The following is a 287,046-nucleotide window of genomic DNA, read 5'->3' on the forward strand; positions in this document are numbered from 1 at the left end:
ACTCTGTGTTTACACGCTGATGGATCCAAAACAACGGCATGCTGGTACTCATCGTTTTGTTCTTCCAAGTTGGCAGGCAGCTTTTCATGTGATGAGTCCTTAATGAGTTTGATTCCCACAATGACCCGAGCCGATGTACCGGGGGGTCGGGTTCAGGGTCAGACACTTTGAATGTTGCACGGGTTGAACTGATATTTAAACCAGACTGAAGTTATTGGATCTTTATTAGAGGTGTTCTTTGGCGGACGTCTCTGCATTCCTCGGAAGCAGACGGCAACTCTACCTGGATACAGTAAAGGTGCAAAGCTGCAGACGCCCCCTGAGGCCGACGACACATCCTGCTATCTCTACTTGCTCCTCCTCGCCGCCTCCCTCTTTGTGCTGCTCTGTCAAACTCAACTAATCAGGAGAAGCTTTTTCAAAATGTAACATGTTTGATGTACATTTGACGATTTGACCCCCCCCCCCCCCCCCCACGTCTGCTTGGATTGTTAATGTGTATGAATTTATCTCCTCCCACACCATATTGGCAGGTGTGTCTCATCTGTATGTAAGCCACATTTAGCCGAGCGTGTTATTAGTGCAGACATTTAAAAAAAAAAAAAAAATGGTTGTGTGTTTGTGACTGTTTGCTGAGCTCTGGTGTCTGATACTTTTTCTCACATCTGTGATGTCCTGCAGGCTATCCAGGCGGGTATCCTGCCACGGCTCCCACCTATACACCCAACCTCTATCAAACAGGCAGTCCTGGGTATCCACCAGGTAAGGCCAGCCACTGTAGTCACATGGTGACAGTAAACGTGCAGGCAGAACCAACGTTGTTGTTGTTTGGATCCCATTGAGATGAAACCAATAATTCAGAGAGCATGGAATTGCTGTCTGTTCCTGGTTCGTTTGCTCCACCAGAACAATATTCAAAAAATATCTTGCTTAGGCGTAATCATTGTCGCCACTCCCTTCACACTTTGAGGAACGTCTCTGTGGGAAATGAAAATCAGCGCGTCTGTTAAGACTGAGATGACACTTAATGTGCTGAATTAATTCCGCACAAGTCAGACGAGCTATTTGCTGCTGCACTGAATCTGCCTTTGCTTATGTAACATATTCTTAATTAAAGGCCAAGTTGCTTCTGTTTTGTTGGGATTCTAAGTTGATTTGAAAATGCAGTCCAGATGTAATCCAACATGTGGCTCACTCCAGTCTATTTTCAGCAATAAGACTGTTGTTGCAGCTCCAGAGAGGCTGTGATGACGTGAAGGCAGTAAAGTGATGATCCCCCTCTGAAGGGCATCGGTGATGAAAGGGATAGGAAGCCGGCCATTAACGGCCCCACAGCAGCAGATAGGTGCTCTGCTGGGGCTCAGTGGCTGCCCCATGTGACCGATGGGAATAACGGTTGTCTCAATGCTTTCACGATGCATGTCTGGATGGATGTAGTTCAGTCTGATGTTGAGCTTTTCACTCCAGAAGCCCAGATAATCTATAAAGATCTCAATTAGGATTATTGTCTTTCCATGTGAATGCTGTTTATTTTTAGATCTTCTACAAGCTTTGTATTTATCACTCAACTAATTGGTACAAACATCATGTAGAGATAGATAATCCAAGATCAGACTCGGATGCATGAGACACAAAACAAAGAAAAGGGAACAGAAGAAAACATTCAGTCAATCTGAGCAAAGGGTTGACAAAAAAAGGGAAATAAAGTAGTTAAAACAAATTAGTGCTCTATAATTTAATCTTAAAAACCAAGAAGTATGCAGATGGATTAGGTGCTAAACTGGTTAAAAAAGACCTTTTGTGTGTTTTGTGGGAATATCTCAAAATGAATAAAAGTGTTCGTTTCAGAATACTTGATGTTGATTGTTGACCGAATAAAAATGTATTGAAAAGTTTTACTGCAATTATTAAAGCAAGCACCGGATTCTTTAAAGCAGGTGGACACAGATGGCTACTTTAATGGTCCCCTTGTTCTGAATTAGATGCATCTTGGTGTGGCAGAATTCTAGAATTCATTTGTGCTGCTTTTGAAGCTTATCCCCTCCCCCAGTTTGCTTTTTATCTTTTTGAAGTCTAGGAAAATATTAGGTTTGCTTTGGTGCAGCTTCATCCTGCTTTATTCCGGCAGGAGACTTGAACGTAATTATTGAGACTGTTGTTTAAATATTTCCTTTTTTTTAAAAAAATGTAACTCTCGATATCTTAGTCTCCGTCCTGCCACGCCGCGTGGTGAAAGTAGATTTGCTTCCTAGACGAAAGCTCCTCCAGAAGAGCCAGCTGCGATGTGTTGATTAGAAACACATCTTGGTCAACGGCATGAATTGCTCCAAACCATTCGAATAGACAAACTGTTTGCTATCAGCAGGGTTTGTGGGTAATTGTCACGCGCCATTGTCCTCCAACGCGAGGGCAAAGAGTGTGTGCGACAGTATGCAGACAGACACGTGCAGGTTTAGACACACAGAAGCTCCAGCATCTCTTTGTTCCCTTGTCCTTGTGCAAGAGGAACGCTTTCATAAGCCTCCACAACAGCACCTAGCTAGTAGCATGTTTGACCTTCAGGCTCCTCCTCGTGGCCGGTCGGGTGTACTGCACCGCACAGAGGAGCCACTGAACAGCAGACATGAATAAGAGGCCTTCACTGTTCTGCGATTGATCTTGTGCTTTTCGGATTTTTAGTAAATATAGTGCCAGGAAAAAAGAGGTGTCTGTGCTTAAATCAGAGTGGCGTGTTTCTTTGCAGTTGAGTTTTTGTTGTTGTTGCTGTAAAAACAGAAATATGTTATAGAAACTACACAGCTGCTTCCCAGTTTAAAAAATATATATATACGGTAGTATCCATGGTGAGACTCGCGTTTTAAGGCACCAACATTTGACTACTGTTTTAAGATGGCATCACTTCTCCATCTGGTGGAATGTTTAGGAAATGTAAAAACAAAAAAAAGGTGAAGTGGCATCTAACCTTCGGTACCTTCATGTCTGAGTAGAATGATTCTTAAAACATGCAGCAAGCATATCAAGATGATTATTTTCCTGTATTGAGGCACTGAATCAGAAAACCTTCGTTCTTTTTTTAACAACAATGCATCACGTGTCTTCGTGCTTGCGAGAGGGGGTGTTGTGACTCAGAATAACAACTTCCCTCTGCAGAGCTCTCCAGAGCATTGCAGCCTCTGTATGCTCACGGTGGCGTCTAAGCATTCAGCAGCTGACGATAAAATCTCCCTCAGTCCGAGTTATTCTAACAGTGGTGCGTAGAACAGGGGCTAGAAGGGCAAACATGCTAATTTAGCAGTTTCTGCATGTTTACGAAAGGAAAGTCTTGACAGTGAATGAAGTGGATTGCTCAACAGTATTTTAAATCTTCCTTCCATTTTTGTATTTTTCCATTTCATTTTTAGGATATACTTCAGCGGGCACCCCATACAAAGTGTCCCCCACTCAGTCAAATGGAGCGCCCCCTCCCTACACCCCGACCCCCACCCCCTACCCAACAGCAATGTACCCCATCCGCAGTGCCTACCCTCAGCAGAACTTATACGCACAGGTAAGGTCTTCCTTCTATTTATTGATATTATTAAATGGCAATAAATGTGCAGTGTGTGTGATGTAATCAGCCTTTTTTCTTTTCTTACGCAGCATCAAAATGTGTTTAATGCAAATTTATCTAATCTAATGCCTACCGGTAATAATATCAGGATCAGAAATCCGTTGTAAAAGGGTCCTTTCATATCCTTGGAAAACCCCTGCCGGTTTTGGAAATTGATTTAAAAAGCAGTGTCTTAGTCTGAGATTCAGTTATAAAGCGTCAGAAGAGCCGGCGTGTCCCTGGTACCTTTTTTTTTTTTATCTTAAGGGCAAAATTGTGAGAAGGAAAAAATGAAATGAAAGTCGCGTCGGTCTGAGTGTTTTCTGTCTAATTCTCTTAAACTCTTGAAAGAATTCTTGATATATAAACTCCATTTAATAACCTTAACCCCCCCCCCCCCCCCAATCCCCTGTGTCTGTCCCTGCAGGGAGCCTACTATACCCAGCCGGTGTATGCGGCTCAGCCACATGTCATCCATCACACCACCGTGGTGCAGCCAAACAGCATCCCCTCCACAGCCCTCTACCCCGCCCCCGTCCCCGTGACCGCACCCCGCAACAACGGCATGGCTGCCATGGGGATGGTAGCTGGGACAACCATGGCCATGAGCGCAGGTAGGTCCAGAAGCGCTGTCGATACGGCGAGGAGTCTCAGACAGACTTGTGCAGACTCGTTTTTTTTTTTTAGCTCTCGCTCACTGAATGTGTGTGATCGAGTTATGTTGATGCTTTCTGTCGTGTTTAGAACTAGAGTAAATTCTGTGTAAAGTAAATGTGTACCGGCACTTAATGGCGGGACGCGGGACCAGCAAGCCTTCCTTGGTCAGTGTGTTAACGCCGCTATCCTGCAGGCACCCTGCTGACAACGCCCCAGCACGCCCAGATTGGAGGACACCCAGTAACCGTGCCAACCTACAGGCCCCAAGGGACACCTGGGTACAGCTACGTACCGCCTCACTGGTAGAGCCCGCCTGTCGCGTGAGTGATTCCGTCCTCCGTCTGCTTCCCACAGCCCCATCTTCTCCTCCTCTTCGCTCTCGGACAAACTGTCGTCGTCTGACCTTTCCATCCACCGGTCTTCTTCGCAGACGCCGATCCCTGGCGGCCTTTTGAATCCGTCACCAATGTGAGCCTCTGCTCTTCTTCCCCAACAGATCTGGAGTCCATCATCGTATGCAACTTCTCAATCTCACACGGGCTCCCACCGGTAACCACAGGAACTCGGCACCTGTCTGCAAGAACAAAAACAACAACTAAAGTGCAACAGCCACTTTACTATTATTATTGTTCAAAATTCTCTAACATTTTTCCAAAAGCTGCTTTTTGTTTTTCACACCGTTCATTTGCCAACCAGTCATTACCTTATTTTTTTATTTTCTTTCCTTTTTTTTTAATCGCTTTCTTTTGCTGCGTCCATTTGGAACTCCAGAAGGACTCTCGGCCAATCACAGGTGTCATCTGTTCCCGTTTCCGTGTCGTGCTGGTGTGCGTCTGGTCCTTCCTACCGCTGCTCGGTTAGCTGGAAAGTTATTAGGCACTTATCCCTCATCGTCTTCATCCGTCACATCAAAGACTTATTGACTTATGCTGCCAAATTTTCTAATGACAAACTATCAGCACAGGGTTTTAACACGAGCAGGACTTTCCTTTCGTCAGGTTATTAGATTCATTTTATATCGCTCCTTCGTTTTTTTTATTGGCGGGTTTTCTTTTCCTGCCTTCGTTCTTCCTCTGTTTCATCCACTTTATTTTAATCTCAGTTGTCTTCCAGCACGTCGCGGTCTGTCCGGCAGTCGTCAGGCCATCATATGTCCCGTTCCATGTTCTCGCGCGTGTGATGTCGTCATGAGCAGCGAGCTTACTGGTCATTCCCCTTCCTGTTGTGTTCCCGTTGGCATTTAGTAACCAGGTCAGAGTTGGAAGACGAGACCCTCTGAATGCTACATGCTATGCAGACTGGTATTTTGTGGCACTCAAAATCTTAACCTTAATGTAGGTTGGTCCATTTAGAAAGTGTACAGATATTTATAATTAACATATACAATAATTGCCACACACACACACACACACACACACGCACGCGGGGGCTCCTGTGGTGTATCGCGGAACATATGCTGACTTAGTGGCACCGGCCGTACAATAACGTGTGCGTGGCAGAGGAGGAGTTTAAGGGATTCAGAAAGAGGAGAGCAGGACGAGACGGTGAAGCGTAGAAGCGTTCGGTCGCTGCATTTGAATGCACAAACACAAAACACGTCTGACTTGGTGGTTCCAACACGTGACGCTGCCATCTCTTCCTCCTCCCGTCTTCCAGATGGAAACGTCAAACGCTCCATAGATCGAATCCCAAACTCTTTACATGTAGTCCAGTCCGATGCATGTGCTGATTGACTGATGGGATTCAGTCCACGGGTCCATTCCACTGTGCCGTTAGTGCTGAAGTGACCAAACCAACGACATGCGTGGTGGTTGCACCACTTGAGGAAGAGATTGAGTCCAGTCAGAAGGCTGTAACGAGCCCACACACCTGGTCCATGTCTTGGAGATTATTTTATTCTCAGAATTTGGTCCACTTTTTATGTGTTTTCTCTTTCGAATTGGAATTGTTCAGATTTTATGGCCAGAAAGAATATTAAGAAATAAAACCGAGAGTTTGGATCTGTGCTGCAGTACCACCGGTTAAACCGGTTCTGTCAAGTGGGGTGGGGGGGGGGGTCAGCTCACACAATTAATCCTGTGTGACCTTTCCTAGCTTCTCGGAGACTTTTTAGATTTTCAGTAATTTCTATGGAAGATTTGCTCCCCCCCCAGAGATACTGAAATCTACATTAAAGTATATTCTCCATTTTATATAAAGTCCAGCATGGAGCCTCATTTTATGATTATTTTTGATTGCTGAGGATAATAATTGAGCCGAAGAGACATGGACCACGCACAGCCATTTTGTGTCACCTTTATGCTTCGCATGGCATAAACTGTACGTACACGGAAAGGCATTGATGATGCATCGTAAACAAACACTACAAACACACTGTGTGGTGGGGTTTGATATTTAACCTGAGGCCTGTGGTATTTTTCAGGATTCAAAATAAAAAGGAGATTGAAATCACAACTTTGTAATTTGTAGAATACAGATTGGTGTAACAAAAAGCATTTAATGTGCAGGTATGTTGATGGAAGTGGTTTTATAATGCAATAAAATAAGAGGGAATGCCTCCAACTATTAACGTACAGTAACTATTTTGAATTGATTCTTTATTATTTTTTCTTGTCGTAATCCCTGAAATGTGGATTACAGGCTCCGTATGCGGCGACCATGAAATAATAAATACAGTTACTGCTAAGAAGTGTCGAGCATGTCAAAAATTTGGGTTTTGAATGAGTTTGTGAGGAAAACAATTGCACAGTACAAGACAAAAACAAACAAACTTGATGGCTGTAATTTAATGCCAAGTAGCAGGTACCTAGGATTTGTAGTGCAGGAGGGAGGATAAAGCAATTTATATTGTAATTAAGAATAAAACGATAAGGTCGATGTTTATACGCTAATAGGCTAATTCTCAAGACAATATTACATCGCGCTGCTGCTGTCGGACGAAAACTCCAACACTTGTATTTCTGGAAATATCAAGCAGATGTTTTCAACACGAGGATTATACAATGTTCTCGTACATTTAAATTCAAGCCGATAAAACTGAAACGAGCGACTGGATTTTCTTGCGACAGCAGTAATGTAACTTGTTTTATTAATTAGTAATGTAACTTGGATTTATTTAAACAACCACTACTCCGTCGGTATTCCTCAGTTAAATCTTGAGTTGTTTTTTTGTTTTTTTTCCCCTTAGGTCAAGTAAACATTATGGGTATGCATATTATTCAGGCGTATTTCACTATAGCATTGGAGCTGTTTAAAAAATAAAATGCAGTATATTTATACAGCAAGTGGTACAGTAATGTATTTCTAGCTAAGCATGGTTGCATCAGTGTGGCAGCTACTGTTTGTTTTAAGAAGTTTTTTTATTTTCTTTTTTCGTGCTCATTTCTGTCCACATATCAGTCGCTGAGGAGAGAAGTTAAGACCAAGGTCTAGTGGAAATTGTCGAGGCCAATTCCTCACTTTGTGTAATTATCTCCTGGTTTGACAGATCTTGAGGAAGAATTCGCAGCAGATCTGAAATGACGAGCATTTTTATTGGTCGACTGAAATAGGGGTTACCAGGATGCTTTTGGAAGACGTCTTTGCTGTCCATTTCAGTTCTGCGAGTGGACAGATGAACTGAGTGACATCTTAGAAACCCTCAGCCGCCACGCCTTCGTTCTGTGCCATATTTCTCCCAACCGTTTGTCAGTGTGTTCCTTTTTTTCCGGCGTATTCTGAGTTTGTTACGTGCTGCTTCCTGTAGATGTATTTTCCTAATGCTATTCTGTGTGTTGCGTTGTTATTAATGCATATCGCCTGATTCTCCTTTATCTTTAGTGCCGTATGTTCTGCGTTGTCCCTCTCATTCTCTGCCACGTCTCCCCTCAGAAGCCATTTTGCATCCCTGCAACCATTCAAGCATTTAGGTTTATCCCAAAGATGCACAATTGTTTTGTTGTTTTTGCTCTTTTAACCCTCTTTCTGGCCTTTTATTTGCTTTCAGTCTAACTTGTCGCATTGAACTGTAGAGCATCTTGCATTGTATTTTTGTTATTCCTTAAAACGGCCACTAGATGTCTCCACTGACGCCGTGGAAGTTATTTGAGGGTTGTCCTCCAAGGTTTCTTTTTCTTTACACATTTCAAAAATCCTAATTTTGGACTACATCCAAAAACCTGATGACAGATTCATATTTGGTTTTATCTCATAAGTAAGAATGCGTTTCTTTTTGGGCTGTGGTCCATTGCTATTCAACTTTTGGAACTCTTTTTTTTTTTCAAGGTGGAGACTGATGGATCATTTGGGAAATCTTTAGTGGGTTTCTTCAAACAAGATGGTGAAACTGCTTCTTCATTCCCCTCCATTCCTCCCCCTTTCATTTATTTCAATTTGCACTTCAGTGGAAATGGACAGTTTAACACTTGTGTTTATGTGGGGAAATGCAAAGTTGTCTTCAGTTTTACCAGATTTTTGTTGTCCATCCTTCAGTTCTTGGTGACATTTCTAAATGGTAACTTAAATAATTACTCTCCTGTTATTTCTGCAGAACCATTCATTACGCCTCCTCTTCTTGCATCGTCTTTTTTTGTTTTTTTTTGCCTTGTTAAGTCTTAGTTCTCATGAGTATATACTAAAACACTACTATCACACTGAATGGTAGGTTCTTAAATGTCTTTGATGTTCCGCTGCAGCTTTTTAATTTCAATTTGTCAGAGGTATCTCTAAGTTTAATTTGACACTAAATGTGATGCAAAAAGTGGAAATTCCTTGTCTTCCAAAAAAAAACAAGTAAAGAGGATATTTGTATCCACCGCCCCCCCACCCCACCGGATCGGGTATTAGGAACAACCCCATCTTTGGAAATTTTATTTTGGTACCCAGTTTGCACATGCTATGGTATATCTGTTACCGTAAGGTTGTGTTCGAAACAGAAGCCCAACGTCTGTTCAGCGTTGAGAGAAGTGAATTGTATGTTAGATATATGGTCCAGAGTGACCAGCGTCAGGCTTGTGATATGAAGTGTAAATCTGTTTGAATTCTGTTTTCTTACCTTTTTTTTTCTTTATTTTTTTTGTCGTTGAGGGTTTTTTTTCCTTAAAGATCAGTTAGTGATCTTAGTACTATAACTAAGCCAAGTTTGTAATTGTATATTTACTGTAAAATGTAGAACATTGAATAACTATTAAAATTTTCCTATAAAAGGAAGCTTGTCTTGTGAGATCTTTCTTTAAGCCATTATTTTATTCGTGATAATGTGTCAGATCAACGGACAACATCCTCGATTTGTGGACCAACGGCTGCTTTATGGGCCAGGAATGAACTTTAAGGGACAAGGCAGCGTGAAAGATTACTTTGAACAAGTCAAACTTCTCTGTGGTTTTGTAAATGTTACAGGAAGGACTTGCTGCACTGACGGGAGAGGATGTTAGTTGCCAGTAACACTATATATATATATATATATATATATATATATCCCTCCTGCAAGTTTCTAAACAACCAAAACACAAGGAAAAATATCACGTGATTAATTCTTAATTAGATGCTTAAATAGAAACTCCCTTTCATTATTTACAGGCGTAAATGTTAACAGTTCAGGCAAGATGAAATGTAACGGCGCCCCCTGCAGCCCCAGCTATCAACTGTTGTAATTTAGATTATTTTAAAAATAAACACGTCTTAAATTAATGTTCGTCAGATAAAACACCATTAAATGATTATTCTGAGTAAATCATTGAGTGACAATGCCAATTTAAAGTCCTAATGAGGCCCTTAGACTATATTTCAAGGATGGTTTTTATTACATTAAAAGGTTGAGTGGATGCGAGAAGAGATTAAAAAGTTATCTTATGTTGAACTATTGCACAAGCATTGCACAACTATTGTGAAGGGTGTGTGTCTGTCTGCACATGTTGTGCTACCAGTGATCACGCAGTCTTCAGGCCAAACAACGTCTCCATCGGGACGCTCTCTTTGGCGATGTGGGAACTCCAGGTCGATGGTGAAAGTCACTTTGGCTAAACTTTAGATCGATTAGTCCATTAACAAATGAACACATGTTCATTTGGTTTGATGTGTTTTATTTGGAACTTCAGGAACGTTTATCATTTATTCAAACGAGGCATTTCAAAACAGGAATTTTCTTTGTAATGCTTGAACAAAAATGAACACTCAATTGAAATCCATTAACAGGAAAATGTTAATAATTAACAAGACAACAAAATCTGCACGTCACAGATTATTTGGAACGGCTTCTGTTTCTCTAACGCCTTCGTGTTAAACTTAATACTCCTCTCCTTCCTCATCTCCCTCACCCTCGATGCTATCGACTCCAACCTCCTCATAATCCTTCTCCAGAGCCGCCATATCCTCCCTGGCCTCCGAGAACTCCCCCTCCTCCATCCCCTCGCCCACATACCAGTGGACGAAGGCACGCTTGGCGTACATCAGGTCGAACTTGTGGTCGAGGCGAGCCCAGGCCTCTGCGATGGCGGTGGTGTTGCTGAGCATGCACACGGCCCTCTGGACCTTGGCCAGGTCTCCGCCGGGGACCACCGTGGGCGGCTGGTAGTTGATCCCCACCTTAAAGCCAGTGGGGCACCAGTCCACAAACTGGATGGTGCGCTTGGTCTTGATGGTTGCAATGGCAGCGTTGACATCTTTGGGCACCACGTCGCCGCGATACAGCAGGCAGCAGGCCATGTATTTGCCGTGGCGAGGGTCACACTTCACCATCTGATTGGCCGGCTCGAAGCAGGCATTGGTGATCTCTGCCACTGACAGCTGCTCATGGTAGGCCTTCTCGGCAGAGATGACGGGGGCGTAGGTGGCCAGAGGGAAGTGGATGCGAGGATACGGCACCAGGTTGGTCTGGAACTCCGTCAGATCAACGTTGAGGGCGCCGTCGAAACGAAGGGAGGCGGTGATGGAGGACACGATCTGACCGATCAGCCTGTTCAGGTTGGTGTAGCTGGGGCGGTCGATGTCGAGGTTCCTGCGGCAGATGTCGTAGATGGCCTCGTTATCCACCATGAAGGCGCAGTCGGAGTGCTCCAGGGTGGTGTGGGTGGTCAGGATGGCGTTGTAGGGCTCCACCACGGCGGTGGACACCTGGGGGGCCGGGTAGATGGAGAACTCCAGCTTGGACTTCTTGCCGTAGTCCACGGAGAGACGCTCCATCAGCAGGGAGGTGAAACCGGAGCCGGTGCCGCCTCCGAAGCTGTGGAACACCAGGAAGCCCTGAAGGCCCGTGCACTGGTCAGCCTGAGGACGGAGGGGGGGGGCAAAGATCACGCATGAGATATGGTCACTGCATTTGTTTCTGCTGACCAAACGCCCACCAGTTTACGGATCCTGTCCAAGACGATGTCGATGATCTCCTTGCCGATGGTGTAGTGTCCGCGGGCGTAGTTGTTGGCGGCGTCCTCCTTGCCTGTAATCAACTGTTCTGGGTGGAAAAGCTGGCGGTAGGTCCCAGTGCGCACCTCGTCTAAGAGGAGGGGAGCACACACTGCAACAACTGCAGTTCACAACAATCAATGGCTGATGGAAAGAACATTTACCGATGACGGTGGGCTCCAGGTCCACAAAAACCGCCCGAGGGACGTGCTTCCCAGCCCCGGTCTCACTGAAGAAGGTGTTGAACGAATCGTCTCCTCCTCCAATGGTCTTATCGCTGGGCATCTGTCCGTTCGGCTGGATCCCGTGCTCCAGACAGTACAGCTCCCAGCAGGCGTTTCCGATCTGGACGCCAGCCTGACCAACGTGGATGGAGATGCACTCACGCTGTGGCAGGAGAAAACAAAACGTTACGGCTTCATTTAGCTGGAGACAATCAGTGCAATACAGTAAAAATGCATCCTGAAAAGGGGCAACACTCGGATCCGCCCCCTATCGGAGATGAGGAGTCGGTGCAGGAGGAGAGGCACCTCCCTGCTCCAGCGCGCCCCCCCCCCCCTTCCTCTTTTCATCCCTCACTCTCCCCATTTTGCAAAACGAGCACAAATACAAATCCTGTGTGGAATATCCCACCGGCTGTGGATCCAAAATCATATCGGATGTGGCAGCAAGTAAAGAAAAGATCACTCAAATCACAGCTGTGTGATTATTCATTATGAATAACAGAATAATAATAATCACGTCCAAAGGGGTCGAATGGTTGTTCATGTAGAGAACGTTTTCACTTGCCATGTAAAGAGCGGGATTATTTTACCATATTATTTAAGGCATTGTTTGCTGCTGCATCCAATAAATTGATAATGATCTCCATCCCCACCCAGTCTGCCCCCCCTCCCCGCCATGAAACAGGTTCCATCTCTACCATCCCTCCTCCTGTCAATCATGAGCAGCCCGTTTGTAGCCTCTAAAAGCCCATGTGCGCGTCTATGGGGCTTAATCTGGGGACAGAAACCCTCCGCGCCGCCGCGCACCGACTGGAGACACCGGCTGCTCCGCGTTCATTTCTACCGCTCAGAATGACCAGAGATCAAAAACAACTTACCATGGCTTCCTTTAAAGGTTAATGATCAAGTGGAAAACTAGAAGATTGGAAGAAAATGGCCGTGAAAGCCGGTGTGTCCGTGCGTCGCGTGGCGTGCCCAACGGGGACGATGCAACTACTGCTGAACGGGAAGGCGGCGGCGCCCGCGTTTTATAGGCGGGGGGGGGCGCCCGGTGCGGCGGCGGGATGAACCGTTCATTCTCGTTATCCCGGATCTTTGGAGGAGAATAAAGCTTTAGTGTGGCGGTGAATCTGGGCCTTGAGGATGCGCAAAGTTGTCTACAAATATGAAATAAATCATTTAACGACAAAATAAATAACTGGATCTCATGTATTATGCATCTGCATGCATCCATTGTTCCTCTGCAGTGATGTCATTCTGTGTGGGTTGATCACGTGACTTCTGTCCTGCCTGTCTCTGCTGTTCAAGATGGACTCTGCTTCTGGCCAGTTTGAGGAATGGAAATTGCCTCAATTGCATTTCATATGACAAAATGTTTGGAAATGAAGGATTTGAAAATCACACTCTGGCTTCAGCATTCAAACGAACTGCTCCTCCTCCTCCTCCTCCTCCTCTTCCGCCTCTCGTTGCAGCAGCTGCCAGACAGGGAGTGTCTGAGCAGCTGAGAAGGAGAATGGGAATGCTAGAGAGATGGGAGCGGTCCATCATGGCTCGAAAGCGACCGCACTGCCTCCTGCAAACAGGGAACATGACAACATGAGCAAAAGCTCGATAACATCCAGATTCAAGCAGAGAGAAAAGGCAAGACGGGAAATAAAGGGAGACATTAACATAAAAAAACCCAATGTTTTCAAGCTAAGAACCGCTTTCACGGATTCAGAAGCTGCTCCGTGGAACTCATCTTAATCTGGGTTATTCCCAGCTGCTCCACATTCACCGAGGTAAATATTCCTTCCACTGGGACCAAGTGCTGTCATGGCGTCCCCTCTGTTGTTAGCAACCGGGTTGCTTTGCGGCCTGTGGGTTTGCCGGGCTCCTCTCTGGGACCACTAAAGCACAATTTATGGTCTTTCTTATTGAACTTTTAAGACAGACACCGAAATCACATCCAGCAACGTAACCGCCTCGCGTTTCTGTGGCACAATGGATGAGCTGCCATGTGAACAACTGCTGAGGTGTATTGTGTTGCCATGGAGCCCTCTGGGGCCCCAGAGTCCCCGGCCCGTCACCCCGACATGTTTTTTTTTTTTTTTTTAACATTGGTGTCGTAAGAGGGCAGACTGGACGTCGAGGTGGAAGATCTGGGAAAAGAAACGGCAGAAGCTCAGCACACGGGAGGCTACTCCGACCCTGTAAAATGGGTCATGTGACTTGGAGATAAAGCAGGTCTGTGAGGATTCTAGGCTGTATCCAGGCAACCGTTAAATCCTTGGAGGATGGAGGGGGGGGGGGGGGGGGGGGCGTCTGTCCCTCAGCCTGTCCCTCTTCTGCGAGGGTGAAGTTTGACCTCTTTTATCTCGCTCAGACTGAAACGGTGATGAGAAAACTTGAAATAAAATCACATGTGAACAAAATGAAATGGAAAATGTTTGACAAATTACATGAAGGAGCAAAAATTATGAAGCATCAAAAACAGAACGAATCAAACAGAAATGAGATCTCAAGCTACTCCTGACGTTTTGTATGAACTGGAGACACATTTTATTGATGCTGCGTCGTGGCAGGATGTCAGATGAAGGCAGCATCAGTACCGGATCGTGGTGCGATTTGTCTCAAGGAGCTTTAAAATCGATCACAATGAGTTGACTCTTTTCAGACATGAGTCCACTATGAGGCCTGCTGGCATTTAAAAATAGCCAACACTTATGACAAGCGGTCTTATTGTAACATTTTGTCTCTCGACAAAGGGCAAACCCCTGTTTAAAACTGATTTATACTTTAATCAGCTCACGCTATCTATTTTCAAAATGGCGGACCAGGCCTGTCTGAAACCGCCATTACGCAGCATTTTCTTTACAATGAGTAGCACCAAGCTATAGCAGAGTAATGGTCACGGAAGGATGGAAGGATGCGGGTGGGGCTCGAGAGCAACGTTCCCTCTAATTATTCACGTGTCTGAGCAAACACACGAACTCTCTGAGCAGACCCTTGGACAAATGTGAGCAGCATCGTAACAATACATTTTATGTTGAACGCAAACCTCAAAGTGCACAAGAGTATAAACAACATTAAAAGGAGATAGAATCAACAAATAAATCAGATAAAGTTAACAAGCAAAGGAGGTACGAATGTGTTTTTCTAAACAAGTATACAGAAGAGGAAGGGTGTTAACTGTGGATGAGGAGTATATATATTTATTTATTATTATATATTTTATGGTTTATTAATTCAAGTATTTATGTTGAATATGTTTCTATAAACTGAATAATAATTAGAAAGAACCTTCCTCGGATCTAAGGCAAACACACACACAAAAAAAAGAGTCCTGTTTTCACAACAACGTGAGCGTTCTTCGGCACCAAGCAGATTCACACATCCACATACATAATATTTTTGTTCTGCTTGAGTTCCGGTTCCGGGTCGCTTTTATTGACAAAGGTCGAGGGGTGGGGCTTAGCTGGTTGCATACATTTTCTCTGCCCACCCGATGGGGCTGTTGCTCTCAATAACAGTTTAGAGGAAATGGAAATATTCTTAAATTATTCTAACAGAATCTTTTTAAAATAAGTATTCCACTTATTCCTACTCCTTTTTCGAACTATGTGCTGCATTTTGTTATGTCTTTTTTTAATCTGTATTTCTTTCTTTTGTATGTACAAATACTTACATATTTTTCTACATGTTCGAAAATAAAATTAATTGATTCATTCATTCATTCATTCATGTGTGCACTGTGGTCAGGAGAGAGTCCTGGAACTACTTGTCTGCAAAATACAGTATATAACCAACTTTGTCCTGTGTCCTTCTCACGTCTCCAACGGTTGGACACGTTATCCAGGTTGATGTCCTCGCCTGCCTGCAGCTTTGACTTTATACGCATCGGCTGGTCCAAACACTCAAACCAACCAAATTTGGATGTAGAAGCCTTTCACAGTAAAAATAAATAAATACGCAGCTCCAGAAGGAATCGGGTCTAATTATATGTGTTTGCAAATAACTCTTTAACATGCATTAATGGACAGACATGCTGCGAATGGACACATGATCCGCTGCTCCAAGTGAAATGACAGCAGCAGACACAGAGATAACTTAAAAACACGACTGAAAGAGCAGATTTAAAGATAAGAACATTCTAATCTAGACAGACCTTACGAAATCTGCAGATTAGCCTTGTTGAACTTCACTTCCTCGTCTGCACACGTCCCAGTTTCAACATGACAGAGGAGGTTTGTCCGGAAGGAGACGTCTGCTCCTGTGCTGTTAATCATTTCAGTCACTTGACCTTCGGTTTGTAGATCATTTTCCTTCTCAAGCAGAAGTATTTATTCCCATGGCTGTATTGTGATCTGTCTGTATGCTGCACTTGGTCTGTATGCTCTCTTATCAGTTCATTTTATATTTATCATCCAGAAAGACACATTTTCCATGAATGACAAAGACTAAATAGACTTTAGTTTGAAAACACGACTATTACTTCTGTTGACAGCATATTTCATGTAATTTTGAATTCTGAAAATTTTCTGCAGCTGCATTTGATCAGATATATTCTGAGCAGGAAGTAACAAGAGTTACAAAATCTAATGAGACACAAGACAACCGGTTCATATGCGCTGATGTGAATGAGGAAATAACAACCTGATTTATTCTGTTCCTCATTATATTTTAATCATTATCAAAATTTAAACAGACTCAGAAAAATGAGCAGCTTGTTTTCTTTTTTCTTTTTCCCTTTGAGCAGCGCGTTAACAGTGTAGGCCCGGGCGGAGTTTAGTTCCACATAAAACAGCTCCGAGCGTGTTCCTCCTTCACACTTAACGGTCCTCCTCCTCCTCCTCCTTGGACTGGCCTGAGAAGGAGCCTGACTTCAACCATGGCTGCTGGGCCCCCCTCGTGTTGACGCTACCTCATAAATATTGTTGTCATTAAGGTAAGTCCTTGCTTTTGGATCTGGACTGTTTATTTGCGCTCATTACCTGTGGATCAATCCTGCTCATTTGTCTTTTATGAACTCTGTTTCTCTCTCTCTCTCCACCTGCCAGATTTGTTTTCCCTTAATTAGATTATTTCCTATTAAAGACTGGAATCTTGACCCAGTGGCTTCTTTGCAGGCTCGTAAATCTTTATAGTGTCGGTCTGTGGTTCCCCAACATTTTCACATCAAAGAACCCCAAAGCCTATTTGTCTTCCTCTTCATCTGCTTACCTGGGTCCGTGTCATAGGGGGGGGGGGGGCTCTTTTGGGAGGATACCGAGGCGTTCTCCTGCAAGATGAGACACATGGTCTCCATCTTGTCCTGGGTCTTCCCCGATTGGTTCTAGTTTTAACATCCTGGCCGTAACATCAGGAATATTTTGCGTGGGCATGTGTGAAGAACTGGGACACTTGCCACTTGCTGTGTTTTTATTGAAAATTCCGGTCAGTCCGGCCTCTGTGGTGTTTTTGTCTCTCTGACTGGGAATAGATTAATGTAGCACCAGAGTGGAGACGCTCAAGGACGGAGAGGTGATCGAGAGCGAAACCCAACAGGCTGTTACCGGGACAAAGTTAAACGAACGTTCATTATCTGAGTGAGTAAATAATCCACAGGCCACAAACACGCCAGACGAGAAGCGCTATTAAATGGATAGTTTAAATCTTAATTCTCTGATCCGGGTGGGATTAGAGGAAACACTCCTACGTCCCATCTCAAATTGGAACCGTAATAACCAAAGCTAACGGCAAAAAAAAGACCACATGACTATCCAGGAATGTCAAATGCACTCTGGAATAACTCTGACAATCTTCATTTCTTTTTGTCTAATATTTTACTTCACCTCCTCCTGCTTTTACCAAAAGGTGCATTCACTTCCCCTCAGCGCTGCAACGCCCACGGCAACAGCCGCCGCAGGGTCCGGCTAACTGCTACTTACTGCTCTGTTAAGCATTTGATTACTGTACCTCAGCAGAGGTTAACAATCAAGCCGTTATAGAAACTTACCGCGGCTATTTCTCCAGCAACTTTAGTATAAATAGAATCATTAACAGTTGCCAGTCAGGAGTTTAAGTGAGGTTTCAGTGAGGATTGTTTTTTTGGCCTTACTCAGATGTAAAGGAGGATACAGTAGATTCCACGACAGTGGCGCAGGAAGTCAGCTGCTCCTCGCAGCTTAAGACCTCCGCAGCGTTGGTACAGAATGGCCTATTTGATGTCAAGGTTAAATTGCACACGCTCCTGATCACACGCCAGACAAGAGTTCAGCATCTGCTTTCTGAAGGAAGTGGAATAAGGAAATGTAGCCTTATGATCATTCTGGACAGAACGACACGCAGGAATCAGTGCCTCCGTTTCCCTTAATGTGGCGACCATTATTCTGATTTCAGTATTACTTTCTGCAACATGCACTTTCTTCATTCCTTCTCCTCTCCTGAGTTTAGTATCGAGACCGAAATATTGAATCCACAATAATAAGACATCTGTTTGCCAGAAACACCTTAAAAGGTGTAAATGTAGCTTCCTGGAGTTAATTTAATTTGAAGGCATGATCTCTGTTAACACTGTTAAATAAACGAGTGTTTTATTACGAGTAGCGCAACGTCAGGATGATAGGGAAAGTGGAATTTAGCAGCTTTCAGTTTTTGGCGCGGACTCCGCTGTTTTCCTCCAGAAAGTCTTTGATCAGAAGGTTTAACGTGTTTCACGCAAAGCTGCCAAAAGTACCAGTTTGTGGGCAGAAGGAGTTGCACCGAGTCATTGGGAACAAGCAGATGATTCTTTCAGGACTGCAGTGACACAGACTGTTAAATGTCTGCAGATGCCAATGAGCAATGCTTTAATTGTTGTTTGCTGTTGGTGTCTGGCTGGAGCAAACAAGTGGCTTGTTGTGGACTTCATTCCACACGCAGCTCTCGTTTTTAATGCCATGAGAATCTCAACTAAAAATAGTGAAGACGCAATGATTTCTTTCCGTTATTGTTTCAGAAACCCAATATTTTTCATGCATTGGCTTGTGTTATGAATACCAACGAGCACAAAAGTCGTGCGACTTCACCTCGGAATGGACTGATGGGAAGTTACCCCAATGGATAGCAGCCATGACGGACATGACGAACCCCGACTAGTTAATCCCTGTCTGAAACTTAGTGACTCCTACTTCCGCGAAGCGCACATACATGAGGAGAAACTCTAAAACACAAAACATGTTCCTAAAAAGGCCCATAAAGGCAATAATTAAGGCAGTAACGAGATGCGGATCAAACACGCTCTCTGCTCTGACACACACTTTTCAGATGGAGGGGGCTGGTTGTGAAACGCCATGAGTCACTGTCTACCCCCCCCCCCCCCCCTACTGCCCTCATTCTGGGGGCAGTAATTAAGGTTGTTGGTTGGTCTCAGCCAGCAGGCAGTGAAGAAAAGTCTTCATTTCCAAATGTACAGATCTGTTTTTGTTGTAACCTGATGGGATTCACACTGCCGCTGTTTGCTCCCCTTTAAACTGACCAGAGTTCCTTTCCTCGGATAATCCGCTCCGTTTGGGCTGGTGTGAAAGCACATCCGGATTTATTACACAAAGAGAACTTTAATCAGCGTCGCTAGGCCTTTGATTTATCCTCGGTACTTTCATTTCAGTCTTGTGATGAAGTATTCTTCTCTAGTGGTATTACAACTTTTACTTCTGATACTTCAATAGAAGTAATCGATTAACATCAACTAGCGTTGACCTTCTCCCAGATACCAAACTGAGAAATTCCGTCCTAATCTGTAGCATTCAAAATGTAATCAGACACAGAGCCTTCCTGTGACGCTGATGTTGATGGCATAGATCTCTTGCGCCCTCTAGTGGAGAGGCTTATTAGCACTGGAATCATTCACAATCATGGCACAAGCCACGAAGGGATCAAAAAGCATTATTTGTTAGCTGATATTGGAAAATGTCCTGTTAACTTCACAATAAGGGAAATCTCATTTATATCCACGTAAAAAGAAAAGTTATCAAAATAACAATATCACGTTCACCTGTGTTTCTCTTCCAGAATGTGAAGATGCTGCATCCTGTTGACCTCTTCACCGGCAACTTCACGGGCAACTTCACGGGCAACTTCATGGGCAACATCGCCACCGCCGGCGCGTCAGGCGGCCCCCGCTGCACCTACAAGGAAGACTTTAAACGCGTCTTACTCCCAGCTGTTTACAGCTTCGTCTTTCTGCTCGGCCTTCCCCTCAACGCCGCCGTCATACTGAAGATCTGGAGAACTCGGCCCAATCTGTCCAAAAACAACATCTACATGCTGAACTTGGCCATAGCCGACTTTCTCTACGTGATGTCGCTTCCCTTGCTCATCTACAACTACGGCAGTCGTGACTACTGGCCCTTTGGGGAGCTCGCCTGTAAACTGGTCAGGTTTCAGTTCTACAGGTGAGAAGTTTACCTGATCCAGGTCCAGCCTTTCTGAGCCTGTTTGGTCTTTGATAGAAGCCAGGAAGGCACGGTTAAGTTTCATCCGGCATTGGGAAGGGAGAGATACGATACCCCCCCCCCCCCAAAAATAAATACAAATGTTTGGACTGAATTCATGATGTTTCAGAAAGTTTCAGAAGTGAAACAGCATTAATAGATGTGGGAAGCCTGCCGCTGCAAACAGCTGGCAGGCTTCTCCTTTTTGAGAGTGACACTAGTCCGAGATGAACGTTCCTTCATCTGTTTGATCTGACAGCCTCTTTTCCTTTCTTCTTAGTAATCTGCACGGCAGCATTTTCTTCCTCACCTGCATCAGTGGGCTGCGCTACATGGGCATTTGCCACCCTCTTGCGATCTGGCACAAGCAAGCCGGTCGCAGGACGGCGTGGTGCATCTGTGGAGGCGTGTGGCTGGTCGTCGTCGTCCTGTGCGCGCCGACGTTTCTCTTCGCCGCGACGGGAATTCAGCGGAACCGCACGGTGTGTTACGATTTGAGCACGCCGAGGCGTTCGGTGGACTACTATCCTTACGGCATGGCCCTGACCTGCCTCGGATTCTTATTGCCTTTTATCGGCGTGATGGTGTGCTACTGTCGGATGGCCCAGATCCTCTGCCGCCCGGTGTCCTACCGGGGCGTCTCCATGGCAACCGGGGAGAAACGGGACAAGGCGGTGCGGATGATCATTGTGGTTGTGGTGGTGTTCTGCGTAAGCTTCCTGCCGTTTCACCTCACTAAGACCGTGTACCTGGTGGTGCGTGCGCTGCCCGCTGCGCCCTGTGAGACGAGGAACCTGTTCTCAATCATCTATAAGAGCACCAGGCCGTTCGCCAGCATGAACAGCATTCTGGACCCGATTTTGTTCTACTTCACCCAGCCGCGCTACCGCCACAACACCAAAAGGTTTCTGCTCAAGGTCACCACCCTCAAAGACAAGGGCAGCGGTGGACCCTAAAGCTGAAGAGTGTTCTTTGACCTGTGTCGATCCTAGGAGGCTCCAAAGTCATAAAGTCATTGATCTAACGCGCACGTCCTCTGTGCTTGAACCTACCACTCAGTAATGAGCGTCTAAAACAGATGACTCAACAAGAAGCCTCTAAAATGTGGCGTGAAATGATTCATCTCATGATATGAAAAGTAAATATAGACTGAAGACAAACTCGGAGGACGATTTCAGAGACTTGGAATCAAAGTAGTATTCTACCTGCACTGTGCATAACACATGAAGTTTATTGTCCTGAAACCACTGTAACAGATTAACTTTACTGGAATGATTTGATCTGAACATGTATTAATTAAATGTACCGGTAACGTACATTTGGAGAAAAATACATTTTCACATTTTAAGACTTTCTTGATGTATTTGTGTCTGTAAAGCATTGTCATTCAGCAATGAATGGAGAGACTGCGTGTTGATTTTGAACAAATGAGTGGCCAAATAATTATGTCTGGTTCATTTTTATTTTCCCCAATTGCAAAATCTGGTGTTTGGAGACGTCTTTATGCACTGTGCCAACAAGTTTGTGCCACTCAGTATTATTATTTTTTTAATGTTTTTTTTTTATTCTTTATAAATTACTGTAACGCAGTATTGTATTGGAAATAAAAGACTATATTTTATCACATTTATATTAATTACCAAAAACTACGTTTGTATCATTTAGCCTTTCCTTGAGATAAAACAATAAAAATAAGTTGATGAATGTGTCGTTGGAATCGGTTTGACGTCGATAAATGTGGTTGTAAACGTACAAATCAAACCCTAAAAAAAAAAAAACAGAATCCTTGGATCACAGATGAGTCCATGTGATCTACCGTCGATGAGCTGAAGGGGGCGCTGCAGTCCTCCTTTAGGGAATACAAGTCCTGCCTTGGAACAAAAGGACCGGTAAGCAGCAGACGTCCATGGGAAGCGTCACAGAGGGGTTATTGTGCACGAGTGAAACCCTGTGGAGTCTCTACTTCAGCCCGAGCTGCTAAAAGGGATCCGGATCTCTGGCCTCCGAGCCTTTAACAGAAAAACTATCAATGGATACAGAATCCAGAAACGTAATTGTGTGTTTGCAGATATTCCTTTATAATGACTTCCAGACATTAATAAAGGAATGTTCTCCTCTAAAATGTGTGATTGTTCCTTCATTCCTTCTGTGCCACTGTTCTTTATCGCAATGGAAGGGGCTGTGATTCCGAGTATCTGTTCCTGCTATCAAAAAAAAAAGAGCCTTTCCTCTCAGTCCCCGAGGGGGGCTATGACAGTCCCGCCCATCCCCTCTGCCCTATCTCAGGCATTAACATGCAAAAAAAACAAATCATGCCAAAATAAGGGATCAACCGTTTGGGAATGTTCAGTGAGTGATGCGTCGGGCCCGTCCGGGCTGCGCCAACCCGGTAGGAGGTGGAGGTTTACGAGCAGTGGGGGGGGGGGGGGGGGGGGGCAACAATGGAAAAGTTTGTTTTGTGAACAGGTCAGGAAAGTTTGCTTGCAGAAATTTGTTGCGCTTTTTCTTTCTGGCACGGATGTAAATTAGGACCGAAAAGTCGCCTTTTTACGCAGCGGATTTTTTCTATTAAATTTTTTTTTTCAGTGCAAGATTGAAGCGATTTAAAGAGGATGGAAATGGACCACAGCGTTTTGGATATTCGTGGAGTCATTATGTCTGTGTGTGAAGTCTGAGGCGGGGGGGGGGGGGAGACGCGAACAATGGCAGAAGGAGAGCGGAAGAATGCGGCTGTGTACCGCAGCGTCTCTTTCAAAAAGTTACAGTCCTGGGGCGCCAAGAGGAGAGAAGACCCGCAACACAAAGCGGGGGATTTAAAGGCGACCGGCGTCGCCCCCCTCCCGGAGCCCAGCAAGGCGGAACAATCCTCGGCGGCGCGTAATGTCAGCGTGTCGAGAAAAGTTTCCAAACTCTCTGCCGCCGCCACCGCCGGCCTCCTAACCGCAGACTCAAGGAGAGGCTCCTCTGCGCCTCTCGCCATTTCTCCATCCATCCGCCAGCTCACAGAGAAATTCAGCAGCTGCAGCTCCGCCGGGACGCGCACAGCCGCACCGGGAGATCCGGCAGCAGTGACGCGGGGGGACGGCGCTCTTCCGCGGGCGAAGTGCGCCAGGAGAGACCGGTCTCTGTCTCGTAAATCTTTACACAAGGATAGCGGTGCTGGACATTTACAGGATACTACTACTACGACTACTAGTACTACTACTACTACTACTACTACAGAGCCTCTCACAAAAAACAAACTGCAAAAGTGTCACTCTGGGGGCTCGGATTCGGAGAGGCGGATTTTTACCTCATCAGCCGACCACTCTGGTAAGAGAGATGTTTCACAGATCAATAATGCATGCCCTCCTCCCGATCCCAGAAAGGCTTATTTGACCCCAGACGAGGAAGAGGACGCTCTCAGTAGAAGAGGGGCTTCTCCCCCCTGCACAGCTCACAGAAGTTATTTCACCACACACCAGGGCGACTTTATTCCCTCGCACTCAGACAAGTGGCCCAGTGTGACTAAGATCAGAGAGATTTTTGGTGAAAAACAAAGTCAAGCGGCGGCGCAGCTGCACAAGACTGACAGAGGCCGCCTGCTAGAGCTCTGTCCCGGCGACAGCGCTCCTATCTCAGATAGACAAAGTGACAAACTCCTGTCTGCCGCCGATTCCAGGAGCCCGTCTCTGGAAGCGCAAAGCCAAGGAAGCGGTGCAGCTAAGGAGAAGTGTTGCTATGATCTGGACTTTGATCCCGAAGCTCACCACCGGCTGCACTCGAACGATGAGGCGGGTGTAGATGCACGAAGTCCCGCCAGCAAAGTTTGTGATGCGAATACTTTAGAAGGCGGCGGCAGCATCAGTCGCGCTTGCAGTGGGGGGGGTCACGAGCGTAGGATTAACCCATCTCCATGCAGATCTCATTGTTCCAGCTCTGAGGTAGGGGCGACCCATAAGACCCCCATTGTGACGAGCTTGACATGTGACCTCGCCTCTGACCTTCAACCTCCTTCTACTTTGTCTTGGAATCGATCGGAGCGCTTGGACACCTCCTCCTGCTCCTCCTATCTTCAGCAGCCGACAGTGAGGGAGAAAAGGGATAGACAGGGGGTCGGGCTGCCCAGGGATAGTTTACATTCCTCGCATAGCTCTAGAGCTGCAGCCCCTACCTCCTCCTCCTCCCCCCCCTCCACCGCCGCAGCTCCAGATAAAGCCATTGCCTCCTCCTCCTCCTCCTCTACCATAGCTCCCTCCAATGAACTAAGTGCCCCGGCAAGAGTTGCCTCTCCCCTTAGCTCCTGCTGGATGTTTAGCTCTGGAGACGAAGAGGAGGAGCACACCAGGACAAGAAAAGGGTTTGGAGGAGGCAGTTGCAGTGTTCCTGCCAGCCAAGCTCCCTCCATCTCCTGCAGAGCAGGAGAAAGAGGCACCACAGAGCGAGGCGGCAGCTATTTATCCCGCAGTAAAAATGGCTGGTTGGGCACGAAGGGAATTGGCAGGTATTCGGGCAGTGAGGAGGACAGCCCGGGCGCTCTAGGCTCCCACGGTCGAGAGGCAGTCCGCCGCCGCTCAGTGAGGAAGAAGAAGAAATCCAGTGGAGCCGCTCTAGCAACAGGCCGTGCTGACTATGTTGGTCATGACAGCGAATCAGAAGACAGTGACACCAACAGGCCCTTGACAATGGAGCACTTAGATCGGCACCACCAGCAAAGCAGAGGAAAACCTGTGGGGGCAGCATCGCGGAGCCACTCGGCAAGAGAGCACAGCAGTCACAGTAACCGGGCCAGGGTCCAGCAATGGGAGCGCATCGCCTCGCCGGCGCTCTCCGCGACACTTCCTGGTGTGTCGCGAGTGTCGAAGGTCAACATCCCTCCATTTGCTTCCAGTCCTAGTGGCTCACGCTGCAGCAGTCGATACTCCAGCACTGAGACGCTGAAGGAGAAGGAGGAGGACCAGTCCGGTGCCGGCCGTGATGCAAGTAGCAGAAGTGCATCGTTATCTATGCTGAGTAAAACTTACCATGGGAATTTCACCATGTATCGCTCCCCAAGCTTCGGCCATGGGGATAACTTCTCCCGTACTCATTTGCGGGTGTGTCCAAAGGCCATTCCTGTGGTTGCCCCCTCACCGGCTGTGTTGTCCAGAGAAGGTGGGGTATGTGCAAGGGTTAGAAGTAGTGAGGCCGAGGCAAGGAGGGCAACAGGTGTGGGTAGGGTAGCCGTTAATGATGAAAACCGAATATCCACGTCCAACCCTGATATCACTTCAGAAACACTGACGCTCTTAAACTTTCTGAAATCTGACCTGTCGGAGCTCAAGGCTCGAAAAATAATCGGAGACAAATCAGCGGCCACAGAAGGGTCATCGGTGTACAGGATGGGCTCACGGATTTCTGGTGGCACCCCTCTACCGCCCGGTTTTCGCCCGTCCCTGAAAGACCTGACTGCCACCCTACGGCGTACGAAGTCCTTCACTTATTCAGACAAGCCAGCTGCCGGCAGGTCTCACTTGAGATGTGACAACGCCAAAAGGAGCTCATCTGAGCAGCAGCTTGACTTGGATGGAGAGATTGATGGAGGGAGGGTGTCGGTGTCCGATAGGGAAGTAGAAAGCGACGGGGGCGATTCTATGCTTGGGAGAAGACAGAGAATGCTGAATTATGGGTTTGATGATAATGACGAAGTGACTGCTCCAATGCATGAGAGGTACGTACAGGAAGCCAGGCAGGTCATTCGAGATATCTGCCAGATGAGTACGAGGCAAGATGATGATGATGATGAAAGGAGAGCCGATGCTGATTTGGAGAATGAATGTTTCCAGGTCAAGGACGCAATTGAGGAGAAGGAGAATGCCCCGTTGAGCGTAACGGATGAGACGAAGAAATATCAAGAGGGTGAGTTTAAAAATACAAAAGACTGGGGTAAACACGAGAGGGAGAGCGAGAACGGGGAGAGGGAGAGGAGCGAGAGGGATGGACAAAGTGCAATGTTGGGGAAGCTAAACAGCAGGGGAGCAGAGTACAGAGAGAAGGCAAATAGACAGAGCAGCGAGACGGAGGGAGGCGAACCGAGGGGTGATTTGGGGGAAAGCATGTTCTACGACCAGTCTGGAGATGAACTTTCAGGCCACGAGTCCAGCCTAACGGATGAAGGGATTGTCACAGAGCCAGAGATGGGCCCAACTGAACCCCCCAAGAGGCCGTTTCTGGGACCGGCGGGGGTTCATTTAGGATCACAAATTGCCAGAGATGTTTTAGGGCAGCCTGTCACCGTGTGGAAACAGTCAGCTCTGCATGAGGTGGAAGGCTTTGAGCAGGAGAGAGAAGTGATTACGGAGAACAGTGTGAATTGTGCAAACCGCCTGAATGAAGTCGGCGGGCCTCCCTCCTTGCTTCTTCCTGCTCGGCTGGCTGAGAGGGACGGCCTCATCGTGGAGCTGAGCAGCACCCCTGGCATCAGCAATGTCAACACCGCCAGCGAGCAGATAAAAACCAACAGCGTTGTGTCACAAAGGTCAGCAGGAGGAGGAGGCGGCGGTGGATTGGAAGCCCCTGGAACCCCAAGTGCTGCCCGACGGAGGCGTAAGTTCTCCCCTCACAGCAACGGCAACGCAGGCTCTGATTCCTGTCAGGGCAGTAATGTAGAGTCAGCAGTAGCAGCTGGTGGGAATGGGGAGTCCACAGTTTACCGCTCTCTAAGCGATCCCATGCCCCAGCGGCGCTGTTCCGCGGCGGAGGAAGGTAAAAGCAGTTTTTTCTCTGTAGACAGCAACCTATTAGGATCTCTGTCCGTCAAAGGAGGAGGGAGAGACTCGCCAGAGGCCTCGGCCGGGGCCACTTTGTCAGAAGACAAGGGCAGTGTGGCGAGTGACCTGTCAATGTGCAGCGATGGCGGGCTCCGTGATGACGGCGTTCACGACTACAGCGGGGTGATCCGGAGCATCGTAGCAGAGCCAGGCGTAACGGACAGGCTGATGACAGACGACCAACGCAATGGCAAAGCGCCCAAGAAGAAGTCGTTCAGCGACCCCAGTCGCCGGGGCGATGCCCCGTTATTCTCTCAGAATTACCCACTGATCAAAGGTCAGACAAGAAGCACCCAGCCAATCAATGAACTGGATCAGCCTGCCCAGATCCCGCCTTCCAGCAGCGAGCCAATTCTGAGTGAGCAGGTAGTGGAACTGTGGGAGCCAGAAGTGAGGCCTAAGCAGGCTTCGCCGACACGATTGCATCGTCCAAAAAGCAGTAATAAAATCAAGAAGGTTCGATCTCAGTCAGAAAGCACCATCCACTCTGGAAACCACGACGACGACGACGTATCGGATCAAGACGACCAAGAGAAGGAGCTGCAGAAGTTCAACTTTGATCTTAAGTTAGCCGGCAGTCTGTCGCCTAGGATGGTCCGTCGGCCCTGTAGAAAACGCCCCAACAGGCTTGCTCACTTCTTTCCTCACGAGGACCCGTTCGAGACCCCGGAACTTGGTTCAGAGGTGCAGGAGGATCACAGAGATCAAAGCCATCTCACCTCTTCTCTTCCTCTTCCACAACTGCCATCCAAAACCAAGAGCAAACAGAAACACGTACGCCATACCAGCGAGCCGACGACTTTTATCCCCATCTCGCCTCCCGCACGCCTCCGTCCACCTGAAGAACTAGACCCCCTCGCTGTCCGCGCCTCAGGAAGGTCTACATCCTTAGGCGGGGCTGCCGGGGATGAAGCCCCATGTCTGGAGGATGCGACCCAGAGTTACGCTCTGGAGCTAACCGCCGCTGAGAGGAATACTGATGGCCCCGGGCCCCCTGTAGCCCCCAGAGATGGGACTTCAGTGTCTGCTTCAGAGGGGCCTAGTGGGATTACAGAAGCCGGACCACTGAAGAAGAACACGGAAGGCGCAGCATCCACCGCCGCACCACAAAGGACCAAGCCCAGAGTGGTGAGTCGCACTGTTCACTTCCAGCGCCATGTTTGAGTGTGTGCAAATCTGCTGTGCCAAGTCCTGTCTTCATGCAGTTTGGGTTTACGCCATGTTGAATTTGCTTTGTCTTTTAGTGAGTCAGAGACTCTTAACTGATTTACATTTTCCAGATGTCTCAGTGATGATTTAAATTACATTTTGGTGCAGTAATGGAAAATAAATTGGTTTTGTTTTCGGCCGGATGAAACGACCCACAGCATCGTTTGATGCGGCCTGATGGCTTGTTCTTCTGTTTCACGGCGTAACTAAAGACGCATGGCGTTTTGCGCCTCGTTTTTGGAATCAGGACTCGTCCGGTTCCTTTCGGAGCGCATGTTGGGAGCGGTGCTGCGATCCGGGGAGCCATTAAAGGCTGAGCGGTGTTAAACAAACATCAGAGGATGTTGTTAGTTCGACTAAACAAATCTCAGACAAAGGGTACGAAACAGCAGATGGAGGGATGTTTTCATCCAATATCGATTGTGTTTGTGCCACAAGTGAGAGAGTCAGAGAGAGGAGCTCTAATTAACAGCGCGCCCAAACACAGATTTGGGTGTGTTCGTGTCTGATGCTGCATTTACTCGCCGGTTTCTCAACAGTTGGAGCCTTCTGGCTTGTTGTAGCCTAGCAACACAAAAGGCTGATTGATCACCGCTTTGTAGAACAAGCATCGAATGTTATGTATATCAAAGCGTGTAGGAGCCCACGTACACACACACACACACACACAGACGCACGCCTGGAGGCCTTTACCTGCACTCGGTGTTATTATGCAGTCACGGTTGTGACTCTGAACGGGTGTGGAGAAAGTAAAATCAACACGAGGATTACCATCTGTCTGCGTTCAGGGCAGACGGTTGCCGATCCATCATCTGGCGCTTTGTTTTCGTGACATCATGACAGACTTGCTCTTTTTTAGTCTGGCGACTATTTCGCCGGCCCGGCTTCCCTTCTGCTCCGCTCTAAACGCTGCCTGATCTGTCGCTGACGGTTTTATTTCCTTGGCCCATTGTCCTCACTTGTTGCCGTAGCGACGATAGAAGTAGTTGGCGAGTGACCTGGCAGGGGGCAGGAAATCACTTAAGGGCAATAGGAAGTTGTTGTGGTCGCTGAAGTTTTTGATGATGTCCAGCATGTGTGTACGGCTAGAGAGGACAAAAGCAAGGGGACAGAACCGAGCCCACTGTCTGGCTCTCTTGGTTCTCTTCCTGTGCCTTTTAACCATTTTCTCTTCTTCCTCTTCTCTTTCATTACTCATACAGATGCTGGATCAAAGTCCTTTTCAGTTTTTCGTCCTGGTGATTTCTTGTTCTTCACTTTGCTGTCTCTGTGTTTCTCAGGAACATTTCAGCGCAGTGAGGTCATAACATTTTGTCTTGGTGTGAGGCAGGGTTTTGAGCCAAATGTCAATTTAGGGAAAAGAAGGAAAGGGAAAGAAAAACGGGGACAAAAAAAAAAAGACAGGAGTTGGAAGAAAACGTTCGCTGGTTTAAAAAAAAAAAGAAGCCGCTTCAAAAATAGAACTGAGGTCAAGCTGAAGAATGAAACGGTGATGGGGTGAGGTAGAGCGAGGGAATGGGAGGTAATGGATGAAGAGTCAACCAGAGATCAGTTCTGGAGTCTGCGATTATCAAACTATTCAGATGGATTCAGAAGACGTACGGATTTATCACTTGAAAGAAATCCTTTCATTTTGAGGACAGATGTTTGCCAAGGAGACATTTGATTCCAATGTCAGTGTAGAAGACAGATTAAAAATGTAATTATATAGAGCGGCGTTAACAGATAACCGTAAACCTTAGAATAAAAGCTGACACAATTTATGGTTTATTACGTATTTTCCTTCAGGTAGTCCACGGAACGTGTTAAACGCAAGCACATTTTGTGGATTCCCTTTTTAAAACGAGCATTTCTCGGATTCAGACCAGCTCCTCCTTCCGAGCAGCAATGAAGACCTGTTCAGACAAATGGAAACCATAATGATGATGATGATTCATCGTAAGTTTCCCGTACGTATCGAGTCGTTTTTTGCTTTAAGAGGAGGGGGATGTGGCCCAGCTTTTCTCCTCCTCTCGCTGCATCTTAGAGCTCTACGACTGTCTTTGTTTTATCGAACCACCCACGTGGATTCAAATAGTTTTCCCTCTGCTGGCTTTTATTTTCTTTCACTCCCTTGTTTCTGGGGAAGGTGTCGATTGGTAGATACCGAAAGTATTGATTATTATTGGGCCTTTCGTCATCCATCCTCTAATCATGTGAAGAGTCAAAGGACCGATACGTCACAGAGAAGACGTCGCTGTAAGATAGTGAACGCTCGAGCGCCCGACAGCGGCCGTTCACTGTTGCCGGGTCTCGTGAGAGAAAGTCGCCGCTCTCAACTTCGCCTTTATCTTGCAACCCCTCATCAAACGTCTTTCTTATTTATTTTTTACAGCTTTTCGAGATTTCTTTCAGACAAACAGGCAGACAAAACAACGTGGTTGATTACATAAAACCACCCTCAACGTCTTGCTGCTGCAGATAATAAAGTGAATGAATATTATATATTACAGTTAAACTCTTATCATGTCGTTGATGGAGAGGCAGGAACTCTCCTGATCGACGTCTCGCTCCGTTTCAAGCAGGTTTTAAAATCTAACATTGAAGGTCACACACACACACACACACACACGCAAAGAGCAGAATGTGTGTGTGCGGCCCGGGGTTCTTCCTTTAACATGCAAAGGTCAACGCAGGTTTGTGAGATCTGTCAAGTGAGTGATGCTGAGTGAGTTAAAGGTGAACGAGAGATAAAAGGATAAGGATGCAGTTTGCGCTACTTGAAGCGCTCCAGGACTTGGCGGATGAGACGGAATAGGTGGGATGAATCGTAGGATCAAAAGAGGCCACGCTTCAGATATCTGTGGGGCTCAGTGGTATTTTGGCAGCGTCTGATGACAGACAGCTTGATTTCGCTTTTTGCCAGTGCAGGTAGAGAAGCATTCCTCAATGCTTTTATCTAGGAGCATGGATGGAGTGAGTGGAAGTCTGTGTAAAAGCCGCGAGGCAACAAAAGCGACGGCCGGGGGGGGGGGGGGGTTCGATAATCGTGCTGTTGTGTGCGAGCGACAACTGGGAAATGTAAAAAGCAGCTGGCAGTAGTTAGCATTGATTCAAACGTTGCTGCCAAGTGATTCCACTCTGGGTTAATTTTCATTTCGCACCTAACAGCATCCAGATGCTTTTAAAGTTTCCTGCTTGTGAGTGGGACATCCCTAAACCTCTGTTCCCGTCTCACCAGCTCCCTCCTCCTCTTCAGACGATGATTTGGCCGCTGTCAGTGCCTCTCCTGCCAGCTCAGAGAAGGAGTAACGTTAACCCCTCATTATGCCTCTGTCAGGTGGAGGACTGATCTCTGAGGCCAAGGAAAGACAGTCCAACGTGGAACAGGCTGCAGAGCGAGAATCTGAGGACCTGGCTTCCTCTGATTGGCCAAACGGCCCGAATGCATTGGCCGTTTATCCCGGGCTGCCGGAATCCAACATCTTTTGCAGTGTGTCTACTTGCATTTTTTTCTTCTTGTCCCAGCTGATCCCCTCCTCGCTGTCTCTTTCTAACCCTCTCCTCCGGGTCCGTGTGGATCCACCCAGCGTAATTACAGAGCAGTTTGCTTATGTAAGGAAAGCCTCCTCTGAAACAGCACTTTCTAGCAGAGCTGCTATTTCAGCTTTTTTTCTGTGTCTACAGGCAAATTTCTAAGTATGGCTCTGAGGGAGGTTGGAAATGACATAAATAATGGACAACAGTTTAACCTGATTCTTACTCTGCTTTGTAAATGAGATCATCCGTTAGAGGTGGTGTGTGTGCCGTGATTATATAGTATGGCACGTCGAGCGTGTCTGTCTGGCTGCCTTGTAGTTTCGGCTACAAATAGGACTAATGCAATCCATTGGTTTTGGTTTTGCCGTCGTTGGTTTGTCTGTCTGTTAGAAACTCAAAAGGTTACAGACGGATCCTGATGAAATATTCAGGAAATGTTGGGAATGTTGCCAGGAACAGATGATTTAATGTTTAGGATGACCCAGAAGAGATCCTGGATTCTGGATCACTTCGGTAACATTGCAGTGAATAGAGCTTCAAAATGTGTTCCTTAATATCTCGGTTGATTATTGACCGATGCTTATAGAATTTGACACAGTCATGTAGGGCGGGGATCTCTATCTCACCACCAAATTTAATCCGGATCGGATCCGGACTGCAGATATTATCGAGGAATGATAAAAGCTCTCTGAGTGCTTTTATCGTTCCTGTTTTTGATTTATTTATTGATAATAACTTAAATTCTATATTATTGGGATTACTTAAACAACGTTACAAAGTGTTCTGATTTACATGTTTGGAATAGCTTTGGAATGTGCGTCTCCATTCTTGGATACGTATTTTAAAATTTTCTTAAAAGTCCTTTATTCCTTGAGAAATCAAAGAAGAACGGCAGAGAATGTAGACGGCCTTGTGTTATAGCACGCGTGTCAAAACGTTAGCATGGGTTTTGCACATATGTGCATGTCTCTCAGCGATGTGCGTCATCAACAGTCAGTCAGACAATGGTGCGACTGTATGTCCTGCACACGTAGCGTTGCATAGCTTATAGCGTGGTCGGACACACACACACAGGTCCAGGCTTTGTTCTGACTGTGGGTCGACTCGGGCGTTCAGTCTTAGGGTTTCACTCATCTTTTGTCATCCTGAGAAACATGACGGTAGAAAAGCACTGCCAGCCTCTACCCTCGTCCCCCTCTGGCCTCGTCTTCCTCTCGCCCTCTTCGCTTCCCATCTTATGGCATCAGTTCGCCGCTTTGGATCATGCTCTAGCTGCCAGTCGAGGAACTCTCGTCAAAGCGGGAATGGAGAAGTGGAGGTGTCGGAGCGTTGCTCCTGAGTGGCTGGTGGGATCTCGGATAAAGGCGCAGGGAGAGGAGGAGGACGATGGGAGAGGAGAGACGGGAGGAGTTAAGGACAAAGCAGCCTCCCAGGCAGGTTGATTGATTATATTATTACCAGATGCATTCCATATTACACTGTCTGAAGCGGGTGGTCCCATCTGTGTGAAAACCAGAGATGAATGGGTAAAGCATGTTGCCGCCTTGATTGTCAAGGCCAGTCTGAGGAGCGTTTTGGGGAGTGCCATCGATTATGAATGAGCCTGCTTTTGTTTTGAGATGAAGTTATGATATGATTTTATTGTCCTCGAGGGAAATTCTTACCGTGCGTTTAACCGATGTCTGAGGAGCAGCGGAACACCGTCTGGGGAGCCGAATGAGGAGCAGTTCTAATTAGCACGATGCATAATACATGGGGGTCCAGCGAGGCCTCTTATTATGCTGCTTTAGATATTCTGAATTATTAATCTTTATTAGACTCGCGTGTGCAAGACCAAAATAATAAGAGTCTCCCACAAAACTGTGAGTCGTTCTGGAAATATGTTTGCGATACTTCAATCGAGAAAGCGTGCGTGCCTGTATTGGACGGAATGACAGAAAAGTAGGGGCTGACAGACGCGGCGGTGGATTGGCCAGATCGGCAGATTAGAGATGATGAAGCAGGCGAGAAGGTCGGCGGTGCAACACCCACCCCCCCCCCCTTCGTCCCACTGCTCTGCCCCATCGTGTGATTTTTAGAGAGAACACTGGCAACATAATACGCAGCACAATCGACATCCTGTTGTCTCCGCCGGTTTGGAGACATTTACATTTCCTGACTAGCTATTGCTAGCTGCTACATCATCAAAGCTTGACGACCGATCCCGCCCCGCTGCCTCGCCGCTCACCGGGTTACGGTTAATTCTGTCTGTCTAATAATAATGTTCATCAATCCCAATCACTCCGTCGAAAGTGAACTCGCTCTGTGTCGTTGCCATCCTGTCGCTGTCCGCTTCCCACCAGAGACAAAGTGGCGTGAAGATAATAAATGACCTCAACAGAAGGGAAAAAATATATATATAAATATATTCTTTATGTTTGAGGAAGCCGTGGTATTGACTTTAATTTGAAAAACGTGTGCAGCGGTGAAAATAACACAGATCCTGCCTTTTAAGGAGCTAAATCTTCTGCGTTCTCCTTGCAGGAACCATAATTGTCTTCATTGAGAGGGCAGGGCAGGGAAGTGGGTTTGGGGGGGGGGGGCATTTTGGACTATCACACGCACACACACACACACACACAGTCACACACGCCTTTAATGTGCTTCACAGAGTTATGACAGAACAGAGCGCATGAGCTCCGCTGCTTGGGAAGTCCAGAACGCTTCCTACAGCAGCTGACATTTAGGATGCACGACGAAGATGTTTGTCCTCCCTACGTGGGAGGACAAACTTTTTTTGGGTCTTCTTTTTGGCAGTGTGTGAGTGTGTGCATGAGGGACGGTTGTGTGTGCATGCAGGTGGCCGAAGGAATGCGGTGACATCAGAGAGGTCAGAGTTTGTGTTTGAGAGAAGAGAGGAAGGAAGGAAAAATGAAACAGGCATGTCGCATCGGTGCGTCAGCCTTCTCTGTCTGTCCCAACTCCCCCCCCCCCCCCCCCCCCCCCATCTATCTCTTTCTTTCTGGCCGTGTCCCTATCCTTCTCTTTTTGTCCTCCTCACCTCTTTCCTTCTATTTTTACCTCTTATCCAACTGTGCTCACATCTGGATCTTATTGACTCAATGAACAGCCATAAAAGTCTCTCTCTCTCTCTCTGTCTCTCTCTCTCTCTGTGTGTGTGTGTGTGTGTGTTTGGGTATGGCGTGCATAGGTTTGCTTGTGTATGTCTGGAAAGACATTGTAGATGTAAACACATCTTTATTAGAAGTTTTCTCTGAAACGTTCCTGCGCTCTATTTCAGCTGCAGCCGCAACAATGCAGGGATTTGTGAAGCACTAACCCATTTCTTCTTCTTCTGTGGTTTCTTCTGTGGTTTTGATTTCTGATGCGGAAATGTATCCAAATGTTTGAATAATGCATATTTGACTTCTACTTCAGGGTGGCATGGTGGCGCAGTGGGTGGAGCTGTTGAATCACAGCAAGAAGGTTCCGGTTTCGACCCCTATGGGCGAAAGGTCGGGGGTAAACCCTGGATGAGACGCCAGCTCATCGCAGGGCCACATTTACTTCATTGAGGGGTGCATTTCTTGCTCCCTGGCCAATTCTAAATACAGACCCTCGTCATTCTTACGTCACGTTCAGTTCTTTCTCACCATAATTTAAACTGTGTGTGATGATTTAACACGGCATGAGAGATTACAGACCGCACTGTAAAGATGTAATCCGACATGAATCTGATGACTGAATAAATACACATAATCTGCCTCTTTTAATAACCTCTAAATAGATCGTGAGAATTTTCAAAGAATAGAACTGTAAACTGTTTTTTTTTGTTTCCGTTTTGGTTTTCCACCGCTCTGAGGAGGACGTCAGATCCCGATCTTGCATGTCGTGAGAGAATACCGGTAGTTGTTATTACTGTCCTAATTGTGCACAGGAATCAGTGGTTTTCCGATCAAATCAATGCTCGAGCAGGAGTTATGCTTTTCACGCTTCACATTTAACGCTAAACATTTCCCTCCCGCAGGTCGTGTTAGGGCCGTCAACATTGTGTTGACGGCTGTCTGGAAGTGAAAGCGCTGCGTCTTCTCTTTGTTTATCATCATCATCATCATCATCGTGATCTGTCGATGTTAAAAAGCACCTTCAGGTTTCATCTGCAGCTGCCTGGATTTATCAGAGACTGTTGCTCCTGGCTGTGATCGATCGGTTCTTTTAGTCACGCACCATAAATCCGCTGAAAAGCGTTCCTCGATGCCTATAGCGTCCAGGACTCGCACCGCAGCTGAACCCATCAGCCAGTTAGCAGCAAGTTTACACGACAGCGTCTTATCTCCCTAATGACAGGCTGAAGTTGAGAGAAGGATCCTTGGCAGCAGAGGAGGAGCGAGGCTTCAGGCCGGCACGCCGACCTTTTTGGGCGTCTCTGCCAGCGAACTGGTGAACTGGGAACTCATTTGAGTCGACTGTCGGCGTGAAGCTGTCGACATGTGTAAGCCAAATGGTCCAAATAAATCAGAGGCCGGAGTTAATGCTGATAATGAACGACGGGGATGAAGGGAAGCGGAGCCGAGGCTCGGCTCAGCGTGAATCACGCTGAAACCCTTTCATGTTCCTCTCTGTCATCTTATGGGAAGTCGTAGTTCACAACATGCAAGCAGCTGCGTAAAGACACGAACATGTGAGACTTGTGTTTTCCGCAGTAACCATAGCGATCAAAGAGCTTGTCTTTGGGTCGGATTTGTGTGTGTGTGTGTGTGTGTGTGTGTGTGTGTGTTTGCCTCTGCGTTCATGTTCTATTCATAGAAAGAGGAATGATACAGGCTTGGGAATGTTGTCCTCTCCGGAAAAACAAGCCCCCCCCCCCCAACCCTTCATCCCCTTTCTCCGTCTCTCCATGGCAGATAGGACAAACATGATGAGAAGGGAAAGAAAATGCCAAGATAAGTGGAAGCGGCAGGAATTTGGTATGAGAGGAGATGAGAGGAGGAGGATGAGGAGGTGGGGGGGGGGTGGGGGGGGGGGCTGAAACTGTAGCCTTCACAGAGGCTGTGAAGTAAATAACGTCTGCATCATCTCATCTCATCTAAAACTACTAATATTTTTGTCTTTGTGACCTTAGAGTCTGCCCCTGTCCACAGAGTGAGCCATGATGCATCCCCATTTTTCTACAGTAGCCCAGAGGGGACAAATTAACCCTTCATTGCCTCTCGAATCTTACGTTGGAGAAAATCCGCTCGTTTTTCAAAATAAAACAACTTTTAGACGCGAATAATCGATACAACGGAAATTGTATACATTAGTTATTCTTTCTGTGCGGCCCGGTAACAAATGCCTCACGGACCGGTACCGGGGCCGCGGCCCGGTGGTTGGGGGCCACTGCACTAATGTGTCTATTTACATATACGGCTCATTCCTCCTTGCGCTCTGTGTGTGGATGGATCCTGCATTCCAGCCATTTGGACCCAGGCCAGAATGTTCTGGGAAGCATACCGGTGCAGCGAGGAGGGAGGGAAAGATGAAATAAAAAAAAAAAAGAGAGAGAGAGGGAGGAACAGAAAGAATGCGAGGATTCTGTCTCCTTATGATTCCTTCCATCCTGAGGCTTAGGGGTTATTTTTGTCCCCACCGGCGAGCCGTGGCCATCGACGGTCTGGTCGTGACCTAATCGCACCTTCTCCTTCTCATATTCTCTTCTCGCTTCCTTCTCACTTTTCACCTCCCTCTCAGAGCTCCTCTTCTATGTTCCCGAAGAGGCTTCAATAGAGTTTTTGCTTTATGAAATCAACTTGTGTGTCGCTCACACTTGTGTTAACTCGTGTGTTTTTATCCAGTGGACGTTCGCTGGCAGCGGCTCTGGACCCTTTGGTTTGGACCGGTCTGATCTAATCGACGGCGTCTGAGAGCAACACTGGGACTGAGCCCATATCACACACACACACACACACACACACACACACAACACTGCCATATAAGGAGAGAGCGAGAGGGAATCTTGGCACCTGCGCCTCTTTTCCTCTCTCTCTCTCTCTCTTTCTCCTGCTATCCCAGAGTTCATTGGCAGCCGTCTCTTTCTTCATTCATGTTAATATCTTCCGTTTCAGTTTGCCCTCTTATCCCTCCACTTCCACCCTTCCACCCGGGTCTTTGGGGCTCTCTCTCCAGGTTCACTCATGAGTACACATGAACTAAACGTCTCCCTGCTCTCAGCCCGAGTGCAAATAGAGCGTTCATATTAGCCCAGTCCAAACACTCGGTTCGGAGGAACCGGAGGCCATTAGGAAACAAGTTGGTTTTAATCTCGAGTATCAGCAAACAAAGGAGCTCTTCCACCGCCGCTGATAAGTTGTGACACAGGCCATTATTTTCTCTCTGGCTGTCCGCTCACACTTTGTGCTTATTGAAGGTTTTCTTTTTTCTGCAGACACATCATGCTTCAAATAGTTTTCTCTCATCTCAGCCCTGCAGGCGCCTCGGTTTATTCGACAGTTCATCGTGTGTCTCCCGCGGTCCGGCTTGACCCGTGAGTTGGACATCTCGGCTGCTGACGTGAATCATCGGTCGTACGAGGTCGTGTCGTCTTTTACTTTAGCTTTGATGATCTGTGTCAGATTCGTTTATAAGTGAGATGGTCCAGCAGTGTGACGCTGACGGGGAAGTTCAAGTGTAAAGCAAAGCTGATGGAGAACATGAGTGTGCGTGTGTGTTCATGTATGTGTGTGTGCGTGTGTGCGTGTGTGTGTGCGTGTGTGCGTGGCTGAGATTAAGAACACTTTTCCCTTTTTTAGCTCTGTCCCACTGGGACTTGTGGAAGGTTCCTCCTCCGTTCACGGGGAAGACGAGCATGAAGAAGAGAAGTGTCTTGGCTACACGCGGTCCTCGTGTTTAATCACCTCATTAACGAACCACATTAATCATTCGGTCACCTCGACGTTACTCCAATGCTTCTACGGCCTAGACCGGAACCGAGATGGTTCCAGATGTTATTACTGCGTTTGGGAAGCAGAGGGGGGGGGGGGGGGGATGTATGTATTTGTCCTTTTCCTCCACTGCGTTGGCTTTTTTTTTTTCTCCATCGAGATGTTTCTGTGGTAACCAGCGTTACGTAGCAACTGACGAGCCAATAACGGTTTGATCTCCCTGCTTTTATCGCCTCTCTTTCCTTCTCTGCTTCCTCTTTCCTCTCATCGGTCTGTCGTCGCACAGGAGCCACACGAGTGGAAAAAAAAAAACAATTTGGGGGAGCAGCTTTATGAAAGGGCTGAGTTCCTGAAGTAGCCCAGGAAATCCACGTGAGCTCCTTCAATCGCTGCGTTCTCCCACAGCCGCTGTGCTGCAAAGCCTCCAGATGTGCGGGGTTCGAGCTGTGATTTGTTGTGCGAGGCCTCAGACAAAGAGCAACAGGAGAAGCATCGAGACGGAGAGAGTCTCCCAGAAAAAACCCCAGCGTCCTGAAGGAAACCCTGGATTCTGTCTCCCAGAGGACGTTTTTGCATTTACTTTACCTGCCTTTAATCCAATGAGGACAATAAATCGCAAGCCCAATCAGACAACGTCAAACATGCAAAGCGCAAGAAACCTGCGTCCGTTTGGCAGCACATGTTCAGAATTTAAGACAGACGGCGCAAATGCACGCGACACAACCAAACACACGACCGTGCGTCAGATACACGCAGGACATAACGGGAAACCGCTGCGAGCGCAGAGGGAGATGGCGTGAAGCGTTTCCAGATGACGCTCGCGCTGAATGCGGCTTGGGAACGTTTGTTGCTGCTGCAGTTTGTGACTAGATAAGTTATTTATATCCGGCGCTCGTTGGTTTTGGGACACGTCGAGCTTCTGTATCCGTTCTGCTGGCCGCCGTCCATTTTGCGCTGCATCTTTTTTGAAACTGTTCATACTCCATGACAAAGAAACAAACCCCCCTCCTGCCTGCAACCAGCTCATGGGATTATTAACAGAAACTCCACCCAGGTTAATAATAATCCTGTGTTGCCATGCCAACGTGTGATGACAACATGCCCCCCCCCCACACACACACACACACACAGCCAGCACAGCTGTGCTGAAGCAGAGGAAGGTCTGAATGTCAAAGCAGCATCGCCTTCAAACCACAATCATTTTCTCGACCTCTTCGCCGCCCTTTGCTGAGATCAGCCTTTGCTTCGGTGGATTGTTGCGTCGCTCTGCTGTCAGCGCGTCGTTGATTCGGTCCAGGCTGCCTTTCTTTGTCGCCTGCAGCGCGCCGGTACAGCAGGAGTTCCTCATGTTCATTATTGCAAAGCTGCTCTATGTTTTTCTGATGCAACGCCCCTGGAAAGATTTAGTTTGGATTGCTTGAAGCTACAATAAGACGCTTCATTTACTGCAACTTTGCTAGCCAACTGACCTATGTGCACGCACACACACACACACACACAACAACAAAAAACCCCATATATGTGAGGATTTAAAGCTGCGAGGGGTCAGGAATGTCGAGGAAAGAAGGATAAAGAGGTGAAATGGAGAGAAAAGGCCGGGGGGGGGGGGGGGGTAAATAGACAAAGAGTCAATGTGAGAAAATCTGAGATTGTAATCCACGGTATATTGTTCATACTTTTCTAATGTGTAGCATTATAACAGCACAAATAGACACCATGTTGGATTCCTCACTTACTGGTCTTCGCCTTCACATTTTGATCAAACCTTCTTCTGAGAGAGAGAGAGAGCGAGAGAGAGAGAATTTCTGGAGTTGTATTGGAGTCTCTGTGCTGGATGGCTGCCTCTGAACCCCAGTGCATTGTGGGGAAAGGTTGCTGGACAGGAAGTGGATGTGACTCAGAGGATGCAGAGGCCCTGGATGTCGAGGAGATGGGCGGAAGTCTTCTCCCGTTTGGACTGATGATGAAGTTTTGTGGAAGATTTTTTTCTTTACCTGGAAAAATCTGATGTTCTTTTTATAAGTTAGTTTTGTGTTTACTGTTTTACCGGTCGTAGGCGTTCCTTGAAACATGTCTTGTGTATATTTATATTTTTGAGGCTTCAAATGCATCGATCGACATTTAGAAGTTGTTAAAACTGAATCTGAGTCTTCAAGACCAACTATATCAGATCCTTATAGCAACTACAACGAATGACATGAATATTTTTTACGCATCTTTTTTAAAACTGCAATCTTCTTTGAAGCATTGGCCTGGTGATGTGATGTGTGTGTGTGTGTGTGTGTGTGTGTATGAGCATGTATTTTAGTCCAAGCACCAATCATGTCCTTGCCTCAGCCTCACCTCTCAGGGACAAAGGCTCTTTTCACAGCACACATATCATTTGCTCTCTCTCTCTCTCTCTCTCTCTCTCTCACACACACACACACACACATCCCATAAGGGCGTATTTGGAGTGTAGATCTGATTACCTGTTCATTCTCTCTCACAAACACAATACACTTTCTGCTCTGTGAGATACTGTGTGTTGTTTACTTTGCTTAATAAAGTTGGAACGTTTGATCTGAAATCCTTTGATAACATCAGCAATGAAGTCGTTTTATGTGATGATTTTAACTTGTGCTAAGATGCAGGTGGCTTTTATGTGACAATGGCAATTCTTAGCCAATCAGAAATAGTTAACTATTGGGAAAGGCAGGAAGAACATCTCTGTATTTATTTATGAGTAGGACTACTGCCCCCTTGTGGAGACTTTTAAGGTGTGATTATCTGCTCCTTCAAAAAGATCTGGGACGTGGATGTAAAATGTAAGTAAAGGCAAGAACAGATATTTAATATTCAATCTGAAAGCCCATTGTTTTTTTTATAAAGGATTTCTGCAACACTTTTTCCACTTTTCAAAGACCAAGGTCACGTTTTCAATTGCGTTACATCATCTCTTCTTTTAATGCCACTTTGCAAGCATTTGGAGAGAGAGGGCACCATATGCTGGAGTGCACAAGCCAGTCTTGTGCACACACTTGCAGAATCTGTCCTGGCCTTGTTTTACTCAAATAAGCAGGGCATGATCTGGATGGTAGACATTGTTACAAACATACGTTGCATGGCCTCTTTTTTCTGGGTAAATATTGAAGCCACCCATGCCACCAGCAGGAGCAAACCATACCGTCACAGATTCTGGTTTCCTGCTTCCCTTCTTAATGCGCTGCCACGTTTGACACTATGATGGACAGTAGATGGACAGATCTTCAAATTCTTCTCAACTGTGCATTGAGAAATGTTCTTAAACTGTCCTCACAACTTGGCAAACGTCTCAATCGTGATACTATCACCTGCTACCGATGGACATCTCACAACGTTACCGTCTTTGTTGCCCCTGTTCCAACATTCAGACAGGCTCGTGCCACGAGCAGCTTCACAGAAACAGTAAACCCCAGATCTATTCAGCATGAATAAGCATCCTGTCAGTCATCACGGCCTTTGTGAATATATTGATTTTCCCTCTCCACAGTGCAGAAAGGCCGCATTTATTCAGTGGTCACCACATTATCAGGAGCAGAGAAGAGAATCAGCAAAACGCAGTGAAACTTATGAGGAGATTCTTCTTATCCTGTTCCGACCTTCCCGGCGTCCCCGTGTCTGATCCTGTGACTGAGCTCTCCGTTCACCTGCTGCGCAAAAAACACATTCGTGTGAATGAAATGACATTGGTGCATAAAACCTACTTCCTTTAATCTTTTAGTTTCTGTGTTTGTGCAACTGCTTGAACGGCGTGATAAAACCCGTTACTGCGGTGCCTAAACACACGGACGGAACAACTGCGTGCACAGGTGCGCTCTGAGGCGGGTTTCGCTCTGGTTGTGCAGTCAGGCATCCATGCCTACTCAGGTGACTCAAGCGAAGGAACACCTGTGCCCCAGCGGGTCTGTTGACAGGTGTCATGAACCCCCCCCACACTTTGCTGTGGGTTGAAATACAAATGAGGAGGAAATGGACTAATTCAACCACAGCTGGAAATTCATCCCACGTGAATCTGGCATGTGCATTTATGAATGCTGCCGAAGGATTCTCATGAATGATGGCTCAACTCCAAACATGCAAACATCTGTACGACACGAAGTTTGCATTTAGGAATTAAGTTTTAGCAGGCAATGGTTTGGATATCGTTGCTGAGGCCGTGTAGTAATATACATGAATGTCTTTAAAGATGCGGGACACTATAGGGGCCCAGTGTGAGAAGGTTCTGCACGGATGTTTGTGTGTGTTCTTAACTCTGAAAAAGCCACAAAGCCTTTAACCCACTCATGTCAAATGACTGCTCCCTTTTTAAACTAACGACTGCCGTAAAAAGGTACAGCAATTGGGGTGAAAATGACATCTGCCAGAATGTTACGGCCGGGGCAGCATGACCAGGATCAGGCCGTTGGTGCAGCTGACGTTTAAATATTCTGCCTTTGTACTGATTTCAGTTGATTTTACGTCCAAAAGGATAAAAAAAATAAAAAATAGAACTTGATAGATTTTCTTCCGACAGCACCCCGATTCACAGGCAGAGATCTCCAGTTGACTATGTGGTTAGAGCAAGTGTGTGTGTGTGTGTGTAATTGCACAATACTTGGAAATCTGGGTCAGCTCTAACTCATTCAGGAAGAGCTCTTATGGCTTTTCTTTCCTTCACTACTTCCTCGCAACTGCATTAGTCCCAACCTAAACAGGAAATGCTGAGGATGTGAGCGCTCTGGAAATTCTGTGGAAACGAGATGCTGTGGCCGATGATGTAACCGCTCAGATGAGTGTGACCCGTGTGCTGCTGTCAGGACAAAGTCAAACACGACAAGAAAAGCAGTAATTAAATGTTCTTTCTGACAAATAGCAAAAAGAGTACCGGTAGCTTCCCGCTCTGTCACATCGCTCCTTCTTTCCACATAAAATAAGAACAGACGGCAGGAGGGCTTCTATTTGGACTGTTGTTGTTGTTGTGTTTGTGCATTTGAGTGCGGTGCAGAAGGCAGTTGTGTCGGATAGTTTTTGAAAAACAACCAAATATATATTAACATAAAAAAAGGAAGAATTAGCGGTTTTGGCACGAGTGTCTGTGTGGTGAGAGGATTAGGAATGATGAAAACACGGAGATGAAGAAAGAAGGAAACATTTACCCATTCATTATCAAACCGAGGAATTTAGATTTTGATGGTTAGCGGTTACTATGATATTCCCTTCATGTAAAACACACACACACAAAGAATCCATCCATGCCACAAGAACCAGGAATATACTCCCTAATCTGAACATGCTTTACAGATTGTCATCTGTCACCATCTATTGTTTCTGCGGCAAACAAGGATTAAAGGCCAATTTCCAGCTGAATTTGACCTTTAAATGTCCTTTTGTGACCTTTTTTCTGTCGTCGCCATCCGATCTCTGTTGGAGAGAAAGACTTCTGATGAATGACAAAGACAAAGGCACCTCACAGAACCGCTAAACTACAACTTCAAAAAGACGCAACACACTTCAGCGAGTCGCTAAACCGACTGCGGCGAAATAATCTGGACTGAGCTGCTTGATTTCAAACGGCTCGTTACTTATTGGGGCTCAACACTAGTAATGATTTCTGACTTTTTTAACTTCTTTTCTACACATGCACCTTATCGTTCTGGCATCTTCATATGATGGTCACATGACTTTTCTTTTCTCCAGTGTGTGTGTGTGTGTGTGTTCCTCACTGTTGTCATGGTTATCTGTGGGCTGCTGCCTTGCATAGAAGTAGAAGAGGCAGAAATGCAGATCTGTATGTCTCAGCGGGACATTTAACTGTCTCTTGGGGAGACGAACGGTCAGCTGTCACCTTCCTCCTCGTCATCCCTCAGTCGATTAGGAATGGCAGGGATTGTTCCGTCTGTCTCTCCTGCCTGCTGTCTCTCTCTACACGTTCTGGAAGGGGGAGGGCTGTGACACACAAGCCGTCGACCTTCCCACACACACACACACACACACACACTCTCTTCATCTCCAATCGCACACCTCCACATGCGCGACGATCTCGCCTACATCATCCACGCAGTGCAAACAGATGAGAGCGCAGAGATGCTGAAGTGTCCTCCGTCTCCTCTTGCAGAACGGTGCGTGTGGAGTGACACACATGGAGTGACACACGCCGTGCATCCGAGCCCGCTTCCCACAAGGCGCACACTTTCACACATAGTGAAGACGTCAGGCTGTATTTTTGGGGAAGGTTTCTTTCTAAAGGGACTGAATTATTGATATTTTCCCCCGGCAGAAGAGACGAGGAAAACCAACTGGGATGAAGGTGGTTATTTTCTGCTGCGACTAAGAGGGAAGGTGTCGATTCCTGCAACCCTGAGGCGTTCATCTCGTGCTTGTTGTTGCTCTGCGGACATGAAGATGCTGTTTGTGTGATAAACAAACGGCACGTTTGGCGTGTCTCTGTGCCAGAGTGCGTTCTGGCACACGGACCGTTCCGCATGCTTCAGATGGTTCGAACCCTGGCCCAGTTCAGCATCGCTCTGGAGGAAATGAATGAGAATGGGGGAGACGAAGGCGGCGGAGGAGAGGGAGAAGTGGATCACAACAGAAATGGGAACTCCGGCGGAAATTTGAATGGGAACGGACATTTCGCCGGAAGCCCCAATGGAGAGGTAGACGAGCGTTTTCTCTTCTCTCTTGATTCTTCCTTTTCTGTCTGTCGTCCTTGGATAATATCTCTCTGATTGAATTAGAGCAGAGCTACAAACAGTACCGTCACAAACCCTCTGTCGGGTCGCTCTCCATCCGCGCCGACGACCTCCCAGAGGTTCCTGCTTTGTGCATGTTTTAGTGGAAGTGAAATCAACAAACATGCTTTGAATGGCATCCACGCAAGCGCAACAGATGCTGCAGTGTAGACAGTTTAGTTCTGTTAATCTGTTGATCCAGGCCAAGCCTGCGGGAGATGCGTTTATGTAGAGGCAGGGGTGGCATGTCTCTGCTGCACAAATCATAAGGGAGTCGGTTGTTTTTCCATGTAGGGAGCTAATTAAGCTCTTGAAAACGTTTGCCATGTCCCATCTGTCAATCTGCAAAATTCTTACAAACTTTTATTTATTTATTATAAATCAACGGATTATAGTCGGTCTTTTTTTTTTTCAAAACGTAAATAAACTGATTGAAGGGAGTTTGGCGAGGAAAGGAACGGAAGAGACGATGATGAGGTGGATCGATAGTGAGCGTCTGAAACACTATACAGTAGATCAGAGGAGTACTTGGAATAGAAATGACAATTAGGGAGCAAAAATAAATGCAGACATGTTCTTTATAATGTTAACTCGCTGAAATGTAGAAGAAGAAGTTGCGAAGAATGATGAGAAAACATGTGGATGTTTTTGCAGAGGCCATTGGATGAATAGAAGAAGGGATGAGGGCGCTTTCTCCTCGGGCTCAGCCTGTTGCTGCTTCCGCCAGGCTGTTGCCAGGGGAGTCGGTCCTCGCTGTGGGGAGGGGGAGGGAGGAGAAGCGTGACGGCATTGATGAGATGAGGATGTGCGTTTATGTCGCTCATCTCCAGCAAACACGATGGATACGTTGAGAATTAGCACAGAATACATTTTTACCATAGATAAAACATTTGTTTTTTTCATGGGCTCAAACATTAACATTATTATCATGAGAATGATAATGAGATGCAAAATCCTTTGGACAAAGAGCCCAACTTCTACCAAACCAGTGGAAATGAGCGCCACAGAAAAGCAATGTCGCTATTCACCCGCATGCTGTAGGAAGCTGCAAGTGACGCACGCACAGCGGCGCTCCCGTCTTTTTGTTGGCCGCTCGGCTCGGAGAGTAAGAAAGTGTCCTTATATAGTTGATGGCGCCAAATAAAAAGCAGCTGCAGATTGTTCACAGACAATGTGAGACAATGACCGCATGACATTGTACAGTGGGGGGAGGGGGGGTGGCTTGTATTAAATTTTATTTTCCCTAATTTTGCTGCTCTATAATTTTAAATTGAGGCCATGCAAAACTACAGAGAACATAATTACAAAATAGTTTTTTTTATACAACCAAAGAATAAGCAGCATTACGACCTGTATTACATTATCACATAAAAAAAGAGTGTTTGCTCTGGACTGAAGAACAGGTGAGTGTTTTGCAGTCATAGTGCTGCAAACAGAGACAGATACACAGTCCATAGTTGGATAATGATACGTGAAGCTAAAATAACATCGAGCCAAGCAGACATTTGACAAACTGCCCCGACGCGCGTCGAGGCTGGCTTTACGGTTTTTGCTCCATGCATGGATGCAGTTGTGAGGAATAACTCCCACGGACCTCCTGTGGCCACAGCATCATCACCCGGCACCAAAACACACACCAGGATACGAGGGCACTCTGTGCACACACACACACACACACACACTTGGGCAGACATTTCTGTCTTTCACACACTTGGATCTCCTCTGGTGTTTTAGCTGACGGACCGATATCCAGTGAGCCGCCTCTCCTCCTTCAGTTCATGGGCTGTAACCATGGCTACCAGGCAATCCTAATGAGAACATTTTTGAAAGATTTAAAAAAATGACCATGGGGATGTGTGATACTTGCATGTGCACAAAGTGCAATACATTTATATATATATAAATGTAGCATTCTGGACTTTGATCCAAGGACTACAATTTTTTTTTTTTCAGCGGGCATGAACGATTATTCATGTCGTCTTAAATTTCACATTTATGTGTCTCAGCTGGTTGTTTTGAGTTTATTCGGTGACACAAACACATTCTTGCGCCTGAGGCTGCATCATTCCTGAGAATGTGGGTCACTAAGTGGATCAAAGATATGAGATTACAAATCTGGAGCGGTTTACTCGAGACGTGCAGCTCTGACGTATCGGTGGCTCGTTAGGGAGATAAAACACAAGCATCCATCCGTCCTTTTCCTCCGACCGTTTATCCTTTGAATGAGCTCGGCCCTGAGTCGTTCCTGATTGCGAAGCTTTTCCAATGATCCTAGAATGTGCTAAACCACCTGGAGTAAAATCAAAACAGTAGATGCTTGTTTTCCTCAGATAATTTACAAATCGGTTCGTCACAAGAAAGTGTGTTGATGTACGTTCATTAATTTTGATCACGATAATGAGGATGAAGAGGCAACATTAATTAGGAGGAAACATTCATTAGGAGGAAACATTCATGCATGCAGAGCCAGCTGTGTGTGTGTGTGTGTGTGTGTGTATCCGCTCTACACCACACATTAATAATGCAGAGGGAACAAGGAATAATCTGACCATCTGATGTAGTATTTCTTAGACCGTACTACTGCAGAGCCAAGTACATGCAACACTGCACTGTGGGTAGGTGTGATAAGTATTTATAATAATGAGCAATAGAAGAATAATTTCTCTCAGTACTTGTATATAAAAGGTTTTTGTGGGGCTAATGGCTACAAAAACAGGCAGTTTGTGGGTGTAGCCCTGGGGTCCAACAGTGATTAGTTTGGCAAAATGATTTCATTCATAAGATAAAAAATAATAATTATCGGAGGGGTCCATTCCATTCTTCCAAGGCCAGATTCAAATGTATTCCATCTAAATTATTCACGTCTTCTTAGAGTTCATTCTGTTAATTAATCTTTAATCATGATGTAGATGTCAAATCTACCCCACAGCGCCCTGGGACCTCTTCAGGAGCCAGACACTAAAGATAGTCTTTCTGGGAAGTCATTGTTTCAGTTATTTATAAGGCACCTTTGTACTCGGGAGGGTATCTAACAAAGATACACAGACCTGCCCCTGTTGTCTGTTTGCTGTTTGTGTTCATGTCCTTGTAGTTTTAACAAATGGCCAAAATGACATGTCTGGTAAATCAAACCCTTCCGTTCCTGTCCTGCCGGCTTTGCTTTGCTAATATAATGTCAATTTGCCGCCGTTCGATCTCCACTGATGTCAGCACAAAACGGTGACACAGCAAACTTGATTACGTTGTAATTATAATTAGTGACTAAATTGATCGTTGGTGTGAATTTGTTTGTGTATTTATGTGTTGAACTAGTGATGAGTCTTTTTTTTTACCTCTATTTCCTTGCTGGCCTCCGTGACCTCTAATCCGGCCTTTTTCTTGTAGGTGGTGTTGTAAAAGATCCATTAGGTGAAAAATCAACCTGGAAAATTGCACAGACCGCTGACTGTTTTTAAAGACGCCATGCGTCACCGTGTCTACGGTCCAAAATAACCACGTAAAGGTTGCTAATGTTCTTGATTAGGGTTATGTTAAGGTTCAGAAAAACGCCCTCTCTCCATCCCACTGGGTCGTTAACTTGCTTTACTAGACTGCTGGGAATCTTGTCTTAACATCATCATTAGAGGACATTTCCATACTTAGTCAAAATGCTTTTCTTTTTTTTATTTTGAGGTCAGAAAATTGGATTAAAGAGTATAACTGATGTCATCCGTAGAACCAGGCTGACTCTCTGTGTTTCTTTTGTTTCCCCTCAAGGCTTTCACTTTACCTTTATTATACATCCCAGTAAAGCAGCCATGAGATACAATGAATAGGGAATCACGACTGCGGCTATTGAAACGTTTAACCCTGAAGGTTGCCCTTCCTCAAGCAACACACGGGGTATAGCAAAGATCTTATTCACATTTTACCCAAGACTTTATTCATTTGTGTTGAATTCATGTGCAGCATGTAGGAGTTGTATGAAGTTATGCATGTAAAGCTGCCAGTTGAGTCTCTCAGTGACAGAACACGGAGGTTTTACAAGTCAAATAACGGGAATACGTCTTTTCCATCTGGTCTCGGACGAAACGATTTGACTGTTCTCGCCAAGTAGACCGCGAGATTGCTATAAAGTTTTTACAGCGTCTTGAATCTAATTCCTTAAAGCGAAGTTGGCACCACAGCAGCGGGTGATTGGATGCTGGTCGGATGCTGGTCGGATGCTAAATCCCTTGAAAAGGACTGCAGACGAAGCCTGAACAAACGAATGTTTCCAATTAAAATTTTGCTTTAAAACCTTGTTTTAAATGCACAGCTTTAGAGTAAAGCGTACAGGAAGCGAGGACTGTGTGTGTGTGTGGGGGGTGGGGGGGGGGGGGGAACACGTGAGATAAATCTGAATGCAGGGATGCCAAACTTCTTTCCTTGTCTTTGCAGGATATGAGGAAGCATGTGATGATGACCCTCTTGGATACGGAGCAGTCCTACGTGGAATCATTACGCACTCTCATTCAGGTAACACACACAGACAGGAACGGAGTTTATTTATTTTCTGTGTTAAAACAAAACACACACACACTTCTGACCTCTCGGCTCTAATGAGTAGGGTCCACTAACAAACACTGCGTGTTATGTCACCCCCCCCCCCCCCACACACACACACAGAGAATCAAACTCACCATTGTGGATTCACCCATTGCTGAGCATGAATAACACATGTAGGTAAACACAGCGTCGTGTAATCCAGTTATTCTCATTGATCCTGTCAGGTTAATCTTCCTACCCCTTTTTTCCGCCATCCTCAGCATTCTCCTCCGACACACACACACACACACACACTCTCACACGACCTCACCCCGTCTCAGACCGATCTTCTATTCCAACAGCTAGCTGACCTTTCACCCAAATCTCCCCCCATATCCCTGTCTGTCACGTTGACACACACTTTCCGCCCCTACCGATGAGCGCTCTGTTGTATAACCTGTCACCAGCTATGTGTGGGCGAACAGTGTGTGTGCCATTTTTTGTGAAATGAGTGTGGCGGTTTTTGTTTTTATACACACTGGATTTTCTGTGCTTCCCCTAGTGTGTGTGTGTGTGTGTGGGGGGGGGGGGCATAAAGTGAATAATCCCGGGCAGTGTTCCCATGGTGACGCAGTGAAAGTGTTACCACAGTGACTACAGCGGAGGTTGTTCAAAGATGTGTTTCATCCGAGGGAGCGACGTTCATGTTTTAAATGAACACTTTCTCACACAGACCTTGAAGCAAGTTTTTTTTCTTCGTATGTTGCAATGAGCCACAAGTAGACTCGATGATGCAATCGATGATGCAACGGAGCGACACTGATGTGGTAATGGAGGACGAGGTTGTCTTAGCCGGATGTGAACGTCCAGAGTTGTACGACACTAGTTGTGCACCTACAGAGAAGGGTTGTTGTAATTATTAGTATTAGGAGGAGGTTATGTTTTTGCCGGTGTTGGTTTGTTTAGCATCAGAACTGATGATCCAGAAGAGAGCCTAATGGATTCTGGATCACTTTGAAATTTTCATTAACATTGCAGACAATGGCGCTTCAAAATTTGTACCTCAATATCTTGGTTGATTATTAAGCATATTGAATTTGACGCAGTCATGTAGGGTGGGAGCCTCTATCGCATCACCGAATTTCATCCGGATCGGATCCAGAATGAGGTCAGGAAAGTATATCAAATCTTAACATTGAAAACCCCATTTAAGGATTCAAAAATCAGTTCAACGCTGATTCAATTTTGCTTTTCATGGTTGGTGTATAAAGATACCAAGAACAATTTAGAACCTTTTGGTGATGATACAAATCAACATGTGGACGGTTTAAATCTAATTATGAGGGGAATGAGCTGCTTGGTCTGCGCTCTGAGTGCTTTTCTAGTATTAATATTATTATTATTATTATTATTAAAGCTCATGACTTCTCACATTTTGCATTGCACACAAGTATTTGTTGAAGATAGAAAAAGGTGAATCACCGTTGCTCTGTGTCGCACCGTTCTGAATCAGTTGATTGGTCATCAAACGCCTCATGAAGTCCGGCGAGCTTCTCACAGCACACTGGACTTTACTGCTTCTGCAGCCCCGGGGTCACGTCTGCTTGGGTCCATTTTCAAGGTCCATTTCCATCATCCTAGCTTCATTGGATTGCTTTTGTGTGTGTATGTGTGTGTGTGTGTGTCATTCACATTGAGACGCTGATGATGACTACTGTAAAGCTACACAACAGTATTTCATTGTACGTGTGTCGTAACCTTGAGAAAGATTGGGGACAGGAATCTTGGAGAAGAGGATAAGAAAGATAAAGGACCATGTAATCAAATGCAGACTAAATTGTTCTGCAGCAGCTTGTTGCTTCTTCTGTTCAGTACGTGAGCATCCGATGCCGATTCCAACACAGAACAGCACTAAGTGTCTGACACTAAAATCCAATCACAACATGAAAGATGATTGCCAAGTGAAACAAAGCTGCGCCAGCGCTCTGCATCTGGGCTTACTTAATCACCAAACATGCTCATCCAATCCATTTGACAAAATTACGGTAATTTATCCGCTAACTAACTGTAACCAACCGATAATTGGAGTCCCCGTCTGGGAGTAATTACAGAAAGCCTTCCTGCAGATGCTGCGTAAATGCAGCATTACTAGAAAGCACTAGCGTGCACGAGTTCACCAAGGTGCAACAGATGTAGCTTTTTATCCAAGTCCACAACATTCCAACGGGGTGTCCTCTGGCCCAAGGCACATCTTTCCACCGAGTTCCATGGAAGTCCGTTCAGCAGCTATTGTGTTATCCTGCTGAAAATCCAACCAACCCACTGGCGTGAATAAAAATAAACTTAAGTGTGACTCGTTCCCTTAGGGCTACCTGCGTCCTCTCAAACAGCCAGACAGCGCCCCCATAGTGGACCCTCTGCTGGTGGACGAGATGTTCTTCCAGATCCCGGAGATCCTGGAGCACCACGAGCAATTCCTGGAACAAGTTGCCGGCTGCGTCAGCCAATGGCACGACAGACAGACCGTTGGACACATCCTTATCCAATCAGTAAGTAGAGACGGCGATGTAATCTGTCCTCTCCAGCTATATTTGGTAATAGAGGGGGAAGGTCAGGGGTCAGAAACAACTGCTTTTGACTTTGGGAGGTCATCCATTCAAAATTTAATAACTTATCCTTTCAAATCAAGTAAAGTTTTTATTTCCATTTCATTAGAAATTAGTTGACTTTGTTTCCAAAATGCCTTTTTCATAATTGGGTAATGATAAATTGTTCTTCACTGCAGAACGGCGCTTGGAATAATTACCAGCCCTTAAAAAGAAGTATTGCCAGCAGGCTGGAGGGAAGCGATTTTATTATGAGACGGTCTATAGTTGGAAATAGTCCTTTAATATTTTGTTTTCTCGCTGACCTCTTGATGGCCCATTTAAAACTTCCCATGACCCACGGGTGCCTCTAAAAGTAGGCTTTGAAAAACAGTCCTCTAAAACATCCGTGTTGGGATAAATGTCAGGTTCCAGTCAGGACGTTTTTCCTTCAGGCTGTTTTTACGAAGACTTTGAGCAAACACTGAGTTAAAAATTCTTTTTGGAAAAAGCACGGATCCATTTTCCCCCTTCTTCTCTCGACCAGACTTCTGTGTGGCGACAGGCTTTGTTTGTTGTTGAGTGTGGGGGGGGGGGGGGGGTAAAAACTCACTCTCTTGCTATGTTAATGTTATTGTTCTTATTCTCAGACCCTCACAGCATGAATGAAACTGTTTCACAAGCCCCTCACTGGAGACGCCACAATGTGGAAAATGCAGGAAAGTGGAAGAAATGCGACGGGGAAAATATGCAAATGATTAAATTACCTGATTTTACAAGTTTGCATACCTGTGAGAAATGCCAAAGCAATTATTATATTATAAGTCTGGTTGGTTAATAATGCTGCTGCAGATCCTCGGCTCTGCTCGCAAGAGTCGCAATGCGCCTCCTCCCCCCACTCCTCCATGCACTCCCCCCCCCCCCCCCCCCCGCTGTCCAGCTGAAGCTCTTAAAGCTGCAACGGCCCGCGATTATTTCGGGCCTCGTTGGCGCAGTAGGCAGCGCGTCAGTCTCATAATCTGAAGGTCGTGAGTTCGAGCCTCACACGGGGCAGATGTTTTGTTGCTCTGTTTTACAGCGGACTGTGAATTCGAAGCTTTGTTGCCTCCAAAGTTGAGAAACGGTATTGTGTTAATGCAGGAAGTAAACATTGAAGAGTAAATATATACTCTACTGGAATCTTTATCTTTTTCATGGAAAGCAACTATATATTATATATTATATAATATGTAACCTATACATGTATATGATATAGACATTTTTAGGTTATGTAATATATAAATGTAGATGCAGCAACAGTGACATTACTAAATTTGCGGAGTGATGGAGAGAATGTGAAAAGGAAGTGAAGAATCGTGTGCAGGCAGGCTGGAACGGGTGGAGGAAAGTATCAGGTGTGCTCTCTGATCGGAGAGTGTCAGCGAGGATGAAGGGAGAGGTCTACAAGGTAGTGGTGAGGACAGCCGTGATGAACGGCTTAGAGACAGTGGTGAGGACAGCCGTGATGGACGGCTTAGAGACAGTGGTGAGGACAGCCGTGATGGACGGCTTAGAGACAGTGTCTCTGAGGAAAAGACAGGAGGCGGAGCTAGAAGTGGAGGAGATGAAGATGCTGAGGTTCTCCTTGGGAGTGACCAGGTTAGATAGGATGAGACAATAAGAGGGACAGTGAAGGTTAGACGGTTTGGAGACAAGGTCAGAGAGACCAGACTTTGTCCAGAGGAGAGACGGGGACTATATCGGTAGAAGGATGCTGAGGATGGAGCTGCCAGGGAACAGGGCTAGAGGACGACCCAGGAGAAGATACATGGACGTAGTGAGGGAGGACATGAGAGTGGCTGGTGTTGGGGAGGACGATGCAAAGGACACGGTGAAGTGGAGAACGTTGCTTTGCTGTGGTGAACAACTGCAGAGAAACATCTTCAGCTGAGCTGTGGGAGCAGAAAATTCCATCTCCCCGTTTATATAAAGAAGGGACAGCGTGCATTGAGCTCAAAGACATCTCTGTTCTTTGCTGTGCATAAATCCTCTCAGACTCTTCAGACGTTAATGTTCCTCGTGGAGAGAACAGAAAGACAGCAGGACACACGGAGACAGATGCTCTCTGAAGAGAGGGTCAGGCCATTTCCTATCAGGCTGGAAGGCACTGCTACTCTCTGGTGTCAGCTTGTGCTCCGTCTGTTCACACTCGTCTCCTGTCTTCACTGCTTTCTTTTTTTTTAAACCTAAAGCAATCAATGAATTACCTTGATTTATAAGGGTACTTTGTCGTTCCACAACAAATACTTTTCTTTAAATGAACTGGTGTGTGCACAGTAGCAAAGCGCTCTTCATCCTCTTCTTCTTTTCTCCAGTTCTCCAAAGAAAGCCTGGCCAACATGTATTCAGCTTACATCGACAACTTTCTCAACGCCAAAGACGCCGTGAGGATCGCCAAGGAGGCCAAAGCGGCGTTTCACAAGTTTCTGGAGGTGAGGTTCGGTGGAGTCACACGATGCCCTTTTGTTTTTGGTGTGTGAGTGTGCGTGGGGGGGGGGGGGGTCCCTCTCTTTTGTCCTCATAGAGACAGAATCCTGTCACGTCCTTGTCCTATCAGAGAGCTTCCTGTTCAAACAGGGATTTACTGCGGAGACACTCTGCCATCTGGTGGTTGAGCTGTGAAGTACACGGTCTGATTTTCTCATGATTTATCCGTCCTCTCATTTACATCCATCCTTGTGTCTTTTCCTTTTCTTTTTTTTTTTTTAGCAATGCATGCGTGAGAACAAGGAAAAACAAGGTCTGGGTGATTTAATGATCAAACCAGTCCAGAGGATTCCTCGATACGAGCTCCTGGTTAAGGTGAATCATTTCAAAACACATCAGCCCGATTTCTGTTTTGTTTCCGTCGTCCTCTCTCAGTGACAAGAAGCTCGTGTGAAGGAAGCTTAATGTGTCTGCGTTATTTTGCTGTAGGACCTGCTCAAACACACCTCGGAGGATCACCCGGATCACCCGTACTTACTGGAGGCCCAGAGGGACATCAAGCGATTGGCTGAGAAGATCAACAAGGGCCGTCGCTCTGCTGAGGAGGCGGAGAGGGAGGCCAGGGTCATACAGGAGATTGAGGCACACATAGAAGGGGTTGAACATGTGAGATTTTATGTGCACACAGTAAAAATACCAGAGCGGCAGCTGCATTGTTTTTATTCTGGTGACCATTTTCTGAATTGACCATCTCATTTTGAGCCCATGTCGGTGGAGTGGAGGATATTTAGCACCATTCAAAGTGAAATGGCATTTTTTTTTTTTTTTGCTAGATAATGTCAACTCATACATCTTGAAATAAGCCTTAAGGTATGATTGCAGGTGATAAACTTGTTGCACTATATGGATTCACTTGGCTTCTTGTTTGCCAGCAGGATTATGCAAAAACTGCCAAACAGAATTCAACAACTTTTGGTGGAACAAAGATTTATTGGCAAGGAAAAAATAATAATAATACCTGGATCCATGAAGTTTTAGTGAGAGGGGGGGGGGGGGGGGGGGGGGTTGGATTAGACAAGCAAAATAAGTTGTGGAAGGGGATTTGGTCTTGACAGAGGAATCCACTCTGCTGAGGGTCATTCTCATTTCATTATAGATCAAAGATTATTATTATGGGTTTTGTGCATCTGTTTGATTCCATTCCTCCATAGGTTGGCAATGGTAAACAGTCATTTGGTAAATATGAAGTGAAAGCCGCTTCTCCCTCTGCGTTCTAGATCCTGAACCCCCAGAGGAAGTTCTTAAGACAGGAGATGGTGATGGAAGCGGTAAGAAGCATAGTCCACAGTAAAGTCCAAAGCCACGTGGATGAACCCAGCACACGTTCAGATATTCTGGCCTCTTTGTCTTTCTGTAGAAGACGGTGGGGGGGAAGAAGGACCGCTCTCTCTTCCTCTTCAGTGATCTGATCATCTGTACTACGCTCAAGAGGAAGTCCGGCTCATTAAGGCGCAGCTCCATGAGCTTGTACGTGATAAATCCTGCATCTCTCCCTGGAGATGTATGAGCATAAGGAGCAATGCAATCCAAAGTGCTTTACAACGATAGAAAGAATAGCTGGAATTAATAAATAAATGTAAAGCTTAATGTATGCACTAACATGAAAGAACATGTTTCCCTTTGTTAAGACATACGTCCTTTATTTATTATATTTTTAAGGTGGTCATGGATGAATTTTGTGCTTGCCTTGATTTAACTTTTCGGTCTGTTATGGTATGATCTTTGCTTTGTGGAGTTTGTATCCATGGGTTTATTATCTGGTGCAGTTTCCCAGCCACACTGCCCCCTGGTGTTCAACAACAGGCACACAGCCTGTATTTCTTCATTTCACCTTTCTTTTTTTAATTTGGTCTTTCCTCTCCTGTCCTGTCCTCCCAGGTATTCTGCTGCAAGTATGATTGACACCTCCAGCAAATACAAGTTCCTGTGGAAGCTTCCATTAGAGGAAGTGGAAGTGGTGAAAAGTAAGGCTGTATTTTCAGATAACAAACTATGACGGCATCTTCACTGGCCTCTAGCGTTAAATGAATCTCTTGTCCTTCTGCAACATGAGCTTATTCCCACTGTTTCCTAATTTATCAAGTCGATTATAGATACCAAGCTTTCTTTTTTCTCTCAGGCTCCACCCAGGCCACAAACAAAGAAAGCATCCAGAAGATGATTAGTCGATTAGACGAGGATCTCAGCACCCTGGGGCAGATCAGCAAACTGTCCGAGACCCTCAGCTTCCCACACCAAGTACGTATTTTACAAAGTCTTTACCTAACCCTCCCTCCTGCTCTGTGTCAGGTCTTTATTGTGCATTTTGAGTCTCCTTTATGGCCTTCTGTCCCTTGATGTGGCCGTCTTCCTGTTCCCTCAGTCCCTGGATGAGGTCATAAAGGATCTGATGGCATCGGTGCACAAGGAGCTCTCGGAGAAGCAGTCTCAGGCCTTCAGCATGACCTTCCTGCCCACAAAGCTGGAGTTTACCACCGCGTCCGCCGAGAGCAGCTTTGTCTTCGAGTTCACCTCTCCAGACACCCGCTGCAGCTTCGAACAGGCGTTCGAAGAAGCCAAGAAGAAGTTGGGTCAGTGAAAAAGCTCTTTTGCGTACGCTGATCATTGAAAATGTTTTTCTCATTCTTTTCTAAAATTTTCCAATGATAAAAATAGGCTTACTGTTATTTTATTAATGGATTTAACTGTCCATATGTCATCATGTTAAGCTATGAATAAGGACCAATGGGACCCCGAGTTCCTGAAGGCCATTCCGATAATGAAGACTCGTAGTGGAATGCAGGTGAGGGCAGCGTCTTCTGTGTCTCGTCCCCGTTTACATGCGTGCATAAACATCGGCTCCACTTGCGTTGGTGTCCCTCTCCAGTTCTCGTGCGCCTCGCCCAGCCACAGCTGTCCCGACAGCGGCTGCGAGGTGTGGGTGTGTAACAGCGACGGATACGTGGGGCAGGTGAGGGAATCTGCCGCTCTACCGACCAATCGGGGGCTTTTCCGGTGGGCAGTAAAATCAACTGGAGGGGGCGATCGCTCCTTCTCCAACTTCTCAGCTGATGATGATGATTTTCCTCCTCTCCAGGTGTGTCTGTTGAACATTAAAGATGAGCCCATGGTGGAGGCCTGTATCGCCGTCTGCTCGGCCAGGATCATATGCATCGCTGCCGTGCCAGGACTCAAGGGGAGGTGTGTGTGTGTGTGTGTGTGTGTTAGCAGTTAGCCTTGGAAAATGCTGGCTCCTCATCTTCATCTTCACTCTGTACCCTTCTTCCCCCCTCTTAGGGAGCGTGGATCAGAGCCCACCCTCACCCCGACCTCTGCCCCGCCCGCTCACACCCAGCAGCAGCTCCATATATCCATCTCTCATTCGTCTGTGGAGCTGCCGGAGCAACCCCCAGGTGGGTCCGTGAAGGTTTTTAAATGACAAGCAGCAGGAGCTCCGACTTCAAACGCTAACTGGGTTGTAGACATTCTTCCCAATGAAATAATAATAATCCTTTCCTGATCCGTCGACCATTCCCAGGCCCGGGGGCGGAGCTTGTTCCTTTTGACAGTGATGACACCGATGATGAAGATTCACCCAGCCCTTCCTCCACCCTGCAGAGTCAGGCCAGCCACTCCACCATATCATCCAACTACGGCAGTGCGTACGAGCACTCGTACACGTCGTTGCGTACTTAAACACATCAGATACTTACGCTCGCTCTCCTCTCCCCGTGTAAGATGACGAGGGTCCAGGCTCCAAAGACATGGCTACAGAGACCACCAGCAGCGAGGAAGAGCAGGAGTTCCCCGTGGCGACTTCTTACACAGCGCCGGGCATGTTGGGGATCAGTGGAGGAGGCCGCGGCCTGGCGGAGAGCCCCATGGACGGACGCGCCATGCGCCGCTCCTCACGGGGCTCGTTCACCAGAGCGAGCCTGGAAGACCTGCTCAGCATCGACCCGGAGGCCTACCAGAGCTCGGTGTGGCTGGGGACTGAGGACGGATGGTATGACCAACCAGACACCGCCTCATTCCAATGCCGATTCACCGACTTCCTCACCTAACGTCCTGTGATGCCTCGTTTTACTGTCAGCATCCACGTGTACCAGTCCTCCGACAACATCCGAAACCGTAAGAACAGCATGAAGATGCAACATTCGGCGTCCATCCTCTGTGTCCTGTGAGTTCTCTCCTTTACCACCCTTTTAGTTAAAAAAAAAAAAAAAAAAATGAATCCACAAATAACACAAAAATATCTGCCAGGTTTGCTGATCTCTGTTATCGCCATGCTTTAATATATTCACTGCATACCTGAAGATCTTTTTAATTGTCGTCTCTCGTTTTTTTACTCCTTCAGGTATTTGGACAATAAAGTGTTTGTGTCTTTGGCCAATGGCGAGGTGATCGTCTATCAGAGGGAAGCAGGTGAGCCGGGAGTTTTCTTTACGCTTGCATGCACTTTGCATCTGTCTTTTCTTGCACGCTCCCGTTTAACCACCTCTTATCCTAAATCTCCAGGTAGTTTCTGGGACCCTCAGTCCTCCCAGACGTTAGTTCTGGGCACGCCCAGTAGCCCTGTCACCAAAATGGTTCCAGTGGGAGGAAAACTCTGGTGCGGCTCACAAAATCGAGTCCTGATCATCAACACGGCTACGCTGGTGCAAGAGGTGGGCGGTCCGGCGGACATGTGTGTGTGCAGATGGATGAATAACGGCGAGTGTTAAACCCTTCTCCCGTCTTGTCAGCACTGGTTCCAGGTGGGAACAGACAGCAGCCGGTGCGTGACGTGCATGGTGGCGTACGGTCAGGGCGTGTGGTTGGCGTTGCAAGGCAGCGCGCAGGTCAGGTTGTATCACGCTCAGAGCTGGGAGAGCCTGACGGAGGTGGACGTGGCGCCCGCTGTGCATAAGATGCTTGCGGGTAATGTGGGCATGCCTCATTAGTTTTAAGATTTGACCCAATTAAACTTAAAAGTCGGGTCTCATCACGGCTTTTATATTTTTTTCTCATTTACCTCATTCTCTCAATTCAGGCGCTGATGCAATCATCAGACAGCACAAGGCCGCCTGTCTGCGAATCACAGCGCTGCTGGCCTGTAAGGATCTGCTGTGGATCGGCACCAGCGCAGGTAAATACAGATCCTTCCGTCAGAGAAATCAAAAATCAACACGATTCCATTTTAAATCTGCCGTGGACGATTAACCCAACATCATGCTAACCTGTGATTCAGATTCTTCTTTCAAATCATAACATTCAAGGATTATTTACTGTCTGTTTTGTTGTTGTTCTACAGGCGTGGTCCTGACGTTGACGATCCCGGCGGTGAGTTCAGGAACCGGGGAATGGACGCTGAAATCCCCACTGGTCCCGATGGGCTCAGCTCACGGACACACGGGACACGTTCGTTTCCTCACGTCCATCGAACTCCCGGAAGGCTTCGACATGAACTTCCCTCCAACAACTGACTCCGCCGGTAGTCCCTAAAATCTTTGCGTGCATGATTTTTTTAATTATATATATTATTATTATATAAGTATTATGTTTTATCTCCGTCAAATTTAAACCCTCCCGTCTGTTTTCTAGGTAACCAATCCCAGAGCGGCAGCACGGTTGAAGGGAACCTCCAGAGGCGTGGCTCCTCGCGCCGCCGAGCCTCTGCCCACCTCCCTCAAAAAACCAACCACTTAGTCATTTCTGGCGGGGATGGCTATGAGGACTTCAGACTGACAAGTAGCAGTGAAACAGTTGGACGGGACGACAGTACGAACCATCTTTTGCTTTGGAGAGTCTGAGCCGATTTAGCAACCCATCCCAACATCCCTCGAATTGAGAACCGTCCTTTCCTAGAACCAGACTCCGCACCTTTTGGCCTCGTTGTTTTGATCTTCTGCTCAGTGCACCGGTTTCTATGTGCGTAACATGGCTGTCCGCTCCAACCTATACTTACTAATGAATAAGATCGCTTCAGGCTCCGTTTTCCCGTGTTAACGTGCGTTGCTGTCACAGAGAGCTCTCTTTTGCATGTGTATTCTTCAGGTTTTGGGCATCGAGTGTGTTTTAAAATGTCTTTAATCTCTTCACTGAAGGACACAGAAGGTGACTGCGAAGGAAAGAAGGATTTTCTTTTTTTTTTTTTTTTTTTTTTACAGTCGCATGAACATTTAGACCGAGAAGAGGACATTAAGGGTAACTTTGACATAGGTGGAGCACGTACACTTTTTTGCTGTCTGCTTTTATGGACTTCAACATTGACCTTGAACTCCAACATCACGTCAGCTTAGCCTGAACCGCTGGCAAAGTGGCTCCCGGTGATCAACAGTAAATGTCATGTAAAAATACATAAATATCTACAAGTGGCATCGAGTAATTCACGATTCTCATGTTTGAATTAGCACTGATTTCCTCATGATGTCTGTCGTCAAAGTATTCTGTGGTCCCTATTTGTGGTTCTATCATCTAAATGGGAGAGTGAACGGCCGCATCATGGAAGTACAAGAGGTCAGGATATTTAAGCATATACACACACATTAATGCACAGGATTCACAGGTGTAAAAAAAACAAACAGGTAACTACCTGATTTCCTTTTGTGTCTTTGGACGCTGGTTTCACTGACATGAACGCAGACGATGCCACCTGCTGGAGATGAGCGGCAGGAAAAAGTGAAGGGGAGACAATCCTGTTGAAAGAGACCATGCCAAAGCCATCTCTTATGTGTGTGTGTGTGTGTGCGCGGAAAATCGGGCATTGGTCTTGCTGACTTCTATTAAGATGACACTAAGCTGTGGTAGCAGATGATGATAGATTTGTACAGTATTTATGGGTTTTATTTTTAAGGCCTTCTTTTACAGCACTTAATTTATAGACAATGTAGCTTTCACTTTTTTCTCTTTGAGTCGGAGGAGGAGGCCCCTGACTTTATGACAAAGCCAGCTAGAAGGCCTTATAGCTGGTTTGGGGCAGGCAGACGCACTCGGTCAGGGTGTCAATCATTTCTACTCACCTATTGTCTGTTGGCAAACTGATCCAGAATTTACCGTCACTCTGCCACGTGCTAAATATTTCTTCACCGTGTGCAATTTTGTAGAGGGAAAACCGCACCAAGATGTATTTTACACCCAAACACTGGTTCCAGTATGGATCGTGGGTGAATGAGATGCATGTGGTTTGTTTGTGAGACAGAGAAGGTTGGAAGGTCGTGTCTATAGAAGGCTGAAAGCTAAGCCATTACACGCACAGTGAAAATTCTGATGGGTTTGGGGTTAAGCATTGATTTTCTTTGATCCCTCCCAAGACTAGAAAACCTTACGCCTTGCTAGCCATCTGGTCACCTCACCTCAGATGCCTCCACACACATTTGGTTCACTCTCCCACATCTGCGAGAGGGGGGGCTAATGGCTAGAGGATTTGATGGTTGTTGTGATAGCCCCTAAGATGTGAGGGAGGTCTTTGCCTCTGGGTTAAAAGGTTCTGTGTATGTGATGCCGACAAGGAGCTGGCTAGTGCTGGCCTGAAGTCCAGTTAGCCTTTGGAGGCCTGCGAGGAGAAGGGCTGAGGAATGTTAAGAGATTTTGGTTTGCACTCATTCCATTTATTGTCAAGAGATATGCTAAAAGCCTGATACGACTCCAGCATATCTTAGCATAACGGCCTGAAACAGGCGGAACAGCTAGCCTGGCACTCGTACAGAAATTTGTAAATGCTCCAATGCTGCGTTCAGGACACATCAGGAAAATACAAGACCCTTGTCACGGCCCTTTGATCTTGGTTCCACAGTGCAATTAATTTAGTGCAATAATTGCCAAACTCTTTCTGGGTACAACATACTTCATTTCCTGTGCTAAAATTCAATTTGCATAACTGTTATCTTCATGTACGAATTTCTAGAAACACCATCACAGAGTAAACACCTCTTTAAAACAGCTGATTCAGAAAGGTTGTAGATTTTACTTTATAAATCAGCTAAATAATATGCCTTAAAATTAATGAATCATCAGATTTTATGTTACTTTTTTTTTTTACAGCAATTTAAGCATGCACACAAACTTCTTTGATTATGAAGTAAAAATAAATGTATGAGAACAAAACCTTTTAGACAGTTTTCGCATCCAACTCATCTTCTCTGTAACTCAGCTGCCTGTAAGTAACCTCCTCACGACCATATGTGAAACAAGTCTTTAATGTTGTAAATATTGGTATATATTGCCTTTTTTTCTGTAAATAATAGCACCCATGGTCCACAATTGTTGATATGAATCTAATGGCATATTTTTATATATTTGTTTCAGGTTTGTTTCCCACCCATTCCTTCCTCCCTGGCATGTGCTGTCAGTGACGTTTTATCTAAAACTTCCCAAAAAGAAGATAATTATATTATTAGCTGAGTGACCTAAAGGTAGCTTTGATTAATTCATTCATTCATTCATTCATTCGTGACCATGCAAGCTCCAAAATGTATTTTGTGCTCATTTCTGATGCTAAAACAGGCGGGTTTTTGCCGTAAATCCGCTAAATCCCCGGCTTTGGTTTACATGTGTCACTTTTCATGGTTCAATCAGACTTATTTCCTGTCTGTAAGCTGTTGTTTTTGTCACTGTGGCGCCCTCTTTGTAATTAAATCAGTTCACTGATGCCACTTGGGTCTCTTTACTTCTTAACCTGCTGAGATGTGGGTCCCAGAACAAAACAATGGAATCAGAATCAGAATAATTTATTAAATAAGTTAACATGAGCAGTATTTTTCAATTTTTTCACTAGGATTTGAGGTTAATATATGGCACGCATTTACTATAGCATATAGGTTTGTCAAAACTTGCACTGGAGCGTGAATAATTTCAAATTTGGACCCTTTGGTTAAAATGTTATTTTACTGACATTTTGTTGAGTGTTTTTCACTCTTGCTGTGTAGTTGCTTAATCCACTTAGTTACTGATTGATAGCGGAGCTTATTCCTGCGTTTTTGTCGAAAGACCACTCTTCAAACACTTTATTGCTTGCGATACAACTTCATGTATACGCGATTCCTAAAGAGTCATGCGTAGTAGAGGAACCAATGGGACATGGGCTGTCGAAGAGGACGCACTCCCTCTAAAAAGAGTCTGTTCTTCAGGTGATGAATATATATATACATATATAAATATTATATACCAATAAAGAGCATCAGGGCTTATTGATCTACTATTACTTTCGTGAACTAGAGTCACCACTGTGTCTCTATGAGTGTGCTACAGTGTCGCCCCACCATTCATCTGATTGTAACCCACAACGAAGTGCCTTGTGATAGCAGCATGAATGTTATCCATTCAGGAAACGAACACACGAGTACAAATGCCCCCCCCCCCCTCATGAACACGCACACACACACACAGTGCCCTCTTACATCCACACACAGCATTCAAACGATGCACTAAACAGTGAATACTGTCTGGTGAATGAATGACACATTCATGAGTCACTCGTTCATCCCAGTGGATTAATGAGGGCGAGAGGAGATTTACTTCATTCACTGGTAACAGATATATATTTTATAGCTATTATTATTATTTATTCAATATTTTCCTGATTACAGGCTTCACATTTCAGCTCCAAACAGAACTATAGATAGTGTGAAAGGAAATTAAAAACTGGAAATTTAACCGCATTCGTATGGAGAACACCAATGAGACAATATTTAATATACATTGTATTTATTCTTAAATATTGTATTTCTGACAAGTGTTGCTGTGTGAGATCATCAGAGCCAACGGCCACAGAACTGTATCCAGCCGGGATCCAAAAATAAATAAATAAATTCATTTCAGTATTTTTTTTAAATTATAATTTGGAATGAGATTGATTCTTAAAGTAAAATATATTTTTAATGTTTATTTACTTTTGGACTCTCCTTCATTATTAGTTCTTGACTCAAGAAGGATTGACAGTCATGACGAGTTTCAACCATCCGGTTGAGATCTGCTGCTCTTGCAAGAGGAGAAGGACGCACACACACGCGCACACACGCGCACACACGCACACACACGCACACTGAGGGGAGTTCTCGCTCGCAGCGGTGACGCACTGTGCGTCACGGAGCCAGTTCAGTGTTAACGCATCGTATTGAAACACAGCCAGACAGGAGGGGGGACCCGAGGAGCTCGCTGACCGGCTTTGTGGTTTTTATCAGCCGCCTTTCAGCCACACGTCGACCCTTCCCTCTCCAGCGGATGGAGTCCATCTCTCCAAACTAGTTTCAACTCTGTTTATCCACCAAGCCGGTAAGTCAGACATAAAAATAACAACAACAACAACAACTCTTAACAGTCTGAATGGATGCCGTCATTCCCGGAGCGCGTGAGGCTTTCCTTCCCACAAAGCCTGACGGACCGCCGCGACCACTATTACGCACGGCGTGGGGGGTCATGGTGTGGCACATCGAGGCACCTGCCGGCTTTATGAGTGATTGTTTGAACAATATTCTCGTGGAAGACTTGAAAGCGAAGATTCAGCATCTTTGGGATTTACAGCATCCACGACGCGCTGGTGCGTAAAATCTGTTATTTAAAACACAACTCGCAACCTGTGTACTTTGATACACTTTGTATAACCACGGTGGAGAAGCGTTCCGTAATCAACGGAAGGCACCCTGGAGGGACGCGTAATGACGCGGTGCCTGCGTGATGACCTCACCGTCAGCGTGGCCCTCTCCTTCACGTCTCATGAAGTGATGCTGCCGCTGCGACGCTGCGTTGTTTCCGCTGAACGCAGGAACGCAAATTCTATACAATAAAATTACGCACGAGAACAGCCGAGGCGCGTTGCCCCGAGACCAGCAGGCGCACCAAGGAAGTTAGCCGTCAGTCGTCTCACTCCACTTCTGTTCTGTTGTGTGGACCTTTTCCTTTAAACAAGTCCTCACGCTGCCAGAATGTATTAAAGTTGTTGATAAAACGCAGTCCGCTGGACAGCCATGTGTTCAGCTGAATGTGTTTATCCTCCTGTCGATGTTTGGGAGGGGTCCGTTTATCCACTTTATCCAGACTCTCAAATGTAAAGATCTAAACTCTAAGGACCGTTTTTTGAGTTGTCCCAAGAAGCACATTTTAAACCTCTGACAAAAATATATATATATTTTTTGCTAGAAGTCACATTTAGTCTCATTATGCTGTCAAATGATGGCAGCTGTAATTATTCCACGTACACACATCTTAATTAGGAGGTGGTGTGTGGAGCTGTGGATTTCCTTTGAGCCATATTTAACCTCCTTTTTACATTCCACCCCGCCCAACGTTTGCTGTAAGACGAATACACTCATCGTTTCAGAAGAGGAAGACATCAGACCGGAAGAGAGGACGAAACGAGAGAGATAATTTCTTCATAATTAACCAAGTCATGCAGGTTCAGGAAGTGGAAAAGAGTCACTTCCTGCATACGTGAGCTCTTTTGAAACCGGAGTTTCGCAATAATTGTGTATCCAGGGTAGGGAAACGCTCTGAAGGGAACAATGTCCACAGTCTGGACAGAAATAACAGATGGTTAGAAAGAGGAGTGAAGAAAACCATAAATGTCCAACTGGAACATCCATCTCTGGACAGGGATGGGGGGGTGGGGGGGTCTCTAGGCACCACCCATCACCCACACACAATGCAGTCTTACCATCCCGCCCCAGAGTCACATCATGCCCCAGTAGGCAAACAAGCCTCTTGAGCCCTCGGAGACTTTAACGGGCGATAAAAGAGATGGATGGCTCAGCTTTAAACGTGTGACCTTAACAGCTCTCGGTGTGTTACCAACCTCACAGGAGCCGGAACGCCCAAAACTACCCAGAAGCCTCTTGGAATAGCGATGGCAAACTTACAGACCTCGCATAAAAGTCCAGCTGCTTCTGATTCAACCATTCAGGTGTGCTGTGGATCTGGATGAACGATAGTCTACACACACTTGAGTTTTGTGTGTCTCACGCTTTTGGAGAGTCGACACATTCCCTCATGTAAAGGCGCACAATAGCCGTGCCTCGTTCACCGCTGAGTAATATCCAAGCAGGATATTTGTACAGTTGTTGGCTGTATTGGATTCAGAGCTAGAACTGGATGTGATTTTGCATGTCTCTAGTCAGGTTTTCATGTTTGAGGAAAACTGCAAGGTTGCAAAATCTGGGTCATTTGCTGACTTTGCTTTTTTTTTTTTTTTTTTTACCTTTGCACATAGAAAGTTGTGAACCACACGTTGACACAATTACAGTCCAATCAGCACACAGATGGAGTTGTATAACACCTTTAGTATTCCCAGAGGTTGCGTTGAGGTTCCTATTGTTCACTGACTCTGGTCTCTCTCTCTCTCTCTCTCTCTAACAGCTCCATAGAATGTTCTGGAGCATCATCACTGGGTAATTGATTCACTTAAGACAATTAAATTATTTTTTTGCGCATGCATGTAGGTCTTTTCATTTCGGGTATGTAAAAAAAAACGAAGAAAATTATAGCTTTGCACAAAGCGAAGCAGTCAGCCTGTGGCTTTCTCAAGGTCAAAGAATCCTATCAGCTGCTCTGATCGTCTGATGTTCAATAAATCACATGTTATATGTCTTATATGACCGAAACTACACGGACGTCTGCAGCCTGCAGTTGTAAGTCTCACAGCAGTCGGGGTTGTGGTGAGCTTTTACTGGATTCACATCAGTTCTTATTTTGCAGGGAGCTTGGCCAACTGTTTCCAAAGTTGTTGGTTAATCTCTGACACAGTCCGAAGACAAAAGACCTGAATAAGTTGTTTGTAATAAGTTTTAAATCAGGCATCTCTTTTTATGCTGCACCATTCCATTTAAAATGGCTGCATGTAAAATCTGACTGCATGGGCAACGAGCATATTTTCTCTACTGGTGCTCAGCTCATCAAATACTAGAGTAGCGTTTTACACCGACTAAAACAATAATTAACCAAATCCTCTATTTGTTTGACAAATAGATAACATGTTACACAGAACCCGTGTGTTTGTGTGTGGAAAATAAGCATTGTCCTGCGCGCTGACTTTTTGCACAGAGCCAGTTTGTGTTCAGGTTTTGTGAATTATAGCTTCGGGCATTGGAACATAAGGAATTGATTTGCAGTCACTAATGCTGGTGATGTCACGGAAAATACCCGTCAGAATTGCAAACTCTCGTACACAGTTTTCCAGCTCCAACAGCATCTTATTCTGCTTTTGTCACCCAAAAACCTGAAAACAGAGACAATCAGATCGTCCTTGGATTCGTTGAAAGTAGCGCCATCCTTGAATCCTCGAGAAAAGATTGTTTTCTTCCTGTCGGTGGCCTGGTGGCGCAGTGGTAAGCGCTGTTGCCTCACAGCAAGGAGGTCATGGGTTCAAATCTGACTTGTGGCCTTTCTGTGAGGAGTTGTTCTCCCCGTGTCTGTGTGGGTTCCCTCTGGGTTCTCCGGCTTCCTCTCACCAAAAACGTGCAGCTTAGGCCGATTGGTGACGCTAAAATTGCCTGTTGTGTGTTTATATGCGTGGCTGATTGTCTGTCTCTGTGTTGCCCCGGGAAATTAATTAATGAATGTTTTCTTTGTAATGCAGATATCAGACATTAGAAATGTTTCCAAAACCAATTTAGGATTGCGGCTTCCATTTGACTTTTTAGGGTGAAAGGAAGGACGTGGTGGTTGATTTCTTGGGATTGATATTAATTTAAAATTCCGTTTCTGATGGCGAAGGGATCATTTCAGTTGTCATCAAAGAATAAGTTTTTATGAAGGGAAATTCGGACACATTTCATCACTCTTGGCATCTCTGTTGATGCAGGAGTATCTATCTGGTAGCATCCCAGCCGAACTGCATCAGTATCTCTATTCTCGGCTTCCTGCCACCCCCCCCCCCCCCATTCCCTACTTGCTCTGGTCAACTGAACCTCTCTCCTTCCGAGTTGGCGATATCGGACAGGCGGCGTGCAACAGAAGAGAGGCCCCTGTTCAGTTTCTGCTGGTGTACAGTTCCACTGGAAAACATGACGACTGACATTTCAGCAGCCCAAGGACATAGAGGAGTAATGACCTGCGAAGAGACAGCGAGGAAGACGCATCTACAGGCGTGGCGTGTCGGCACCTGGCCGGTTATCAGACCATAATGAGACATTGTCTAAGCACTAATGCAGAAAGTGTTGGCGTAAATCAGCCTTTCATTGGTCGATAATGTGCACCTCCACTCAGTCAAAGAGAGGGTATGGTTGCCCTGATCACGTCGTTGCCGTACATGTGCTCATTATCCCTCGGTCCACGGAATGTCTGATGGATAATGGAGTGTAATTACCTTAAACCTATTCTTGCCGGCTCAGTTTTTTTCCGATTATATTGCGCTCTGAGGGCCGTAAGATAATTCTCATGTGCATCACAACGCGGTCTTCTCCGACGCTGGACGCGCTTCGTGCCCGAGCTGGTCAATAGCTAGCAATTATTGGTATGGAAGCTTGGCTATTGAGATCTTTTGTCAGGCTTTTCTACCTTGTGACAGAAATGCAAATCCATGCCTGGAAAAAAAAGGAAAAATCTAGAATGCTTCAAAAGACTTCTCAGTATGTGATGGAGAAAACAGCCCTCTGGACTGATCTGTGCTGCGATGCGTTGCTGAACCTAAAGAACAAATAACAGAAATCTGAAGATGATCGCTGCCTGAGCTCGTAACCGGGTTGCAGGTGTTGCTGGATCCTATCCCAGCAGTCTACGGGCGAGAGGCGGGGGACACCCTGGACAAGCCGCCAGTTCATTGCAGGGCCACACATAGACAGACAATCATTCACGCACACACCCACGCCTATGTGCAATTTAGTTGAACCAATGGATGAGCATTACATTTTTGTTCGGATAAAGAAATCCAGAAATTAAGGACAATAATCTCTTTAAATTCATGAATGTAGCAGAAACGATTTTAAAGTATAAATCTGAGACATTTTTCTGAAGTTCAGTTAGATGACTAAAACAAACAGCTGAAATGTTTCTAGACCTGAATCCCGTGTGCTTCATAAAGACGACTCATTGTTTGGAAGCCAACAGCGTGAGCCAGCGCTAACCTTGATTTCTCATGCGGCGCACTGACCCTCACTGCAAGGCGAGGAGTTCCACTCCTTCTTGTATTTCCTCTTTTGTGGTTCCTTCCTTCGCAGCCTTGTCCAGTAGGATTTCTCATGATGTCTCATGCATGACATCAAGCAGACAGAAAAGGCTCTTGAACTCATTAACAGCGACTTCTGTCCTCACCCTAAAAACCGCCACAGTGTTTTTGTCAGGACTTGGTTCTTACTTTATTCTCGCTATTTTTAGGTCCCCTGGACAAAACAGAAAATGTGACTAGTCATCCGATAGCGTCGCGACTTGTTGTTTGAATGTGTCAAACGGACCGAGGGTTTTGGGTAATTACTGTTTTACACTTAGGGGGGGGTCATCACACTATTCTGCCTCTCCTTTGAGGTGTTTGTGTAGAGTTATCATGTTTTGTTGTTTTCATCCACTCACACAAAATGACAAAGGTACGGATTGTGCCAGTGCTTTATGGCTTCCCTCCTGAAATACTCTGAGGTCGGTGATTTCCGGTTGAATTCCCTTTTTCTGTTGTACTGTTCTTGCCTTTTCCTCCCTCGTTGCTTCATCTTCCCCCAACACACATCCATCAAACTGCAGCCTCTATCCAAACACACGTTTATGCCAAGGGAAGCATGCAGACAATGAAGGGCAATTAAAGGATTGGCAGCTGATGGTTGTAGAAGGAGCATGTGCAGGAAAAGTGAACGAGTCGAAAGGTGTGAACGTAAACTTGAAGGAAGACAGACAAGGAACTCAAAATTTTTGTTTTTGAGAGGAAAGACTAATTGTGAAACTTAAAACATCACAAATAATGATTAATAATAAGTGACTTCAAAGGTTTTGAAATATATTTGGGGAAAAAAAACAAAATCAACCCTAACTGACTTGCAGCAAACATTTAGAAACAGTCATGATAAATGAAATGAATTGATGTTAGAAGCTAAGAATGTAAAAGTAGATCAATAAGGTGTGAAACATTTCTGAAAGCAAGAGACTTACATCAGCCGTGCTTCATCGTGAACACACAGATAGAGGAGAAGGGTGGGCGTTAATGGTGCCTATTGGACACAAAGGTAAACATGTGTGGTAACATTTGCAGTGGATTTGCCTCAGACAAAGTGGTTTTAAACAGATTAAAGACATGACCCATAGACAGATGGCCTGGGTACGAATGTCTGAGAGATGTTGTCAGAGAGGCGACACGTTTTGAGCAGCACTTTTGGACATGTTGTTACATGCATTTTGTATTTCAAGCACATTCAAGCCTATCTGCACTGTTGCATGTGCTTTCTGCTCATTACCTGTAGAAAGCCAGCAGATCAGATCGCTACGGTCATGTTTTTGTTTTACTCATGCTGTCATTGTCATTTTATTGGCCACCATCATGTAATTACCATCTTGCTCTGCTCTCCTTAACAAAAGCTTCTTGAAACATTTTGTCCAAATTAGTAGTTTTTATTGTCCTCAAATTAACATTCTCTCCTTACGAAGCGTGTCTTGTCTTGCTCTATAACTTAATGTGTAAGTAAGTATTAAATCTACACTGTAAAAAGACTTCAAATGAGCATGTACCTAAAGTTTTATGTAAGAGAAAGTATATAATGAAAAATAAATATCATTACAGCATCCCCTCCAGAAAATATGATACATTAGCGCTTAAGATTTAGTTTTTATTATTTGTGATGCTTTTTATTATTTATTAGAATCATTAATAATTGAGCTGCATTAATCAAAATATTGCATTGTACTGCCTTAGATATTCAAGGAAGAGCAAATGTTAGTGACAGTAACATATATTTATGTGTGTGTGTAGAACAAATTGCTCTAGATCAGAGAAGTGTTGATTTGGGTCTCAACTATTGTTCAAAACATGTTTTGCTGCGCTGTAAAAAGTGAAGATGGTGCATCCACGCACACACAGACATGCACATGTAGTTCTGATAGGTAGGGCATGTGTTAAGGATATCAGGGGTGTGTCTGTGGTCAGGCCGACCATATAAGATGCTGGCAGGTGCCCTGAAATCTGCATTCAGCAGACTCCTTTGAGTTTTGAGTTCCTCTTCTTCCTTCAGTTGCAGTCCAGACTTGACTTTGCTTCTCTGTGAGGTCTTTTCATTCTTTTTTTTTTGGTAGCTTCCCACAGGAGCGCTGAATACAAACTTTTATCAGTGGTTTATTTTATTTCAAAAGGCTGTCAGAAAGTTAGAGCAGTTTCATCTTGAGTCAGCATTTGTCGCTGTTTGCGCAGCATCCACATTGAGTTGCCAAGGCAACAGGGTCAGTCAGCTGCAAGTCTGGGGTAAATATTCTATCTTTCTCCTGTCACGTTCTCTCTCGTGTTCCTTTTTTCTTTCACTGTCTTGCCTCATAATGTCTGCCTCCATCTTCCATTTTTATTGCTTTCGATCATGTCTTCTTTCCCCCGCACCTCCTTTATTGTCATCCTTTTATAACAGAGGAGATGGAAAGAGGAGTGGAAAGGAGGGGTTATCTTGAAGGAAGAGTTTGTGCAGAGTGTTCTAGAGGTGAATCGAGTGTCGGATAGACTGATGAGTTTGAAGCTGGAGATTAAGGGTGTCATGTTGTTGTTGTTGTTGTGTTTGTGAGTGTGTATGTGTGTGTGTGTGTGTGTGCGTGTGTGCGTGTGTGACAATGACACAAATATAGCCTGAGAGGATCCCTGGTTGATTCAGCCCGCTCTATAAAAAGGACCTGATTCACTTTAAATGTTATTTACGGCATTGACACCTGGGCCACTCTGCTCTGGATAAGTCAGGAAAATGACTCGGGTGTTTTTGCTGTTTCAGCATCTTTGGTTTTGTCGTGTCACTCTTGATATGTCATCCAGCGCCGACTGGGAAAAGTTCCTCGCACTTAAATGATCTGTCGGTTTTGTGACAACTGTACTGAGCTGAGTTGATGAGGGTGATTTTCGTGCGCTTTAAAACACATCACATTTTGAAGGTTGATTCAAAATGAATTTTGAAACCCTTTGGCTCTGCTCTCCTTTAGATCATATGTACATAGAAGAATACATTGAGGAAGATGAGGAACCACCTTTGCTGCACAGCTCTCATCCTTCTCATGGTAAATGTGTGTGTTTGTGTTCCACTACATCATCATGAATCTAATTTATTGCAGATTTCCCCTGTTTCATGCACTTGTGTGTGTGTGTGTGTGTGTGTTTTCCAGATGCTAGCCTGTGGTTGGACTGCAGCAGTTCAGTGTCCGAGCAGAGAGGGGTGTGTGTGTCTACAATGTCCTGCTGGCCAGGAGCCCTCGACGGTCAGACAATAAGCTGTCACTCATAGATTGATTTTGATGCAAAAATAATTCAGACATTACTACTATTTATTCTCTTCACTGAGTTTGGAAATGTTGTCTTTATTCCCAGGCATGTGGGAAGAGCCCAAATCCAACAGAGGGAGTGCAATGCAGATCGTGTCCAGCTGGGAGCTTTTCAGAGGCTTTTGACGCTGAACTTTGTCATCCACATGCCTCCTGTCAGAACCTCAGTCGTGGGGTCGCGACCCCCGGTACTGCCACCTCTGATGCCGTCTGTGGGGAGTGTCTGCCTGGGTAAGGAGGAGCATCTTGACACTCCCTTTATATATTTTTCTCCGCGATGAGGTTATGTTTCTGCCGGCATTGGTTTATTTGTCTGTCTTTCAGCAAGACAACTCAAAGAGTTACGAACGGATCTTGATGATCTCCAAATATTTGCAGGTTATTGCTTTTTATAATAAGTTAAGAGTCTGTATTTTGGACTGATGTAGGACAAATGTAATCAATTTTAAACATCACTATTTTCACAGAACAGTTGCAGCAACACAGTTAACATACTGGGTGTAGTTTGATCTATGGTGTGCTCTGCTGTAGGAGGTGCTGTGGCTTAGCTGGTTAAGGCGCCTGTCTAGTAAACAGGAGATCCTGGGTTCAAATCCCAGCAGTGCCTTTCTAGTGGAGAGAGGAGATAAGGAGGCTGAGGGATGGATTTTGACCCTTGTAACTGGAATAAACTCGGAGGATTCCATATACTCACATGCTCCTTATCCAACCTATATGTGGAAAAAGTGTCTTAAATTCACCAGCTTTGGCATAAAAAGAAGGGGAAATGCTGGTTTTGTATAACTTTTGGTAAAAATATCTGATAACCTTCCTGTTATACATAGTGTACTGTTACCCGTGTCGTGGTGATACTAGTGTACCAGCTAGTCACTACCGGATTCTAACTTCACTCACATCCATTGGCACAGGTATGAAGTCTGTCCCGTTTTTTAAATCCTTAATTGAGGTGGACATGCAGGGCTACACTGTTAGATTCCAGTGGCCTGTTGGTCCACGCAGTATCAGGCGCTGTGGCTCAGTTGGTAAAAGCGCCTGTCTAGTAAACAGGAGATCCTGGGTTCAAATCCCAGCAGTGCCTTTTAGGGTAACCCTTGATCTGATGTAGTGGGGAAATAATCTGCTTTTCTAGTTGTATTTGTCATTGACCGACGTAACGGCTCTCTACAGGATGAAACCGTTGGCTTGACACCCAGAGGGCTTCCCTGTATACCTTGTGATACACCTTTATTTGTTCTAAACGACTCCCTGATATTTGCACACACAGAGGCATGATATCATGTACCACAACCAACCAAGATCAAACAACCAAGGAAATAACCCCCAGGCTAGAAAATACGGATTCATTCTTTCATTCTATGGTCTCTTTTTTTCTCTCTCCCTCCGTCACTTTAATGATGGTTGTTTCTCCTCCTTCTTTTTTCCATTTGCAGCTTTCTCTCCACTGCCAATCACGAATCTGCCACCCAAAGTCCATGTGTTAAAAGTAAGCCTGATCCTGCAGAGAGTTTCTGAACGTGTGTTTCACTTAACATGCTTTTTTGCCCACCAATGAACTGACAAACACTTTTTGTTCATGTTCATTCTCCTCCTTCTCCATACTTGCAGAATCTGTGCATTCCAGAGCGGTGCGTTCTGTGGCTAACGGTCCATCCGATGGTGCAGTCCGGCCCGCCAATGGCACGGCGGTACGCAGCGGCGAGGAGAAGACGGCGGAGTATGCCGTGTTCGCTTTGGTGCCCATTTTCTGCGTGATGGGGTTGTTGGGTATCCTCATCTGCAACATCTTGAAGAAAAAGGGATACCGTTGCTCTGCTGACAAGGAAGGAGGGGATGAAGAGACCGCCACACCTCGGAAAGAAGGTAGGAGAAGAGAAAAACATTTTTAGTTTGTGAAAAGCGGAAATATCCTTTTGCTTAGCAAAAGACGAAGGGTTTCTGTTGCGTCACCCAGGCGCGGTCGCGAAGCCCGTGGAGTGGATTTAGAGATGGCCAGAGGGGTCCCGGACTAGCAGATCCGCTGAAAGGCTCCGTGGACGTCATGAAAGACGGCACCGTTGCCTCTGTTTCATGAGGAGAAAATGCCGTTTCAATATGAAAGGCCTTGCAATACGACAACAATTGAAACTTTTCCTGTCCTACTCATCTATTTCACTTTCAAAGCCAAAGCAGCAGCATTGCCGTCAGTGGTCATTTTGTTTCGTTTGCAGCGTTGCCTCGGCTCTCTTCCTCTCTGAGCATTTTGTTGTGACACTTAAGACGTCTCGGCACGGAAAGGGAAACTCCCAGCACTCCAGCCCGGCCTCTTTAGCTCTCTGTTCATCTGATATCCACCCCGGCGCTCCTGACCTGAACATGACGCCATGCATCTATCTCTCCTTTCCCAGCCAATTCAATAATTCAATCAGGCCATCAGCTCAAGGTTTACGCCTGGCCTTGTCTGTCTTTCTCCTTCTTTGTCTCTTCTCTTATCTTCTGGGTTTTCTTTGGGAGAAAAGTCTTGGGCACCGCCGGTCAGAAAGATTGTTAAGTAAAGAAGGAAAATGTATCTAACCGGCTCGTTCACCCTCGTGTTGCTGAACTATTAATACAGCAGTGTCTCTGCTGAAGTTCTTCTTACCCCAGCCGTTCTCTCATCATCTCCGTTCAGGGGGAAACACCCACAGGGATTGCATTGCAGTAAGGCCAAGGTTAGCATGGCAAGGCAAAAAAAAATAATCAAACCCTGAGGGTTGACTGTTCAGAGCTGCAAACGGAGAAGCGTTTGACTTATCACAGAGTAAAGAAGCAGAGAAACCAGAGGGGTAAACAGAGAGGGCCACTGTGGGTGCTGATAATAATAATTAGGAAAAAAAACGTTTTGCGTTGGAGTCAAGTCTTCAACGTTGTGTTTATGCAGCATGAAGCTCATTCTGTCATGAGGACAGAGCTGGTTTCACCCACGGTACCTCTGGAGGACTGCTGCATTTGGGTTGTCCAACTCCACAGCTCCAAAGTCAAGTCAAGCGGGACCAAGTGAGAGTCCTCTGACGGCAAAGTGAACGTCTGGCGTGTTCAAGTGTCCGAGTCTGGAACGCAGAACACATGCAAGCAGATGAACATTGTGAAACACGGTGAAATGAATGACGTTTTCATTGCTTAGCAACAGTCGCTGAGGAGACAGAGCTATTGCCACGGCCTTTACGACAGCCTGACACTACTTGTGTAAGAAGGGCAGACATATGCACCGTCACATTTCACAATTTCACTCTTTAACACTGTGCTGTGCTATTATGGGATGGCCAACGTGTTGCCATGGAGGCATATCTATTCTTTGCTGTTCAGTCATCCGCGTCCATCCTTATCAGTCCCATCATGCACTGGGGCACGATATCCTAGCAGTGACATGGAGCGTGTGAGCCGTGCTCCCTCTGGCCTTTGTCTGACAGCGGCCATCGAAGCCGTCGCAATGGATATTTATAACGAATCCAATCTGCTGATAGTGCCGACGCTTTATTTATACTCGATTGAAGGACATATGCACTTCATTGGTCTTAGTTGTCATGGAAACGGCTGAGTTGTCATTATGCGACCTTGTCACAATATTCAAATATTAATAATCAGTATTATATGATAGGTGTTTGCTATTATATATTTGGATTACACATACCTTATGCAAGTGGTGTCATTTTGTATTTGTGTTATACAGTATATGTATGCAAATACAAACGTAGCTGATAAAGAGTCCCTTTCTGTCCTCTACCTCAGGTAACAGCTGTCCCTACATATCTGAGGACCTGAATGAAGACACCATCAGCGTTCTGGTTCGTCTCATATCTGAGAAGAAAGGTGGGCGTTGAGCAACAGTGATATGTTCTCTGGCAGATTCTCATGCGGTCGAGAAATATCAAACCATACCAAATATCTCTGTCGGTCAATATTAATCGTGTGTGTGTGTGTGTGTGTGTGTTTCAGAAAATGCTGCTGCACTAGAGGAACTGCTGTTGGAGTACGAGAGCAAACAGATGGCCGTCAGCAAAAGGTCGTCAATCAAGTACGAATATGTCACAAACACACACACACACAAAAACTACACAAATTAAAATAGCATTCAATTATTTTATAACTTGTGTTAAATTTGACATTTACCAAAATGTGACTGACAATTTTTTCACACACATTTGAAACAAAGAGATTAGATCGCTTTGTCAGATGACTCAGATCACTTCAGGCTGTTTCCTCTCTGGAGTGACTCACTCCCACAGGCTTGAGGTGAATGTCTGACACACTGGTGGCCGCTGCCTCTTCGGTCACGAGGCTGAAACACTCTGTTTGTTCCTAAGATCACTGGCTGTCGCACCGCTTGAAGTCATACGAATGTAGTTGCGGTTTAACTGTGGTTGCAAGCTTGTGGCCAATAGGATCGCTTGAGCAGTCTCATGTTAATCTACCAAATCCAGAAACGTCCTGCTTTATGCATCCTGTCGTCAACCGTTGCTCGGCCGGCCGGCTCTCAACGGTGTCCTGAGCTCCAGTGGCATGGGGAAAGTCATTTGTCATCTTTACACATCGAATTACTCACCCAGCTTCCCCCCCCCCCCCCCCCCCCCACAGAATCACTCAAGTTTATCTTTTCATACAATTTGGCGTGACAGTAATAGGATGTACTGTAATCCTGCATGCATCAGGGGCCTCTGGCGACATGAGCTCTAGATTCACGAAACATTCTCACACACGCTTGATGCGCTCAGAAATCTGGAATCGTGCATGTGTGATGGGGCGTTCAGGGGTTCCTGCAGGTCGCCCACGGAGCAGTTAAACACAGGGGCACCGCTGCATTCAGCGCTTTTGTTCTGCCTTCCGCTGCACAGAAGAACAATGGAAAGAAAAATCAGCAAAGAGCCCCGGGCAGAGAGTGAAGACCTTACATTTTATGCAGCTGCCAGGAAACATTCATTTATTTGTTCCAGTGATGTGGAAGTTATCAGAGTTTTCAGTGCTTATATTTGCAGGAAAATTCCTTGTCTTGACTTTTAAAACGAGCATCTGTTTCTTCCCCTTCTCTTCCGACCAGGTTCCCGATGCTGTCTCCTCTCTCCACATTCCGCTCCCTCCCCAGGATGTGCCCCCATCAGTCCCACCTCCACACTATCTCCGGCCTGTCCGGCCTGGCCCCCAAACACGGCTACCGCTGCACCCGCTGCGCCCAGAGAAAGTGGCCCCCTGTCCTCATACCTCCCCTGGACGCCCTGAAAGACCCCCTGAAGAAGCCCCCCCAGCCCTTCATCCTGCCCTCGCTGGACACATCCCCCGACCTGCAGAAGCGACCTCTGCTGGGACGGGTGTTTGTCGACGACGACCGTTCACAAGAGGCTGTGCCAAATACTGTACCTGAAAAAGGAGGCGAGAGTGAAGCGAAGGAGGGGAAGGAGGGAGAGCTGACGGTGTTGTCTGTCGGACGGTGAGTCATTGTGGCCGCTGACAGACAGACTAAAACTCATTATTACTTTTTTATTGCTTTTTGGCAGAATTGTAAGTTTTTTTTATTTTATTTTTTACTTCTGTTCCACCACATTTCATATCTCTGCTATTTCTCCTTAATTTATTTGAGTTTCAGTTCAGATTTAAATAGTCCCTTCTGCTATTTTCGGATTTCTAATTTCTAATTTTGCTTATTTTATTTCCATGGTTACAAGTTAAACTTCAGGCATTGCTCATTAACTGATCAATCATTTCTCAAAGACCTTTTTTGTAACATACGTGTAACAGCGGCAGCGATATAACCGTCATCTTGTCTGTACGTTACAGTAATCATATCTCTTGTACATCTGTCAGATTTCAAGTCGCTCAGATCCCAGAGCAGAAGCCCATCATTCGAGAGACCAAGACATCATCTCAGGAGAAACGACACTCCCTGTTTGGGGGGAAACCCTTCTACTCCTCTTCATCACCTGGCATCAGGAGGTACAACCAGTCTCAGGCATGCCTCCTCTCACTGTAGATATATTTTAGCATATTTCTACCAAACCGTAAATGACATAGTGTGTTTCTCTGGGAAACGGTATGATTGGTCAATGGGATGAGTTCCTCTGAAAGGAATTAGGACTTGAGAATCTTCTTTTTCCTCTAGTCTACTAATACACATGGGACAAAACTCTGACTCAGCATTATAGTCGTCACAAGGTCCTTTGCTATTGTCAGAAGCATCTGTTGGGTTCATTGTTAAGTTAATGACGAACATGCACAGTCACCTCCCTGACATTTTGACTCCCTCTTTCAGGTGAAGAGATGGTGTACAATAACGTTACCTCGCTGACGATGACCTCATCATTAACTGACAGCGTGACAGTCGGCATTTCTGGGCGACTTACCACACGAGCCATCTCCTGCAGGAAGAAGTAGCTCCTGTTGAGGTGATAAGGAGGATTAGAACTTTTTTATTCATGAAAATTGTGATTGAAATGTATTAGATGCGCCATAATAGAAGTTTAACTCTACATTAAGTATTATGGCGCAACATATTAGCAAACCTTTTAAAGTTGTTTCTCAACTTTACTGATCTAGCTGTGCTTCTTCCGCTCACATATAGATCTCAAAGTGAGCTGTTACATTTAGTTTTAACAGAAGAAGTTCTTTTGGGAATCATTCATTCAGCATCAGTGATATGTACCAACCCACAAAAAGAATAGGCAACACTTTTGGAAATAAATTGCAATTAGTCTTGGGCCAAGTATTTGATCAGGGGCCAAAATGCATCCCCAGGGCATTGCAGCACTGCATCCCAGTGGCTGTTAGAGGCTACAACTGTCATTTGGGTCCCGAAGGGAACATGTAGAACACTTTTGTAGAATAAAACATGTAAATAAATGTAAATATGTAAATATTGGTACACAAATGGACCACACTTGCGTTTTATAATAGGAGCATCTAGTATGAAAGACAGACTGATTCAGGGCAGGATGAAGACACAGGATCATTGAGTGGCATTTGCCATCCGTCAATCTAAAACCTGTAGGCTCTGTCACACCAACATGCGGAGTTCAAATCAACATCTTAGTGGCCTACATGGTTTTCTACAATTTAGAGCAACATTTCAGTAATTTCTTTCATTTCTACTGTCCGAGATTTGTTATTTTGACCATAAACGTTTAAATCCTGACCACACACACACAAGCTCATTTTGTACTATTTAATTAAATAAAGCCGTAGCTGTGGAGGCTTAGTGGTTGCGACGCTTCAAAGTCATGCAGGTCATTTGGCTTTTGTTTATATCCCTGTTGGTTTTAAGAGTGCACTTTAGTTATAGATGGTTATATTCAGCTCCTCATTTCCTATGTTCTTGTACATTGTTTCATGGAATATGACATCATGCCTGGAGATCTGGATATTTATTGACTGCCTCAGGCAAATGCTTTCATTTGATTTGTGTTTTCTAATTCATTTTCTTTTCTTTTTTTTACTGTTATTGACATTATTTTATCACATTCTCAAGGAAACAGAAGCAATAATTTCATCTCATCAAGTTTTCAGATTGCATCTATATTGTGTATTTTTTTCTGTGTAACCTTTTTATTCTTAAAATAAAGTAAACGTGCAATTAAAATATTGTCTTTCTTGCCGTGCTTCTTGTTAACAATTGAATTTGAAGGTCTTTCAAATGTGTCTTGTGTGTGACGCAATAGAGCCCCCTAGTGGTTGTCCTGGTTCATTGCATAGAATTAAAAAAAAAATCAAATATTGTCAAAGCCAGCAAAGTTACCAGGTGTTTTAGCGACACTTGCTGTGCTAATCTTACCTGAAATAAAACAGTTGCTCCTTCCATATAATAAACTATAACTCTGCGTTATAACCAGTGCCTTGCCCCTCTCCTCTGAGAATACATGGTATTTGCATAATTCAGATGTTGGATAGGAATAGTTTTAGTCTAAAAGCTGCTGAGGTTTTAAGGTTGGTTTAAAGAAACGGAGCCCATTTCATAAACTATGGGAGGCTGTCCTGTGCTCCTGATTATTTCCTAGAAAGGACAGGATGTGCTGCTCATTGCATCGCTGCTACACTTCCTTCCATTTTGGTTTATTCTTATTAGTGGCTGCTGATCATGACAGCAACAATCAAAGCTGATTATTTTGACCAGAAAGATCACATGAGTAAGAAAAAAAAGAGCAACATTCTGAAATACGCCATCACACTCGAGGAGAGGAAGAGGGTCAGAGCTCCACGGGTCTGCTACTACTGTATACGATCAGCTTGACCCGTCAGGGGTCGCAGCAGCAAATCAGCCTTCTCCACTTCACCATGTCCTTTGCATCGTCCTCCCCAACACCAGCCACCCTCGTGTCCTCCCTCACGACGTCCACGTATCTTCACCATATACAGCCAAAAGGAGAAGAACTTATCACAATGGAGAAAGGGACACACTTAAACAAACAGTTTGGAGTTGATTTACTGACTCTGAGGTGGGACAGTCAAATTTTGGTTCAGAAAAATGTATCTAAAGATAATCGATCACTAATCATGTAGAACTCCTCTTTGAAGGTCCCTTTAAAAGAGAGAGAGAGTGACACAAAACGTGTGTGAAGTTGGAGGTGTTTGTCTTGACAATGTTTAGATAGGCATGTGTGATTAATTGAATGAAATGCGTTAATTCATTCGTTCTTTCTTTCTTATATAAAAAGCATGCTGCTTTCAGTCTTTGCACGCGATCGACTTTTCCTTGATCGACTGCGGTTTCTTGTTGCTATGCAGGTCTGCAGGACGCAGCCTCCTGTCGGCGTGAGGCGTTTCTCTTCGAGCGAGCTGGAGGAGCTCGGATAAACCTGATACTCCAGGAATAAACACTCCTATTTGGAGCTTCCATCCGCCCGAGCCGTGTTTGAAACACCTTTGCAGAGGTGTAGTTCGAGATTACGGTCGACACTCGACTAGGACATGCTGGAGAGAGAAAAGGTTCTGCGCCTCGTTTTCCCTGCTGTTCTCTTCTTCAACACTTGGGGGAGCCAATGAGCTTCGTTGCTGAAGGGGTTCCCCGTTCATACCCCCCCCCCCCCCCCCCGCGCCCCCCCTCCCTCTGCGTTTACCTCCGTCCGTCTGCTCTCCTGCTTCAACAGCACACAAACACAACAGCGCTCAGTCTCACCGTAGCTTCACTTTCCACTGTGTAAACCGGCCATTTATCATCAGTCATGGCCGCCGGAGTACAAATTTAACTCTCGTCTTTCCTCCCTGTCCGTCTTGAGGGGAGGATTTTTTTTTTTTTTTTTTTGAGGAAACAAAACTAATAGTCCCAGGCTGATTCGGATTTCCTATTTTTTTTTTTTTTTATCACAAGGGGAATACCATTCATGTCAATACTCCAAAATGCAGCCGCCGCCGAGGAAGGTGAGTGATTCCCAGGGTCCGTTATGTTTTAGTCGGACTGTACTAACAATGACAGGCGGAGAACAATGTTATAACCGTAGCAGTGGATTTACCAGCCGAACGCAGCGAGTCTATTGCTGAGCCTCACGAAAATGAATTGTGAAAAAAAGAAAAGCCCTTCGCTAGCTAACGCTAGCAACACTTGCTAGCTCGGTTAGTGAGTAACCTATTGACATTAACGCATCTGTCCAGCCTTACATGGGCGAGCCGTCAGACGTCAAACAGCGTTAGCTCCAAGATGCTAGGTGTGCTAACATGAGACATTATCCAATAATACCTTTAACTCCAACTTAAACACAAGCGATATAGGATATTATTTGTTAAGTTATGGCAGCAACATTTTTAGCCTGAAAAATAAAAACGTCGGCAGAATTAGCACCGGTGTCGTGTTGCTAATTGATAAACCGTAAATATGTGACAGTGGTCGCTGCAAAGCTTCACGTATGAAGGGAAGACCTTCCGGTGAATCCGGTCTGCCCACGGCTGCTCACATCAGCCTGAGCCCACAGAAGCTCAACTCTCACGGCGAGGAGAGGCATGCTGGCAGAGCCTGGTCCGATACAGGCTTATCATTGATTCAGCAAAGGGCTGAGAAAAGGACCACAGATCCCTGTGGCTGTGTGTGCGTGTGTGTGTGTGTGTGTGTGTGTGTGCGTGCGTGTTGTCCTGAAATAGATGCATGAGAGCCAATTAGCCTGCTGTGAACCTCTGCACAGTTTTCTCTTAATTAGCACATCTTCCCACAGTGCCATTTCTGCTGTGGCTTTCCACACACGCAGACTGGCCCTGAACGTGTCGTGTCACGTCTGTAGAACACAAAGAGAAACACACTAGAACAGGTATTTTTTTTTTCATCAGTGAAGTCTGGTCGTGTCATCAAACCCACCATTATGACTGTATTAATGTTATAAGAGTACATTTGTCTGCTGTCAGTTCCTGTGAAAGCACTTTCACAAATGAAACGGAGTTTGTGAGATACTGGATGTGTTGCCCACTTGCCGGTGTGGCTGGCACACTCAACCTCCAGCCACACAGCCTCAGTGTTTGTAACTTGGCTGTTAGATACTCAGGATTTTTCTCTCAGTGTCACATTCAGTGTTTTTTTTTTTTTTTTCTGTCTCAGCACATCTGCTCACAGACTGATCTCGTTTTGGCTCGCATAAACCCCAAATCGGCTGCTAACAACGTTTAAAGAACACAGTTGCAATTAGACGTGAAATTATTTCCATTGCATTGTAAGGTGTATTGGCAAAATACACTATTGATCAGCTGTTTTAACTAACCAAATCAAATGAAAACAGTTTACAGGTTTCAATTTAACAGGGACTATCCCTCCTAAATATAACACAAAATGCTACTTTTATTGACTATTACAATCCCAAATTATTCACCCCGTGCAAACGGGGTGAATAATTTCTTGAAGAAACCCTTTTGCTGTTTTTCCCCTGCTGCAGACATGATGCATCCCAGACACCGGCTTCTGGCGGTGCTCCTGTGGAAGCTTTGCCCATTCCTCATGGACATAGGTCACCAGTTGTGTAATGTTACTGGCAAATGTAGTGAAACCACCTTTTTCAAATCTCCGTTGGTATTTTCAATGGTACAATCTTACAAAATGTATAAATTTTCCCGGGAGACATGAATAGCTCTGTTTAGAAAGAGTTACCAGGATGGAAATTGCAGCAGGATGGGCACTGTTAAATCATCAGGGATGCTGGTCAGAGGCATATCTGACGTATAAAAATGTTCAAAAATGCGATTGCTGTAATAAACCTAGAGTTCTTTAAGTCACAGTAGACCTGTCGTGTAAATGTATCATACAAAATGAGAAAAAGAAGAGTTTTTCCAATGCTTTTTTGTTTCTTGGCCAGAAAAGAAAAAGCTTTTCTTCCCAAAAACACTTGACAGGAAAAGTCTGTTTATCTTTCACCGGATAGATTGAGAATGCATTTTAACGTTGTCAGAAATGGCAGCGGCACATAATTTGTTAACACAAGTGTTTTTTTCTGCGTCTGAGTCACACATTGAAAACAGAAATTGGGAGTGGTGGCAGAGGACTGAACCAACGGTGGCAGAAGTAGGAAGGAAGAGAGGAGAGATGTTTTGAAACTTTGTGAAACTGCACATGAATAACGCCCTGCATGTGGCTGGTTAAATGTCCTAATATCCTTCAGCCCTACGCCCACTCACATTTTCTAAGAAAACACATTTTAGAGGAAGTCCAACAAAACAATATTACTTTATCATATTGATGTCTTATTTCTAATATTTTCATTCTGCACTTGGCTTAACAAGTGGTGGCCATTTATGTCCATGTCTGAGAGACAGGTAGAGGTATTTAAAGTAAATATTTTAGCTCCACTATAAAACTAATTCTCCAGTGGTATCTAGTTTGTGTTCTCGATATGAAAGGATAACAAAAAGAAATCTGTGCGCAACAGATGGATGAAAAACATTTCTTTATATTTTCTCCAGGTCAAAGTGGCACAGGAGCTGAAAAACACGCACACAGAGCAGTTGACAAGACTGCACTTTAAACATCAGACCGAATGCGACCTGCTGGAAGACATGAGGTATGAACACGTCTGCATCACACACGTGCTACAAACGCCCATCCACTGCAAAAGAACCGAATAGTACATTCACCAACTGTCATCATTGCTGACTGTAATGTGCACACTGCACACAGATGGACACTGCTGTGCACAGGAAGGAGAAAAAAAAGGATTCAACTAATGAGAGGCGGAGTAGCATGTGAAAGGAAATGAGGAGGCGGAATATTGTCATATTCCAGTATTTTGGAAGGACAAAGGGTCGAAATATGACAAAGGAATTTCCTGCTCCAGTCCTCTTGCTCAACGACCGTTTCTGTCTTCCTCTCTCTCTCTCTCTCTCTCTCTTGTTTACTCGTGTCATGTGCGAGTCTGGCAAATCCTTTTGGATTTGACCCCACTTCCTTTACATGCGCTTATTTTCTGTGTTGACTAAGCATTGATTATTTATGAGAGCAAACTCCATAATACTTTTGGCTTCCCTGCCTCCATCCCTGTCTTAATCTGGGTTTATAATTTCACTGCTTCACCCTTCTCTCACCGATACTTCCCTCTCAATCCTGCCCCCCCCCCCTCTCAATCCCATGGGCAGCACTAGTTATTTAAGAACAGAGTGCCTTGTTGCTTCTGGGTCTTGGACATTAAGCAAAGTTCATAGAAAGTAAAGAGAGAACCACTTCGACATATGCAACCCCACCCCCTGCTTGTCCTTTCAGTCAGTTAGTGATGGAGCTACACATGACCAGCTAAAGACACTTGCATTGTCTGTGTCATCCTAATTTTTTGAAGGTTGCTTCCTGCACTGTTTTCTTGTGTGCTCCACCAGCCTCTTAATATTCTGTGATTACTTTTGATGAGGTATTCCGGTGGTGGTAAAAGCACAAGCAGCAGGGAGGTGCAGTGATTATGGGGGCATGTTTTTATTTTTTATTGGAAGGCTTGCGCTCAAGCATCAGAGGCTGTAAGGGCTCTGCCACATAGATGTGTCCTTGAGCAAGACACCGGGTGTTTTTGTCTGTGATGTGGCTCAGACTTTTTTTTTTTCTCAGTTTGTCGTAAAAGATCAGAACAGTTGGGGTTCTCTATAATTCTCATCAGAGGCAGGATGGCTGTTCAGAGCAACTTTAACTTTCACCGCTGCTGATGTCTAAAGCTTCTCAGCAGAGCTGTAACTCAGGTGCTAATTGGCAGCAGCTGGCTAACCTGACAACGGATTTCACTACTGCCTATACAAGTGAATGATGTATGCATAGTATATGTGTGTGTGTGTGTGTGTGTGTGTGTGTTCTTATCTTTTTGATCCAGCCCTCAGTATCACCAATACATTTATTGATACGCTTTACTCTGGCCCGTGTAACAAGTGTGTTTCTAACTGGCCTAGCTCCATTGTTAGCAACGCAATGCAATTATTGACCCCTTTCGATTCAGGTCAGAATGCAAATATTTTCAACTACAGTTTGCCAGAAAACATATGGAGCACAGTCATAAGCTTGCTAGTTGGTTAACAGCAATGCTACATCAAAATACGCTAACAAAACTGAAACTAAGCCCTACCATTCTTGACTTGCAGACCTTGAAAACAGCTGCACAATTCAGGAGCGGCAAGCCGCGCACCTATCTAATGAAACATGCAAGCTATTTACTGATATGCATTTGCCTGCAAAGAGCTTACAGTCAATTTTTTACATTTTAATCCACCGGGTGGCTTTAATTAATGCACTGCCTCGAACACACATTCGCATACACAAGTTGGCAGCTGTAGCATATTAACCTATGCGACTGGAGGAAAGGAATAAAAAGAGAGAGGCCAGCCTAACTCATCTTTCAGAAGAGCATTGTAGTTGGACTAGTCTTTTGGGGAGAGGATTGTTGATGAGTTGGTGAACCCAGAGAGTAAACTTTGTGTCCTCAATCCAGCTAAATCCCTCATACTCTTATATCTGCTTCCTCAGCCTTTACTTTGTAATCCAACCAATGACAGAAATGCACAGCCATACGGAAGCAAGCTCTATACCGACGTGCACGCACACACGCACACTCACACACACAGGCAGACACTAGAAAGAAGGTTCTGGCCATTATTTAACGCCATCCTTCTGGAACAGAAAGGAAAATAATGTCTGTAGATGTGATTGTTTTGTTCAGAATTAGTTCAGATTCTTTCGACCTCCATCCGTAATTTGTCGGCCTTCAGTCAGGTGCTGTGGCTTAGTTGGTTAAAGCGCCTGTCTCGTAAACAGGAGATCCTGGGTTCAAATCCCGGCGGTGCCTTTTCTTGTGATCGGAGCTCCAACTCTTAAGAGTGAAGCTCCAGTGTTTTTTTTTTAGACTGCAGAAAGTTCGTATGAAGAACTCTTTCTGACCAAAGCAACAGTCATTCATGGTTATGTTTGTAGATTCAACAGCTTCTTCTGTTTTTGTTGGATACTTCCAGTTTGTAGGCAAATCTTACAGATGGGCTTTGTCCATGTGCAAACAGCATGAAGCCAATATCTCTGCCCCATGCGGCATATATGGTAAATGGTAGTATCTGTTTCACAGAGAACTTGTCACCCTACACACTCAACTTCAACTTACGGTAATTTAAAACACACTGAGCACACTGAAATCACTGGGAAGGACTTGGTTGGGATTTCGTATTTGATTTGGTTGGAATGCTCAAGATCTCTACATCAGAGGATTTATATTGTAACCAGAGAAGCTCAGCAAAACAAATGAAAGACATTAACAAGCAGAATGTCAATGCTTCAAGCAATCAGTTTATGATCCGTCTATTGGCTTCCCTCATTATTTCAGCCCTTCTTTGCATGCACTGTGTGCTTTCCGGTTTCCTGCAGAGATATCGTCCTGATTATCATGCAGGCTGACGGCAGTGGGATCGACTGGCTGCTGAGTGACTTCATCCAAATTGTCACATGCTGGTTGATGTCGGGTGACGGCGATTCTTGCAGGATCCTTAGGGGTGCTGGGGTTTAGTTGGTTGAAGCGTTTGTGAAGTAAACGGGATCCTGGGTTCAAATCCCAGCAGTGCCTTTTCTGCATTGCAATGTAAGGGTGAAAATGAACCACTTCTGATATTTGTGAATCAAGTTGTACTCAAGAGAGCACGTATATCAGAATACTTTATTGATCCCACCGGGAAATTTGTGTCTTGAGTGAGCGTAAGATCCGATCGATCGCTAGGAATTGGTTCATATTCTTTGGACCCACATCCATTGTCAGGGCCTTGTGTCAGGTGTCGCATCTTGCCTCAGGCACTGCGGCTTTGTTGGTTAAAGCGCCTGTCTAGTAAACAGGAGATCCTGGGTTCGAGTCCCAGCAGTGCCTCTTCTCGTGACGAGAGCTCCAACTCTTAAGAGTGAATTGTGTATATATCCACCAAGGAAAAATAAGTATCTTACCTTTCATCAAGCCATTCTCTACCTTTGCAGAAATTCATTTTGGAGATAGACTACTTTATTTTTTGTATAAAGTGCAAATTAAGAAAACCTGAAGGATAAAGGTACGATAAAAGAAATACATTTTAAGCATCCCTTTTTTCACCGAAGAAACCAATGAATAACGAAACAGTTGCAGAAACACAGTTAACATACTGGGTGTAGTTTGATCTATGGTGTGCTCTGCCATGGCAGGTGCTGTGGCTTAGCTGGTTAAAGCGCCTGTCTAGTAAACAGGAGATCCTGGGTTCAAATCCCAGCAGTGCCTTTATAGTGGAGAGGGCAGATAAGGAGGCCGAGGGACGAATTTTGAACCCTGTCACTGGGATAAACTCGGAGGATTCCATGAACTCGCATGCTCCTTATCCAACCTATATGTGGAATAATTGTCATAAGTTCATAAGCTTTCCTGTGAAAAATGCCGGTTCAACTAAAACTCAGGGCATCTTCAGCTTTCCTGGCAGAGATAATGGTAAATATTTACAGTAAATGCTTTTTAAAAATGACGTAATGAAATAAACTCTACCTGATGCATCATCTCACAGTGGTTTCCAGCATAATGCTTTCCCACTATCTCACCCAAGATGCGGCCCTGTGGTTTAAATGATCTCTTCAAAATTGAAAGAATGTGCAGGGGATTAGTTTAGACAATCTTTGTATATGTATAAATTATAATTATCCTATGAAACAAATTGATCACTATTTATTCCATGCTGGGCGGCACATGATGCAGTGTATAGCGCTGTTGCCACACAGCAAAAAGGTACGGGCTTGATTCCTTCTCTGTTTGGAGTATGTTCTCCCCTTGTCTGCGTTTGTTCTCTCTGGGTTCTCTGGCTTCCTCCCACCTATGAAATAATGCAGCTTTGGTGAATAGGTAACACCAAATTGTCTGTCGATTGTCTGTGCGTGTTAGTGTGCATGGATTATACCCCGCCTCTCTCGTAGCTAGCTGAGATTGGCTCCAGATGGATGGATATTCCGTGTTTAAGAGCGCTGCGTCGGTCAGGGAATTGTACTGCATTCCGACATGAAGAATGCAAACTGTCACTGCTCCAAGTTAGTTTGTCACAGAGCACAAATCAGCCAATCAACACGAGAAAGGAGAGCTTTAATGGTCAGAGATTAGAGTTAGGGTCACTACCTAGATAGAATGTGCAGTCGTTTTTAGTCAATGGATCCTTTGTTTTATGACCATATTGATTTTCCAAGACATTCTAAAACTGCTGCCCCGTGTGAGGCCCGAATTCCAATACGGTATATATTTACTTCCTGCATTAACAGAATGCTGTTTCCCGGCTCTTGGAGCAACAAACCTTCGAACTCACCCTCCGCTGTAAAACAGCAGAACAAAACACCTGCCCCGTGTGAGGCTCGAACTCACGACCTTCAGATTATGAGACTGACGCGCTGCCTACTGCGCCAACGAGGCCTGCGATGCAAACTGTTTGGAGGGACGGAGCGAGTACTTACAGTCAGGGGGGGGGGTGGAGTAAAGCACATGCTTTAGTCACTTGCAGCAGGCTGTTGGCCACTGCAGTTAGTGCATTGCATTTTGCACGCACCTTTTCCACTAGGATTTTTGTTTTAGTTACCAAATCCACAAGTCTAAGGGAGACTCTGTTTTAGAAAACAGATCAACCACAGCAGGTTTAACACACACAAGAAAAACAGAAGGACTGCCTTACTTTTCTGGGCAGTAATTAGCATTGAGAGATTTGCCAGTAATTATGCTATCTACACTTACATTAAGTGCTATCCTCCTTTCTGTGTCTTCCCACACTGTTTCCTGCGGCTGTATTGTCACTGTTTCCTCACATGGAATATAAAAATTAAGGTTAGTTCTATAATCAAAAAAAAAAAGCATGAAAGTAACGATTGCATGCAGATATACCCTTAGGCCATGGGGCAAGCATCTTACATGTGGTTTTACAGTAATATATCATTTTAACTTAATAAAAAGTCAAACTATCCTGAGGAAAGATAAGATAATTTAACACCCAGCTTAAACATTACTTTTCTTTGTTTTCATTTTGTGGTATATATATATATTAATTGCAGGTTTCTTTTTACATTTAGACAACTTAAATAGTCCAAACAAATGTTAACTATTTTCTCTCAGCCGCCACTTTGCTCTTTATATTTACATACACACATATTTTTCCTCTTTCTACTGTCAGTGTTCATAAAGCTGTCATTTCTTCTGGTGCACCGTTTTGCACAGTGTTAACATGTCGACTCGTCACCGCTCAACTGGTAACACCTCAATGTGTGTGTGGGACAACGAGGTAAAAGTGGCATGATATCATCCGCAGTGTGAACAAATACGAACAAAAAGGATATCTTTAACCCTCAACGGGCATTGCATGGTTGTTCTGACTTTCATTTTTTTTTCATTTCAACCGCTGTCCTTTGTGTAATCTCATTGGGACCAGTGTCTGTGACTGAGAGGGGACATAAAAAAAACCTCCCCCATTCAATAATGCGTTGTCATAAATAGCATCAGAAACAGTCACAGTCATCTCGTCATTCAAGTGTTACAGTAATCGTGTCGTATAAGTATCAGCAAACAGGCTGAGTAACAATACATTTAATTTCAGAAGAGACGTTTCTTAGCGTTCCGACACAGCTTTAGTAGGAGTCATTCATAAACAGCTTGTTGAATAGTAGATTTATGGACAGTATATGTATGTTTATGAGCGTAAACCTTTTGTTCCTTGGTGCGGTTATTCCTAGTGCGCATACCGCTTTGTTCATGTAGCAAACGGTGCAAATACATTCATCTCTGTGTGCAACTTTATGCTTAATGTTATGTTTTTCAATCTGCACATTCCTGAGCTGTGATAAGAGCCTTCCTCTGTCTCTGTTGTCAGGATGTTGTGTGATGCAGAGTGGGCGAGGGGAAAGTTCACAGATGTTTGCGTGTTTTGTGGGTCACAGCTGGGAATTGTTTTATTTTCATTTTTAGAAAGAACGATTGGTCAATTAAAAGACAGAAATACAGCGTAATTTCTTAAATTGCGTTATGCTGAGGTCATAGAGTTCACCCTGGAGGTGTCTGTGCAGCCCTAACATTGTTTCACGCACTCTAACTACAGAAACTATGAATAAAAATATGTTTTTAATTTATTTTTATTGTTGCTATTCTTCTTGCTCTCTTTAATTTTCATAACATTATTCAAGAAATGTAACCCATCTCTGTGTCTTTCTTTCTCTGTAGGAGCTACAGTATGAAGAAGGGACAGCTGGAGAGGGACTATGCACAGGTGAGACCGACTGACGAATGTTTACTCATAGTGTCTCATTTTTGTTGTATTGCTCATCTTAAGCTTTATTCTCATGCACATCTCCCATGGCCATGTAGACGCGATGAGAAATTCTCTCAGCACCACAATTTCTCAATTTAATGAAAAGCAAATGCGTGTGGTTTGAATAATTAAAAGCTAGTTTCCTGCGGTCAACTCCTCTGGGTTCAGATACTCGCTATCTCCCTTGTCTTGCTTACCCATTCTTCCTCTGTGTTGTCATGTTCACCTTAGAAATACAGGTTGCTTAGCAACCCCCCACCCCCACCCAATGCATCCCCCTCATAATTTTTAGGTGTCATTCACACGTGTGTGTGTGTGTGTGTGTGTGTATGTTTGTGTGTTGCAGCATCTTCAGTATTTAATTCTTGACTCGTATCCTGAAAACATTTTATGACAGCTCATTCGGCCTCGCCACTGGTCTCCGTTTCCAAGAGACACGCAGCTCGTCATGTGACGCTCACTCGGTGGCCCCTCTCAGAGATGCAGACAGAAATCCAGCAAGTCACACAGAGGGACAGATGAGGAGAAAGTGAGAGGAGGGCTAGCGAACAAAATAGAAACTGAGCCTGAGAGATATTGCAGCGGGCTGACAGAGAAAGAGCAACACAGCTAGTGGAGAGGTGGAACTCTTGTCATTTCCTTTCTCTCTCTCTCTCTCAGTCCAGATATCCAAACTTTTAAGAATTTCCCAACTGTCAGTCAAAAGCGCAAAGATTTTCTGTATGCTTGCGAGTTTGCCAGAGTTCGCTATTTGCCTTTTCCCTCCCACAGCGAGCATTACTGAAATAGTTTCAGGCTGGGGTCACACTTTGCTGTGCTGCCCAAAAAGGCCGACCCATCGCGGTTGTGCGTCGGTGCTCTTCTGCACGCCTCTCATGCACTCTCACGTGTGGATCAGCCTCGGTGTTTATTCCCTGTAACCCAGTCTGAACACAACACACATGTACAAACAAGGCAGATGCTTGAGACAGAGAAGTGCAAAAACGGGACGGAGGTAGATAGAGAGATAGTGGGAGAAAGCATTGATTGAGGAGGCCATAAGCTGGTTGAAAAGGAAGCTACATGGCATGTAGTCATGAGAAAGAGACAGAAGATGGAATGTGACTGGAGGTCGGACAACGTGAGTGAGTGGAAGACTGAGAGTAAACAGGAAGCTGATGAATCAAGGTGACTGTGGAGCTGTTGCAGCTAGAGAACGGTCATGAATGAATAGGTGGAGGAGGCATGAAGAATTGTAAATTAGGATTTTGATGTGACTCAATAATAATTGGTTGCTATTGTTTAGACCGCTGAGACATGCCTGGACAAATTATGGTTGTGCAAATTGAAACAGCAGGTCGACAGTGAATGCCATGCCACAGAAGTTACCTTTCAGGCTTATAAACAGCAATGTTCCAGCTTAAACTTAAACTTTATTTGTAGTATATCCCATGGACATATGCAATTCAAAAATACCAGGATGTAGTTGTCACCAAAGAGATTTAAAAATGATGGAAATAATCCTAGACTGTGAGCTTATTAACCGAAATGCTTCAAATTCATGCTATTTAGCATTTATTTCCATTTCTCTCTCACTCTCTCTTACACACACACACACACACACACACACACACACACACACACACATTTAAATCAGGATATTGCTGTCTGGGCTTTCTGTTTGCCATACAAGTCATCAAAACAGGATGTATGCATGCGCATGTGTCTTGTTTTGCTGTTTATGCATCTTAGGGACCAGCCCCATTTTACCCAGACCACACAGGAAGGGCTGAGAGGTTGCCATAGCAATGTGCCGTTCAGGTGGCTGTCAAGCGATGACAGCAAAGAAAGGAGGACGGAGGGATGAGATGTCCTATAAAAAGACTGGAGCTGGGGAGAGGAAGTGTTAGAGAGGAGCGGGGGACACAGGGATGGAAAGTAAAACAATAATGTAGCATCACATTGAGTGCTTTTGTGTTTCCCAACAATGTCGTATGATGTCACCATCGACTCAAGCATAACTCCCACTAGCAGCGTTCAGAGTGAATCGGCTTCCGGAAAAAGCTCTGATCTTATATCGCTGGTCAGTGAGTGTGTGTCTGAGGACGAGCAGCTGAGGTGTGGACTGTAAAGAGTGTGTGTCCAGTTTCCTGACAGTTGAGAGCATCCACTGTCAACTTTATTCTTTCACTCTACTACAGATTAGATGGAAATATTTGACTTTTTAATGCAGTATTTGATAAATAAACACTCTCAACCAAAGACTCACAGGGGCAGAGTAGTTCCCACTACTGACACAGTGACCCAGTCCAGAGGATTTAGGTTACCCGTCCTTACAGCCGTCTGCTTTCTGCTCACACTCACAAGAGTGATTCATTTTTACTATTGCAGCTGTTCCATTTTATCGTGAAAACGAACAGCATTTGGGCTCCGGTCACCCAAACATGTAGCTTTTCAAAAATAAAATAGTTCGTAACATTTGGTAGCCTTATGTGTGCCAAGAAAGTTTGTTATGTAAGGATGACCTTTTAGCAGAACTACAGCATTCTCTTAAGAGCGCTGCACATCAAACGCTGAGAGCAAAGTGCCGTGGAAACCATTTATCTTCTGCTCTAAATCAGGGCACATGTGAACTGCATTGCACATGCGTTGCGCTTTCATTGAGCAACTATCGTCATCGTAAAATGTTAAGATTACAATATTCCATCTGATATGGAGTCACAGTATACCGGTAAGTGCAATTATTCATACTATGGTATAATGATAAAGACATTTTTTGACAAAACAGAACTTCATGTACCGGTAATATATTCTTGTTATTTCCTTGCTTAAATGTTGACAAAGTACAAACTTCGACAGACGATGATCAGTGTCTCATTTCTACACTTGTGCTTTTAGGCTCTACAGAAGTTAGCGAGCCAATACCTGAAGAGAGACTGGCCCGGAATTAACGCTGATGACCAGAGAACAGACTACAGGTGTGTGTGTGTACATGTATATATATGATATATAGAGGTACGCAGCCACATTTATCATAAAGAAAGCCAAATCTTACACCCTGCGTGGTTGCTCCAAAAAACATACCATTGCTTTTACTACCGGTACATGTATAATACAACATGTATGTCATTATTTACGTAGGTAATAAAACAAAACAAAACTCTAAATCCTGGGAATTTATCAAGCCAAGTGTTACATTAACATTCATTTTGAAAGTGCTAGTTTGGTTTTTGTTTGGTTCTTGCGGCATTTCTTCTACCGAACACGCGGTTTGTCAGGCTCACAATAAAAACGACTCGGTGGTGTGAGGATTTGAAAAATGTTGCCATTCGCTCTTCTAAATCTCATGCTTTCAAATTACAAGACAGCCACCATTGAGTAATTTGACTCTTTTTCTCCTTCTAGGAATGTCTATGCAGTGTGGAGGTCCTACTTAGAAGGTACAGTGCAAGTTAGCCAGTCCAGGCTCAATGTATGTGACAACTACAAAAGCCAAGTTTCGGAGTCTGCAAAGACTGTTCGACTGTACAAGGAGCAGCAACTCAAAAAAGTGAGCACATTTATGAGTTAGTCATAGTTTCCTGAAGCTGTGTTTGTTCTTTCTCTTTCTCTGCAGCATCCTGTCATTAAATGGTAGCTAACATGACTCATGTCGGCCTGTTTCTCTAACATGCTCCATTGTTTTTCTCTCCACAGTCTATAGATCAGTTGGGTGGCATTCAAGCAGAGCTTTTGGAGTCAGTGAAAGAGTTGGCGAAAGCCAAGAAAAAATACTACGACTGTGAGCAGGTTGCCCACGCTGTACGGGAAAAGGCTGACATCGAGGCCAAGTGAGTTCGATGTGACAGTTTGTTTTTCACATGATGTGTGGACAAATGAAAATGCTAGGACGAAAGCAACTTTAGACTTAAGTCTAAACACACAAGGCAGCAGTGATTAGCCTGGCAAAAGGCAACAGAAGAAGACTTTGACCAGTCTTGGCTCCAGGTTCAAACGGCGGTCACTGATGAATGCGTAATTTCCCATCATTTCAAGATATCCATAGCAACATGAATTCAGTTTTATCGCTTTGTTAGACTGATAAGCCCTGTAACGCCTTCGCAAAGTAAGATAAGGTGGACGAGGAAAGATTAACCTGTTATTGTGAGTTAATTAGGAATGCAGACCTGATAACCTTTGGAAAATATAATAGCGTTGATGTAAACTTGTGTAATTTGAAGGTTAGCTTGCTTATTCACCTTGCATTTAAATCAGCAAGACTGTATTCATAATCATCTCTGTTGGTGTCATGTCTTTTGCATTTAGTACAATTATTTTTGCTTCAGCCACCAATCATGGAAATTGTGTCCTATTGATAATACATTAATATATTTGACATTTTACGTGATAAATTCATTTTAAGTTAAATAGGTGAATGGAGTTCACTTAAGTTGTCTAGTTTGCAAACATACACGGTGAATCTTTGGTGTTCCAGCGTGTGCATTTAAATGCTCTGTTATGCTGCTTGAATTATTTTCCCAGGGTTGGAAGGTCTGAAAGCTGAGCTCTGTTAACAAAACAAATAATCAGTTATTATCTGAAGAATAAAATTACCATCCCCAGCACTGTTTCCCTCCAACCCTATAATGACATTTTCACTTCATTGAACTTCTTCAGTTAGTGCCTGCATCGATTGGCCAGTCAACACGTTTCTTCTCCCCATCACTCAGGAGAAAGACACAGCCATATAAATTAGTGCATTGCCTCTGTGTATGAGTGTGTGTGTGTGTGTGTGTGTGTTCATTTCTGTACAGTGAAATGCTTAGACGTTAGTCAGAAACACAAATGTAGCGACACCATGTTCACGTTATATTTTTAGCACTTGGCACATGTGGCAGGTAATATAAGTAGAAACACATGAGGCGACGGTATGTGTGAGAGGTAATGGAATACACAGACACAAAAAAAATCCATGCCTGCACACAGCCTCACAATGTCATGATACAAGGCAGGTCTTTCTGATGTCCACATCCATATATAATACTGATGTTTATTGCTGTTTATTGCTGATGTGTTGCTGTTTATTGCTGTCACACTCCAGTACTCACTGGATCAGGGGTTAGAGGTCAGAGGTGTGATATTATAGAAATGCCGGCCTTATTTCCTACTTTGTGCTTTGCCTTGTTAATATTTGTTTGAATAACACGTTAGGGTCAAAAATGTCTCTATGAATGTGTCTCTTTCAGAATTGTGAAGTATGCAGGGGTCATAACCTCATGTCTGTTTGTTGAACTAAAAGGAGACATGTAGAAGTTTATTTGCCATGTTTCGCTGTTTTTTTTTTCCAGGTCTAAACTGGGTCTTTTTCAGTCCAGAATTAGTTTACAGAGAGCAAGTGTAAAGGTAAGAGGGCTCACTCACAAATGCACACGCCGCCATTCCCTCAGCGCTATCCTGAAGTCTCTTTTCAGCCATGAAAGAAAGCTAAACATCCTTTACCCCAGAACCTAAAGAGAGAATGATGTGTTCCGCTAAGGCTTTCAGCAACAATCTGTTACTGTGTTACTGTGATGTCATCTGTCTCTCTTTCATTCTAGTTAAAAGCAAAAAGAAGTGACTGCAACTCCAAGGCGACACAGGCCAGAAACGATTACCTGCTAACGCTAGCTGCCTCCAATGCTCACCACGACCGGTACTACCATACAGATCTACTGCACTGCATACAGGTATTTACGCAGACATGAACAAGGAAAAGAAGGATGAGAGAGACAGAATCCTCATCTTTTCTCGTGACTGTCGACATTACCTGAAATGTTGGAATTGACTTTAATATTTTATTTTGCTGCATGTAGCAATTTAAGATTTGTATATACAGAAGAGGTAGCGAGTTGGAGGGGGATATTAAAAAAAAAAAAAAACATTTTAGGCATTAATCTTTAGTTATTTAACTGTGAATCATCTTAGCTATCACCTATACACGTTGTGGCCTGGAAGACTATTTTGCTGTCACTCATCACATTTTCCATCAGTTGGCAGCGGATCTGAGTTTCATCTGGTACTATTGTACGTAAGCTTTCTGGGACATGCACATAGTCAAATCACAGGAAGAAATCCAACTTGAATGGCTCCAATATTTGCATGCAGTTTAATGACAGTAAATCCAGGTCTGTTAAACAATGTGTATTTCTGTATTGCCCTGATTTGTGTTTATGCAAACACAACAGACATCGACACACAGAATTACAGTTTGTCCTGTGCACACCTCACCAACTGTGTTTAGTTAAACAGCTGAGAGACAGTGATGTCATACTTTTAAATACTGCCCAAACATGTCTGACACACATTTGCACACAGTCGTCACATGTGGGATGCTTTCTTTGTCCCACCGATCACCGGTCCCAGACGTGACTCTGTTTTCACCGTTGTGAGACGCGCGCCGGAGGACATGCACATTTGATTAACTGGGTGACTTCGTTTCTTTCCGGTCTGATTAAACCATGAAATAAGATTGATGCGGTTTATTCAGAATCATGATAATAGCCTCAGTATTTTTTCTGGATTTCTCTTTTCTTGTCATTTATTTGACTTCCTAATAATTTCTTTGCTTTTTCTTCATTATGCAATTTCTTCAGATACTCTCCACTCTCCTTTTTTCTCCATCCCCTTCTCCCTGACTCTCACTTACTTTGCCCCCTGGCACGTTTGAGCATAGATACTGTGAGGCCGTTCTGAATAATAGATCATTAGTTTCTTGTGACAGAAGGACAAGACTGTCGGGGAATAGGATCATACACAAATACATGCGTGCTTATACCCACAGAGAATGAAGGACATTGCCAAAGGGAAGCAATCTGCTCACCCCCTCTCTGTCCTCTGCAGTTTTGTACATGTTGATTTCAGGTCCTCACCTGCAAGACACTGGTAATGATGCTCCAATGGGTGGACCAGCATCTGCATCGTAAGGAAGTGGAGTTCTTTTCTCCAGTCCAGGCATTTCCACAGATGCATGTTGAGAGACACTTTCCAGACATCTGGATCAGCAGCAACCAAAAGGACAATGGCAGCCATGGCATATTCAAAGCATATGACATATCTGCTCATTGGAGATGATCGCAATCAATATGCATAACTGGAAATGTCAGATTTCCATCTTAATTTTCGCTTCATTGTCGACTGCTCGATGATTGGTACTCGGGACAAATTGCTGTTTTACTCTCGAGGCGTTCGGCTTTTTTTGACAGATTTGTTGTGACTTAAACATCAGGTATCATTTAGTGGCAAAGCTGAACACTACAAAACCACCATGAGCATCGTTTGGTTTTAAGCCAATTGAAGGAGGATAACCCAAATAAGTTAGAAGATGCAATTTGCATCAAAACGCTAGTAGTCAAATCGGTAATATGCGGAGTCTAACCAGAACCCACAACAATCCAGTTTTTATGGGCTCCGCTTATTAATGGAAAGGTCCTTGAACTCTGCCTCGAAGTAGAAAGTGGCATGAAACAAAAAAAGTACTTGTACCTGAGTGAATGTACATTTTGTCTTTAATATGCATTAATCAGGCTGGATGCATTGAATCCAGACATGCTGCACTTGAACAGTCTTGTGCGCTCCACAGCGCCCTCTGCTGTTGGCAGGCGATGCTTTGCCATCTACTCGACTCTCACACTCAACACCTCTGCTGTCCTTCCTCCTCAACTGAGCCGTACTTAAGGCGACACAAACTCACACACTCACTGAGCAGCCATTTAACATCAGGGCTTTTTCTGGACGCTGATTCACTCTGGAGCGATGCTGCTGTAAATGTACTACAGTAGGAGGGGAGGGAGAGAATGAAGAGGAGGGGGAGGAGGAGGAAATGAGCAAAATGATGAGGGAACATTTAAAGTGAGCACACCCTTAATGATGTCATTTCCTTGACAATTTCCCATTGTTTTAGTGTGTTCGTGTGTGCGAATGTATTTCTGTGTGTATTTAAAAACATGTATTGTAAGTCTACAATGTGTGTGTGTGAGAGAAGTCAGCGCTCCAGTGGAGGTTGTAGACTTGGCTTGAAACATCCTCTGGCTGCCAGGGAGGGGGGGGGGGGGGGGGGGTTCTGAGACTGTGAGCTTTTTGTGAAGAACTCTGGCCAGAAGAGAGTGTCTGTGTGTTTGTGTGTGTGTGTGTGTGTGTGTGTGTGTCTACAGTCTCTGTGTTGTTGAATTGGACTCTGAACCCCTTCACCTTGCCCTGCAGCTGTTAGAACACTATCCAAAGAAACACACTCTCTCTCTCTCTCTCTCTCTCGATCTGTCTGTTTGGCAATGTGTCCTCCAGCTTGGCTGCACTACCCCAGCCTCCCCAGAGAAACACTATTCATTTGTAAAAATGTCTTTATTTCAGGGCATCAGAATCGTAAGAGCTGTCAGATGGAAACACCTTCTGTTGTTTCTTGTTGCTTCTTTATTGTTAAATATAATTTCTGGGACATGTTTTTTTAAATGAAAACGGTCTGAATCAGTCTGGCTGATAGTAACAATGGTTACGTTAAAGACGGAGGGAGCTTCGCGAGTCATTACAAATCTTATGAGTTGTTTCTCTGACTTGAAACAGAAGCGTGAACGAGTTGTCAGTCGAGCCCACACAGACTCGACGAGGGTTCTAATCAGAAACCATAAGTGGAAATTGCTCTGTGGTTTCAGTTTTTATCATATCCTGACCTCAGGGCAGATACAACATATCTGACAAATTACAGTAGTACTTGTGTGTTTTCATTGCTACTCAGACGCATTTGCAGATTACATGTTCTTGAAGCTGTTGAGACATACAGCACGTTTTATGAAGGGTTTCCTCATCCAAAGCCTGCAGCAGAAGCAATGTTGAAGCAAGCCAGTGTAACGTACAACCGCTCATGCTTGAATGGATGTTTGTCCTGCAGAGTGAAAACTACAGGGACAAAAAGTACACTCGTTTTGTCCTGCTCCTATTTGTAGTTTGTGTATGAAGTACACAAACTACAAACAAACAAACAGTAAGTTCTGGACTATAAGTCACACTTTTTTTCATAGTTTGGCTGGTCCTGCGATTTATAGTCCCAGAAATACGGTATATGTATAAAGTCTATTGCTAAAGCTTTGTAATTATCACTTACTGTTTGACCCTCTTTCTCCTCCCGAAGGATTATGGAATTACACTGAATGCAATACATAATTCAGTGTAACCCATAGGTCTCTCTCTCTCTCTCTCTCTCTGTCTCCTCCAGGCGTTGGATGGCAGGATCTATGAGCATGTCAAAGATTACCTGGTAGCGCTGTGTCGCACAGAGCTAGACGCCTCTCAAGCCACACACAACACCTTCCAATTCCTGTTAGACAAATCCACCAGGGTGAGTCAGACCCTCCACACTCCTTTGTAAATCTTTTTGGAATACACAAGAGACACTGTGGTTGAAATCCACCGGAGATGTTCTAATGCAGCTTCAGCGGTAGCACTAGCCGTGTCTCCCTTGAGCCGGTCGCAAGCCCGGATAAATGCAGAGAGTTGCGGCAGGAATGGCATCCGGCGTAAAACTTTGCCAGAATCAAGCATGCGATCGAAGAGAAAGGCTGATTTGCTGTGGCGACCGCTGACGGGGACAAGCCGGAAGAGGAAGAAGAAGACTCTTCTTACAGGGAAAATGTGCTTGGGATTACAATTTGGAAGCATTGTTTGCATGCAGTTTTTTAATTGAAATGCATGTTATATTTATTTTAGGGGACTCATGCATCCTTACATTCCGTAATTTGTTTCTTCTACTCCCAAGGAGCTTTGCTCCTAGTACAACACGGACGATACTCAAAATTTCAAACCCAAAATCAATTTGTGAATCTGAAATTTTTGCTTACTGTCACCATGGAGTTTTAGCATTTAGCTCGTTTGTGAGGGTAATGGAGTTTGCTGTGTGGATTCAGATACCCCCCCCCCACCACCACCACCACCAGATCTGGTTGAATTCTCTCCACATGCTTTCTCTTCAGATAATGCCAGAGTTCAACCAGCAGCTGTACATGCAGGAGAACCCTGTGTTTCACAAAGCACACGACTTTCAGTTCCAGCCCAGCGAATCTGACACGGTGAGCAGTAAATACATTTTTGAGCATTACTTGTTTTATTTTATTTATATGAACCTTACCACGCGAAGCACAAAGACCAAATTACTTCTATCTTCATCGGGTTCAGACTCAGGCACACAAATACCAATCATCCTCTTGTGCTACCACGTGTTCCTTCATCTTCCCTTTTTGCCCCCTCAGATATTGTGTTTTATATTTGTCGCTGAAGTCTGTAGCTCATCTCAAGCAATTGAATGACTGAAAACAAATATGTGTTGAGTCTATTTTTTAATATTTTAGAGGTTCCCGTTAATTCGACTGGGACCGAGAGGCTTGCCAAGCTAGAAATGAGAGAACTGAGGCTCGGATCATTTTTATTCTCAAGAGAGATCATGGGCCCTTTTGTTTCCAGCCTTTGGAGATTCGTTGATGTGGAAGAGAAGTTGTCCAGTTAACTACATTCTGGTGACAGAGAGAAAGACAAGCATGGATCTACTGTTGTTTTAATATTCATTATTTTGAAGCCAGTGTTATGAGACCACTGGGAACTTTTCTTTGCAGGTAATTATTTTCCTCGTAAGATAAATTTCATTTGCAAATCCATCATTGTCTGCGCAATAATGGTGCAGTGATGTCAATCATGTTTTACCCCTCCCAGGGTCTTAAGCATTGCTTAAAATAAAGGAGATGTTTCCCAGTGGATGCTGGTCTGACTTCTTCTGCAGCCATCCTTTCCTCTCTTGTTTCTCAGCTGCTTTCAGTCTCTCTCTTCTGTTTGTTTATGTGTTTTGCCAATTTTTCTCTCTGCTCTTCTTCTCTCAACACTAAACTGGTGCTCCAAAATGATTCTAACTTAACAATGTGCTGTTCCTTCCCTGTTTTTTCCTTAATCTGAGCTAGCACTACAGGAGAAACAGTTAAAAATTACACCCAAGTTCACCCCTCCCATCAATGGGGAACGGAATCTGGTGAGGAATTTTGGTCGATTCCAATGTTTGTTCCAGCTTATCTAGTCCGTGAGGCATCATGAGATCCAGTCTCATGCCTCCTGATCTCCTCATTGGGGCCATTTTTAAATAAAACTTCTTTCATTATTCTACTCAAAATACCCCTGAGAAGCTGATGTTGTTGCTAAGCATCAATTGAAATCTTAGCCTTTTAGGCTACTGTTAGCTATAGCTCCTGTAGTGTGAGCACGGCTTGATCCTGTTCAACCTTGCTAACACTTTCCTTTCATTAACTCCCTCCTTGTATTTGTGTGTCTGCGTGCTCGCACTGCTGCCACTGTGTGTGTGTGTGTGTGTGTGTGTGCGTGCGTGCGGGTGTGTGTGGGTGCCTGTGTTGTGCTGTGTGTACGTGTGTGTGTGCCAGACTCTGAGCTCGGTGCAGCAGTTGGTGGACATTGAGCCGTCGCCAGTCAGTGCCATGAGAATGACCCTGGCACAGGTAGTCTTATCTGTTGTTAGCATTCCCATCTTCATTCCCGACGCTAACCATGGACCATGTTCTCCATCTTCTGACTGTACTGGTGACATGTGTGCTAATCATAGCAATGTATTTGTCACTTTCAGAAATTGAAGGCACTGCTGTCTGTCCTGCTGCAGGTTGTTCAGACTGCTTTTAAAAAATCTATTGAAACAATTCTCATAGAAACGGTGCTTCAACTGAAGTTTAAAGTGATGCTGGTCAGGAGGTTGTGAAGTTTTAGTTAAGAAACTGGTACATTTCTGCAAGCTGCACAGTAAGATAATTTTAATTTACCGGTATGCTGTAACTTTTTAGTGGGTTGGGTCTCACAATAACACGACAGTCAGTTGATGAAATGCAACCAATCTTCAGCTTCACGTGAACTAAGGTTGTATTCAACCAATGTCAAGTGTAGATATTTAGAGAGGATAGTGAAAAACAACAGGTGTAATATCTTATCCAGTAATATCCTGTACTTCGGTCATTCAACTGTATCTTTCTTTATTCATACATTTAATGAAGTGATGGTTCAGTTGTCATTTAGGATGTGCCAATATTTAGTATTGTAGTGCAGAGCTTTGAATCTTTCTACCTTCTTCTTGAACGCTGCAGGTGAGCTGACAGCATGTCTGCAGACACTTTCTCAGCTTTTTGGGAATCAGGAATGTAGATTGTTAAAAAGAATTAGCTGTTTTATACTAGCACAATGGTCGGGAGGCTTCTCGTAAATATAATAGAATGAGGAATCAAAAGTATTTTGCTTGCATCCGGTAACATGTAGTTTATAAAAGGCCATCTGAAAAATAACTCTCATTGATACCATTAATGTGAGATCAACAATTGTATCCAAACTGTCAAAGTTTAAATCACCCTTACTGCCTCTGAAACATATCAGGTTAAAGCCACTTTTCAGATGTGTGTGTTGTTGTTTTTTTGGGGCCTCACTTCTGTAACTCTCATCCATGCCCCAATGCCTGAACATAATCAAGCTGCAAATCTCCCCTGTAATAGTCTTCATTCCACACCTGTACTGTTACTGAAGCAGCCCTCTTGTTACTGAAGCAGCACACAATTAATAAATATGATGTGCGTTCACACCTGCAACTAAAACATGGGGTATTTTAGTCTGTTTAACACACCTTTATTTTGAGATCGAGCAGGCACCATCCTGAGGCCTGTAAACACTGAATGCATGAACATCCTGTCACAGATTGAAGGAAACGAAGCGACTGGGATGACAGATTTGTGAGCCATATTTATGGCAGATCATCGTTTGTACGCAAGTGAAGAAAAAACATCGGCTGGTATCATTTAGTATCAGCACCGTTTTAGAAATACATAAACAACAGCAGAAAGGAACACACTAAATACAACAACGTCGTTTGATTTTAAATAACGTATAGATGAATGATACATGTGCTATATACTGCTAAAATATTGGACTGATCAGAGATCTTTACACATTTATCCAGCAGTTATTTATAGCGTATAAAACACCTAATAAAAATAGTAATGGTAACGTTGATGATTTTACTTACAGTTCTGGAATAGTGACAACTATATGAGACTAATCTCTGTAAAGTAAAAAAAGTGGTTTATCTGCAGTGGAAAAATCACGTAAATTCTTTGACAGGCCTTTTGTTATGCAAAAGTGAACAAAAAACCTGCTGACATCCATGCGTGGCCTCTATATCTGGGAGTTTACCCTGAGAGGATCACAGTCTAGCAGTACAAAACATTATCTTAATGAACACTTTTGTGCTGATATCACCACCAGTGCACTTACGTTTGTATTTATGTGTGTGCTTTGCTGTCATACTGGTGCTTGTGTGTGTGTGTGTGTGTGTGTGTGTGTGTGTGCTTGGGGGGCACTGGGTGTGTGTTTACCCGTGCCCGTCTGGTGTGCATGTGTACTTGTCTATATCAGAGTCGTCAGCTGGAGTCGGAGACGGGGACGACAGAGGAGCACAGCCTGAACAAGGAAGCCAGGAAATGGGCGACCAGAGTAGCCAGAGAACACAAGAATATCATCCATTACAAGAGAGTAAGCTGCACACACACACACACGCTGAATGTGACTATAATATAAGTGAGAATCATATTAAAACAAACCGACTCTTACTGTCTGATGTGTTTCAGTGTCTGGAGGAGTGTGACAGCCACGGCTTGTCCGCCACAGAGCAGGGCAGGCTAGACCTGGAGATCAAGATAGACGACACCAAAGAAAACATACGCAAAGCTGAGGTCTGCTGACATTTATTCATGATCAAAAGAAATATTTAACAGAGGCTGTAAATCAAAGGGTATTTTCCTCCTGCATTGCCTCTCTGTCTGCATCGTAATAGAACTCTTTGCGTTTGAGGTTCGGACGTTCTCCCGAGCTACGGTTCGCCCTAGCGCAGGCTGGTACAGAGAAGGGATGGGGAGATGTTTCCCCTCATCATATACTGTAATGTCTGTTAGATTAAATGTCCCATATTGTCACAGATTCAATTCCTTCTGTGACACACAATGCAAACAGAAATAATTATCCCTTTCAGCGCAGCCCTGCGGGGCTCATCGACTAATTATCGGGTACATTTTTGAAATACAAATAGCGATAATACACATTCAATCTGCTGATCTGTTTAGCCAACAAAGCACAGTGAAATTAGCAAACATAGCGCCAGATTAATCGATACACATTTCTCACTTCACAGGAGACGTCAGATCTCACTCAGACGTTCTCATCCACAAAACCCAAAATAACCCCCCCCCCCCCCCCCCCCCCACACACACACATGGATGTGTTTCCCTTTGTTCAGCCGGAAACATTTAAAAACACTTATATGTGTCTCGATAACTCAACATAACAGAGCACAGGTATCAGAAGAACAGCTAAATAATTAAGAGGTGTGATGCATAATATATAATGCTGTGATTTGTTCTTGAATTTCTTGCTGTTTCAGTTTATTTATTTAATCCTGATCTTTATTTGACCTTAATTATCCAGTCTCAAATAATGAATAATACATTTTTGTTCCAGAGCAGCAAGCTAGCGCAGGTTTGGCCCCTCTGATCCGGAAGCCCTGTTTACTGTCTCACAAGAGGCGAGGGTCTGCAATCTCTGATTGTCTTTCTAGTTGAATCATGTTTTCACGTATTTGGCACCCTCTGCTGTCAAATACACTCTTCCGTGGAGGCTGAGCCCTCGTGTGATGACTGTCCACTATATTTTCCTATATCTTTTATGATTTTTAAGTTGTTCCTCACAGCGAGTGTCACTTTACAACATCCCATTGATAACTGTGCTGCTATTTACGCCCACCTCTCAGACTGTGAGAATCTTGTGATCCCCTTTTCTGTAAAGTACCGGTAATTATGTGACCACTCTGCCGTTTTCCTCTCTGCTCCTGTGTCTCCTATTCTTTGCTGCTCGGAGCCGGCACTAGTTTGAGCAAAACCATTAATAATTGATGAGCTTGCTTGTTACAAACGGCCTCATCACAGAGCTCTTTTCTCACAGTTATAAAGAGAACGAGAGCAGGACAAAAGACATCCGGATTTGTCTGCAGCATTATCCTGATAGCGGTTGTGCCATTCTTTCCTTTAACGTGGAATCTCTTCTTCATCCCGTCAAGAATCTCGCGGTAGTCGAGTAAGATGTAGAGTCAGTGTCCTGTCTGTGCTGAAGTTGTAACCTTCTTTTCTGTTATGCAGGAGTATCTGTGACATGGTTCAAGTTTACTCCAGCTTAATATGCTTAATAGGTGGGCTCAATGTCAGCAGGTATCCTCTTTATAAGAAACACTGCAGGAGGCGTTAATATCGATGCCCTGAATCATGTATACATTCCAGGAGCTTGGAGATCTTTTATTAGACATGCAAGCTGCTCATGTAAGGTTTATGGTAATTGTAAGAATATGCCAAAAAGCCAGGTTAGGCTTTCGCCTTTTTTTTTGGTGGGCTGGAGCAGTTTTCACATTGTTGTGGGGAAATGTTGAATTGCATTTTTTGGAAAATGCTTATACCTCAGAAGTTTAGTTTGTTCATTTTGGGTACCTGTAGTAACATGACAGTGTTAACATAACATTGCTCCTTCAATGCATCAAAATCCTCAAATATTTTAATTTCAGGTGATTCTACACATATGAAAAATTATTAACAATATTATTTTGAATTTCTGCCAGTAAACCTGCTTTAATTTGAGAATATGACAAACTCAGTGCATTGAAGACACAATCACAACTAAAAACAATAATTATATAATGTGCACAAAAACAAAGTGTTCTCGGTCCTGATGACTTTTCACTCAGCAGGTTCAATCAGTGATAAAGGTACAGTGCGTGCCAATGCCCATTAACAGGACAGTCAACCAGCTCTCAAGCAGCTTCCTGTTTTAAATCAAACTTGTCATGGCGGTCACGTATTTGACTTGACAACATGCGTGACCCTCCTCTCTCTCCAAAGACAATAAAGCTAAAAGCCGAGGCTCGGTTGGACCTCCTCCGACAGGTCGGGGTTGCTGTGGATACCTGGCTGAAGAGTGCCATGAACCAGGTGTGTTCTGCCAGTGAATGTCATACATGATGTGTGTGTGTGTGTGTGTGTGTCTCTACTCCTCTTTGCCTGTAGAGACTTGTTTGTGAATGCATTCATACACGCAGTCCTGGCAGTGTAAATATTGTACTGCATGAATTGTTCTTCACACTGTGCACTTGGTGTGTCTGTGAGAGTTTGCCTGTTAAAGATACGTGTAACCCCCCCCCCACTCTTTCTCTGCATGCTGTAGGTGATGGAGGAACTGGAGAATGAGCGTTGGGCTAACTACACCTCTCACGATCCCTCACTGTCGGTGAGATGCCCCCCCGTTGTCAACACTCGCACCCAACACATTGTAGCTGATCTTCATTGTGTGTGCATGATGGCCCCTTTTCCTCACTTAAAATGAAATCCTACAATTTTGTGGTCCATGATTTGACAAGACGTAGTATCGACACACTCAGAAATTTTATTTCAGACTCTAAGGCTTACGGTGATAGACCTTTCGTCCTTTAAGATTTTATTCTGCGTGAAAACCACCTGGCGAGAACAGTTCTCCTGAAAAATCACTTCCTGAATGATGTAAGTTGCAAGACAATTGACCTCAGCCTTTTGGTTAATCATCTGAAAAGCCATTTACAGCCTTTTAAAATACCCTTACTTCCTAACAGGAATACTGACGGAGTCCTCACACGTCATGCAGTTTTATTTCACCCCAGGCAGTTCCACTCCCCTCGCCCTTATCAGCTCATTATTAGCTTATCATTCTTATTTTTGAAGGCATTTAATCAACCGCTAAACCCTCAGTGCTGCAGCCAGAATGTACAACCCACGTTCAGAATAATGGGACGATTTGTTCTAAATTCGGCTTCAACCTGTAACATTTCTAGATTTTTGTAGGCGGGTTTCATAACTTCTGAATGTAGTCAGATTATCTAAAGTCTTTGTGCCACCAAGCCTGTCTCTCAGCATGTCACAAGACCAAACATGGCCGTCCCGCTCCACGGGACTACGTCTGACACTCTGCTCACGTGATATTGCAGTCCGCAGCCAAGGTTGAGGGAGAGAGCACTTTAGAATGAGAGATTAATGCGGAGATGGAGGGACGGCAGGAGGAGTCATGCGGTGAAAGAGGGAGACTAAAAGATGAGAGGAGGAGAATGAGCTGAGAAAATGGAGAGATGGTGTAAAAGAGAGAGAGAGAGGTGAGGGGAGAGTGGCATCAGGAATGACATTGTTGAAGTAGAAATGGATGCAGAGGTGAGAGAGCTGGAGCCGCTGTGAAAACCTGGATGAATATATTAAAAAGCTCCTTCATGAAGTAAAAATACTTTATTTCCTTTTTTCCACAGCCAAAACTGACAAAGACAAAGATTTAGATTTGATTCAAGCCAAATGATTCTACGGTCTCAATAATTTACTCCAAAATCCATAAATACCTGCAAGCAGTCGGTAGATTAAATTTTTCCTTTTAATCAACGTGTTATTTGTTTTTCCAAAGTTCTTTTTTATCTCATTTCCTGTTAATAACATAAATCCGTTTAAGGTTGCCATGATGAAACAAACAGACCAAGGGGCACATTGCGTATTTAGATGTTTTACAGCAGTTAAACAGCGTTTTTGTTTTGTTTTGTTTTTAAGTGTACTTGGTGATAATAAACTGTTGATAGTGATTTGCTGCAATGGAAGTTCAGAAGGAAAAGGGAACTCTTTAAGAGATTGTTAGAGGTTTGCTGATGAGGTGGCAGTTAGGAGGGGGGTGTTAGTCGGACAGAACAAAACATAACAGCTTGTGAGTTATAATCAGAGAGGAAGCCACGCAGATACAGCGAGCACACAAAGCGGCCATGTCGTTCTGTTCAACTTTATTATTTCTACTCTGAATTAATGTTAGTCCTGAAACCAGCAAGTCTCACAGGCCGTCATTACAATATCACTGTCACAGATATTACCTCCAGAATCAGCCATCAGTCTACATCTCTGCTGTGCTGCTGGCCCACGTGCTGAGATTTGATTTTGAGGACACTTGATTTGGTTATTACTCAGATATGTGTTGTTTTACTTTTGGGGGTGGACTGTAAGAGGCTGTTGAGAATAGGTGGGAGATGGAACATCACAAATATGACCTTACAGCCAAGCTTCAATTATGTTTCTGTGCAACAGGCTGTTCTCCATCTCTGCCCAGGAGGGTAATTAACGCACTACTAATGTTAGTACTTAAAACGACTTTGCATTATCTTTGTCTGTAAACATGTTTTTGAAGCCACAGGCTTCTCTAAACTCCTATTGGCTGAGGTCCACTCCATTATTATTTTGGCTATCCCCTTAATGCTGCTGGTTGGTGTAAAGCACGTCGCTTCTGGTGCGTCAGCGCTGGAGCGTCTCCACGGACTCCAGATCTAAGCCCTTGTTTGTTGTTAAACACAGATTTATCTGGTGACTTGGGGCTTAGTCAGCATTGTGAGAACTCGTTGGGCGGAGGCCATAGTTTATCATTTTAAATTAGAAAACTAGAATTACACGTGGAGTGTTTGCAGATCAGCAACAATCGTCTTCCTCCTGGAGAGCTTTCATAAAACTGTGTTCATTTTCATGGGAAAACCACACCTGGAAGTTTTTATTCCCACAGAGCGTAGATCCCTATTTCTGAAAGTGCGACTTTTGGATTGCGACGTGTGCGAGACGCTACAGCTGGTTTGTTCTGCGCCGCCATAGAGTTTACTGTGTCAACAGAAATATGATGACCAAGCAGAATGACAGAGGAAACACACACTCTGCCCCCGCCCCCCCACCTCATCCTGTTGTTGTGGCCAGTTCGTGCTTGCTGCGTGATGGATCTTTCTACCACCTATATCACATGACCTTCATTTAAGCCAATGAGATTCTCACAGAACAAAAGAAGGAGGGGCCAGATCAGGACCTTGACGCTGTAGTTCACCTGTTTCCATTAGCTGTTCTATTCACACTGAGCGGGACAGACAGCAGGTGAAGGTAAGCGTTGCTGCAGCTTCTCCTGTGACACCGACAGTGTAAAATACGGGAGGAGGAGGAAATGGTGACGATAAAAGGTGTGTGCTTGTTATGTGGCGAGAGCGTTGTCCTGTGATTGAGGTCGTGGAAGTATAGTTTGGGGTAAGAACAAAGCATGTGGAAGGCACATGGTGAGGTCGGTGGATGTATCGAGGCCCGCTTCACAGATAGTATTCTGTCTGTCCTTGGTTTATATATTAAATATTCATTCCCATTGACGGTATCAATGGTTTTTGTATTTGTACGAGTTTTTGCTTGTTTGATCTGGACATCTGGAGTGTTTGTTTTGTCGCAGAGGGGAGTTTCTCCCCTGACCTTGTGTTATTGGAGATTTTGACTTTGATGTTCATGTGTTAAAGGGCACAGTGGACTTGGAGCGTGAGGAGGGAGAAGAGAGCGAAGAGAATATGGAAGTTTTCGACGACAGCAGCTCCAGTCCGTCGGGAACCCTCCGTAATTACCCTCTGACCTGCAAAGTCCTCTACTCGTACAAGGTATGCACCAACAGAAGCTGATTTCACATGTCTGCAACAGCATGCAATATTACACAATCACACACACGCATGCTCTCACTGTTTCTCTCCTCCTGGTTTAACTCCCCTGGCATGTCTGTCCTGCAGGCTTCTCAGCCGGATGAGTTAACTATTGATGAGCAGGAGATGTTGGAGGTCATTGAGGATGGAGACATGGAGGACTGGGTCAAGGTGCACAGATACACATCATGGGCTCTGTGTGTGTTCTGTCCTGTGGATGTTTGATCATCATTCCTTTTTTCAGGTTGCCATAGTAATTGCTCTTCTACGTACATACCGGTATGTGTGTGTTTTTCTCTTTTAAGGCTCGCAATAAGACAGGCAAGGTGGGCTATGTCCCCGAGAAATACCTGCAATTTCCCACCTCCAACAGCCTCTTGAGCATGCTCCAGTCTCTGGCCACACTCGATGCTCGATCGCACAGCTCGTCCAATTCCACCGAGCCGGAGCTGCACTCCAACTGCATCAACGGAGACGTGAACAGTAAGTAGCCGGAAGGAATGACGCTGCACGCCCGGCGCTTGAGTTGAGCAAGCAATTTCCATTCGTACCAGCATAAATAAAGGAGTCTTCTTAACACGGTGAGATTATTATGTGGCACCTTTACTGCGCTACTGGAGATGCTCAGAATCCACCTGTAAACATTCGTCCTCTCATCTAAAGACAAACGTTTGTCCCTAACTTGCCTCAGAGGATCAGAACCAAAGGGAGCAAAGAATAATATTGGGTTTATCGCATGTTTACTGTTGTGTCTCTTATTGGTTTCTCTTTCTTTTTGTCCTCCCATCTGTCTGCAGTGACGTACGTCCGCGCGCTTTATGATTACGAGGGCCAGGCGGACGAGGAGCTCTCCTTTCCCGAGGGAGCGGTGATCCGCCTGTTGAGCCGCGACACTCAGACGGACGACGGCTTCTGGGAGGGGGAGCTCAACGGACGGGTGGGCGTCTTCCCCTCTGTGCTGGTAGAAGACTTGACTGAGAATGGCGAGACCAGCGGAGGAGGGTTGGGTGAGATACAGGTAATGCAGACTCAGCAAAATGTCCGACAGCAGATTTAAAAGGAAACATGCTCCAATTTAACACACGGACATTCGGTACTTCAATCTTGAGGAGCTGGGAATTACGTCTTATCAGTTGTTCCTGAGGAGAGTGGGTAAGCCACTCCCCGCCCCTTTCCGCTCGCTTCTTGGCTGTCTTCCAGGGGTTCTAACAGCAGGGCAGAGTTCACAAACAGTGGATCAGGACTGACAGATCCCACAGTCCTCTGATAATAACCCAGCACTGCAATCACAGAAAGATGTCTTCCTCTAATGGGGTGGCACAGAGGAAGGATAGAGCCGCTCCCTTCCTAGGACCCTGCAGATATAATAACCGAAGTCTTTAGAAGTATGTATGGTGAGGACTGGAACTACTGCATGCCTGGTGAATCCAGGGTATTCCATGCATCAATTTCTAAATCCCGAACCTGCTCCAATCCCTATTTAATATCAGAATGTGACTATTATGGGTTTATAACTCGAGTACTGCCCCCAGTTGGCCAATAACAGAGTCTTTATGGATCAAGGTTTTCAGGTTCTCCTGAGACTTTTGTTTCTCTATTATTTATTGAACATTTCAGTGAGCTGATGCTCTCATCAACATTATCCATTCCATAAATTCTGCGATGCAATAAAGACTTGAGGAGTTCTTACACCAGCATCATGGGGGGGCGCAGCAGATTGACCAATTTGTCTATTTGTATTCCTTCCCCTAGATTTCTCCATCTCTAAAGTTACCGCCCTCCCTGCCTCCTCTTCCGCTCTACGACCAACCTCCCATCAGCCCTTTCACCAGTCCGGAGACCTCCACCCCACCTCCCCTCCCACGCTCCCCCTCCAGCGCACTCAACGGGGAGCACAAGTCTCTACCGCCCACATCGTCTCACAAGGGATCGCTACCCACCCACAGTAAGTCATGCACGCACACACACACACACACACACAGAGAGAACATCCCTCTGTGGCTTTTTTTTTCCTGTAGCCTCACCGATGTCTCCGTGTGTCTCTGCGTAGATCAAAGCTCTGGCAGGAGTCCCGTGTCTCCAGGGTTTCCTCAGACGCTGAGATTCACCCCCGAAGGAGGAGGACCAGGCAAACTAAGACCTGTTAGTATGAAAGTTATTTTAGAAGAGTATTTTGTGTGCTTCTGTTTTCAACCATAACCCTCCTAACCCGTGCTTTATGTGGGCTTTAAGAGATTGTAGCAGCCATTTGTCTCAATTTTCTTTTCTTTTATAGACTGTTGGATCTTGTCTACTGCCCTCTACTTTCTCTTTGTTTATTTGAACAGCTCTGAAACTAGAGAATAAATACGCTTTATTTTTTTAGATAAATTATTTATGTCTGTGACGCTGGAAATAAATATGATGAGGAAAGGTGGAGTGTCTCGGTTATCACCTTTATCAGAGTCTTCATCATTCATTTAGTCTATTTATTATGTTTTCTCGTAGGTACGAGCTGCTCCTCCCCCACCCAAACAGCATCCACGCCGACAGCAGGAGAAGAACGACAAGACAGAGGAGGTGGAGATAACGTTGGTGTGACAGACGGACATTAAAAAGGATGACAGACAAACTTATCATCTGGGTTGGGGAGCTGAACTGGGACCCCACCCCCCCACCTCCCCCCTCCCCATCTTCATGTTCAGGAGGAGGACAAAAGTAGAATACATAATGAAATAATCTGTATTAGCGTCCTGGTGAAGTGCAGCAGTAGCCACCCCCACGTCCCTCTCTGACCGCATCCGTCCTTCCATTCTTGCCTTAAAACTTCAATCGGGAGCGAACCCAAGCACAGAAAGAAGAGGAAGAAGGTTCATTAAAGGTGAAGCATGAGGTCAAATTAATGACGTGCTTGGCAAATTTTCTTGCGTCTTGTTGAGCTAAGTTACAGATTCTGTAGAAAGATAATCTAATAAATTCACCTTTTTTTTTCACTCGCTAAAAAATCTAAAGAAGATGTTAGAAGTTGGAAAATAATTTAGTTAGTGGTTGTAAAACCAGATAAAAAAAAAAATACGATTGAATATACATACCTAATAATAGAGATAGACGTATTTAAATTGTGAGGAAAAATAAATGTTCTCATTTATTTACACCCTCCATGCAACATTTGCTACTCAGACTCGATTGTCCGGTGTTCCTTATGCTAACAAAACAATCAGGAAAATTGCTTACGTTTGAACCAGTGGAACAGCAGGGTGCTGAGTTAGCCGAGACCAGGCATGGGCAAACTACGGCCCGTTGGGCTTTTTAATCCGGCCCGCCAAATTTGTCCAAATTATATCATTACATTAAATCTTAGTATAATAAAACCCTCTGGCAAATTTTAGAACCCATTGTTGGCCCGCAAGTCAAAAGGTTTGCCCACCCCTGGCCTAGACAAACAATGCTAAGTGTCTTTAGCCGCCATTAGGTTTCAGTTAGGCTAGCTCATCACGTGGTGAGAGATCTGAATAAATGAGTCACACTAAAACTAAAACGAGCCATTGAAAGAGTTTAGTTTGGATTTCTGTGTCTTGGCCCAGCGAAATGTAAGTTTACTCGCCAAACATGTCATAATTACAGTTTGTGTTGGGGTTGAGCAAATGGGCGGATAATTTGGTTGGTAGTGTGGACACAGTGTCCGCTCACCAGCCCTTCCCTCACCTTATATAGTGCTTATATCATATGTATTCAATGTGTAATAGTACAGTACATTACTGTTTTCATAGGAATGTTATGCACAGCGTTTCATATAGACTAACTCAGCTGTCTAATATGTAGTGGAAGTTTTATCTGCATCTTATTCTGAAAGGGCATTGTAAATACCGTATAAAGGAGAGATCAAAGAGGAGAGGGAAGGAGGGGATGAAAGAATAAGAGAGAGAAAGGAGGCTGGATCCCCTTTTCTCCATCTCTCTTCAATCGTTCCTTTCTTTCTCGCCCTCTTTTCTCTAATGTCTGCTCTGTCCATTGGCAGTCAGTAGCACACACACACGCACACACACACACACACACACACACACACACACACACACACACATTACACTCGTCAATCATGCTGTGCGTTTGTATTCAGGAGGAGGCTGGTGGTGCTTTCAGAGGCACTTGGAAGTGTTGTATGTTTATCTTTGAAATGAAGTCGACACTGGTCATATCCGGGGGGTCGGGGGTTTTCATGAATCACACTTTATTCTTACAGATCATAACTTCTCGTGTTGATTTTAGAATTACGGCGTGGCTAATTCAACGTGCAGCACATTTGGTGGGTGTGCGTTCCACTTTTACTCCATGAGTGCAAAGGGAAAACATTCACAAACAAATGAACCCTTCACGTTTCCAGTTGGACATAATCGTTTTTGTTTTCCTTGCGTCTTATGTTCTATCTAAGAAACCTTGCTAAATGGACAGAACAACATTCTAATGGAGCTAAGTACAATTATTATTATTTTTTTAAACTCAAAGTAAATAAATCATCCCCGTCTAATACCCTTCAAGCCTTGGAAAACTTCTCGCCTAAGGGCAGCGTAGCACTTTTATTTATTTGTATGTTCCCTGAAAAGTAGCAGAACCTTAACACTGAATCGGGATGGATCGAGAACCTTTTCATTCTGGTTCGGTGGTGGATCCTATTTAATTTCAGTGTGACTGATTTTTTTTCATTTTCATTTTATTATTATTATTCTCCACTCTTCCAAAGAGATGGGCGGAGAAAATTGTAGACAATGTAATTTGGTGTTTTTTCCTTAACATATTCAACAAAAACAGAATTATTGAAAGTAATGTTTTGAGTGAAGACTTGGAGAGAAAGTATGTTTGGTCATGGGATGGGTCTGGCTGTTTATGAGTGTGACTTGAGAAGAGAGACTCTGAAGTTGTGTCCCAATTCATTCCTACCTGTTTTATTTCAAGTAGGCTTTTATTTTGTCATGTCCAGTCTGAATACATTTCAAAGTAAGAAAGAAAAGGTTACAGCGGATTCTAAATCGTCTTGATTTGAGTTGGGTGTTTGAAATGCAACACATGCAGGAAACAATTCAAACCATCTGTGACAGATCCATGAATAAAGCACTCAATCTGTGCCGCTTTCTTTCACAACAGTATATTCATTTCCTGTATGTAAGCAGAGTATTAAGAGAACTATTGAGCACATAGTATATAGTATTAATATGTAGTATGGGGGTTGGGCACAAGTCCTGGTCTGGACTCAAGCAGTTTGGATTCCGCTTAATATTGTGATGCGAGAAATGAATCCGGCACGAAGAAATCCTTTTTAGTTTGTCACATTTTGTGTTGTGTTTACGGGCTCATGTTGAGAGACGGCAGCAGCCTCGCCTCTTATTTATAACAGTTACAGCAGTCACACCATGAATATTGGTCAAATATGGCTTCTGTTGCCACTTTGACCATGACCCCCAGCCCCCCACAGTGTTTAATTAATTGAAAAGGGACTTTTTATAAATATATATAAATTACAATAATTTAATTTTTCATCCTTCGATCTGGAGCTGCTGCTATTTTCAATGCGGAGGTGGAACAACAAAGCTTCTTCGGTCTCTTCGGTCTGCGACGGCGTCGGTAATGAGAACAGGTGCAAAGTCGTTCTGCATGTTATTATTCGCTGTACAAAAAAAAACTACGTTTGTATTTATTGTGTACAAATGTTAATTAATAAAAAAAAGTTTTGAAAATTTGCTTGTCTCATTCCTTTATTTCCCTGCTTTTAATTTTTTGTTGAGGGTTAGGGTTGAATTTGCTCATGCTAAAAGCTTTATGGTTCCAAACCCTTGTTTTAACAATTACTAATCAGTGATCAGTGGGAAAACAAATGGATTGGCCTCCTGAGTCCACCCACGGATTGTCCTTTGTGTCCAATCCAGAGGGTAAGTAGTAGTAGGAGTAAGTCGTATTGTAGTAGTAGTAGTAGTAGTAGTAGTAAACAAAATAACAGACACCTACCTGTTTCATTATTTTTTTTCCTCAAAATGGGACCAATACTGGTTTTTTTTGGATGCAGCCTCACTATAAATTAATTATTGATCTCATGCAAGGTTGTTTAAATCCTATATACAAAGCCATACAAGACAAAATGGATAAATTAAATAAAAGCCTCTAAGATCTCTATCAGCTTGCTGGACATCATTTTTAAAAGAAAAAACAGGATTTTGCTTCCGAGGCGTCATAAAGTCGCGACATCGTTGAAATACAGTACTCGTCAGTGCACGCTGGGACCAAAAACCTCCTGAGCTGCGGTTCCTTCTGTGTCCACGTGGCGGCGCTGCAGGCGCTGATAGGACATCGATATGGGGCAAGCCGAGCCCCCAACCCACCCACCCAGATGGAGGTGTCTGTAGTGATGGAAATTCCGGTTCTTTTAAGAGAGAATGTTGAATGTATATGTGAATATATATATATATATATATACTGTATCTATCGAGATATGAATACATAAATGCTTTATTGCCACTGGAAGAGAGTGACTGTCCTTGTTTTTGTTTTTGTTTCATTAAAACAACAACTTGTTGGTGAGACTCTTTACTCGTCAAATGAGAGGTTCAAGGACATGTCTGCGAGGGGAGTGGCAATACGTCCGACGACACTTGAAGGCAGCACCAGTGCCTACATATCGACGGCCGGAGGCGAGAGATCATCGTCGTCATCATCATCATCAACAGTCCTGTCCGGGACAGGTGTGGGAAATGTCACAGATACACTGCTGGGGGGACATCTCCGGTGGACCCGCCGGTCCACAGACAGCCCTCAGTCCGGTTCCGTGGACTCTCCCGGGGGTCGTCACCGACGTCTGCTGCGGAGACCAGCACGTTTTATTCCTCACGGAGGGTGGGAGCGTTTTATCGTGCGGGGGCAACGCGCTGGGGCAACTGGGACGAATAGACGAAAAGACGACAGGTAATTAAAAAATCATGTGTATGTAAATAGGCGCACAATAAGGAAGATAATATAAAAAAAATATTCAATATTTGTGTTACTTAATTCTGATACTAAAGTTTATTCTTTTTTTAGGCTGAGATTAGATGACAGATTTTATTTTGTCTCTTGAGTCTAATTTAATGCCGATCTGGCCGACATTTATTTTGTCTGAAAATCAACTTGAGTTTCAGTTTCATTTCCTTGTAAAGAGTTCACGCAGCCAAAGCGCAGCCGCAGATGGAGCGTGCTGATCAGATAGTGATATAATCAATAGTTATTCATGCGAGTCTGATTTGATCGGCTTTGTTGATTGATGGATTAAGTTATGCTTAGTTTAGGTATCATGTTAATTTAAAAGCAACCCGGTAAAGCTAAAGTTATTCTATCTAGAGACATTTTAAAATGTGCCTCTTCAGTTTGTGGCACAATTTACAGTAAAAACCAAAACAACAACCCTCATTTTAACATTTATTTATATCTATGTGTGTATGGTTTTGTGAATCAGTATTTTTAACTAACTTTTGAATCCATAAATGGAGTTTTCAATGTTAAAATCTAATATTTTTTCTGACCTCTTTCTGGATCAGATTCAGAAGACATTTTGCGTGATGGTTCATATCAGACCCCTTTATGGGATTTTGATTTATGACTTTTGGTGAGTGAATTGAATGCATATTTTACAAGGGGGGGGGGGGGGGGGGAAGGAAGATATAAGATGTTATCCTGATTGATTATTAATACTAAATACTATTTATTGATTTTGTCCCTCGGAGGGCAGGCAATTGGGTGTGAAGTGTCTTGCCTAAGGACACAACGACAGCGTACACATGTGCCTGAGCCGGGAATCGAACCACCAACCTCTCAACCACCTGCGCCACCATCGCCCCCGTATTACTAAAGGTAACTTTCCATGACTCCTCACACCTGAGTGTGTTTTTTGTGATTCTCTGTAAGGTCGTGTGACTGGAGTCAGCGATGTGGTGCGGCTGGCTTGCGGTCAGGACCACAGCCTGGCTCTGTGTGGCAGCGGGAAGGTTTTCTCCTGGGGGGCGAGCGAAGACGGACAGCTTGGCAGGCCGCCACATCAGAGGCAAGATCCCGGCCAGTCTTCAGTATAAATGTTTGCTATAAGAAGTCTGCTTCTACGCTCTGACTCGTTCTCTCCGCATCGACTTGCAGGCAGGTTCCCATTCCGCTGCCGCTCAAAGTGATCCAGGTTGCTTGTGGAAACTCCCACTCGCTGATTCTGACTAAAGGTACACGACAATTAAAAGGGGACATAAAAAATAAAAAAAAAGAAATTCATAAATGAGTCAAGAAACGACAATACGAGTGTAATAAAGTATTACGTTCGTAATCATGGCTGATTTTTCATCGAGGGCTCTGCATGTTAAAACAGCGGTCTCCAACCGTTTTCCTGCCACGGACCGGTTTCATGCCGGGCAAGTTTTTCGCCGACCGGGGGGGTAATAAAAAAAAAAAGAGGAATATAATCTTACCAATAAACTTTATATTACGCACTTTCAATATCTATTAAGCAAGTATTACACCAATATCTACTCTCCATTAGTTGTGGTCTCAATAATTGCTTCTGTCCTTCATGGTCACGTTTTTTGTTTCATAAATTCCACATTCTTGTCTTTTCCTTCAGGGTTCTGGTCTTTGTGCCGAAGCCGTTTTGACCCCTTCATTACCTCGTTAACGAAGCTAATCAGCTGTTGTAGATAAACCCGGGTTTTAAGTCTGACTCCCGGTTTGTCTGTTAAAAGAAGCTTTCTTTTCTTCTTCCTCCGCAGTTCGACTTTTCCTCTTCGCAAAGAAGTTCTCCAAAGACGTTTTGTTTGTTTGTTTGTTTTTATTAACTTTTACTAGTTTACGGCTTTTAGTAACGTATCACGTGACCAAGAAAATTCACAGGCGAATGTTACGTTGGGGAAAACCTTTTAGACGCTAATAATCGATACAACAGAAATGTTATAAATTAGTTATTTCTGTGCGGCCCAGTAACAAATGCCTCACAGACCGGTACCGGGCCGCGGCCCGGTGGTTGGGGGCCACTGTGTTAAAAAACGCCCCATCTTGATGTTCAAGAAAGTCATTGTCAGTCTGCATGTTGTGTCTTTATTAGGAGGAGACGTCCTCTCGTGGGGTCTGAACAGTCACGGCCAGCTCGGCCTGGGCAAGAAGGCGTTAAAGCAGTCCATGCCTTTGTTGCTGTGCGCTCTGAGCGGGGTGGCGGTGACTCAGATTTCAGCCGGGGGGGCCCACTCTCTGTTCCTGACGCTCCCCGGCCTGGTGTACTGCTGCGGGGCCAACGGATCCGGCCAGCTGGGGCTCAACAGGGTGGATGAGAACGGTACAGACGACTGACTTTAACTTGACTTGGTTGGTTTCAGAAGTCACGGTTGCCACGGCAGCGTTTAATGAGCAGCTTATTTCCTCGCTGACAGGCAGGTTCAACGTCTGTGTGGTTCCTGCCCTCAGACCTCTGGGGGTCTCCTCCTTAAGCTGCGGGGAGGCGCACTCTGCTGCGTTAACGAAGGTACGAAACCTCGCACAGCTGCCGGCCCGGTTTCCTGCTGCACGCTTTGAGTCGCGGAATCGGACATGAATGACTTGTGATTTCTAGGATGGCGAGGTTTTCACTTTCGGAGCGGGTCGCCACGGCCAGCTCGGCCACGGCTCTACAGCCGACCAGCTGAGACCCAGATTGGTCGAAGGCCTGGGCGGGGCGGCCTCGCAGATTTCATGTGGCAGGTACAAGCTCGGTGAACGCGTCCGCTTAGTTTTAACTTCAGAACGGGGGGTGACGGAATCATAAGATCTCGCTTCAATCTTTTTTTCTCAGGAGTCACACTCTGGTTTTGGGCTCCTCTGGCCAACTCTGGGCTTTTGGAAATGGGGCAAAGGGCCAAACCGGGACCGGACAACCAGAGGACAGTCTGGTTCCTGCTCCGGTTCAGCTTCCGAGGGGCGCCGGCGCCGCAGCCAAACCAAAAGCTCTCGCATGTGAGCATGGGAAGTGTTGATTATCCAACGAGAGAACAGTAAAATCCTGTTGAATAAAGTTTTGAGTTGATGAGATAAAATCAAATGAATATCAGCGCTCTGAGACTTGCAGGGTAAAAAAAAGTGCTTTTATGTATTTGTTTATTTTATGCAGACTTAAAAATACTGGCTGGGTGGAATGCAAGCTTCGCGTACACCTCGCCTGTGCAGGTAAACGCCATTGGAGAACAGTATAAGCGCTCATATTTGTATTCAGTACAGTTTAAAAGACGAGAAGACCATTTCCTCGTGAAATATTTGTCTTCTAAGGGCTTGGACCGAGGGCAAATCGCTGGGCGGCTGGATGAGGCGAAACTAAAGAAATGGCAGGCGATGCGTCAAGGCGACGGCGAGGCGAAACGGTAACGCCTGCGTTACGGGTCCGGTGGGACATCCCCATGTCTCTAACGGCCATCTCCGTTTCTCTATCCGACAGAGAAATAGTTGCGATGTTTCTGACGAGTTCAAGTCTGGTTGGAAGTTTCACCAAGACGCCGTGAGTCCTTCACAGCGCAGACGGAAAAGATCTGCTTCTGATGGCATTTAGCGAGCTGCTAGTCTTTAAACGCTTTCCATTTGGCACCAGCGGGCCGCCGTTGGACGCAGGAGCGATGACTGTGGACCTGGAGGCTGCGAGCCAAGCGTTCGACCGACTGCTGGCGACGCCGTGGATCAAGGAAACGGTTGATACATTCTTTACCGACACGATTCACGAAGATTCACGACTAGATGTGCGTCGACGATTGTCACCTCGTAGATCTTTTCTCTGTCCAGATAAACCTTGAAAATCTGATGGAGTTGCTTGGGGCGTCACGAAAAGTCCTGAAATCTCCAGAGATCCTCCTGCTCCTCCTGACGTGCCCCGTTTTCCAAGAAGACGTTGGCGTCATGACGACCGTGTTGCCCCTGGCCAAAGTTATTGCAGATCTAAATGAGAGGAGCCTGAAAACTCTAAGTACACAACTACAGAAAACGCTTTCCTTTGTGCCGTCTTTATTGTCACTGATCTTTGCTGTTTGTTTGTTCTGCAGGAGAATGGTGGACGGCCGTCTCACCCGCCATATTGCTGAAGCACATATTGGTGTTCAGAAAGGCCCTGGGCTTCATGCTGAAAGCTGGCCTCCTGGAAACCCACCAGCCAGGAGTGAAATACCTGCTGCAGGCCCTCAAGCTGCTCTACAAAGTCAGTGCTGGGCTCCATTTCATTTTGAGTTATTAGATTGTGAATTCAAGGTATGATAAGAGGAAGCTCAACCGTAGGACAGAAAGACGTCTCGCTGATGGGACCTTAATCCTGACGTGATGAAATACTTTTTAAACTTTTTTTAATCTTGAGTACGGCTCTATTTTTTGACAGGCAAACAAAGCTGGAAAGTCTTACAAAGTCCCACTAAACACCTTTTACGTCAAGGAAATGGGCAACGTGCATCCGATAATGGACGTGGCTATTTGGTGGGAATATATGAAAGGGGAGGCAAAGGTAAGGATGTTCCGATACAGGATGCGGCGCTGCAGCATTTCACCAGCATCCACATGAACATTTGCAATCAATGGTTTCAACCACAACTTTCTTTTGGGGTTTTTTTCTCTCTCGATATAAAGATGTGTCATGTGATGTTTTTTTCTTTTTTTTTTCTTAAGAATGACGCCGACTCACCCGTCACCTTTTGCCGCTATCCATTCCTGTACCCACTGATTTGCAAGATAGGAATCTTTAACGTCTTTGCAGTAATGCAGGTACGGTATTTCCTAAAAGTGGATCATTTCACAAAATTAATTTCCTTTCATTTCTTTAATGTAACGTGTAATTCTGTTAAAACGTTGCTTCACCAGAAGGTGGAGCCTTTATGTGATAGATTGAGTATGGAACAGCTGGCTAAGTACAGGAAGGAACATCCAGTCCCTCCGCTGGATCTGGTCTTCACGCTGACTCTGAGACGAACTCACCTGGTGGAGGACGCCTTCAGGCAGCTCGCCGCCGCTGATCACGACTACTTCAAGAGGGACCTTCGGGTGAATGCGACTCGTTTGGTGTCGTGATCGCTCACCTGGCGATTCAGCGCAGCAGTTCCATGAAGGACAATGAGGCATTGTTCTATCCTTCCTAGGTACAATTTGTGGATGACAGGGACATGACACATGTCAACATAAGGGACCTCTTCCTGCATGTGTTCGAGGAGTTGATGGCTCCTGAGTCTGAGATGATCGTCTTCAACAAGAGCGAAACGCTGGCCTGGTTCCCTCCAAAAGTAAGAGCAGATAATCAAAGAGAAATCATCTGAGATTAAAGACGCGTCTGTATCCTCCTAAAAGCCGGAAAGTGGATGTCGACATGATGATCTGTCTTCACAATGCCTGTAAAAACATTAAGGTGTCTCGATATTCCGGGTTTGTCTTCAACCAAACAGCCAAAAATGGAGCAGAAGACCTACTTCCTGTTTGGTGTGCTGTGCGGCATGGCTCTCTACAACCACAACATCGTCTACATGCCGCTGCCGCTGGTTCTCTTCAAGAAGCTGCTGGGACTCAAACCCTCCCTGGATGACATGAAGGAGTTTGAACCTGTGCTGGCAGAGTGAGCTTCCGACATGCTGTCCTATCTCTGGCAGATGATAAATGATCAATGACATTCACCTTTTTTTGTCGCCAGGTGTTGGAAGAGCATGCTGGAGGACTACAGCCCAGAAGACGTGGAAAGTCTGGAGCTCACCTTCACTGTGGGTTTACGCGCTGACTGACGGTTTTATTTCTTGCTTTGACTCCGGTCTGACTCTCGGGAATCGTTCGTTACAGGCGACCTGGGCTGGCGAAACGGTCGAGCTTGATCCAGCGGAAAAGGGAAAAGCTGTGACGGCGTCCAACAAGTACGTTTATGCTTTGATGACTGCGTCGGACAATCTGCGCGGCAGCGTGGCGAGCCTGTGCTCGAAATCGTCCTTATTTTGTTCAGATTTCCATTTTTACATCGATGCATCTTTGAAAGAGAATTGTGGCGGTAAGGGTGTCGCTTTTACCATTTTTGCTTCGACAGGAAAGAGTTTGTGGACGCCTTTGTCGACTTTGCCTTTAATAAATCGGTGGAAGCCGTGTTTGAGGAGTTCAAGAGAGGCTTCTTCAAGGTGTGTGACGTGGACGTCGTGAACTTCTTCCAGCCGGAGGAGCTACAAGCAGTGATGGTGGGACAGCAGGACTTCGACTGGGAGCTCTTTAAGCAGGTCTGCTTAAGGAAAAGCCTTGAATCTGAAATATTTAATGCATACTCTACATATATTCTATGTAAAGAATATACACAGTAAAACGAATTTCAGTTTAACACACACGGCTGGAAGGTTAAACAATTTATGCTGGAGTATTTGTGCAAAACAAAATAGTCAAATAGAACATTCTGAAAATACTTTACTGGAGACGAAAGCATACAAAATCCAAATTAAATAAAATGGAGAAACATTCTATTTTGATATATTACATATCTATGAACTTCAGTTAATAACAAAGTCACGCTTAGATACATTATGTAATTAAATATACTGTGTGTAGTTTTGCAGTAAATGACAAAAAAATAAAGCTTTGGAATACCCATTAGATGTGTACATTTCCACTTGTATAATTTTCCAATCAGAACACATGCTATAATGGAGAGTACCATGCCGAGCATCCAACCATCGAGACGTTTTGGGAGGTGTTTGAGGCTCTGACGGAAGAGGAAAAGAGAAAATTCTTCTGTAAGTAAAATCATTTTACATTTCAATTGTGTGGAATGTGAAGGCTTTGTCTCCCCCTGGCGGCAAGTCTGCGTCATTACATGTCTACAAATACAGGGACGGTATGGTGGTGACGGGCCAAATCGGTCAACCCTATTTATGTAGGAAAAAGTGCTAAACTCAACCATTGATGGAGGTCCTGAATGACAGATCTTCCTTTGTGCTCTTATCTCTACCTCGTCTTCGTCTTCGTCGTCAGTGTTCCTCACAGGCTGCGACCGCGTACCCATCCAGGGTATGAAGATCATCCAGATGACGATCGACGTCTTGCCTTTGGCCACCGAGCAGCACTTGCCTGAATGCTTCACCTGCTATTTTCTGTTGCTGCTGCCCATGTACCTGAGATACCCAGCGAAGAGGACGATGAAGAACAGGCTTCTTAAAGCTATTAATAACAAAGGAGGCTTTTGGAGAGATGATATCAGAGGCAGACAATAAGAAGGCTTCTGCAGAAACACTCCTGTTGGGTTTGAGCTGTTTTGTCTCTCTATTAATCAATCACATGTAGGACATGTTAATGTCAACTGCATTGATGTTCGGTAGTCTTGATGATTTTTGATTGACAACTATAATCTTGTGTTGATGCAGTGTAACCTAGCATCTAGATATTTACATTGCATTAGGACCAATAGGTCCACAATTATTACCATATAATCAAGAGCATTACGTTTGTGATGAAACGCAGCAGGAACACCGGAGGAGCACTGATGGCGTGTCTCCAGGTCACGTGGACGGGACACGACCGGCGACCGCAGAGAGATGACACGCTTTTGTTTTTGGTTCATGTTATATAACCTTTCACTTTAATAAAATGTAGTTCAAAAATAACATTTCTCACCTTTTTGAAGATGCTGAGGTTCTCCTTGGGAGTGACCAGGTGGGACAGGATCAGAGATGAGGCAATAAGAGGGACCGTGAAGGTTAGACGTTTTGGAGACAAAGTCAGAGAGGACACTTAGATAGTTTGGACATGTCCAGAGGAGGGACAGGGACTATCAGTAGGAGGATGGAGCTTCACCTTCGGACAGGTTTGAGCACATCAACTCCATCAGACTTAATTTTATTTCTCCACGACATTCCAATAGTTCTGCTTCACATTATAGTCGGGGTTAGTGTCTGATTAATTATTACAACAAGCAGGTTTAAATTAACCTGCTACAAAGAAGTTCACAACTTCAGGATTCTATTAATGAGCAGCTGGAAGCCAGAAGGTTTTTTTAATTTATTTTTATTGGCACTTCAGTTTCAGCATTTATCCGTGGAATCCAGATGAGGACAAACGGAACTGAATGAATCTCGGTTCATGCGAGGCCCGTTCTGCTTCGCGCTAACGAAGGTTTACGCAGAAAGCAGAGACGACGCAGGTCGTGCTGACGTTTAAGCATCAGACATTTAAACATTTCTAGTATCACAAAAACTATTTGTCATAGATCGTCTCATCCCACCCCTTTCTTCATTTCATCCCACTTTCAATATGAAAAGCAGAAAATAAATTACTGTGTTTTTTTTAAAAAGGCTACTGAAGTGGTCATCTGGAGGTGAACGGCTTTAAAAGGGCTTGAATTCAAAAGTTGTCCCGCAGTGACTTTCATCCATCTATCAAAGTTCATAGAAAAAGGTCAAATAGACTAAACGGAGGCGGCGCTACACCCACACACACCAGCTAGACAACCTGACAGAACGGCTTCAGGGAAAATTTAACAAGCTTGGAAGTTGAAGCCCTTTCATTGATTTTAAACCCGAATCTTTTGAGACAGCTTCCAAACGTTCCTTTCTGTTGGCTCAGACAAAACATGAGATACAAGACAAACGCAATAATACTGTTAGCGAAACAAACTTGCTTAAATATTCCTAAAAAAAACAATTACAAACCAAATACTTGCACCGCGCAGAAAAACGACTCAAAGATCCTCTTTCTTGCAACGTGACGTTTTGAGTACACGACATAAAGGCCAAAAAAAGCAACGCCTCACATTTCCACTCGTCCTGCAGCTAGTTTTGCTCCGGCTATAAAAGCAGCGAGTCCTGGGAAATGTAGTTCTGTCTTCATATCCGTGACGTGTTTCCCGGGAGCGACGCTGCATTGGCACCGTGTCCGGGTTCTATCTGACCAGCTGGTAGGTGAACCAGTACATGAAGACGGGCTGCGCCGCCGCTATGGACATGGTGAGGTACATCCTCAGCTGGTTTCTGGTTCCCCTCACCAGCCTCCCCTCCGCCGCCGACTCGGATAACAGCTTCAGACGAAGCGTGCGGATCTGGGGGAGAGACGGCGCGAAGGCACTACTTTAACTAAATACGTAACTAAATTCAATATCAAAATCTGTTTTAAATGTGTTTTAGATGTGAAGTCAGACCTCCCTGACATGTTTGTAAACGAGTACAACCAAAGTTAATGAATAAAGAGTGAGAGGCGTATGGAAGGAAAAAAAGGACAGAAGCAGGAATTTTGTAACGTTTGAGGCCGAACGGGTTTCCATGGAAACAGGAGGGATCAGTCCCCCAGAGGCGACAGACCCAACGCACTGCTTTTGTGGCACCGTAAAACAGAACGTCTGTTGGTTACTACTCACAGTAAAGACAAAGATGGCGACGCAGCACCACAGAAGAGACAGATAGTAAGCCAGCCTCCCAAACAGCAGGCCGGCGACCACCCCGATGATCATCCTGAACAAACAGTCGAGAGAGGGAAAGGCAAAAGCATTAGCCGAACTTCACACGAAAGCCAAATCTGAGAAATGCTCTGCGCTTCCTCCCGCTGGAGACGCACCCGACGTATTTGTAGCCAGAGAAGGCCAGCAGGTCCACGGTGGTGAGGTCCGTCTTCACCGTCACGAGGTAGAGCGAGAGCAGGACCGCCAGGACTTCCATGATCAGCCAAACAAACGCCGAGCTGGCCTGAACTCCCAGCAGCTCTGGGGAAAACCTGCAGGAAAGGACGCCGTGAACACTAAAGCGTGGCTAATCGGCGTGACGTCCCGTCTGTAACCAAGCTGAGGGACGCTAGACTTCACTCTTTAACCAGAGGTTATGGCAAATTCCACTATAATAAAAGCGCGGCACCTGTTTTGTGTGCCGAGGGCCAGTCCGGCCACCAGGATGTACGTGATGAAGCCCATGGCGGGGATGTAGAGGTCGGGAGCGTTTACATCGAAGCGCGGCGCCACAGGCGTGTCCTGCTGGTAGTTCACCTCCCAGCTCTACGACCGGCAGACATTTTAGAGAGTTATTCATGACCGGGCTGAGAATACGCAGCCGATAAGTCCTGAAAACGTCATCAGCCTCTTTACATCGTCGCATGAGAATTACAGAGCGCCGCGTTCCTGCTTCCATCAATTCAGTTAAGATTCAGTTTACAGCAACGTCTGCCCCGACTCAAACAACTCAGCCAGCGAGGAAGACGAAGACGAAGAGCTTCAAACGCAGCAGGAAGCTCGGATTCGTTTAGATTCCGTGGGTGAGGAATGGGCTTACCTCGTGCATGTAAGGGAAGACGAGCAGCCCCAGCTTCTTCCCCACGTACAGCGTGTCCACTGCAAAGTAGTACTTCAGCTTGGAAATGGGAATGAACCGGTCCAGCTGGAACGTGGATGAACAGGATTATCTGAAAATGGGAGTCTGTGGCCTTCACTTCATGCACTGGCCAGCCTTAGAATGTAGACGCTTACATTCTTGTCCATGATCTCTCTTCCCTGGGAAGCCAAGGAGCTGCCGTACGCCATGGCCAGGTCGGACACGGGGCCCGACAGGGCGGGCTGCTGAGGGTATCCTGCTGCTGGAGGCCCCGGTCGGTTGCTGCCAACGCGACGCACAGACACTCATTGTTTTTAGTTTTGTTTAGTGTATATCTGAAGATATATTCAGAACACGCCAATTCTAGAAATACAAACTGCAGGAGCAATCGTGTGATTGGCTAATAGCTTTATATCCCTCACCTGTGCCCTGAATGAGATCCAGCAGCTGCAGCGCTCGTATCCTCGAACAGCCGGCTGCCTCCTGGATTATCCGGAGAGGCATTCCTGAGACGCATGTTAGGATCTGCAGGAAAGGGATGGATCGATACGTCAAGAAAGGGATCGATACCAACCTGAGAAATCACTTCTAATCTCAGGTAGTTTAAAGCAAGCATTAAAACGAGTAAAGCATGTCATTGCAGTGTGTGTGTGTGTGTGTGTGTGTGTGTGTTCCATTGTTGCTCCAGAAATGCAGATAAACTTCAACCAATCTTTAACCAACAGTACTTTATTTTTCTTGAGGGTTTCCTCTAGTGACTGCAGCATAATATATAATAAAATACTGACGCTGGATTTTAATCCTTTTTTTTTTTTATAATCCATTGGGTGTCGTTCTCACCAGTTTCCGTACACTTGGATGATACGCAGACATTTGTTAGATGCTATTGTATAACGGTCTTTATGCAACGTTACACAAGTTAGCATTATTTTCCTAACAATTGGCGTTTATTATTACGTCGTGGACAAACGTACCGCTCTAATAAAGCGACGCTGGTACCCAAATCCGTCAGAATTTAAGACCTAAATAATTCTAACAGTTTCGGTTTGTGTTTTTAGAAGTTGGGTTGTTTGAAGCTAGTTGCTAGCCTCGGGGAGCTAGCAAGCTAATGCGAGTCGGCGACTGAAACACCTTGTTGATTGATTAGAAACTACGTACGTAACTTACGCTGCCGGAAACCACCTTGTTTTGCGGTGTAATCCATTTGTTGTCTGCAGCAGCCGTCAGTTCATTAACTCTACTGAGACGTAGCTACGACTTGCTAGCAAGATACACTGCGTGAGATCGTTCATACATTTTACACGGAAGTGAACCGGTGCTTTCTCTTCTTCTTTAGTTGTAATGGTGCTCAAACTAGGCAAACACTGCCCCCTACTGTATGAAAGGGTCCATTGCGGTCGATTAAAACCACAAAACTCTTAGGGTGACAGTTCATGAAAAACAACTGATTAAGGATGAGTAATTCACTGATTTGACAGTATATCACAAAGGTTGCTGTAATTTAGATATTCTGTGAGGCAAAGGCTGATTAATGTGGATTTACAGACATATATTCAATCATTTTTAAAGTATGTTATATTGTTTTATTGTCTCTTTTTGGACTACATTCCATATTCTGCTTTGTATATATGTAAGTTGACATTTTACTTTCTGCCGCAGATGGAGCTGCATTTTTAAAAGATGCGATTCTGTCGTCACTGCTTGGAATTGGAACAGTTCCAATAGCTCCTGTCTGTGAACATAGTTTGTTGTTACATCCACATATTACAGTTAAAACTGCCACACACACACACAAATGTAAACTGGATAATATAAACAGATCCAGAATCATTACTGTCTTCATAATTTTAGATGGATTGAGGAGAAGCAGAAAACTGTAGTGAAAGGTTCTGCGGAGAACTCTTCACCTCCCGTATTCTTTTGTAACTTTGGAGCCACATGTAAATCCAAATGGTGCTGCTCGGAAAGACTTGGAATTTTCCCCCGATCTTCTCTCCTCGCACGCATACACCCCCATAGTCACATGTGGAGCACACACGTACACATGCAGTCATTTTGCTTGTAACACAAACACAAAAGCCAGAAGATGAGACTATTTTAAGGCATTTTATGTCATCACCACTGCTCCAAAGGTCACACACTACAATGGAGGTCTACAGCTAACAGCTTGGTGTGCTGTGACCTTTAAGACATGAAAGTGGCTCCGGGTGAAACTGTCTTTGGCAATTAAATTCAACAAAGTCCAATTCAAAGACAAGGGCAAGCAGTATCTGTGTGTGTGTGTGTGTGTGTGTGTGTGTTTCTTCTCACATGGGTTTCACAACAATGACGTGAAACAGCTTCAGTGTGGTTTAAACCCTGCACTATAAAAGTGCATTTTCTACCACCTGCTTGTGAATTTTTTCACATTGTGCAAATTGAGCTAGTGAATTTAAATATATCAGCCTGGTCTGCGTCTTTAACATTAAAACTTGGATTCAAGTGCAGGACCCCACAGCCGAGCGAGGATCATTTGTCCGGATAAACTTTCAACATAAAGCTTCATGAGAGTAGAAACATTTCGTTCATTGATTCACTGCCTCTTTTTTTAAAAAAACTTTATGAGATGAGAGGGGTATAAGAGAGAGAGAGAGAGAGAGAGAGAGTATATCTTTGGGATTATGAGAGAGAGAGGGAAAGAGAGAGAGCAAGAGAGAGAGAGAGAGAGCTGGAGTAAAACTCTCCCATCAGGCATGAAAGCTTTGTCTAGCTCATCTGCACCTGCGCTCATCAGTTTTACAGACCTTCCTCGTAACATTTCTGATGTAAATATTTCTGGTCATTTCTTTGCTCTCAACTTTCTTATTTTTCTCATTTTCCCAATAATCTATTTTTCCTCACACGCCCAACCATGGATCAAGGGATAATGGATTTTCCGATGATGGCAGCACAGGTAAGGGAACAGAACTAAACTGAATTTTAGTTATTACCGTACATTAAAGATTCTCAGGCAATAAAAAATATTTTTGTTAACCCCCCCCCCCTTAAGAATAATGTAATGTCTTATTCTGCTGGTTACTTTTTGGGAGACACCTTTACTGTGACAAACTTCTCTTACCAATGTAAGTAGAGCAAATACTGTAGATCCAATTGGCAAAGCTCTTTAATATAATTTGTGATTTTATTTTATTTTCGTGTTTGTTTTTGATTTAAATATATATTAAGTTGTAATATTTTTTGCTGCCTACTGTCAGTGTTTATAACCCACAATCATCTGGAAATCATGTCAAATCAAAAATAATGTATTGAACACCAAAATACTCGCATTTCATTTAAACAGCTGAGTCACCATATGGAGCTTTCTTGCAATCTTACTGGGAATTTGAAACTTTAAAATGAGTGGAGCGTCCACGATCGATAAACACACAAAGAGCTGCTGCATTGAGCTGAGAAAAAACTCTGTTCCAGTTTTCAATATTAAACAAAGATACCAACCAGTCAATCAAAGAAGTGTAACAAAAGCAAATAAATGGAAGCACTTTTGTAAAAGAATGTATCAGAAATTTCCTCTTCTGTTTTTAGCTTACTTGGGTTTAAGTTTCAGGGCTAAGGCTTTAAAAGATTTGGGAAATTTGTTTCCAAGAATTGTTAATTTTATACAAAGGAGCAAAAAAAAATAAAAAAAATAAATGACTTTGTTTTGTGCTTTTCTGGTGTGTAAGGTTTCTGCTCTTTCTCTCTCTCTCTGTCTTCTCTGAATTACGATGTAGAGCTAAGAGTAGCCTGAGGAAAGACCACGGCGGCACAATAAAGGTCCATTTATGATGTGTAGACCTAAGCAGCCCGTGGGTGGATTTTGAAAGCATGCATTGTGATGTGCTTTTCAAGTGCAAGTACACAGACAGCCCATTTTCACTACATTGAGTTGATGCAACGTTGCTGCTCAGTTCACAGGAGGAAAGAAAATACTTTTTCCTTTATCAGAATTGTTTTTGCTGAAAGCATAGTGAGGAGTTTACGTGCATCAAATTAAGATTTAATAAAGAAAATGTTCAATGCGTTTGTGCATGAGATGCATTTTCTCTTGCAATTGTATTTAATATATCGGAGCATTAAAACAACAGTCACAACTTCAACACATGAATAAGACATCGACTTTTAACAAACACAAACTTAGATGGTGTTTTATTTCACGACGTGTGCAGCAATCTGCCTGTGCAGCTGAGTTAATCTCCTGCAGTGGACCCGACCTTTCTGTGACAATGTGATGGAAAGCCTCCCATGATAACCATCTGCCCAACTTACATCAGCAAATCTTCAGATTCACCGAAGCAAAGGCAGAAAAAAAAATTATTCTATGGGCTGGAACAGAAGGCAAGTGGATTTCTACTGCTTTTTTTTTTTTGTTCCACGTGAGGTTTCCATACCTCTTGGATGTGTTTCTATTTCGGATGGATGAGGATGACGCTGCGTGAAGTATCTGATAAACCTTTGATCAGATGGCAAGCTGACCTAACTCTTCATGAGGCACATACTCTGATTGATGTGACTCAATTAAGATTAATAATTAGCCTTCACTGCAGGGTTGGTTTGTCACACACAGGGACTGCGATCCAGTCACCAACACCCGATCTGGTCCCTACCTGAGCCACGTGTTGTGTTCAAGGACACAATGAGCAAAAAAAAAAAAAGCAGCATCAGTTCAAACAGGATGCAAGCAGGACGCATGATGATCGACCTGAAGTAGAATTATAGCAAATGGCTTCAAAACATTAAAGTTGACCAGATTTATCTCTTTGAACCACTAACTGTTAACCCCATGATGCATTTCAGTGATTTAGAGAGCTCGGTAAAACGAGCAAACAGGCAGACAAACAACAAACCTTTTGCAGTACCTGGTTGTCGTGTCATGATTTTGTTTACAAGCGCATGGACGAGTTGACTTCAGCGTTTAGAGACAGCATGGCGTGATTAAGGACCACAAATCACGCACACCCGATTCACTCTCCTAGAACAGATGGCTCTCAGATGAGGCTTTCCATCAAGCCCCACCTCAGCTGGACAGGGTTCAGGTGTGGAGGGGGGCCCAGAGACAACAGTCTGCTGTCTGTGGGGAGTGTTCACACTGAGGTCAACTTTGACCCCACAGTTCATGAGAAACTCTGGAGGGGACGAGTCAGCGTAGATTCTCATCCATCCAGGTCTCAGGGCTGTTTTTATTTAAACTCCGTGTTTTTTGGGGTCAGCGAGGCGATCAGAGCACCCAGGAGAAACCCACGAGGAGAACCCCAACCAGGAAGCGTCGTCTTAAATAGGCTGAACACGGCAACATGTTACTCCTCTCAGTCTCCTGCCTGAATTCTTGTGACGGCTTTGACAGGACTTAGTTCTTGAACAAGTTTGCCTGCTTTTACGACATGCACTTAGTAAACTCAACATCCCAGTGCATGAAGAGGCTCTTGTGTCTGTTCAGGAAACACACAGTGATAATAAAACAGAGCTGGCATCTATTTCTGTAGAGTGAGACAGTACATATGGGATGTGTAGTGCCTTTGTGTGCACGTTGTGTGCTCGTTTGCTTTGGTGTGACGTGGTTGCAGATTCACCTCGTTGTTCTGGACGGTGCATCATTAATCCTACATGAATGTGTAGACGGAGGCCCGTAGCGGCTCGAACGATGATGATCCAGAACGGAACAGTGCAGATTGTGTTCTACTATAAAGATGTTTATCACCATGGTTACAATAGTAATCACTGAACAAGGTTGTAAATGGGAAATATTGACTGATTGCTTTAGTACTTGGGTGTTAGAATTCCAAAAGTAATTTTATGGTCATCTAATTGTGAATGCGCACGGATATCAATGACTGTGTGTGTGTGTTTGAAGCGTGAAGGGTCTTATGAAAGCTGAATAAGGTCACTTAATGATGTCAGTGAATGCTGCTCTTTGCTCGTCTGTCAGGCTCTGAAGCCCTCCAGGAAAATTTAGCACAGATTCAACCAGCCATGAGAAATAGACCTCTCTCTCTCTCTCTCCCTCTCTCTCCAATTCCACATTTCTCTCTCTCAAGTGAGAGAGAGAGGAATGTTCTTCACAGAACTGCTGTCGTGACTCTGGACACTTAGGACATTTTTATGTATATTATACCCTAGAAGATACATACGTGAGCAGGAAGATGCATGTGTGCCGAATACAAACACAAATCTCTTCATCCTTTCTGGCCCTGTCCTCTGCTTCTATTCACCTCCTCAGTAATTTCTTTCAGTCTTCACTTGATCTCTTTCTGTCTTTCTCTTTGACAGATGTTTCATAAAGAAGAGGAACAGCTGGCTGCTATGGGGCTGTTTATTCACCCCTTCTTCATCTTCTGTCCTCTCACTCTTTTCTTTCATCCTTATTTTTTTTATTTTTGATGCGGTCACAGATGGAGAACCAAAATTCTGGCCCTGGAAATATATATATATGTAAGGTTTTTTAAAGTCTAAATCGTAATGTATATTCCAGCTGTGAGTTCTACGCCATGCAACGATTTGGAGGCTGACAGGGTTGGGAGGGAGGTGAGATGTGTGATGAAGATCAGCAGAGGTGAGGAAAGAGAGTGCACGAGCAAAACAATGAATTTATGATGACAAAGGGAGATGCAAGGTAGCGATAGGGCAGATAACAGTGGCAGCGAGGACACTTTACTCTTGGAATTAAAAGGGGAAACACAGCTGAAGGACTTTTTATTTTTTCCCCATAACAGAATTCAAACCATTTGCCCCATTGGGAAATGTTCTAAATGATGAGTTTCTGAAATAGAAAATGTGACGCAATGCATGTCAGCGATGTTCTTGCACCCATTGCATGAATTCTGGACTTAAAATAAATCCGGAGTTAAATGTTTTTTGCATTGATGCGCACAGAACATGAAATACAAAGGCACGTTTTCTAACTTGTGCACATGCATCAACCCATGCACACATAGCCATACTGTTACTGTGGTAACGCACACACACATAAACGCAGGTGCATGCCATATGTACAAGTCTCCATGCGTGTAAAACACACAAATACACAGAGGAATCCTCATTTCTGTCTCACGTGCTGTTTTGATACAGATCTGATGTGCAGTAGGGTTTGTGTTACATTTCTCCATGAATGTAGGCGCCGTGCTTTCTGCCTCCTGCGATGTGGCGTGCAGAAATGTTCACATTTCTCTTTAATTAACAAAGACGTGTGGTTCTGTATTGTTCTGAGTTTGGCTGGTTTGGCTGCTTTAATGCTCCAGCATTATCCCAGCAGTGAGATGCACGCCGGCTCGAGGCTACAAACGCCCCGGTCAGCTGATTTATGGGTGAAAACTCTTCTCTGTGACTCTAACACACAATACACACAATACACACAAAACAAATTATGCTGCGTTCTCTTTCTCTTTGTCTATATTACAAGCAATTCTTTACACAACAGTGATCACAATGGGATGTGTAATCTGTCTCACACACACACACACACGCACACACACACACAAGCTCTCACAGTGTGCATCCAGCTCTATTTTTCACTGGGAGGGATTTCTCTCCCTCTCTCTCTCTCTCTCTCTCTCTCTCTCACTCTGTGTCTCCCATATTGAGTTTATTCTCTCATTCCGTGGAAGCTCTCAGTGCAAGTCTGAGCTTGGGACGGGACCGGCAGGAACTCTATCACTGATCCCTTTCTGCACACACAGCCGGCAGCAGGTACAAGTCTTTCTCACGGTGGACGCTTCTGTTGATCTGAGTGTAGATTATAACAACGTGAAGAAGCAGAGAACCATTTATTGTTATTTTGCATCTCTGGTGTGATTTGTTTTTATTCTATTGTTATTTTGCATCAAGTGAGTAATTTAATATTAGTTTTATTGGTATTGTTAAATGTCGATGATTTATGTACTAAGGACTTTCAACGGAAACAAGACCGCAAGGGCTTTTTTGAAATGCTCCTCTTAGACAGGATGTTTGACTGTACTTGTACTGTAATACATGCTACTGTTTGACTGTACTTGTATTCTAACATTCTATCGAATAAATATATTCATCATCATTATCAGAACTGAAACAATCAGGAATAATGCCAGCTTTTATACGGCGTGTTTTAGAGGCAGCTTTCTTAGTTTCAACAGTAGAATGACTTCATTTAGAAAGATCTGAATGTCTTGTGTTTCAGAACCGGTTCCTCCTGACAACTTCAAGACAAATTCTTGCAAATACAACATAACTATTTATTTTTTGGGGTAAAGTTGTGCTATTTGAGACTGGATTTGAATTTTTTTTAAACTGGTTTTGTTCCCAGAAGTTGTTCTTTTGTCATCACATGCTCTCTTAGCTTTCTCTTTTTACTTGAATTGTTGTCATGCTGCATCCTGTTTGCACACACAATAGTCCCAGAGCCACAGGAGTAACATGTGTTAACACTTATTTATTGCATTTGACAGTGCACAGGCATCACCTTACTTCACATTTTGATTTGGTTTTTCTTTTTGGGGTATACATCTCTGTGATGGAATACATAGAAAGTTAATGTCTAGATTTGCAGGCTGTGTAACATCTAAATATAGTATTAATTCATCAGAACCAGTTAGATTTAGTCCTTTATGAGCCATTCATTCATTGCTGAACTGTTGTGACATCTCTTTCAGACACAAATTACAAATTACAGTTGAGATGAATAATAAAGTGAATTCTACGGGCACTATGAGTGGCAGGAGATTCATAAGAAATAAGTTTTATTTATTATGCGTAAACAGATGTGTTAGTCCCCGAAAATCTATATTGGGATTATTTAAAAAATAATCCACCAAAAGAAAAAAGAAAATCTCACACATGAAAGAAGTGAACTTGGCTTGTTAACAAAACGTAAATAAAAGATGAAATTACAACGCGTTTGCTTGAACACCCATGTTCAGTTGGAGAGGTGACAAATTAAGTGCTCCCGTTGCAACGTATTGTGTTTGAGGATTTCATAGTCTGTTGCAGGACAGTTGGATGCTTTTAATTGTCCTGAAACACACAAGAGAAATGTGAACAATTCCCTACGAGAAGACGTTTTAATAAAATATAAATTAAGTTGACGATGCAAACGTTCTGACAGTTTTACTCATAAATTATGCTGCCACATTTAGGTGCTGTTTTCCTTTCCGAGGGCTGGACACACACGAGCAGATAACAGCTGTCTGCGTTACAGTGATGAGATGAGACAGCGGTGCATGAATAATGATGCATGCTGTACGGGAAGATGATCATCCTCTCCATCAGATTCAGTGCATGCCATGCAAGGAGGTTGGGAAATGTCATGAGAACATTTATTTGTATCTGTTTTAATCTCTTTTATTCCAGCTTCTGTTGCTCTTACAATGCGCAGGAATTGCGTAGAGCTGTGTGTTGTTGTGGGATTCTGGAAAAGCGACATCTAATCTTGTCCATTTAGATTTGAAACACTTCACAATGCCAGCGGTATATGACACACACCTAATCCCAGAGAAAACAGAGTCAGATGCTCCCTCTGATCTCATGTTGACCCTCCTTAAACTGGGTGATTGAGCGCTAGCAAAGGCATCACTCAACGCTCTACTCACATTGTTCATATTGCAAGAAGGAAACTATTTTAGACCTCCATCCCATCTCTGAAGACGTTAGTATCTAATGACAGCAATACGCACTTACTGAGCTTTTGCACACGATGCATTGTAATGGGTTTCCCTTGTAATAGTCAGTGACAGGAAAAAGAAAAGCATTTGTTTTTTTCCCCCCATCCCCCTCAGTACGATGGGTTTTCTCTTGGAAAATTTACCCTGAAGTCACTCACAACTTGTAAGACGGATGGATGAGGATAGGAGAGAAGCATCGCGGAGTCACGGCAGAGGCCAAACCTATTTATCATCACAGACACACAAACATTTAGTCATCCGCTTCGTTATGATTCATAGTCTTCAATACATATTTCCATCTTTTTCAGGTATGTTCTAGGTCTCTGTGACGTCATTCTTATACATAAATCAATATATATCAATAACTATTGTTAAGTCTGACATGCTGACATCTATGACAGCTTTCTTCTAGTACAAACTTAATGGAACTATTAATGTGGCTGAGGAATAACAGACTTATATTTATTTTGGTTTATTCCCCACCCACATGAATAAATGGATATTTTTTTTCAAACATTCCACTAAATGCAAAAAAAAACCATGCAAAAAATACTTTGTTCGCACCAGAAAAAGTTAAACAACCAGACAAAACTTTTCCAGCACGGTCAGGTGAGAAGCAGAATAAGGCTTTTACATGCTCGAACTGCCTCGAGCAGTGAAGTCAGACTTTAATCTGTTAAAGTGAAAGCTGCAATTATTCCTGGTCACTGAGCTGTCTGTTCCCATCAGCATGTCAAGGCAATAGTTTGTACGTCAGTCTGAGACAACTTTTGCGCTTCCTGCTTGTGTTCTTGCTTTTTTTTTGCTGTGTGTTTGTATGTGTGTGTGAATAGTTACAGTGGATTAAGTGCATTCTGACTTTACCATCTGCACACATGAGCATCACACCTCTGGGCAGGCAGCAGAACAAGCACCTAAAAGTAGAGCTAATTGAGGTGTGTAAAAGTGTGTGTTTGTTTGCGACAGAAAAGAAATGAATTGTTTGTTTCTCCTACAGATATTCTAGGTAATTATAATTCTGGATCAGTGAATCTCCTTCCTGTGTTCCACTGGGCGCTACGGAAGCCCCCCAGGGACACAGCATGTCCAGCTGAGATAGAAATACAGATTCATTATCTCATTTACTTGTTTTGTCCTTCTCTTCCGTACTTTATAAGCGTATGCTTCATTCTTTCAGTACATGTGATGGATTTGTCAGATGTTCCTAATCCATCTGACATTTAATCCCATTGAGATCCCGATTCTTCCTCATTGTACTGTACAGCTGCCTTGCGATTGGGCACAGCTGTGGGGTTTACCTGATGCGGGAATGATCTTAAAGTTTCTCCAAACTTTCTACAACAAAAATGAGCCCTCTTCCTCTCTCTTGACAGCATTTCCCGGCCGTGAGTGGAGCCTTCATGGATTCCCCCTACAACGGCAACACGTCCTTGCAGACGTCAACCTCCAACCTCAACGCCGGCTACGCTCGACCCTCGGAAGCGGAGGATGATGGCAAAGTGTCCAGTGACACCATTTGGCTGTGGATCGCTGTGCTGGCAACCATTGGCAACATAGTGGTGGTGGCTGTGGTCTGCGCCTGTGCCTTCTGACAAGATGGAAGTGAACGTGCTGCTACCGTCAGTGGAAAATCTTATATAGGCTGAAAGTATATATTTTTCCAGAAATTATGTAAAATAGCTTTACTTTTAGATCGATCGGTAAGCTTTAATTTGAGATTCCTCATTCAAATACTTTAGATACAAATACACATCTAGCAGGAAAGCACAGTATTCACACTATAGATCACCATAAAATGATTAACCCTTTCCGTTTATATTGCACGGTGGAAAATGCTTCAGTCACACATAAAATGAGCCCATTTCCCTGCTGATCAGTAAATGTTCAATCACAGCTCTTCCAAAACAAACGGTTGAATCTATGAGGGCCACTTCAAAAGATTTATCAATTTAGTTATTGCTCTCTAATATGACAGAAAAACACATTAAAAAAAACAAGACAATTACTGTTTACATCGAGCGGGGTGAAGTAATGTTCAGATAAACCTGTTCTCAGATTTACTCTTTCGAGATCAAGACTCTAAATGTGTCACACAGATCAGTTTTTTTTTTGTTAGTGTCCGTTCTTTACAACTCTAAAACTGAATTTATTCATGTTGGACTTCAGGGTAAAAAACAAAAACACTCTGGTCTTATCATGATAGGGATAATTTTGCCAATGGTAAGCTGCTTATGCTGGAGTTATATAAACTCAGCAGAGGCCAGCCTCTGGATTAAACAAGATCATAGGCTCTGATCTCACGTTGGGATCAGAGCCTGAATGAGCTGTAGCTGCATACGAGGTTGGAGCTCTGTAAGTCTGTAGCGTCATGATTGACCTCTGAGCTGAACTGTCTGTACTGATTTGTATTTATTTATTAGATATGACCTCGACTGTTGCTACACCAGTCATGCTTTTTCTATTTTGGATGATGCTAATAAATGACGGCAGATTTAGCAGCTGCTAAAATCTCAATTCTAGTTAGACCAGCTATGAGAACCTAAATCCTTGATAATTTTACATTTATTATCATATTATTAGGCTTTTCCTTAGATTTGAATGAGACATGAGGTCGACCTTTCGGTTAGCACTGCTAGCGATGGGCTGTCCTTTCACTGTGGTGCCGCAGCATCTTCAGACAGCATGAAGCCGTGAACGGCAGAGGTCGGGCCCGGTGGGGCTTTTCTGACTGACTTCGGACTTCGGACAAAACGCGAGCTATTTTGCTCGCGTTTTGGCTTTGGAGGAAAGTCTTTAAGAAAGGAAGAATATTATTTTTTACAGGGACACTTGTAAAATTTAGTTTTCCCCTTTGCCTTTGCTTAAGAAATCCTTACTCCAAGCTCCTCTTTAAAATGAAAATTATCCAAATCCACATTTTGTGATTGAAAATGTTTCAGGAAAAACATAATGATGCTTTTTACTGTTGCCAATCTGTGCATGGTAAAGTTTCGGCGAACAGTTAGGCCAATTAGATCTCTACTTACAGCAAGCATGTGTGCTTTAATAATGATCTGGGGCTCCTCTGGCATCTTGGACTCACTGTTCACGCTAAAACGCCGTCTCAGATGACTTGTTCAGCATTCCTTCATACATCATGCAGTTTTAACCCAGTGCTGTCGGAGTGATTCACGCAGCAGCATGTGTGTGTTTACACTAAGGCATGTGTTCACATCACCATCTCTAAGTTGAAATTCAGCCTTGCTTAAACTGACTAATTGTCCTATCAGTGCTCAGCAGAGTAATGAGCTGTAATGCCTCTCTCTCCTCTTTCCCTTTCCCTCGCTCAGCGTCCCAGTGGGAAGTGTGGCCCCTGCTGGCTATTAGAGTGGGCAGATCACACTTCTGTGGCTGACTTTAATACAGGATGATTTTTACAGATACAGATAGAGTCTGAAGAGTGTGAGTAGATACGATTTGATTTGTAGTGTTTTTCATCTGAGAGTGTTGGGTCGAGTGATTCACAAAGTCTTAAATGGAAGATGTAGCAAAAGAATAAAGATAAAGACGACATGTTCATTTCTACCATTAACACTGCAAACCATTGAAATTACATAAGAGTAAAAATGAGGCAATAGAGGAGAGAAGAGAGCTGCTGCATCACTGGTAGAGAAGGACAACGAATTGGTGAAGTAGAGGAATGAGAATAGTGCATGAGAAATATAAAGATGTGAGAAAAATCAAGGAGGCAATAAAAGGGAATGGAAATTGCTGTGTTGTTTGCCAGATATAACTCATCTTTTGCCAGACAGGAAGTGGTACAGAGGCTGTAAACTTAAAAACTGCTGACATAGAAGTGTAAACATTTTATTATTTATCTAGATTTATTTTATGCTGTCTATAAATTGAAAGAGTTAGAAATTATCCTTAGTTCTAATGTTCTAAATGAGTAAGACCTTCCAGTCGTGGTCTTTGACTGGTCGAGGCTCCGGTGTCCGCTGTTCACCACCACCTTCATCCAACCAGCCAACCAACCAACCAACCAACCACCCAACCAATCAACCAGCAGCCTAGAATGACCACCAAGGGACTTTAACTGTTTAAACACCAGCAGTGGTTTCAATGTTCCCAGTAGTTTAAAAGGTTCTGGACCTGAATCAGTCGACTCCGCTCAGAAGAAAGGATCACAGCATGAGCATCAACTTATGGACAAGATGATTCACGGCACCCCCAACGAGACAGTTATCCCCGACCCATGGAAGGAAGGACGACGCATCCACTATGCTGTCCAACTCCAGCTGCCGGTTAACAGCCCATTAACCCCAGTGACAACCCCCCAGGAAGGAGGTAAGAAAAGAACTACCCGTACTTGCTGGTGTGCGGTTCAAAATGCATTAGAAGGATGATAAATAAAGCATTTGAATTGACAGAGCAGATACGATGAGCCGTCACTAAATGGTGGAGGACATCAGAGGCTTAGTGTAGATCTGCCATCATTAATAGTGATATTAAGAGGCATATTCATTTTTGCATATTCTGAAAATAATTCTCAAAATATTTACAGCCCAGTTACACTTTCTGGACCAAAAAACATGAGAAACATCCAGACAACGAATCCTCACTGGATCCGACTCTTCAAATCTTTCCCCTCTTCTTCCTCCATCTATCTACTCCTTTCACGGTTTATCTAACAGGACATTTATGCACAGTGTATTCTCAGCCTTTAGGCCAGAATCGGTGATGTGAGGATGACGCATCTGTAATAAAAGGATCGGACAGCGGAGCGGCGTAATGGAGTTCCCTCCCTGAATAATGAAGACTTGAACAGAAAGAAATATTGCAAAAAATAAAATAATGACTGACTTTTTATTTTGGCTTCAGTCCCATCTGCAACATGGAGAGGGATGGGTTTAAGATCGATACTGCCGTCCACCAAATTAAATTCTTTAAAATGCATTTTTCATAAAACATAGAAGAAGAATACCTCAGAAGGAATACAGAAGCTGGATCAGAAAAGTACGACGGAAAAACGCCTCTCCATGTTTTTAAAGAAACGCTCTGAAACAGCGTGTATCGCTCTCTTCCTACAGAAGTCACCATCACGGATGTTGGCAGGAGGATCGCTGAGAACATGTTCGACAAGCGACGAGCAGAAATAGCATGTTTTCTGGAGGACAACAAAGGAATGGATTTGCATGAAGGGATGCGGAGAAACTGCAGCGTGGTAAAGCTAAGAAATGAGGCAACAGTCTGCGATGGAGGAAAGGGTTAATTTAATTGTTGCTGCTCACAACACACAACCTGGACGACACAGAAGTATCTGAAGATCCAGGATGATGCTGAACATTAACCACATGTAAGGAGCTGAAACAATTGATTGTGTTTCACGTAAGAAATATTTAATGCTAACATGCTAACACCATAGAATTATCCCGCATCATGCATGCTTCACTTGCCATGCATGGATAACGGAAGATCTCTCTCTCTCTCTCCAATGATAAATTGTAATACCCGTCTCTTATTTGCACCTGGTAAAACAAAGACCTTTAGATTTATTAGTTAATATAAGTGTAATACAATTTGTTCTTTATGTACATTTAAAGTTGTCTTTGAATAATTCCTCTCTGTGTTTTTTTTAAGTCATGCTTTGAATTATAACCTTCAAATGAGATGTTGTGAAGGCAGACATTTCTCCTGCATCACACTGAGTCTGCTGTTATGTAACTTCATTAAATGATTCAGGATATGAGATGTTTGTTTATGAACCTGCACTTTTAACACACTGCAGCATCATTTTATTAGTTCAAAACCTTTGTTCTAGAGGACATTGCAGTTCTTTAAGTTATATAAGTACTCATATTTATCTCGTTGTTATATAATATCATTTGTCCGTTACATGGATGAAATGATGAGTTCGGAGATGTTAGTCTTGATATCCATCTAGTGACGATGCAGCTTGATTAAGCCTCCTCTGATGGCATACTTTCCTGCTTCAACTAAAATGACTGATCAGACACGTGAAGAATAAAAGCAAAGCGGTATTATAATAATACAACCCAAGACGAAACATCAAGTACATTTACATGGTGTGTATTCTTTGTTAAACCCATTGATGTCACTCCTGAAACATTTTCACGACAGAATTTTCTCATTTCAAGAAGCTTTACAAAAACATTTCTAGAACACGCATTCCAGGTTCTCTGGTTTCCTCCCACATCAAAAATACATGCAATATAGATGAATTGATTATTCCAAAATTGCCTGTAGTGTATGAGTGTGTGCCTGAATGGTTGCCTGTCTCTGTGTGGCCCTGCGATACATGGCGACGCATTCGGGGTGTACCCCGCCTCTTGCCCATAGCAGGCTGGGATAGGCTCCAGGAACTCCTGTGACGCGGAAAAGCAGAAGAAAGTGGATGGATGGACATTTCAAGGCAACAATTCATGGTGGCTGGGCAATAGAGGGCGCCAAGGTGCCCACCTCTTCCTGTGTTGTCTGCTGCGCTGGAGGTGGGCGTGGCCGAGGGGCATCAGTGAAGAGGCAACACCTGTTTTCATCAGTGCATCTTTCACTCAAAATTGAATTACTATTGGAAAGAGCCCATTAATGCTGTCCACATATGACTGTAAGGTGGTTATCACCAAATAACACAAAGTATTGTTTCATATATTTCTACATGTACAATAATAGATATCCTATCTATCCCTGACCTTGAATGGATCACACTTTGTACACAATCCATTCATCAGTGGAAAACACTGAAGGTATCTTATTTGCATTCAAGGTTGTACAAACATAAAGATAAAATATCACTTAGATTAAAAAACAAAAAATCTCATGTCGTGGCTGCAAAGAAGAAAGTATTTGGCAGGAGGCTGCGTTTCATGCAGCTTGTGAGTCATTCCAGGAAAGAACAAAGGCATTAATCACCGTTAGACAAATACAAGGACGGATGTAAGAACCAGATTGTTTGGGTAAAGTGATTTGACGTTAAAACTCCTTAGCCTTGAGAGCAGGGCTGTCTGACCCAACGGGAAAAAAAAGGGATAATATATACAGCTCTCCAATGCCAATCTATTTGAAAGAGCATTCCAATAATTGAAATCTGATCAGTAAACTCTTTCAAGTGAGAAATATTTCATAAATAAAAACCATTATACCAGTGTCTGATCTGGAATGCATCAGCACTAGACTCTACATTCATCCAGCATGTAGTGGCACAGATTTATAGGCAAATCATTTAGCAGAGAACGATCATGTGGATGTAATAAATTAGAACAAAGGCCGAGACACACAGTCTGAGCCAGCATGACTCGATGGGACGGCTTAGTGTGTGTGTGTGTGTGTCTTCCAGTATAGGATGACTCACTGATTCAGTCACTCTAATCAGTTTGGAGAAATTCCTTTATGTCTCATGTGGCACAGATCTGGATTTAGTGCATAGATCCTCACGGCATTATAACTTTCATCTTCTAAGGCAAACATATATCAATTGGACTGCGTACGCCAACCTTTCCATGCTAATCTATAGCAGCGGTGACGCATCCTGAAGTTGCATCACATGATAAAGTACCTCTTAATGTATAAAATGTGAGAAATGGCTGGTAGTGAATGGTCTTTTGTTTTTTTTTCATCTGGGGGTGCAGATTGCTCAACAGCTGCCCCCTGGGAGCCAGTCTCTGACTTTAAAGGAGCCTATTATAATGCAATAATAATTAAATACAGATGTTGGTGGGATCTCACTCACACACACACACACACACGATATATGTGTTTACTTTAATAAGGATCCTTGTCCTTCCTCTTTACTGCTCTGCTTTGTTGTCCACCATCGACTCTTTACCAGGTAAACAGGTCAAGTAACTAAATCGTGAATGTCTGCTGTTTAGTGCTGATTTGAAGAGCTTTCTGCTGACGACTGCTGCCTGCCGTGGAAAACATGACCTCGCAAGAACAATGAAAGTACAGCAATACAGTAAAATACTCGGCCAAACAAGAGCAATTAGCCAAAGGAGCTTTAATATAGCTGAAGGGAGCAGCAGACGTGGGCGATGGCTTCGTAAATACAGATGACTTATTTTAACTGCTTTAAGGAGTTAGAAGAAATAAACTATTTGCAGCTACAAATCACTGAAGCAATATAATTACATATAAATGTTAGAAGCTCTGCTGTCTGACATAATACTTTGAATTGTGCCTGGAGAATTCATTGCTGTCTCTCACTCTCTCTCTCTCACACACACACACCTACACACACCAGTATGAGAGTCTGTCTGGAAATGGTAGAAACAAAGAGGAGGTCTGGGAATGCTGACGAGGGGGAGAGAGATGGAAAGTTGCAACTTCAGGGCAAACCGGACCGCATGCTATGAGAAGGAATGCATGTGTCTTTGTAGCAGCGTGGAAGAGCAAATGAAAAGAAGACCGGAGGAGGAGGAGGAGGAGGAAAGAAGCACCGAGGGAGGGATCTAAGCTGAGGCTGCAGCGTGGCGCTGCGTCTGAATGAAAGAACCTCTCTCTCCCACTCGCTCCTATATGCATGGCTCATGTCTGCTGCAGCAAACGAGCACATGTCCAGAACAAACAAGGCGAGCGTCTCTCAGCCGGAGGTAAATATTTTGTAGAAACTTTAGCCGTCGGTGCAACTTTGAATATTCAAATGCTTTTTTTTTTTTAGCCATCATCCCTCATTCTCTGAAGATGGATTATTTCATAGCAGCATGACAGCCTCTTCGGAGCAGATGGGATTGCATCCAGAATATAGTCTGTTTTTTCTCCTGCAACTGAAGGATTTGAAAACGATTTCTGCTGTGTTTGGGAGGTTCACTGTAAAAAACGAGGAGGACTGAATCTGTCCACACGTCTACAGGACTTTGGAGGTTTGCGGCTCCTCACACCAACTTGACATCTCCTCACCATCAAGGGGATTCACTGGGTCTGGATCAGTCTGACCTCATTTTGACACAGAGGGTAATTCTGTGCATTCTGTTGGCTTCTAGCCAACTGACAGGCAGGTGCGATGCTGCGTTAGCGTGTTTGAAACACACAGTTACACGTCTACACACACACACGTGGTTGCCTGAAACTGCAAGGACTCACAGTGACTTTGAATTTATTTTCCTGTACTTGATGGATACTGTTAGAAATGTCACATTTTCTTTATGATAGTGACATCTCAGATACAATCTACCTTCATTTTCTGTGGGCTAACAGCCAAACTGTCCTGAACTGAAAGACTACATCTTCCACACCATGACCCGACAGACCTGCGATCTGCAGCATGCATTTTACTCTCGCCTCCTCCTCCCCATGTTACTGTTGCTCCTCCGGGCCTGGCAGGGGTGCTGTCACCCCCAGTGTCTGGACTACAAGCCTCCATTTGAGCCTCAGCAGCCACTGGCATTCTGTAAGGAGTATCCCAAGTTTGGATGCTGCAATCTGGAAAAAGACGAGGCGATAGCGGCCCGGTTTTACGCCATCATGAACAACTTTGATCATTCGGGTTACGTAACATGTGGCAAGTACATACGCAGCATCCTGTGCCAGGTAAGAAGAAACACCCAATTATTATAAAGAGCATCATGGGCACCTAAATGTTACTAATAGAATTTGATTTGGATGTGAGTTGCCAGCAGTTTCTAAAGCAGAATCTGAAAGCTGAACCGATGCGCTAGAAACACACGATTTTCACCTGCTATAGTCTCATGCAAAGTGTCCATCTGCTGATGTTTGCAGTTTCACTTTGAAAACCGGGTTTTGTTGTCCAATGTCTTATGCCAAGGCGAGAGCAGTGTCCATATTTTGAGAAGTTTATTTAAATTCAAGGACATTTATTCCCCCGGTTTGTTTTTCAGCTAATAATAGTGCCATTTACTGAACTGTATACTTCAGTGGATGCTACGTAACCGCACCAGACCGCCCGAAAATACACAAATCCCTGTTTCTCCAGAGGAAACTGTGGAGTTGTTTGTCAGTGAGAACCTGTTCTCAAAAAAAAAAAAAAAAACATCCAACTTGACTTTGTTGGCTACAAGAGGATTTTGACATCTGTGTGCTCGTGTTTAGTTGTGCTTATTCCTTAATAATGTCCATGCATTCTCGTTGTGTTCGCTCATAAAACTAAACAAGTTGAATAATAGAGTGTAATGAAATACAATTTCCAACTTTGGTTTTGAAATCAAGTATATGATGTGATCTTTTTATGGAACTATTCCAACCAAATCCATTGAAAGCTCATGTTATGATACTTTTGAAAATAAATCAATCCAAGTTATTGACTTGAAGTGGTCAAACGGTGACTTAGCTCACATTTTTTAATCTAATCCCTTCCAGATTCCAAGAAAACTTTGTTTATCCTCTTCTCTTATGAGACACAGAACTAAGCTGGAGTCCAGAAGTTAAATGAATGTGTTGGAAAGCAACATTTAAAAGCTTGCTGGCTTCCTTCATGGGGATCACGTTTGGAGTTGCGGGTGGGAAAATTAATTAAAGTCTGTGAAAGTCTTAGAGAACAGACAAATGGGTCTGCAATGTAAAATTGTGCAAGAAGCCACACATCCGCAAACATAATTAAACTCCAACTAGCAAAAGCAGCGATTCACACAGCATTTGACTGACAGAAACCATAAGTACTCCTGTGATTTTTTAATCGGTACCGAAGTAGATTTGCAATCCATTTTGTGATTGCAGTCTTTGTTAATGTCTGGTAAATGATTTTTTTAATCTGCATCATATCCATTTCAGTATCATTTAGCTATGCTTTGGCTCCCTTCGTGAGCTTGCTAACCTCAGACAGAACCCAGAACTGAGCTCCCACCTCTTGTTTTACTGGCAGAATGCGCCTTGAAGCCAGTTCCGCCCACTGATTGCATAATTAGCTGCTGACTTGCAGCTTACTCTCTGTGCGCAGGTATTGCGTGTAAAGTGAATCATAGGTGCCGCATAAATCTAGCCAGGCATATTTAAAGTGTTCATTCCAAAACAAGACAAAACAAAAGCAAGGGCAAAACTAAAAGGTTTATTACCTCACACATCATGATAAGATGTGACAAAGCCTCTGCCTACTAAAAATATAGGTTGCTATCATTGTGGTATTGAGGGTGGCTTTCCAGGCGGCGCAGGCCAGCTCTTGAATATAATGACAGTGCTAAAGCAAAGATGTGACTGAACAGTGGTTCTAGTTTAAGTACAGTGCAGTAGGAGTTCAGCACAATTTGTGATACTTAGAGGGCTGTATTTTTGACATGCTGACCTATTTGTAGGACTCGTTTAGGGAAGCTGCTGTAATGGTTCTTAAATGAACACAGCGATCTAAAAATCTCTTGTTTTATAGAGTTATGAAAATGAATTCACAAGCCATTTGTTGATATTTTTTAAAAGCACTAAAGCAGTGGTTGCTGGTGTGAGGAAGTTGTTTCAGAGGTGGTCAAGTTACCCCATGGCCAGGGCACTTATCCTGGGTAAACCCAGCAAACTGAGGCCCTCTGTTCCAGCAGCACTGCAGCAGCTTCCTGACACCAACATCAATGAGACGGCGAAGAGAGAGAGACAGACAAAAAGGGAAATGAGAATGCAAGTGTGTGTGTGTTTGTGTGTGCGCGTGCGTGCAGTCAGGGTGCTTCAGGGGAGACAAGAGGGACATCGCCATCATCCCTGAGCTTAACTGACAAAAAAACAAACAACCATTTCCTCCTCTGGCCACAGGATATATCATGTTCCTACCACAGAGAGGAAGACAAAGATATAATGAAGCATAGATGAAACAGAAATAAACTCACGCCAACATATACCTGACACACGAACATTGAAGGGATCTTCAGTTCAGAAGTTCCATGTTGTGTGTCGCTGCTTTAAATGTGTGTTTGTTCTCATGCAGTCTTTTCTTTCCGCTGCCTTTTTAATAGTAACATTCAATAATTAAACATGACACATACCAAGGAGGCTACTTCAGAAAGTCTTTCAAAGACTTAACCAAACATCAGAAAACCATTATTTGTGTCTGTCGATGCATTTTTAATAAGCACCTTTCGCTCTGTCTGCATGCTGTTTCCTCTGTTTAACAGCAGGTGCAGGAGAAAGATGTCCACATTTCCAAGTAGTACAAAAACACACCATCAAACATTTAAGTTTTGGGCCTTAGCATTCAGATCGAGTATCACACTACAAGTCTGATTTAGTCTAGCTGGATCAGGTCCAGTTTTGTATGACAAATGAGGCCCGGTTACCGTCCATTTTTCTCTTTATCTAATTTTTATCATCTCCCTCTCTCTCTTTCTCTCTCTCTCTCTCTCTCTCTGCTGTCCACAGATCGAATTTTTGTGATGGCTCTTGGCGCTTTCAGTGCAATATGAGCAGTCAGAAAGCAGGCAACTGCAAATAGAGATTTATATTTCTGCTCAAATTTGAGTTTCAGTCCTGTTTCAAACTATGCAACCTAAACACAACATCATAGCGGTTTGAAGTGGATGCATTGTTAGGGAACAGCTGTTAGTAGTTTTGAGCATTTATCCTACCCTGTTATAGTATGAGCCAAAATAAGACATTCTGAACAATGGCTGCTTTTTGCTATTTCAGCGGGTCAATTAAGAGAATTAAGAAGCAAAGACGGTAAGCCAATGAAAGCTAAACCAGCGTTTCACATCCTTCCAGCCACACCACCATTTAAAAATGTCAAATCAACCCACTCTAAAATGTTTTTAAACACATAGTCTGCATTTCTCTGACAGCCAAGTCTCTCTCTCTCGCTCTGTCACACACACACACACACACACACACACAGTAAAGTAGGCTAAAAATGCCTTATTATCAGCGGAAACATGAGCTGAGGAGGATGGCAGAGAGACAGACACGAAGCATCTGGTCCGTAATCCTCGCTATGCTCAGTTCACATTACAACATAGTTGGAAATAGAGAATTGTAATGATGCTACTTGAAATTATCGGGTTCTGACATGCAGAATCTGGACCAAGCCACGGCAACGTGACATTTTATTTTAAATGTGCAACCTTCCTTGATCTGTGCCAGCTGCTCCCATGCCAGCAGCGGTAAGTAGTTTGAGCTCTTCAGTGCACAGGAACTCCAAGGGTCACCGAGCCAGTCAAGCTGTGCAGAAATAGCCTTCAATGCACAAGGGAAACGTGTAAAACCTGATCACGAAGGAAGGAGCTGATCAGGCTTTTCTTCATAAGTTTTGTTTCATGTGATTTCAATTATTCATTCATTTTCTTAACTACGTGATGTGAAATCTGGGACTTCATTTCAATTAATTCTACGATGTAAACCACATCAGAATATTTAACGCAGCATCAATAACACGGTCAAACAACCATTTTAGAACAATGGACCTTCTCAGACACTTTTTAATTTTACTCTTTGCTGCATCTTTATTTCATTTTTTTAACCTGTCTATTTTGCTGATGTTTACCAGCAACAATTCTCAATTGAAATATAATCTCTATCATTACAATGCATCATTAACATGCTTTTGGAGAATGAATCCTCCCCTGTACAGTAATGTTCAGCAGCAACAGAGAGACTATGGCACAATAGAAAAGAGAGGCAGATGTAGAGTTGGCCATGAGAAATAACAATAAAACACAAGCATACCTTTGGCTTCTTTTAACTTTTACGCTACAAAGGAAATGCATGTCAGATGATATATCATTATCGCCTCCATTTGGATTTAGGCACAGAATAGATGACAATGCTGAAGTTAATTGCCAGTCTGGGATTGTATTTTTGTTTTTCCAGACATGTAAAGGATAAAGAAGTGATGTTTGGGCTCTGTTTTCCTGGTGATCATCATTTAGGCTAATCTGGCATGGAGCAAAAGAGCACCAGTTGACCACATGATGGTTTGGGTGTCGTCACTTCATGTGCCTGTAGCTCACCATTCTGGGTGTGGACGATGTGGTTGTGACTTAATAACTAACTGGACCTTCGTGGGATCCATTTATATCAGGCTGCACACAGACATCCCAGGCCAGGCCTGAGAAGGCCACGGCAGCGAGGAAGTGTGGGGGGGGAAGGTACCGGTATACAAATCCTACACTTACTGGGATCCTTACATCAACTGAACTCGACCGCTGAGATAAAAGTAAAGCAATAAAAGGTTTATAATACCAACAATGAGGACAATCTACACAAATCACACTAAATAGTCATCAGCACCTAATGATGCCGATCCATCATCGTCGTCTTTCCCTTTGCAGGAGTGTTCTCCATATGCAGCTCACCTGTACGATGCTGAAGATGCTAACACACCCATGCGGATTCTGCCCGGACTGTGCGGCGATTACTGCTCCACGTACTGGAACCAGTGCCGGTACACTCTCAGTCTCCTGTTGGAGGATTTGGGGAGCCCTCAGCAGTTTGGGAACCTGACAGCGACAATAGAAGAGGACCGCAGAAAGTTCTGTGACTTTCTGGAGCTGAAGGACAAACAGTACTGCTACCCTAATGTAGTTTCAAATGCAGGTAATGTTGTCTACCTGTAAGATGGAAGGGCTACTTTTACATTAGTCGAGTACTTTAGTTATTTTACTCCTGGTTTGCATCTTTTGTGTCGTCTTCTCTTTCCCCAGAGCTAAATGCCAATCTGGGCTTTGTCAATGAGGATCCCACGGGATGTCTGGAGTTGTGTTTGCAGGAGGTTGCAAATGGACTTCGCAACCCAGTGGCCATGATCCACGCAGATGACGGAACTCATCGATTCTTTGTGGCGGAGCAGCTCGGTTATGTCTGGGTGTATCTGGCCAACGGCTCCCGGATCGACCGACCTTTTCTCAACCTCACTCATGCCGTCCTCACATCACCATGGTCTGGAGACGAGAGGGGGTTCCTCTGTTTAGCCCTTCATCCCAGGTTATATGCTGACCGCTATGGTATGTTATTCCCAGTTAACTGAGCTGATATGCGAAGTATGACTTCTGGTTCTTCTTTGTCCTCAGGTTCACCACAGTCAGAAAAGCCTATGTGTACTACTCTGTTTCTGTAAAGAAGGAGGAGAGAATCCGAATCAGCGAATTTACATTGTCGCCATATGATGACAATCAAGTAGACCACACGTCTGAGAGGTAAGGAATCCGATTCACAGTCTGGAGACACGAGCAGAAACACAAAGCCTTAGATTCTTTGGTGTTCATGTTGGTGCGTTAGGAGACAGTGTCTACACATGCTTCCAATGCTTGATCTATTTTCAGGACTATCCTCGAAGTGGTGGAACCGGCATCCAATCACAACGGAGGGCAGCTTCTGTTTGGGCATGACGGGTATCTCTACATTTTCGTCGGTGACGGTGGACGAGCTGGAGATCCGTTTGGGAAGTTTGGCAACTCACAGAACAAGTGAGTATAATTTATAGTTGTGTGCTTGAGAAAGAAGCATTGGATATACAGACGTTAAGATTACATGCAGCATTCAGCACATGGATGACATTCTGGGTAAAGATTGTTTATGAACATCTCTCAGCTTCAGCTACAGTCTCGAATGCAATTTACATTTGTGGCAAAATAAAGATAATCACATTGGAATTGTTGAAACATGTTGAAACTGTAAGTTAGAAAGGTGCTCACCTCGCAAACGAATGTATGAGCACAGGTCTCGATCCAGCCAGGCAAAAAGAAGAAAATGAGTTCCCGTCTAAACCAAACTCGACTTAGATCAAGTCTAATGAGAAGGATCAACATTGCAGACTCTAGAGTTTCCCAGTACTTACGATAAATTATATATTTTTGTAGACTGCTTATCTTCTAACTTAAGTAATTAAAGGAGCTTGCTTGCTGTGAAACTGTTTATTTACTTTAAATGGCCCTTTTACTGGAACAAAATAGTAATTTATTACACCGATTATCATGAATATAATTCATTAGTACATGCTGGACTAGAACCAGTACCAGTACTATTAGTCCCAATAACTGAATACTTAGCTATTTCAGCCATGTCTCCTGTGTGAGGACGACGGCTTGGACACTTTCTGAATGGATGAAAACTGAACTCTCTATGAAATATACTTTCATAAAGTACAAGGCGGATTATCACAGGTTTTGTCATTCACTGGCAAACTGATTTGATCAGCTTGCATTGAATGAAATATTAAATAAACCACAGAGGGAAAAAAGGAGGTACAAATACACAATTATTTTCTGCTCTCATGGGAGTTTTGTTGCATTTTTCAAAAGCATTATTCTGGCTTTCAGCTTTTAGCATCTTGTTCCCTTTAATCGGAGAGTTTGCCGACACCTCTACAGCCGATATCTCTTAAACTCTACGACCAAAACAATCTATTTGGATGACAGCTGAGAGGGTAAAGAAAAGTGGCTGAATTGCAACTGAACTGTGGGTCATTAATACAGTTTCCTGAACAATTAATTATGTTTTTTTTTTTAGCTGCCGACTGCTTTCTTTCAGGTAGTTGGAGTTTAGCTCTTTCTAAGGGCTTTTGTTGACATGGTGAAGCTTTTCTGGGAATGAGGCAGGATATGTCATGCCAAGTCTAATATTGACAATGCAGTGTGGACCGTGATACACTGGTATGGGAGGGGGGCACAGAAAGGAGGAGGGGGGGGGGGGGGGGGGGGGGGGTGGAAGAGGGAGGAGAGCAACCTGGACTGAAAGAGGACAAGAGTAGAAATTTTAATAAGAGTAGAGCTTAAGAGTGGAGAAGGATGGGGAAGTAATGAAAAAAGAGGACAAAGATTTTATCATACAGAAGGCAAGGTCAGAACAGTCAGTAACCAAAGACAGGATATTAAATGGGAAGGACAACATGAGCTGTGAGGAGGAATGGTGTGAAGAACTATCTGCAAAAGATGTGCATGTCCAAGACGTTTTAGAGCTAAAAATTAATATGGATGGAAAACTAAAGAGATGGCTGGTGGGGCAGTGTTCGGGGATTTTGCAGGTGCAAGGAAAATTCTGGAGAGGTTCTGAATCGTTCTAATTCTCTCTTCTCTTTCCTGGGTTGGATAGGTCAGCGCTCCTTGGGAAGGTGCTGCGTGTGGATATCGAGAACAACGACGATGGCGCTCCGTATAGCATTCCCTCAGACAACCCATTCTTGTTAGAGAGGGAAACACGCCCTGGTACATCCGTTCGACAGTTTACAGTCTGAAAAGGGATATATCCTAGTCTATTACTGCATGTTAAAATCTTTCTGTCTGTGCAGAGATTTATGCTTATGGAGTTCGCAACATGTGGCGTTGCTCCATCGACCGAGGCGACCCCGTCACAGGCCAAGGCGCAGGGAGAATGTTTTGTGGTGACGTTGGCCAGAATAAATTTGAAGAGGTAGACATCATTTTGAAAGGTAGCCCCTTTATTTTACTTTTATTCTACTTCTTTGTCTGACACTGAAAATGTTATAGATTTAATACATTCTGGAAATGGAAATGAACTGTTCAACCGTAACTTCTCATCACATTGTTATAGTAAAATGCAAAAATATTTTGGAATAAACATCCAAATGCAGCTGCTGTTGGATTTAGCTTCTCTTTCAAACAATAGCTAATTGAATCAAAATATTTTTGTTCCAGTATGCTTACGGAGAAATTCCAGAAAGAATGGTTTCATGGAAGTTGAACTATCTTTATCAATTTCTATTTAAAGGAGGCAACTATGGATGGAGAGCCAAAGAAGGCTTCAGCTGCTATGATCGAAAACTTTGTCAAAACGCTTCACTGGGTGAGGATAAATTTAGATCCCTTTGGGGTCTAAGCATTTTTAGCCAAAGTACATTTTTATTCCATTTCATTGCAAGGTTTTTGAGACTTTCCATTACTCTTTCCATTCTTCCTCTTTACAATATGTCGACATTCTGTTGTCTTCCCCTCATTGTAACCTGATGACATCTAGATGACATCTTGCCAATATTTGCCTACCCCCACAAGCTGGGAAGGTCGGTGACGGGAGGCTACATCTACAGAGGTTGTCAGATGCCCAATCTCAATGGTCTCTACATCTTTGGGGATTTCATGAGTGGGTGTGTGTTTCTGATTTATTCGTAAATCTAAATTTCACATTTTGTTCTATTTGCAATTCCCTACCCTTCATCAAAGGATAAAATGAGATTTTCTTGTAATCAAAAAACGACATTGATGTGTCTTTGTATTTATGGAGACAGATGTGCACACATGTGTTTATGTTCTCTTTATGCTTTAGGCGTCTGATGTCTCTTAAAGAGAACGTCACTACTGGTGAATGGAAATACACTGAGATCTGCATGGGGAGAGACCAGACCTGCAGATTCCCCAAACTCATCAACAGTTACTACAAATACATCATCTCTTTTGCTGAGGATGAAGCAGGTAATATCTGTGTGTGTGTGTGTGTGTGTGTCTCATCAGTTTCTCTCTTTCCTATTTCTTCATGTTTTTCCTCGCCTAAATTCTCTCTGTTTTGACATAGTAAGTGATTTCTCTCTCTCTCTCCCATTATCTCTGCCTGCCTGCCTCACTCTCTCTTTCTTTCTACTCTCCATCCACTCTAGGGGAACTGTATTTCTTAGCCACAGGAGCGCCCAGTGCCAGAGCCAGAGCAGGAGTGATCTATAAGATCGTTGACCCTTCCAGGTATAGCCAAAACCATTACAGCTCTCTCTTTTTTCAGAATGAAATGAAAGTATTTCAGGTTTAAAGTTAAAGAACTGAAGATATTTGATTTGTGTGCAATTCTTTTTCTCTCTTTACCACACAGGCGAGCGCCGCCAGGTAAATGCAACATCAAGCCTGCGCCCATTAAGATCAAAGGAAAACTGATTCACTTTTACCCCAATGAAGGTAAGGGAAAACTTTAAATCCTGCATATTCATGTTTTCCTGCTTTCTTGTGGCTGCACTGTACCAGAATCTTTATCGGTAGAATCCTAACAAAAGAAATCACGTCTCTTATTGTCATAATCACGTAAATGTACAACATGAGGATAAATGATAGACACACCTATCAAAGCCTGGATAGTATGTTGTTTTCATATCATATATGTTTTCGTTTTATTTTGTTTCACAGAGTTTGTAATCAACAAGAAACCAACGACAACGCCTGTACCAACAACAACCACACGGAAAACTACAACCACAACAAAAACACCTCCACGAAGAAGAAAACCCATTGTAATTATAAAACCACCAATGCCAACCAAAAGACCCTCAAGAAAGACCACAGCGACAAGACAAGCAGCAACGAGAACAACACCGCCGACATCCGTGAAAGCGGCGTCAAGAACAACCACAGCAACCACATTTCAACCGTCAACTGTACCTACAACTGTCCGGAGGCCAACAAGACCTCCCACAACCACACCCACTGGTAGGCCTATTGGTACTTACCAAACCAGTTCCACTGATTACCTAATCACTGGGCCCACTATTCGCTCAACCACTAAGTCGACTGCTCGGACTAACATTACGTCCTCCAGTGGACCAGCGATGCGTGGAGAAGCCACCAGCATCCAACCAGGTGGTTTACTTCTTTACCTTCTATTTTTGCTTTGCATTTTAACCCCCTTAGAGCTAATTTAACATTTCCAAAATGTCAGGCACATTTTCAGAGGCAAGAATCTTTATCGGCACAGACTTCTTGCAGGGATCTTAGGTGCAACAGCTGTCAGGAACAGGTTGTCTAGTCTCCATAAATTAACACTATACAAAATATAGGTACTTTATCTCATTTAATAAGCAGAACCCTGAGGGTAGTGATTTAATTTAATTTAATCTACTGTATTTAATAGTTTGGCAACTAAGTCACTTTTATGGACAGACTGGGAGATAAAGTACCTCGTTCTCAGGTATTTCAGAGATGGCTTTCTTGCTGGAAATAAAACTGTACATTATTTATTTTATCTTTTTTGCAACACAGCAATCAGATATGTCATATTAAACAAGTTAAACGTTTTACAATCATTTTACAACTGAACTTTTCATTTTTGTTTGTTTAAATTTCAAAAGAAATTGTAGTAAAAAACAGTCCATCTCTATAAGGATATGGATATATAGTTACAAATATTTATTTTTACCGCTCGTGGGAATCCTTGAATCTAAATGCACCCAAACAATTTCTTCTTCTTTCTTTTTTTTTTATACACTTCTTAGTAGTATTTCCACATAATATGCAATAGTAATGCACTGGAGAGTAGATTAATGTAATCAGTCAGTTTAAGTTGTTAAACATAATAAAGTAGTGTTCTAATGTCTGCACTTTTGCTCTTGTCTCATCGCTGAAAGGCTTCCTGTGGAGAAGATGAGCTTTGTGCACAAGCCGATTATAGACTCAAGCAGGGGGCAAATTTTCTCTTTGGCAATCAGTCCCAAACTTTCAAGACTAAGCAGGATAAATGGTGTTTAAATGTGTTAAATATAAGTGCAAGTCAAATCAGGTGCTTTGGCATTATTGAATAAATGGTTCTGCATATGGCTCAGTTTGGACATTCCTCTTTGTGTGTCTGTGTTTAAGTCTTAGGTTTTAATTGCGTTGCTGTTACCTGTGCTTTGTAAAATTACCTCAAATTAGCAATTTGGGTAATTTTAAGCTATTTTCCTGTTTTAGCACAGAATAGAAGATCAATGTCACTTGAATACTTTGCTTGTGAGTATGAGTATGAGCTAACAGCCAGTTAGCCTTAGTCCATGTATAGACTGAAAACAGTTAGCCTGGCTCTGTCCAAATGAAATGAAATTCAATAATAAAGGTCACTAACTAACTAACAAACACAATTTCTGTTTACTTTGAAGAAAAAAACAACGTCAACACTTTTGTTTGCTATAAGTCCAATCTTCTTTTGACAGACACAGTTACATTCTTTGGTTTGAATGCCCGAGAACCAGGCAAAGGTGGAAAGTGCATCCTGTTGTCTTTACAGTACTGGATTTATAGGTGCATGTTGACATTCAATGACGTGAATACGTTCATTAATCAACCATATCAAGAGAAGATAAATTCTTAGGTCATTTGCTCAACCACATCAAATAAAGAGGGTGATTCTGTCTCCCCCTCAGGTTATCGCACAGACATCATGACTGCAGGCTTCTCTAGGATCGCTCAAACCCCACTCATCACCACACCTTCAACCAGGACACGTGGGAGAACCCCTCGGTACCCTCCTCGTACCACTCCCCCATCTTTAAGTTCCCTATTACCTTCTCCATCTCCATCCAAACCATCCAGGATGGTTCTCCCCTCTGCGTACCCGGAGCCTCCCGAAGCATCCACCACACCACCGCTGCCACATTGGAGGCAGAAAACGACATTGTCTTCCATATTCACACCCCAGAGTCCGGTGAAAAACATAACGCTGCTGAAGATACAGGAGGAGAAACTGCGGCTTGGAGAGAAGCAGGAAATCGCTGGGGAGACTAACCAAGTATATAAGAGGCCGCGAGGACGAGGCAACGGTCAAAGGAGAGGAAGAAAACTGCGGGCTGGCTCGGTGCGACTGATAAGTGCTGACGGCCTATCAGATCGAGGAAGAGTAGAGATCTTTATCCGTGGACAGTGGGGGACGGTATGTGATGACCTTTTCACCACCAAAGCTGGTACCGTAGTGTGTCGGCAGCTCGGCTTCAAGGCGGCGTTGGCGGTGATGAAGAGAGCTGTGCTGGGGGAGGCAGACGACAGCGTCCGGATCCTGCTGGACGACGTGGAGTGCGAAGGCGATGAAACGTCGCTGCTGGGGTGCAAGAGATCCAGAGTTGGGAAACACAACTGCTCACACGAGGAAGATGTTGGGGTGATCTGTGCTTAGCAGACAGGAGAAGAAGAGAAAAGGAAGGGACAGTGGGGTGATGTTTGTAACAGGAAGTAAATACAGGAAGTGACAGGATAAGAAAAGTATTGAGGAAACTTTTCTATTTCCAAGTTCCCTTGAATTATATAAATATACGTATCTATACTTTACACGATGTTTAATCAGTGTTAAAGAAAGTGACAAGCAATCATGGATCCACCCCCCTTAAGAAGCTGTCTTGGGTCGATGCCCACTCTTCCAATGAATTTCATGGAAATCCATTGATTAGTTCAAACAAAAGGTGAAATTGCAGTGCTAAAAGAAAATCCTGAACCCATTCTAACATCTCAGTCAAATAGGTGAGACAAGAGCGTTCCCTTCCTAACTAAATAACTGAGAGTCCAAATGGTCTCTATGTCACCACGCTTTCTGGTTCTATGGGGCACTTACAAATAACATTTCGGTTCCTCTCATCAGTTACTTGGGGAGGCAGTAGCTCAGTCAATAAGGACTTGACTTGAGGGACCGGAACTAATACAGAAACTAATAAAGGAACTTCCTTCTTTTTAATCTTCATCACAGACCATCCTGTAGTCCTAAACATCAACACAAGGGGGAGCAATAACTCTGTATAATTTATTATAGCTGCATCTTCACAGTCTGGTGTCCCCTAACTTTGCATTAAATGAATGATGCATGTGTACATATGCACATTTATATTCTGAACATTCCCCTGTATAGTATGTTTGGGTGATGATGGTGTTCCTTCTTTAATACCTGCAGACATCCTACAAATCAGCCAATCTTTGCCAATGGACTGTTTAACATCAATTATGTGTTGAGATGAATATTTCTGACCTGGATATGAGTAAAAAGCAATGAGTATGATGTCCTATTAATCTACGACAGCAAACTATCTCCAAGATCACCTAGAGAAAAACACATAAGTGACAGAAAGGGGATTTCTAATTGTTCTCTCCATCAATTTTGTTTAATTTGCGCCCTTACCCAATCAAATCTGTTCCTTACATCCCCAAGTGATGATGAAACAGAGCAGAAGTCAGAGGGAGGATGAGGACTGAAGCAGAAAAACTGAATTAAGTAGCCTGAAGTCTCACAAGGGTTTTGTAAAGAAGCGCACACATGGCATGCACGCATGAGCACTCTAACACACAGACCCCCCCCCCACCCCCCTGGTGTCTTGTCGTTAATTCTGAATTTAGCTCTTTCTGCTGTCTTATTTAGAGTCTCCTTCCTTCCCTTCCTGTTGTTATTCTGCTCTGCTCTTCTCAGCCGTGCTACTTCACACAAAAGCCGCTGAGAATGAGAAAGGGAAAAGACAGATCAAGGAAACCAACAGCGATGTCTGATCAGGAAACCGTTGAATGATCAAACAGATTTGCGTTCCGGCTGCTCTGAACATGTCTGCAGCTGAATAAGAGTGTGTCAGTAATTATGTTGTTATCCGTTAGTCTGTGTCTTCCTCTGACCAAGAAAAACAAAAAATAAAATCACACATCACATAAAATCATCATGGCGGTCATGATTATTGGCAATAAAAATATTCACTTTGCTCCCACCCAATATTCCTGCATGTTATAGTTTTGCATCGTCTGGATTTCAAGGATTCAGGTTTATGATTAAATTCTGTCAAATGGTCGTGGATCTTAAAGGATCTTGATTACGATTCAAACATTTTGTCTCTCTATGTAACAATGCAGTATTTTCTGTCTTTAACATTCTATTATCTTCTTACTGCATAATAGAAAAACAATATTATTGAATATATTCAATATTCAATAAACAATATTGAATATTGATTATTTTGTTCTGCCTCTATGCCTTCATTGCATAAATAAAGAATGTCAGGCTGAAATAAAGTTGGTGGTGGACAAGAACAGCGCTGAAAAAAAGTGTGAATATTAGAACGACAATTGTTTAGCATCCAATGACACCCCCCCCCCCCCCCCCCCCCCCTACAAATGAACAACGAATCTCGTCGACATTCATTAACATCATTACTAGTGTACCCAGTGATGATCTTTGACCTGTTCGACCAATTAAACGCCTCCTCTAGCACGCGCTTACACAAGTACAGAGACAGATGGTGGCAAGGAGTGATGCTGGAGGCCAAAAGGACAGCTATAACCAGCCACACACACTCACTCACACACACACACACACACACACACTGAAACACTCGCTTGTTAAAACTCTTCCAAATTTCTTCAATGCGCAGCTGTGCTCAGGTATGCATGCATAACAAGAAGCATGTTGTGTTCTCATTCTTCAGCGGGATGTGTTTGTGTTTTTTGTCGGCCGGATGGAGTGTGCATGTGAAGAACTGTGGATTCTTTTATTTATTTCTTTATGGCGTTCACAAGCGCTGGGAGCATTCCACTTCCAGATCCCCGCCCGCTGTGCTCTCCAAGCATCTCTTGATGAAAGGATAGGTGAAAGCAAGCGAAAGGAGAGTGGGAGAGGGAGTGAGTGGGTGATGGAATATGGGGGTAAGCAGAGACAGACGGTGAGACGGAGTGGGAGATAGAGAAAGATGAAGATGAGGCAGGGAGAAACGGAGGAGGGGGAGGAGGAGAGATGCTGCATTTCAGTGATAGCAAAGACTGAGGCTGCAGGGGCAGATAGAGGGATGGAGAAAAGAAATGAGAGGTAGAAATTAAGAGAGAGGAGAGGACTGCAGGATTTCCATGCAGGCAAAATATCAAACAGCTATAAATAGATTACAAGTGATTTATTTTGAATACTAACCGATCTGACTGATTTGTGGATGAGAGAGGCCTCTTCTTGCACAAAGACTGCACAAAAGCCTTCCTGGATGTCACATAATAGTCTTTTCATCCTCCATCCCCCCAGCCATCCGTTCTTTCTCATCATCACTTCACCCCAAATCCATTTCACAATAATATCTTCATTCCATCCCCCCCCCCCCCCCCCATGTTTATCCTCACCCTGCCTCCTCCTCTCTCCCTCCACATCTCCTCTGCCGTCACTTGGACAGATCCCTGGGGGCATCTCCTTTCTCATTCGTCCCCACATGTCCGTCTTCTCAGACCGTTCGCTGCCTCTCTGAGGTAGTTGTGTGTTTTTAGGGAACATTTACCGCTGTTTTCCAGACTGTGACAAACTTAAGGAGACAGCATGAGGGGGTAAATAGAAGAGACAAGAACAAACCTGCATAACTGACCACAGCAGGGGAAGAGAGACTTCTCCTGTCAGATGGAGAAAGAGAGAGAAGAAGTCACATGCAATGCAGCCTGTTAGCAGCTGAATAACACAAACAGTTTCCTCTGATAGGAAGGCGAGTCTCACTCGTCCCTTTTTGTCCCTTGACTGTCAATCTATACTGCACCTCCATCTGTCTCAGCAGAATGCAAAGATGTCACGCCGATGCTATGGACAGAGAAGAGAAACGCTAAACACGTCACGAGGAGAGAGAGAGAGAGGAGATGGAAAATAACGTGGAACATTTGCAAGCTTCTGGAAGGAAAAGGGAGGAGTGCGAGTCAGAGCAGAGCAGCTATGATGCCGCACATTCTGCATGCGAGAGGAGAGGTAGAGGGAGCTTGGGCAATAATGATGGCGACGTAGCGAAATGATAGGGAGGACTTGAACAGAATCGAGCAGTCATTCGACAGAGGAAGGACAGGCTGAGGACAGAAACATCCACACTGGCAGGCAGGGAGTGAGAAATAGGCCGAGTGAGTCAGCTCGCCGGAGGAGAGGAAGTCGAGTTTAGAAAGTGGATGGTTGAGTACGACTGAAGAGGGTTGAGGGAAGGTTGACTAAAGGTTTGCCGGCGGGGGGGCAGGACAGTGGACAGAATGCATGAAGGTCACACTTAATGAAACAGTGCTGGACCTGCAGGCGGAAGAGAGTGTTGTGTTCATGTTCCTTGCCACAGGGTGGGAATATGAGTGTTTTCTTATAGACCGGTAAGATTTAAGTGAAGCGTATAGGAAATAGAACAGAAGATAGCAAGATGCCGAAGCGAGAGGACGCAGAGCAGCGAGCGTATCACTCGGTGTCCAAACAACACTGAATTCTAACTATGACAGCAGAACAGCAAGAAGTTCCTGTTAAATATTGATGCTGACAGGCCACTCTGGAAAGAGCGTGCGCCTCGCATCGCCGAGGGAGGGGAAACAGAAAGAAGAACTCCAGCTGATTTTTCATTCTGGGGGCTTTTCGCACAGGAACAGACAAGCTGTTAAGTGCGTCCGATAACAGTCGAAAGCGGTTGAGTTCAGACGTTGCTACAAATTAAGACGAGACGCACAAATTAGTCTGGACTCTCTTTTTTTGTCCAGCTGTGCAGTTTCTTGAGGGGAGCACAGCGACTACAGGGAGAAGGACCGTACCTTTTGTTTTCACCGGAGAAGAGAATTAACATTTGAGACCACGTCGAGAGCAATGTCTTTGTCTGCAAGGGGAGCCGGCTCTGGCTGATGAATACCAAATATCTGTTCTGGACCGACACGCTCTTCCTGCTTTGACAGTCAGTCGGAAGTGCATCACTACCTGAGGAGACAAGCCAAACACTGCTGGAGCCTTCGTTCATCTTTTCTCATTTCATTTGTTGCCCTGGACTGTTGCTGTTAGGACTTGAGGACGATGACGTCCATTTACAGGATGGAAGCAGGATGCACATGATGTTTCTATCCCCATTCTCTGACTTGATGTCATCGAGAAAGACTTCCTTCAGTTTGACCTCAACCGCATCATCATCAATAACAGAGGACACAAAGCCATGGTCTGCATTTAGCTGCCGATAGACCAGCTGCGTGTGTGTGTGTGTGTGTGTGTGTGGAGGCATAAGGACGGTGGATCCAGAGGTCTGCGTCCCAAGCTCCTTGATCCGCGCCGTGTCTGACTATATTTTCAAAGCATCGCCTGGAGCTGTCTCCGTGTGTGTTTGTATTTGTGCGTGTGTGTGTGTGTGTGTGTGTGTCGCATGGATTCCCCCACCGGCGACAGAGCTGGACTTGAACAGCAGCAGGGAGAGGGAGGACAGTGAGGAGGAGGACAGTGAGGAGGAGGACAGTGAGGAGGAGGAAACCAGCAGGACGGCTGAGAAGTAAAAAAAACTGACAACATGCTTGGATAAAGAGAAGAAACAGAGGAGTTTTTGGCTGCCCCCCCCCCCCCCTCCCCGGTGGTGCAATGTTTGGTGAGTACGAGTCTCTAGATGTGCAAGGCACTTTCGTGGCGAGTGTGCAAATGATTGAACGCATGCGCCCACGAGCATCATGTTCCCTCAGGTGGTGGGCAGAGGCCAAAAGGTGAGAGATCAATTAGGGGACTCAGACTTCATGTGATGTTTCCCTTCATTCCCACGCTTTAGTGTCACATGATGCGGTGGCTCAGTGGGTCACATGACTTCCATCTCATACCTGAGTGTGAACTGAGGCAATATTCTATATTCATTTGTTGTGCTCGTGTCGCTGCTGCCCTGATGCGACTTTTAGCTTTCTAACGCTAACGCGTGGATAAAGTAGAGGAGTAAGGCCTTCGTTTAATGAGTCTGCTGCTGAAAGGGTAGATGACATCCAGACACAGACTCATTATCCTCTCTGGATGAGCAAGGCGCTCACATGTTCTTTATCTGACATCGTAGAAGCAAACGCATCTCATGCTGATTTAACAAGCTTTTAGCAGCTCTGAAACTGGACGCTTCAGACATTGGGCTGGTTTATACAGTGTTAAAAGTGTTGTCTCAGTTTTCCTGATTCTTATCAAAGACACCTTTCAAACACAAACTTCTTGCACACTTTTTCCTCTATACTTCCTCTCTCCTCTTGTTGCAAAGATTATGCATACAATACAGTCACTACATGCACATACGGCATTGGAATCTGTTTTCCCCTCTCTGTTTCTTCCACACACATGCATTATTCAACAACATATAAACAAATGTGTAAGAAGCACGGATGCTGCTGAGGAGAAGTGACAGTTTCTTCATGGCCATTAGACTCGTATTATCCAGCGCCGGCCAGTCGAGCTCATAATGAGGCCGTGGAACGGTTTGGTGTCAGGTAGATCTGTGCATTGGCTCAGTGTTCTGTGATGCATTTATTTTTTTGATTGGCAGGTTTTAACGTGACTTTGCAATCCACTAGCCATAGGGTTCCACACAATGTGCTTACAGTACACACATCACTGCTTTCTGCAACGACTGAACTAAGTGCCAAACGCCAAAGCTGTAGGATCAATGACAGACTTTCTCCTCCAATCACTGGCTCCAATCTATAATCTGATCGATACTTTGCAGATTAGTGCATTCAGTCAGTGAGAGGTGCTGATTGTTTGCCTGATTAAGACAGACAGATACACACGATAGACCAATTTCATTTGCAAGCACATGAAGGCATTTTCTGCCCTAATTAGAAAGCGGGAACAAAGGGAGCGCGGTGCAGCAAAGGAATGGCCGGAGTCCAACCTGGGAATGTTGCAATTATAGGGAATGGTCAGCATCTTAAAGCCCTCAAGACCCAAACAAGGCTCTCCATGACAGGCTTGTAATAAATAACAGGCTAGGAAGATACGCGCTCACAGGGAATTGCGATGGAAAAGCGGCTGAGTTTGGAGAAATGTAAAGATTCTCTGAGGCTGCTGTTATGAAGACAAACCAAGACTTGGGTTTCTTTCCATTCTAGATATCGCCTTTGCCAAAGCATCCCAATGCAAGTCATTAAACTCCCACAGTCACAACCCACATAAATTCATCTGACAGTGAAATAAGCAGAGCGGCTATCTGCACCAATTCTGATGAATATTATGCATGAGCGTCATGAGGCCGACCGCCTCACGTCGCTCATTCAGTGGAAGGCTGCTGGTGCTGCTGGACAGCGTTGTGTTTGGTTCTAAAGCAACTTTAAGTTGTGTAGCGGTTCCAGTTCTGACCATTCACTCTTAACAGAGGTTTGTTTTTTATGTTACCTGTGGAAAAAAACAATCATAATAGCTACAATAAAGGCTAAAAATTAAATAATATGTTGCAAGATTTCAGCTAATTTGTTCATGTGGAGTTTTGAATGAGTGTTTTCAAATATTAATTTGGGCATCTAAATTCTTCAGCGGCTGCAGTTCATTAAGACGGCGTGTGTTCCCGAAGGCTACTGTTGCGTTACTTCAGTGTTACAAAATCCCAAAACGTCCCGATCTCTGTTGACGTGTTACGTCAGAGCTTAATGGGATTCTCTTTATTATTGTATGTGCTAATATTTGTTCCCCCGTTTTCTTTTTTGCCCCATCCATCTTTAGGTTCCTGAGCTTTGAGGTGTGCCGTGAATGCCTTTTCAATTGGGCTGGAAATAATTACATTACACTGCTGAATGGCTAAACTGCATCAAAAGATAGTGTTACAGTATGTCCCTGTCCTTACAAGCCCACGTGCACACACACACACACACACACACTCGTTCGTGCACGCTTCAGACATATGCACCCTCGTGGGTTGCCAGATCAGCTGCTGGATGGTTGAAGTGTTTGCACATCACACCAATAAAAGGAAGATAGAATATAAAGTAGAGCGTAGAATGACGACGACAACATTGTGCTCGAGTTTGAATCGATTTCACCTTGTGTTTCGCCAACCTTTAATCAGGGAGAAGTTGAGATTGTTCATGATATTACATCATTAAAATGTCTTTTTTTATTATCTTAATTGGTCTGTGCTTTAATTGAGGGAATGGTTGATCTTAGCTGATGTAACAGAGCAGTGGACATAATCGTAGACAGGTCAGTCGAATGGAAAGCCCTGGGGTCATTCTTATTTTAGCAAATATTCACACTGTCATCTTCCTCACTTCTTCCTCTCTGTGCTCCCAAATTGTTTCCAAGTGCTGCAGATAATTCGCTCCTCAGCATCCAACCTCGTTCATCTTTAAGGACTCCACCGATTCCACATCAGCACTAATGGCCAGCGATGAACAGAGAGAAGAAAAGTACTTTGAAGGAATGTTCACCAGTTTTATTTGCTCCATTAGTTTATAAATTAGGGATAACTATAGATTTAAAAAAATGGACGTGGGAGTTTACGACCTCAAATCCTAAAGACAGGTTTCTTAATCCTTTGACATCAATAGACTTGGAAAGATTAAATGCATAATGAGATCTGAAAGGTTAGAAAAAAGAATATAAAGTTCAAAAAGAGTGAAGAGTGAAGGCAAAATGAGACAAAATGTCATTTCATCCTCCACTGACGTTTTACACTTCTGTAACTAATATACAGTGTGTGTGTGTGTGTGTGTGTGTGTGTGTAAGGATCATTTTCAGCTCTCAAAAACAACTAACCTGTCTTTCTTTGTTCTCCCTCTCATTTCAATTCGCCTCTCTTCTTTCTTTAATTTCTCTGCCCTGCGCTTCACCATTGTCTCCATCACCCTCCAACTGTCTCCGTCCTCAGGCGTCGGTGGGGGTGGGGTTCTGTGATGGTAACCATGGTCCCCGGAAGCCGCCATGTCTGCAGCGCTCATGCAAGGGAGGACGACTCCACAAATGACCGCGAGGAGCGAATTTTAGCCATATTGGGCATCATCGGAACCATCCTGAATCTTCTAGTGGTCATATTTGTCTACATCTACACCTCCGTCACTTAGGATTCGCTTGAGACAGCATCACTAGTCATCACTGCCACCCTCCTTACAGGACTGAGAGGATGATAGGATCATTGGCAGCTTCTTCAAGCTGGATTGTAGCCATGACGATAGTAGCCATATTTATCGATCCCTGGATCACTGCTTATCCCTCAATCTAAAAACAGCCAATCACAAAGAAGGAGCTACAGGTGAAGTCATCTGCTCTTCAGTCCACTAAACTCTACCCCTTCCATCTTACACATCTGCACCTTTTATGACTGCTCACAGTGTGTCCCGGCTGGTAATTGCCGGGACATTTCTGCTATTATGCATTTTAATGTGATGATCGACCTGTGCCGCATCTTCCACTGTGTCACATGGTGTGCTTTGTGTCTTTGAACGACCGAGCTCCTTTGTGAGAATTAAAACATCGTCACTGCCAGTTAAACTTATCCTAACAAGTTCTACAATCCGGGAACCTATTGCGCTAACGCCACTAAAACTATTACGAAAAGGACCAACCAAACACTCTTGAGTGCCCTTACTTGAAAAAAACACTAACATTTACAGATGACCCTGCGCATACTTTCCAAAATCAGTTTCTGTAGTCGGGATCGTCGCTGAAAAAAGGTTTTACATGGACGTAGCGTGTCCACACCGAAGCACACCAGAGGAGAGATTCCTGGCTGTGCTGGGCGTCATCGGAATCGTGCTGAACCTCCTGCTGCTTGTTTTTGTCTACATATACACCTCCACCTGACGTCCACATCACTAGTCACCACAGCTTGCTCTTATGTAAACCATGTAAATAAGGTACCAAACCACATTCTGTTCATCTGATATTTTGCCCAGTTAATGTGCCTAAAAATAGAATGATTGCTGAGAAAAAAAATGGGAGCAGATGGCGATGAACCGGATTCAGAGGATGAAGCTTGTTGTTCAGGCTCTGACACTTTATATCCAACCTTTGCTGTATAAAGTTATATCCTGTCGTGTTTTGTAGCTAACAGTGCACTTTCACACAAATGCATGATGAAATGTTTGCTTGTATTACTATATTTTTTCATCGTCTGAACTGCTGTTGTAGTGATTCTGTTTTTCCTGCTTACTGATGGTGACAGCACTCAGACATGGAGCTAAACAGCATCGGTGTTTCGGTGTGTGCAGCAGCGCGCCATAGCATCCAAGATCCCAATGCGGAACGCCGGTACCACAGAATCTTGGCTGATTTCCTGGTGTTGCGTTTGTGCGGTTGGACGAGTAAGCCAATCATAGAGCTGCATCGGAGAGGGCGAAGCGCTGAGCGGAGAATTTTTCACCCCAATCAAGACAGCGTTCCATCACAGCACAACAACCACGACATGAACATGAGAATCGGGTTGAACCAGAAAGGACTGTCGGAGAGAAGATGGCATAAAATATCTGGGAAAGGCCTCAGGATCCTTCTGGAAACTCAAGGAGGCCAAAAAGACTCCCCGGGATTGGGTTCCGGCATCTCCACGGAGGCTGCGTGTCACCATGGGTGGGATTTTAGGGTGAATCCTTGTGCCCCTGACAGAGGAGCAAACATAAATGCAGTTGGCACAGGAGAAAAGAGGACCGCGTTGAATTTACACTTCATCCTCATCATTCTCTTCTCTACCAACAAGCTAAAAGCAGAGAAGACATAATACTGAGAGCCCCCCCCCCCCCCCCCCCCCACATGAGCAAAATATTCTATCGTTCAGGCTTCAGGAGCAAAGACACAACGGAACCCAGAAACTATGGTTGCTCGCTTCACCGACTTCAGTTTGACATGCTGGCTCCAGAGAACAGTTGTACTTCACGTTACATTGTGGGTATGTGCTGTTCTGTCCTTGTGCGTTTCATTTTGACAGGCGACTGTTGGAGGAATCGCGATCAAGATATTTGAAAATGTTTGTGATGAAATGTAAAAACTGTGACTCAAGTGAAAACAGTCTATTTTTGTAAAGTGACGAGGGCTCAGGTGAAATTGCCTCGTCCGAGCCTGAAGAAGAAGTCAAGATTAGACCGATCGCATTTCAATGATCTGAAATGTATAAATAGCAAAGCAAAGCACTCTCTTAAACATAAAATGCTGACTTCATAAACCGAATTTTAATCTCATTCTGAGAATGACTCATCGAGGCTTTCAGAAACACAGACTGTACCAGACGTCTGGGACTGGGACAGTAGAAGTCATAGTTGTATAGAAATACTTGGAGACGCTGTTTTGCTGCCACCTATAAAAAGGTTCACATGATGAACAATAACAAAATGAAAAAGCCACCGCTTTGCTCAGGTTTACTTAGATACTGGCTTTAAAATAAACCCTTTCTAGCAAAGCTTATCATCAGCTGTAACGAACAGATTATCAGTGTCTGATTAACAGCTGACTCGCGATATAATTGAGTGATAAGCCGAGAACAACTTTTTGGATTTCAAGAACTCTTTTCTAGATTTATAAAGTACTATATTATTAATGGTTAATAAACTTGTTTTTTTCCCTAATACAACATGTAAGACAAGCAAACATCCATTATTCATCAGTTTGTTAAAATAAATAGCTGATTCATTGCCAAAGAGAGAGAATAAATGCAAAGTAATGCTCCTAATTAGGGATTTTATTTGATCTCTAGAGGAAAAATCTTTATTGAGCAGTGATAAAAATTGATTTTGGACTAACGTGCACGAGATGTGTGTGCAATGTCTATCTTGTTTATCCTTCTGACTTGTCAGTGGGATGCATCCTAATCCGGTATCGTGTATTAGCAGACTGAAAACAAGGTTAGTACCCACACAGCAGAGCACTTTTTCTTATGTAGTATAGTTGGTTTAGCTGCAGACCTGTGTTCTTGTGGGCAAGCCATGTTCAGCCAGCCATATAAACTAACAGTGTGTCCTCAGGCCCCCCATGAGGGAACCGATGACCTGACTAATATGGGTGACTGTCCTCTGCACACAAACACAAATGCATTTATATACACAGAGAACAGACACATACACAGTGCAGGATGGAGTTCCCAGCATGGATTTGACAAACTCAAATGTATAATGTAGTCCGATTTAATAATCTAGCGTCTCTTTCCTCTCTTCCTGGTTTCCCTTTATGAGCCTAGCCTTGTTCCATTGTTTTATGTGCTCCTACTTTGGTCTTTAGTTAGTTTGCCAGCTCAAGCATGAGTTCCATCCCTGGCTTGGAGCCTAAAGCCACCGCCACTGGAACAAGGAAAGATGTTTTACGTAAACAGCAATACAATGTCCTACTTGCTTGATGAGTGTAACGATTCCCTTAGACGTTCACCCAGCCTTTAAGAAGATACCCACTTAGTCATATTTTTGGTTCTTTTTTTTTCTTCTTGTTCCGATGCTTCCCATGTTCCTCAGCCGTTTCACAATAAACAAGAAACAGATTATTGTGAATGAAGCCCAGAGACAAACTGATGCAGTTATTGCTGCAGCAATTATGAACATTTTAGTCAAGGTTTGAAATCATAACTAAAAGAGGGAAGCAATGCTGACATGCAATAAACAATGAAATGATATAAACAGACGTACAGCGCATATACCATGCATTTAGTATTCTAAGTGTGGCAGGATCGTCCTCACAGATTTGTCAACATATATCCCATGTTCCTTTGCGGTAAATATTAAGTATATGGACCTGAAATGCTTAAAATCAGTTTAGTAGCAATAAATAAACATTTTGATCCCACAAATTGTAATATTTCTTTATTAATGCTACAGTTTTGCATGCTAATTATGTCAAATTATATTATGTATGAGCTACATTAGAGGTATTAAATGACAAATGGCTTGAAAGGTTTTAACTCAGACCCTCATTAACACCGCGCCCAACACACTCAGCTGTCCCTCTGATGATGCCTCAGTGGATCCCCTCAGTTCTCTCATGACAAACATTCTGCTGCTCTATCTGCTTTAAGCATGATGGATGTGACTCAGCATACAAAACACACACACAGGCACACACACAAAGGCAACTATGAACAAACTTTATTGTATCCTGACCCCGAAAGAGCGATTTAGAGACTGTGCAGCTTCTTTACCTCGTGCGACTCTCTGAGCCATTAGACTTAGAGCAGAAACAGAACGGCATCCTTTTATTTGCTCATTTAATACAGACTCATGCGTCTCAGTCGCCCTGGGAGAAAAACGATAAATAAGTCTCCAAAAGCAACCAACCAGTGGAGCAAAGTCCTGCTGATCACCATCGCTGCGTATGTTTGGATCTATTTGTCCTGGGACTGGACAGGAATAAGGTTAGGGACGTTTTTTTTCTGACTGCTCCCCGAGTGAGTTTGAGGGGTGAAAAATTCAGAATACCACAGCATCTGAACTTGGAAAGAGGAACAACAGAGAGGTAAATTTAAGAGAGAGAAAAAAACAAAACATATTTCAGTCGCAGAAAAATGCTTTTTCTTTTGTACATTCTATACACATTGATTGGAACACTTTTTATATGTATTCTATTTATTTACTACAAAATTACATTATTTGCATCAATTGAGTAATTTAATATTGGTTTTATTTTTATTGGTATTGTTAAATGTCGACGATTTATGTACGAAGGACTTTCAACGGAAACAAGACCGCAAGGGCTTTTCTGAAATGCTCCTCTTAGACAGGATGTTTGACTTTATTTGTACTGTAATACATGCTACTGTGTGACTGTACTTGTACTCTAACATTCTATCTAATAAATATATTCATCATCATCATCAGACATACAATTATTGACAAAGTTTTATTAAGTACAATTTTGCTCTGTGAACTTCTTTTCCATATTATATTATATAATTTATATTATATTAAATTGTATGCTTCTTCTCCATCCACAATTTTAATATCGTACTTTTGAAGAACTGTAGATCTAAATCTTTGTAGAGTCTGATTACTATTATAACAGGTTTACATAAGACAAAAAAAAAGAATTGATCCCTGATTAGTGAATTAAACCCCACAATTAGTCATCTAAATTGAGACATTTTTGTATAATGAAAATTTTGCATTCAGCAGTAATTTTTCATTTATTTATTTATTTTGCTAAGATGTTGTGCTTTTGAATCCATGATTAATGCATACTTGATACAAAAATAGCTCTACATTATGGACTTACTATACTTTAATATAAGTAAAAAAAGAACCGCCATTATTTCACCAAATGACTGGACATAACAAATCCATCTTGCATAATTATATGGGACATGAAATGTGTAAAGATAAATATGGCTTCACCTGACAGAAAAGTTTCAGGTTGTGTTGTCTATTATGTTTGGACCTTTTTTTCAAATATTCTCCCCCAACCCTCAATGTTATTTCTTATTATAGCTGTATCAATAGCGCCATCGTGTGGTCAAAACATCAACAGACTAAATGTTAATTTAACTCTTCCAGGTGACAGAACCTTGCACCTCCATTTTTGAAGCATCAAGACAGCAGCCGGTAGTTCCAGCTTCTAACAATTAAAATCATTAGACATCTACAAAACAGACGGTAAAAGTGGTTTATTGATTTAAATTATTTTTCTAATGAAAGAAAATAAAAAAATTAATACATGAGAAACTTGCACAACTATTAAAACTATTTTTTTTAACATAAATTTATGTTTTGTGAGCAGTATAATTATTTTGGTTATTAATGTTAATATCAGGCAGTATTTGGCAGCTGGTGATGATGTCAATCTTCTCAGAGACGGCCTTCAGGTCATCCAGGATTAATCTGATGCTGTGGGATGCATTGATGATGGCACTCTGTGAAGCATTCAGCTGAGCTGTTGCACTGTGGACCTTTCACAAAAATGCCAAAATCAAACTATTGTCACCACAAAACTAATGGAGACAAAAACTTTCTAACTGGCTGGCATGTGTTGCATGGCATAGGGCTGTTATTATCATCATAAAAAGTACTCTTTTAATTACAAGTATTTGATGACATAAAGGTATCGTCACTGATCATGTACCTACTCATGACTGAAATGTGATTTCTGTCCTTGATAACTTCATGCATTGTGATATATATAAACACCCCAGAGCTTAAATCCATCATTTGCATTACATTATATTTTGTGTATTATGCAATTATCGATTTCATTTCTTTAACTGTACAGAGAAAAAAAAAACTTGGTGCATAAAAGTGCCGATTCAGTCTAATGGATTAGTAAACTGGGGCCTGTATGCACCTTTGTATGTCTAACCAATACATTTAATAAGTGTCCATCTGCATACCTCTTTAGTGGCATTGCTGTAAACCTGCCGAACCGTCTGTCCCACGTCATTATATAGCCGGCTGTTAGATTCTTGCAGCTTCTGCTGTAACAAGGTCTCATCTGGAAACAGAATAACATTAAAAAAATGCATTAAGTACTTAAGATCTCCAGCTCCACCCTTACATACAATTGAAGGCTACCAAGCGAAGCCTGGAAAAGCTCTGTGTTACTGTAATGATCTATTCGGCTCACCATGCAGCCTGCGTCCGGGGCTCGCCCTGTCTTCTACGATGGACTCTATGTCAGGACGGTCTCTGACTACAATAAGAGGCGGCAGGTCTCGCTTGAGTATCCGAGACCCCTGCTGGCTCGGCGTAGTAGCTTGATCCGCTTGCACCTCCTCACCCTCGCTGTCTGTTTCCGATGCCTCCCCAGGAACCTGACGTCAGACAAAGACCCACGGGCAAAAGGAAGAAGCTTTGGCTGGTGATTATGAAGATAATGTTCTCCCAATTTTGCTCTCAAACACGGAAGGACCCGGCAAATGTTGGGAAGATCACCTTGGCTCCCACTGCGGTTGTTTGGGGAGCAGACATGGAAGTGAGGTAGACTTCATCATCAGAGTCTGTCTCGGAGGCCTCGCCCTGCACCACGATCTGGTACCCGCTAGACATGACTGTACATGTACACGTACATGAACGAATACCACACAAAACGAAACACAGTTAGCTGCCTTTAAATAACAGGACGTATACTACCGAAACATAATGGTAACATAAGCGAAGCTGAAAACCGACGGCTATGCCAATTGTGCTTTCAACTAACTTAATATGATAATAAAAGGTTATATTGATGTACATCCATAATGCAAACTAAGAATCGGATCCAATGTTTACATACCTACTGCACAGATAAAAACAAAAGTCCGAACCTCTGAACTGTCACTAATCACATGAGTAGTGAGGAAGTGGGTTATTTTCTAACGCCCAATCCACACTCAGTAGTCATGTCACGTGAGAAATGACGTTTGACGTCTGCGTCAGAAACGTAGCGTCACACTCACGAGGACGCTCGTAATGAGAGCGGGCGTAACCCGTATTGTAATGTGATTTATCAATGTAGGTACTGAGGTGTAAATTACGTTACGCTACCATCACTAGAGAATATACTTCTTTTTTATTGGTTCATAAGTGTTTTTTGTATCATTTTGGTTGACGAGGACCGTGCAAGCTACCATTAAACAGTGGTTTTTGAGGTTATTCTTGAGCTTGACCATCGTTAACTCCGCCTATCTGAATGTCCTGCGGAGTACCCTGGTATACAAATCGAGTGCGACTGTTGAAGTAGGACTTGTGTATACTTCGTGTCGCATACAATCCTTACGCAGGTAATTTACTGTGGACGCGTCGCTCTATTTTCAATTGCCTGTGGGTCGATAAAGACAATAATTACTTCGCCCCTATTTTCTTTTATCGATCAACATTAGAAAATACCTATTGCGACCTGGACACTGCCGTTAGCAAACACTTGCTAGCTGTCTTTCGCTCTCTTGTTGACTTAGCTTAATGCTCAAGCGCCGTAAATGGATGCCTGTTTGTATTTTTAAAGTCTGGCTAAATAGGTGCAGAGAAACTGTTTGATTCTGGCGTCGCATCCGGCTGTAATACTTCCTTTTTGTGTGTTGATTAGAAATGGCAGACGAGTCTCTGTTTGACTTTCTCCATATGGAGATCGTGTCTCATGTTTACACGGAGCAGCGATCCGGAAAAGGAGAGATAAAGGACAATAAGGTGTGTTCAACAAATACGACACAATCCACCAATGTGATGTTATATCAAAACACTTTAGCCATGACTTACACTGCGATCTCGAGTCATAATTTAGCAAGAGATTATTGTCACGTTGAACCAGTGTTTTCCTCTATAATAAAAAATAAAGCTTTATCGGACTACATGTAACGCAAAAGATGCACTTGTTAATCTTGTAAACATTCACCAATTTAACCACTTGTATTTCTTCTCTCCAGGACAGAGCTGTTTGTGTTTCTGTGCTTGAGAGCATGGGCTTCAGAGTGGGACAAGGCATCATTGAAAGGCAAGAAAGCCCCATACATACAGTGTGTGTATTAGTACACAGTGTATAACATGCATCACTACAGCGTAACTGTCCCTCTGGAGTAGACTGACCCGCGACTCGCCGAGCTTCAAGGATGAATTGGATGTGATGAAGTTTATCTGTAAAGATTTCTGGACAAAGGTTTTCAGAAGGCAGGTCGACAACCTCAGAACAAACCATCAGGTGAAGGCAAAAATGTGCAATGACAATATGCGTAGTACTACTGCAAAGAATATATCTAGAAATCAAGGTACACCATTCCTTCATACGTGTTTTATTTATTCTTTGCTGTAGGGAACCTACGTTCTGCAGGATAACAAGTTTTCTCTGCTGACTCAGCTCTCCAATGGAAAACAGTACCTGGATCAGGCTCCTAAGGTTACTATGGGAACGCTTTTGTCATTAACACACAAAACGACTTTTCTTCGGCCCCTACATGGCTCGTGTAGACTGATTTACAGCCAAATAAATCAGTATCAGCGTCTCATCTCTTACTAATCTCTAATGTTCTCTCTGTGCGTTTTTCCTCTCAGTACCTTGCCTTTTCATGTGGCGTGGTGAGAGGAGCTCTGTCTAACCTCGGTCTGGACAGCGTGGTGACGGCCGAGGTCTCTGTCATGCCGTCCTGTAAGTTGTATCAGAACACCAATCCCTTGATGGGTAGAGTCTGGTGACACACTTGCTGACCTCCAGTAATAGTAAAACTCCTGTCCGAATGTCTCGATGGTTGTACGGCCCGTTAAAAGAGAACATGTTTGTACAATGTGTGGTGTCTTTGAGTAAGAAACTTAATTTCATTACTTTAAATACATTCTTATGGACTAAACAAATGGTTAATCTCTCCCTTTGTTCTGTTTTTCCAGGTAAATTCCAGGTGGTAGTCCAGAAATTGTGAATCCGTTCCGTTTCCCTGGTACAAGTGAACTAGGCCCCGCGGCGTTCTGTTAATCCTGAAGCGATGACCGTTTTTCCTGTCCAGTCACTGAGGAAAATCAAACGACACCCTGATTTTCACAACCGGGTCAAACAGGAGTAGCTCAGTTCTGCAGATGTCCAGGTAAGAGGGTTAGCAAGGGCTGACCCTCTTAATGCGGTTCTGTCACAGATAGAAATGTTTCTCTTCTGTTTTGTATTTTGTACAGATGTGTGATGTTCTCAATAGTTCCATTAAATTTGCAGTCTGTCTGTCACTGTGTTGTGATATTATTTGTACTGTATTGAATCCCTAAATTCAAAAGGACTTGGATCTCACCATGAGAAAACTGAAAATGAAAGATTACATCCGCAGACTTTACGACGAGTCATCATTTCGGCTGATCGTTTCGGACTACCACCTGTCATGCCGTCTCTTCTCGCACCCGTCTAATAGCTGGTGGACATTTAAGATTCAGTTCATCTCAAGACAAAATGTGAATCCAAGATGAGCCACTGGTACAAGAAGATATGTTGGATGATTCTGTGCCTTTTTTTTTGCCTAAAAAAATCCTGTCTTTTGTAAAGCATTATGTACAGTAGTCTGCAGTAAATTGCCAACGTGATCGACTAAAAGCTATGAAATCTCTTGTACAACACTCATTCAACGCAATGCCTCTAGTAGTTGCTGTTACCTCTTTGTGCCACTAGAGGGACACACAGCTTTTATCTTCAGCTACCTTGAACTCATCAGTGGGAACCATATCTCCTAACATTTTGTTGTGAGCACGCTCCATTTTCTACAACCCCTGCTTTATTTTATTTCATGACGTAGATTCATATTCTAATACTGTATAATATGGCTGCTGCTCCGAGGTGTTCGTGATCAAAAGGTCCACCCCTATAAGCTGAACCCAAACCAAACATTGCATTTGTAACAAGCTTAACTGGGTTCAGACAGACCATTATAACAGTTGGTACCATTGTTGTTTTACAGATTGCATTTTTTACAATGTGTTTAATTGCAGAAAGTGGAAGAAGCCCACGAGCGAATCTTTTCCCGAACCTAAACGAGGAACTTTTGGACTAAACATAATGAATTAGTTTTGATGCCTCAACCCATCCAAGCAAGACCATGACCATCAAATACATTTATTTGTCATTGTTATGTTTGGCACTTCTTCATCACCTACAGGCAGACTATCATTTTAAACACAAAGAAAAATGTCAATGGGTTATTTTTGGCTTTAAAGTCTCTGCTGGTTGTGGGAGGCGTTTGAACTTGACCTTTTCATTTTAATCATTCTTTTTACAAATCTACCACTTGAAAGTCCCCTAATATGGCAGAAGGATGCTTCATCATTGGAGGACCTCTTTCATATTTGCCCAAATGCTTAATCTGAAATGTCAGGTTAACACTCAGAGCAAAGGCCCCCCCGAGACAAGATTGTTGAATGAGCTTCAGAGTAAGTAAGTCCCCTGGTTTAAAGTCGACCGTCATCCTACCCCCCGGCTGATCTGCATCACGAATCAGAACTGACAGCATGACGCGCTCGTGTAGGAATGCTGCCAAGAAGAAGAAAACAGTGGAGGAAACTGAGACGGACATCTGCGGAAATGTGAAGCACCTGACTACAGCCCGCAGTTTGGCCCATTTGTTGCAAGCCGTTAAAGGCTTTGCACAAATCCTCACTGGAAAGGAGGGGTGGGGGGGAAGATTAGGGTGAAAGCCTGAGAGGGGGCTGAATTGTTCAAAAAAATGGGGGAGCGGTTGAGATGAAGAGCGGGGCAAGAGGAAAAAGATGGAGAATGAAGAGTCGATGAGCAAAATGAATAGTCGGAGTGGGGGTGCAGCGGAAGCAGTGAGGGAGAGGAGGGTGACCACGGGGAAAGGTGAGGATGTGAAAGGTCTCCGGCGTCTGTGCCTCAAGTCTTAGACTTGGTGTGAAGGGACAAAATCTGAAGCTCGGTATGGTGAAAGACGGTGATCGTCCAACAACAGCTGTTTTGTGCTGTTCTCTCTATGTGGCTTTACCCCCCCCCCCCCCCCCCCCCTCCAGCTTTACCCTGCATCACAATAATCACTCAGAAAGAGTAACGGTGAATGGAAGGAGTGAGCACACAGGAGGAGGGGTTGTTGAGGGGCAAGAAGAAAGAAAGGGGGGGGGAGCCAGTCAGACCAACATTCTCCATCTCAAGCTGATGACTCGCTGAAATTCAGTGTCCACAAAAACCGTCTAAAGACTTGTGCAGTGAGACGTCAGTGGCAGCTCCTTCAGTTCAGGTCGGACAAACAAACGGCCATTGGGTTTGACCAAATTGTGACATTTGACCAATGGCAGCCAAGCTGGGGGGGGGGGTAATTAGGGAAAGAAGAAATTACCACTCAAAATTCATAAAACTCCTGGAGCTACAATCCATTTTAAATCTTTGTTTTGCCTGCTCATGTTCATCCTCTCAAATTGCCTCCCCGACTTCATTTCCCAACTTCCTCCTCCAATCCTGTCTCGTCAGAGCGCAAGTCTCCGCGCTTCACAACACAAACGTTGCCGCTTGGGGCCATGCGTTGACCCGTGGTGGACCTGAATGCAGCCATCTGCCTGCCTGTCCTACAGCCTACGGGGCAAGAGTGCAGGAGAATGTCTAGCTCAGATACAAGACAGCACACACACACTCACACACGCCTTGAAACCTTTCACTGCCACTAATCACTCACAGCCATCCCATCTCATGCTAACAGTGGCAAGATAATAGCTCATGTGTGCACATGAAAGAAAGACTTCCTCCAGGGCCAGTTTTTCCCCTTCAGCCCTGCTCAGGCCCAACTTGGTTTTAAAGGTGGGTCTGTTTGCCGGAGTTACTTATGACAGGAGGAAAATTATATTTCCCCTGAATGAGGCACTCGATAGATACTGTTGATTTAATAAAGGCTTTGCCGAACAACCACACAGCGCAGATTGAAGAGGGGAAGGATGGAATCAGCGAGAGAGAAAGGAGATCGTTCGGAGTCTAGGATTGGTCAAATTAAAAGGCGGACAAAAGACTTCTCATCTCCGCATTCAATTTCATTGGCTTCACTCCCAGACACACAAACCGGTGTCTTGCTATATCCTATATTGGACTGGTTTCCAGCTCAAATCATATTTTCACAAACATTCCATTGCATACGTGAAACCGGAGAGGAAAGTAGAATTCCACGCGGCCGAAAATTATGCATGCTCCTGTATTTAGAGGGAGCACACAAAACTCTTCCCGGTGACTGAATTTAACATCCCGTTAGTTCACGCTGAAGTTGTCCTTGAAAGCTGAACACACCGTTCCTCACATGACGCGCATGTAGTCTTCCTGCGACCCATCGCGCAGGGGCCGTGCGAGGCTACAGATAAACTCAGGATCTATCAGTTATGTACATTCACCCGACTTCACTCGAAAGGCAAAAGATTTACAATAAATGGTTAAAATTGTGGAAATGTTCAAACTGAAGGGGAAGACATTTGTGCAACTTATGAGGCTGTCATGTTTATAATTTCAACGTGTGGACACAGGTCAACTGAAACGCGTCGGTCTACTGGGGGTAACGTGACCGACAATGAAAACCTCAACGACAGCTCATCTGGTTTCCTGCTCGCTTCCTTCCTGCAGTGAATAAAACGTTACAAAAATGCGTCAGATACCACAGCAAGCGTCACACTAAAACACAAGCGGCCTCCTTTTACGTCAGTCACCGCATGAACCAGAAACATAAGGCTTCTTAGATATTTCAGATAGCGTTACAAGAATCGGCATTAAGCGAAGGGAGTTTAAAAAAAACAAAAAACTTTATTTTCAGTACAAAAAAAGCAAAACAATATATATTAAACTTGATACAAGCATTAACAACTCAAAGTACTCTATAAATACGTTAAAATAAATTAAAGAAATTAATTTACTACAGATAATCATGTTCAATGCTAAACAGGCCTCAAGCGTATGTCGATGGAAAGGCAAATTTTAAATAGACCAGTAACAGCAGTGTCTGTTCTAACCAAGTACACAAAACAGCCAAGTAAAAAGTCTATAACAGTAAGCATACACGCCATAACCCTCCAGAACGCCGACTTAGCTCCGTCAGGTAACGGACCTGGGTGCACAGTTCACACACTTGTGACCAGGACGTTACACATGCAGTAACAGCAAAAAACAATAACAGTAAGAGAATCAATGCTGAGTGAGAAGGAGAGAGAGTGAATAATGGTGAGTGGGTTGAGATACAAAGATCTGCTTGTCAAAAAAGTGATGCTGGCTGTTGATGGAAAAAAAAGAAAGAAAAAAGAATCACACTCCTGGGAATGTCTGCATTGAAGCTCATTTAAAACACAGATTAGCACCACTAAGGTCTTTTTTTTTGGGAGGTAAAACAGAACTTTCATGAAACAATCATACGGCAGTATTAAGTGTTCCGATACCCAGATCATATCTGTACAAAACAAGACGCTAAATAAATAATTTGGTGACATTTCAGTGTCTTTTTTTTCTTCATTGCCTGCATCTTCCAACACATAGCAAACCAGATATTATTCCTATGTGCAGCTTTACAGATAATTGTGTCATCAAGAAGAGAGGAAGATCTTGGCCGCTGGTTTTGGGGGCATTAAAAGTTACCTTTGGTTATTTTACTGGTGGCAGTCTGTGGATAAATGCATGAAAGGCAAAGAAACTGTCGTAAAAATTTCTTACCAAGAAATGGAACCAACACTCAGTTACTTAAAAAAAGGGGACTCCGAACCCACCGTCACTTCTCTCCTCGCCAGCCAACAAATCTTGTTTCAACATTGTAACATGACCTGTTAAACAACACTACAGGCACTTCAGTTGTTTTAAAAACTTAACATTCGGGTTCAAGGTCAGTCGTCTAAACACGAGGCAGACTGTACAGTCTTGAGAAAAATAACTTTCACTAGCTTGGAAACAATACTGCGTACAGTTACTGCGAAACACTAACATAGGACAGTGTGTTTTCACCACCATAATCCAGGCTTCTGGCTGATAACGCGACTCATCAGCAGAGCCATTGGTGGCCTGTGGCAGGGCATGCACTCCTTACTTGTTCCACCCCCCCCCCCCCCCCAGAGATTATTAGACTTTTCAAAGCAAGGAGGCGCATCGCAATTTTCCCCCCTTGGTGACCTTTGACTGCAGCCCTGCTTCACAGGCAAACCATGCGTTCACGCAGCTGCCCTGCTTTCCTAAGAGGAGCCCTTAAATGATCGAGTTACAAACATACGTCTTTGGCAAATAAATGGTGACGCTGGCCTCGGAAACAGGCGACCGATTGGCCAATCACACCGCGATTCCAATCTGCAATCTCATCATACTGTTGTGGTAAAGCATCTTAATACTTCCAGCACTGTTAAACTTCAAAGTTGATACGTACTACATTATGGTGGCGACACACATTCTATCTTCTCCATCACTGTAGCTATGCCAGTGACCACATAAATCTAAAGGTAAACCTCGGAGTCCCTCACGGGGGGGCTCTTTCTCTCGTGACAGACGCGTACAAGGAATGTCTCAGTCCACCCTCTGCTTGTGGTCGATGTGGAGGAACTTGCAGGGGTCAACTGTGTAAGTGTTGCGTGTACTAAATATATTTTTGTCTTAAGGGTATCCAGATTCTGCATGTTGTAGTCTAACTTATGTGAATACGTTTAAAGGCTGAACCCAGTGGCGTCCTCTGGAACGGACAGCTGGCTGAACACCGCCAGACGTCTGCCGCTGGCTTCGTTGATGCCGCCACAGGATTCAGAGCCACTGAGCGACCCGGAGGAGCTGCTGCCATCCTGGTCCTGGTCTGACAGAGACGTGGAGGACAGGGACCGGTCACCCAGTGGCCCTGGACAGACCTCGGCAGCACCGGGACTCTGTCTCAGGGACGGGGAAGCGTTTGGAGACGGCCCGCAGGGAGAACAGCCGGAGTCTGGTGAAGGCAGGAATGGAGAACGGGGGTCTGCCGCCGCAGCCTGACCCATGGGCCGGTACTGGTGGGCAGGGGAGGCCTCAAAGGCAGAGTCAATCTCGAGGAACGCTTGGGACAGCAGCTCAGTGAAGTCGGCGCTGGAGGGAGGAGAGGCCGATGGGGCACACGTGAAAGAAGGAGGAGCCGTAAGAGCAGGCTGGAGGAGCTGCTGGGGAGCAGAGGGAAACCCGGCGAAGCTGAAGCTCTGCCTCACTAGAGGAGGTCTGTGCAAGCGGGAAGATGCAGGTAGCTGCTGGGCAACGCTGGGGGAGGAGGAGCGAGCAGCTGGGGGGGTCTTATCTTCCTCATTGTTGTGCACAAAGTGGCAGCGCATCCCATACGGGCAGAAGCCGATGGTGTGAAAAGTACGACATGGTTCCGTTTTGTACTTCGGATGTCTGCTCAGATCCCGCAGCTCTTCTTGCCCGTGTGCGAACTGGCACTTCCCGCCATACTTGCACAAGCCACTCTCGGTGAAAGATCGGCACAGTTCAGTCTTGTAGCGCGATGAGGATAACGAGGAAGAGCCTGCGTTTAGCGCGATGGGGCCGACGTCACTCTGGGAATGCTTTACGTCGGTTCCGGGCCAGCCCAGACTCGCTGGCGTCAGGCTGCTGCTCTCCACCATGCTGATGGAGCGCTGGCCAAAGAAGCCCGACTTTCTCCACTGGTTGGAATTGGTAAGTCGGGAAGACGTGGGGCTTTCCGACTGCTGCCCCCATTGGCCGGAGGCTAGAAGTGCACTGTCAGAATGCTCGGTGGAGAGGCAGGAGAGAGATGAGAGGGACAGTGATGTGTTGCAGTGAAGCTGACTGATGTAACCTGGAGTTCTCATTGCCAGGCCGAGGGATGGTGGCGGTCCGCTCTGGTCACTCAAGTCGAGGTTCAGCAATTGCTGTGAAAACAGACGACACATCATTAGCCCATTCAGTTTACCTTTACAATCCACCAAGGCTCGCGCAAGCACTCAGACGCCGCAAAGTTATATACATGGTAGCTCAATCTGCAATGTAATATATCATCGTATTTCCAGTAATAATAATACATTTTATTTATATAGTGCTTTTCTGGAAACTCAAAGTCGCTTTGAGTTTCCAGAAAACACAATTTGAAATTTTTCTAATGAGATTCAAATGAAGAAAAAAAAGAAAAAAAAAGCTGAAGCTGAAAGTTTGGAGAAATTCAGAGAGAATCCTTCAGATCCAGATTACTTTATTAATCCCAAAGGGACATTCTGATGTAACATCCACAGCTGAGCATTAAGCATTTAGAGCTCTTATAGCGTGCTCAACTTCCGTTGCTGTTAAATAGATGACAAAAAAGTTGATAAACTACGTTTCTCACAGCAACAACATTCAAATACACGCTGATAGCACACGCAGCGTGTTCCCGGGAGCCGCATGCGACTCCACCACGTTAGTTTGCAAAAGCGCAAAAGCACATTTAGCACCTTCACATTTTGAGCCGCGTGTTCAGCGGTTTAATGCAATAAAAACAGCGGCAGTTCATAGCGTTAGTAACGGCGGTGATTCAAATCACTTTGGCAGCTTGGTCTATCGATAACGAGCCACCGATATTACTGATGTGAAGACAACTAGCTTAACCGCCTAGCTTCTCTTTACGCAGGCTAAACCACCTCGTTAAGCAAAAGTCTGTCCAATGGGCTAATGTCGCAACGAATCTGGACACCTGCCCGCAGCAACGCGTCCGCTTCGCGACGAGATCGCAGTTAGCGCCAAAGTCCAGGCTAAAAACGACGTAAAAGTATTCGTCAGAAGTTCAGTAAATCCACTATTCATCACTAAACCGCTAAAACAAGAAAATAATATACGCCAGAGACTCGCTAATACGAACAACGAAAAGTTAGCGCAGTTAGTTGTTAGCTAGCTAGCTAACCAACCCCTAAAGTTAGCAAACTTTCTCTCCACTCTAAACTTCTCCCCACTTCTCGCTAAACTTTTTTTTCCTCCCCCCCGCGCTTACCTTGCACATCATCTCTTCCAAGTCCGAAAACTGGCTGAGGGGGTAAGATGGCATTCTGCACAGTTTAAAAAAAAACAACAACAACCCCGACACGTCGTCCGATCGCGGCTGCCCCTCACGGCGATAGACGCGGGCACCTCGCTAGCATAAGTTGGTAGGAAGTTTCCAGTTGTGTCTGCGGCTGCTAAACAAGGCCGAGACGCAGACCACGTGTGGATTTAAAACCTAACACGGCGAAAGGCCCCTCCCACTCCGCTGTGGGCCAGACTGCCAGAGTTGTTTTCCTCAAAACACTACTTTAAATTAGCATTTTTAGCCTTTTCTAAATGCTTTATACTAATAACATCATTCATAGAAGACAAACAAAGAAATTATATCCACCTAGAGTTTTAAATAAGAGGAATAGAAATAAGATGCAAACTTCACAATTATTATTTAAAGCAGTAATAGTAATAATAATATGAGCACAATACTAGTGCTAAAATAAAACAGAATACTTACTGAAATTTGGTTTATAATTATTGTATGTAATTCATACTGTGAAATTAATTTAAAGACAATTCAAAAGTAGTGCAGCGGCATGGCATTCGTTAGTTTCATGCCTGGTTCTGGAAAGTTTTAGATCTGTTTTCTAAAATGTCTCCACACAGGAATGTGATTCTCTTTGTCATATTTGCTTTAAGACATTTTCACCATTAAACATTCTAAGAAGTTATTCTACGTATATGATTTTGTCATATCTTTTCAAATAAGGGGCTGGGGAAAAATTACACTGAAGAAGTTAAAGAGCCATAAAACGACAAGAGCCACAATAAAATGCCAGCAGAAGAATAAAGGCCGAAAACAGGAGGACTGAACACATGGCTGGAAAAGACAGCCCGAATGCCTTCACAGACAAAGAGGAGCGAAGTCTTTGATTTCAAAGGCAGATGTGTGAAAAACTCCACTGTGGATGAGAGCCATGAGAATATCTGCCTGCTCAAAGACCCACAGCACATTTGGCCGTCACAAAGAGGCGTTCTGAGCACACACACCTATAAAGTCTGCCAGGAGTGGCAGACTTTTTTCTTTTTTAACATCTCTGGGGATGTAAAAGGGATTACTACAGCATAGTGTTCGGCTGCAACTACAGAAAACAACAACACATTTTCAGTTTTTATCTGCACAGTTCAGTGCTTCTAGCCAGATATTGGGTGACATGAGTGATAGATGAAATATAAGGTTCTCTTTTTGAATATCTGTGAAGGTTTTATTCTCAGTTGTTTTTTGTTGACAAGCGCCTGTGAATGTAATCATTGCACGTTCTTGTGTTAGTTGGAACCATGTTGTGAAATGGTTTAAGGCTCATTAAGAAAGTTCTGTAGTTAATCTAATCATTTTCAGAATAAAAGCATGCAAGAGCTCTCTCTCTCTCTCTCTCTCTCTCTCTCAAAAAAAAGAAACTAGTCAGACATGGGTAAAAAAAAGAAAACTTTACATGAATAAAAGTAAAAAAAATGCTGAGCTTCCAGGTTGATGTTGAGAGCCCTCCTACTCCTTGACCCGACTCTGAGCCAGTTCAGAGAGTCGAGTTCAGCTTTTGCTCCAGCCAAGTGGTCAACAGTGTGTGTGTGCGTGTGTGTATATATGTGTGTGTTTGACAAAGGGTCTCAACCCTCCAACCTCACTGCACCCCTGCTCTGTGATGATGTAATAACACAGGGTCAGCTCTGAACAGCCTAAACCCTAAAGGATGTGTCACACAACAGTGTTTGGACTTGTGTGTGTCTGTGTCTGTGTCTGTGTGTGTGTGTGTGTGTGTGTGTGCATGATGTGACGCTGACACAGTGGCCTTCGGTTTGAGTCTCCATTGCGTGCCTCTTTTCTGCTCTGCATATCTTTGGCCTTCATTTATTGCATTGGTTTATAGCACAAAGGACAACTCACACCATCTGGAAATGTTTCAGTGCCGCTGGTCCAGATCAAGATTGGGGGGGGGGGGGGGGTTCATTATAAATTAACTGTGCTCTTTAAAAAAAAAAAGGAAAAAATTAAAGTTAATCAGACCCTTTTGACCTCAAAAGGTGGAGGTCAGAGGTCACAGGATATTGAACCAGTCTTAAGGCTTGTTTATGCTCTCTTGAAGTACGTGAATGGATACGTTCCTACGTATGCGCTGTGTTTGTCAGTGTCTTCATCCTTATTCGCTGAGATCAATACAGCTACAGGAATTATGGGTAAAAAAAAAGGTTCCGTCCACCTCTGAATCCGCCTTTAAGCGTAAATGGGCTTTCAATCACATGACACCTCACATATGGGGACAACTGTCCAGACCACCTCCAAATGTGCCATGAGAATTGATCTGTTTTCACTCTGGCCTTTCCCAAAGATTCATTTATTTCTCATTCGTTGTATTGGGACTGACCTCTGGGTGCTTACTCAGTGAGAAACTCAGGAGAACAGGCCAATTTGAGTAAATAAAGCGTTATCTACTTGGGTCTGCAAGTAGACTTTACCTCTATAAACAAATCCCTTTTGGGTGAGGTGGGGATTACCCAGGAGGAAAGGGGGGGGGAGGAGAGGAGAGGAGAGGAGAGGAGAGGGGAGGGGAGGGCAGGGGAGGGGAGATTGGAGAGAGATTTGAAAGGGAGTTCTTGCTCCTTGTTGAGTCCAGCTGGGCTTGAGGGCCTTTGGAGCACAATGAGCTCAATGAACTGCAGAACTAACTAACAAACTAATGGCCCGCCCTCTGCGCGCAGGGAGGGGGGACTCTACCCCCCTCCCTGCGTACGCACGCACACACACACACACACACACACACGCACACAGACGGTGCTGAATGACTGGAGGAAGCAATCAGAATCCAGAGATTGTTTCGATCTGTACAGAACTGTTGGACTTTGGTAAAAGGCGGACTGAGAATACTCGACCCTCTTGTGAATGGGACTCACAAATATGCTACAGTGAATAGAGATACTAGAGTGCAAACCGAGGGGGCCCTTGAAGAATACTCATGTACAGGACCCAAACATTTGAGCTTCACTCCCGAATAAAGCTCGGAATTTTGGGACCTAACAAGCAACTCCTTACTGATCCCTTTCATCTCCACGCCAACTGACTGATCAGGAAATTTCGTGAGATCTTTCTCATATCACAAGAGACTTCCTGGGGTGAGTTTGCGCTGTGGAGATGGCGATTGGCTGTGAGGTTCTATTTGCAAGCCTGGTCTAATAAAACGTTTCTGAAGAAGTGTTTTGTCATTAATAGGAAAAATAGGAAGAATGTGAAAGGAGAGCCAGCCAATCCATTATCGATGCATATATCACCATTTGCTGTGTGTGTGTGTTACTATGAGCGACATACACACACACAAATGTTACACAGTCCGTCTATTGATGCCCACATGCTGAACTGAAGGCATTCCTATACAGGCTTCTTCAGATAAGAGGCTAGTATTACCAGTGACATCTTACAGAATGAGGAGGAGGGGTCTGCAGACCTGATGAACATCTGCTCCTCTTTTCCTCCCCTTTCTTCAACCCCCTCCCCCGCCCCCCACCCCCCCACCACCATGACCACCTCTTTCAGGATTTAGGAGAAGAGTTCCCCTCTCGGGGAATCTTTTTTTTTTTTTTAGAAACTACAGCTGTATCATGTGATGGCATGAAAAGCAAAGCATCGCTATGTTCTATCAAGTATTAACTATTTATGTCCAAAAATACAAATCAGCTGTTTGTCATGCGGAGCACATTCCTTCCTTATGTTGTGTGTTCTTTAACATTTCTATGGGCTGACATAGAAAAGCTATAAAAGAACTCATTCAAGAAACACTTCATTGAGTGAAATTGCCGATACCACAATGTAGATCTGCTCTATTGCAAGCTGTGCTCAGTCATAGTTTAGCATTAGAGCATTAGAACCACAAAAATAGCAAAAGTAAAAGTCGTTATTGTGCAGAATGGTCCTTCTTAGGATCAAATGTATTTATGTCAGTGGATTAAAAGGTGAAGCTGATTTGAACTACTGCACTGTTTACACTGCTGGAGACTTTAATCCACTGTAAAACATAATAATTGAGCAGGAGGTTTGTGGTTTGACGTTAATAATCTGAATGTGCAAAGCAGCTGAAGTAGTCTGACCGGGACTGGGATGTTCTTTTATGTATAAATACATAGCAGCTATGACCCTCACTCTTACTCCTGTTAAACCAAGACACCCCCAAACACACACACACACACACACACACACACACACACACACAGAGAAGCCGCACAGTAGGGTTTTACTCACAGGCCAAAGGTCATAGCCTGACCTTTAACATCTGACATCACCCACCCTCCCCCGCCTCTCCTGCCCACTGGAATTCACTCCTGTGGATTCAATTGGAAACAGAGCAGAGAGAGAGAGAGAGAGAGAGAGAGAGAAGAGAGAGAGAGAGCACAGAGGGTTGAAAACAAGATAACAGTGACAAATGTCTGCTCAGAACAGGAGACAATGACTCGGGGTGGAAAGGCTTTGAGAGAGAGCGATGGGAAGTGTTGAGAGATTGGACCGTTTGGCCCATTTGTTTTGGTGGGAAAGTGTCGAAAAAGGAGTCAGCTGTGTACAACAGGCACACCAGGTTACCATACAGCCAAAAGTGTCTGGCAGCTATATCTCTTCATGTGGGCTAGGCTAGATGGTTCCCGTGGACAGAGCTTCCATCTTCTCCCCTTCTGGGGGGTAAATAAAGAGCAGTGTAAGATAAAGCTTCCCGATCTGACCCCTCAGTGTATTGAATTAGCGCTTTATTCATCATCATTATTATTTAGATTCATCCTTGAGCATCTGTATAACCGGCTGTCAGCCGCTTATTTATAGAAGACAGAACGCTGGGATGCTGGTGTCTCTCAAACCGTCACTGCTCACGGGAGGAAACAAATCCACAAGAGGGGGAAGAATTAAAACCAGAAAAGGCATATAAAGTCCAGGCCCAGGCAATTAAGGTGGCTAGAAACGTTTGAAGGTCCACATTTCAATGGGCTAGAGGGCAGTTTATTCTTGAGATACACGTGCAGGTCATGTTGATTACTGTTTTTTAATTTGTCTTTATTATTATTTTTTACTTTTGCACAGATTTCATTGCTCTACTTGTTTGGTATTTCTACTAGGATCTGATTCATATCCTTCTTATTCTGTCTAATTTTTTATTTGCCTTTAATCTTAAATGGATTTTTCTGAGTTGTAATTGTATCTTGCTTCTTTTATGTATTGTCCTGTGTCCATTTAAATCTTATGTGCAGCGCTTTTCCTTTCCTCGTTGATGAAGTATGCTCTATAAATAGAATTACCCTACTTTTTTAGTGTGCTTCAAACTTACTGGCAAGAGATTAGGAGAGGCCCTTTCCTGTGTCATGGTGACATCAGAGGTGAAGGACAGAGGGAGGGATAAAAGGGGATTGAATGCACAGGTCCTCCATGTGGAGAGGAGCCCATTATGAATGCCAGTGTGCAGGCCTCAGAATTGTGTGCTGCACTCCCAATGTCCTTAAGTGCAAAACATATTTATGAAAGCACCTTCTGAGTTTTGTGTCAACTAGCACATGGTCTCGACACAGGCTCATACATCAGCTTTGGTAAAACATATGCATTATAATCAACATTACTGAGCATTTGTCAATATACTGAGTGTCTTTATTTTTATTTTTATTTATTTTTTATTATTTATTTATCTATTATGTTTGTGAATGTTTGTATGGTCTGCTAGACTGCCTAAACTGAATTACCCCTTGGGATAAATAAAGTTGTCTGAACTGAACTGAACTGAATATAAAAACATGACTGAATATTTACATCCTGTATCACCGTGCTGAGATTCTGCAGGCTTTTTGTTTACTCTACTGCCCTCTGCTGGATTAAAGCGTGATTTCAACTCAGCTCGGCAAACATTAACTATGCCATCATCATCATCATCATCATAATTTCTACAGATTGAGTACAGATTGTAAAAACATATTATTAGTATTCATCTTGCAATGTGTCACAGGGCTGCCTTTGATCAGTTGATGCTGTTTTAAATCAATGCAAATACATGATTTATGCTGAAAAGTGTGCATACATTTGAATTCTTTCTGCGAAATAACAATGAGAGTAATTGAGGTGAAAAAAAGGAGCAGGATTTATTGTTCATTAGTACCGTAACACACACGCACACACACAACTTTTTAATATGATTTATATCCCTTATTAATTTGTACCAGCTGGATTCAATCAAACACATGCATTTGCATGTTGCAGGCTCATAAATGACAGAAGGATGGTGCAAAAAAAAGAAAATCATACATGCATATTAATTTCTTTTTAAAAAAAGTGTCAGAAGGTCTAATAAACAGTATAGATTCCCAAAAAAATGACTTTTCTGGAAGGGTTTTCATGATTCAGGGTTAAATATATATATAAAACTGCTGCGTAAAGTTTCCTCTGACTGTCTGTGTTTATTTTTTAGTATCAGATATGAGCGCCTACGCACCTTATCTGTTTCACCGTAGGATTGTGGGAAACGTCCTCTCGAATCCTTGTATGGTTTTGACATGTGAAGGAATTGACAATTAAAGCTACTTTGACTTTGACTTTGACTTGATAAAAATAATTCCCCTGTAGGTCCTACAGGGGGAGCTGTTGTACCAAGTACGCTCGTTTCACACAGCTGGTCAAATTCATTTATTTCAGTTCTAGTTAAATTTATGTATAAAGAAGCGCAAAAACTAAAAACTAAAAACCTGTGTATGTATATGTATATGTATATGTATATGTATATGTTTTTATTAATGCATTATTTCCGAGCATGCTACAGTACACATGAAACAATTGCATTTGTTGAGAGGAGGAAGTTCAGGCAGGCAGCCAGAGCTGCTGAGTGAGCACAGACTGTTAGGCAAGGCAACTTACCCAACCCTTGTCCCTGTGTGTGTGTGTGTGTGTGTGTGTGTGTGTGTTGAGCAACAGTTCTTGGAGATTCTCCCGGACCCAAAACAAAACAAACAGCCAAATCTTTGTTCTAATAACACAGACATGGTGGTTTGTGTCTGTGTCAGCCTCTTGTGTGACCATAAGAAGACGCAAAGCCTTAAATAAGTATGTTATTCAGGAAGCCAGTGAACATGAAACACAATTAGAGGTTTCCACTGATTTATTTATCTCATTTCACCACTCATTCATGAGACATTCAGGTCAATGTGAGGGACAAAGGAGTCTTGATGTTTTAAATCAATCAAAGGAACATGTTGAGGCAGACAGAAAATGGCACAGCAGAGAAGAAACAAGAAAATTAAGGGGGGGAAATGAGGTAAGAAGTACGGGAAGGTGTGTGGAAAAATATGATGATGGATTATTTAAATATTCTGAGTAAAAAGCCTGACAAACTAATAATAGAGGTACAGGCGTAGAGTGTTTGTGTGCCCACATGTGACAGAGGGCCAGCGAGGGGGCTGTGTGCACTTCAAATACTGCACCTTGAAGTGATGACAAAAATAACAAAACATTTTTCTGAGGATTCTCATGTCTGGTTTTTGTCCCAAGTTCTCCTCTAAAAGGGCTTTATTTTAACTGAGATGTTAAAAAATAATTCAACTTAATTTGTATAAATCACTTTTAGAGAAACATCAGAAACGGGCTCTTTTCCTCAGAATGGGAGCGCTGATTCCTTAAAAAAAAAAAGAAAAGTCATTGACGAATGACGTTTTAACACTGAGGCGTAGCCAAATGCAGGGAGAGCGGCATCGGGGGTCATGTCGCAACAGCGTTTTATTGAAGAATTCAAAAGGGGAACGCTGGATAGGATTTATCTGCTGCTCTTCAGCGTCAGCAGACAATTAACATTTGTCATGAGAAGTGAGAGAGAACAGAACCGCCTCATGTTGGAAACACTGTCGGATGTCATCAGTATTTTTCTTCTCTTTTTTTTTGCTGATGAAATGATGGATGGAAATTCTCCTAAACAGATGGCATGTACTGACAGACATGCCTGTGGATTACTCACTGTCTTTATACCTGAAGCCCAGAGAGACATGTTGGGACTTTTAACTAAGAAAAAAAAAATCACATTCAACCTGACTGAATCGCAAACATAAAAAAAAGCTGTTATGAAAGGCAAATCCCTCATGCATGGTTCTTTAAGACATCCATTGTATTCTAACAAGTATTCAATGTGAATTTACTGTAACTGATGTGTAGTCATCTGACGTTGTTGTTGTAAGGCATGATCGACACTCATAATGCGTAACCAATAAGCCAATGGACAGCATCCCGATGTGTGTATTTGTATTTGTCTTCACTTGCATTACACGTTTTGAAATTAAATATCCGAGTGCCTTTGTGGTGTTTATGCCAGCGTGAAGCTTGTGCAATGCGGTCATTACGTGCACTGTCTCAGTACATGTGTGTGTATGCATGGCGAGTTGTGTACACAAGCACTCTGCAGTGTTGGAGCCTCTCTCCACACAGAAGTGGAGCATCGGGCGAGGCGATTCATTTTCTGCTGAAACACAATTCCCTCAGAGGAATGCAGATTTTTTCGGTCTTTTTTTTTTTTAACTTCCCAAACATTACAACCTCTTTTCATATCAGCGGTGAAAAGTGTATGAAAAGACACTGCAGACATCGCTATTTGAAAGCTTTGTGCATACACTATCTGAGACGAGATGTCACATGGCAGTGTAGTGTGTTTATGTTTGTATGGCGGGAGAGGAAAAGTGTTTACCGGTGAGCTCAGCTCAATGACAATTGTGTGGATGTGAAGCGTCAGTGTGTGCGTGTGTCTCCACGCTGCTGAATCTGAGCCAAACGGCGATTTCCAGTCTGTATATTCTCACATTCTGACTGTTCGCCCGTATCCAGGCAACAGGTCCACAATATTGATCAGTGTGCTTGATCACAGGGATGCTGATGGATTTGCAGCCTCGTGTAATGTGACGTCTTTAGCTCCCTTTAATTTATATATTGGTATCCAGGAAACGTGATGAAAGCAGGTCGTTTGTCTCTGTGTGTGTGTTTGTGTGCTCAGATGGGGACTCAGTGTCCCCCCCCGCCCACATTTGTCTTTACTCAGTCTTACTTATCTGCGTGTGCGTGCACATCCCTGTGTGTATACATACTTTCTACTGGCTTGTGCATCTGTTCTCTGGATGTGAATCATGGGAGCGATGCTGCTGATTTTTGTGTGATTACGAGTCCTGACAGCAATTTTGTGCAGACCAAATTCCCTTCTGCATGATTCACACGGCCACTGTGCAGAAACAAAATCTGATGCCCAAAGTTTGACCTGGAGGGGTTACAGCAGATTTTAAAAAGTCGTGGTTCATACCTGGCATTAACATTTGTGGTTTGGGGATCACTTATGGATAGCTGCAAGCCCATCATGGTATAACATTATGTGTGTGTAGAGCATAACTGTCATCTTATTACATAAACACATTTGCATATATATATATATATAAAGAAAGGATTTGTTGAATGCGACCGAATGCAACGTTTCAGAAATGACCTATCCACTGGCGGCAGAGTCAAAAATCAACAAGTTAACAAACACTTGAGATGAGGAGAGGCGGACAGCGTGGTGCAGTTGAGAGCACACTGGGATGTGGCCTGAGCATCTGAACGAGTGTGTCCTCGGTGTGAGTGTGTATGTGCCTTCGAAGCTACACTTGTGATCGTGGCGATTCCAGGCTTACTACACGGCGATCGCAGTTTGGGCAGCTCGTGTTGGGTGACAGTTTTCTTTCTAGCTTTCCAGAGTATTTTCACCAATAATTAATGGCGTGCCTTATTGCTCCTGTCACAGGGGTCACATTAGGTCATGTACTACAACCAAGAACCTTATCAGGAACGCGGTGAAAGTTGTGCTCTTACTTTGATTTATTACTATAAATGCCAGCTGTCTTCATTTTGCTCCTAAAAAAACAGTAAAGACAGCATCACCAGAAGCTCAGTTTCCTCATTCGTCCCCCCTATTTTTTTCCCAGTCATCATTGAGCCTAGCCTCAAACTCACTCGCCACTTCCTGCCACCCCACCTCCTTTCTTTAGGCATGCTTATAGAGGTATGCTACTGGTCTTAGGTTCCGTATTTCAGCTCTGTTTGGTTTGTTCTGTCGCATGTGAGCTTTTGTGACCACTTCTTTCTCCTGATGACGACTGGTCCACGCCGGCGTAATATGTGAAGTAATTATGCTGTTTGTTGAATTTCAAAACACAGAGAATGTTGAGCACAATCTGGTGCAGTCTGATGCGATACTCCAAAAACAAATATAGAATATTCTTTCAAATTTCCCTTTTTTGGGTTTGGAATCAGAATATTTAACAAAATGATCTCAACTGAAGGTGAGCATCCTTGCTTTATCCGATCTGTTGTTCATACATCATGGTTCAGGAAAGGCAGGTAGGAAGACCTCAGCTGAGATGATTTAGCCACACACTGCAGAATGTGCTGTTTGATGTAGCGTGTCTGTCGCTGAGAAAAATTGCGAGACATGGACAGTAGAAACATTTTATTCCTTGTGCAACCAGACCAAGCCATCCCGAGCTGACACCATTCTACTGCTCAACTTTGCAGGCGTGGCAGATCATGAACGTAACTGGAGAAACCAGTGAGACTCCTGACCTGTCGTTGTTTGAGGAACCTTTGTTTTATTTAACATCTTAAACAAAGACTCAAACAATGCAGTCTGACAGCCTGCGGGCCGGATTTAGATCACTTGGCTGCACCAAACTAGGCCACCTGAGAAAGATGACATCAGCAATGGGGGATGTCCTCAGGGAGCACAGCAACATGACTTCAACATGGTGGCGGAGTGGGTCTGTGCTGTTTTGCCATGCAAGGGCTTTTGCAGTGGATAGAATTGTGCATGAACAATAGAGTGAGGGGTGTGAGTGCAGACTTCCCCTGTCTGTTCATCAACCCAACAGCGGGATCGCAACCCAGGTGAAATTTCAAACTGCATTGAAAGTCATCTGTCAACTTTATGTCAAAGCTCTGATCCCGCAGGCCGGGGCTGGGCTAGCCAAAGCCGCTGAGGTCGGCTACGCTCATTATTCCACACCTTTCCCCAAAAGGCCATTGGCAGTCCCCGTACAAGTTACAGATGGCAGACCTCCAGTGGAGGATCGTACATGAGGCGAGAGCCCCATACAGATACAGAACACATATGTGATCCAGAATTGTGGTGGTATGGAACCGGCACTAGTTTTGGAATGAGTTTTGAAGGCCTGACTGAAAGCATTTATGCTTTTAACAGGATGGACAATATATAGGAGTCAACTCTTCTATGGGCAGCAGGGAAGGCCTGATGTTCAGTCAGGGACGAATGGGGGCTGCTTCTCAATTCCTGAGTTCTATTTGTTTTGTTGTTGTTACATTTGAAGGTTAAATTCATTGGTTTTTGGATTTACTTTGCAATTGATTTATAAACTCTACTCTACTCCACAAGGAGGAATTCAGCTGGTCTCTGCCCTGCTAGTGTCATCGTGGTATGTATTCTTGGGAGGAAAGCCAAGGGATATATCACGTACAGCATATCCATTGGTTTTAATTTCAATCCCCCCCTCCCGACACACACACACACACACACACACACACACGCACACACATCGCTAACCACTTCATTTTCTGCCCACCTGTATAAACATAGCAGTGGGTACATGAGCATATGTGTGTGAAGGCTTCCTCACAGAGAGATCTATTGTCCTTCAGGCTAAGATGTGTGTGCTGTGTCATGAATTGGCTGGGCAGCCACAAGCCTGCTGCTTATTTTAGCTTGAAACTAAAACACTGGACTTAAAATAATACGTCTACTGACAAGAAGCAGCTGAGCTGTTCCCTCAACATCAGGGCAGGGTGCTCTAAGGATCAGGACACAAATCACAATGTCTGTGACATAGAAACAAATAATAATGTCACACTGTGGAGAATAAAAAACCCCCACATCCAAGTAGAAATGATGACGAACCAGATTTAGAAGCAATTTGTTTTTTCTGTTGCAATGTCTGGGTTCTGTTGGTAAAATGTAGTGGATTTAGATTATAACCAACATAACTCCTCTCACCCTCCTGCCTCTGCTGTCTGTTCTGGATTACTGTAGAGTATAACAAATATATGGTGGTGCAATATGGTTGACAATGTGAAAGATAGGTAACAAAAATCACACAATCATTTTTAGTTTCAGGTGACAGTGGCAGACATCTAATTATTAACTGCTGTTTGGTTCATTTCATATTTATTACCAGTTTTGGCACCTGGAATGTGACTCTGGTACCAAGGGAGCCTGTTTTACTTCACTTTCTCTGTTGTACCAAAAAAAAAAAGAATTTGTAAAAACGTCGCAAAAATCTTTCACAACACCAGTTCCTCAGAAGAGGAAGTTGCTCAAAGGTTTAACAGCATCAGGAGAAACTGTTGCTTTAATTGACTTGCATAACAAAGATTTGACATTTACTTACGCATGTGTTTCCCTAAAAATAAAACCCTTTTAATAATGTCATCCAAGACAGTGAAAGGTGATGAAGTTTTCAGTGCCTCAATTTATGTTTCATTTACATACCATTTGTATTTATGTTTGGTTTATGTGTTTCATCATAAGACAGTGAGTGTTGTCTGGATCAATCAAACTATGTCGATTTGTGACACTGGAGGCGTTTAAATGGGTTGCACTAGGAGATACAGCTGTGTGTCATCAGCGTAGCAGTGGAATACGATAGTGTCTTTGTTTTGTGTAGCCAAGTGGGATAAAATAATATTGTTCCCAATATTAACCCCAGTGGTACTACACAAAGGATTGGACAGATACATAGTCACCATAACATTTACATTCAAGTCTAGCAATACAAAGACAAATATTTAGCAAGACCAGAAAAGGAAAAAAAAAAGAAAAAGAAAAATCACATTTAGTGACCACCAGTATTGTGATGACTGAGGTGTTTCGCAAAAATAATGCTTAAAGAATTTTGCAATAAATTGCAATTTATAGCAGTAACGGCTCGAATCTCTTAGTCATCTTTTTAAATGAGCAGCTGCTCACAAATAGTATAGTACTACAGTAATAGTAATATCGTTTTCAGCTTTCCTGGAATATGGCCAGAGTGCAAAAAAAAAAAAAAGTTAATCACTGACAGCAACCGCGAGGCGGGCACATCCCTTACTTCACAGGAAAATGTAGGAGGGATTCCAGGAAGCATGAGCGGCCTAACCAAAATGTATTTGTGTAAAACTTCATTGGGGATGTGACTATGTGTTGTAACAGAAAGCTTTTGTTGTGTTTTGGCTGTCTGGGACTGAAACCACAAAGTGTTGAAAACTTTTGATAACTCCAGCCCACTGTTTTCATGTAAACAAGCAAAGCCAGTGATAATGATAATGACACAACCCCCCCCCCCCCCCCCACATGTCTATGACAGTTCCTGACAACCGTATTTGACAGCCTACTGTGTTCAGCACGACAACTACAACAACAAGAACGACAGCAACTACAAAATACTACAACATCTGACTCGCCAGTTTCGTTTGTGATGCAGACTCTGCACAGATTTTAAAACTATGCGACCACATCCTGCTTTGGCAAAGAAAAGAAAACAATGTCACAAATTCCGAATGTCTTGAAAATGCGTGCAAAATGTAAAACCCATGTTGGGTAATCGGGCTTTAAAACGTAACTGTTACCAAAACGGATTTCAAATTGCCAAATTCGAATTCCCATTTTTACAATGATTATTTGTGCTATAATATTATTAATGAAGGTCAGCACAGTGGCGCAGTGGTAAGAAGGTCACAGGTTCGAATCCCACTTGCGGCCTTTCTGTGAGGAGTTTGTATGTTCTCCCCGTGTCTGCGTGGGTTCTCTCCGGGTTCTCCGGCTTCCTCTCACCACCAAAAACATGCAGTTTAGGTGAATTGGTTGCACTAAATTGTCCATAGGTGCGAGTGTGTGCGTGAATGATTGTCTGTCTGCGTGTAGCCCTGCGATGAACTGGCGGCTTGTCCAGGGCGTGCCCCGCCTCTCGCCCATAGACCGCTTGGATACTCTCAAGTAGATCCTGCAACCCGGATTTAGGATTAAATGGTTAAGTAAATGAATGAATGATTGATGAATGCAGTCTTCATTGCCGATCCAGAAAATATTTCAAATTCATCCAAATATTTCTACCTAGTGGTGGGATCAAGCCTCCTCGGCTGATGTGGAAATCTGATGGTATTTAGCCTTTAACACGCACATCTGTTTTTAGTTTCATGTGCAGGTCACACATCTGCTGCTAATAATCATACTGACATGGTGTTAATTTATTTTCATACCATATTGAGAAAAAGCCATGAAAACAGGAAGTATGGAGTCTAAAAGGAGAAGCATGTACTGTGAACAGGAAGCATACAGAGGACATGTTTCGAGCCAGCCTGTTGTGAAAGATCTACCAAGACAGATGTGAAATTGGCCAAAGGGACTTCCCTGTTTTCCCGTGACTTGCTGTTGCAACTGATCAGACCATGGCTACAAAAAAAAAAAAGGCTGACATTAGAGTAAGATATAAATCTAAAATATAAAGAGGATTAATTATGCTTACTGACGGTTCGACAGAGAGGGCACACAGGGAAAACTCAAATCCTTAGCTGGAACACTTTCTCCACAGCAAGATCGCTATGATCGATGCCATCATAATATAGTCATACAGTGCAATTTATTATGAAGGACAAGACTGAATGATGCTTAACAAGAAAGAAGATGAAAAACAAGTGACACAGCATCTAAAGCAAAGACATTCACCGGAGGCAAAGTCACACAATCTGACAAAACCCAGCTCGAACTGGAGTTCCTGTTTAGAAGTGTTCAAAATGCGTGGCAAACCTGTTGAAGTTTAACGTATGGCTCTTCTCTTTGACCTCAAATAAGATGAGCAAACCTCCATGCAGGCTGCACTAGATGATCCACAAAGCATTTTCATGTTAAGTGAAATAACTGGAATAACTATTCATATGCCTTGAGATGAAGACTGTTCCAGCAGAGCGCGCTCATCAAGATTCACTTCCTCTCCTGTGAATTAGAAAGATAATGCTATGTGACAGTTTTTAAACGTGCAACATAAGGATTTTATAGCTCTCAACATTTAAAATCTTAACAATACTTCAGTATTCCAGACATGACCAGTTCCCTGTGCGGTGCTTCAGATTATACACTAGAAACACAAGAAAAGGTTTTCCAGTGAAGTGCCCCGAAGCACATTGACCAGTGAAAGTACAAGTGGAGTGAGGATTGGAGCGAAAGGAAAAGAGAAGTGGTCAGGAGAACTCAGTGTGTGTGTGTGTGGGGGGATCTTAGGGAATTTCTGCCTTCCCCCTCTCCCTCTCCTCCATCACCCCCCCCCCCCCCCCCCTGTTCCCTGTGTGTGTGTGTGTGTGTGTGTGTGCATGTGTTTGCGTCAAACCACTTGGCTGGCACAAGAGTGAAGTTGGAGGAAAAGAGGGCTGGGGGGAGGAGAGTTCTGCGGCCGAGGAATGTGGCGGAGAGGGAGAACATGGCTATAAATGGATCGCACTTCCACGCCGTCGCTGTGATGTCACGTCTCAAATATTTTCTCCTTCCTTTCTACTGACGCTGCTTTTTCTCCGTATACTGTCATCCTTCCTATTAAGTGTGACAGGTATGTAATCCTCCCTTCCTGAAAGCACACAAACACTAATGTTGGGAAATCAAGAAAACTTCAACGCACCAAGGTGTTACAGCAAAGACAGAAAGTCCCTGAACATTAGAGGGCACTGATGAGACATTACAGTGGAAAGGAGCTCCTGTTAACCAGCACAGCGGAATCGTTAAAAAGTGTGACCCGATGATGTTTACAGCTTGTTAGTCATATTTCTGATAGTTCCATGAAAGTCTCAATTGGGTCCAATATAGTTTACCCAGCTTTTCCGAGTCCACATTAAACTGCAGGAAGGTTCTGAGTAAAAGAAGTTTGCAGGCCCCTTTTACGGCTTTTGGTGTATTAGTGCACTAACCTCTTCGATTTGTATCTTTTCCCGGAAAACAAGACAGTGTTCTCCGATGACCCAGTTAGAAAATGAGAAGTTACATAACGCACATTCGTCATTCTCTGGACTGGCTGACGAAGGTTTGGGGTGAAAGATTACTCAAGAGTAGCGCTTAATCTGCAGGTTGTGACAGGGAGGCAGGGAGGGAGAGTCCGTTTGGAGCTGCACAAAAATCAAGGCTGAAACCCGACTGCACACACAAGACACGCTTTTACAGGTGGGAATGTGACTGCGTGTGTGTTTGCAGACAATCCATCTATTCTTGGCAGCCGACTGCCTCGTGTTGAAAAGCCCCAACTGAAATAGCCAAACCGGCCAGTCGAGGCGAATGACGATTGCTGACAGAAACTCGTTTAGCCTGGTGATTAAAACTAATTTAATCTCCTCATTTACTTAGAAGAAGTTTCCCAGGGGTCGCTAACACTTCACCTTTTTCCCCTCGTTCTTTTCTGCAACTTTGAATTGCTCTTTACCCTTCGTTCAGGTTTTTAACATGCAGTTCAAGTCTGTTAAAGGACTTATCCTATACTAAATGTTAACTTTACTGTCTTTGCTATTTGCAGTCATGCACAAAAGACTTCAGTGTCCTTTGGAAATCTGAAGTTTTTATTGACACCAGTACGCCTCACTCTCCTCAACTTTATACAGTATAATATGTAATTGCTTTAACAGATCTCCACCCAGGTTGGAACCTTATCTCTAATGTGTGTGTGTATGTGTGTGTGTGTGTGTGTGTGTGTGTGCTCATGCTGTGTGCTCAGGACCAGGTGACTTGGGTAAAGAATGCTATGCTTTCTGGTTGATGATTAACAGCCCCACAGAAGGAGGAGGTAACGTAAAGCCTGTGTAAAGAAGGATCTGTCACAGTGTTTAGGCGAGGAGGCTGGAAAAAATAATGAAAGCAATGATCAGATTGTATATTTTCCAGGAGTGAGGGAATTTTGATCTTAACTTTCATGATGGAAAAATACTTGGTGTGAGCTACAGCATATAATTCCATGGAGGAGCTACTCTTATGTGAAGTTAGCTGACAAATAATGATAAATCTCGCTGTAGATCTACAGTGTAGCTTCAGGTACAAGCTGTGTAGTTTATTGAACTTTAGCCGGTCTGGTTTTACAGAACAGGCCGAGGAGCTAATATTTGTTAACACACAAACACACACACACATACACACACACTTATCCCTTCTTTTTGTCTTTGCTGTTTACTCTATGCGGTCATTGTCCATCACCATAGCAGCACTTCCTGCCATTGGTTCAAAGAGGAAAGGGGACTTTTATACACAATGCACAATAGGATTTCGAGTGCATTTATTGTGTCTGTTGCTAATATATATACTTAATGGAGCATATTTCTAGCAGCATGGAAAATACAGAGCGTTAACCAGACTATTCGGCATTTTAAATTTGATTTAGTTTAGAGGTTTTTTTTCCTGATTGTGCCAAATGCAATTTTTATATGAGCAAAGTATGAAATTAGTTAAAAGCACCCCAGTGGATAAAAGTTGTTATTTGTATTATTGTCTTCAAGAATTCTTATTTTCATTTCACCAAATGTTTTGAAGTTCTAGCCTGTCATTTTCTGGTCCTGGCTGACTGCTCTCAGATAGCGTTACTAGCAAATCCACAGGCAGTGTCTGTGGACGAACCCCAATGTTTACATACATCATATCAGACATGTCCAGAGGAGAGATTGCCAGGGAACAGGGCTAGAGGTCAACTCAGAAGATACATGGACGTAGTGAGGGAGGACATGAGAGTGGCTGGTGTTGGGGAGGACGATGCAAAGGACAGGGTGAAGTGCATGGAGAAGGTTGGTTTACAGTGGCGACCCCTGAGCCCAAAGAGGAAGAGGAAGTGGAATATCAAGAAAGTGGGAGATTTCAAAGTGTAGCCATAAAACCAAAGCACAGCACACCCTCTGGCAGATTCACAACTACCATTAAATATCACATACAAGGCCAGATTGAGTTAATATCTGGCTGCTGTTCGTGCTGACTAACTGGAACTAACTGCAGTCATTTGAGACTAGATCCAGGAACAAACATGTTAATTCTAAAAGTCCCTTTGCAGATGTTTGAAATGTTTGAGTTTAACACAACAAAATGATCCGACTCCGCTGGAATGCAACATATCCTGTCTTTCTTCATCTGTTCTTGAAAGCACCACAGTGAGAGACGTGAGAGCGAACTGCATCCAAGAGCGTACTTCTGGCGGTAGCAGCACACCACTAACAAACATGTCCCAAAGATCCGAGGAGGCTGCCTCATGCGAGATCAGACTGGAGGCACAAATGGGACATTGCAACAGGGTATATTTTCACGAACTTCTACATAAATAATCAATGTCCGTTAAAGTTTCAGTTAACTAGTAAAGGAACCTTGATAGTTCAGCTCAGGAAGAAATCAAATTCAGAGTTTTAAGTTGGAGATGGCATCAGCTGCAAATGTTCAGTGAGGATAGTTTCACATGGATCAAAATATATGCTGTATTGTACATTCTGTCATAACAGACGTGGAACATCTTCCTCATCATCTTCCATTACATCTTACCCACAGAATCCATTTCTGGATGGAATGCTGTAATTGTATTTTTTTTTACCGGTACATGAGATACATGGGCGCTGCCCAACCTGGATGTTGATTAGTAATGGATTCAGCCAAGGCCTAGATTCTGTCATTTGCTATCAAAGTTCTGGTCGTATTGTCACTCGAGATTGCAGCCCAAGCTGCATCGGCAGATTCTGACATGAAATTGCACAACTCATATTTCCCAATGACGACGTTTAACCGAAAAGAAATCTGCGGAATTTCCACAAGCTTTTAGATTTCTCAATCGTAGAGCTCACTTGAGGACCCGCTCTTGATATTCGACATGTAATGCATGTTGCCTGGGATTTGATTTAAATAATGTCCATATAATGTCGACCCCGCATGCAGCAAAAAAAAAAACACAGCGAAACAGAGCAGAATATAATCTTTGAAGAATTCTTATCAACTTGTCTGAACTCACAGAAGTCATAATGATAAAGTTATTGATCAGCTACTACAAGCACTAAAAGTATTAGAGCATATTGTCCGATTTCATGTTTTCCTGATTTGCAAAATTCCCACCCTCCAAGGGGTCACAACATTAATTAAAATAGTTGGTTGTTCACCACCATTTAAAGTGTTTTCTCTTAAGCTGAACCTCATTCCTTTCATTGAATGCATGTTAGCGACATAAGGTCAATATTGTTGACTGTATCAACACCCTCAATTAAACTGTATGTTGGTATTAATAACATTACAAAATAAAGGTTTTATATCTATCCTTAAATGTCCATTAAAATCTGTTATAGCTGCTTTCTAGGCAGAATCTAAACTGTATGTGGGAATGTTAGGAGGCAGGTAAGGAGTGTTTTTTTATTTTATTTTTACCCATGAATACTTTTTGTGTTGACTTCCAGTTCTTAGCGAACAACAAATCACTCAACAACAATAGTGAATATTCATTTCTTTATTCATAAATTTATTTTTTTCCCTTTCAGGCAATTAAAAATATAGGATTCTCTTTCTTACTACATTTTCTCACATTGGTATTTCACAGACCTTGCATATTTTCTCCATAAATAACGTACAAAATACATTTCTTTTTCTTTAAACACAAATAAATATAATAAATATATTAGTTAAGTTAAACGACACAAGGCAACCAATAACCGAAAGGAATACTGCCGTGTTAAAGTCCCTGAACCGGGTGGTCAAACAAACAGAGGGACAATCAAGATGGGGTGCAATTTTGCATTCGAGCAAAACTAACAGAATGTTTTATAGAACCAAATCTTAAAAAGTGTCAGGCTGCAGATAATTAAATCCAAAGTCACTGATACAGATTTTCTATTAGCACACTTTGATCGTTCAGCATTCTGCAACTTCCACTTGCACCCCGGGTCTAAGAATAAGGATGCACACATGCACGCACGTGCGCAAACACGCAAACTCCCGCACAGAGAAGAGTGAAGTATGAAGCTTTGGTTGAATGCTACTGGGAGACGTGACTGTTTCTCCCATTTGGATTAGCTGTAAAGTGCATATCACAGATAAATTGGCACATCAGGTGTCACTGATTAAAGCTACTGAATCAAACATACTGTTTGTGGCACTGAGAGTAAATATCCTGTAAGGCAGGGATAATATTTAAGGCACAGGAATTAATAATTTTCACAAAAGATAATCCATTTTGATCACTACAGATTAACAGTAAATACAAACTAGGCCATTTACTGGTACTGTCAAGACCTACACAGTTCATTTTTTTAAAGGGAAGACCGCATATAAAGGTCCAATAGGCTACACAATATTGAAAGTATAAAAATAGAGTCTTATACGATTTGAAAACTAAAATGATCTCAGTATGTGTAGTTAATCCAAGAAGAGTTCCATTTCTACAGGCATAAATTAAGAACTTAAAGTGTTATTGTGTCATCAAATGTTGACTTGTCTTGATCAGTTCCGGTTCTGAAGAAAATTCAGACAAACAGACAGCAAAGTGAACATGGCGTCTACTCTGTTTCTGAACTTTCCCTCTGGTTTGGCTTAGTCAGACAGGGACAGGCGCTCGAACACAGTCAGCCTCTTGCTGGCCGATCCATCGAACGTTGGCGACTCGGTTCCACTGGAGCCTCCGCTGCTGTTGCTGCTGCTGCTGCTGCTGCTGCTGCTGTAGCTGTCCTCCAGGGAGTCCTCGGAGGAGAACCTCTGGAGTCCGGCGGGCTTCATGAACCCTCCGTGGGCACCGGGACCAGGAAACGGCTTGTTGTCCTGCTGGTGGCGCTCATCGTCGATGCTGGTGAAGGCTCTGGCGTTGCTGCCCGTAAAGTTATTCCCATGGCCGCACACACAGCGTGAAGCCTTCGGCTCTACAATGAGGGGAATGCTGTGGATGTCTCCAGTGCTGGCGCGGGTCTGATTGCTGCCAAACTGGAATGTTGCTGCTTCCCGATTCAGGGAGTCACCAAACACTGGAGAGAGGAGATCGGCAGGGGGAGGAGAAACAGAGGCCGCACGGCTGAACCCCATGTTTGGATCGTTGAAGGATGAAGGGAATGGTGGTGGAGGTGAACCGCGTGAGGAGCCGAGGAACCCAGCGAAGCTGACACTCTGTCGGAGCTGGTGACGAGTTGCTGGAGGATTGGATAGCTGCTGATCTTGGAATTTGCTAGACTGCAACGGGCCTCCACTGATCTTGTCCTCATGGATGAAGTGGCATCTCGAGCCGTATGGGCAGTAGCCAAAGTTGTAGAAGGTTCTGCAGGGCTCAGTCTTGTACTTGGGGTGGCGGTACAGCCCTCGCAGCTCGGCCTCGCCATGGGCAAACTGGCACTTGCTACCATACTTGCAGCTGCCGGTCTCCTGGTAACCGCGGCACAATTCAGTCTTGTAACGATTAGCAGACACCATTGGTTGGATCTGGGGTGGGAGGGTAGATGAGGGTGGGAAGCCCGGTGGTGGAGCCACAGTGGTAGAAGGGCCTGAGGAAAAAGCCTCCAGGCTCTTCAGAGAGGAGAGCAGGTTGCTGCTGCACTCCGTCAGGCTCATGGAGCGGTCGGGCCTGAAGGGTAGCTGTTTGGCTTTAGATACTGGGCCCTGGCTCCAGATATTGGATGACCACAAAAGGCTGCCATTGTCATCATAATTGACATGTTCTGTGCTCAGGCTTGAGGAGACGGGAGGGGAGGGAGGGGAGGGAGGAGAGAAGAAGGAGGCCGACCGGTCCAGCCGACTCTGACCTGGGACTTTGAGCTGAGACTGTGGCAGGAACGAGGCATCATCCAGGGTCAAGTTCACAAAGTTCTGCAACAGATGGTTGAGCAGGTCACCATACAGACACGGGCTGTGTTCCTTTAAAATCAATGAACTCTATTGGTAAGTATTCATCTTTATTTTCCGTTTTGATCCCCAACATAAGTCTTTTGTGTCTTTTATTCAGCTAACGATAACTCACTCTAGAGCAGGGTCATATTTGAGTTCTTTATATTAAAAAAAAGATTCACAGCAAATGTCAAAAAGGCAGACATCAAGAAGGTAATCACAAAAATACAAAAGAAACCCAAAAGACCCCGATTACATGTCATTCACATGAAATCACAATATACAAATTAAATGTAGATAATATATATATTTTTTTGTGTTTACTGTATCTCATGAAAATTCTGTTGGTGGGATATTATTTATCTCAGTATCTCTTTATAATGGAGATTTCCTCTGCAACTAAACAAAATTGGATTAACTGTACAGTTAGAAAAAAAAGGACAGCTTTGATAAACAAGCCCAATGGGAGGGAAAGCAGTCAGCGAGGCAACCTACTCTACATTCATGAAGATGTTTTTTTTTTCCAAAACAAAAAAATACCACAAAGTTCGACTCACCTTCGTGAAGATATCGTCGAGCATTTTGGACATGCTGTACCTCTTGGGCCAGGAGAAGATTCAGCTCTGGTCCACAAGTTAACTCTTTGATGCCTGTGTCCAGAATTGAGTTAACTCTGTGGTCTGCCGTCTGGCTTTATAGCAGCCTCGGAAGCCCCTCCTGGAGGAGTTTCCACTTGCTATGTTCCCGGATGACCCGCCCTTTGCATCAGGTTTCACAGTGAGCTCATGAGAAGGGCGGGGAGTAAAACAACAACAACAATAAAAAGAAGAAGAAGAAGAAGAAGAAGGGAAAAAAAACTATATTTTTTTACTCGTTGTGTGAAATACTTCAATTTTTTCGACATGTGAAAGCAAACTGGCTCATTTACATAGCTCTTGTGCTTTTGAGCGCAGCCTGATCTACATCGGTTTTACTTCTGATTACTTATATCATGTACATTTTCACAGTACCAGCTTGTCTGCATCGTAACACAATCATATATTTACAGTCTGTGCATTCCTGTGACTAATGCTGCATTTTCTGGAAGTGATCATCATCATCTTGTCACAGACCATTTTCTTTTGTTTTGTTTTTTACCTGAAGAGAATATAGAGAGTGGACTGAGCAGAAATCGTTGGTTTGAAAACAAGATAGAAGTGTGTAAAAAATAAACACCTGGGGCAGGTAATTCAAATGAACTTCAACAGGTTTTTTTATTTGATTTTTTTAAAGAACACAGAGCAGAACAGCATGGCAGCTTTTATACCTACATTTATTTTTATTATTATTCTCATTGTGTGTGTGTGTGTGTGTTTGATTTGTGGGGTACAGATGCAGACAGCTATCGGTTATTTCTCTTACTCGCACATTACAACAACTGTCTTCACACAGCGTTGTTTGACTTTCAGGGCTCTAAAAGTGTCGCACACCCTTTTTTCCTGTGCCCTATAAATAAACTTAGCGAGCATTAAACCAGTCCCGGAGCTGAGAACGCAGCTCCATGAGGAGAGCGTAGCAGAAAGTTGAAAAAGAGGTTGTCTTATTGAAATTCCAATAATTCACCAGCGAATGCGGTTTGCAAAATTCCGCATTGTATTTTCAAGATTGTGCTTCGGGAGACTTGGTGAGTCACACACACACACAATCCTGGCAGTGACAATGCAGACGTCTGTCATAAATGTTACGCAAGTTCAGAAAAGTCACAGCGATGCTGTTTACTAAGTGGTAAACGACTGGCACTCGTAAATAGAGGCTGCCACCAGGTGAACTCAAAGAACTCAACCTGAGGCGAACAGACGCAGCGAGAATCCAGGGGCGGGAATACTAATGAGCGAGCTCATGAATAGTAAATCATGGCAATGTTAAATCAAACAAAATGTTATTTGTCATGTTACAATGTGGGAATGAAATGCAACTCGAAGACCTGAGTCTTTAGTTGACGTGTCTCTGTCAAATCAAGATTTGGAGAAGGATTCTGCTATGTAACCATTTAAGTATCTGGATACATCCAGGAAAGTACCGGTAACTGTAAAGTTTCACTAGAAGTAAAATGTTCTTAAATGTCCTGATTTCAAACACAACGTGCGTTTTGTAGGTTCAGCCGCAGTTGTCGGGTCTGTGGATGCAGAATACACGAGTAGTCTTTTTCTGCATTTTGAAATACAGACATCGCCCAAATCGACTCAACTAAATGTTTAATGTTACAGAAAGTCATTTGAGGAATCAAGGCATAAAATTCAGTAACTAAATATTACAAAAGTCCCGAATAAATGGTCGCTTCTGCTCCAACAAATGCTGAATCATTCACTGAAAGAACAGAACGCGACCCGCCATCGTGCACCCCACCATTGATAAGTCACAACACACGTGCAGTACGAGTTACTGGAGTTTTGTGTGAATGAAAGTAAAAGATAATCTTCTTTGAAAAATTCAGTTATCCGCTGGCGTCACACCAACGACACAGTCAGATGGGCAGACGGCTGGAGCCAAAAGGGCCTCTCATGTTCAGCTATTAATAACTGCAGCTTGATAAAAGATAACTTAACTCATTATATCTGCAGCATTAGACACTCCGGAAAATGTTCCTCGGTTTTCCTCAGACTTTCTCCGCCCGTCCTGCCCGTGGGTTTTGAACAGCGGCCAGGGCCATTAGCTGCACTGACATGTGTGTCGGTCACATGTGCTGTTCTGTGATTTGCGGTTGCGCTGCTGTGTTTCTGAGCCCTTGCCTCAGTTTGTGTGGAAAGTCACCCGAACAGGGAGGGGCTCTTACTCTTGCTCACGCACGTAGCCTTTAGTAGCATTCCTGCTGACAGGTTGTTGTTTTAGTATTTTGCTTGGTGACTAAGCAAAGCAAGTGCTGGATGCCAAGTTTTCCAGAGGGGTTTCTCTTAAGTGCCATACCAACATCCATGTAGTTTTCTAACACGTTAGGGCTTGACCCCGCAGCAGTGCGTCACTGATTTCTTGAAAAAGAAGGTATGGACTGTGGGAAAAGTGCAACGGAGCTGATGGGTTGCACAGCTGAGAGTAATATGTAGGAAAATAAACTACAATTGTGCATCAGAGCTGGATAAGATCAGGTGTTTAAAATGTTTTTTTTGTTTCCCCCCAATATAGCAAATTTCCCCACAAATGTTTTGGGACCACGCTCATTCCTCACCTGGAAAACCCCCCTCCTCTAGAAACCATAATAAAATTGACTCACTGTGGTCAATTTAATTTTCTCTTCTTTCACCGCCGCACCTGAATCCAAATCTGTAAATCGTGTTTTTCCTGTCCCATCTTCCAAGGAAGTTTTTTTTGCTTTCATTCATGATATGGCACAAAGTCAGAGAGTTAATTTTTTTGGGATCAAACTTTAATAAAACCAACTTATTCAGCATGAATTTACATTAAAAAAGAGGACACTGATACTCCTACCTCAAAAAGTAATGGCCAAATGATGAGTTGAAGCTTTTTAATTGCATGCAAAAATGCCCATCTAATCTTATCACAGCTTTTAATAGGAAATTATCCTTATGCAACTCACCATGTTGGGTTGATGTGACATTAACAACTAAGTACAGAAAACTGCTTCAGGTTCTTACATAGAAAGTTAAGGGGACATTTCCCAAAAACTATACATGAAATTAACACAGATAGATAAAATATTTTACATTTCTGACATTCTTTTTCTTTTTTTCTTTACTATACTTTTGCTATAGGACCATAATAACATTTGATACCAAGAGTTATTGATGACTGATCAGAGCTGATATGATTACTAGGATATTTTACTTACATAACAGAAGCAGAATGTTATTACAAGTACACTGCAGTCTAAATCCTAACTAAAACTACAGTATATACAGAAATAAAAGATTTATCATCGCAGATGCATCAGTCAGGAAGTAATTTTACTCGATGGTTAACTATGTATTGTCATGTCAAATAGAACTATGTCCTATGTAACCTGATTGCTTGCCTTTCATGTCAATTCTCAAAGTAAGATTCACTTGTAGTTCTAAGAAAGTAATATATGTACCTTCTTGTCTGCTGAATGTTCAAAATATGTCAATTTAGGATGTATTATATAGAATATTAGATCATCAAAGTTGGGTTCAACTCTGGAACTCTGGAAATAGTTTCTCTTCCCACACCCACAGTCTGTTTTATTATGTATGTTTAATAATAATCGTACGGAAGATTTCAGCATGACAGTGCAAAAATAAACCGAAATGACTTTGCAGGTCTTCCAATCATTAGGAGTCTTTTGTTCAGAGACACTCGCCTCAATGGGACGGAAACCGAGGGGAACTTCTGGGTCCTCTGACTCACCCTGGACAGCGGCTAAATGACGAGTCATGCTGGTAATAAGAGCCAGGTCAACATGCGGAGGTGATGCTACGGTTTCTGTTATGCTGAAACAAAACTGACACCGATGGTACCGGCCAAGGAAGGAAATTACGTTAATGAAAAATGGTTGGTTTTTTTGCTGCTGGCTTTAGAACATTCACTGTCCTTCAGGCTCCGTTTCACCCAAAGCCAGTCAGTGCCTCGAATAAGTGACACCTTGCAAATATTTAACCCTGCAGAACATTGTTATGGTGACATGCCAAACACTGCCGGCACAGGTGGGCAACAGTTACTTAGTGACTCCCGTTGCGAAGGGTTTTTGACCAGCTAACATGGCTGGCGCTGATGCGGGACGGGACCAAGCTGCTTATGCGTCTGAATTTATCAGGCGATTCATCAGGATAGAGATGGATGGGCCCCGATTGCTGATTATGGGAAAATGCCTAGCAGTTCCTCTAACTTTATCTTATATATGACAAGTATCAGATAAGGGCGTTTCTCTCAGGATCATTGGATAGCAGGGGGGGGCTGTGCACTTTGGAAAGCCATGCAGTGACTCTTTGTCCTGCGAAGCGCATGCATGAGTGTGAGGCTGATTTGATTTCTCTTTGAAATAACTAGAGGACATCATTTCTGGGCAAAGTCACAGCGTCAGTGGCTAAAATCACAAAAAGGCACTGCGTTCAAGCAGCGGAGGCGTTCCGGTCAGTGTTTGATATTGTTGCTCAAAAATAACTCCTTTAATTTCCAGCACTTTGGCAATAAACTTTTGTTGTTGTTGTTGCTTACTTTATTAGTTTATTTGAAAGAAACTAAAAAGCAAGGAAATAATTGAGTGAATAAATAAGTAAATAAATACACATGGAATCAACAAAACATTTTAGATGATATAAAAAGTTACACCTTACTTTTGGTCTGCTAAAACAGGGAGTTGGACATTCTGAGAAATCCCCATCTTGTAAAAGTTGTGTTTCCCTGTTTACAACTGTGCAGAGTGGGTACATTTTGAGTCAAACTACATGCTGATTTTGTGTGTGTGTGTGTGTGTGTGTGTGTGTGTGTGTGTATGTGTGCCAATATCAACAACAGGGAAACAAGAACCTGCTATCTAACAACCCGAGTCACACGGTCTCCTTTCTTAAGGATTGTACTGACGCATATTCAAACGTCCGTCGGTGGCATTCCCTCACCGGTCTCTTTTAAGGTTTTTATTCTAACTTGTTTTAAGAAAATCTCCAATAACTGAGACATTGCTAGGGCGTTATTAAAGAAGGGTGGAGTCATGAAAACAGTAATGGCCTGACTGATAGAATAAATGATTACACATCATAATAAAAGTCATTTATGATCTTTTTATTATTATTTGCGGCCCTGTTTGTTTCCTCCCGTATTCCAGTCTACTCATTCACTCCAGCAGTAGGTCACCGTTCATGTGATGCGATCGTGAGCATCTTGATGCTAATTGGTGCTTTCTTTCACTCCAGCTGTTGTAATTTCAACGACACAACATTAATACTTATTCTACAGTTCATGTCATAACTGAGGTTCCTAAGTAAAGTCCACAAAGCTCATGTACACGACCATTTTGTGTGAATAACAAAGACGAAGAAGAACAAAGACACGGAGCCTTGACGGAGGAACTGAACGGGATGATCAACAGGATGATGAAGGATAAATAAAGCACCCTGGCATGTTTTTAAATCATGAAAAATATTTAAACTGGCAGTGAATAGACAGGCATGAATTTCATTTTAGCCACTAAGGTTACCTCAGCAAGAAACTGGACCAGTCAGACTTGTTTGTTCAGAATTTCCTCTCATGTGACACAGATGAACACTCGAATGCAGAAAGAGAAACACACACACACACCCATTTTCCTTCCAGACAGACCAGAGAAATTTCCTTGGCTAACAATACAGAATGTACATCTGTCTTGATTTTGAAAAGCTCATTGAAGAAGGAAATTAGAGTCCCTGCCCCCTCGAATAGCACATGTTTAAGTGCTGTTTTTTTGTGGTGGCGTTCACCTGTAGGACAAACTCAAATAAAATAGAATACAATGAACATTATTTTCTAAATTCTCACCAAGTTTCCTGGAATTGAAGAATAGGAAAACTTTTAACGTGGGAAGGGGGGGGGGGGGGGGGGGGGGGGTTGTGTTTGAAAATTGTTAAAGGCTGTTGAAGAACCTTCTGCCTAAAGGGGGTTAAATGAAGTAGATTTCTTGTAAATGAGGGTTAGGGTTTGTGTGAGTGAGTGAGAGAGAGAGAGAAACGCTTCTCATCCACATCCACAAACAAATGACTGCTTAGGAACAAACAGAACTTTAAAAACATGATGAAAAATGGCACCAGCTTTATGCTACAGTCCTTCACATTGAACATGACGGAACATGGTACAAAAAGAAATGCAACACTATTGTGAAATTATTTTGCTCTTCTGACCTGATGACAAACAAGTTCAACCTTTTGCTTGTCATAAAAATGCAACAGAAAACTATGCAGGCTCAGTCGTGTGGATGAAGCGGATATTTGACAATAGGACCTCGAGGTTCTGACCTGCCATGTGGAAGACTGAGCAACAAGAGGGCTGGGTGATAAGACTCAAGCTCTTGTGCAACAGAAAAGGGGAGCTTCTTGACTAGTTTTGCAACAACTAGTCATAATTAAGGGAATTCAAAGAGGACAGAACGTTCCGGCCTTTGCAAAACGCGCTGCTTTCTGTGAAATGAAAGGGATTTCAGCTGAGCTTGGCTTCAGTTTTCTTTAAACATCTGGGAATTCAGTCAAATCTGACGAAGCAGAAATCCCACAATATCAAAAGGGCCTCCTCGTTTGATCATCCAGTTCACGTTTAGACGGCAAAGCAGCAAAGTCATCCAAATCAACGCGGCGAATGCTGCAGCAGTGTCTGGGTCTCGTGTGGCGCTTGGCATACGGACCCAGCAATTGACCCCGACCTTTGCTCAGAGGGCTCATTTTGCTCTACGTTAGTTAGCTAATCTACAGAGCAGAGTGTCGGGCTGTGAGCGTTGCAGTCTATCCCCGACTGCGTTTACCTCTCCGTCCTTTCGTCCGACGGCATTAATTAAATATATCTGTTGAAATTGAAGTGCAAACACACATGCATATCAGTAACGTGTAATATGTTTAAACTATCCTTTCAAAACCTTATGGTGTTGACATAGAAAATGCTTTATCAGCAACTTGTTGACCTATCCCTCTGTGTGTGTGTCAGTGTGTGTGTGTTTGTGCATGCATTGCAGGCTCTCTCAGCTCAAGGTCACCACTGTGTGTTGTCACTAGATATCCATGTCCGTTGCCACGTTATGATTCAGCCGGCACGGAGGTGCTTCCCATCTGCGCTGCTCCCTGCGAACCTGCAGTAACTCAGCCACGAATAAAGCTGGCTGGTCCGGTGGCTGCCGTCCAGGATTCTTCTCGCATTCACTGAGCAAGAGCCCAGCCGACGTTTCAGGGGCTTTATTTTTAGGAATATTTAATCACGGGGTTCCTTGGCCAATGCACAGAGATACAAGTATGAGGAAGAACTTATTGAACACAGCCGAGGGGAGAACTTCTGCCTTCAGCACGCTGCCTGTTTTTGAGTTCAGTAATGGAGGACGCTATAGTGGATAGATGCATGTGGAGGCAACTGGACACTGAGCCAGGAGAGACGTTAGATTGGTTACAGGAAATCACTGCCCTGCATTCTGCATGGTGGATTTACAATCTTCGCTCACGCTGATCATACACCCTTCAGTATTTAGCAATGCTTTTGACACAAAATAGAAATAGCTTTGAATAGGAAGCCAGTTGGCACTTTTGTTTACCCAAAAATAAATCATGCACTGCTTCATATAAATTCTCCAGCCTACGTTTCGGTTCCAGCTGAAGTTCTGTTATTTCTCAAAATTCCGGTCTCGCCCCCCTCCCTCCTCCTCCTCCTCCTCCTCCCCCTCCTCCTCCTCAGACTCCTCCTCCTCCATTTCCCTTTCCATTTTTGAAGAGCACAACAGCACTCTTCCTTCTCACACGGAAATGGGGCCAAGAGGGAGCGAGGCAGAAAAATGAGGGGGGAGGGATAGACGGGAAGCCACAGATGGAAAATGTAACAAATGAAACAAAATGTTCTGAACTGCTGGCTGAATTGGTTGCCAGGAAATGAGCTCAAGGCGAAACTACAATAATGTCTATGAACTTCCCTTAAATCAGATGATAGGCAAAGCACATCCCTAGAAAAGAAAATGTACATTTGGCATCAACATTGTCGCATCAGGAATGCTTAAATTAGATTATATTCCCATTTAGAAACAGCCCCTCTGTGAAACGAGTTTTGTTTCCTGTGAGTTGGGAGGATATATATTTTCTGATAACTTCCAGTAAAGCTGTTTTCTAGCTACTACGCACCATTGTGACTGTAAAGACTATTAAAATATTAAGTGCTGCTCTTTTATAAAGGCCAACTCATAATTTCCACCACCTGCAGAATTTGAATGGGCGACACAAAGAAAACTTAAAACCCACCTACAGAGATGACTAAAATTGCAACATTACCTTTTATATTTTCTCTTTTCCTCAGGAGTTTCACCCACACATTGAGTTTTCTGGACATTTCTCTGGAACTCCTTCCTTGTCCATGGAGTTACTCTCACCCTTGCTCTATCTGTTTGGGGGCCAGGAGTATATCTGACTATCATCAAGCATTGTTTAGGGGTTTTTCATGCTTATTATTCACTTCTTGACATTGCAATACATCATAGTTTCCCCTATCGCCTCTTACAAATAATATTTTATGCATTCCCTCCATGTGATTTATGCCTGTCATCCAGGAGCCTCAAGCACAACGAGATAAGCTTTATTTCATTATATTTAAAACAAATGCTATTAAAACTGTGAAATTCAATGGGAAAAAAAAGAAAAGCGATCATTCAGCCCCTTTTAGATCACACCCACATCCACTTTGTTTCCGTTACTAATAAGGACATTTAAAAATAAAATGTTCTCAAATAAACCTGGGCCAACAATTATCCACCTGGAATATTATGACATCATCATCATTTATCAATCCTCAGCTTTCACAGAGCTGGCACGGATTTTATTGTACTGTTAAAACGTGACAGGCTCATGATAGCTAATACAATTATTCCACGGTGACATCAGAATTCTGTGACCTGTTATTTGACTCACAGTTGTATGAATTGTTTCAGCGTAGGTCTTATCACCTAACGACAGCACACAGCCTGCCTCTTTAACGTTGCGCTATCTGCTCCTATCCCCTCAGGCCTGCATGCCAGACCCAGCTGATAACACCTCGGTGTGGCTAACCTTTATCCGCTGGGATTGGCTCTACCTTTTGCGCTGACGTTGAAGCATTCTGTCTGTTTCCCCTCCCTTCTGCTTCTTTAAAAGGAAAAGTATGTTCCTGGCACTGCAGGCAAAACACACACACAAAGAAAGAAGGAGTGTTCAGAACCTTTTAGATATTTTCATTTCTGAATTCTTTACATTTTATTCATCTGTGATGACGGGGCTAAAATGCTTAGTCATTTGAGAGTGTGTTTGTGTGTGTGTGTGTGTGTGTGTGGGGGGGGGGGGGGGGGGGTGACAATGTGGATTAATTTTGTATGTATACATGTTTATAGTGAGAATAGCGACAAGATGATTGGATCTTTAACACACATGAAGGTTCCCTCCGCATGATGAGCATTTACAGGAATCCCAAAGACTGTGATTAATGATGATTAAACAAGTGTAAAACTCAGAATACACAGATGCAGTTTTAGCTTGGCCCTTTGCTAACATCAGAAAAGGAGTGAAAGTTGCTGCATCAGACTGATGTGCTTCAGTGGAAAAACAACACCACTTTAATATGATCCCAAAAATCATTTGGCAGATTTTTAAATTTAAAATTAAACTTGTTGCTCAGTGCTTCTCAGGATTCAATCTACATTTGCCACATTTGTCAGTAATACACCAACACGTTAATGGCGACAACTATAATATTTACACGTCTTACGTATTCATGTTGTGACTCCAAAGTGGAAAAGAGGTCTAAAGAGATAAGTTGTTAGAAGAGGGCGATTTGGGAGAGAGAACACACAGGACACTGAAACTCCTCTGTTCATTCCCTCGACTCTCTTCCCCTATCTCACATACACTTTGTATTTCCCACTACACTACTATATACACACACACACGCACACACTGAGACACAAAACACCCACACTCGCACAAGGGAACCTCAGCTGCATATCCCACACAATCGCGTCCCGACACATGAGCCCACTCACTCCTCACGTCTGAAAGGCTCTCTTGTGAAGTGTGTGAAACAGTATGAAGGTGCAAAGGTGTATCAGGGAAGGTGGTGCGAGTGTGGATACGCGAGCGTGTCTTTCACGTAGATGGTGAAATCGCAAGATGATGCTCATATGTCACATTCCAGATCCACTTTGGGAATAATAAAACAAACAAACAGGAAAATGCACATACTGAGACCTTACTGTACAAAAACATTCCAGCTGTTGTTCCCAAAGATGGGGCATACTCATATTGCATTAATCAAAATGCAAATGCACGAAGGCTTCCAATGGTACTCCAGTACACAGATACCCATGATTTATTTGTATTTGTGTGTATTTGCTGGGCTTAAATCTGGCTCGCTGGCATTGTTTCAGAAAGCTTGAGTAACTCCTCCTCTTTATCACCCTTGAACATTTTCTATACCGGTGCTATTTCATTTTTACCCACATGCAATTTTCAGCCAGTGTCAACGCTGAGCTAATGCTAAGGTTTGTTTGTTTAACCTCAGGATCGCCCGTGCTCCAGCTCACAGAGCTCACAGAGACTGAACTGCTGGGACGCTAATCAAAATGTACAACTATTCACACTTTGCTAATAAGCAACAGATGGTTGGCAGGTCCTTGAAAAATGTTGATCACGTTCGTCAGGTCACACCCAGCCTCATTGCAACCAGATGCTCTGCTATCTTCACTGTTGTTTGTTCACATGGGAAATTACAAGATTTCAGACTTCCAGATTGTTTCCAGGGGGGGGGGGGGGGGTGCCAAGGCAGATTCTTTTCCCCCTTCTTAAGGCTTGCTGCTTATGGCAACACTGTGAACGCGTTCTCTGTAAATGTACAGTAATGATCAGGCAGCAACTTCCCAGCAAATTTATTTTACAGTTTCTTGCTGTATTGTAGATTTACAGTAAATAAATACACAGACCATTAATATATTCATCAAAAATGTAAAACTAATTATTTAATGGGCATACACTCATTGCACTTTACAACACCATTCCTACGTTTTCCCCACGCAGGCTACCAGCAAATCACCAAACTCACCAGGAGCAATAACCAGTCGTACAATTAATAATATAAATTTATATATATATATAACAGGAAAGGAATTTTCTACTTGTTGTGTCCCACTGACTCTGAGAACTGCACAGAGCAGCATCGCCCTAACCCGGAGGGAATTTTTCTTGACTAAGATAACTTTTACGAGGATTGTCATAAATTCTGTCCTGAGCAAACGTCGAATCAAAGAACGCTGCTCCAATTTACTTTAACCCTTGGCAGGTCTTGACTGACTCGTGCTGCTCTGCTTCGTGGGGAGTATGTTGGCGCAGTAGGATAGTGCTGTTGCCTCATGGCATGAAGGTCCTTGGGCCCGTCTGTGTAGAGTTTGCATGTTCTGTCCGTGTCTGTCCTGGTTCGTCAGCTTCCTCCCACCTCCAAAAAACAGGCAAATGGAGTTGAATCGATCAGGTATGGCTGAGAGAGTGAATGAGCGTTTGTCTTTCAATGCAACCCTGCGATAAACTGGCGACTCGTCCAGGCTGTGCTTGGCTTTGGTCCGTGTTCAGTTGGGATAGGCTCCAGGTGAAACCCGCGACCCAGATCCAAGTAAGTGGCTGAACTGATTGTTTGTCTTCAAGAAAATGAATTTGCATTTGTTTCACATTTAAATGTGAGTTCCTACACTTTTATTTCACCTCCTCATGATTCTCTGCTGCACGGTAAATTGTAGAATACCTTCCTGACCCCAATGCTGGAATGCTGTTGTTATTGTGATGTAAATTTGCATCAAGGTTTTACAGTTAAGTGGCTTTGTTGTTAAAGAGCTCAAAGAACCACACAAACAAACTGCATTTGTTGAAAAAAATAAATAAATGTGCCGGACATCCTAAACTGGCCAACCTGTTTTTATTTCTAATCTCAATGAAAGTGTCAACACCTTCTTTGTGATGCTTGGAGTTAAATGGCCTGACAGATGCAGCCAAAAATAGACGCACGCGCCTCAGAGAAGCATTTAGAGCACAAAAGCCTGAACGTCATCATTTCTCAGGTTAGCAAGCGTTACATTTCTACAAATCACGTGACATGAGTGACAGGTCATGGAGAGAGAAACTATTAAGAAAAAAAAAAACAACCCTCACGTTCACAAAGTAAGGAAGCAAATGCCCTGGGGTTCTAAAAGTGGGAGTGGAGATTTGGAATCCCACGGCCGCCCACTAATGCCATCAAAACGGTCGACGAACTTAAAGAATTAGCCTCAAACAAAGAAAACTGGAGTTTTATGTTTTCAGGGGAGACTAACATGGAGCAAATCAAACCCTCTTTCCCCACATCACGCACCCTCAAACACTGCGGCGCCACCGGATGGAGGTCAAAGGCGACCTCCATCCGTAACACAAGAAAACAAGTACAGCATCAGTGAAGTGTAGGACCGAATATCCTGAATACAAACAAACAAAATAAAAATACATACAATACACGAGGTATTGCCTTCCATTACACACCATCGTTACAGCAATCAATCTATGGATGCCTGTTGTTCTCTATCTTAAACCAGGCAAATGAGTGCCTGGGTGTGGCTTGGCGTTGCTCAAGGTTCAATGGTTCCAAGGTGCTGTGACATCAGCATGTGAAACCCGTTTTCGGTTTGTGGCAGGAAATGTTGCCGTCAGCAGTGCGTTCTAATGTATGTGAGTAACAGCAGGAAAAAAAACTCGCTGTATCTCCATGCTGGCTTTTTGCTGTCAAACGATCTGTCAAAAAACAACAACAACATTATTATTATTATATTGCGTGTTTACAGGTCAAAACAACCTGAAATAAAAACACAAAATCATAGACTGGATGAACTTAAGGCTCATGATAAAGAGGCACATCTGTTCAACAGGCAGGCAGGAGCGTTTAGACTGACGGCTAAAATAGTAGTTGGGCAGACCGCATTATATAATGGAGTCTGAGTCACTGACCTGTTTATATGACAGATTATACACAAGAACATACTGTACACACCCACCCACCCACACCCACCCACCCACACACACACACGGTGAGTCAGTTGGGAATGCGTGCTATGTTGGTTTGTGAGTGCCCAGCATGAGGACAGCAGCTGGGCCTCTTCGTGCCGGTGCTTGACAGGCTCAAAGGAATGCACAAATGCATCTCGACGGTCAGTTTAAATTGAAGCGATCTTGTTTTGTAGCGCCAAATACATCAAATGTACCAGATGTTTGTAAAAAAAAATAAAAAATGAAGCACAAGCTTCCAAAAGACTGCATTTCACATCCCTCGTCTTATAAATCAATACAAAGCATAGATCATAAAAACATTTTATTTGATTTTTAATAGTTATGCATTAGTTTCGAAGCATTTATAGTTGTTGACCAACTAGTTGATTGCATCATAGATAATTATATTTGGTGGTTATATTGGGTCAATGGCTTCCAAATAAGTACACAAGATAATTAAGAGAAACTAAAATCCAGCTGCAAAAATATATATCATACTAAATACTTTAATACTTTTCTTCTGTCTTTGCTTTGTGATTTGATCATCTGATCCCTGGCCTCCCGATGTGGAACCATCGGAGAAGATTCAGTTTGTTTGTGCACTTCTCAGATATTAAATATCTGGAGGGGAACTATTAACAACTCATTGACATGTGAAACCAGGCCCCCAACTAGCATTGCTTTTTATAAAAAAGGTCACAAGGCCAAAAGGTCGGTGTAATTTTAAACGACGCAATACCTGATTACATGTCTTTTTAATCGTTAGAAACTAGAGATACCAAAATAATGCAGTTAAGAATATTCTTACTGCAGTGGAGAAGAGTTATAGAGTAACATAACATTTAAATACTCAAGTAAATGTAAATGTGAGTTCTTCCCTCGTTTGACACTGAAAAACGAGCATCCACATAATGTCCACTTGTTGACAGGAGGGCTAATATTAGCTGGATGTAATTAGAGCTGAAACAGACACACCGTTCAGTTGCTCTGTTAATTGTATTGGTAGCAACTGATTTTTTGACCTCCATATTGTGATGTTTTCTTCATCTTCCTTATGTGATTTTTCCATCCTCTTCTGTCACAAGATCCAGAACTTCCTGATGCTGGCAGCAGAATTCAACGAGAAAGGAAACTACGAAAAAGTCACTTTTCCGGCTGTGTGTTTGGCAAGTTATCAAAGTTCAATCCCGATTCCTCTGCAAAGCTTTTTTATCCTTGCTGCCGCTTCTAGTCTTTGAGATTTTGTGTCTATGTTTTTTTTTTTTTTTGCTCTCTTTCCTCCATTTTTAGCTGGTGCGGTTATAGAGGAAAATATCATGCAGCATCTAACAGTGGTGACAGCTGTGTTACCAAGCAGATCAGGCTGTAATTATTACCTTATTGCAGCTGACATTGTTTTCCACTGATTATAAATATCATGATACTCAACACTTGCCAATCTGCCAAGAGCTGAAAGGAAATATTCTACTGTCATATGGAAAATGTCAGAATGTGAGGACCTATTATTTTTTACACAAGTCCATGGTGAGAAAGAAAAAAACAAAACACAAAGCTGCTGCAAATACCTCAGGGGCAGGAATCAAAGCTGTCTCATGACATCATAACCACACAAGTTATTGAACTGCATGATTCACAGGAATAAGGAGAGGCGGGAGAGTGTGGAAAGACACATGGGACATGATTATAGTTACTGCTGACTGACTTTTTATCTAAAGCATCAGCACTGCATTCATTTTGTACTATGAGTCTTCCGTAAGTACCTAATACTCGGTTCTTCGAAGGCTGTAAATAGAGAAATAATCCATTAACATGTGCTGTTTTGATAAATGTTCCACCCCCCCAGCTTAATTCCAGCAAAGCAGAAACTTTCAGATGTCACAGTAGCCAGCTCAGTCAGGAGTGATGTGCTCTTGCTTTACTCAGTTATATATGTCAGAAAATATTCCACGCTTCCCATGAATAAAAAAAAAAGAAATCAAACCAAGAAATCAAACACGCAATCAAACTAAATAAAGATCCTTTGGAAATTCTAAATGTCATACTGAAGGCTGTGGCTCTTAGCTGTTTGTCTTTAAACTGGAAATGTGATGAGTTTCACGTGGCATGCCGGACGGAGGAGGCCGCTTTCAAGGCCTCTGAGACCCTCATCGTATTCATGATGACATCACGGACTGAAACTTCCTGCTCATCTCTTTCTGTCTTTATTGTCAGAAAAATCAGCGTGTTGCATCACGAGACAGTAAATGCACATCGCCAACCACCTTATTTTAGTTTGAGGTCAGCACAAGACAGCAGGAAAATACAGAGAAGTTTCCATAGTGTAAAAACACTTTATTTCCCACCAGCTCACAGTTCACTTTCCTCCCTTGTTGTGACGCCATACTGACTGCATGTGTGCATATTCTGCAGCGTTAAACCACAGTGATACCAGCTCACATGATGAGGACAGGTCCCATCAAAGAATAAAACGACAGTGACTCATAACAACAATCTCTTGATTTGAGTCAGCATCACATGAGACTGAATCGGTTCTCACGTACCATGCCACTTACTGCATGCGCTTCATGAAATTACTGCTCAGTGTAATGTTTTGAGATTTGCTGCCCCTCAGGCGCCATTTATACACTTCAGTAAAGGGCGCATTTTAGTTAAAAGCACTGAAACAGAAGGCTAAATGAGTGTAAATGGAGGTTCCCCCCAAACAACCTCTAATCTGACTTGACTTGAAATCCATCATGTATTGTCTCTGAAGGGAGTGCCACTGAAGTGTGTTGTAAGTGGGTTTATTCTGTCATGCATTATATAGTTATGCAGGGTGATGTCACACCAGTGCAACCTTAAAAGTGTTCTAACACCTAACTAACTAAATGAATAAAACACGTGCTCATTCCTACACACTCAGGGTTTGTTCATGTAGCCGATATGTTCTGGTGTGACCTGTTTCTACTGATGGTATCAAACTGGTATTACATGTGAGTCAGCCTCCTTTCTTCATGACTCCTTCATTCCAGTAAACACACGCAACATCAGGGAAATAAAAACAAATGTGAAAAGCGTCATTATGAAACACCGCAGCAAGATAAATGCTATGTAATTATTTAATTTTTAATAACTATTTCTAATGAAATCAGGGATGCCTGGCTTGGCGTTTTGTTAACACACACACTCACACACACACACACGAGTAATGACTTAAAATAAAAAGAATTTAATGTCTCATAAGAGGAAATAAATTAGATAGTAGGTGGGCGTGCTCTTTGTGTACATGCATGGATTGAGAATCACTGCTGTAAGATTTCTACACCACTGATGTCATCACCTGACCCAGATGACAGGACGAAGAGGGAAAAGGTGACAGGGCTGCTTTTATGACTTCAGGATCACTTCAGATTATAGCAATAGAATACACAGTAAAGTTAAATCCTGTGATCTGGCAGAAATTGGCTGGGGAATCTATTTCCATAGTGGAAACAATGAGCTAATTCACTAATTGACTCTTGCGCAGCAACCCTTCTATTTGACATGAGTTCAAGGAGTATTTTGTAATATATAGTTGATGTCAAGTTGCAGATTCAAACTGTTTCCTTCCATAAGGTTTTAAAAGCTCTCTGTGCTGTTTGTTTGCTGGTGAGAGATTGCATCAGATTACAGCTCAACTACAGTATGAACAATAGTCAGTGAACACATCACAGCTCATGCCTCCAGTCAAGTTCAGGTGCAGTTTCAGTAGAACCGTTCACAACAAACTGTTTGGCTCAGGATCAATTTTGAAGTCTTAAAAATAGTTAGCAATGTGCTGTGAATCATCACAGCAGTGCTCTCAGTAAACAGTGTGACAAAGTCCTAGTGTTCAGTTTGGTGAGTTCACTGTCACGATTTAGTGTTTCTGAATACGGCCAAAGTCTAACGCTTCGAAAACATCCATGTGAGAGGATAGAATGGCCACCGTAATGACAGAACAGAGGAACAAGTCAGGTGACATAATTATATTGTGACAAAGTCCTTCATAAATACATTTGTAGCTCATCTGCCATGAGATATAAATACTAGATTATACCAATATAGATATAAAATATGAATACTACCAATTTTAAATTTTGATTTGTTTTTATACGATACCTTCAGACATTTGAATTGTCAGGTGTAATTTACAAATGTTGGATATTGATTACAAAAATATTTAATTTTGAACAGGTCTTGGTGGAACAGACAGATCATGTCCCCTCAAATATGGCATCGCTGACAAATATCATGCTTTGATGACAGAATTAATACTTCCAGGTGTTCTGCGGGTACTTTGGTACTCCTAAAGATTTGTATTTGCAGTGATTGCATCACGAGATCATGAATGTGGCAAGGTAATGCTGTGAACTCTGGTGCTGTTTGCAACGCACAAACACTGCTGAGGTCAGATTATATCCCACCCTGGCATACCATGACAACATAACCTTATGCTGTAATACTGTCTATTAGATTATGTTCAGTTTTCAGCTGTGCAATAATCTTCTTATCGTCTAATTTTAGGTTTTCTTGCATGATAATTCCCCCATAAATACATTTCAGAACTGTCACCATTATTGCCATTTCGGTCACATCTTCATGAGTTCAGCCGTCACACACAGCAAACAGACTTTGCCCTGTCAGTCGCTGTGATGAAGGGGGGGGGGGGGCAGCAGCTGCTTCCCCATCTAATTTAACACGCTTAACCTCAGTTGATCAAAGGTGCGTTGGTGTGAATGCGTGTGCCGTTTCTGCAAATGGTCTATGGAAGCATTGTTAAAGGTTAACTTCCTCTTGGTTATATTCATTTTTAGCTTCTGATCAGCATCATGTTGTGTGTGTGTGTGTGTGTGATGCTGGAAACATCTTTTTCATATGGAGTATGTGTGTGTCACAGCCTGTGTGTTGCCCTAACAGGTTGTGCGACTGCTCACTCATAAGTAGAAACTATATAACTTCCATTCGTTCCTTATTCCCTTCACATTTTGGTTTTCAAACCAGGAAATCTGAACTGAAAGTTGCTCAGGTTTCTGGAAGCAATAATATTGATTTTGTGCCTTTGTGTGTTCCCCTCGTGAAGCTGCATATTGGAGTCTCTGACTGCTTTTTTTTCTTTTTTCTTGAGCTGTGTGAAGCATCGAGGTTAATGATTCAGAGTCTTAATCAGAACTACAAACTGCTTTCCTGCTTATCTGTGGGGTCAAACTTTCACGCACGTACACTTCTGGCTGTATCCCAGTGATTGATAACCGCAGGCCCCAACCTTCAGCTTGTGGGACAATCAAGGCCCGAAACTGGAGCAGGAGTAAATACAGTGACTCCACACAAAAAAAAGTTTCTTTGTAACATCACAAAAAGCTTAACTAATTACAAGTAACACAAAAGCCTGCTGTGCAGTGTCGAAGGTAAGCGTTGGCCCAGCTCCCATCCCGTCTCGACAACACTTAGGTCACAATCGTTTGTTTAAAGTTTGTTAAAGTGTCTGCACATAATCGGTTTTTATAGCTTATCAAGCATTTTATTAAGCCACCCTTTTCACTTTTTCCCACATTAAGGTCAGGCTTCTAATTGGGTGCTGCTATTATAAGGCTGGATGGTGCAACTCGGTCCTGGGTGTTTAAAACGCAGAGACAAATTAAGGATTTTTACTGACGGACACAGTTTCTTGTTAAGCCTTCGTGCGAATGAGACCATGTGGTTACGTGTGTGTTTTTATTATCTCAATTAATACACCTTCTGCACGTTGAGTGTGAATATGTTAATGTGAGCGCTAATAATTTATTTTGTCACTATTGTACACGTTTTATTTTCTGGATGGTATTTTTGTATTCTGTGGCTGCTCTTGTAAATGCATGTACTGGTATGTGTTAACACAGGAAGAGTATGCGCAGTAGATTTGGGCTGATGTGGGTGTATCAATGTGTGTGTGTGTGTGTGTGTGTTTATTGGTGGGTAAAGTTCACACATTTATTGTTTTATTTTATCCTCATTGAAGAGTTTTATGCAGCCAGAAAGTCTGATAGTGCCCATATCACCTTCATTTACAACATGTATGCCGGAAAGCCTCCAGTGACGGTGTTAAAAATGTCTTTTAAACCTACAATTTTAAATGTTGAATAATCTAAATGTGTGTCACAACAAATGGGGATTTTTTTTATTTATTGCGTATCGAATAAAAATGATCAAGTGATGAATCCAGCCCTTTTTGTCATGATGTGTCAGATCGAAAACGAAATGTGTGCTGGAGACAGCAATGGCTGCTGATTATTTACCCGGGTGGGGTAAACATTTACATATGCAGATGCAATGTTGGTCTCGGTTCGGCGAGGAGCGACTCTGCGAGGATCAATCGCTTTGTTTACCGCATCACAAAAATGCCACATTTTATTCGACAACAGCTATGCAGCTCGCCCGAATCAGCAAAGCAAATAATAATAATGCATCGAATCAGTATTTGCCGTGTAAAGATAGAATGGAGTGAAACTCTGCTCCTGTGTGGGAGCTGTAATCTGACCTCCTCTGTTCTCTGTTTGGATAGCTGGGCTGGCCTCACACACGTGTTAGTGCATCCGTCATCAGAAATCATACCACAGCAGATGAGGAAAGCAAAGCATGTCTTTGAAAATGAATGAATATTGTATGTTTCTCCACTGAAGAAGAAAATATACATATCAGTATCTTTCAATTGGAAAGTCTCGGTAGTTTTGACAGAAAAACAAAAATAAATTGAGTACATAAAAAAGTGATGTACGTTCAGGTTTAAATAATGCTGTGAGTTTTAGCTGTCCTTATGTGTGTAAGGTGTCGCATTGAAAGCTCACAGTCATAAATGTAGAGACTATTGCGACAGACTTTACACACAGTGTGACTCAGAAGTTTCACTCTGAGTGGCTTGTCTCATATTCGCAGCCATCTGTTGACTTGCACGTTTCATCACACGTGTAATGACCGGCTAGAGAAGCGTCCGTACGGTAAATTAGTTAACCATTTCTTCTTATTTTTTTTCTTTACTTTGTTTACGTGCATGATTTATGATTTTTAGCCCACAGCAAGCACGGCCAAAAAACATCTGTTTTTCATTTTTTCAGCATAGCGCCCTCCTTGGGATGCAGGCCACAGCATCTCCTGCTGTTAAGAGAGGAATACATTCATGAGAAAGGCTGGAAATCGCAGATATTTGCGATAAATCACACAAAGTGGTTTTTTTTCCTACCAAATATTATCTTCCCCCGTGGCAACAGAGCTGATGATATAGTGCATATTTGCAATAACCTGGATCAGAGGAAATACATTTGTTGATGATGCTTGATATTAAAAAAAAAAGATCCCCCAAAAAACAGATCTCCAGGCTGCATGACTGCCTTTTTTTCGGGCCTCTGTGGAGACTCTTGGAGGATGAGCCTCCCGACCACAACGTAGTGGCAATTCGTTCTTTAGACGGGCAGCTGGGGGAAACAGCTAACCCTATCCAAACAGGTGACATGTTGGGAAGCAGAAATCCAGGCAGACGGTAGCAGGAGCAGGAATGTGGTTGGCATCAGACCAGACACAGGAATGTGACGCAGGAATTGGTGACGTTATGACAAGATGGATTAAAAAAATAAAAAATATGGTTTGAATGAGATTTTGAGGTGCCAAGATGATTTATTTATTTGTTTTTGATTTCACACGGCACCCAAATAGCTGTTTCTCCTTGTTTTCAAGTCTTTGAGCTTAGCTAAGCTATCTAGCTGCTGGCTATAGCCTCGTATATCTAGTCATCTGACTCTTTGTTTGAAAGAGAAATAGCACATTAGCCAATATTTTGAAGTTTACTGTATCTTCACACCTTTACTCAAGGAAAGTTACTTCCCACTACAATCCTCTTGTAATGTTGTTTAAATGAACTGTTTGTGGCGCTTATGTCTGCATGGCCAGCTTTATCACTTGGATGCTATCGTGTTCCCTCCCCCCCCTGAGAAGTCTCTGCAGTGACAAGCAGCAGCTGTAATTGTTCTCAAACAGGATCAAACCATCGCTCTGCGCGCACGAGTCAAGACACGTCTGATTGTGTACAGGACATTATGTCCCAAGCGGGCTTTCGGTTTGGTTTGCGTTCGTTCCTCCCATGGAACCTTCCTTCCGTACCACACAAGGGGCCTCACTTCCTCTTCTGAAAGCCTTTCCATTTCCTCTCCGTCTGCGGCAGCCCCGAGCTTTAAAACCAAAACAGGTTAGACTATTTTTCATGCAATGCACGCAGATTTCTGCTGATGTCTAAGGAGCCAGTAGACAATCATGTGCATCACCCGCCAAACCTGTTTATAGCATGTGTTATATTGACGTTTGACAGTGCCTCGGTTTTGAATGACTAAAGACATACAGTAATGGAGAGCTGTTTATTCTATAACGAGAACATCTTTAGCCAAAGAGCTTTTCTCTGAAGAATTACTATCCAAACAAAGTATTCAGAAACATGCCAGTGTGTATAAACGCTGCCAGCAGAAGAGATTATTATTCTTATTAATGCCTCATTATTAATCATGTCAGAAGGATTGAGAAGGCGTTAAATGAGGTGAGAGAGAGAGAGTACAATGAAGTTGGGTTGTGTGGGAGAAGAGGCCTTGTGATGTAAAGCCAACCAAAAAGCATGAGACACTCCTCTCACTGGATGTGGTGGACGTGAGAAAATAACAGGCTGGTTGTGGAATGGATCAGAAAAGCAGAAGCACAGAAACATCTGACATTTTGCCACATAAAAATGTTTTCCTATTTCTCTGGTTTTTCCAACGCTGCTGCTGTCATGGCGTTCACATTCCACCTGTCTCGGACAAATTTGTTTGAGAAAAGAGACCACTCTGGGATATACAGAATAAAAAAAAAACGATGTTGATAAAAATAATACACTCATGTACATATGTATGTTCATTTCTACGCAATACTAGATGCTGCTTGCATAAGAGAGCTGTGATTTAACTTGTTATTATGAGATTATGTCATACTTGATGTGATGCTGCCACCTGCTGGTGGAAGTCTGTAGAACCGAGCCAGTCAATTGGAACAGTTTGTAGGCTACACCGGAATTCACACGTAGAACTTTAACACAAAAACAGATTTGAGAAATCCCTAATTAAAAAAAATAAATATATAAATCACACTGTTTTTGTAAAAGCCCTTCATTAGTTTGCAAGATAAGACTGAAAGCAAAAAGCAGAAATAAATGAACAGTTCAATGCCCACGTTTACAAATCAATACTTACCCAACATCAAACCTTTCACCCTGTAACCAAGGTGAGTGGATTTTGTAGCAAAAATAATCCTTTAAATCTGCGCAGATTTTTATCCATCCACTCAAATACCAACTCAATAAATATATTAATCAAGACTAAACGCATCATTCCTACAAAAATGAAAGAAAATGCGTTACAAGAAACCCTTCAAAAACTCGACAGAATACAGAAGTTCAGTCATTCTGCATGTTTTATGCGAGACTGTTTTCACCCATTTGACTATGAAAAAAGGCATGTAAAATTAGAACCACACTTTCTTCACCGTTTGATTTGTTGATTATAAAGCTTTCATCACACAAGCATCCAAAGTCCGTCCTGTCATCTAACGCTAGAGTCATGGGGCAACGGAGTCATCAGACATTCTTATTTTGTTTCAGAGATCTTTAGTCATGCAGACGAGGAGCCAACTCCAGTATGCTGCAGGGAATAACCCATCATCTGCCTGGGCACATTTCTCCTTGGACACACATTTATTTGACTTATTCTGAGGTCCCATAGAACCTGCTGTCATGACTCAATACAAATATCCCATGATAAGCGCTGGGGAATGATCTTCAGTCTCAGAGGATTGAGAGAGAAACTAAAAAACAACAACATTGCAGTAATCCTGTTAATCCTCAGATTACCCCCAGCTAATCACATGTCACCTTAGTTTTTAATTTACTTCTCCATTTAAGTTCCAGATGGGAAATCATTGTGACTCCTCTTTATTCTTTTCCTGCAAATGAAATGTGAAGTTATTTCGGGAAAACCAGAGAAAGCAAATGTTTTCCTGGATAAACACAACTGAACCAAGAGCAGCCTGAAAAGTTCTGAAAGTTGATGTGTGGATTTGCAATTAGCTCCCCCCCCCCCCCACTTTAAGGTTTTAAAAGGGAAATGTGTTCCCCCCCCCCCCCACGTCAGGGATCTGAATCGTCGCTACAACAAAACACGTCTGCGTTTTGACCTTCTTAGCGAAGCTGAAATAGCTCGGGCCGTTTCGCAGGTGTTCATGTGCGTGCATCTCTGTGGGCGTAAACTTTTCAATCTTGAATTCTACCCACTCGTTTGGCCTTGCTCGTGTCTCTCCAAGACTTTGAATGCTGTTGATTTTTGTTTATACGCTAGGGGGCCATAGTAAGGTGTCTCGAGCCCACGGATTTCAGAGCACCACCCCTTCCTGAGCAAACACACCAACATGTAGATCTGCGAACACATACGGTGAGAGCTGCACTTATGTAAGCTCCTCACCACACGCTCACATTTGAACCATTGCACGGTTTCATAAGTGTCTTTCGTAAACATCCAGGATCTTCCTGGAACCCCCCGCCCCCTCACAGTTGTTTTTCATCTGGCAGCCGGGGTGCAGAGGGCGAGAGAGCATGTGTTCCCGTGGGTGGGAAAGTGAGCGGGAAGGACTGGTGTCAGAGGTTGTGACTACACATGCAGACAGAACCACGTTGCATGGGTGTCAACTTAATGAATGAGCAACGTTCACAGTCAATGGCGGGGGGGGGGTTCTAAAAATAAAATTATACTATCAAAATCTGAGCTGCTGTAATGACGTCTTGTGCAGGCATAAAGATAACTAGTATAAAGATGGATGTTTACACTCGTCTTGTAGGTTTTACCATCAGACATCCTAAATGTCCCGTTAGACGGCAATAACTTTGAACATTGAGATCTGAATGCGCTCTGAACGTCCCAAAGGTGGAGGATTTCTTCAACTCTTTTAATTAATTATGCAGTGAAAAATACTCCCATAGCGAAAATCATCATTTTAAATAGAAAAATATTATCTTTAAGTGCATTTAAATTTTTTAAAGTTAAAATAATATGTGCAGAACGATGTCCCAATACTGTCTTTTGTTATTGCCTAGCATTTAGCATTGCTATATTCTTTTATTAAGCATGTAATATCAAAGCATGACATTCTAATAAGCGTTATATTTTGCTACAATTTTTGTTTGGCTTCTTTTGTTCAGATTTCATGACTGCATCTTCTGCAGCATTCATAACACACAGCATTTTCCTCGCTTTAGATGATTCGGGCTGGCAGATTCAGGGTCAAACATTTTTACTTGAAAAAGAAACATTGCAAATGTTGATCAGAGACCAATTAAGGCTTGGAATCTGACAGGGAGAGCAAACAAGAACAGAAAAAGAACAGACTAGTCTCATTGCTTGGATGCTGTGAGGAGTCCCAGATGGGTTGCTTATCATCGGTTATGATGCTCTGTTAAAACCGGAACCACGCAGGAAATTGGGCTCTTAGGCCAAACTCAGAATACTTAAAAATGTGTTTTTACTTGCAAAAAGGTTTCGGTTTGGGTGAAATCAGGGGAACAATCCAGAGTAGATGACAGAGGCTGAGTCTAAAGAGTATTACATCCTACGCACAGGAACTAGGGCTGGAATGTGAGACAGCAGTAAGCTGACTGTGGGGAGAAAGAAAATACGCAGGAGAAAACCAATCAGGGTGGGGTAGAGGATCCCGACGGCGAGAAAACACAAAGGGATGGACGTCTGAAACAAAAAGACGGGTGGGGGGGATAAAGCAAAAACGATAACTTGGAGTGTAGAATAAAAAAGATCAGCGTGAGCGTCATTGCTTGACGTGACGGATCACAAAAATACAGTTTGTTCCCATCTGACATTTTCTCTCCTGGTGGTCTGCGTCCGTTTGGTCAGCACACAGGATGAGATTGTAGAGTCTGAACGAAGAGTCGAACCATGTCAGTTCCATGCGGCACACACAGCATGTGATATGTCAAAATAAGAGCCTGTGTGACGTTCAGTGATCCGCTGCACTCGGGTCGCAGCGGCGTGAGCTTTATTTAGCATCTAATGAAACTGTTTCTCTGTGCATCATTGCAACAATCAATTCCGATCACACTTAGAGAGATGGAAAAACATCATGTTTTTGGTTGAACAGGTACTATACTTAAGTATTTTAAACAAGTCCCCAACATGGAGAGAAATTATGCCATTGCATGGGAGTCTGAACACCTGGTGCTTCATGCTCAAGGCTTTTATACACCGACATCTGCCCTCGACCTCAATACAACGGACCAGCACCCCCACCAGCACCAGCACCTCCATCCTCCCACCCCGCTGAAGTGATGCCAGCGTCCACCCTTCCCGCCATGGCTTTCATTCATCTACTGTACTCTGACACGAGGGCAGCCCGAGGGACAAGCAGGCAATAAATGTACTTCCCTTTCTCTCATTGCTAGAGTTCAGCTGGGGGCTCAGGACACACAAGCGCCAGCACAAAACAACACAATCTAATCATGGTATCTAGCAAGAATGTTTAGAGGATATATAGAAATTGCCTTGCACGACGAAGTTTTAGTGAACGGCGAGACGTTTACCGAGCCTTGTACGCTTGATATCTGTTCTTTGCATCCACCGATGTTTTTTTTTGCTCCTCCAGAGAGGATCCACTATCCACTATCTCGGATCTTCATCACCCAGAAGCTGTAAAATAATGTGTTTATTACAAACTCAGCTTTACATCTTAACGATTGTGTTGTGTTTGTAATTCTGCTCCCACATATGAGCTCATCCAAACTCATGCCCTTCATCTCTATGTGTTATCAACTGTGTGTCGGATGCGCGTGGGTAGGCCGGCTCGGATATGAGAGGCCTGCGTGAGTGTGTTGGTCCTCAGGCTTGTCTACGTCTGTGTGTTCATGTGAGAGTCCTCATGTTTGGCGATGTGCGTGCGTGGGTTTTTGTGTCCATGGCCGTATCTTCATGGAATGCAGGATATCTCTATTTTAGGTCCCCACGTTGACAAAGCAGCAGAAACAGCACGCTTATGTACGAGTGTGGCTGCGGATGCGTGTGGGTGTGAAACACTGCTCTTGTTAGAGGAAGAGACATTTCTACAGACTGCATGTGCACGCTGAGGTAAAAGCGTGAAGGGAAATACGGGTCGCTCCAGCAAATAGCATTGAATGAAATGGAATCACAGATCCGATGCTAATGTGGTGAAATGAAAGTGATCTAGAGGAGGGAATCGGGCATTGTGGCGTGAGAAACGTGCACGATGTATCAATCTCCCAAACAATCTGCAGACAAGAAGAAGGCAATCTCCGCTGCCGATCGTCCCAGCAGTGCGAGATAGATTGCACGACTTTGGTGACATATGGATGGCGTCTCAGGCTTGTTTACAGCATCGGTGCTGTGTTGGAGTGTTGAGCGGAATATAATGACCTCCTCAAACTTCAGCACCGGTACTAGAGAAAGAATGAGAAATTTGTTGTCAACAAATAAAATGAAAGGGGTAAAAAAAAAAAAAAAATGAAGGGATTTTCTACAGTAACAAGCATCATATTTGTAGCCAAACTCTAATAAAGCGTATTCTCACATGCCGGAGAGCTCCACGGCTGTTCAGGAAATTATTGAAATACGGCGGTGTGTCAAACTGATTCACTGCCTGCCACGATGCTGCAAAATGCATGAGCGCCTTTGTTCTTTTCAGTCTGTCCCATGGATACCGTCCTCCTGCTGTAGATGCTCGAGTGCCAACACATGCACGATTTAATCCTGCGTACTGGAACATGCAATGTCCGCTTGTTTACAACGTTATTTTGTATAAATAAAAGTATGACCTGTTTCTTTCTCATTGTTTTTCAGTCAAAGCCACATTCATATGAACAGTAAACACCTTATATCCCTGGTGTTTTACATACATGCTTAAAAGGGCTCTGTGGTCTCACACTCCCGCACCACGGTGAGATAAAGTATGACATTCCATCACAACAGGCTGCATGACTCTAATGTCCCTGCACAAGGCTGGTCGTTACCACGCCCAGATCCAGTTGCAGAATGATCCTAATGTTCTGTTAGAGATGCTTCATATCGTTATCTTTTCATTTCCCCAAGATGAATTCCTTCCATTATATATCATTGGGATATCGATATCAACTTTTCATAATCATCTCCATTTTCTTATTGTAAGATAAATCCCCAGAAGCTATAACATTCCTCACTTGTGTTTATTCCCAGCTTGTGCTTTCCACATCATTCCAGATGATCGCCAGCTCAGGCAGATGCTGAAACTAAAAGCTTTGGCGAAAGTGTGGAAGAATCAATCACCCGTAATTATTAGTAATGCTACATACGTTGAGTCTCCCTTCACGAACCTGACAGGAAGGCATCTGGGCCTGCTGTTCAGGCAACGAGAGCAACCTTATAAAGCATAAAGAGCAGACTGTTGCTAGGACAGCGTAGGGTATAGGCGTTTGAGGAAACAAATCTGTATTCACTTCATCATCGCTCAGCCTTTATCTGTGTAAAGACTTAATAATTAGAAATAATCTTTTGTACTTCACCAACTTCTTTCTCACCTTTAGAGTCAAATATGAAGCCGTCAATCAAATCAATCTTGGCCGAAGAAAATCTGGGTGATTAAAGATGTGAAATCAGACAAAACAAGACCAGGAAAGCCAAACTGATGCAAACATCGCCTTCCCTGAAACCCATCACTGGAATTTGGAAGTGTTTTTGGCCTGTTTGCTAGATGTTGGGCAACATTTTCACTGTTACGAATGGCCTGTTGGAGGGACGTTCCTCCAGCGTCTCCACGTGTGTCCTTCTGGGTGTTTCAGCTTTTGCCTGCAGTCCGAAGACACACAGGTTGAATTGGAAGATGCCAACATGAGCTGTTGTGTGTCTTTGTGTTTCAGTCTCGTGATGAGCTAACGACCAATCCCGGGGCGTACCTCACCACCAGCTCTCAGTGACCCCCCCCAAGGGATAGGTGGCAATAGAAATTGGATGCAAGTAAGAAGATGTTTTGATAGCCCAAAGAGCTGTGGAAATTACAAGATGTCTCTCAATACATGAAGACAAGCTTTCTTACCCTGGGGTCTACCCCCCCCCCCCCCCCACACACACACACAGATCGGTCCTGGCTACACTACCACACACTACTATACAGTATCACCTTATAAATCTCCTGTTAGAGTCAAACAAACAGCTTAATATGCTTGCTTGGCAATCACATATAAATAACTAATTAAAATTAATTGCACCAGTATATCTGCGCTCAAACTTTCTGCAGGAAGCTCCGTCTTTATATCTTTTAAAAGATTTTGATATGTGAAAATCTACCTGCACAACAAAGCTTGGATGACGGTAGCAACTTTGCTGAGAGGCATAAGAGATTGAGCCAGGGAAGAGTGGAGGCCCGATCAGGACTTGGTGAGGATCCAGTTTAGGGGAGGCTGGGAGGAGGTCAAGCAATGGAGCCTGTTCCAGAAGAGTGCCGAGCGAGAGGGTGGCTCAGGCAGAAGGGAGCTGTAACGGGAGCTGAACTCAGGCCAAGTACCTGCGGGAAGAGGATAACAGGAATTACAACTAGGAACACACAAAGTGAAAGACCCTGAGGCGGAATACTTCTCTTCTCTGAGGTCGGAACCAGGTTTTTGAAGCAGTGGATGCCGATGATGGCTGAAATCCGGAGCATCTGCCTGCACTCCTGAAATTACAGTAGGTTTTCACTTCATAAAGCTGTGAAGGAGGAGCTTGTCTCCTAAATGAAGCAGGAAGGTTTTACCAGCGGTGGGAGGCGTCACCTCAAAACAACGCATTGGCCTGTCAGAGCCATCGAGGTCTGTGCCATTAATCATTAATAAGCTCAAGATGCTCAAGAGAAGAAAAAGGATGCCAGGAATTACCTGCCACTCGTGCTGTATGATAAGCACATTTATCTAATAGTTATTGCTGAGAGCTCAATCGCAATGTTTAATGATTCGGAAACATTTCAGGGAGCACATTAATCCGATGCACTCACTTTATTCATCCTGTTTGAAATCGGATCGTTGCTCCCAACAAGATTTATCTTGTGATCAAGTCAGATCCGGCATGTTCACGGGCTGAACAAGTGTGCAGAACCAACCCACCCACCCACTCAGCACAGGCACAGGCAGGCCAAGCTGGAGGACCTGACACCAATGTTAATTATTATTCTGGGGGACTCACCCCGGAGACGGCGCTTTCTGGCAGAAAACCATGACCTCAAACTTGAAGATCCCCGGCTCCCTGTCAGCTCCTTCATCCTCAGTTGCAAGCCGCTCCATTGTGTCACAGTTTGAAAGAGTCAATAGAAGCAGATTCTCTGAACTGGAGCGGGCGGGGCATATTCTGAGTCCCCTGAAGGAGATGCTCTCCTCACCCCATCTGCGTCTTTGGATCCGGACCCTGATAGCATTTTAGTGTGGTCTAGTATAAAGGGTGTTTGACCTTGAGAATAAGGAGACCTTGAGACTTCTATCAATGGCCCCCGGTGTGCGAAACTCCCACAGTACTTTGCACAGGGCTGCCCTGAGGTCAAGGCTGTAGGTCTTCATATCAGAACAGATTTGGAATGGATGACGACACTCCCTTGGCTCCCCTTGAAACCTGCAAGGGTAAAGAGACTCTCCGTTGTTCCTTGACAATGACAGAATCTGCGTCGATCTTCCCGAATCCGTGTTTGACCCTTGAAAACGAATAACAAGAACGCAGTTTCCATGAAGACAAAAAAAAAATATTTTTCTGCACACAAACAGTTTAGAAAAAATAGCTGCAAATTGCAAAGCAGAATATGAGATAAAAAGCAAACAGTATATTGTACTCTAGGACCTTTTTTCATGTAGTTTGAATGCTGGTGATAAATGTTTGTGTTTAAAAATCAGGCATGAGTTTATATATTGGTAAATGAGCACGTCTACTTTCAAATGTAAATTGCTGGAATGATAGAGGGAGCTTTGGAATACTAAAAAAATGTTAACAGCTCTTGAAAGCTCTTTTTTTTCCCTTTAAATTGTTCACAGTTGCTGCGGTTCATTTTCTGAATGCTAGATGGCGGTAATACTTTTCAGAGCTAGGAAAAAGAGAGAGAGACCGAAAGAAGAAACAATGTGATTCAAGGGGAGGCAAGAGAACGATGTAGGGGGACATTGGGTCAGAGAGATGGAAGGAAAGAGTGAACTGAGGGGACGAAAGAAGAGCGGGATAGGCATGAAGGCAGAAAGAAAGGGGGGGGGGGGGGGGGGGGGGGAGTGGGCTTGGAGGTACAATGGAAGCAAAGACATATTTAATTTAATATTTAAAATTTACACTCGGGGTGTCCTCTCACCAGAGAAAAATAATAATAATTCTGTGTGCATTTTATCTGATCACTTTCCCTCCAAGCTTCTCTCTCTATAAACCTACCATGGTATGATGGAGAGGTTAAAGCATCCATTGGACAGTTAGTGGTCAGTGCCTTAACACGGTAGGATGACAGTCAACGCCGGAGGTTGCCTTCGTCTCATGTTTACCACGGATGCAGCCGATGTGCTGTACAGTGGCTGGAAGAAGGATGCAGTGAAATAGGTCAAATGTGCATTGTTTGAACAGTCGACTGGCAATATGCACTCTGTTAGACTTTATCATGGGGAACGGGGCCGCTAACGGAATCTGACAACAACTGCTTTCCTGTCTGCTGATGATATTTCATAGAGACAGACATGTTTATGAGCTGAACCCATTGAAGTGATTAAAGTTGATTATTTAGGGAAAAGCGCTCATCTGCTTTCTTGCTGCATTCCAGTTCAAAAGATCAATAGCGTCATCACGTCTGTTTGTGGCACAATCACCAGGGTGAATCCAGGCAACGCACGTCTCCCCAAGCTAAAGGCGTGCGGGAGATTTACTTTTAGTGATGACACTACACTTCAGGTCTGGTTAGGTGAGCTCAAAATGCTTGCATGCAAGTGTGTGGCTGTGTGTGTGTGTGTGACATAACTCCAATGTCAGAAACTAGTGTCTAATATGATAAACTGAAACCCTGTCTGTGAAAACCTTAATCCATAATCTTTAATATTTTCAAAATTCACCCTAGATAGGCTTTTAAAGCGGTTGTAAAAACCCCCTCCTTCCTTCTGCACAGATAAAGTGGCTGCATCTGACTTCAGTTCCGATCAGTTTTCATGCATTCAACTAAAGGTCAATTCTAACGGCAGGGAAATGCAACACGCCATCTCCCCGTGCGCGGAAACAACCACTATTTTGTTCAATGTCCCAACCGCTTAATCCGTTATCGGGTCGCGGGCCAAGCTGGAGCCAATCCACTATTTTGTAAGTTGTATAATTAAAGAAATGTTAAGCGCGTAGATTTTCTGTAAATATTAATTGGCATTTTAATCAGTGTGTCCTCCTAAGCCATCGGAAATGATGGACCCTTGATGACTGGACAAAGGCTTTGTTTGGAGCAATGGAGCATCATTTAACTGCTGTTACGAATCTTGACACATGGGGTGTGAGACTGTTTCAACACGCTGGCGACGTGTTTATGATAAAGATATATGAAGGTGCCACATGGTCATATTGTCATTCTGGGCCTGTGCTTCCGACTCCATCAGTGTCCTCCAAGGAAATCCACTCATCCACTCCACACAACTATTTTTCATTGTGGAAGAAAAAAACAAACTGGCCTTGACTGAAAGCACTTTTCATAAAAACTTTTATCCCATCTTTATGATACAGCTGTTTGGTCGGCCGCTGGCGACCCATTACAACACGTCAGTTGAGGACAGGGAGCTGCATACACACATTAATAACCTCATACAGGAGTCTGGCTATTTCAGGCACAAGGGCCTGAGTGTAAGGGTTCCTGTGTTCACACACACACACACACACACACACACCGTCATCGTGACTCACACACCTACTTTGTGATTCACAATTCAGAACTTTATGGAGCTTCATGAGGCTTTCGTCAATGTAAAACATAATTTTTAGACCCCTTTGAAGTTTATGATTTATTTCAATAGAATGTATAGTGCTATTTAATTCTTCTTATCTTTTACATGTAAAAAAAATAAATATATATATATATGTAGCCAGAGCAAATTATACCTGATTCAACTTACACAGATTGCTCAACGTGTGCGGACTCATAGTGCCACTTGAGATTTGACTTGAGATGCTCTTGCCTCACAGCATGATTCAAATCTTGGCCCGGAGCCTTTCCGTGTGGAGAATTCCCTGCGTCTCCATGTGTTCCCTCTGGATGTCATGAACTGTGCAATACATCTAAATCGGTGGCAATAAATTGAGCTGATATACGGTATGAAATGACCACAAATTCATATTAAATATTCATACCTAATTATATCTTTAGTGTTTTTAAATGATAAAAAAAAAATACATAAAGTCACACAGTTTTCTCCACGGCAGCGGCGATTTATCCGGTTCAGACTTTCCACCTCTCTGACAGCTTCCATTTCTTTCCAATTCAATCATTCTGATGTGCTGGCAGAGCCATCACACTCATCAAGTCATCTAGTAATATGAATTCATTAGTCATCTCACACACACACACCACAGTGGTGAATCAATTATCCACCATTAACAGCTTGAAAGACCATGAATAAACAGCATTAATACACTATAACCAAATCCAACTGCTATTTTACTAATTGAAATGAATGTAAAGCCTTCATCCCAGGTTCTTCCTCGAAACTTTATCTGTAGACCCCGCCCCCCTCCCCCAGCCAATCATTTCTGGAACTACTTATCCTGCACATGGTCAAGGTTGCTGGAACCTTCAAACCCAGACTGCCTAGATTACCATATCGTTTGGTACCCTCCAATAAAATGTAACTGTTTATATGACAGTGAATCATCATGAAAGTCAGACATCATGAAGACCCGGATGTCTGCTGGAGGAAACTTTCTGTTGACGGACATCTTTGCATTTCAACCTCTTCAGTAAATCCCAATCCACTGTCAGTTTTGTCTTGGATTTGAACATGTGGAACTCTCCCACTGCTCAGAAAGAATTTCCTTCAGTAGATATACAGTCTGCATCCTCCTGGTTTGAAGGAGCAGCAGGATCCCATGGCTGGAAGCGGAGCTGTGCAGCCCCAGCTACCTGTCAGAAAGACCTGTCTGACAAGATGGACTGTTGGAAACATTCTAAATTTAGCACTTGATCATATAGAGACAGTATTTTAGTTGAAAATATACCTTTTCTACTGTCCAGGTAAGTACATCACTGATAACATGGTAAAATAATCTGTCAGGATCTCTTTGAAGGTAGAAATTATTCATTTGCTTGGAAAGCAGAAATAAATCACACATTTCTGTGTTTGCATTGTATTTCTCTCTATTTAAAATGTTCATCTCTAATTCATTGGCAATAGTCATGCTTGTGCCTCATGCTGTCTGTGGGTGGCTGGCTGGCACTATAGGAAACAGACAATAAAGGAAAAAGAAATAGCTCTTCACAGAATGTACTGGACGTGAGTAATCTGCTTTGATGGCCATCCATGGTGTGGGTTTCTCCATAAATGACGTAATAGATCTGTGCAGCAGGACAAAAGTCATATTAAGGGATAGAGGGACAGAAAGACAGGAAGTCCCATTTAGAGGAGAAAGGGCTCGTTCTGAGTTAAAAATCCAAGTGGAAATGAAAGAGAAACTAAAGTATAGAGGCGATAGGAGGGAGAGCTGGAGCGGGTTGAGTTGATGGAAACACAGGGACGAGTTTGTGTGGGAGCATCTCCAATAGCATGTTTGTTTATGTAACGTGGGCGACTCCTAGCATAGCATCCATGGCTTTGTGTGCATGCATGGCTCCGCATCCGTGTGTGTGTGCATGCACATCTGTGATGTCTTTTGTCCCGCATCGCTTGCACTCAATGTTCCTTCAAGGACGGTGACAACAGGAGCGCAAGGAAGGCGGAATTCACGCATCCCTCAGTCCTTTTAGTGCCTTCACTCTCGGGTTTCACTGAAATTCTTCTCTTTCAGACTCGATTTTTCCACCTTGGCTTTCAAATGCAGAAAATGAATTCCTCCTTCTCTGTCGTGCACGCTGAAACGCCTGTGACACATCCAGCGCTCTTAACCTCTCAGGTCATCTAATCTGCAGTTTCTTTTGCTTATCCACTCTTTATTGGGTCTTATATAACGTACCATTCTAAACTATATTCAACTTTACTCATCCTTGCTTACATGTGTCCTCCCTCAACTCCATATTCTCCATCATTGCACTTGATGCTCTGTGCGCCCCTCCCACCTATCCCTGCCCGCTTCATGTGAACATCTCCTTTCCTAATCTCTTTTCTCATTGCTATCCGCTGTAACTTTACCCCTAATCTTACCCTGAAGTCCTCCTGGCACCTTTTTTCTGTCTTTTTCTGGTCCGTGTCTTCCTCTTTGCCCTTTCCTGTACTCCATCTGTTAGTTCCCTTCGGGCCGTTCATTCTCTCCCTGAGCTTGGATACGCTACACAGTCCACTGATAAATTTCTCTCCCTCTGGTTTCTCTGGAAATGAGGCCTCCTCCTTTCAGCATACCATCGTTTGTCCTTCCTTTTGTTTGAAAATATTGTTGTCTGGACACTGATCCCACAACATTACAAGTGATTTATCTCCACTGTGGTGTGTTTCGCTCATATTTGCCTCCAGAATCATCTTTCCAGTAACAACAGAGTCTTAATCTAGCCCTTGTCCTTGTCCATAATTCCACACTACTAAACGAATCTGCTGTCTGGCACATGGACCCTTTGAATTATTTATGTCGACATCAATATCTCCAAAGTCACATACAATTAAACTGCTTAAGTTCTATAATTCATGACCCAACGTTAAACGGTTTTCACCTCTCCGCCTGTTTTTACAGAAAACATATTTTGATCCACATTATGTCAGGCTGCCATAAAACAACAAAGACGCTAAAAAATTGCTGCAGCCCGATGGACGAGTTGTGTGTGTGATGACCCCCCCCCCCCTTTGTTGGCAAGCAGCACGCAAACATGCTGCAGTGGTTGTGAAGGGCACAAACACTCCCAACCGCACCTACACAAACTGATTAAAAAGAGGAACAACAGCAGCAAGATGAGTAGTTTTCCTACGACCTCAAGAGAAGAAGTTCAAGGTCAAAGGAGGGTTCACACTAACGCAGAAATAAGACAAAAGTTTAACAAGGCTTCAGGTTTGTCTGATAATATTATATAAGATGGTTACGTATACCTGAGTGAATATACCTCAATACTGAAAAAGAAGCCCAGATATAATTTTAGACTAAATATTGATTTATGTTTAATAGTTCAATGGCATTTTGAAATTGGCTTTTTGGTCCTAACAGGTAAATTATGCTGCCAATCTAGGACTATATGACCTATTGTAATGATAGCTGATGAAAGTGTACGGATGGATACACAGGAGGAGCCTAGCAAAGAGGGAACATTTATTGTCAGTGTTTTTCCAACGAACCGTTTATAGTTGTTGGCAGCGCCCTCTAGTGGCAAAAGTAATTTCAACAGGAGCAAAAGGGGATTTAAGTCGTAGAAGGGTCCAGATTCTATCAGAATGTGTTGGACACTCACAGTTTAAGCATTTGAAATATGGCGCTAAGATTAACCACAAGATTGAACTGCAAAGTTCTCTGGCACATATTTGGTTAATGGTTGACTTTAGAAAATGATTTTGCACACATACTATGATCATATATCCTGATACAGCTTGCCACTACTACTTCCCCTATGTTTGGGCAGTGGCATTCTCTGCCTCAACTACATATCATCTGCCTGAAATTATTTTCTTGCTGCTAATCGTTTTTTGTGGACCTCATTATGCCTGCCTAATTTACTTAATTTTAGTTTTGGATCAAGCATACAGTCTTTGCTTTTGGGTGTACATAAACTGTAAAACGGCTAATTAAAGTTTCAGGCTGTATATTAAACAGCACAATTTGAATAATTTCATGCACATTTAACACTTATAGGCCAGTCTAAAACCAGGACTCTGCCTTTTTAGTCTCTTTATCACCCAAGGTCACCTTGTGGTGGTTTGAACTCTGGTACCCGACATAGATGTGCATTTTAATTATAGCTTTACATTGGTTTTAAATGTACAATAACAGCACAGCATTGATCAGACTCATGCTTGTTTTATGCAGCTAGCCGGTATCAAATAGCTAGCCAGTCTCTCTCCTGCCACTGACCTTGAACATAACCCCACTGGCCACAAAGCTAGGCTTCAAGTACTTTTAACCCTTCCCACATTGTCATTCCTCCGACAGGAAGCACACAGCTACAGTAAATCAAAAGAAGGAGAAAGGATCCTGTGGAACCATACATTTTGGCATCGTGTCTTAGATGTTTTGGTTTGTGGGCCAAATACATCACAGTCAACTTTATAACAAAACCATAATCATTAATATTCATTATATGTCAAGCAGATTTAAGACAGACAGCATGGAATCTGCCATCTGACAAAGCACCCTTTTCTGCTCCACAAATATTCATGCAGCTGCCTGTCTTGTAAATCATGCTTTCCTCCGCATCGTGTTATTCAGACTGAGAGACTGCAAAGAACAACTTTTTGCCACAAATTAATGTGTCTCAGAAAAGCTCCCAAAGTGTACAATTTGAACACCAGATGGGCAGCTCATCTTTAAAATCAGTTCCAAAGCTTTGAAGGGGACACTCTGTAGTCTGGGGAGGGACGTCATAAAGGACAGGGTGAAGTGGAGAACATAGATTTGCTGTGGCGAACTCTCTCGGGACAAGATGAAAGTACAGTGGTATTTTCATCATTATTTAATTTTTCTTTTACAGCTGTCGTACAGCCCATTCTGATTTTACCCGATGCGGACATCCAGAGGTAGCATGATGCATTTAATGTTCCTCGGTAGGAGGCACACTCGCAGGATTTAGACTAATATCACAACCATCCAGCCGTACACCTTGGCACGGACCCGAGCTTAGAGGTAGGGAAGTGTGGACGCCCATGCCCTCAAACAGCCAAACACACACTGTCTTCTAATCCAGGCAACACACGCCGTTACTACAGAACATATGGGGCATGTATACCACAGAACTCCGGGGATTCACACAAATCTCTTATGAAAGAATCATTGTGCTTAATTGAGCAGATGTTTTTTATTCATGATTCACTGCACTGTCAAGTATTTAATGTGAGCCACCACAAATATGGGGACGAGCCAGCTCAAAATAGATTAATGCAGGAAAACCAAATTCCGCGTGTGTTTTTTTTCTTTTTACTGGTCTGGTGCCCATCTGCGGCGAATAATCAATCTGTCCTCCAAAAAAACCCCATTGTAAATTGGAAAGTCGAGCAGAACTAGCACCACGACACACAATCAGTTGACCAGATGGGGAGTCCAGATCCTGCCGCGCTCGTCTGGAACAATGTATGTGGAAAATGCTGGAGCCACACAATGTTCCTTTTACCGCTGAAATCACCTTCGTCATCTCTTCCAGCTGTTCCTTCAGCCCCAGGTACCTTCTCCCCTTTGGATGTTACTGTCAGCTGGCAATTGCACCATTAAAACAATGACCCCTGCTTGTTTTTCTTATTGAAAATGTATCATTATACAAATGGGGTGGTTTATAAAAGGTGTAAATAAAATACAGAGGCTGATAATTAAATGTCCAAATTTAACAAATCAGTTGCATGCCCCTTATCACCTTTTTTATTCAGCTGCCTGAAGCGTGCTCTTAACATTTCATGCATTCATGCATACTCCTCGTTTCATCCCGGATCACAGCTCTGACATTCACTAATCCTGTATCCTGTTTGTTTCTACCAGAAATGAGTCCTTCCTCTATCAGCTATAGCATCTGCCTCTTTGGCTCCCTGATGCCTTCTTATTCCGACATAGCTGATCTGTCCTGACGCCCGAGAGCAGTTTCCACGTTCTAGTTCTTGGTGTTGGTGATGACTGCAGTGACGCCTCCTGAGGATGAAGCTCCTATAGTGGCTGCATGTGTCTGCAGAAGCTGCCAGGAGAATTGCATGAATCCTGAACCTTGCATTTGATAAGACTGCTGCCCTATAGGTTTAAATAATAGTCTTATCCTCGGTTATATTTCTGCTGGGTTTCCACACTGAATGCTATTATTATTCTGAAGCATCATTCAGGCGTCATCTTCCACTTACAGTCTGCTGACCTTCTCTACTTTCGTCTCATCTGACTAGTCCTTTCCACTGTGTTTTACCCTCCACTTAAAATGATCATCCTTGTCTTATGTGAGCCTGTAAAAGTCGTGGGATTGTTATTGTGAAACCCGTAAACAAGAAGGACACAAACAAGGACCGAAATAAACAAGAGGAAGTAGCACCGAGTTAATCAAAGAGGCAAGAATAATTGCAAAAATCTATGGAAATTTTCAAATGAATTATACATAAGATAAAACAAAAAAAATACTTTGCCAGTTTTCATGTTGTAAAGCCCAGATTGCGGATAGAAAAGATGCATCATTCACTCTAGTTTGAGTTTTCCAGTCAGATTGAAAACTGCCTGTTTATTCTGATTGCAATAGCTTGTAGTAGTGAAAAGTGAATTAGCCTTTGATGATCAATGTGCTGCACAAACACACACACACGCACACACACACACACACACACACACACACACACACAGAACAAGAGGCTGACAAATTAGTCATGTATAAATGTGATTTCTGATTTTTTTTTAACATTTAGTCAAAAGCAAAAAACATATCTATTTACAAATGTCTTTGTAACCTTTTTTAAGAACTAAACATCAACAGCCACGCGTTAATGTTGTGTTCATTGATGTCACCATCGCTGTGTTCTAACGTTGGCGTGCTGGCAACATGCAGCTGTTACACTGCACTTAGAATCCATGCTTACATGGAAACATGGTTCTGATCAGTGATCAGTGGCAGGTGCTCAAGTGAACAGAAAAACTGGAAGGTCATCGAAACGAGCGGACACGCAGGAAGACTGACTACAAAACAAGGAACAGGAAGAAGAGACAACAACTGGAAAAGGAAGGAGAACATCAGCTTCAGAGCCAAACAGATTTGATATGCAGAAAGAGTGACTGGACATGAGCCGCCGTACTGAACATTCACTTCCATGGTTGGTAATAATCTGCATTTTCTTCTTTGCTTGCATGATTTTTTTCTTCTTCTGTTTGATTGCACAGACGTCATTCGGAGGGTAGCGTCGTCCCGCTGATCCGCCATCTCCATCCATCATTGCTAATATCTTTGACAAGTCGCTATTGATGTTCATGCAGAGCTCAGGATATTAATGAAGTGAAGTCTCTTCACCTCATTTCATCTGATAAATATCAACAAATGCCATCAATTAAATGGCGAGAATAGAAGGTAAATGGTTAGAGAGGGCAGACAAGGGCAGACAAAATATCAGGGGAGATGGGGGAGGCGAGAAAATGTTATCTTTTTGGCACAATTGATGTTGAAAACAAACCATTAGAAGCTGGATCAAAGTGATCCCCAATGAATAGCAGGCAGAAATATTAAACTCTTAGTCTGAGCTAATATTTGAGTGACAGCAATTTCTACAGATGGAGGTTTTTTGAAAGATTAAAATTGCAGGTTTCCTGCATCACATGATGTCAGTGCTGTAATTAAAATGTATATTAGTACTAGGATCAGGCACCCTTAGAAGACAGAAGGAACTTAAAGTATTCCCCTTAATACCAGCATGCCACAATTAACGTGGAACCTTGGTTTGGACTATTTACATATTCCATCACCTTGTGAATTAACATGTAAACCCTTTTGCAGGCGAAACGGATGCACATACAAAAGAATACAGCTGCTCGTCTTTCCCAAGGCCATGCTCTTCAAGAGAAGTCCATTAGAATGCAGCGATTCTCAACGGCGTGTTGCACCGTTGAACCAAGCTCCAGGGAATTCCTCACGCATCATCTTAGAATTACCTAGAATTATTTCTTGTAAATTTGCGCTGCAAGCTGGAGAGGAATCATGTCGATAAAATGTGAATGCTGTGAGATCAGTTCATCAAATCAACACGACAGGCTGCAGAGCCACCATGTGTAATTGCTGTGTCTGGGAAAAAATCCCAGAGCTTTCCTTCTGATTATCCTTCACCACATACCGGTGCATATCTCTGCATGTTACACTTGACAGCCATAACGATTTAATTTATGCAGCATAAGCATTTGCCAATTAGTGAATTGATTAGTGTCTGTCTTCACAACTTCGTCACATTTGAAATCGTTGGCAATTTTTGCTATTGACATTCTCTCCTTTACTGTTGAAATAAAAGCTAACCACATCAAACCGAGGGATATCACGCACAGAACGACATCCTTCATCCTAATGAGGTAATGGAAATATTGACTGCATTTCCTTAAATGTTGGCCATTTCTTGTAGTAAAGGGCAAATTATCAAATTTATAGCGGCATCCACCATAATGCTCCTCTTGCTAACTTATTCATGTCCAAGAAATGATCACACTGATTCTCCCCCCCCCCCCCCTTCTAATTTAAACAGTCCAGGATTCTTCACCGCCCCGGCCTATAACTGCATGCCTAGAAATTTTAGGTACAAATTCTCCTGAGACCCAGCCAGTTAGCATATCCTCTGTAGTGGACATTTGTCCATTACAGATGACATGTTAACTGGCGGGCTGGGTCCCAGGAGAATATGTGGAAGTTTTCTGTTCTCAGTGCAGGGGTCTGTAGAAAAATCAACAAATATTTACCAGGGTCCGAGAGAAGACATAACACAACCTGACCAATAAGGCTGCCTACAGCAATATGTACAGGAAAATGAAAAGGGGACCATAGATTGAACCCTGTGGAACTCCACAGAGAAGTAGAGGCCAAGATGGCAGCCTACACATTTGGATGTTCTAAAAGGAAGGGCTGTTTCTTTAATATCAAAAGAAGAAGTAGTAAAGTTTGTAGTTGATATCTGTGGTGCGTGCGTGCGTGCGTGCGTGTGTGATGGTGAACTCTGAAAGAACTCTGGAGAGCAGGACAGTGTGCGTCAAGAGAAAAATGTAACTGTTAAAACTGGATCGAATCTTATTGATTTTGACAATTTTTAACAAAAGACAGAAAAAACATTTTCACAGCCGGTTGGGGAGGATATGGATAGGCAGGGCTTAGGAAATGGTATAAAACAGTAATGTTAGACTGCGCCTGTTGTCACTAATTAAGCCAGAAAAGCAAGCAACTCTTGTTTTGTTCGAGCGTGGACCGAAATTCCTAGAGACAAAGCTCTATTTTCTTACACTTGTGTCTACGTGTGTCCGAATGCTCCATAACAGTCAATAATGCAAGATTAACATTCTAAATTCAAAGCTGTTATGTCGGTTGAACTATTTCCCAATACCATATACAGGAATACATCCCCTTCAACGAATACGTCTGCGTCAAATTTAACTTTCCACATGTACAACTTGCCATTCTCTTCCGTTTTATTGCCCTTCTGCTGAACTCACATCTTATTTTTTTCCCACAGTCGTGTTGTTCCTGTCGTTGGGAAAGTGGGCCATCCTTCCAGTACTTTCCCAACACAGTCTCTCCAGTCCTTGTTTAACTTGCACACATCAATGTGGATCCATCTCCTCTCCTCTCTCCCGCCACTTTCGTCTCCCCTCCCCTGTCACCCAGCCACTTTGTGGCAGCAGGTCCATTTTTGTTCCACAGTGGTGTTTTTCCGGCCTTTGCTTTGTCAAAGTGTTGCCAGCCGTCCCCTATCTCTACAGGCCCCCGGCTATCCATTCAGCGTGTCCACCCCCAGACTCCCTGTTGCCTTTCTGCCTGTTTTTTTTAATCCTTTCTCTCACCCCCACTCTTCTCCCCCCTCTCTTTTCCACTATCATCTTTTGCACTTTTCTTAACTTGGCCTTTTATCCTCGCCCTGTTTTCTCATTTTGCCTCTTGTGTCTCCATCACACAGGACCCATAAAAGATGTATCACTTGGAAAAAAAAGAAATATAATAAGGAATTATTTTATTTATTATTAATACACATTTTTAAGTGGTACAAAACAAATATTTTAACAGAAATTTATTGAGATACTAGAAAAGGCCCATGATCAGGGGGTGCATGCTGGTTTCTCCGTAATTCATCATCCAGCAGTTTCCTAGTTATCGCATATCCCTCTCTAAAAGATGGTTGGTTGCTAATGGCTTGGGTTTCTTCTATCACGGAAAAAACTTGTCTAATCAGAGGGTTAAAAATACACCATAACCCACATCTATCTATTCATCCTGTCATTTTCTGTAACTGCTTAATCCTTTGCTGGATCTCAAGCAAACATTGTCAAGAACATTTTCTTACACTGGACAAAGTTAATTAGTTTTTTTGGACATACAGAAGAAGACATCTGGAATTCCTTGATCCCTCTGAAATAACTAGATCAATATTACAACTCATAAGGAAATCTGAAACTCCATTAGTCATTCTGTGTTTGTTATTCCTGTTTTCATCTCTTAGTTTCAATAAACTCCCCCCTTTCTTTCTTCCCAACACGGAGCCGGAGTGGAAATCGATTCAGTGAGTTGAAACAAATTCTGAAAAACAAATTAAATTTCTTGTGACAACTTCCACTTCCACTTTTCTGAGGCGCTCGCTACTGTTTTGAACCAAATGTTTAGGTCCGTGCGACCTAATGGTGTCGTCTACACACCTCACTGTAATGCTAAGATTCCACTCTAACTTCAGGGCCTGTGCTGTTAAATAAAAGGAGTTTGCCACTTAAAATCTGCTTAATTCATCCCATCCCAGTCTTGGCAAGATGACTTATATAGGATTGATGTGAAACTGGCTTGAAAATCCATCATTGACAGCAATGAATGTAGCAGGAAAGTTGTTAATGTTTGTACAATACAAATATAATGACTTTGTGTCTCAATTCCAATACGGCAGAAGTGATGAATTGCATATTCTTTAATCCCAATTTCTCACAATGATGAATAACTACAATTTTCTACATATTAATAACATTATGATTACTTTTTGCGTAGCTGCTGTGAATCAATTACTATCTCTGCCATGGAACTTATGTTTTTATCCTTGCTTTGCACAAGGCAGGTAGTGCACTCACAAACAAATAGGGGAGGGACCCCCCCCCCCCCCCCACACACACACACACACACTTCCCTCAATTAAGATGAAAATGAATATCCCTGCCATCTCCTAATCTTTTATCCCATCAATAAATCAATCAACTGCAAATGTGATGATATACATCATAACTGCAGAGGAGTCCGTGAATGAGGTCATAAAGATTATCCTTCCAATTAATAGGGTGAGATAAGACGCAGGAGGGTAAAATAAGAGGCAGCATCTTTATTAATAAGGAAAATGTTAATTATGTTTACTGGAGCAATTCCCCAGCAGCAAAAAATATTAAAAGACACATCAGCTTAACCTTACTAATTATTCAAATCTCCAAACACATCAATATGATTAGTCAGGGTCTACTATCCATGTCTTGTGTTCTGTTACATATACGGACAGCCACGCCCACGCAGTCCAGGTTCATACAGTGAAACTGTTTGGAGTAAGCACGCCGATCAGTCCTTCATCGTAAGTGTCTAAAATATTTGAATCCGAAGCAAATTCTGTTTCCTCTGAAGCCTCTCAAGTCACAGCACCTGTATCCTGATGCTCCTCGTGCCAACCTTTAGCTTTGCTGCTTCAATTGTTCACAATCCTTTATTTCATCGTGACATCATTGGACAACGTAAGCCTTTTATGGACCGATCCATGTGGTCAGAACAGCATTATTGTGATTCAGCTACACAGCCTTTATAACACTACAATGAACAAACTATTACGTCATCATCTTTAAAATTGTAGTATATGGTGATTGCTGTGGCTTTCTGTATTATGCATAAAGACAAGAACCATCCCTAGTTCAGTTTTAATTTGGTATTCCTTTAATCTATTAATTGCAATCACTTATTCTTTTAACGTCAAGCAAATTAACGAATTAACTTAACTTAGACAATTAACTGTTCCTTTTTGCTTTTTTCCTGCTCCCCCTTTCTGTTGCGGACTGTTGCGAGGGGACCCCAGGGAACAGAGGACGGAGACGGGGTAAACGTTGAATTTGTATTTTACTGAGGCTCGTCAGAAAGCTCAATGTCCCGGAGCTGTACACAGGATAGCGGGTCGGCTGGAGCCCAACGAAAATAACTGGGTAACAAAAAGACACAGCCGAGAAGGAAAAACCAAAAAGCCAGCTCTAATACAAACCGCTCACAACAAAAGGAAAACACTGCGCACGACCTGGGTGCACGGGTCAGCTGCGGTCGGCGAGACACAGGGACGGGGAGCGGCAGAAAGACGTGAACCAAAGAATAGTCAGACAGGGAAGAGTGGGCGGAGCAGGGTTTATGATGGCTGGTGGTAATCTGCCTCAATCCGCCTCAGGTGTGTCCGGGGTGACCGCAGCCAATCCGCACGCCGCAGGTCCTGGAGTGAGAGGCAGACACAGGTGTGCGTAATAAGGCAAATCATGAAGTGCAGCAACATGACCCTCACACTTTCTCTCTCATTATTGTCCACTCTTGTCTTCTGTCTCTTCTTCCCCATGGCAAGATTCAAGTGCATGTATTGCATGGTGCAATATTTGTGTATCTGTATGCTTGAGCCTGAATGTGTGTGGTTCGCATTCTCTCATGCAGACTTTGTGCAACCGACTGTATCAGAGCTTCTCTATAGAAGCATTTATGTTTGTCTGTTAGTGGACCTGAGTGCATTTGTGTGTTCATTCTTATGTGCAACATTTGTCCTTGTGCATTCAAGCATATCGGCATTTGTCAAAAACTTCACGGGTGCATGTTTGTGGGTGCGTGTTTCAGCCAAAAGCGCACCTGCAGGTGCAGTCTATTCAATTTGGCAGATTCGGCAGAAGAGTAGGTCACCAGTCAGATATTTGTTTCGTCAACACACGCCATGTTCAATAGATACACACAAGTGACAAACAGTGAGTGGAGAACAATTTCATCCACTTGAATGGAAAGAGACAATAACCAGGCTTCCGATTCAAAAGCTTTACTCACCTGCACAATACTTTACTGCTTTTTGGCTCCTAGCATGAGCATGATTAGTTTCTTCTTCTTTTTTTTTTATCCTTCTCATCCTTTGCAGGAAGTGCAAACGTTGCTGCGCTCGCTTTATAAGTGAAGATATATTTATTTTGTTCAGGACACATTGTTGGATATTCGCACCCCTAGGAACTTGGTGCTTTGAACCACCTCCGCTGCTCTGTTGTTAATAATCAATAATAGTTTTGCATTGCATAGTTTTAACAGTTGTAGGACATGACTAGGCTTTGTTGTTGAACATGATTATAAATGGCCTCAATTTAAAAATCAAAGGGCAAAAATAACTCCAGAGACAGACAATTATGTAGCGGGCGTCCGTTTTCTCCAGAGAATGCTGGAATTTTTCAAAGGCGAATGAGAGCAATGCTTCATGTTGCGTTCATGGAATATCGGATTGGAAAATTATGCCGTCATTTTGACAACTCGAGTCTTGGAGAGCAGCTCCTTCTTTTCATTCAGAATCCTTGTCTTGTTACACACAACAAATTTGTGCATCCTTCTAATCGGGTTTTTGAACTTTTGAACCCCACCGACATTCAATCGCTCACTCATTCACACAGGCAATGTGGGTGAAATGTCTTGCCTAAGGACACAACGACAGTCTACACATGTGCCCGAGCCGGGAATCAAACCGCCAACCTCTCGATCATAGGACGACCCGCACAACCAGCTGCGCCACCGCCGTTATGACGGTTCAATCAAATTCAAATGCAGCAGAGACTCTCAGGAATGGGTCAATCTTTGGATGTTTTTATACACAAAGGTATGGTCATCTCCCCCTGCTTTGTAAATACTATGTCCAAGCAGAGCCAAATATATTGACATTGAATTATATTTGATTTTTTTTGATTTTTGTGTGTTCGTGTGTGTGCTTTTACTGTACTAAAATCTGAGGAAGCCGTGGGTGTGTGTGTAGGCATCCAGTACTTCTGCCAGCATCACAAAAAGTGTGTTCGCACCATTTATGTTTGGAACAGTTTAGTCAAGCTCTTGAACATGTATTCTTTTGGTTTGGTTCAATTGAAGGGTGAGAAAAAAAAATCCCATCGGAACATTGTACACCCACAGCAGAGGCAAATGAAAATGTGAGTCTCCAGTCCTTGATGAGTATTTGGGCTCCATCTGCGGGCTATGATTCAGTTTTTGTTCTTTATTTATGACTTCTTTTTATTTATTTCTGGTTAAAACACAAAATTGACACATGATTATCCATCATTACCAGCATTTTACATACTCTATTTTTTATTCATATCCAGTGCTTCATTGCAGAGAAAAATGGCGAGGAGAGGAATGAAAATAGGAGAATAATGGAGTACATTACATCAGATGAAATGGACACAAAAATACTGGGAAAAAAAGGAAAGAAAAACATGAAATGGAGCAGCTCTCTTTCCTGTTTGGTGTTATTTTCCCCAGAACATCCTGAGAGAGCCTCTACTGTACATCATGCTTTTGGTTTAATGAATCTGCATCCGAATCTCCCAGGGAAAGCTCTATAAAAAAACAATGCAACAATTATTTCTCTCCTCCTTGTTTTTCAGAGCTGACACACACAAACACACACGCACACACAGCTTTTGACCTGCTCCATCTTGTCTTTCTCCTTTTTTCTCCTCTCTTGCTCTCTCATGCAAAAAAACTGCGTAACCCACGAGGTGTGCAGATGAAAAGCCTCGCAGGAGATATAAAAAAGACACATAAAGAAACAAACCAAAACCAAACAAACAAACAACACACTGACCAGTTCTTCCAGAGAGGACATGCATCTTCTAAATGTGTTTTGTGACAAAGGTTCAGGTCAAGCGTTTTTAATGATGACGGTGTTCAAAGAGCGTGCAAATGTGACCAGGTTGCTGGGAAGTCAACCCGGGACATCCGCCATTTATGCACTGAAATGATCAGGGTAGCAGTTAGACACACAATATCGTCCTTGATAGATCTATTCATCCAAAAGTTTCAATCTATAAAATTTTGCCAGGAATATGTGGGCACCTGAATGTTGTCTCTGACACATGTCCAAGCATTTTGTTAATGGGGGAAATTGATGGCACAGATGGTGAGTAGGTGAAGTGAAGCCAGGCTGCATGATGATGGTTTTCACACATTTAATTTATCAGATATCAGTTATTATTTAAAGATTATTACCCTGGATGATAATGTATTTTTATTCATTAAAAGAAAATCCTCAAAATGTATCATCTCAAACATGTTTTTGTTTTGTTTCATGATTGATTTGTTTAGTGATACAGATGTTTTATGGGTCCAGAGGTTGTTTTTATTACTAAAGCCTCTGAGTGCGAAGTTGTTAGTAAACAATGCTTTGAAGAAATGTTTGTTTTGTTTATGAAACTCTTTGATCTGAGTCATGTTCGGGGTCACTGGAGGGTGAAGCTGCACGAGAACGTTTTAGTTTTGTTTGAGATCAATCAGCAAAAACACAATCAAAATGTATTCTTTGGGGTTTTTGTACATAAGAGTTAATTGTTTGGGACACAATCGCATTGTGAAACATGCAAACATAACGTAAAATACTTAATAGCTCATTGATCAAAATGGAGGTAAACGTTTCATTCATCATAATATTGATCGCTTGTACCTAATGGAATGCATAAATTATTTATGCAAGACAATAAATACGATTGATCAGGTTGTGAAAACCATGATGCTGGTTAATCAATCTTTCCTGTCTGTGACCTCGTAGTATCTTTTTCACTCAGCATATTCTACATGCACTATGGATGAAAGGAATGCTCTTTTTTTCCCATTTGAATACATTATCTGTGCCTAAGGAAGACCTTTCGTCGCTCAGTCTGTCAAGGAAAATCCTTAGATTAGTAAAATACTTGATGGAGAATCAGAGATAAAGCTCTACATGAGACAAACTACAGGGTTTGTGTGATTCCATCTCATCCCGATTCTTTTGTCTCCAACATAGATTTTCTTTTTTTCTTCAGTGGATTTCTTTGCATTTTTGACTTTCAGCTTTTAGCGTGCGGGGTGTGGAGCTCTGAAACAGTGACAGAGAAGTAGATGATGAAGGAGAAAGTAATATGTATTTGGCTCTATGAAACTGCTGAGTGATGCGCTTCACTGAATATAATAAGGGTGCGCTTTTAGCTGCTTTTGCACTATCTGCCTTTATTTATTTATTTGTACACATAAAACCATGACGATTAGTAGATCATCACTGAATTGAAAGAGGACCATGTCTGTATTTAACTATTTACGCTGGAAAGTTGGATCACATCACTAATAATTTGGCAAGGCTTCAGCAGCGAGCAAGCGGGGAGTAATATGATGATTGGCTGATGAGCAGCAGGTGGTCACAGCAACACAGGTGATGGAGATGAGCCAGAACGAGCAGGGAGGTGGAGGCGGGTCTGAAAGGACGAGATAGGCTAGAATAGGTAAACACTGCTCGTCTGCACCCGAGTCTTGACATTGTAAGGTTAAAGCTAAAAGTCTGTCGAATCATTCTGAGGCAATATGCGCTGGTATCAGACTGGCAATCTCTGCAAACCTTCAACTAACTGTTTATTTAGTCTTTTCTTGGGAATTGAGAATTAGACATCACGTCATCCGTCTTGGGTAATTTGCTCAAAGTCGAGGTGTAAATGCACCAAGGAGACACCTGGGCCACACATTGTCCTGTTCTTTAGCAGTTTGTAGCGTGTGACCTGTCTTGTCAGAAACTTGTCATATTAATGTGTGTGTGTGTGTGTGTGTGTGGGGGGGGGGTCGCAAGAACAGGAAAAACATTTCTAGGTGGATGGTGAATCCAGAAAAGAAGGATTAAAAAACCTTTTGTTAGTTACGTATAAAGTAATGACTTAACCACAATGAAACCAGGAGGAGGAGTCAATTCCTCAAATAGTTTCTTCATTTTGTGTGTATATTCTTCTTTCTACTTGCACGACTTGCCGTTTTGTTCATTTATAAAAACGCATTCGGGAAATGTTGCACGTCTAACAATCCCTCTGATCTTATTACATGCTCAGCTGTTTAACGGAACCCCCGAAGAGTCTTTGGCGTGCTGAGGATGATCCATTCAGCATTGGCGTTTGAGTTTTGCCTTTTGAGGTTCTTTGATATTGTGAAGCTTTTGTTTTCACACTCAAGGGAAATTTAGATAAGCTTAGAATGCGAGTATCATACACCCACACCTCCTGGGATAAATATGTGCATTTTTGTGGGGTTGGTTTTGTGCAGCCTTTATGTCCCCTGGCTCGGTGTTTACGGTTTGGAAATGGAAGACAATATGTGGTTAAGGTCTTTTTTCGGTAATGTTTGTGTGCAGCACTTTGACAGACCTATGTTTGAATGCATTCATCTCAAGGAAGAGAAATGGTGCTGCTGGTAATCTGCAACAGATTTGCAACGAGAATAGGGGATGGATTGGCCTCAGTGCACAACAAACTTCATCATCCTATTTAAATTTACTGGCAAACAAAGCAACATTCAGGTACTTTCTTGCTCCTTTACTTTGAAGTAAGTCTCAGGAGTAACTCCTGGTCTTTTTGCCTGGCCTGGGGGGTCTCATCTGCCATTGTAAGGACATTCAAGCCAAGCCAAGCTAATTAACCACCAATGCTAATTGTCACCAGCATCAGTTGGGTTCTTATTAACACAATGATTCTGAATGTCCATCGTTCTTATGTGCCTCAAATGTCAATGTGAAAGCTTACGTTATAAATGAGTTGTTTTTTTGGCATAACTTAATTTTGATTAGAGTTTTTAAATCAACAGGATTTGGTTTAATTTAGTGCCTTTGCTTCCACGAATCGTGGTGGCAGGGTGTGTCATAGCCAAGTTTACCACCTCTCAACTCATTAGGGAAACAAAGCAGCCAGTTTTCGAGAATGACGAAAAGCAGGGAATGACATCGGTGACACCAAAGCAGTAAATTAGGAATAATTGTTTTTTCTTTAAAGCACAAATAAATTCTCCCACAGTTAGTTTGACCTCACAGCCTACGTACTGCATAGTAATAAGACAGCTTTAACAACTTATAATTATCTTCTTTACCTGGGACATGCAGGGTCTGCTGGAGTCATAAGTGAGATGTGATGCTGGTGCTTAATCTGCATAACCCGTATTTTAATATAAAGCTAATTATTTTGGAAATAGAGCCGTTGCTGTAGTCGCAGATTTGAGGAGTGGACTATTTTTGGCAGATGTTGGCAGAGTGCCCTTCTACTGTACACACTAACTGAAAACTAATGCTAAACTGAGCATTATAGGAAATTGAAGCAACATACCTGTCTCCTTTGTTTGGTCTGGCACTTTCATGAGCACATAATTCCGCATATGTTATGTCTGAATGGACCCATGTAGAGTTCAACTCGTGATAAAGATAAATTTTATGCCTGAATGATGCAATTTTGAAAATAAACAAATAGTCCGCCAGTATCCCCCCCACCAAAAAAATACCAATAACAACAAACAAGCCTGTAACTGATACAAATAAACCAAGAATGCCAAATTCCCCTAAAAGTCCAGCAGCATTAAAAGTATGAAAACATGATGCTGACTCCCCTCCCCTCCCTCGCTAGTGAGTATTAACAGGTTAATTCTAATATGGGAGGAGGAAGAAATGATGATCCTTGTGCTAACATTACTGGCCATCGGTGCGTATTTAAACGGAAATGGATCAACGAGGCGGTGTGAATCTTTGCAGGGAAGGCGAGTAAACAGCATGAAAGCCAGCCCAACCCTCACCCTATTAAAGATATGTCAACATGACTCAAAACCGCACAAGCGACTGAACAATATGACTCCTTCAACAGGACTATATAAATATACATGTCATGAGGATGTTCTGTTACTGCTGGCATCCAGTTACAACATGATTTAATTTGCACATTCTGTCAGTACATCCTCTGTGTGTGTGTGTGCGTGCGTCATTGCACATTTACTATCATTACATCATTACTCTGAACCTCAAACTGCTGTGTGTGTGAGATGTTGAACCCAAACAGGCTCATGAAGACTTCTTCTATACTCCAAGCAATAATGTCACCGGTTTAATGGAACTCCTGGGAGTCACGCTCAATATGCAGCAACACACATCGCAATTACTCTTCATGATGGCTCTAATGAAGCTACTCTGCTGATTCAGATTTCTGGGTCAGGGTGATGTGTATGATTCTGTGTGTGTGTGTGTGCATGTGTTTCGGTATGTCTGTGAATCCTCCTGCAAAAAGAGTGTCGTGATCTGGACGACCAATTAAATCAATCTGCAATTTAATCCCCATAGGATACATAAATGAATGTTGCATATAGAAAATAAATGCTTTCTGTCTCTTCGTTCTTAAAGGATGTCTATTTTAATGAGAGGAAACCACCGAGGCTCCCGTCTCCTTTACAAGACCGCCTTGAGTGCGAATAAATTAATAAAAAGTAGTCCAAATTACAAAAATAAATCACAAAATGAGAATTTTTTTTTTAACTGTGCTGAGAATGATGTTCTGTGAGGAAACAATTTCAAATGCTAAGACCTTGACACGCAAATATTTTTCGAGCACTTGCGTGGCGCTTTCACACATTAACATAAAATATGAATGATCTTAGTATCTTATTTTAAGTAGTATTAAAACATACAGAACCACGAGCAAAGGCCCAGAAGGTCAGTGGTGTTTAACTTAACAACAACAAAAAAATCACTTAAGATATTTTAATTGGAGAAGAAATTTGTCTTGATCGATCGGTTGATTCCTTCCTTAAAATTCCTTCCTCAAATTTGAGCCGGCATTAAGCTGTCGGCTTTGCAAGGCTCGTGCAGAGCCGTAACTCACACCCATCGATGTGCCCTCTCCAATTATGGCTACAATGTTTCTGATCTGCATCCCTCTTTTTGATTCCTGTCCTACCCAATTAAGCATTGCACTCTTACACTATGTTAGAAAGGTCAGGTAGCACAACTACTCATGATCATATCACCCACTCTGCATGAACCTTTTGAACATAATGGGATGTCGGTGCCACGGAAATGGCAGATCATAACACTTCATTAGTTTCAAGTTCAGTGAAATAATATTCAGACAAAATTACATTCTGTTTCGTTCTACCGGTAATATGTTTTTTTCTAATTGACATACAATTTGCATCAAAGGTCATAAATATGGGAATTCCTTTGAATGCTAAGTTGTCCTCCTTCATGATGTAAGCAAAGCATCGCTATAGTTACAAGACATGTTTGAGGTGCCAAATTAAATATCTAAAAGGACAGTTCAGGGGCCAGTAAAATTTGACCTTGATCACATTTCTAATTGTATTTTCTACACTAGCCTCAGGAATAGATTTCATTACAAACATTTCTCTGTCACTATCTGATGGAATAATGATGATGTTGTCAAGTTGTGTGATCAGTAGTTTACAGTAACTCATCCACCAAGTCATAAAAATCCAACAGTGCTACATTTCCAGCTCCAATCTGCAGATACACCAAACAGTTTTTTTTTACATGCAACAAACTGTGATCAAGCCAGTCGATGTTAAGCTGCACACCTTGAGATACTTCTCACCAACCGGCGATAAAAATGCTTCTTGATTACTGTTACATCCCGAGCTGGGGATGTGCGACTGCATCATCGGTATTACCAGGAGCAGGAAGTGAGTAATTTATTGATACCTACAATGAGGAAATCAAGATCGGTAGAAGGTGGGATTCAGTGTTAACCAAGGTGAAAATAAATTCCCAAGATAAATCTACCTACATCTCAACATAGAGGAAAGAAGCAAAACTACATCCACTAAAAAAGTGTTTAATAGAAATGACCATATGCAGCATATGCTTCGTGCAACACAATTTAAAATAGAAAAACGTAATAATAATTCATATTTAAATGTGTTTAAGGGTTTACAATAACCCAAAAGGTAAACATTCTCCTGCTTTTTCCTGTGCTCCCAGCCAACGGCCTGTAACAACTTTACTCTTTCATATCTTTTACTTTGCAAATTAGCTTTAAGTCTGTATTTGATTTGCATTTTCTCTTAGATTTTGATCAAAAATAAATAAGTGATTGATTTTCCGAGATATCTTAGACATTGAGCTTGTGGAAAGTGCAGAAATAAAAGCAGAGCCAAACAGAAAGTTATGTAAGGTTTTGTCTCTAATAGATAGTCCGGCCCGACCCCCCTTTGACATTCGTCTGTAAAATGTCATCAGTACTGTACTAAAATAGGTGAGACAAAAAGTCTACCCGAGATCAAAGCAGAGATCCTGTCAGCTCTGTTCTCTAAAAGGTCGCGTTGCACATCAGTGCATAATAGAATATGATGTTTAAAAAGAACTTGAGATTAGGATAGGGACTAAGAGATCTGAAAGAGAGTAATGGTGGAATGAAAGAGAAGGGGGTGGGAGGTGGGGTGCAATTGTGCAAGAAAAGAGAGGGAAGCATGGCAAGAACAAGGTGTGTGTCAGAATCTATGACGCAAAGAATTATGGGCAGATTCTCATAGTTTGTGATGCCGTTATATTTCACTGGATCTGAACGTTTCAAAGGAGCTGGTCTTTTTAGTGCTATTCTGATTTACAGTATTGATCAAATTCAATACCACTAACCAACAAACAAAAGTAGAACAAATCAAACCAAAATGCATCCCAAGAGATAAACCAAAACATATATTTCATTCTGCACCAGAGATGATACATAAATAGCTGTCAGGCTGCGGTGACCGTATAATATGTAACACACCATGCAATATATCCCAAAAGTAAAAAAAATAAAAATATTTTGCAGCTCACAGATGTTTCTGTATCCATGAAAATAGATCGGAGACCTGAAAAGAAAGGACGGGCATGTCATTCAGCTGCCTCACCAAGCCTGCGGACAAATCAGTGTTGGCATACAATCACTGCTTCTCAGTAAAGTAAAGCCAAATGCCAGGTCGGGCTAACGTTGGCCCATAACGTCCGTAGCTTAGGAAGTTATGTTTTCTGTGTTTCAGCGCAATGCAGGCTGGCAAAATAAGAGAATGCTGAATGGATCATTGGCTTATCTCGATGTGAATCTACTATTCTGGGTAAAGACAAATGCTGAAAAAAATGCTCTCACGTTTTCGCCTACAGGAGAAAAACGAAATCCAGTCATTTGTAATTCAGATGTTAAATTTGCTGTGATATATGCTTTTCCTGCAAATTTATTTTGCTATATTTTGTTTGATCAAGAGATGCAATTATTGAATGTACTTTTTTTTCCAAAATTGGTTGATCATGTAATAGGTTTTATTATGATGTTTAAATGTTTTTCTTTGTCCCCTATTACCAAGGTAATACCACATAGGCATCCATGGCAATAAATAATCTAAATTGGGAGTGGAACAAAATAATAATAATTTCACATACACATTTTTAAACAGAAGTGGTAAAATGCACTTTTTTAACACCAATCCTGATTTCTGTGGCATTCATCGGCGTTGGTGTTCACAAAGTCCTCTGAGGATAACGCTGTCTCCTTATAATTGGCCGGTCTGGTGGTAATTGGAGAGGATAATGGATAATGGATTATTTTCACTTCTGATAATATTTTAATAAGTTCCCTGAATAATATACCTCAAAGCAAAGAAAAAAAAAAGACAAAAATAATAAAAGATATGACAAGTTGAAGGGGAGATTAAAAATAAGTGCTGTCGAGCGAGACATTTTGCGCTGTAAGTTCTAAACTGTCATCGTCTAAACTTGTCACATGCCTTGTTATTCTACAACTTTTCTAGGACATGACTAAGTCTGATGCATGAGAAAGTTTCAAAGCTTGACACTTATATTTTTTTTAAATATAAATGTCACTTTGGTGCTGAAAAAAGCTCACTGGAGAATGCCATATGCCAGTCTGTGATGATCATCAAAGAGACATTGCGCAGGCGTTCTTAAATGGTACTCTCAGTGAACCTTATGACAAAATAGCTGTGGATAAAGCATCCCCAGGCAAATCTGATACTCCTTGTCTATTAAAACGTTAATTCTTTAGAAAGGCATTGATAATTAACAGGCAGTGGAGAATAAATTGTGATGATTGCTGTCAGAATATATTTGGTGTATATATCGTGACTGAAGGGAATCTGCCCTCAACCTCAACAAGCTAAATCCCACCATGATGACTAGATGGTGGTGGCGGTGGCAGATGACTCTGCTGAGATTGAAGAGGCTGATGGAATGATTAAGCTATACGATCCCATCCTGACCCATCCTCATTTAACCTATCCCACTGTCCCAACAAATACCACATTATCTTCCCTTATCCTATCAACTCCTATTGTATCTCAACCTATTCCACACTTCCTCGTTTCTGTCTCATGCCAGCACTTTTTTCTTCTAATAAATTTCACATTTTCTTCATTCTTTTTAACAATCGCTTCTCCTGCAAACCAAATTTATCCTGGCCTATTAAATCCCATACAATTTAATCCTCTAATATTTCATTTCCTCTTCTCATTTTGGATCTTCTGATGTAGTGGAGCAACAAACAGGAAACAGATAGGTCACAGCAACCTAGCAAGGGTGTGCATTCCTAACAGTGTCAGGAGGACAGAGACAGGGCAACGAGATGGAGCAGTTCTGCATGAAAACGAGGCAGAACCATGCCTGTACCAAGTCGAATAACTATCGCTTGTATTGATTCCTATGCCAAAAGTGCCTCTGGTGGCATCCAGACATGAATGAACCTGTGTGTACAGTTAAGTGCTAAAGTGACATTAGCACATCTGAGTGAGTCCAGGTGAGCCCATTTCTTTCTTCTTTTCTAATTTACATCTTTACCTGTATATGCAAGAGGGTCATACTAGGAGGGTCAGGGGTCATACTTTACTTACAATCCATTTGATTTAAGCTAATGAATAATGGCAATTTTCATAAATGGCCCAGGCAAACCACACTTTTCAAATCACATTTGACTGAATGCATTTGTTTTGAACAAAATCTAAAATTAGATGTATTATCATTGTCAGCGTAATACATTCCTTATTTTTGAAAAACCTCAAATTCCTCTCAGTCCACAAAATATATGACCAAAAATCATGACAAAAGAGAATAAAGTACTAAATCACTTATGTGCAAATGGAGAGTGTGGTTTTGTTGAGTCAAATCTGATAAATAAAAAATAAATAGGGATGCTTTTGCTTGTCAATCAGACTTCCCTATACAGATGTATGTGTGTTATGGCAGCCCATATGAGATAGAGGGAAAGGTCAGCGACTGTATCATCGGTACACTACACTTTTCACTTGAAAGAAAACTGTGTCACATTAATATATTAAAACGACATCACAAGCCGGAAAAGTTCAGCCTTGTCTGAGTTCTGCCAGCTACATTAAAGCTTTTGGAATACTATGATTTTTCCTGCTGCATCTCCAACTGCGGCGCCCGTGTCACTTCCAGGTGCTGAGAAGGTGAATCCCTCTCTGGTGCTGTCCAGAGATGAAATGTGAGGTGTTGAAAGGCCGATAGAGGCCAGACTATAAGCCTATTTTAAGAACTAGATGTCAGTCTGTCATGACATTGACATCAGGAACTCCTCTCCGACTAAGCAGCATCTGTGCAGAGTTAACCCAAGGAATGCTGAATTCAGAATCAAGTTAATAACATACAATAGCTAGAGAATGGCATTGCAGAATCTTGCAATACTCCCAGGAGCTTGCCGAGCCTCTTAAATCCGATGGGTCTGATTTTGTTTACAGGGACTTTAACAACCTCAACTGCGTCACAAATCTGGATTGCCACCCTCCTGTGCAAACAAAGGACTGTGTGTACTGTGTTAGTTCTGCCACTTTTGTGCTTGGACCTCCTGAAAGGCTACTAGCAGGCTCAATTGTCCCTGCAGGCAAAGGGGAAAAAAATGGTATTTGTGACTCCTGATGTTTTCCCATAACACACATTTATGACCTTTAGTGTGTACAATGTGCTTGTGACGCTCCAAAAGCTTAACAGGGTTTAGCTGGGAGCTGAAGGGATGTGAGTCTTATCTCAATGATATTGTTGAGTGAGACATTTTGCACACGTTGAACTCCCTTAGTCCGAAGAACGAGACATCTCTACTGAGCTGGCCTCGTCATTTCTGCTCAAGATAATCCCTTTGATGAGTAAAGATTAAAACAGGCTACCTTTCTATCTGTGTAGTCTGAATAGAAGCCCCCCGCAGACTGGAGTCGGCTCATAGTCCGCTAATTGGTTAACCCTGCTGCTTATCATTGGTATAATGAACAATGCTGCCTCTAGAGTCTGCCAGCGGTGCTCTTTTTAGTTTTAGTTCAGCTACACCGTGTTAGGGTTTTTCTAAACCCTCTTCCGGTTCTTTGTTCTCCTTTGTGGGTGCGTAGGCAATGAGGAGGATGTGGGGCAGTTTCAGAGATTTATATAGACAGCAGTACAGTTAGAAGTTGGTTCAGATATCAGCGCTGAGATTCGACCATTGTTCTCGTGTGTGCCCCATGCGTTTAATGAAGAACCTTCCTGATTCATCATCATTTCAGTCCATCCCCTGATGGTGGGGCTTCACCCCGGCCAATCGTAAACCCCTGTTTGTCTGTGTTATATGACGTCACTAATGAGACTGAGACTAGAACCAGTGAAGAACAGAACTGATTGGTCCGCGGGTCATCAGAAGAGGAGAACCAGTAAACCATGCCCTGGAGACTCACAAACAAGCTCCCTCACAGACAGGCAAGAGACGGACAAGAGAAGGGAGGAACAGATTAAATGTGAGGGAGAAGGGAGAGTTGAGTCCAGCAGGAGATTGTTGAGCCACTGACTGCTTTCAACAGACACTGAGCTATAATGCCTTTGAAAATCCTTTTGAGACTAACATCTTTTCAAAAGCTAGACTTTAACAGAGTCTCTCTGCATGAAAACAGAAGATCATTTTTGCAGGCTTAGAATAAGTGGATTTAGTCTGTCTACGTGTGACTGAGATGTATCTGGGCTTTCTGTTTTAGACAGACTCCAGGGTTGATGTTTGAAGGGCCGTGTTTAATCTTGGAAGTCTTTTTTTTTTCTAAATCAGTTACAACTCCAAAATAAATATATTTAAAATCTTCAACTTTCTTGACCTAATGTCACTTGAGTGATATGCAATGTTCATTATCGAGATATATGGTTGCATTATCGAGATGATGTGTAACAAGTACTCCAGTATTATCAATTAAATCATTCATAAACACATTCTGACTATTCAGACGGGACTTTGCAAACTAACACAAATAAGGAGCCTCAAACACACGCTGGCACTCGATGTTATTGTGCAGCTACCAGTCGTACCTTTTGCTGCTGTGCAAGTCGGATATGACTTATGAGCCAATTTTAGGTTACATATGGATCGCGTGAGCCAGACTAATTTAGGGTATGGTTATTTTTACATGATTATAACGTGTCGGAACTTTGCTCCATAACGAGGTCATTTATCAACATTGCTTTTGGTGAGAGTGTGCTATCGATCAGGGCTGTACACTCTTTACTCGCAGATTTACTGGCTTTATTTATGTCAGTATGTTGAGAAATAATTGCAATCAGGCTGCTATAATCAGTCAGACGAGCGCCTGTTGTAATTTAACAGTGAGCACAGAGAAGCAGACTGTGTTGCAGTTAGACACCCAAACAGTATTTCTATCAGAGGGTCTCATCCACTAAATACTGATGATAAATAATATACCAACAGTGATAGACTCAGGGTCTCTACCTAAATTGATCTAGTGCCACATACACACATTCGTACTGTGTGTCTGAGCGACTGATCTTCAGTCCCTGAGACACTGGACTAAACATGCTCTCTGTTTGCATTCATAAACAACCGTGTAACAATGGCTTCTGACCCTACAGACAGTGATTCTTATTGTTGGTGGAGCAGTTTGTGTCAATATTCCCACAAAAGAGATGAAGTCTTAATGAAACTGGGCCTACTCTTGTACGGGGACACATTTAATGAGAAAAAATAATGTTAAGTACGACAAATAAGTATACAAAATAAGTATATGCAAGATACATGTGCATCTCACTTTTCTTATTAGCAAACAAACAGTGAATTTGATTTATGGACTTCTGCTGTCCAAAGCCATTCATATGTCATCAAAGTGAACATCTGGTCACTTGTTGGCTGTGACTTTATGAAAAGTTGAGAACAAAGATCTTTCAGCGATCCTTCTTTTAGTGGCCTGATGCTGCCTCATGCGTTTTCTCCTCCAGGTAAACACTTAAAAATAAGATGTGTCAGGGTTGTGTCTGTGGGACCAGGTACGCAGCCTGGTCCCTCCCAACACACTGCAGCTCTGCTGGCTGTGACACACACACTCTTATTCATTAGTATGTTCCTTCCAGGAGCCTAGACACTAGTGGTGGTGAGGAGTGAAGATCGATGTCAGGATGACTTCCTGAAAGGGACTTTGGAGGTGCCGGGTGTCCTGGGTTGATGTGGTGAACAGGTGGGAGGAGGGTTCCAGCTCTGTCCTTGCCATGATAACAACTGGATGATGACAGAAAGAGAGAGCAAGCATATTCAAACTTTGACAGCCTCCGGGTGATTGGCCATCAGTAGATTATGGCATATGGTGATTGGAGAAATGGTATACTGTATTTAAGATAAAACATAGCGGGGAAGTGCTGGTGATATAAAGATAATTCACAGAGATGCAGTCTTCCTGAACTTTAGAACTTTCTGAAGTTTCTCTTGTGTCTCCATATAGCTTGATAAAATAAGTCCTGACTGACGTGTTTGGCTCAGCGCTTTCAGGCTGACCACACATCCGATGACAGCGTGTGCGCACTTTCCTTTGCAAGTGTGTTCTGGTTCAGCAGAAAGCAGCCTTCCCTCTGTGCCAGATGCTACATCTCATGCTAACTGCCTCAGGACACAATAAAGCTTGGGTTTCCATTCACACAAGAAGCACTGACAGAACGAAGAAGGCAACGTGACACTGCTGCCCTCTGCATATGTCCAGGTTTTGTGTTAATGGACGGACCTGTGTTCAGGCCAACCTAATCAATATGTAGGTCAGCAGGATCAGCGCGGAGTCTGGTCGATCACATACTGAGACAGGGTCAGGGACCTGTTTAATTACGTCCTCTAAGTAGGTTATGTTTTCGGTCTGGTGTCTTTGTCCACCTGTCAGCAGCATGGCATGCAGGAAAAAAAATGACAGACTTGGTTTCTAAAATTTTTATAAACTTGGCAGAAGGCTGTGGAATGGAGACGTGAATAATTCATTTTGAAAGCAATGTGTGTGTGTGTATATATAATTTTCACTGTCAGTGATCAGGAGTTATTTGCTGGTTGGCCCGCTACTCAACCCAAGAGAGAAGACATTTGGCAGCAGTGAATTAAGTAATCTAGTGCAGCGCACTTCTAAATGTGCCTCAACACATGGAGTAATGTCTTATCCAACGTTCAGCAGCAAATGCAACGGCTCATTTATTCTCCGTTTACGCATGGCAATAGAAGCTTATTTCTTCATATCAGAGGCTGCGGCAGTAGATAGTCAAAACCTCTGAGAGTAGAAGACAATGCAGTGACGTGTAAATCCAAGCAGCACATTTAGAGTTAACCATGTACTGATCGCTGCTTGAGGATGGAGAGTTTGGTTGACTTTTTTTCCCTTTACAATTCTCTGCTACCTCCGAGTGATGTTGGTCTGTTTAAATGCCCTCATGTAGTCAAGACACTAGTTGTGGTGGGGGTGGCTGATGACTCTGCTGAGACACTGATACAGATTATGAATCCAGGCGGTAATGGGTGGTGAAGGGCACAGCATGAATAGACGATACAAATATTAACTTAAGTGGTTGCTAATAAATTTTTTTAGATGGCAGCACGCTAGCTTTAAATGTTTGCTTTCTCCCATGAAGTTCAACGTATTTTTTTGCATTTTGTATACAACCTTGTTGAACAAAATATTTCTGATGTGTAATAAAGGTTAATTTTCTTTTCTAATTAGAAGGCAACTGTACCATCTGAAAAATGCAGCGATGTTCTCTTTTACACCAAAACTGACATCCAGTGATTTGGAACTAAGACCTATGATAAGGGCAATGCTTGACTACCTAGAATAGATGACTCATGAAGTTTCAGAGCGCTCAACTTCTAAATATAACAGTCATTGACATGTCTCTGCATCGGTCCGTATCCCTGTTTAATCTGCCCGTCTGTCTCCCTGATAGCGTCTGAATGAATAAATCATTAGGTGGGACAGTTTGAGGAGGGTCTGAAGGTTAAGTTCAGCAATATTATTCACTCGTGGTCGAATCACGTCACACCTCCAGGAGTAATAGTCCAACAATTCTAAAGTCTGGTTATAAGCCATGTCTTATGTTCCACTCAGTAATGTTTTTACGCTTCACAGTCCCTGTACCATGCAGCATCTGCAGCTACAGCGCGAGTCAAACACAATAAATGCAATTACTTCCATGGTTTAATTTAAACTAAAAACACGGGCTGATTTACTGCTCTCTGCACCATTTAATTTCCGTATGCTACAACGTGACAACTCCTAGTTGCTAATCCATTTTTTCATGGTAATTTTTCAAATTAATGTGTTTGCATGATTTGGAAATCAAATCTGTTTCCAGATATCATTTTCCAAAATCCAATTTTGTTTCTGGTTAATTCCATAAAGCAGATAAGCATGTGATTTGTGTGCTACTTTACAGGAGTTGTGATTGGGTCAGAGGCCCATATAAGATGATGCAAAATCACAAATGACGTTTTGGGACATTCCAAAGCAGTCACTGGTTTTCTGTCCTGCCCAGTGACAAAGGGTCCTGCAAGCAAGGACAGAAGGACATAATTGGATCAAATGATTGACTTTAAATGTGTAGATCCTCATTCATCCAGGTCATGGTAATCCTCAAAGGCTGAATCTTGTTGTTGCTGTTGTTGTTGTTGATTCTGATTTGAGCTTTAACTTGCTGAAAGATAAATAAATACAAAGGAATACAATCTGCCTTATAAAATGCAATTCAAAATCATTTTTCCTCATTTTTTGTTAGCAATTCAAACTGCAATAAAGAAAATATGTCACCTACTGGGTTTCACAATAAAAGTATGCAGTGTGGCTGACACTTAAAATTGCTGCTCCTGTCTTTTTTTATGAATTCATTCTTTTTTTTAGAAACATCGCTCTTCACACAGAAACCATCATCACACTGAACAACCTGTCTCAGTGAAATCCTTATTGCATTATATTCGCTGCCTTCTATGTTTTGTGTTTGCACTGAAATGGCTGCCCTACATTTAAGAATGCCACATCAACTATTGTTGTTTGTCAAATCCATTTTGGATCCGGTGAAAGCCAGCCCTCCCACAGCCTGCTCCGCCTCGCTCAGGTCTGAGCGTTGTCAGTGTGAGTGTAATAACACAGCCTTTATCGGACCGGAGAAGAGTGTGCTTCTCATTTTAGGTCGAGTTCAGTTCCTTAGAGTGAATTCTGTTGACAGCTGGTTGATGTTACACTATGCACGGCTCACTTAGGTCCGAAACCCAGCTGTAGCCAGCCTCTATAACAACCTCAGCCTATAGGCAAGAAAGAAAGAAACACACCAATTTTAAAAGCTGGTGCACAAGTACTGCACCAACAGAGTCACAAGCGCCGTGTCCATGGACCCACTACATCTACACGTTTCTGTGAGCATTTTTTGTGTGAGCATGCATGCAGGCACAGATAGATGCATGCAAGATGGAATTAACCAAATGTACTTGATCTCTGTGAATTATGCTCAAGCAGTGCATTGGTTCAGGCAAAATATTCTCTTATCAGTTCATATGAGGTCCAAAGAGATTTACTTTAAGTAGACTCTTTTCATTAGCCAATCGTCTTCTACCAGACCGTTCTACTATTGGATTTGAATTAATATATGGCAATTTGATCCCACAAACTACACACTTTGTGCTACAAGAGGTTTAAAGGTGGATTTTCATAAGGAAGACGTACTGCACTGTGTACAATTGGTCTGCAGCAAATGCCCTCTCTCTCCTACCTACGTGCTTCCACGCAGTCTTAAACGCTCCAGAGTGCGGATGTTAAAATACTTTTTAAACCCTGTTACACCTCTCTCTAAATTCCGTCTATCCCGTCCACCTCCCTTCTCTGCAATCATTCTCAAGCCTCAGTCTCCTCTCTGCCCCCACATTGTCATTTTAACTCATGCGTGTGACACATGCAATGACATTCCAATTCGCGGTTGCATTCACACGCTCGATTATTAAGAGAGTCAGCTTTAAAACTGGTCTGCTCTGCGTTGCTGTGAAAACACAATCTCCATTTCAGCCGCAAGTGGAGTCGCGAGCAAGCGAGGCAGAAACGCAGGGAAGAGAAATCAGGGCAGCGATTTAAAATTCTGTTTATGAATAAATGGGAAGTTCAGAAAGCTGTTCTCAGGCATTAAATGCTGTGTGTGTTTGTTTTTGGCAGAGGGAGCTTTGCTGCATGTTTGTATGTGTGTATTTCAGTGTGTGTATGTTTGTCAGCTGTGTCGTCTTTATGTGTGAACAGTGCCGACTCCCTCATTTCACAATAGGTGTCACTGTACACTGCAGGTATCTGCTCCAATTGAGTCACGTTTTGTCTTTGGGCAAGTTTTTTGACTGCAAAATTGATTTTTGCTTTGTTTCCAGAGCAGTGATCCAAATGATGCCAGCGTGAGCATATAGATGCACATCAGCACTCACTTTCACATCTGAGCACTTTTTTTAAACAGGCATATTTCCTCAGCGCACGGAATGCAGCTAATGATTTGGGTGCGCCCACACACACATTTTGCACTTATGTGTCTGCAGTTGGAATCTAATCACTTAATTTTTTTGTGTTAAACTGTGAAAATCGATCAATGGAGAATTCTATTAGCCACTGAGGGCAGATAAGGTTGACTTTGTTTCACAGTACGAGATATTTGATTATCAATCTTTTTTAGTTTTGCCCCTTTTATATGATAAAGACTCTAAACCTTGAGCCCAGTAGAAAGCCCCTTCCCCAATAGTCTGGTCTGGACAGAATGATAAAGACATTCTTGATGCCTGCACCTGTTTCACACTTTCATAAGCCTGTTTAGTCGTTGCTATATTTAGCATCATAATATTTTATCTGTATGCTTAAAAATGCCACAGCGATACCACGCAGTTTATATTTCTGTTGTATATTTTCATTGTTTCTCTTGCTGCTGCTTTGACCCACCTTCATGACAATGAATTGGTTATGGCACTTAAGTCATGTGCAATTTGCCATCGTGTATAACACCACAGACACCACATGAGGTTTAATTGCGAGCTGCCAATTTTAAACTCAGAAGTGCTTCTCCCTGCCTCCCCTCCTCCCGTTTTGTTTTGTTATGTGTAATATTTTAATGATGTTGTTGCCTGTGTGATATTTAACTTAACTAATATTTCTGACAGAACAATCCATAAGTGAGTCTGACATTTTCTGATAGAAACATACCGACTGTGAAAACGTAACGTTAGGGTCTATTTGTCTTGAAGTTAGCTTTTAGAAAGTGTGTTTATCGATGCTTACACACATCTACACACACACACAGAACAAGAGGCTGACACATTAGCCATGTATAAATGTGATTTTGGAGCCGGTTTTTAGCTTTTTCTGGTCTTTTTGCTTCCTGCACATTAAGTGGGTTAGGGTTAGACAACAAAGGAACAGGACGGGAGAAGGAGGCTTTGTGACAGGAGAGAATGGGCAGAAGAGGATGACAGGTGGTTCGGAAGAATCAGGAGGTGTAAAAAAAAAACGGGAACGAAAAGGAATGAGTGTAGATCTTCTCCAACGCTGCAAACACACAGATCCGTTTTGTTTAATGTCTTTATTGTTAGATAATACAACAGAAAAATCAGCAGGTATCTGCCTCTTCTCATGGCCTTTGGTTGAGAATGAAACAACACATGACCAGCTCCTCCACCGCCAATGTGCCCGCCCCTCCTCCTTCCATCTCTCTCTATACTCCCACATTTTTTAAAATCATTTTTCCATCTTCCCTGCATTCTACCCACCCTCCTCCCTCACTCCCACCCAACTTCCAGCAGCCCTTCATCGCTCACCCTGGCCTCGCCGTTAAACTCTGCTCTTCACCTCCGCCACCGTCTCCCACCACCTTTCCGTCCTTAATGTAACCCCCCCTCTCTACCTACGTGTTTCTCTCTGCTGTTCAACTCAGCCGTTTCATCTTCAGATTTCAAACATGACTAAACGATTTGCACGCACACACACACAAGTGCAAACAGCACAGAAGAGTAAACAAAACATCTTCCCACAGATGGTTTTCGGTTATATAAATGTTTAGTTTGGATTACTTGACATTTCCTGTTTATTTTTTTTATTATTGTTTCGCACTGTTTCTCTGATGCACAAAGACCAGGAGGTTGATGTGAACTGCGGCTGCTGAAATTGTTTTTTCTTAGAGAAAATCCACGTGGGGGAAATTAAGAAAGATATGAGCTCATGCTTCTATTGAAAGTGCTGTGATTAAACTTAACATTTATTTCATGGATGGCATTGATGGATATTGAAAATTCAAATAAACTAGAGGGGAAGTTGCAGCATGTACCTGTATGCAAAGTGTGATGTATTCATTTATACTGAATGCTTTACTGTAGATGCTTTTGCCAAACTGCAGTATTGTATATGAGAGCTGTGACACACACAGCTCACAAAACATTTGATCTGCCATGGGATCACAGCTCCTCCGTCTTCAGCCTTGTTTTTTTGCCTGTAATCTAAGAAAGAAAAGTTCCTTCCCCCCCAGCGTGGAGGTAATTTTTTGGATACCTTGTAGTGATATATCCAATGTGATCACGCTACACTGCAGGGATTCTGTATCACTGGGCTATTATTTTACTGTCCTTCAATGCTTTTCTATTCATTCTTGAAGCCACAAGTCAAATCCACTCTAGAAAAACATAACAAATATAACATATTTTACTAATTGTGGTATATTTCAGATGTGATTTATGAAACTTGAGTCTGAGACCAATCTTGGCTGAAAGCTCATTTCAAGCCCCATCAGCGGTTGCTATCAAGAGAGAGAAGGAATAACATATTAGTTATTAAAATCTTAAATAGTCTACTCCCTATTTCTAGGCGATGGAAAGCCGAGCGATACTTCCTACTGGGGATGTTCTGATATTCAGTGAGCAGTGAGGAAAATGATGCATTTAGAGTCGGTAGTTTAAAAATAAAAACACTTTTGGGTTTAATGGCCAGGGATTTCTCGTTCGCCTGCACGAGTCCCCAGTCTTTGCAATATAACACTTATTTCGGTTGTTTGAAAAAAACAAACAGTGAAACTCCATACAACAATTGTCTCTATACTTGTATATCACCAAAATAAATGGTTCTGACAATGTAACGGTCTCGTGGGAACCACGGGCTTTGAAGCACCGTGCTCCACTTATTGATTTCCAGCAGTAACACTTCTATAGTCCAATGGTTTTTATAAAATACATTTTAGTCCCGATGAAAGACACTCACGGTGCAGAACCATATCGCAGTTATGTATTCATCCGACTTGAGAAGGGAATATGATTTTCTCTGAAGAGCAAACAGACATTTAATATTAAATGCATCCAGCAAAGACTCTCCAGCTAACATAAAACTGCACTGACCCATCTAACATTCATTTTAATTACCTCTGAGGGGCTTTCTCAGCAGTTGTGTGTTGCTACATTGCTTCTCGGAGTCATCACCGTCCCATTGGTAAACAGCAGCCCTGCTTGTGTTCATCTTAAAACAAATTCCCAGCAGACTCAAGGGAAAACGGCAGACAGTCAACTCAGCTGGAGGCCAATGGGCAAATCATTTCCCTTGTAAAATATAAAAATAAAAGGCCTGCATCCATTATTCAATTTTATACAGTTTTCAACTCGAGTGCTTTCAGCTGGGAGGACAAGGACAAGGACACAGGGCCACACATCACTGAGACCCCCGCTATAAGAGAGTGGCAGTGCTTTAGGATTTGTAGCAGGAAGTAAATGAAATTGGCAACTCTGCCAAAGTACAGCATCATCATTTTGCACAAAGGGGTAAATAAAGCCTCTGCTGCTGAACATCTAACAAAACAGGCTAGACAACGCATGACATGATCAACAATGCCGGCCAATGGTGTTACTGTATAAATGAACGTAAGCATTTAAAAAGTGAAACCCAATCATATTCAAACACAAGAGGATTGAAGTGAGTCACATGAATGGAAGGTATCAATCATCAAAGGTTTGGAGACTCACTCGGAAATGTTGCTACTTTGATTGTTTTCAACATTATAAAAGAAATATGAAGACAAAAATCCGGATGTAAAGCTACATAATTTTGTAACAAAGTTTCACATTTCAGACTCTTGAACGCAGCCATCCTTTACCTTGATGACTGCTTTGACACCAGCTGAGTTATCTCAACTATTTAATCAATGAGTCACCTGGAATGTTTTACAATTAACAGTTGCATCAAAAAAGACATTTATTATAGCATTCCTTAACTTCTTAATGCATTTCAGGCTGTATTTTTTTCGTGTCAAGGCAATGTTGGTATATGGTAAAAAGTCCAGCAAAATTCACCTGGAATTGACTTTGGTTAAAAATAAAATGGAGCGGAACGAAAAGGCATAAACTGTATCCTTACAGCTGAGATGCATCTGATATTAGAGGAGGGATGGAGTTGGAGACACTTCTTGAGTTGACTGCAGTTTGTTGTGCAACTGAGTTGAATGGGCAAACAATAATTTCTGATGGCACTTTTTGTCATGTATAGCTTCATCTGGGAAACTAGTTGGCTGATGTGCACATTGGTGGAGTTCTAGTACAGGGAGGCATGAAGTACGACAACAAATATTAGTGCACCCGTGATGGGATGATTGTCGTGGCCTTCATCTGATGACATTGCCCCATGTTGCAGTATGATAATGCACAAGCCTGTCTCTCAACATGCCAGTACAGGATTCTCCGAGACATGACAATGATCCCATTTCAGAGATCACCAGAAATGTCACACAGGAAGCAACTTGGACATGCAGTGGATCCATGTGTAGGTCAGCCCATTCCAGTTTCTGCAGCATCTTTATTTGCCCCCCTGAAGAGGAATACAACTCCACATTGTGTTCAAAATACATCTGCACACTTCAAAGTACCATCCTTGTGTTACAAGGCCTCAGTCGACCTGTGCAATTATCATTATATTTAATCAGAGTCGTGTTAGCTACACCTGTCAAGTGGATGGATTACCTGGGATAAGCACTCAATAACAGGGCTTTTAACACATTTGTGCTGAATGTCCTCCACCCGCCCTGAAGGGATTCTGTTAAGTACTTCTCTATTTTTCATTCCACTCCAACTTTGGCCAATAGATATCAGACAAAGAAGGTAACTGTAGGCCCGAGCCACTCTCCTAGAAACCTTGATCAACCTTGCCTAAATTTATGTTCTTCTCCTTCTGCATCTTCTTTTTTTAGTATTTCGAGGAAGGAAATCATGTCTGCTGCAGAGGTGGAAGACAGAAGAGAGGGAAATTGATTATTTATGCTTTGTGTGCATAGATGCAGTCACCCAAGCTGAGGAAGGGACAGCAGGCGATGTCTCCACTCTCGTCCTGCTCTCACACCAAACTCATAATTACAATGTACGTATGTTTTCCTCTCTCTCACCTTTGACTCCTCCACCTCTACTGGTTCATTTAGGCTGTGTTTCCATTTAAATCATTTGCACAGTGCAAGCTTTTCAGGTGAGCCACTACTGTGTTTTGTCTTGACAGGCATTTTCTTTAAAGATTCAATTAATTAGAGAAGCTGCTGCTTTCGATATTTTCCTTTGCACAGTAATGTCACTTAATTAAATATCATGAGGCATCTAAACAGCGAGACTAAAAGCTACGTCTGTGAACTGGACAGGAAGCTGTCTGTGGGGAAACGGAAGAAAACCTCAAGCCAATGAAGTGTATTTAAACAGTCCTGAAGAGAAGTCAGGATGCATCAGGAGAGCTGCTTTCTTCCAAGCAATTTCACTGCGTGAACCTGGACTGTGTTTGTGGAAGAAATCCTTCAGGTACGGAGAAGAATCAAAAGAATATTACAGTATTGGATCTTTCAATTGTGATATAACTCAAGAGACGTAAATGTTTTTCTCACCCTGCTGAGCATCAAATACTTGCTATTCTCACTGATGCTTCATTACCACAGTAATGGTTATTTTGCGAAGGTAAATGTACCATTTATGCATACATTTATAAGTGTGTATATTCACAAATACAGACTAATGATACTGTTTTAATTAGCATTCATGCAAGCTTCCCTCAAGTGGGCTCCACCCAAGTTGGTGCACTTTTTCAAGAGAAGTCTTGAAATGACACCGGTGAGATAAAAGGGAAATGACTATCTACTAAAAATGCTCTTCTGCTCAGGAACATCTACCCTGCAGAGGAGACAGTGGTGCACTCCTTTATGTCTATCTCTGTCTGCCACTGTGCTGTAAATGAAAGTTATCAGCGTCAGTCTAATCAACCAAATCAACTGATCAGCTTCTATTCACAACAGTCCCTCTAATCACAGGATTTAGGTCACACACTCTTGTGTTGACTCCTATTCTTGTTTAATGCATGTAGGCACTATGCATATGCATACATGTGATTGTGAAATTACAGTATGTGTGTGTGTGTGTGCGCATGTTTGACAGAAGTTTATTCATGTTTTAATACAAGTTAGATGATAAGGGAAAACTAATTATTTGCGGCTCAAGGTGGACTATTAACTGTTTTCATTTCATCTCTGCTGCAGCCACCATTATGGTACAGTTACAGAAAATAAAAATGATCAAACTCAGCAGAAAGGTAGCTTTATTGCTCACAAATATGTAAATAAAATCAGTTATCTTACAGAGCTTTGGACTGTGAGTTAACGTTTTTTTTAGACATCCTATTTAATTATCAGTTTCAGCAGACATGGAGCAGAAACGCCTGTGCAACATTTCCCCGATCGTCCCTCATCCTCATGGCTCCAGAGAGCTGTTAGCTGGTGTTAGCTTCGGCAGCTGACAGAAGCTGACGGAGGGAAGTGGAATCGGCGCTCCGATCTGTTGACAAACAAAAGATAATGTGCCATCAACAAACACAAACGTTAGGGGAAGCTTGTCGAGTGTTTGTGTGCTCCGCTCCAGATGTGACTGTTGAATTGAACATGAGATTCCAAGAACCAGGTTGGCGTCCAATAACGTGCGTCATGTGTTTGTGTCGTGTAGCGGTAGTATTCCCGTTACGCTATGTGACTACTTCTATGCCAGTTAAGGTAGCGCAGCAAAGTACTTTACTCGTTGTATAGCTTAATAAAGCACATTTACCAGAATGGGTTTGATATTTCTTTCAAAAGTTACATAGCCTTCATGTTTTTTTTGTTTTTTTTTCGAGTATGCTTTATTGATCTCCTGGGGGGGGGGGGATTCTTCTCTGCATTTGACTGATCCCTGAGAAGCAGTGGGCAGCACTTAAGGCATCCAAGGAGCTATTTGGGGTTATGCATCCTGCTCAAGGATACATCGGCATGTCGACTGGGAGAACTCCAACCACCGACCCTCTGATAAGTGGACAACGCTCCCACAGTCTAAACCACAGCCTCTCGATGTCAGAGCAGTTAGTTTAAGCGCATTTCCTATTTCCAGGGGGCAAAAAGGGATCAAACGAGCCAACTGGGTTCAAATCCACCACCTCTGAGTCTGCAGCTTTTCCATCCTCTCGTTTCTCTGGCTTCCTCCCACCAACAAAAACGTGCAATGTGCAGTGATTCTAAAGGAGCTGTTGGTGTGGATCTGAGTGTGACTGGTCTTTCTGTGCGTTCCTGTGATGAGCTGGTGACTTGTATAGGGTGTACCCCTGCCATATATTTATTTATTTATTTATTTGAAAGGATAAAACCCCTTGAGATATATTATATTTTTGGCGGCAGCATGAAACACATTTATAAATGGATGCCTGTTCGTTCTGTAAATGTCCGCTACAGCAGAACAAAGAATACATATTGGTTTCACAATTGCAGTTTTACTAAGCATGAACACCATTCCATTTTTAAGTGCACGCTTCTCCATAGTTGCACAGCTAAACATTCACACCCGGAATTCAAACTGTTCAGCCAGTTGCAGCTTTTCGACTTCCCTCTAGCCAGATTTATTCTACCAGACTATCTGGGAGCAAACCATTAACAATGCACTGCATGAAGGTTATTCCTTTTTAGTTCTGTTTGATTGGAAATTACTTTAAAAAAGAGTTTTGAAAGAAAAAGCTTATATAATCTCGTGTTATTTCTGCAGTCGTGTTCAAGAGGTCGTCCAATTTCAATATCAAAGCCTTGTGTTATGGTTTGTTGTAATTTTGTGAATTCGCCACTTTATTTGACAGCTTGAATGTTTTTTTTGAGAAATTTGTGATATAACATACAAAAGTAACATTTCGGTTCTTTACTGCCGCTAAGCAATATCCGGAGCTTACTGCTTACTGTGAAAGACGTAATGTAAGCCTCATATTATTGGGTGCATGTGTATGCTGTTATTTTATTTTATTTACATGTAGTGTTGTTATTTGTTACCAGTCTGCTGTTTCCTGTCCTGGTTTGACCCCTCAACCTTTCTACAAATGATGTTTTCTGTGAGAGACTTACGGTAATATAAATGTCTTGCTTAAGGCAACGTGTGTGATAATGTGAGTACTGCCATAATCAGCCTCGTAGTTCTGTTTGTGTTTTACATCTTGCAGTACTTGCAGCGTCGTCTCTGCTTTGCCTCGCTAGACCTACTATAAAACAAGTATAGATTTGTTTAGACCATTAAAGGCAACTGCGTTTTCTAAACGTGTGCTGGTGCGTTTGGGGCCGCAATTATTCTCCAATGTACACCGTTCTGGAATGTTTCCAGACGTTTGGAATTGAAGGTTATGCATCTGCAAACGTCTTTGTATATTTCTTAAATCCCTGCAGCGGAGCCAGATGAAGTGAAACTCTGTGTACTGCTGACTAATTAAAACAGCAGCCAGCTGGTGTTGAACTGCGTGACCCAAGCCTGATCCGCCAAATATCAATACCTTGGGGGTGGGGTGGGGGGGTGCTTCAGAAGGTAGCACAACTTGCTAATGATGAGGGGAGAAGTTTCATCTCTTCATACCCCACCTGCTGACTCACATTGTCTGTCACTCTCTTTCTTGTTTCCCATCTCTGCAGTAACTTATGACCCACAGCTGGAAATAGAAATCAAGGGTCTTGTTCTCCATTATCTCTGCCAGGGATGAGTACAAATTTAGTGTGTATGCACACAGAACATGTGGAGAGGTACTGAGCTTTTTGATCTATTATCAGTCTCACAATGCATGTGAGACAGTGTGTGTGTGTGTGTGTGTGTGTGTGTGAAGCTGTGCGTGTGTGGATGAATAGTGCCTGCAGGACATTTTAAAATCAAAAAGACATGAACAAGAAAAGGCATGATTCCAAGGTAAGTGTGTATCTGTTACCTATCTGTGATGAACGTGAGCATTCTGTACGAGGAAGCACTTTTGCACAAGCAAATACAAGTCTGTATCCAAGACTTATTTTTTTGCTCCAAGCAGACAACGAGTCATGAGTCAGTGTTTAGGATGCTGGCCCATAACTGAATGATGAATGGGGCCTGCTCGACAGTGTTCCAAAGTGTGATTGGGTGATTTAATGCTAGATGGCCTCCTGGCAACTCTGTGTGTGTGTGTGTGTGTGTGTGTGCATTTGTGTGTTGCTTTTGGCCAAACTCACACAGCTGCTGACTTTTGAACGTAGTGAAGTTCATTTAAATTCATTTTCATTTCTATAGTGCCAGATCATAACAGGAAGTTATCTCAAGGCACTTTACAGGTGTAGCAAGGAAAGACCTGCAGGGAAAGACAGAAGCCAACTTTCCAACGTACCAGTGGCTGGAAAAAGCAGGACTGAAAGACAGCACAGAGGCACTAATCATGGCAGCACAAGAACCGGCCCTATAAACACAAGATCAATAGAGGCCGGGGTCGGCCACAGCGGACTGGACCCCAGCTGCAGGCTGTGCAAAGGAGGCTGATAACCAGGATGCAGGCTTAGTGTACAGGGACAGCTGTACCGAATATGGACTGGGGACCCCGGAGTCAAGATGGAGGACACCTCCAAAGGTGGTCAAGAACAATTGAGCCAAACCAGCCTGACATAGTGGTGGTGGATAATCATCAGAAGAAGCGATAGATGTAGCGATCCCCAACGATAGCAACGCTAGGAAGAAAGAACACGAAAAGCTCCAGAAATACCGAGGGCTGAAGGAAGAGTTGGAAGAAATGTGGGCAGTGAAGGCAACAGTGGTGGCAGTAGTGATCAGGGCAGTAACCCCCAAGCTGGGTGCGTGGCTCCAGCAAATACTAGGAGGAACAACGTCCGACATCTCCATCCAGAGGAGCGCAGTCCCAGGGACAGCTAAGATCCGGATTAGAACCCTCAAGCTCCCAGGCCTCTGGTAGAGCCGAGCTTGAAGGAGACACCGTACCGTCCGGGTGGGGAAGATGAGCATTTTACATATATATATAATATGTGTATATTTTATATGTATATGTATATAAAAAAATGCAAGAAGGGCCATTAAATGCTATTTAAATCTCAACATCATGTCTGAAAAGTTTCAGACAGTTTGCACCTTGAGAGTTTTTTATTATTGGTTTTTGAGAAATCCCATTGAGTGTATTTGCATAAAGACAAGGTTTCTCAGGTTAGCAGTCAGTTAGAAGTTAATATCAAAATTATGAGAATAAAAACTAGATAGATCACACATTACCAAAACAAATACATGATACATCACGATAGTGCATGGTTTATAAGGCAACCTTGAGGCACAATCCTGCAGGCAGTAATGACTTTTTTTTTTATTAAATAAGAGGAGACCTATCAGCACACCCTGTCCATCATTCATTAAAAAAAGGATAATCTACAAGAAACACATGCACCAAAAAAAATAGAAATCACCATAATTAATTATGAATTGTAATTAGCAATGATTTGCATTTTACATCATTTCTGGTATATGCCTAAAATTCATATAATATCTAATAAAATAAAGCTGCACATGAAATATGATGTTTGCCGTAGAGATTGAGTAAAGCTCTTCCTGCCCCAAACGGTGTGTTTACTTTAAGCCCTTAAATCCAGACATCTTCAACCCCTCTTAACCCTTTAATGTTACCTTCTGATAAATTGGTCAAACAAAACCGCATAAATGTAACTTTTGCAAAATCCAGACATTTTTAATGGAAAATGCAGATGCATGTGTTGGCTTGTATCTATCAGCTTTTTCAAAAAAAAAAAAAAAGAATTCTTAAGTAGAAGTCTCAAAATCCTGAAAGGCCATGTGGATCAAATATGATATGTTTGCCAATAAAGTGTTAAAGCTTAGGGCAGTGCAGAGAAATCAGCATGTCTTTTAGCACTCAAACTGGAAGGTGCTCAGAGACAAAAAAAACCAAGAACTTTCTAGTTTACAGACTGTAGTGGGCTCCCTCAGCAGCTGTTGACAACTTCTTGGGGGGGAAAAAAAAAATCAAATAAAAGTTATTGATGGGCACAGGTCCAGAGGGCTTACTGTACATCCCAGCTCATGGTTTGTTACCTGCTGGGAAGTGCATCATTTCTCCTTTGTCACATATTCACATGAGTCATACCTCCTTTGGTGCTGTCATCTAGATTCTAGAACCCTTCAGACTATCCAGGTCCCCACAGTAACAGCCTCCTGGCCTATAAATAGTAGTGTTGCCAGGAGCTTGGGCTCCTGGCATCGCTGTATCACCCATACAGCGATACACACTATATTTAATATATTAAATATATTATTTGATGCTCAGTGGTGGTCGTTTCCTTAGAACACTGTGTGAAGAACATCTATCTTTGATACCAAAGTTGTCAATACTCTGATTAATATGTGCAATATATATATATATATATGTAGTCTAAAGATGAGGAAATAAAAGCCTGTCTTGAAAGAACGATCTGGAGATGTTGCGATCAAATTAGCGCCGGATATGTGTTTGAAAAATGGAGACTGAAAAATCCCCAAACAAGCCCCTAAAAGGATTTGCAAGTGATGTTGCATTGCCGGTTTTTCATCATTTTCAAGTAGGTGAACTCCATTTGATCAAAGACTAGCCCCTCCCTTGATTTGATGTCAAGGGACTGCTCATTTTCCAGCGCTCGGCATAACGTGCCAGCGCATGAAATTCATGAAACTTTGGATGCAATATCCACATTTTGTTACTCCACAGGGGAGAAGAAGATGACCACTGTGGGTCTTGGCCTGCTGTTGAAGCAGCAACGCATTATAGCGTTTTAATGTGAAGGAAACTGTATCATTTCTTATAGCACACAGGGAAATGTGCCGCATTGCTTTTGTGACAAATTTTCCACATTTGTCGTGTCCCTTTGGGAACCATCCATCCGTGGGTTCCGGCCTCTACGTGCATCGAGAAGGGTCATGATAATATCATTCTCAAATATGTTTCAGTCCAGGGTTTCCTACCTGTGGTGCATCGGCACAAGACAAGAGTACCAATGTACCTATTATATTTCTGACAGCCCGATTCTCTGTCAGGAGAGAGAATGAAGGTTCACTTGTAACATGAATTGAACTGCTTTAAAATACTCTGCTCAAGCAACATTGATGTGCCAAGTAAATTTAACAAAAATGGTCACAACCTGGCAACCCTTGGAAAAAAAAACTGGCAGTAATCGATGGCGACGTGTCAAAAATGACACTTTTTTTTTTACCCCTTAGAATTGTAGGGATTTACTCACACATATTAAGAGATTAATCAGACATAAATAATTTGCAATATTTCTAGTGTCATCGTGGGCTTATCTCATAATGACAGATTCATAGCAGAAAGCTTGTTCATGGCACTACTATTTCTAGAGCTCGCAATAATTACTACAATTATACTCATAATGCTGTGTTTCATTTCAAATGGGCCAACCAATCCACATATTTTCTTCATGGTGGGGTCATGCTGTGTGCAGTACAAAATAAAACATTATATTTAAAAGAAAGAGCCAACCTAGTGACCTTATGGGTCACAATAAGAGTACTACAAAAAAAACAGGTAAAAATTCAATGCATGCATTCAAGGATACAGCATTCTTTTTTATTGTCACATGATCCTTTTGATAGGTAATTGAACAAATAAGTTGATCACAAGGTTGTATCAATACAAAAATGTGATCGATTTAAAAACAAAAGATTTAAAGATCAGCATATATTAGGTTTACTAATTTAGCTAGAAGGATAATTTACTGACTATTACAGTGACATTACATTTGAATAACGTTTGGCTGATTTCTGCCTCTAAAATCCATTTTCTTATTATCCTCTATTCACACAGTGCTTGAAGCCAGTTTGAACTGTAGGAGTTTCGAAACAGTGACAGCTGCTGACGCTATTTTACTGCCGATCACTGCAGATAAAACGTCTAGGAGAGGATGATCACACAAGTCTGTGCTGCTACACCAGGATTATTTATGGGTGTCACACTGCGATCCTAAATCATTCCTGAAAACGCCAACACAACCAACCAACATAGACAGCCCAATATAAACACATGCTGCATTTTGGGGTATGTTTCATTTACCATCCACACGTAAAGGGGAACAAAACCCGCAATAAAAATTCAAGAGGATCAATAAATAAACTACTGGGCAGCAAACTGGATCTTAAAAGACATTAGTACATGCCTATTGTTTGTGTTTCTTTTAATCGCCCGGTGTTCACGGCTCTGGTGGAGCCACATTATTGGATTTTTAAACAATATAGCCAGAACAGTTTATGTAAAAAAAAAAAAAGAAATTCAACAGTGAAATTGGGCGCTCTGATGTGTGAAATTGAGCGCTCTGATCCAAACAATGTTTTGCTGACTCGAAGTTAAGGGAAACATCACAGCAGCTCTTGGCACTTTGGGAGCTGAAAGAGTCTGGTTGGGATCGGGACTGATTTCCCAAAACTCAAATATTGTTTTAGCTGCTTCCACACCAACTCACAGGCTTCCTGATTTGCAAAGGAAGAGTCTCCCCAAATAATTTCTGATTTCCGGGATGCACATACAGGGAGTCTTTCTCACTCCTTATCCTTCTTGTCTTAGTTTGACATTATTTTTCTGTCTTTCTTCTATTCATGCTGCTTTTTTTCTCTTCTTTTGCTTGTTTTTAGCCCTCCCAGAACTTAGAGATGCGACAAGCATCTGAGCACCACAAGAGGTGCTGCATTATTTATCATGTGCCAAGATGACACAGGTGGAATCAGAAAGGGGTTTAAAAACCCTGGTGATACTGGAGCAGAAATAATATTCATCAAATCCCAAAGGCCAGTTGTATCATACCAGTTTGGCATGAAGCTTTTGACGTCGGCTGTAAAAGCCCACTGAATTATTTCAGTGCCAAGTTATCAAGACTATTTTGCTCTGCCGATGGAGTCCGTCATCTTAATGCCGTGTCTAAAAATAAGACACTTTTCTGTCGTCAAATATGTCTAAAATATCCAGGGACCCGAGTTATTTTCATGAAAGAGACAAAAATGTGTGTAAACATGTGCCTGGAAACACATCCAATGAAAGATTGAAGAGAAGAGCCCATTTCATTCTGATCTAAACCTCCTGACACTCGAAGCAGATAGTTGGTCTGAAACTTTGGTGAAGCTTTTACAGATCTGCTATTTTAGCCCCTGATCTGTGTATGGAGACGTCGATCCTCCACAATAACATTGAATCATGGCTAACTTATAGGAAAGTCCTGAGACATGCTGGAGCAGCTGACCTGGCATCATGCTACGAGATAATGAACTGACCTCCAGCGTTTCTGATTTGATACTGGTCCTCCTGGCCGATTATAATTGCTTTCTTTTATCGTTCACCAATCATTGTTGTTGTTTTTTTTTGTCTGTGACTTCTCTTTGTCTTTTGTCTGTTTGAATCAAAAAATTAAAAGAAGAAGAAATACAATGTTAACTTCATTGATGTCTTTATGTAAAGATTGTGTTACATGTTGGAGAAAACAGACAGTTCACACCTCCAGGGGTCTTCCTACTGAGCAAGCATTGTCCAACTGAAGGACAAACAGTCCGTGTTCACCACATCTTCATCACCCCCCCCCGGATCATTACAGCTCATCATCATCAGCCGTTTTCTTTATGCTCCACAGCTACTTCTCTCGAGATCACGAGTCGCTCATCCATTACTCCTTCTGGCATGAAGATCTAAATAAAATGCTGGAATGCGCCATT

General features: G+C 43.1%; 14 protein-coding genes and 7 non-coding genes across 23 annotated transcripts; 15 read left to right on the plus strand and 6 right to left on the minus strand.

Moving 5' to 3' along the window:
- Positions 1 to 677: 677 nt before the first annotated feature.
- On the plus strand, positions 678 to 4,865 carry LOC137912664 (protein FAM168A-like; the record flags this gene model as incomplete). The annotated part of the gene is made up of 5 exons (XM_068756805.1): positions 678 to 762; positions 3,402 to 3,547; positions 4,017 to 4,203; positions 4,440 to 4,566; positions 4,743 to 4,865. Coding segments are annotated over 4 exons (531 nt in total), but the record flags the coding sequence as incomplete, so codon positions are not given.
- Positions 4,866 to 10,507: 5,642 nt separating this feature from the next.
- Positions 10,508 to 11,923, minus strand: LOC137912669 (tubulin alpha-1A chain). The gene is made up of 3 exons (XM_068756810.1): positions 11,788 to 11,923; positions 11,566 to 11,714; positions 10,508 to 11,488 (listed from the first exon to the last, which is right to left on the minus strand). Exons 1-3 carry the CDS (start codon positions 11,906 to 11,908, stop codon positions 10,508 to 10,510), a joined length of 1,251 nt encoding a protein of 416 aa, XP_068612911.1. The 5' UTR covers positions 11,909 to 11,923.
- A 7,943-nt stretch (positions 11,924 to 19,866) lies between these two features.
- LOC137912643 (P2Y purinoceptor 3-like) lies at positions 19,867 to 21,235 on the plus strand. The gene is made up of 2 exons (XM_068756778.1): positions 19,867 to 20,240; positions 20,560 to 21,235. The coding sequence occupies exons 1-2, from the start codon at positions 19,867 to 19,869 to the stop codon at positions 21,233 to 21,235; spliced, it is 1,050 nt and encodes a 349-aa protein (XP_068612879.1).
- Positions 21,236 to 22,981: 1,746 nt separating this feature from the next.
- On the plus strand, positions 22,982 to 60,813 carry LOC137912644 (rho guanine nucleotide exchange factor 17-like). The gene is made up of 24 exons (XM_068756779.1): positions 22,982 to 28,195; positions 49,845 to 49,922; positions 52,298 to 52,480; positions 54,871 to 54,987; positions 55,265 to 55,357; positions 55,472 to 55,648; positions 56,260 to 56,310; positions 56,400 to 56,509; positions 56,921 to 57,006; positions 57,162 to 57,280; positions 57,405 to 57,612; positions 57,751 to 57,824; positions 57,909 to 57,992; positions 58,119 to 58,222; positions 58,319 to 58,434; positions 58,560 to 58,679; positions 58,760 to 59,027; positions 59,115 to 59,201; positions 59,379 to 59,446; positions 59,540 to 59,688; positions 59,767 to 59,941; positions 60,054 to 60,149; positions 60,315 to 60,494; positions 60,605 to 60,813. The coding sequence occupies exons 1-24, from the start codon at positions 22,982 to 22,984 to the stop codon at positions 60,811 to 60,813; spliced, it is 8,166 nt and encodes a 2,721-aa protein (XP_068612880.1).
- On the plus strand, positions 53,497 to 53,569 carry trnam-cau (transfer RNA methionine (anticodon CAU)). The gene has a single exon. It is a non-coding gene; the product is annotated as a tRNA-Met (tRNA).
- A 12,295-nt stretch (positions 60,814 to 73,108) lies between the features above and the next one.
- On the plus strand, positions 73,109 to 79,782 carry LOC137912658 (tumor necrosis factor receptor superfamily member 19L-like). Its single transcript, XM_068756799.1, has 10 exons — positions 73,109 to 73,150; positions 73,256 to 73,348; positions 73,458 to 73,642; positions 74,842 to 74,894; positions 75,017 to 75,271; positions 77,156 to 77,236; positions 77,363 to 77,441; positions 78,462 to 78,848; positions 79,223 to 79,351; positions 79,668 to 79,782. The coding sequence occupies exons 1-10, from the start codon at positions 73,109 to 73,111 to the stop codon at positions 79,669 to 79,671; spliced, it is 1,308 nt and encodes a 435-aa protein (XP_068612900.1). The 3' UTR covers positions 79,672 to 79,782.
- On the plus strand, positions 73,945 to 74,018 carry trnat-agu (transfer RNA threonine (anticodon AGU)). The gene has a single exon. It is a non-coding gene; the product is annotated as a tRNA-Thr (tRNA).
- trnat-agu (transfer RNA threonine (anticodon AGU)) lies at positions 74,416 to 74,489 on the plus strand. The gene has a single exon. It is a non-coding gene; the product is annotated as a tRNA-Thr (tRNA).
- Positions 79,783 to 82,556: 2,774 nt separating the features above from the next.
- On the plus strand, positions 82,557 to 114,538 carry LOC137912650 (F-BAR and double SH3 domains protein 2-like). The gene is made up of 22 exons (XM_068756787.1): positions 82,557 to 82,765; positions 85,280 to 85,377; positions 92,014 to 92,059; positions 94,979 to 95,058; positions 95,486 to 95,630; positions 95,777 to 95,910; positions 97,408 to 97,462; positions 97,657 to 97,785; positions 101,304 to 101,426; positions 102,058 to 102,153; positions 103,504 to 103,578; positions 105,527 to 105,643; positions 105,739 to 105,843; positions 108,049 to 108,138; positions 108,371 to 108,433; positions 111,510 to 111,644; positions 111,771 to 111,854; positions 111,989 to 112,166; positions 112,481 to 112,701; positions 113,436 to 113,628; positions 113,734 to 113,825; positions 114,171 to 114,538. Exons 1-22 carry the CDS (start codon positions 82,745 to 82,747, stop codon positions 114,261 to 114,263), a joined length of 2,373 nt encoding a protein of 790 aa, XP_068612888.1. The 5' UTR covers positions 82,557 to 82,744; the 3' UTR covers positions 114,264 to 114,538.
- trnat-cgu (transfer RNA threonine (anticodon CGU)) lies at positions 87,554 to 87,627 on the plus strand. The gene has a single exon. It is a non-coding gene; the product is annotated as a tRNA-Thr (tRNA).
- On the plus strand, positions 88,610 to 88,683 carry trnat-agu (transfer RNA threonine (anticodon AGU)). Its single transcript has one exon. It is a non-coding gene; the product is annotated as a tRNA-Thr (tRNA).
- trnat-agu (transfer RNA threonine (anticodon AGU)) lies at positions 88,988 to 89,061 on the plus strand. The gene has a single exon. It is a non-coding gene; the product is annotated as a tRNA-Thr (tRNA).
- On the minus strand, positions 90,153 to 90,225 carry trnam-cau (transfer RNA methionine (anticodon CAU)). Its single transcript has one exon. It is a non-coding gene; the product is annotated as a tRNA-Met (tRNA).
- A 3,861-nt stretch (positions 114,539 to 118,399) lies between the features above and the next one.
- LOC137912660 (probable E3 ubiquitin-protein ligase HERC6) lies at positions 118,400 to 126,221 on the plus strand. The gene is made up of 23 exons (XM_068756801.1): positions 118,400 to 118,610; positions 119,586 to 119,720; positions 119,789 to 119,887; positions 120,760 to 120,987; positions 121,082 to 121,173; positions 121,261 to 121,388; positions 121,480 to 121,629; positions 121,793 to 121,850; positions 121,950 to 122,041; positions 122,116 to 122,175; positions 122,266 to 122,362; positions 122,454 to 122,634; positions 122,711 to 122,862; positions 123,037 to 123,159; positions 123,321 to 123,416; positions 123,513 to 123,692; positions 123,788 to 123,928; positions 124,088 to 124,254; positions 124,330 to 124,396; positions 124,473 to 124,543; positions 124,711 to 124,894; positions 125,299 to 125,401; positions 125,640 to 126,221. Exons 1-23 carry the CDS (start codon positions 118,400 to 118,402, stop codon positions 125,876 to 125,878), a joined length of 3,054 nt encoding a protein of 1,017 aa, XP_068612902.1. The 3' UTR covers positions 125,879 to 126,221.
- Positions 126,222 to 126,651: 430 nt separating this feature from the next.
- Positions 126,652 to 130,246, minus strand: LOC137912653 (protein YIF1B-like). 2 transcript variants are annotated; one of them, XM_068756790.1, is made up of 8 exons: positions 130,121 to 130,246; positions 129,376 to 129,478; positions 129,109 to 129,235; positions 128,915 to 129,019; positions 128,504 to 128,640; positions 128,211 to 128,366; positions 128,014 to 128,107; positions 126,652 to 127,698 (listed from the first exon to the last, which is right to left on the minus strand). In XM_068756790.1, the coding sequence occupies exons 1-8, from the start codon at positions 130,155 to 130,157 to the stop codon at positions 127,543 to 127,545; spliced, it is 915 nt and encodes a 304-aa protein (XP_068612891.1). In that variant the 5' UTR covers positions 130,158 to 130,246; the 3' UTR covers positions 126,652 to 127,542. The 2 variants fall into 2 exon arrangements, with proteins under 2 accessions (XP_068612891.1, XP_068612890.1); XM_068756789.1 differs by having other exon boundaries at positions 130,112 to 130,240.
- Positions 130,247 to 131,843: 1,597 nt separating this feature from the next.
- On the plus strand, positions 131,844 to 140,189 carry LOC137912668 (uncharacterized protein C14orf132-like). The gene is made up of 2 exons (XM_068756809.1): positions 131,844 to 131,885; positions 139,971 to 140,189. Exons 1-2 carry the CDS (start codon positions 131,844 to 131,846, stop codon positions 140,187 to 140,189), a joined length of 261 nt encoding a protein of 86 aa, XP_068612910.1.
- A 7,639-nt stretch (positions 140,190 to 147,828) lies between these two features.
- Positions 147,829 to 160,305, plus strand: LOC137912645 (HHIP-like protein 1). The gene is made up of 14 exons (XM_068756780.1): positions 147,829 to 148,122; positions 152,787 to 153,051; positions 153,159 to 153,438; positions 153,525 to 153,650; positions 153,777 to 153,920; positions 155,545 to 155,657; positions 155,741 to 155,881; positions 156,181 to 156,255; positions 156,427 to 156,553; positions 156,733 to 156,878; positions 157,061 to 157,142; positions 157,267 to 157,349; positions 157,575 to 158,024; positions 159,560 to 160,305. Exons 1-14 carry the CDS (start codon positions 147,829 to 147,831, stop codon positions 160,303 to 160,305), a joined length of 3,072 nt encoding a protein of 1,023 aa, XP_068612881.1.
- A 14,095-nt stretch (positions 160,306 to 174,400) lies between these two features.
- Positions 174,401 to 176,082, minus strand: LOC137912665 (biogenesis of lysosome-related organelles complex 1 subunit 3-like). Its single transcript, XM_068756806.1, has 5 exons — positions 176,011 to 176,082; positions 175,671 to 175,786; positions 175,363 to 175,549; positions 175,130 to 175,230; positions 174,401 to 174,691 (listed from the first exon to the last, which is right to left on the minus strand). The coding sequence occupies exons 2-5, from the start codon at positions 175,782 to 175,784 to the stop codon at positions 174,506 to 174,508; spliced, it is 588 nt and encodes a 195-aa protein (XP_068612907.1). The 5' UTR covers positions 175,785 to 175,786; positions 176,011 to 176,082; the 3' UTR covers positions 174,401 to 174,505.
- A 365-nt stretch (positions 176,083 to 176,447) lies between these two features.
- LOC137912656 (trafficking protein particle complex subunit 6b-like) lies at positions 176,448 to 178,415 on the plus strand. 2 transcript variants are annotated; one of them, XM_068756795.1, is made up of 7 exons: positions 176,448 to 176,497; positions 176,800 to 176,900; positions 177,137 to 177,204; positions 177,291 to 177,408; positions 177,520 to 177,603; positions 177,759 to 177,852; positions 178,089 to 178,415. In XM_068756795.1, the coding sequence occupies exons 2-7, from the start codon at positions 176,802 to 176,804 to the stop codon at positions 178,118 to 178,120; spliced, it is 495 nt and encodes a 164-aa protein (XP_068612896.1). In that variant the 5' UTR covers positions 176,448 to 176,497; positions 176,800 to 176,801; the 3' UTR covers positions 178,121 to 178,415. The 2 variants fall into 2 exon arrangements, with proteins under 2 accessions (XP_068612896.1, XP_068612895.1); XM_068756794.1 differs by lacking the exon at positions 178,089 to 178,415 and having other exon boundaries at positions 177,759 to 177,899.
- Positions 178,416 to 183,824: 5,409 nt separating this feature from the next.
- Positions 183,825 to 186,169, minus strand: LOC137912646 (mRNA decay activator protein ZFP36L1-like). The gene is made up of 2 exons (XM_068756782.1): positions 186,116 to 186,169; positions 183,825 to 185,027 (listed from the first exon to the last, which is right to left on the minus strand). The coding sequence occupies exons 1-2, from the start codon at positions 186,167 to 186,169 to the stop codon at positions 183,825 to 183,827; spliced, it is 1,257 nt and encodes a 418-aa protein (XP_068612883.1).
- Positions 186,170 to 205,623: 19,454 nt separating this feature from the next.
- LOC137912651 (mRNA decay activator protein ZFP36-like) lies at positions 205,624 to 208,652 on the minus strand. Its single transcript, XM_068756788.1, has 2 exons — positions 208,550 to 208,652; positions 205,624 to 207,974 (listed from the first exon to the last, which is right to left on the minus strand). The coding sequence occupies exons 1-2, from the start codon at positions 208,580 to 208,582 to the stop codon at positions 206,718 to 206,720; spliced, it is 1,290 nt and encodes a 429-aa protein (XP_068612889.1). The 5' UTR covers positions 208,583 to 208,652; the 3' UTR covers positions 205,624 to 206,717.
- Between the last annotated feature and the right edge of the window lie 78,394 nt (positions 208,653 to 287,046).

Source organism: Brachionichthys hirsutus, unplaced genomic scaffold (assembly GCF_040956055.1).
Source record: "Brachionichthys hirsutus isolate HB-005 unplaced genomic scaffold, CSIRO-AGI_Bhir_v1 contig_769, whole genome shotgun sequence".
NCBI lineage: Eukaryota > Metazoa > Chordata > Actinopteri > Lophiiformes > Brachionichthyidae > Brachionichthys > Brachionichthys hirsutus.

What these genes read in the sequence shown, in the direction of transcription:
- LOC137912658 (XM_068756799.1), top strand. Translation starts at nt 73,109, where the DNA reads ATGAGGAACCACCTTTGCTGCACAGCTCTCATCCTTCTCATG. An exon ending in CCAAAGTCCATGTGTTAAAA is followed by an intron (nt 74,895 to 75,016) that starts GTAAGCCTGATC and finishes CCATACTTGCAG; the next exon opens with AATCTGTGCATTCCAGAGCG. An exon ending in TCTCATATCTGAGAAGAAAG is followed by an intron (nt 77,237 to 77,362) that starts GTGGGCGTTGAG and finishes TGTGTGTTTCAG; the next exon opens with AAAATGCTGCTGCACTAGAG.
- LOC137912660 (XM_068756801.1), top strand. Translation starts at nt 118,400, where the DNA reads ATGTCACAGATACACTGCTGGGGGGACATCTCCGGTGGACCCGCCGGT. An exon ending in CTCGCTGATTCTGACTAAAG is followed by an intron (nt 119,888 to 120,759) that starts GTACACGACAAT and finishes TGTCTTTATTAG; the next exon opens with GAGGAGACGTCCTCTCGTGG. An exon ending in CGCCGTGGATCAAGGAAACG is followed by an intron (nt 122,363 to 122,453) that starts GTTGATACATTC and finishes TTCTCTGTCCAG; the next exon opens with ATAAACCTTGAAAATCTGAT.
- LOC137912646 (XM_068756782.1), bottom strand. Translation starts at nt 186,169, where the DNA reads ATGCCATCTTACCCCCTCAGCCAGTTTTCGGACTTGGAAGAGATGATG. An exon ending in TGGAAGAGATGATGTGCAAG is followed by an intron (nt 185,028 to 186,115) that starts GTAAGCGCGGGG and finishes CTGTTTTCACAG; the next exon opens with CAATTGCTGAACCTCGACTT.
- LOC137912651 (XM_068756788.1), bottom strand. Translation starts at nt 208,582, where the DNA reads ATGTCCAAAATGCTCGACGATATCTTCACGAAG. An exon ending in TCGACGATATCTTCACGAAG is followed by an intron (nt 207,975 to 208,549) that starts GTGAGTCGAACT and finishes CATCTGTTGCAG; the next exon opens with AACTTTGTGAACTTGACCCT.
- LOC137912644 (XM_068756779.1), top strand. Translation starts at nt 22,982, where the DNA reads ATGGCAGAAGGAGAGCGGAAGAATGCGGCTGTGTACCGCAGCGTCTCT. An exon ending in CATTACGCACTCTCATTCAG is followed by an intron (nt 49,923 to 52,297) that starts GTAACACACACA and finishes TCGTTCCCTTAG; the next exon opens with GGCTACCTGCGTCCTCTCAA. An exon ending in CTGGGGACTGAGGACGGATG is followed by an intron (nt 59,028 to 59,114) that starts GTATGACCAACC and finishes TTTTACTGTCAG; the next exon opens with CATCCACGTGTACCAGTCCT.
- LOC137912665 (XM_068756806.1), bottom strand. Translation starts at nt 175,784, where the DNA reads ATGTCTAGCGGGTACCAGATCGTGGTGCAGGGCGAGGCCTCCGAGACA. An exon ending in CAACCGCAGTGGGAGCCAAG is followed by an intron (nt 175,550 to 175,670) that starts GTGATCTTCCCA and finishes GTCTGACGTCAG; the next exon opens with GTTCCTGGGGAGGCATCGGA. An exon ending in CCCCGGACGCAGGCTGCATG is followed by an intron (nt 175,231 to 175,362) that starts GTGAGCCGAATA and finishes TTCTGTTTCCAG; the next exon opens with ATGAGACCTTGTTACAGCAG.
- LOC137912668 (XM_068756809.1), top strand. Translation starts at nt 131,844, where the DNA reads ATGGATCAAGGGATAATGGATTTTCCGATGATGGCAGCACAG. An exon ending in TTCCGATGATGGCAGCACAG is followed by an intron (nt 131,886 to 139,970) that starts GTAAGGGAACAG and finishes CTCTCTTGACAG; the next exon opens with CATTTCCCGGCCGTGAGTGG.
- LOC137912650 (XM_068756787.1), top strand. Translation starts at nt 82,745, where the DNA reads ATGCAGCCGCCGCCGAGGAAG. An exon ending in GACCAGAGAACAGACTACAG is followed by an intron (nt 95,059 to 95,485) that starts GTGTGTGTGTGT and finishes TTCTCCTTCTAG; the next exon opens with GAATGTCTATGCAGTGTGGA. An exon ending in TGAAGAGTGCCATGAACCAG is followed by an intron (nt 108,139 to 108,370) that starts GTGTGTTCTGCC and finishes TGCATGCTGTAG; the next exon opens with GTGATGGAGGAACTGGAGAA.
- LOC137912653 (XM_068756789.1), bottom strand. Translation starts at nt 130,157, where the DNA reads ATGGATTACACCGCAAAACAAGGTGGTTTCCGGCAGCGTAAGTTAC. An exon ending in GAGAGATCATGGACAAGAAT is followed by an intron (nt 129,020 to 129,108) that starts GTAAGCGTCTAC and finishes TCCACGTTCCAG; the next exon opens with CTGGACCGGTTCATTCCCAT. An exon ending in GCCCTCGGCACACAAAACAG is followed by an intron (nt 128,367 to 128,503) that starts GTGCCGCGCTTT and finishes CCTTTCCTGCAG; the next exon opens with GTTTTCCCCAGAGCTGCTGG.
- LOC137912643 (XM_068756778.1), top strand. Translation starts at nt 19,867, where the DNA reads ATGCTGCATCCTGTTGACCTCTTCACCGGCAACTTCACGGGCAACTTC. An exon ending in GTCAGGTTTCAGTTCTACAG is followed by an intron (nt 20,241 to 20,559) that starts GTGAGAAGTTTA and finishes CTTTCTTCTTAG; the next exon opens with TAATCTGCACGGCAGCATTT.
- LOC137912656 (XM_068756794.1), top strand. Translation starts at nt 176,802, where the DNA reads ATGGCAGACGAGTCTCTGTTTGACTTTCTCCATATGGAGATCGTGTCT. An exon ending in GAGAGATAAAGGACAATAAG is followed by an intron (nt 176,901 to 177,136) that starts GTGTGTTCAACA and finishes TCTTCTCTCCAG; the next exon opens with GACAGAGCTGTTTGTGTTTC. An exon ending in GGACAAGGCATCATTGAAAG is followed by an intron (nt 177,205 to 177,290) that starts GCAAGAAAGCCC and finishes CCTCTGGAGTAG; the next exon opens with ACTGACCCGCGACTCGCCGA.
- LOC137912645 (XM_068756780.1), top strand. Translation starts at nt 147,829, where the DNA reads ATGACCCGACAGACCTGCGATCTGCAGCATGCATTTTACTCTCGCCTC. An exon ending in TAATGTAGTTTCAAATGCAG is followed by an intron (nt 153,052 to 153,158) that starts GTAATGTTGTCT and finishes CTCTTTCCCCAG; the next exon opens with AGCTAAATGCCAATCTGGGC. An exon ending in AGAGAGGGAAACACGCCCTG is followed by an intron (nt 155,658 to 155,740) that starts GTACATCCGTTC and finishes CTGTCTGTGCAG; the next exon opens with AGATTTATGCTTATGGAGTT.
- LOC137912669 (XM_068756810.1), bottom strand. Translation starts at nt 11,908, where the DNA reads ATGCCCAGCGATAAGACCATTGGAGGAGGAGACGATTCGTTCAACACC. An exon ending in CCTGGAGCCCACCGTCATCG is followed by an intron (nt 11,715 to 11,787) that starts GTAAATGTTCTT and finishes CCCTCCTCTTAG; the next exon opens with ACGAGGTGCGCACTGGGACC. An exon ending in TGGACAGGATCCGTAAACTG is followed by an intron (nt 11,489 to 11,565) that starts GTGGGCGTTTGG and finishes CTCCGTCCTCAG; the next exon opens with GCTGACCAGTGCACGGGCCT.